Raw genomic sequence first — 243793 nt, forward strand, 5'->3', positions numbered from 1 at the left:
AGGTAAGGATGTACATTTACACTTTGAAAGTCTTCTATTTTACTAAATGAAATACAGTCTATAACTTTGCTTCTTTCCTTTGGGACGAACTTTAGCTATGACTTTGACAGTTCTGGAAACAACTTCCTTAGCCTCGAGTTAAGACAGTACTTTTTCTTGAATTCAAAAATAGAAGCGAAACGCCACACTTAGCTCAACAAATGTCCTCTGCCGCTTTTCTCAGCTGTCAGTTGACTCCGCTCCTCGTCGAGTAAACTGCTCACACTGTCGTCTTTAGTTCAGCTCTCGAAGAATTCTGGCTGGCTTGATTATCTAACTCTGATGAGCACTGAATTTAAATAAACACAAGCGCCTCCGCGCTCTGTTTATTCTCCGTAACTTCTCTGGTGACTGAAAATACACGCGCTGAAAATACACGCAGTGTATTCATCTAATTCTATAATTTGTATCACTATTTTAACCTTGAACAGGGTTTTACACTTTCTAAATTACACAGACCTAACGTATCCTCGACTGACTCGGCTAAACGAACTCGGTGAAGTGCGCAGTTGAAAGGGGGCACGCGCTTCACCTGAGCTCCGTTCAGCTGTGAGCCGGCAGACTAGAACGCCCACTTACACAGTGGCTTGGGGCGAACCAGCGGCCAACTTGCTTCTCCATAGGCCAACCCAGGCTGACCAGGTCTTGGTTCTGCTAACATCAGGAACGACTGGAGGTGGGGGGGTAACGCTACGGGTAGCTGATGTTAGGGTCCTGACAGTACCCCCCAACAAGGCAGATTCCTCCTCTCTGGGCTTGGTGGGAAATCTCTGGTGGAATGACTTAACTAATCTAGGAGCATGGACATCCTCGCTCAACTCCCAAGATCGTTCCTCTGGACCATAACCTTTCCAGTCTACCAGATAGTACAATTTATCTCTAGATCTCTTGGAATCCAAAATTTCTTTCACCTCAAACTCAGGCCCTGTCTTTAACTGGATTGGTTTTGGAGGTGCTTGAACTCTCAGTTCCGTAGAGGCCTTCTTTAATAAGGAGACATGGAAGATGGGATGAATCCGTAATTTAGTGGGTAACTTTAAACGATAGCTAACTGGGTTAATCTTTCCTTCCACTAAATATGGACCAATAAATCGAGGTTGGAATTTTCGGTTTCCTTTTAGCCTTAAATTTTTTGTACTTAACCAAACTCGATCTCCTATTGCTAAGGATGGCCCTTCTCTTCTTTTACGGTCTGCATAATTCTTGTATTTTTCTTTAGCTGTTTTAAGGTTATCACCTGCTCTTTGCTGTATTTGACGCAAATGTGAAACTACCTCCTTAACTGCCGGAACAGATATCTCAGTTTGTCGAATGGTTGCATTCGGATGCCTGCCATAGTTTAGATAGAAGGGAGAGTAACCTGTTGAACTACTTTTGGCATTATTGTGAGCGAATTCAGCAGACCACAAGTAATCTGACCAATCGCCCTCCTCTTTTAACAAAAGCAACCTTAAATATTGTTCTAACTCTTGGTTGACCCTCTCAGTTTGCCCATCTGTTTCTGGGTGATAACTAGTGGAATATCTAACCTCAGTACCTAACCCTTCCATAAAGGCCTTCCAAAAATGTGACACAAATTGTACCCCTCTGTCTGAGATTACAATCTTGGGTATTCCATGTATTTTAACAATCTGAGAACTGAAATGGGTGGCTAACTGTTTGGCTGTAGGTATCCCCTTTAATGCTGTAAAATGAGCCATTTTAGTAAAGGAATCTACAACTACTAGAACGGTATCAAATCCCTGACTGTTGGGTAGATCAGTGATGAGGTCAAGGGTCACGGTGTGCCATGGATAAGGAGGTGTAGGTAAGGGCTGTAATAGACCCTTTGGGGCCTGCCGTTCCGACTTTCCCTGAGCGCAAATCTCACAGGACTTGACATACTTCTCTATATCTGAGGACATTCCGGGCCACCAATAATGTCTCTTAATCAAATCTTCGGTCTTGGTTTCTCCTTTATGTCCGGCTAGTCTGTCATCATGACACTCACGTATTACTTGCAACTGCAACTCAGAAGTTGGAACATACAGGGCATCTCGGTAATAAGGTAGTTGTTCAATTATTCTCCGATCTGAATCCTCCTGTACCCAAGCTTGCATTTCGTCCAGACTCATAACTTCAGAGATGTCTTGTTCCAAACCTATGGAGGTCGTAGCCCCAATGATCCTAGCACTAGGAATAATTGATTGATTCTCCATGTGGGTTTTCTGAGCTTCTGTGCCAATTCGTGATAAAGCATCCGCCTTCCCAATTTGAGCTCCAGGACGATAAGTGATTACAAAATCATAGTCGGCAAAGTATAAGGACCATCTTAATTGTCTAGGAGTAAGCGTTCTAGCAGTCTTTAAAAACTTGAGGTTACGATGATCGGTGAACACTGTTACTTGATGCTGCGCTCCCATCAAATAGTGTCGCCATTCTTTAAAGGCATCCTTGATAGCCAGTAACTCCTTTTCTGTGATGGTGTAGTTGATTTCTGCCGGGGTCAGCTTCCTGGAACGATAAGCTACTGGGTGTAGTTGTCCTGTACTCTTGTGTCGCTGAGACAACACTCCTCCCACCGCTTGGTCTGAGGCATCCGTCTCAACATAAAAAGGTTCAGTAGGATCAGCGTGCAACAAGACAGGAGCTGTAGTGAAATCCTTCTTTAGGGACTGAAATGCTTCCTCAGACTCTTTTAACCACTCGAACTTGGTTCCTTTCTTTAATAATTTAGTGAGAGGTAGAATCTTTCTAGAGAACTCCTGGATAAACCTCCGATAAAAATTAGCAAATCCGATGAAACTCTGAACTTCCTTTACACTCTTTGGAGATTCCCAAGTCGTGACTGCTTCTACTTTTCGTTGGTCCATTAATATTCCCGTAGGTGAAATGACGAAACCCAAGAATTCTACCTGTGAAACATCGAAAGCGCATTTCTCCAGTTTTACAAATAGCTTATTTTCCTTTAGTTTCTTCAAGACTCCCTTAACTTGCTCGTGATGTTTTCGAGACATCTGATGAGTAGATTAAAATATCGTCAAGGTACACAATCGCGCACTGATCGATAAAATCTTTCAAGATGTCATTTATGAAGTGCTGAAAGGCAGCTGGTGCATTACACAGTCCGTAGGGCATCACCTGGTACTCGAAGAGGCCAAATCTAGTCCGAAAGGCAGTCTTCCACTCATCGCCTTCGCGCATTCGAACTAGATGATAGGCCCCCCTTAAATCCAATTTGGTATACACCTGGGCTCCTTTTACCTGATCTAGGAGCACCGAAATCAAGGGTAGGGGATACCGGTTTTTCTTGGTAATTTTGTTAATTGCTCTGTAGTCTATACATGTTTGCAAATCTCCTTCCTTCTTCGGTACGAAAAATAACGGAGACGAGACGGGAGACTGAGATGGTCGGATAAAGCCGTTAGCCAGATATTTATCCAAGTACTCCTTCAAGTGACTAGTCTCCTTTTCCGTCAATGCGTAGACTCGGCTACATGGTAGATTTGATCCTGGTTCTAATTCTATTTTACAATCGTAGGCTCGATGTGGGGGTAATTGTTCAGCTTCCACTTCATTAAACACCTCCTTGAACTCATGATATATTTCTGGTACTTCTTGGTTATCTATCACACACAAGGTATGCCCTGTAGCACACAGGGATAAAGCTGGATTACCCTCTAAATCTTCTTCTTTGGCTCCAAAACAATTTTCATGACAATAATTTGAGTTCATCACTATTGTTCTTGAACTCCAATCGATCGTTGGGTTATGTTCTGTAAGCCATGGCAAGCCAAGAATTAATTGAAACTGTGGAGCATCAATCAAATTGAACTGAATCTTCTCCTTATGACCGTCACTGGAGATCAGTTGGATTACCTCGGTATGGCTCACAATCGGTCCTGATGAGAGATTTGTTCCATCAACCGCACGAACGGATTCGCTCTTTATTTTCTTAATAGCTTGAATTCCAACTCTGGCCGCAAACCTTAAATCACAGAAGTTACCCGTGGCTCCAGAGTCAATCATGACCGAAACTTCCGTTAATGTCGTTTTTCTGAATCTCGCTTCCATGGACAAATTCAAATGCGGAGCAGCCGATTGTAATGTGTTCGCAATTTGGTGTTCTTTTGGAGTTTCTTCTATGATCACATCCATCTGTTCAACTCCTCCAACAGGTGGTGCTGCTAGTTTTCCTTCGGCTTAAAGGCGTTCTTCGGTTTCTTGGTACAGTTTCGAACAAAATGCCCACTTAATCCACAGTACAGACATAAATTACTGGCTCTTCTCTTGTCTTTTTCTTCCTTCGACAATGGCCCTCTTATAGTTCCAATTTGCATAGGTTCAATTCCGGATTGAGCATCTGAATTTCTTGTGCCCTCAAATCTTGCTCTATCATACCTAAGTGCTATTGTCCGATAATCTTTTTTCTTTTCTCCCCTTCTTTCTCCTTGACGAAAATCTATTTCCAAGACTAAATCTATCAGAGCCGAGATCTCCGTGGGACGATTTGGAATTTGAGCCAAGGTATCTTTTAATTCGTCTCTGAGACCACGGTAAAATACTGCTGCCCTTTTACTTTCTGGCCAGTCTGTTTCCACCACCAACTTATTAAATTGAGCTAGATAGCCAATTAAGTCTCGATTCCCTTGCCGTAGATCCAGCAACTCGTTATCGACCACTTGAGATATTCTGCGTCTGTCAAAAATCCGAAGAAATTCTTGTTTGAATCCCTCAAAATTTCTCAATATTGGATCGTTCCTGGTGACTAAGGGCATGGACCATGAAGCTGCATCACTGCTTAGATAAGAGAGTATGAATGCCACTTTAGACTGCACGTCAGGGAATATGGAAGGGCGGCACATGAAGTGTAGGGAGCATTGGGACAGAAATATCTGCGCCTTTTGTGGGTCTCCATTAAATCTTTCTGGGGCTGCTAATGGAATCACAGGAGATAAGGAATGTATCACTTGTGTGGTTGTTCTATTAGTGGTTTCTAGTGTTGGATTCATTGCCTCCCTTTCTAAGCTACTTGGTTGTCTTAGTCTCAGCGCTAACTCTGCAGTTTCTTTCCTAGCACAAATTACCTCTTGTCTAAGATTTTGATTTTCTTCCCTGACTGCTCCCAATTCCTTTTGTATGGCATCTAAGATTGTTCCTAATGATTGTACATCAATTCCTTCCGCCATCTCTGTTCAGGTGCAAATGCAACTTGGGCACTTCACAGAACCTGCAATTATTTATTTCTATAAATAGTCTTACCAGATCTTGCACGGGAACAGAGATGCTCGGAACCAAGATGCTAGTTCCCTAATCCCTCTTAGCAATGACCCAAGGTCCTTTTAAACAGAACCTCAGAACATTACCTCGGGGGACAGGGGATTTGGATAAAATAATAAACAAAGAAGAGACTGGTCCAGTTCTGGCTCCTTCTGTCTTCTTCTTCAACACGTTCTCTGTTCTTTTCACAGGAACCGGGAAATTAACATATTCATATAGCTAAAACATTTCTAAATCCTTCTTTTCTGCTTCTCTAATTTACTGGGAACTTGTATCTCACCCACCTAGGCTTAACTGGACTTGTGCCTCTCTTCTATATGGTAGTTTTAGATTCTTCTCTTCTGGCTAGTTGTAACTAATTTTTGAAAACAAACAACATTAGTTAATAACTAAACTATTCCCTAATTCTAAACTTGAATTTTGATTTTTAAGTAAGTGCACTTACTTCACTAACTGGAAGAGAGTTGCATTAAATGGATTCTGTAGATTACTTGGTATGTGCTTTTCTAGTTGATTGTCAATCTCCTTATTTATGCTTTTCTTCTATTTATTTTACAGGAGAACCTTCAGCTTCCCACAGGTCTACTTCAGGTAAGGATGTACATTTACACTTTGAAAGTCTTCTATTTTACTAAATGAAATACAGTCTATAACTTTGCTTCTTTCCTTTGGGACGAACTTTAGCTATGACTTTGACAGTTCTGGAAACAACTTCCTTAGCCTCGAGTTAAGACAGTACTTTTTCTTGAATTCAAAAATAGAAGCGAAACGCCACACTTAGCTCAACAAATGTCCTCTGCCGCTTTTCTCAGCTGTCAGTTGACTCCGCTCCTCGTCGAGTAAACTGCTCACACTGTCGTCTTTAGTTCAGCTCTCGAAGAATTCTGGCTGGCTTGATTATCTAACTCTGATGAGCACTGAATTTAAATAAACACAAGCGCCTCCGCGCTCTGTTTATTCTCCGTAACTTCTCTGGTGACTGAAAATACACGCGCTGAAAATACACGCTGTGTATTCATCTAATTCTATAATTTTTATCACTATTTTAACCTTGAACAGGGTTTTACACTTTCTAAATTACACAGACCTAACGTATCCTCGACTGACTCGGCTAAACGAACTCGGTGAAGTGCGCAGTTGAAAGGGGGCACGCGCTTCACCTGAGCTCCGTTCAGCTGTGAGCCGGCAGACTAGAACGCCCACTTACACAGTGGCTTGGGGCGAACCAGCGGCCAACTTGCTTCTCCATAGGCCAACCCAGGCGGACCAGGTCTTGGTTCTGCTAACATCAGGAACGACTGGAGGTGGGGGGGTAACGCTACAGGTAGCTGATGTTAGGGTCCTGACACCCAGGATATAAAAGTTACATCCAGCTGCAGCACCAGGGTCCGGACAGTGCAAGTCTTGAAAGGCAGGGTCATGATCACAGTACCGCTGCTTTACCGCTCAGCGACCAGGGGCCCCCAGCAGTATGCTTAGCCCTTTGGTTTCTTCCTTGGGGGCCCCCAGCCCAGGAAGACCCCAGTCTCAAGAAGTGAAAAGCCGCGGGGGAAGGAAGGCAGGGTGGCACTCAGATATCCCTCTAAGGTCACAGGACAAACTTCAGGTGGGGTTTGAGAGAGCCCAAAGCTTCCCAAATATAGACAGTGCCCTTCACGTGCTATCTTCAGTAGTCGGCTTGCAAAGAATTGCTGGGAGGGTGGAGTTACAGGGCGCCACTCGCTTCTTTGCAGGCAGAGAAGGGGATCAGGCATCCACCGGAAGTAAGTGTGGGCCCAATTGTAGCTGTGTGCTTCTCGGGAGAGCTCCCAGTAGGCTATGAGGTGAGTTGTATGTAGGGGGCAGGCCCCAAGTCAGTCTCGTCCCAGGGGGCCCCCTGCTGCTCTAGGCCTCAGGTGGCTGCCCATGTCTGTAGCCGGCCTCTATGGTGAGGGAGGGGTCGACACAGTATGATGTCCCTTATGAAGAGAGATTCAAATCTTGCAGGGCCCCAATATGGAAAAGGCTGTGCAGGAGAAGCAGGCTGTAGTGCCAAACAGTGGCGGGCACGTGTTTCACTCACCGCTAGGGACCCCAGGTCCAGGAGTCGCTCTGTGAATCTGGGGGTTGCTCCAGTAGGCTATGGGGTGGGCTGCAGATAGTGGGGAGGTCCTGACCCAGAAGGCCTCTCCTCACGATAGGCTTCAGGTGGCAGCCCCCGTTTATTGCTGGTCTCTGTGATGGAGGAGGGGTCGAGTCACTGGAGTCTCGATGTGCAGGCCCAGCCGGGAGTTCCAAGGTTTAAAGACAGCCCCCACTGGGGCACCAAAACCACTGCTGCTAAGGCAATGAGGAAGTGGCGGGCCGGAATGACGCGTGAGCTGAAAAAAGTGTACCTTTGCAGCTGTCTGCAGCACGTATGTAGGTCACTCACTGCCAGTGGCCCAGATCCTTGGTTCGAGCTTCCTCCCAGCTGCAGGCCACTGAAAGCCCAACCGCACCACTAAGTCTTTCCAGCGGTCAAATCCGCAAATCAGCCAGGTGTGTGTCCCCACAAAAGGCAGGACTCCCACAGGTCTCGGTGACGGCCCACGGACTGCACCTCTGATGTCCTCCGCAGCTCACCCATGGGGTGTGCAGCTGATTTCTTAGGGTCGTCGGAGGCCTGCTAATCGGGTCTTCACCTGGATGCGGGCCCCCAGAACGCCAGACTGTGCCACAAGACACCTCCAGCGGTCCGGGCCACGACCACTGGAGCCCATGTTTGTGTGCTGATGCAAGCCGCTGCTTAGTTCTCCTTCACTTGGGTGTCTTCGAGCCAGGCACAGCAGCTCCACCTCTTTGAGCATCGGGGAACGTAGCAATGTGCCCACACTGCAGGCTGAAGATTTCTAGGGGCTCACGGTCCCGCTGCGCTACTCCGAACAGGCTTGGACCAGCCCATGAGCAACCTCCACCTGCCCACGTCTGTCCGTGATCCCTCCCAGCAGCGACCCAGCCTTAAAAGGTGCTTTGAGTTGGGCTTGGATGGAGTGCCGATAAAGCATGTTGGCTCATTCCACCATCTTGGCCACGCCCCTCCCATAAACTGTTTCAGAATGGAGTGGGAATAGTAAATGTCACCCCTTTAGTGCCCAACACCGACCTCAAATTGGATTGGATTGGAGTGGGAATAGTAAATGTAACCCCTTTGGAGTCCAAACTTTTCTTCAAATTGGTTTAGATTGGAGTGGGAATAGTAAATGTCAACTATTTAATTTTATATGGCATTCCCAAATGTGTTAAGATTGGAGTTGGAGTTGGCTCCTGAGATCCTGTAGATTGGAACCATGTTCTTTCCGCTCCCCACTGGATGTGGCAGAAGATCTTGTGGCGCGAATATTTGGAGCCACTTATTGGTCCCTAAGGGTGGCTCTGTGAACACTGTATGCAGCCCCATGTGCATTGTGACTGCCCTCAGAATTGATAGCTGCGGTCCTCCTCAGAGGCGGCTTGTGGGTCTGAGCAACTGAACACGTTGGGGTGGTCCAGTGTGTGGGATGATGTAGTACTCTCCCGACCAGGTGACAAGAGGGGAACACCCGTTAGGGGAGGGGGGAGCTTGACTGCCAGCAGAAGTGGCCGGGTGAGCGCTCGGTGCAGCTTGTGGGTGGGAGGTCTCCGCCTGTGTCCTCACTTCATCAGGTGTCACAATACTGGACCCAGCTCATGCTCAGTGAGACCGTGCGGGAGTGGGGCTAGCACAACTTGGGCTTGGCTGCTATACCCGGGCAGGAGATCCCGTCGAGGAGTCTGTCTTGCGGTCACTTATCGATCTTGGTGCCTTATCAATTCTATGACGAGAGACAAGCAGTTGGGTCGCTCGGCTAAGCAGAGCACACTGGACCGCAACACTGGACCGTGGGCCTCAGCAACTGATCCAGGGGGTGCTCAAGGGGGTGTCCCGGATAACGCAGCTCTTATGGCGGCAATTAGGCAATTACACAGTCCAGAACCGTCCTTGAAACCAAGATTGGTGAGGTGGGCTCTGAGGTGCTATGTCTTCGGCAGGATCTGCGGAATGCAACTGAGCGAAAAACCACGGCAAAGACTAGGTTCTCGGGGGTGGAGGACTCCGTTACTACCTTGCAAAAAAAGGTGGTGACGCTAGAAACCATTACTAGAAGCCTGGCTTCAGGGTTGAAGATGCCGAAAGGAGGGCGAGAAGTAACCTGTGTTTTGTGGGGTTCCCGGAGGGTTGTGAAGGGGAGAACATGGAGCAATTCCTGTCCAAATGGCTTGTTAGTTGGCTCCCCCCAGAGTCGTAGTCCTACTGTTTTGTTATTGAACGGGCTCACAAGGCCCTCATGCAGAAGCCGCCCCCGGGAGACAGGCCGTGACCGGTCATTGCAAAGATCCTTAATTATCACGACAGAGACGTCATCCTGAAAAAGGCTTGACTCAAGGAACCCCTCCAATTTGAGAACATTTGCATTTTTATTTTTTCTGACTATACTAGACTGGTCCAGCAAAAGCGGCAGTCCTTTATGACGGCGAAGGTTCGCCTCAGAGAATTGAAGCTGCCATATGCTCTCATGTATCCGGCGAAACTACGAGTTGTATATCAATGCCATACTTTGTTCTTTGAGTCACCTTAAGAGGTGTTCAATTGGATGGATGAAACAGTGAGGGTGTGGCCGCACACACCTCCCAGGCGAGAGTCAGACTCTTCGATGAGTGATACGGTTCATAAACCACCTAAGCCTAAGATCAAGACGTCCAGGAGATCAAGATCCAAGCGCCGTTTGCAGTTTCATAGTGATGCCAGTAGATCTGGCTCGGTGCCTCGGCCAGGGATCTCGGCCTCGTAACCATCAAGGAACTCCTCTCTGCTGGGGTAACTTTTGAACTCATGCGCAATGGCTGACAAAACGAAAAATGGGGGATAGAGTTGTTGTTGTTCTGGGCTTCATAGATGGTAGGCCTCACAAATAGGGTACAGGCCTGTGCAGGAGATCTTTTTTGGGCTGGTCCGCTTTGTTTAAATTCAGCCGGTTTAGGCTCCCTGTCACCATTTTACTACGGTGACACAATAGCTATTTATTGTGGATTAAAAATGTGTTCCCGACCCTCTCTCCCTAATACTCAGTGGGGGGTTTTTCTGAGGTAAGCAGTGTTTTCAGGTACTTACCTAACTTATGTATAGTGAGGTTTAGTTTTGTAAGGCAAAGGCCTAGGTTTTTAAATTGTGATGTGCACTTGTCTTCAATAAAGTGGCCTTTTTCTCACATAAAGAGCGTGTTTGTGGTCCGTGCTGCGCCCTTTTGGCCCAAGCACCACAATTAAATGGTGTCACACTACAGTTCATGTGAGGTACAGCATTGAGTAACTGTGCTGTCTCTTTAAGCCCTAACCAGTTCTATGAGCCAGGACATAGAGTGAAAAGTTAGAAATGGGCTTCCAACCTACCATGTTCAGTCACACCCTTGAAGTCCGTGAATACTGTAAAAGGTAAAAGTAGAGGCAGTAACGTCCTCAAATGGATAAGATAGGAACTTTCATATATACTAATTTGAGACCATCCTCGTATCCTATCCTCATCACCGGTGTATAAATATCGGAGAGTAGTAAGAAGTCATAAAATATACAAATTCACCAATTATGCAACGTTTAAATTTGTATTGTGTGTTTGTATCACATCCATTTATTAATTGAACTTATTGTTGACAGGTATATTTCATTCTAATTTGAAAAATGTGTAGTCAAAAAAATATGATAGTAAACTCTGATGTGATGTTCCATGAAGTCTTAACAGTATAGAATCGTAGGTACATAAACGCCGAAGTTGCCAACACTTGTTCCACGGACAGTATGGAGTAGTTTCTGTCCTGTAACTCCAGTTCTGTAGTAGGGGTATCTCTGTTATAGACATAATCTAGTGAATAGTCCCGCCCATGTGCGTGGACCCCGGAGCAATCAAAAATAATCTCTTATAGTGTCAAAAAATGCAGAAAAGCATAGACACTTAAGAGAGAATTTAAAGACAGATAATGCAGCCTAAAAAGGCTACACTGTCCAGTACTTCAACTAGAAATTCCACCATAAAATCCACAAAACAGCAAAAGCCTGTACAGATTTCCCTTGCTTTACCAGCAAAATCCCTCAGGAATGATAGAGAGAAGAAGGAGTAGTTTCTGTCCTGTAACTCCAGTTCTGTAGTAGGGGTATCTCTGTTATGGAGTAGTTTATGTCCTGTAACTCCAGTTCTGTAGTAGGGGTATCTCTGTTATAGTCATAATCTAGTGAATAGTCCCGCCCATGTGCGTGGACCCCGGAGCAATCAAAAATAATTCCCGGGTCCACGCACATGGGCGGGACTATTCACTAGATTATGACTATAACAGAGATACCCCTACTACAGAACCTGGACAGACAAGCCCCATAGGCTGCCATTATGTGGCTCAAAACAGGATACTGTGCCTTTAAGAGAATCTTCCAGAACCTTCTCCCAGTATCCCAGAATGCATAGCAGGTCCAACTTAGTTTCAGTTCTTTTTGAAGGCGTAACACGCCAGACCAGTAGCATTCCATAAAGGAATATGTCTCTCTCCACCGGGGAGGAGGGAGGGCGCTTATGACTATAACAGAGATACCCCTACTACAGAAGAACAATAGTTACTTACCTGTAATCTGTGGTTCTCCAGTATTGGTGTCTTTCATAGATTCACATGCCTGAATCATTCCCCGTCGTCGGAGTGGGAGTCCCACGGTACATAAAAAAGCAATAATATGCCATAAATATGTAGTAATACCAATAGAAATTAACCAGGAAGTAAAGCAGCCAATGGTACAGTAGGCAAAAAACTTCCACATCTATGACTCTCATAGTCATTATGTATAGTCCAAACTACAGCCAATCAGGCGCCAGCACCCACCAGAATGTTCTCCCCAGAGGCTCAGGCTCTCAGATTTTCTCGCAAGGAGTGAAGGTAAACCATAATAGCCTAAAAAGCCTCTGAGGGGAGGTGGGCTGGTTGCATGTGAATCTATGAAAGACACCAATACTGGAGAACCACAGATTACAGGTAAGTAACTATTGTTCTTCTCCAGTATTAGGGGTGTCTTTCATAGATTCACATGCCTGAATCAGAGTAGCTAGCAGTACATATCTTTGCTGAACAGACGCTCATAACACCCAGCTTGTCAGTTAGAAATGCAAATAACAATGCAGATTGAAAATACATATATCGTATAAAGCATAATCTGATGCAATCATGGAAATATGTGAAAACATAACATAAGAAGCGTCTGACAGCAGAAAACAAGGAGGTGGGGAAACAGAGGCTCACCTTAATGAAACAGATTCCGTAGAACAGCTCGACCCACAGAAGTATCAGCCTCGCTGATTGACTCTAGACAGTAATGTCTGGTAAAGGTATGGCGACTCGCCCAAGTAGCCGCTTTGCAGATCTGCTGAAGAGGGACTCCAGCAAATAAGGCCGTAGATGAGGAGACTGCCCTTGTAGAGTGCGCTCTGGGCGCAGATGGTAAAGGTCTCCCAGCCTGTGTATGGCAAAAGGCAATGGCAGCAGATATCCATCTTGCAATAGTCTGTTTTGATACTGCCTGCCCCTTACGAATCGCACCGTAGGTAATGAACAACTGGTCAGAAGTGCGTACAGTAGACGTTCTTTGTAGATAGAATTTAAGACATCTTCTAATGTCAAGCGAGTGTAAAGCTCTTTCCGCAGGAGTTTGCGGGTCTGGAAAAAACGATTTAAGAACAACAGGTTCGTTCAGATGGAAATCCAAAGGTACTTTCGGAATGTATTTGGGATTTGTGCGAAGTATGACAGAATCGCTTGTGAATTGCAGAAAAGGATGATGTACAGTGAAAGCTTGGATATCACTAACCCTCTTGGCGGATGTTAAGGCTAAGAGCAGTGATACTTTCCACGAAAGATACTTCAAGTCAGCTTTATGGATGGGCTCGAATGGGTTACGCATGAGTTGACCTAGGACCACATTCAGATGCCACAAAGGAGGCGGACGGCGTACAGGAGGGAACATTCTAAAGAGGCCTTTAAAGAACTGTTGGATAATTCTTGCTGAGTACAGAGAATTGGACCCATCCTGTCGATATCTGGATATTGCAGCCAGAAACACCTTTAAAGTAGCATGGGACAGACCTGTTCGTGCCAACTGCAAGAAGAAAGGAAGAATTTCCTCAGGTTTTGCTAAAAAAGGGTGAACCCCTGCTGAACGGCACCAGATACAGAAGCATTTCCATTTCAGACTGTATGTCTTGATGGTAGCGGGCGCTCTAGCTTTGGCCAACACCTCTTTACAGTCTGCCGGGATGTTCAGGTGTGCAAACTCATGGTGTTCAGGAGCCAGGCCGCTAATCTCAGCGATGCTGGGTCCGGATGGAAGACTTGACCTTCCTGAATACTGAGCAAGTTCGGGATTGGATGTAACTGAATTGGCTTGCTCTCTGACAGTAGGAGGAGCTCTGTAAACCAATACTGGCGCGGCCATCTGGGCGCAATCAGGATCAGTCGGCAAGGTTCCTTCTTCATCTTCCGCAGAACCCTTGGGACTAGTGGAATCGGTGGGAAAGCGTATGCAAACGTCAGAGACCAATCGATGGAGAACGCATTCCCCAGAGAATTCTTGTGGGGGTGCCAGCTCGCGAAGCTCAGGCATTTGCTGTTGGTACTTGTCGCAAATAGATCCAGGTCTGGCCAACCCCACTGATGAAAGATGTGGTCCACTGTTTCCTGGTGAAGCTCCCATTCGTGGGTGGTGATCGTTGTCCTGCTGAGTGCGTCCGCAAGGACGTTTTCCGTTCCCGGAACATGCACTGCTTGCAACTGTACATTGTGGTGAAGAGCCCATGTCCATAATTCCTGCGCCTCTTGAGACAGGAGAAGAGATCGAGTTCCCCCCTGCTTGTTGACGTAGTGCATACTTGTTGTGTTGTCTGTTCTTATCAACACATTGGTGTCCTGAATGATGGCACAAAACGCCTTGAGTGCAAGAAAGATGGCTCTCAGTTCCAAACGATTGATGTGCCACAGTTTCTGTTGCGCAGTCCATTTGCCGCTGATCGTGAGGCCTTGTAGATGAGCCCCCCAGCCCTCGAGGGATGCATCTGTAGTGATGGTCAGACTTGGTGTTTCTTGAAGGAACGCATGACCCTGACTCAGATGACACCTCTGTGTCTACCAAAGAAGAGACTTCTTCATGAGTGGCGTGATTTGAATGAGGTCCTCGAAAGTGCCTGAAACCTGCTGCCACTGCAAGGTTAGTTCCTCCTGAAGCGGCCTCATTTGAAGTCGGCAATTTGGAAGTAATGGAATACAAGCCGATGCCATCCCTAGAAAGGATTTGTATAGTCGGACAGAAACTGACTTTCTTTGCATGAGATCTTGTGCTAGCCGACTTATTTTCAGTTGTCTCTCCTTGGAGACGAAAGCTTTGCATTTTTGAGTGTCCAAAATCGCTCCTAAGAATGCTATTCTTTGAGACGATTGCAGTTGGGATTTGCTGAAATTTATTGTCAGGCCTAGAGATTGAAACAGGTGCAGACACTGTTGAAGGTGACATTGAACGGGTCAGTGAGAATTGGCCTTTATAAGGCAGTCGTCCAGATATGGGAAAATTTGTATTCCCTCCAGCCGGAGGTGTGCAGCTACTGGAGCTAACACTTTTGTAAAAACTCTTGGAGCGGACCGTAGTCCGAAAGGAAGGACCTTGAACTGGTAGTCCCTGCCAGCCACCCTGAAGCGAAGGAATTTCCTGTGGTGAGGTAGGATGGGGATGTGGAAATATGCATCCTGGAGATCTAAGGTGACCATGCAATCTCCTGCTGCTAGAAGATGCAAAATTTCCTGAAGAGATAGCATCCGGAATGTCAATTTCCTTAGATATTTGTTTAAGGCGCGAAGATCGAGGATCGGGCGCCACTCCCCGTTCTTTTTCCTTATCAGGAAGAACCTGGAGTAAAATCCTATTCCTCTCATCCTCTGAGGAACGCTCTCGATCGCTCCTTTTTGTATCATCATTTTGATTTGGGTAAGCAGCTCCTTCAGGTGAGCTGGAGGCGGTCCTTTTGGCGGTACAGTTGGAGGGTTTTTTCGAATTCTAGGGCATGGCCCCTGGCCACAATATCTAGGACCCATTTGTCTGTTGTTATAGACTGCCAATTGGAGTAAAATTTGGATATTCTTCCGCCAAGTCTTTTGTGAGGGTGGAAAGATGGTGGTGGCAGGTGAAAAGTTTCATTGTCGCTTGTCCTTGCCGCGGTAGTTAGCCTTACCCCGGTTTGTGGTGTATTGAGATCTCTTCTGCCCATAAGACTGGTAGCGCTGTGTCTGGTAGCGCTGATTACCTTGTCGGTATGAGGATTGTTGTTGTTGTTGCTGGTATCCACCTCTATTGAAGGACGTTCCTCGTCCTCTCGCTCCTCGAAAGGGCGGCTTGTGGAATTGTAGAGTGCCTAAGGATCTGGCTGTTTCAGTATCCTTTTTTATAGTCTGTAAAGCCTCCTCTACCTTGGGGCCGAATAAATATTCGCCATCAAATGGCATGTCTAGAACTCGGTTTTGGACCTCTTGTCTGAAAGCAGTGGAACGTAACCATCCCTGTCTACGCAGAACAGCAGCTCCTGCCAATTGACGAAATCCTGTGGATGCAACATCAACAGCTGAATCGATCATCTCTTCAGAGGTCCTTTGACCTTCTTGAAGAATTCGGAGTGCTTCAGCCTTGGATGGCTCAGGGAGGAGATCTATAAATGGTGAGATGTCAGACCACATTTGGCGGTCGTACCGACCTAAGATGGCCAATGCATTGGCAGCACGGACTGTTGTTGCAGCCATGGTGGAAACTCGCTTTCCGATTGAGTCTAGGCGTCTGCCATCTCTATCCGGCGGCGCCGTAACTGCAGAGGACGGATTTCTGGCTCTTTTCTGAGCCGCCTGGACAATTACTGAGTCAAGTTTTGCCTGTCCAAGAAGACATGCAGGCGTTTTTTCGGGAGCTTTATATTTCTTATCAATTCGTGGCAAGACCGGAGGAATGGAAGCCGGCGTTGACATCACCTTAACACCTTCCTTCCAGATGAAATCCACGATGGGTATTGTTCTAATTTGTCGTCTGGGCTGATCCTTAAAATCGTAAAGGAAACATTCTTGTTGCGTATGCTCCATCTTCATATGAAAGCGTTCGGTCGCACGCTCCATCAACAAGTGAAAATTCGCTACATCCACCGGAGGGGAGGCCGACGCAGTCTGAGGAGATGTTGAAGGAGATTGTACCTGATAGTCATCCCACTCCGACAAATCATCCACTTCTCCTTCTTCCCGTTGGTCATCATCCGAAGATTGCGGGTCTTCCTCGTGAGCAGGTTGTGGATGTGAAGGCGGACACACCGTTGGGAGCACGGGTGGAGGCGTTTCCGAAGTTGGAGTTGCCGGTCCAGAACCTGCTGATTCAGATGGTGGGAACCTCCGATAGTAATCGTCCAGCATAAATTGTAAGTTGGATATTAAATCCAAAGGAACTTGAGCAACAGGGGTACTCACAGGCATCGACACATCAACAGGAGAGTGAGAATCATCATATTCTTCATCTTGAAGTTTAATATGTAACTCCGATGGACTAGTAGCTTGCCCAAAAGTATTCTGGACCATCTCATTCTCACTGTCAGAGTCCAGAAGTTGGTCTGGCACTTCAGAGGACACCTTTTGAGGTGAAATACAAAGGGGTGAAAGCCTCATTGCAGTGTTGCGCAGTTGCTCTGATGCTTGCCGTGGTGTTAAAAACACCGTCGACGGAGACCACACTTGTAGTGCTGTGCATGATGACAACTGCGGCGTCGTCGGAGGATTACCTCCCGATGGTTTTGTCGTCGACGGAACACCTCTCCTCGACGGGACACTTTTCGCCAACGGAACACTCGTCGTCGACGGAACACTCGTCGTCGACGGGACACCCTTCGTCGACGGCACACCCTTCGTCGACGGGACACTCTTCGTCGACGGGACACTCTTCGTCGACGGGACACTCTTCGTCGACGGGACACTCTTCGTCGACGAGACACTCTTCGTCGACGGAACACCCTTCGTCGACGGGACACTCTTCGTCGACGGGACAGTCTTCGTCGACGAGGCACTCTTCGTCGACGGTGTTATTTTCGTCGACGGCGTAGAGCCTGACGACGAGCTCGTCGACGGAGCCTTTTTCGTCGGCGGTAAAGCCTTTAGAGGTGTCGACGACGAGGCGTCGACGACGGACGTCGACGAAACAGGCCTCACAGATACAAATACCATAGTTGGAGACGCCGTAGACGATGACATAACCATACCAGGTTTAGGAGAGGAAAATGTTACCGTCGATGTCACTGAAGTCGTCGTTCTCGTCGACGAGGAAGCTGAAGAGGACATCGCAGGAGTTGGAGACGAAGTCTGTGGTAAAATCCTCTCAGAAGATAGGGGAAACTTGAGGTTTTTCCCCTTTTTGGAAGCAGAAGCTCCTTCCATGCCCTTGGTTGTGGGGACAGCCTGAGAAGTAGAAGGCTGATCCAGTCCCTTAGCAGGTGGTTGTTTTTTAGGCAGTTTAGCCTTGGGAGATGACATTCCCTCATGCGCAGGCCTCTTCATGGAGGCTGAAGTAGAACCAGAGGTGACGCTTCCTACCTCAGAAACAGGATTAGAAGAATCCTTTAGCCTTTTCAACCACAGAAGTAAACGACCCTCTCTATCCCTGAGAGTCTTTTGAGGCATGGTTCTGCAGATCTTACAGTCAGAGGCCTGGTGATCTGGGTAGAGACAATAGATACACTTTTTATGTGGATCTTTTTCAAAAAGCCGAAGCTTACCACAGCAGTCACAGGCTCTAAAGAGAGATTTCTTAGAAGACATCCTTAAAAGTAGAAACAAATGAAGTTAGAAGTAAGAAACTGAGCAGAGCTCAGGGAGACTCCCTTACACACGACGTGCGGTAGAAAATCTGAGAGCCTGAGCCTCTGGGGAGAACATTCTGGTGGGTGCTGGCGCCTGATTGGCTGTAGTTTGGACTATACATAATGACTATGAGAGTCATAGATGTGGAAGTTTTTTGCCTACTGTACCATTGGCTGCTTTACTTCCTGGTTCATTTCTATTGGTATTACTACATATTTATGGCATATTATTGCTTTTTTATGTACCGTGGGACTCCCACTCCGACGACGGGGAATGATTCAGGCATGTGAATCTATGAAAGACACCCCTAATACTGGAGAACTGGAGTTACAGGACAGAAACTACTCCTTCTGTAGTAGGGGATCTCTGTGTATAGTCATAATCTAGTGAATAGAATGGCAAGCCCATCCCCACACCAAAGCGGCGGTGGAGAAAAGAGAATTAACGCCACTACTGTGCGAACAGATTTCGCAGCGAAGCCTGCCCAACCTGAGCGTCTGCCCTGGCATCAGTGTCCAGGCAGTAATGCTTAGCACCGACTTCCAAGTGGCCGCCTTGCAGATTTCTGCAATCGGAACATTACGGAGCAATGCTGTCGTGGCAGCCTTGCCCCTGGTGGAATGAGCCTTAGGCTTACCTCCTAAGGTCTTATTAGCTTTTTGGTAACACAGCTGTATGCAGGACACAAGCCACCTAGAGATAGACTGCTTAGAGGTCGCAAGACCCGTCCTGACAGATCCATAATTGATGAACAATTGGTCTGACCTACGAATATCCCTGGTTTTATCCAGATAAAATTTCAGAACCCTCCTAACATCCAGGGAATGCAAAGACCTTTCCGCTGGAGACGAAGGATTCTGAAAGAACGTAGGTAAAGATATAGTCTGATTGATATGAAAATCAGAAACAACTTTGGGAAGAAACTTAGGGTGAGTACGCATAACAACCGTAGCAGCATGAAATACAGTATAAGGTTCTTGGCAACACAACGCCTGAATTTCACTCACCCTGCGGGCCGATGTAATGGCCACGAGGAACGCCGCCTTCCAGGACAGGTGCTGCAACGAAGCCTTATGAATAGGTTCAAAAGGCTCCTTCATCAATCTGGACAGAACCACATTCAAGTCCCAAGAAGGCGAAGGAAGCCTGACAGGAGGGAACACTTTCTTCAAGCCTTCCAAAAAATCTTTGATCACAGGGATCTGAAAGAAGGAAGTCTGTGAAGGGCATTTCCTGTAGGCAGTCAAAGCAGCCAGATGAACCTTAATGGAATGGACATTAAGGCCAGACTGCGCAAAATGTAGCAGATATGGAAGGATGACATCTTCCTTGCATGTCGTAGGGTCATAGTTCTTAGACTGGCACCAGATGCAAAACCTCTTCCACTTGTAAGCATAAGAAGTCTGAGTGAAAGGTCGCTTAGCCTCCTTCAGTATGTCCATACAATCCGCTGGGAGATTCAAATGGCCATATTGCACTATTTCAGGAGCCATGCCGCCAAACTCAAAGACGAGAGGTTGGGGTGCACCATCCGCCCCCCGAACTTCGTGAGAAGGTCCGGCCTGCACGGCAGCTTCATGTGAGGAAGGAGAGACCGGTGAAGCAGGTCCGTGAACCACCACTGTCTGGGCCATTCCGGGGCAATCAGAATCATCTTCGCCCTGTTCGACCAGTTGATCCATAACGCGTTCCCCAGCGTCCCCGGCTGGTAGTACCTGGAGGCGAAGTCTCGGCATTTGCTGTTTTCGGCGGTGGCGAACAGATCTACGTCTGGAGTGCCCCACCTTGCGAAGACTTCTCCTAGTACTTCGTCGTTTATGACCCATTCGTGGTTTTCCTGAATCAGTCTGCTCAGCTCGTCTGCCTGAACATTCTGCACACCTGGCAGATGAGTGGCCGTTATCGAGAGTCCTCGAGCCAGAAGCCAATGCCAGATCGCCTGCGCCTCCTGAGACAGAGTGCGCGATCTCGAGCCCCCCTGCTTGTTGAGGTAATACATCGTGGTCGTACAAGCAGAGAGTTGGTCCGGAAGGACGGTTGAAAGGCCTTCAGAGCCAAGTGAACAGCCCTGAGTTCCAGGAAATTGATGTGGTACGTGGACTCCGACGGGGACCAAGTCCCTTGAATCTGCAGATCTCCGGAGTGCGCTCCCCATCCCAGGAGAGAAGCATCCATCACAATAGTCTGAGTGGGAATATCCTTGTGGAAGGGAACCCCTCTGAGGAGATTCTCCGCTGAACACCACCACTTCAGAGACTGAAGAGCATGCAGAGACAGTCGTATCTTGTCGTCTCAAGAGCCTCTCCTCTGGTCCCACTGATCTTCCAAGCACTCCTGCAGCGGTCTCATATGCAGCCGTGCATGTGGCGTCAGGAAGATGCAAGAAGCCATCGATCCCAGCAGAGAAGACACCGTCCTCACTGTCGTGGATGGAGCGGACAGGAGAGCCTGAGCCTTCCGAAGGAGTGATAAACGTCGCTCTTCCGAAGGAGACACGCTTGCCGACAGCGTATCGATGGAGGCTCCCAAGTACTGGATGCACTGGACCGGAGTCGGGACAGACTTGGACATGTTGATGTGCAATCCCAGCTTGTTCAAGAGAACGCACGTCTTCTGGAAGTGTGCTTGAGCTTCCGAGAAGGAGGAGGCCTTGATCAACCAATCGTCCAGGTATGGGTAGACAAACACCTTGTTCTTCCGCAGGTGTGCCGCCACCACTGCCATGCACTTCGAGAACGTCCGGGGCGCAGACTTCAGCCCGAACGTAAGTACCGTGTACTGATAGTGATTGGTGCCGACTTGAAATCGCAGGAACATCCGGTGTTTGTGTGCAATGGGCACAAGGAAGTACGCATCCTGCAGGTCTATGGCGCAAAGCCAGTCTCCCCGTTGCAGCTGAGGATAAATCTGATGCAACGACAGCATGCGAAACTTTTCTCTGCGAATCCATCTGTTTGCCTGTCGCAAGTCCAGAATGGGCCTGAACTCGTTCTTGTCCTTTTTTCGGACCAGAAAGAACCGGGAGTACAGACCTCTTCCTCTTTGAGACAGAGGTACATCTTCTATCGCCCTTTTCCTTAGAAGGATGTCGGCCTCCGCTTGGAGCTCGCTCAGTTGATACTGCGAGCCGACCGGAGGAATCGATGGAGGAGGGCTGATGAACCGAAGACTGTATCCATTGCAAACAATATTCAGCACCCACTTGTCCTGAGTAATTTTTCTCCACTCTGCCAGAAAAAATTGAACGCTTCCCCCCACCGGAGCGGGTAACGGATGAAGGGGAAGTAACCGCTCAGGGGCGAGACCCAGCCGGGCCCTTGTTCGCGGTAGAGGACTGCTGTCCACCTCTACCCCTCTGAGGTTTCTGGAAGGGTCTTCTGTATTGCTGCTGTTGTTGCTGCTGCTGTTGTTGTTGCCCAGAAGACTGTCCCCTTCCTCTACCCTGCGACCCGAACCGCCGTTGGAACTGGCGGTAGGGTTTCTTTTCTTTGGGCTTCTCCAAGCCCACAGCCGTCAGGGTTTCAGCCTCGGCCTTCATCCTGGCCATTTCGTCATCTGCGTGTTTCCTGAAGAGGGTGTCGCCGGAAAACGGCAGATTTGCCACCCGTTGTTGCGCTTCAGGCTTGAGCGACGTCAGCCGGAGCCAAGCATGGCGTCTCTGATTGATACCGTGGCAGTATCCATGCGCGGCCAGCAGGGAGATATCCGCCGCGGCGCTGATGGCCTGGTTCGAGACCAGCATCCCTTCCTGGACGATCTCCATGAAGTCCTCTTTCCTGTTGCGCGGGACAAGGTCCGCAAACTGTTCCATGGAATCCCACAGTGCACGGTCGTATCTTCCCAACAACGCCGAGTCACTGGAGGCCTTCATCGTCGTGGAAGACGTCCCACACGCCTTCCGTCCAGCTGAGTCAATCCAGCGGCTCTCCTTATCCGGGGGCACAGTGGAGGACGGGGAGGTAGCATGTAGTTTCCGAGCCGCCGTCACAATCACCGAATCAGGCACTGGGTCTTTCCGCAAGAAGGCCGGGTCCGACTCTGGAGCCCTGTACTTCTTGACAAGCCTGGAGGGAGCAGCTTTCACCACCGCCGGCGTAAGGAAGAGCTGTTCAGCCGGCTCAACCAGTCCCGGCACCAAAGGCAGTAGGGGGCGAGACAGGTGCTTCGTGTGCAAAGTCTCGAAGATCACAGAAGTTGTGGGCGTAGGGGCCGTCACCTTGATCCCCAACTTCGCCGCCCCTCTCAGGAGAACCTCCTGGAACGTGCCAATGTCATCTATCGGAGACACCCTCGTCTCCGGTGAATCCGACAATGTAGGCGAATATGAACGGGTCCCAGAGGCCGAATGGGACCTGGACCGATGTCTCCTATGGCGATGTCTGGACCTCGAGGAGGATCCGTGTCCACTCCTAGATCTGTCCCTTCTCCCTGAGCGTGACCTCGATCTCCTGGGTCTGGGACGCTCCGCCGGCTTCCCCGGGTCGGACGTCTTGGGCTTAGGAGGAACCTTCGACTTAGGAGTCTTCTTCGGAGGTGTCGGAAGTCTGGGCATCGACACCGATCTCGGTGGAACCGGAGGAGGAGCACCCGGCACCGGGGCCTGCGGTCCTGACGGAAGAGCAGGTAGAGGAGGTAATGGAGGAGGCGTCGAAGCCCTCGGAGGAGGCCCTCTAGGCAAAGGAGGGGGAGGAGGCTGTATAACAGTCTTCTTTGGTGTATACACCTCTGAATACACCGTTCCCGGCGAGCCATCATCTTGTTCTGACTGAGGGGAGCCCCCCACAGTCCTCGGCCTGTCCTTACGACCCCCTGACGCGGAAGACCGGTGTTCAGACGTCGACCGTGGTTCCTTCGACGTCGAGCGGCCCTTCGGCGTCGACCGTTTCGCACTCCTCGGCGTCGACCGGCTTCTATGCCTCGACGTCGACCCAGACCAGATGGACGAACCTCTAAACCTCGACGACGGTCGCTGGTGCCTCGACGGCGACCTCGACCGCCTCGACGACGACCTCTTCGATCGCCTCGACGGCGACCTCTTCGAACGCCTCGACGTCGACCTCTTCGATCGCCTCGACGTCAACTTCTTCAGCGCCGGAGACCTCTTCTGCCTCGACGGCGGCCTCGACGACGAGGATCCCCTCGACGACGACGATGTCCTCGGCCTCGACGGCGAACGGTGGTGTCGCCTCGACGGCGAGCGCCGACACCGGGCCCTCCGATGCCGTCCGATCTACGCCGACGACGAGGAAATCGACACCGGGTTCGACGGCGGCCTGTGTAAGTCCCTCGACGTCGACGGGCGACGTTTTCTCAACCCAGAGCCCTGGGGAGACTGGGAACTGGCCGTGGACCGTCCTCTCGACGTCATGGTCATGGCAACCGACCCAGACGGAGACCTTGGACGTTTGCTGGACTTCCTGCCCCTGGGGAGCCCCCCAGAGGCCTCAGCATGGGCAGTAGAAGCCCCTCCAGACCCACCTTGAGCCTTCAGTCTTCTTTCTTCAAGTCCCTGAAGTCTGATCTTCCTCCTGTCCTTCAGGGTCCTGCCAGAGAAGCCTCTACAGATCACACACTCCTCTGGGATGTGGGAAGAGGGAAGGCAGAGGATACACACCTCATGGGGGTCTGACTTGGCCTTCTTCCTGGAGCACTCCGGGCATTTGTCAAATAATGCAGGCATTATGGACAACAAAAGAGAGCAGAAAACCAAGAAGAAAGTCACCAAAGTACTTTAAAAGTACACAAAATCGAATTTAGTGAAAAAACACCAACAAAACCCTTGAAAAGGGAGAGCTCAATGCTCCAGGGTCCTGCTTGCAGGAGCCGGAAAAAAGAACTGAAACTAAGTTGGACCTGCTATGCATTCTGGGATACTGGGAGAAGGTTCTGGAAGATTCTCTTAAAGGCACAGTATCCTGTTTTGAGCCACATAATGGCAGCCTATGGGGCTTGTCTGTCCAGGTTCTTCTCTCTATCATTCCTGAGGGATTTTGCTGGTAAAGCAAGGGAAATCTGTACAGGCTTTTGCTGTTTTGTGGATTTTATGGTGGAATTTCTAGTTGAAGTACTGGACAGTGTAGCCTTTTTAGGCTGCATTATCTGTCTTTAAATTCTCTCTTAAGTGTCTATGCTTTTCTGCATTTTTTGACACTATAAGAGATTATTTTTGATTGCTCCGGGGTCCACGTACATGGGCGGGACTATTCACTAGATTATGACTATACACAGAGATCCCCTACTACAGAACCGCTTCTTCAGAGGTGAAATATTTATAATGACATAACTTACTTGAAGTTGAACATACAAGAGTCATACTTGTGAACAAAATTAATACCAAATATTTTTTTATTTCTATGCACTAATCAAGCAAGGTGCATAGCCTGGGGGATGAAATGGTAGTTCGAGTATAGAGAACACAAAACTCTAATGATAGAAACAGCCTCAGTTTCACTCAGAATCAAGACTAATTGACGTTCACACTAATGATAGAACGAGAGATGTTGGTATATAGGTAAGAAAATAAAAACGGAGAATGGAAGAAAATAGAAATGTAAATAGAATGTGTATAAAATACATTCTCTGGGGTAACCAGTAGGATTAGTGTCCGAGGTAATCTCCAAGAATTAGACATTGTTAGGTGTACTTAATATACTAGTCCATATCCCAGTTTTTACATGTTCCTTCCATATAGGACTCACCAAAAAAAGTCTTTAAAAAGTCCCTGTTGCAAATGGTTTCATCAATAAGCTACATTTTTATACCATATCTAAATATACACAAACTTTGGTAAGATAAGCATGTGAAATGCCAGAAACAAATGTCACACTACGCAATAACATGAATATTTATCTCAGCTTGAACCTCTGTAATACTATGGCCCAGATGCATGAAAGGAAAATCTGGTCGCAAAGCCCCTTTGCGACCTGTATTTTTGCATTTGGGATGCATCATCCCAAATGCTTCCTAATTTCTTCCTAAGAGTTGAAGGTCCCACTGCTCTCATTGCTCCCAACTCTCTCCCTTTACCTCTCAGCTCCATCCAACTTTCCAAACTCCAAGGCAACTATCACTAAGGCAACTATTATCAAGGGACCTGCATACATATTTTTAAAAGATGTTTCAGGAAAGCCTGGCTCAATGTTACATTGAAAAAATCTCTGTTCAAAAATATAGCTTGTAAAATCGATTGACTAGCATGAAAAAAGGTAAGTACAGTACAACTATTTTTAACAAACTACTACTTTTTTTCATGATGCAGATAAGCTTTTATGAGTCTGAAAGCAAATTGAGACTATTTTGTAACTTTAAATTAATACCACTCGGCACGGTGCAGAAGAAAATCATGTTCAAAGGTTTCTTAAATCACAAATGTGAGAACCCCTTTCGGAGAACCATGGGGCACACAGGAGATACTAGGCCCAACCATGGTGATTGAGGCCTTTTACTCCTGATGTCCCGAACCCAACGTACTATGTAGCCTGAGTAACTGGGCCAAGTATCGCTCCTGTTCTTGACTCTCAGGATATGCGTGGTCCGAGCAGTCCAAAGCTCCTTCGGGAGGGAGGTGTGGATAGAGATCAGTGAACACAGACTCACAACACAAAATGCAGGCAGCAGCAGCAATAAATCATTGTCCAGCCAAATACTCATTTTTATGAAAAAGGAGAGTATTTTTTTATATTTCTTTTTATTGAACAAAAGAGAGTCGACAGCTGCAAAACACAAATAGCAGGGATAGTTGTAAATACCAATATACATACATGGAAAAGGTTGACCCATCGTATATACATTAGATAGTGATTTATCGACAATTATGGCGTCGCAGGCTCTTCAAGAGAGGGGGAAACATGGTGGGGTACAAATAGTGCCACAGTAGTCATTCCAATTGTTCCATATAGCAGACCATTTTTGGGGCTCCCCGTGCAAAGTATACAGTTTTTTCTCTGGCCATACACCAGTCCATATCGGCCTTCCAGGCCTCCGCCTTGGGCAATACCCCGGATCAATATTCCTTTTTGCCACCATCAAGCCCAGTGTTACCCATATTTTGCGTTTACTGCTAAGGTCGGTGGGTTCCCTGACTTTCAGGGGACATCTTTTGGCTTCAAGTCCAAGTCTTAACCTGAGGATCTCACCGATACAGTCATGGATTCCCTCCAGTAGCGATGGGTGTGCACACATTTCCACACAATATGCATGAATGTACCAGTGAATCCACATGTCTTCTATACATCCCCTCGTCTGCTTTACCCTCTTTTGACGAGCTGAGACCCCGGATATAGATTCTGTGGAGAATCTTGATCTGAACTAGACGCTGTCTGGAGGAGATTCCGACCTCCCGAGGAGAGGCCAGTTCCTCCTGCCAGTCCTCATCGTCAAGTTCCAGTCCATCCACCTCCCAACGTTCCCAGTGTTGTCTGAGGGGATCGGGGTTATTAATCAACTTTTTATGAGTTAGGGATATCGCTTTCGTTGGCATATATCCATCAAGCAATCTGCCCTCCAGCTGTGAGGATTCTGAGAGAGTGGTACCCATCAGCAGGTGTGATGTTAGTGCGTGCCTCACCTGCAGATATCAAAAGTGTTCAGTGGTGGCCAGCTCATATTCCTGTTGTGGAAATGGAAATGTGACCACCTTGCCCTTTCTCCACAGGTCTCCAATCTTTGTGATCCCGATCATATCCCACTTATCAAACCCCTTTGTGGTCCTCACGGTGCCTGTGAGAAGTTGGCCTGATGTGCAGTGCTCACTATTCTAGTGATCACTATATATCAGTCCAAACAACCCTTATTGATGATTGGTTGTAAGTCAACCTTATAGACCAGCTATCCTAGTAGCATGGATACGAGCAGTCTAAGGCTAAGACTCTAGAGGGCGTGTTAAGCCAGCTGTTTTACCATCACATTACCCCTTGAACACCCAGTGAAAGGACACCACACAAGTGTTATGAAAATAAACAATGTATTTATTAGAATCACAACAACCCTGTACTCTTTATGAGGACAGGGTGCTAAGCACACAACAAAACTCTTATGAAAATACTTAAGTTAGCACGTTATACACAAATGCCCGAGGGGCACGAAAAACCATATACTCTAAAAGTGGAATGCGAAATTACTAGCAGGTAAGTACAGTACTAATAGGCTTTGGAATCGCTAGGACTTGACTATAGAATCGTTAGATTACTTCTAGGAGGCCTAGGGGACTCGGGTGCAGAGTGTGCACTCTCACGCGGGATGCGGGACAAAGTCTATGGAAGCTAGTAACGCTAAAGTTAGTGTTCACGGGCGAACCCGACCTGGTAGGGAGAAAACGACAGTGGATCCTGACCCTTGGATAGTGAGGCTATGCTGGGGCACCGAAATGCCGAAGTTACCTAGCCCAGGGGCTGCAGCTGCATAGGTCTGAAAAGACGTCGGGAATCCTCGTGCCGGACCAGGAGCCTGGAAGAAGGAAGTTGCTGGCAGGCGACCAGTGAAGAAAAGTTCGATGGATCCAAGCCTGGATCAAGGAAGAAGAAAACCTGAAAGCAGAGGGGACCAAGTTCTTGAATCACTAGCCAGTGATTAAGTGGGCACCAGGATGGCACCGGGCGAAGTCACCGCAGTCAGGTGAGTGGGCGCTGCTGGGCTCTGCAGTCTCTCGGACCAGGAGGCGTTGTCGGCGACCAGGATGGAGGTGCGAGCTGTCCCACGAAGGTTCTTGCTGTCGACGTCGCTGGACCCAGGATTGGGCAACAAGTCTTGGCAAATGCAAGGCCCACGCGGTGGACCTAAAATGGCGTCTTAGCCAGACCAGGAGGGTCCAGGGTACTTCTCCGATGGAGGGAAGCAAGGGCCAGTCTGGAGCAACCAGACTAGCAGCAGTATTGTCGTCGGGCGTCGTTCGGAAGGCCACAAGCCAGCGGGCTAGTAGCCAAACAACGCGGTGAGCAGCAAAAAGCAGAAGGGCCCCACGCCGATCGTGGAGATGCTGGGGGGCTGCTCTTCGGTGCTGGAGCTGCTCAGGGTGGGGGCTTCTCGGACCCCAAAGCACTCACCAGGAAATTACTCGGTGGGCTTGCTGTGCAGAAGTCGTGCAGTCTTGGCGATGGCCGGTCCCTCGAGGTCTCGTCGCACCCACGGTTCTCAGCTGTGCAGTAGAGGTGGGTAGAGGTCAGAGGTGCCAGGGAAGCCGGGTCTCGTCGAGCTGGGCAGTCGGATTCCGGAGGAAGGACGTGCAGCAGACCGCAGTGTTCTTAGATGGTGCCTGCGGATGCAGGGTGACTATTCCTTAGCCACAAGGGAGAATCTTGAAGAAGAAATCGTGAAGTCCTTTCGTGGAAAGATGATCTGATTTGGAAGGGGGCCAGTCCCTACCTTTATCTGGGAAAAGGGGGCTGGCACGCGACTAAGTCCTGCCCTAGGGGTGGGACCAGGAGGGGGGTGGTTACACCCACTTCCTTGGCGGGCTTTTCCCCAGCACAGGGTCTGGAGTGTCCCTGGAACTGGTTCAAGCCAGCCTATGCACAGTGAGCACCGGGGTGCCACGTGCAGTCACCTTCCTCTGAAGCCCTGCCTACCTACAATACACAAAATCCTGTCTGGGATGGTGCTGGCACCGCCCCTGGCAGGAAACCCTTTGTCCTTATCTCCTGCTCTGGGAGGACTCCCAGCAGCAGGAGGGCAGACTTGTGTCTCGGTGGCAGCATCCATTTTGTGGATGCTAAGGCTCTGTCTGACTTTAACCGGGGTTAGGGGTTACATACATGTCGTGTCCCTCTAGAAGGGTGGAATGCTAACCCCGTCGCCAGAATTGGCGAGGGGTTAGTATTCCAATTCGTATGACACCTTACTCGACATGTTTTGATAAAGCGATACCAGAGTTGGCATATAACCGCGAGGATTATAATGCACTTAAGAGTATATGGTATGCGATATCATGGAAACGGCTAAGGGATGGATCCCGAAAGCCGCAGACAGGCTCAGCTCATGCCAGAGCACCATCTCACACGATTCCAAGCACTCTGCCTTCAGGATTGTTAAGGCCTGCCATAGGAGTGACTGACAGGAGATCTGTGTGTCCATTTTAGGGTTAGATATAGGTATACTATATCTAAAGCAAAGGGTGAGTACACCACCTTGCCCCAGCTGTCGTGCAGCCAGTTGTGTCAGTTTAGTTAGTCAGCCCAGGGGTGGCATAATACATGCTTCAGCCCCTGGGAGACTTCTGGGTACACCTCAGCCCTGGGTACAGGGACTTGGAGAGGGCCCAGTGCCAATTCAGTACCTGAGTACAATTTGGATAGAGAGAACAGCTAGGCTGTGGGTCTGATTAGCAGGCCCACAGCCAGGGAAAGTCGTAAACCAGTGCAGCAAAAAGCAAAAATCTGGGTGATCATAGGATTGCAGACCCTACTCTCCTACAGTGCCTAACTGTTCCAAGTCCCACAGTGGAGTAGCCAGCGTTACCTTCCGATCCCATCCCAAGCTTCGATAGGCAGCATGCCATACCTGTACCAAGTGTTTGGTCGGTCCTGTCAGGGGAAATCGCAGGGGCTTGGAGTATAATGCGGCATTATAGTTGCCGTTTGGCAGTAACCATTTGTCCATCCTGTAGCCTGGGTTGTGCCATCGGTGGTATGTGCAATGATTAATTGTGGTTAAAAGGGCCACCCCGTAGTATTTTTCAACATCCGGGAGCCTGATCCCCCTGTCGTACCAACTCAAAGCTAATTTCTGCAAAGCTATACGAGGTCAGACCTCCCAAAGCAAGTCTCCCGGAAGGCCTTCAATCTCCTTAAAATATCGCACCGGGACCGGTTCTGGGAAGTTTTAGAGCGCGTAGAGGAACTGCGGTAGCGACATCATGTTGAACAGCGCTGCCTTACCCAATAAGGATAGCGGGAGCGCCTTCCAGCTAGCTTTGTCTCGCTTTAGTCTCTGCAGGGGCGGGAGCAAGTTTTGTTCATAACGTATCCTGGAATCTGATGTGATATAAATTCCCAAATATTGGAAGCCATCCCTTGTCACCTGGATAGGACATCCCCTGGGCAGGGGAGGAGACTCTCCACTGAGGAGATAGAACAGAGACTTACTCCAGTTAATTGTGTACCCCGAGTATTTCCCGACATTTGTAAATATGTTAAGCACTCTGTGAATCGAAGCCTTAGGAGATGCGAGGTACAACAGGATATCATCTGCATAAAAGGAGACTATTTTATTTCTAATTTTATCCACACATCAATGGAAGAATACAATATTCATAAACAATTTACACAATCCTCCGCTGAGGTATGGTATCTAATGTCTCTCTGGCAATTCCCAGTCCCACTCATCATATTTGTAATCGTGATTATTCCTCATGAACTATTGCTGACTTCCAGGGTATGTCTCACTAGTAGTCAGAGTCTCAAGACTCCGCCAGGACTTAGTATGAATAGTGTTCCACTGCACATATTCTTGATTTAGCAGCAAGTTCCCCCAGGGCCCCCACGCATGAAACAAGCATTACCCACACCGGCAGGAGGGAAGTGTTTGAAGTACTGGAGTGCGCCAGTCTGCGGGCATCGGCAGCAGCTCCAACCCAAGGCAGGTGAGTTGGACACACTTTGACTCAGAGGCAGCACTCTGGGTGCAGGCTCTCTCTCTTGGGGTTGCACTACTGCAGCGATCAGTTGTTTCCTGCTGCTTCTCCTGCCGGGTATTTGCCCAATAGGGAGCGATGGCTATGATGAACCTGTTCCTGCTTAGACGATTGGGTGACGGTGCTCGCATGGCGTCCTCACCTCTTTAATGGGATTGAACAAGTTGCAGTCCTTGCCACTCCATGTGACCTCCTTTGACACACAGGGTCACCACTGCTCATTGTCCACAGGCTCCAGCCCAGTCAACAAGGAAAAGTTATCCATAGCAATCCCTCCTGCCATACGGGGGTGTCTGCACCACTACCAAACAAGGATTTGACCCTTACCACACAGCAGTATATTACAATGGCAGCCTCTCCTTGCATCTGTGGTTGTCACACTGCTACCAAACATGGATTGGCCCTTTCCGCGCAGCAGTCTTTTACAGGGCTATCTTCATGGTGGCCCTCTCCTGGCATACATATGGTTGCTGATTCAGTCCCTGCACACACAGTCAACAACCCAATAGATGTTGCAGCTGTTTCCCCACACTTTGCACAGGGAGTCCACTTGACAGTGCTCCCCGCTGGACCTTGCTCTCTCTTCCTTATAGGTAGGTCACACTGGTCTTGGCAAGCGCTGGTGGTTTTGGCAAGCGCTGGTGCTCTAGGCACCAGGGCAGCTTGGATTCACTGGGTGATGTTACCACACCCAGCAGGGAGACTAGCAGGCCATGGCTCCCCGTCCTGGTCACATGCAGAAGTCTGTGGCTGCTTGGCAGATAACCATGTTTGGGGTCCATTCTCCCCCTTTTTATAGTCCATTTCCAGACACTAAATGTGATTTTGGGTTGGATTATGTTACGTTTTGTGTTGGGGTTCTAGTTTTTTTAACTGCATACCCCTCTGCACCCTCTTCCTCTTGAAAAGCAGTCTCTCACAGTAAGGATGTCTCTACAGCTGATAGTCCCACAACACAGGCCATGGGAGTGACTAGATTTCACACCTGGATGTTGGTCATAGCAACACACGATGACTCAGAGGCTGCACTCTGGGTGCAGGCGCTCTCTTTCTTGGGGTTGCACTACTGCAGCAAGCAGAGGTTTCCTGCTGCTTCTCCTGCCGGGTATTTGCTCACTCCCGATTGGGGGGGCGGGGGGTTTGGCTATGATGAACCTGTTCTTGCTCAGACACTTGGGTGACGGTGCCCCCATGGCGTCCTCACTTCTTTAATGGGTTAGAACAAGCTGCAGTCCTTGCCGCTCCACGTGACCTCCTCGGACACACAGGATCACCACTGCTCATTGTCCACAGCCCACGGCCCAGCCAACAAGGCAGTTAACCATGGCAATCCCTCCTGCTACACAGGGTTGCTGCACCACTACCAAACAAGGATTTGACCTTTACCACACAGTAGTATATTACAATGGCAACCACTCCTTGCATCCGTGGTTGTCACACCGCTACCAAACATGGCTTTGCCCTTTCCGCGCAGCAGTCTTTTACAGGGCTATCTTCATGGTGGACCTCTCCTGGCATACATAAGGTTTCTGATACAGTCCCTGCACACGCAGTCAACAACCCGATAGGTGTTGCAGCTGTTTCCCCACACTTTGCACAGGGAGTCCACTTAACTGTGCTCCTCGCTGGACCTTGCTCTCTCCTCTTCCTTATAGTTAGGTCACACTGGTCTTTGCAAACTGGCAGGTGCCTGTGCTCTCGGCACCAGGGCAGGTGATCTTGGATTCCCTGGGTGATGTCCCCACACCCAGCAGCGAGACTAGCAGGCCATGGCTCCCCGTCCTGGTCACATGTAGAAGTCTGTGGCTACTTGGCAGATAAACATTCATGGGGTCTATTCTCCCCCTTTTTTTTAGACCATTTCCACACACCAAATGTGATTTTGGGTTGGATTATGTTACGTTTTATGTTGGGGTTCTAGTTCTTTTGCACTGCATACTCCTCTGCACCCTCTTCCTCTTAAAAAGCAGTCTCTCACAGCAAGAATGTCTCTTGAGCTGATAGTCCCACAACACAGGCCATGGGAGTGACTAGATTTCACACCTGGATGTTGGCCATAGTAACACATGTTGACTCAGAGGCTGCACTCTGGATGCAGGCTCTCTCTTGCAGTTGCAAGACTGCAGCAATCAGAGTTTTCCTGCTGCTTCTCTTGCGGGTATTTTCTCACTCCCAATGGTGTGGTGTGGGGGGGGGGGATGGTGAGGGGGTTGGCTTGGTTATGATGAACCTGTTCTTGCTCAGACACTTGGGTGACGGTGCCCCCATGGCGTCCTCACTTCTTTAATGGGTTAGAAGGAGTAGTTTCTGTCCTGTAACTCCAGTTCTGTAGTAGGGGTATCTCTGTTATAGTCATAATCTAGTGAATAGTCCCGCCCATGTGCGTGGACCCCGGAGCAATCAAAAATAATCTCTTACAGTGTCAAAAAATGCAGAAAATGCATAGACACTTAAGAGAGAATTTAAAGACAGATAATGCAGCCAAAAAGGCTACACTGTCCAGTACTTCAACTAGAAATTCCACCATAAAATCCACAAAACAGCAAAGCCTGTACAGATTTCCCTTGCTTAACAGCAAAATCCCTCAGGAATGATAGAGAGAAGAACCTGGACAGACAAGCCCCATAGGCTGCCATTATGTGGCTTAATTAGGATACTGTGCCTTTAAGGAACCTTCCAGAACCTTCTCTCAGTATCCCAGAATGCATAGCAGGTCCAACTTAGCCTCAGTTCTTTTCGAAGGCGTAGAAAACGCCAGACCTGTAGCATTATGATCATGAACAACACTCCACCGGGGAGGCGGGAGGGCGCTTATGACTATAACAGAGATACCCCTACTACAGAACTGGAGTTACAGGACAGAAACTACTCCTTCTGTAGTAGGGGATCTCTGTGTATAGTCATAATCTAGTGAATAGAATGGCAAGCCCATCCCCACACCAAGCGGCGGTGGAGAATAAAATAACGCCACTACTGTGCGAACAGATTCCGCAGCGAAGCCTGCCCAACCTGAGCGTCTGCCCTGGCATCAGTGTCCAGGCAGTAATGCTTAGCAAAGGTATGGACCGACTTCCAAGTGGCCGCCTTGCAGATCTCTGCAATGGGAACATTACGGAGCATAGCTGTCGTAGCAGCCTTGCCCCTGGTGGAATGAGCCTTAGGTTTGCCCCCTAAGGTCTTATTAGCTTTGCAGTAACACAACTGAATGCAGGACACAATCCACCTAGAGATGGACTGTTTAGAGGTAGCAAGACCCGTCCTGACTGAGCCATAATTGATGAACAATTGGTCTGACCTACGAATATCTTTAGTCTTATCAAGATAAAACTTCAGCACCCTCCGCACATCCAGGGAATGTAAAGACCTTTCCGCCGGAGATGAAGGATTCTGAAAGAACGTAGGCAAAGTGATAGTCTGATTGATATGAAAATCAGAAACAACCTTGGGAAGAAACTTAGGGTGAGTACGCATAACAACTTTAGCATTATGAAATACAGTATAAGGTTCTTGGCAACACAATGCCTGAATCTCACTCACCCTGCGGGCCGATGTAATGGCCACGAGGAACGCCGCCTTCCAGGACAGGTGCTGCAACGAAGCCTTATGAATGGGTTCAAAAGGCTCCTTCATCAATCTGGACAGCACCACATTCAAGTCCCATGAAGGCGAAGGAAGCCTGACAGGAGGGAACACTTTCTTGAAGCCTTCCAAAAAATCTTTGATCACAGGGATCTGGAAAAAGGAAGTCTGTGAAGGTCCTTTCCTGTAGGCAGTCAAAGCAGCCAGATGAACCTTAATGGAATGGACATTAAGGCCCGACTGCGCCAGATGAAGCAGATATGGAAGGATGACATCTTCCTTGCATGACGTAGGGTCATAGTTCTTAGACTTGCACCAGATGCAAAACCTCTTCCACTTGTAAGCATAGGAAGTCCTAGTGGAAGGTCGCTTAGCCTCCTTCAGTATGCCCATACAATCCTCTGGGAGATTCAGATGGCCATATTGCACTATTTCAGGAGCCATGCCGCCAAACTCAAAGACGAGAGGTTGGGGTGCACCATCCGCCCCCCGAACTTCGTGAGAAGGTCCGGCCTGCACGGCAGCTTCATGTGAGGAAGGAGAGATCGGTGAAGTAGGTCCGTGAACCACCACTGTCTGGGCCATTCCGGGGCAATCAGAATCATCCTCGCCCTGGATTGAGACAGCTTGATGAGAACCGCCGGAATCAGGGGAATTGGTGGAAAAGCGTACAGAAAGCTGTTCGACCAGTTGATCCATAACGCGTTCCCCAGCGTCCCTGGCTGGTAGTACCTGGAGGCGAAGCCTCGGCATTTGCTGTTTTCGGCGGTGGCAAACAGATCTACGTCTGGAGTTCCCCACCTTGCGAAGACTTCTCCTAGTACTTCGTCGTTTATGACCCATTCGTGGTTTTCCTGCACGATTCTGCTCAGTTCGTCTGCCTGAACATTCTGCACACCTGGCAGATGGGTGGCCGTTATCGACAGTCCTCGAGCCAGAAGCCAGTGCCAGATCGCCTGCGCCTCCTGCGACAGAGTGCGCGATCTCGAGCCCCCCTGCTTGTTGAGGTAATACATCGTTGTCGTGTTGTCCGTCTGAACAAGCAGAGAGTTGGTCTGAAAGGACGGATGAAAGGCCTTCAGTGCCAAGTGAACAGCTCTCAGTTCCAGGAAATTGATGTGGTACGTGGACTCCGTCGGGGACCACGTCCCTTGAATTTGCAGGTCTCCGGAATGCGCCCCCCAACCTTGGAGAGACGCATCCGTCACGATGGTCTGTGTGGGAATGTCCTTGTGGAAGGGAACGCCTCTGAGGAGATTCTCCTTCGAGCACCACCACTTCAGAGACTGAAGAGCATGTAGAGACAGTCGTATCCTGTCGTCCCAAGAACCTCTCCTCTGGTCCCACTGATCCTCCAAGCACTCCTGCAGAGGTCTCATCTGTAGCCGTGCGTGAGGAGTGAGAAAGATGCAAGAGGCCATCGATCCCAGTAGAGAAGACACCGTCCTCACAGTCGTAGACGGAGTTTTCATGAGAGCCTGAGCCTTCCGAACGAGTGATAAACGTCGCTCTTCCGAAGGAGACACGCTTGCTGACAGCGTATTGATGGAGGCCCCCAAGTACTGGATGCACTGTACCGGAATCGGGACCGACTTGGACATGTTGATGTGCAACCCCAGCTTGTTCAAGAGAACGCACGTCTTCTGGAAGTGTGCTTGAGCTTCCGAGAAGGAGGAGGCTTTGATCAACCAATCGTCCAGGTACGGGTAGACAAACACCTTGTTCTTCCTCAGGTGTGCCGCTACCACTGCCATACATTTTGAGAATGTCCTGGGTGCAGACTTCAGTCCGAAGGGTAGCACCGTGTATTGATAATGATTGGTGCCGACTTGAAAGCGCAGAAATTTCCTGTGTTTGCATGCAATGGGCACGTGGAAGTATGCGTCCTGTAGATCTATGGCACACATCCAGTCTCCTCGTTGCAGCTGAGGGTAGATCTGATGCAACGACAGCATGCGAAACTTTTCTCTGCGAATCCACTTGTTTGCCTGCCGCAAATCCAGAATGAGCCTGAACTCGTTTCTGTCCTTCTTGCGGACAAGAAAGAACCGAGAGTACAGACCTCTTCCTCTTTGAGACAGAGGTACGTCTTCGATCGCCCTTTTCCTTAGCAGAATGTCCGCCTCCGTCTGAAGCTCGCGCAGTTGATACTGCGAGCTGACGGGAGGAATCGATGGAGGAGGGCTGGTGAAACGTAGACTGTATCCATTGCAAACAATATTCAGCACCCACTTGTCCTGAGTAATTTTTCTCCACTCTGCCAGAAAAAATTGAACGCTTCCCCCCACCGGAGCGGGTAACGGACGAGGGGGAAGTAACAGCTCAGGGACGGGACCCGGCCGGGCCCTTGGTCGCGGTAGAGGACTGTTGACGACCTCTACCACCCTGTCGCTTCTGGAAGGGCCGCCTGTACTGCTGCTGCTGCTGCTGCTGTTGATGTTGTCCAGCAGACTGCCCCCTTCCACGACCCTGCGACCCAAACCGACGTTGGTACTGTCGGAAGGGTTTCTTTTCCTTGGGCTTCTCCAAGCCCACTGCCGTCAGGGTCTCCGCTTCGGCCTTCATCCTGGCCATCTCATCATCCGCGTGTTTCCCGAAGAGGGTATCTCCGGAAAACGGGAGATTCGCCACGCGTTGCTGTGCTTCCGGTTTCAATGACGTCAACCTGAGCCAAGCGTGGCGTCTCTGGTGAATCCCGTGGCAATATCCGTGCGCGGACAGCAATGATATGTCCGCTGCGGCGCCGATGGCCTGATTAGAGACCAGCATCCCCTCCTTGACGATCTCCACAAAGTCCTCCTTGCGGTCTCGAGGGACAAGGTCTGCGAACTGCTCCATCGAGTCCCACAGGGACCGGTCGTAACGTCCCAGCAAAGCCGAGTCACTGGCGGCCTTCATGGACGAGGCGGATGTCCCACACGCCTTGCGACCAGCAGAATCGATCCAACGGCTCTCCTTGTCCGGAGGCACCGTGGACGCAGGGGAGGTGGCATGAAGCTTCCGTGCAGCAGTCACGATGACCGAATCCGGTACCGGGTCCTTCCTCAAGAAGGCTGGGTCTGAGTCCGGAGCCCTGTACTTTTTTAGGATCCTGGAAGGTACAGACTTCACCGCTGCCGGCGTCAGGAATAGCTGTTCGGCGGGCTCAAGGAGCCCCGGCACCAGAGGTAACAGGGGGCGAGACAAGTGCCTTTTGTGTAATGTCTCAAATATCACCGAGGTAGAAGCCGTAGGTGCTTCAACCTCAATGCCCAACTTCGCCGCTCCACGCAGGAGAACCTCCTGAAATGTGCTTATATCGTCTATCGGAGACACCCTAGTCTCCGGCGAATCGGACAGCGTGGGCGAGTAGGAACGGGTCCCAGATGGAGAACGTGACCTGGACCGACGTCTCTTGTGATGACGCCTGGATCGTGAGGAAGATCCACGGCCACTCCTTGATCTGTCCCGTCTCCCCGAGCGAGACCTCGACCTCTTGGGCCTCGGACGCTCCTTCGGCCTCCCAGGGTCAGGAGTCCTAGGCTTCTTAGGAGTCTTCTTCGGAGGCGTCGGAAACTTAGGCATCGACACCGCCCTCGGTGGGACCGGGGGTGGAGGAGCAACCGGACGCGGGTTCTGTGGAGCCGGCTTCGGAGGTGGGGTAGGGGCCTTCGGAGGCGGACCCTTCGGCACAGCAGGCCGCGAAGGAGGTGTAGAAGGCTTCATCGGAGTATCCACCCCGGAATGCGCCGTTCCCGGCGAGCCACCATCTCTTCCGGAGCGTGGGGAGCCCCCCACAGTCCTGGGCCTGTCCTTAGGACCTCCAGACGTTGAAGACCGGTGTCCAGACGACGACCGATGTCCCCTCGACGTCGAACGGTCCTTCGGCGTCGACCGAATCACACTTCTCGACGTCGAACCGTGTCTCCGTCTCGACGTCGACCAGATCGACGAGCCACGAAACCTCGACGACGGGCGATGGTGCCTCGACGGCGACCTCGACCTCTTCGCCGGCCTCGACGTCGACTTCTCGGATCGCTTCGACGTCGACCCTTTGGACCTTCTCGACGTCGACCTCTCTGACCTTCTCGACGTCGATCTCCTTGACCGTCTCGACGTCGGTCTTTTGGAATGCTTCGACGTCGACCTCTTCGGCGCCGGAGACGCCTTCCGTCTCGACGGCGACCTCGACGACGAGGATCCCCTCGACGACGATGTCCTCGACGGCGAACGGCGGTGTCGCCTCGACGGCGAGCGCCGACGCTGGGCCCTCCGATGTCGACCACTCGACGCCGACAGCGACGACGAGGACATCGACACCGGCTTCGACGGCGGCCGGAACACGTTCCTCGACGTCGACGGGCGACGTTTTCTCGACCCAGAGCCCTGGGGAGACCTGGAACTGGCCGTTGACCGTCCCCTCGACGTCGTGGTCAGCGCAACTGACCCAGACGGAGACCTTGGGCGAGGGCTGGTCTTCCTGCCCCTGGGGAGCCCCCCAGAGGCCTCAGCATGGGTAGAAGGAGCCCCTCCTGACCCACCTCGTGCCTTCAACTTTCTCTCCTCAAGTCCCTGAAGCCTGATCTTCTTCCTCTCCTTCAGGGTCCTTCCAGAGAAGCTTCTGCAGATCACACACTCCTCAGGAATGTGGGAAGAGGGAAGGCAGAGAATACAGACCTCATGGGAGTCTGACCTGGCCTTCTTTCTTGAGCACTCAGGGCATTTGTCGAATAATGCAGGCATTATGGACAAAAAAGAGTGCAGAAACACAGAAAGAAAGTCACCAAAGTACTTTAAAAGTACCAAAAATCGAAATCAGTGTAAAACACTAACAAAAACCCTTGAAAAGGGAGAGCTCAATGCTCCAGGGTCCTGCTTGCAGGAGCCGGAAAAAAGAACTGAGGCTAAGTTGGACCTGCTATGCATTCTGGGATACTGAGAGAAGGTTCTGGAAGGTTCCTTAAAGGCACAGTATCCTAATTAAGCCACATAATGGCAGCCTATGGGGCTTGTCTGTCCAGGTTCTTCTCTCTATCATTCCTGAGGGATTTTGCTGTTAAGCAAGGGAAATCTGTACAGGCTTTGCTGTTTTGTGGATTTTATGGTGGAATTTCTAGTTGAAGTACTGGACAGTGTAGCCTTTTTGGCTGCATTATCTGTCTTTAAATTCTCTCTTAAGTGTCTATGCATTTTCTGCATTTTTTGACACTGTAAGAGATTATTTTTGATTGCTCCGGGGTCCACGCACATGGGCGGGACTATTCACTAGATTATGACTATACACAGAGATCCCCTACTACAGAACAAGATGCAGTCCTTGCCGCTCCACGTAACCTCCTGACACACAGGGTCACCACGGCTCACTGTCCACAGGCTCCGGCCCAATCAACAAGGCAAAGTTATCTATGGCAATCCCTCCTACCATACGGAGTTGCTGCACCACTACCAAACAAGGATTTGACCCTTACCACACAGCAGTATATTACAACAGCAGCCTCTCCTTGCATCTGTGGTTGCCACACCACTACCAAACATGGATTTGCCCTTTCCGCGCAGCAGTCTTTCACAGGGATATCTTCATGGTGGCCCTCTCCTGGCATACAGTGGGTTGCTGATTCAGTCCCTGCACACGCAGTCAACAACCCAATAGGTGTTGCAGCTGTTTCTCCACACTTCGGACAGGGAGTCCACTTAATAGTGCTCCCCATTGGACCTTACTCTCTCCTCTTCCTTATAGTCAGGTCTCACTGGTCTTGGCAGGTGCTGGTACTCTCGGCACCAGGGCAGGGGGTCTTTGATTCCCTGGGGGATGTCCCCACACCCAGCAGGGAGACTAGCAGGCCATGGCTCCCCGTCCTGGTCACATGCAGACGCCTGTGGCTGCTTGGCAGATAACAATTTTTGGGGTCCACTCCAGTTTTTTTACTATAAAAAAGGGTGGAGTGAACCCCAAAAATTTCCAGACACCAAATGTGATTTAGGGTCGGATTATGTTACATTTTGTGTTGGGGTTCTAGTTCTTTGGAACTGCATACTCCTCTGCATCCTCTTCCTCTTGAAAAGCAGTCTCTCACAGCAACGATGGGCCATGGGAGTGACTAGATTTCACACCTGGATATTGGCCATAGTAATACACATCAAAAGGTTAGTCCGAGGTTCCCAGCTCTACTCTTTATGAGACTCTCAGCCCCATATCCTTCCTGAGATGTGCCCAAGCCCCTTCTTTAGGATCTCTCACTGAATCAAAGAGCACTGTTTGACTAGGGGAGACCTAGTACTCCCCTCCCCAGTGTGTGGCCTCCCAGCCTACAGCAATTTACAAAACTGTTTAGAGCACAGGTACTCATAGTACGGTCCGCAGCAGGCCCGGCAAGCCTTCTTTGGCGGCCCGCGGACCTTGCATGATACATCCTACCTGTGTTTAAAAAAAAAAAAATGTAATAGTGTTAGCAAACACTGCGGGTTGCAGCAGCCCGTCTCTGAGAGAGATTGCTATGTGAAGGCCGGGGATTCCAGTGATATGTCAGCGTGGAGATGCAGGGGCGCTAAGAGGTGAAATTACAAGCAACAAAGCTTTAACATGTAAATGGTCTTTTAAAGACCTGTGCAGTACTGGGGTGTGGCTGTGTGCGCCGGGAAGCTGTCTCAGCGCGGGCTGACACAGACAGGGTGAGATGACAGGGAGGGAGAGGGTTGAAGACAAGAGGGTGACCGAGGGAGGGAGACAGAGCGAGAGGGAGGGAGACAGACAGGGAGGGAGACAGACAGGGAGGGAGACAGAGAGAGGGAAACAGAGACAGAGGGAGAGAGAGAGGGCGACAGAAAGAGACAGAGGGAGGAGGGAGACAGAGGGAGGAGGGTGACAGAAGAGGGAGTGAGACAGAGGGATGGAGACAGAGAGGGAGACTCTGACCCTGCCCCCACCGGGGCAGCCCTCAGCCACAAACCACTGTAAATTTGCCCCCCAAGAGAAAGTTTGTGAGTACCCATGGTTTAGAGGGATCTCGACCTCCACATCTCACCATGCAGGGCAGGGCGGGTCTTCAAAAATGGAAATCAGGGCCATCCATGTATTGTATCATCCACAGGCACACACACCCAGTGCATGCATACAGCATACACATTGGACAGTACTGTAACCCATGTACAATACCATTCAGAAGCACACATACATCCAGCACTCGCATTCAACATGTGCGCAATGCCAAGCACTATATCCTTTATGTGCTGTACCACTCGTAGGCACACATACATCCAGCCCTTCCGCTCTTCACGCACTGCACAATTCTTGTATTTTTCCACCCATGGGTACACATATACCAAGCACATACATTATTCCTGCATGCACTGTACAACGCCACATCCTTCAGGTACTGATCCACTCACAGAGTGAGGGAGGAAGAGAGGGAGGGAGACAGAGAGGGAGGGAGACCGAGAGGGAGGGAGCCAGAGAGAGGGAAACAGACAGAGGGAGAGAGGGCGACAGAAAGAGACAGCGGGAGGAAGGTGACAGAGGAGGGAGTGAGACAGAGGGATGCAGACAGAAAGGGAGACAGAGGGCGACTCTGACCCTGCCCCCACCGGTGCAGCCCTCGGCCACAAACCACTGTAAATTTGCCCCCCCCCCCAAGAGAAAGTTTTTGAGGACCCATGGTTTAGAGCAGGGGTACTCCTGGGGCCTGGCAAGCCTTATGTGGCGGCCCGTGGACCTTGCACACATCATAAGCAGCGCGACTGCGAGACTGCTGCTCTGTGGGGGCCGGCCGGGATTCCTGCCATAGTTGGAGTGGAGCTGCAGGGGTGAACAACACAGCCTCATTAACATGCTAATGGTCTTTTAAAGACCTGTTAATGTGCTCAGTGGCTATGTGTGCTCCGAAGCTGTCTCAGCCCGGGCTGACACAGAGGCAGGGTGAGATGACAGAAGGAGAGGGAAAGAAAAGGAGACTAAGTGAGGAAGGGAAAGGGAGAACGGGTGAGGGAATAAGAGAGGGAAGGAGGGAGGAAGCAGGGCTCAAGTCGAGGTACCACGCGGGTGGATTCCGTCCCCCCCACTTATTTTACCAGGAGCTCGATGGAGCAGCACATTCACTATTTGGCCTCTCTGGGGTGAGATTGGAGCTCATTCAGAACGCTGCTCACGCGCTGGCTTCTCTGATGCAATCGCATCTAAGGGGTGAGCGAGAGGAGGCAATAAATCTGATGGTGCAAGCCACCTTTCGTGACATCACTTCCTGTTGTGACGTCAGCGTCCCCCCACTTTTTTTTTTAGGACTTGTGCCTTGGGTGGAAGGGAAAGGGAGGGAAAGGGAGACAGAGTGAGGGAAGGAAAGGGAGTGACAGTGAGTGTGTGAAAGGGAGATCGGGTGCGGGAGTGAGAGAGGGAAAGGGTGGGAGGAAAAGGGAGGGAGGAAGGGAAAGGAGGAAGGGAAAGAGAGGGGGAGGGAGGGAAAGGGAGTGACAGTGAGGGAGTGAAAGGGAGACCGGGTGAGGGAGGGAAAAGGAGACAGAGTGAGGGAGGGAAAAGGAGACAGAGTGAGGGATGGAAAGGGAGTGACAGAGTGAGGGAGTAAGGGAGGGAAAGGGAGACCGAGGGAGGGAAAGGGAGACATAGCGATGGAGGGAAAGGGACAGTGAGGGAGGGAAAAGGAGTGACAGTGAGGGAGGGAAAGGGACACCGGGTGAGGGAGGGAAAGGGACACCGGGTGAGGGAGGGAAAGGGAGACAGAGTGAGGGAGGGAAAGGGAGCGACAGAGTGAGGGAGGGAAAGGGAGACGGAGCGAGGGAGGGAAAGGGAGACGGAGTGAGGGATGGAAAGGGAGACAGAGTGAGGGAGGGAAAGGGAGTGACCGAGTAAGGGAGTAAGGGAGACCGTGCGAGGGAAAGGGAGACATAGCGAGGGAGGGAAAGGGAGCGACAGAGTGAGGGAGGGAAAGGGAGACGGAGAGAGGAAGGGAGACGGAGAGAGGAAGGGAAACGGAGAGAGGAAGGGAAAGGGAAACAGAGTGAGGGAGGGAAAGGGAGCGACAGAGTGAGGGAGGGAAAGGGAGACGGAGCGAGGGAGGGAAAGGGAGACAGTGAGGGAGTGATGGAGGGAAAGGGAGACAGAGTGAGGGAGGGAAAGGGAGACAGAGGGAGAGAAAGGGAGAGAGTGAGGGTGAAATGGATGCAGGGGGAGGGAGGGTAAGGGATGGAGAGAAAGGGAGGGAGTGACAGAGTGAGGGAAAGGGAGACTGAGTGAGAGAGGGAAAGGGAGGGAGAGAAAGGAAGGGAGGGAAAGGGAGTGAGAGTGAGTGAGAGAGGGAAAGGGAGACAGAGGGAGGGAGAAAGAGGGAGGGGGACAGAGTAAGGGAGAGTGAGAGAGGGAGGGAGGGAGAGAGAGAAAAAGAGCGAAAGAGAGGTGTGTATGCCGGGTCTGGTGGCTCAGTGGATGAAGGTGTCCGCTGCAGGGACCAGTGATCAACCTCATGGTCATTTTTAGGGCTCGGACTCCTTCCCAGTGAAACTGGGAGGAGTTTGAGAACTAATGTTAAAGGAGAAAAAAAAGAAGTATCTCCTAGGGCCTTGGAGAGAGAAATTCCAGACATTCCTTAGCGTTTTCTGTCATCTGGTCAGTGATTCGTCTTCCTTGTGTTTTCGTTTTAATAGGCTTGAAGTGATAGGGTAAATGTAGTTTAGTTCCGCCATTTTGGGCATATTTCGTGCGTGCTCGCGCTAAGTACATAAATTATAATTAGGAGCTGTCAGGGTGCCTCCGTTAGTGAACGGGCGCGTTCACAATTCTGCAGCGCTCAGCGCGCAGCTTCCTTGTTGTATTAGCAGCTGCTTAATGTATGTCCGTTTTTCGAGATTATATTTTATCGGTTTTTTGAAGATTACATTTTATCATACTGTGTTGTTTTAAAATCTTGCAATTCAGCCACAGAAAGCAGAGAACCCCACGCGCCTTTAAACCTGTAAGCAGACACTCGTCCTCCGTCACTAACCCTCCCAGACCTGAACTCCGTGCTAGTCCCTCCTGCACGGCCCCACCGACGCACCCAGTGTGCCTGAGCCCAGCAGCAAGCAGCCCCCAGCCGTCTATGAGTGGCTCCTTCCAAGCCTAATTTGTCAGATCCCGTTCTGCACAGCTGGGTGGGCAGCCCTCCAACAAATGGCAGCTGATAGCGACAAGCAGCAGGGAGGAGACACAACCCCCTCGGCAAAGCTGCCAGAGGCAAGTAGGCGTGGTATTTAGATGCCCTCTGCCACCCGGCACGGGCACAAATGGAGCTTTTTAAACACTGCTGAAAAGGTGAACGGGGCAAGAAGCCGGACGAACTCCGGATCAAGAATTCCACTGTATCAGCTGCAGCAATTCTACCATACCAGTCACAGTAGTACAATTATATATTGCGCACACTGATTCCACCCAGCTTTGTTCTGCAGAGACCTTGCCCTGATGCCCCAGAAAAATTCTTTAAACAGATTGTTTTCAATTGCGTTTTCCTTTGATTTAATTTTCTGAGTGGTGTGTGAGTGTCGATTACAGACAATTTGCAGAGAAATATGTTTGCTTTAACGTAACATCCATAAAAAAAGGTTATTTTAGATCTAAAACAGGACCACATGTGAGAAATGGGGGGGGGTCACAGAGATTACTTACAGTGATATTATTTCAAGATAATAATTTATTCTGCGTGCGTTGTTCGGGTGCAGGGGGAGGCTCTACGGACAGGAAAACATATTTAGACACAACTAAACAAAATCATGTATTCAGCCACAGAAACCCAAGGGCCCCACACGCCTTCCAAATTGTGAGCAGACACTCGTCCTCCGTCAATAACCTTCCCAGACCTGAACTCTGTGCTAGTCCCTCCTGCACGGCCGCATCCCAGTCCTTTACTTTACTTCAATATTGTTGTTATCTCCTGTATTGGGTATTTACTGGGTATCAGTGCTTCAAATGGAAAAAAAAATGTTGGTGCTTCTCAGAGGTGTGTTTCTTATAATTTATTGCAAAAGCTTTAACAAATTACCTCTAGCCTGGTGTCTGGGTTACACAGTAGAGAACCCACTGGATGAAGTGAACCCTACCCTTCCTGCCTGAGCCTCCTAACACTTACTCCGTACCTGTGAAATACCTCAGCGCTTAAACAATAAATGTACGAGCATTCTGTGCATTTAATCCCACCTGTGCCTTTTTCCTTGGCATCTTAAACCCGTGTTGGCCCCATGTTCAGTTTCAATCCTGGGCTCTCCATTGACTCATTGTGTGATCGCTGTGAGGTTATGCTATCCTCCTCAAACTCTGTACCAGTTGGATTCAAGGTGAGGCGTCTGTAAAAAGTGGCCCCTGTACACTATACGTATGCCAGTGCCACAGAGCCTCTCCGAGGCCCCTTTTTGCCTCATAGGGATGCCATCCAAGGCGTTTGGGCACTTTTGTTGCTTTCCATTCCTTCTTTCCCTTTGTCGACAACCCATGTGTCCTCCGTACAAACCGGAATACAGACCACTCTATAAGCATTAGGTGCTGTTGAGTGCAGAGTGCTGTGTGCTGTTGAGTGAAGAGTGCTGTATGCTGTTGAGTGCAGAGTGCTGTGTGCTGTTGAGTGCAGAGTGCTGTGTGCTGTTGGGTGCAGAGTGCTGTGAGCTGTTCAGTGCAGAGTGCTGTTGAGGGCAGAGTGCTGTTGAGTGCAGAGTGCTGTTGAGTGCAGAGTGCTGTAGAGTACAGAGCGCTCTAGAGTGCAGAGTGCTGCTGAGGGCAGAGTGCTGTTGAGGGCAGAGTGCTGTTGAGGGAAGAGTGCTGTTGAGGGAAGAGTGCTGTTGAGGGAAGAGTGCTGTTGAGGGCAGAGTGCTGTGTGCTGTTGAGTGCAGAGTGCTTTTGAGTGATGTGTGCTGTTGAGTGCAGAGTGCTGTTGAGTGCTGTACAGTGCAGAGTGCTGTACAGTGCAGAGTGCTGTAGAGGGCAGAGTGCTGTAGAGGGCAGAGTGCTGTAGAGGGCAGAGTGCTGTAGAGGGCAGAGTGCTGTAGAGGGCAGAGTGCTGTAGAGGGCAGAGTGCTGTTGAGGGCAGAGTGCTGTTGAGGGCAGAGTGCTGTTGAGGGCAGAGTGCTGGTAAGTGCAGAGTGCTGTTGAGGGCAGAGTGCTGTAGAGTGCAGAGTGCTGTGTGCTGTTGAGTGCAGAGTGCTGTGTGCTGTTGAGTGCAGAGTGCTGTGTGCTGTTGAGTGCAGAGTGCTGTTGAGTGCTGTGTGCTGTTGAGTGCAGAGTGTTGAGTGCTGTTGAGTGCAGAGTGCTGTTGAGTGCAGAGTGCTGTTGAGTGCAGAGTGTTGAGTGCTGTTGAGTGCAGATTGTTGTGTGCTGTTGAGTACAGAGTGCTGTTGCGTGCAGAGTGCTGTTGAGGGCAGAGTGCTGTTGAGGGCAGAGTGCTGTTGAGGGCAGAGTGCTGTTGAGGGCAGAGTGCTGTTGAGGGCAGAGTGCTGTTGAGGGCAGAGTGCTGTGTGCTGTTGAGGGAAGAGTGCAGAGTGCTGTTGAGGGCAGAGTGCTGTGTGCTGTTGAGTGCAGAGTGCTGTGTGCTGTTGAGTGCAGTGAGCTGTGTGCTGTTGAGGCCAGAGTGCTGTGTGCTGTTGAGGCCAGAGTGCTGTGTGCTGTTGAGTGCAGAGTGTTGTTGAGTGCAGAGTGCTATTGAGTGCAGAGTACTGTTGAGTGCAGAGTGCTGTGTGCTGTTGAGTGCTGTGTGCTGTTGAGTGCAGAGTGCTGTGTGCTGTTGAGTGCAGAGTGCTGTTGAGTGCAGAGTGCTGTTGAGTGCAGAGTGCTGTTGAGGGCAGAGTGCAGAGTGCTGTTGAGGGCAGAGTGCAGAGTGCTGTTGAGGGCAGAGTGCAGAGTGCTGTTGAGGGCAGAGTGCCGAGTGCTGTTGAGGGCAGAGTGCCGTGTGCTGTTGAGTGCTGTGTGCTGTTGAGTGCAGAGTGATGTGTGCTGTTGAGGGCAGAGTGCTGTGTGCTGTTGAGTGCATGCTGTTGAGGGCAGAGTGCAGATGCTGTTGAGGGCAGTGCTGTGTGCTGTTGAGGCCAGAGTGCTGTGTGCTGTTGAGTGCAGAGTGCTGTGTGCTGTTGAGTGCAGAGTGCTGTGTGCTGTTGAGTGCAGAGTGCTGTGTGCTGTTGAGTGCAGAGTGCTGTGTGCTGTTGAGTGCAGAGTGCTGTGTGCTTTTGAGAGCAGAGTGCTGTTGAGGGCAGAGTGCTGTTGAGGGCAGAGTGTTGATGGCAGAGTGCAGAGTGACTGTTCCAGAGAGAGCAGGGTATGCTTGTGCGCTTACACGGTGCACTGACACACAGGAGCTAAAACAAAGAACAGCTGAACGCGTGTCTTGGGAGCTTCATTGAGGCAGCCTGCCCTCTGTGAGGGGAGCAGGAAGGAGGGGACGCCTCAACCAATCAAGCGCAACTACTCACAACCTATTGTGCGATTAAACACAGGCCAAAGGGCAGAGCTAGGTCTTTTCGCATTACGTACGGTGAGCAGTGTGTGAGTGTGTAGTGTGAGCAGTGTATGAGCGTGCAGGGTGAGTAGTGTGTGAGTATGCAGGGTTAACAGTGTGTGAGCGTGCAGGGTGAACATTGTGTGAGTGCAGAGTGCTGTTGAGGGCAGAGTGCTGTTGAGGGCAGAGTGCTGTTGAGGGCAGAGTGCTGTTGAGGGCAGAGTGCTGTTGAGGGCAGAGTGCTGCGTGCTGTTGAGTGCAGAGTGCTGTGTGCTGTTGAGGGCAGAGTGCTGTGTGCTGTTGAGTGCATGCTGTTGAGGGCAGAGTGCTGTTGAGGGCAGAGTGATGTGTGCTGTTGAGGGCAGAGTGCTGTGTTCTGTTGTGTGCAGAGTGCTGTGTGCTGTTGAGTGCAGAGTGCTGTGTGCTGTTGAGTGCAGAGTGCTGTGTGCTGTTGAGGGCAGAGTGCTGTGTGCTGTTGAGGGCAGAGTGCTGTGTGCTGTTGAGGGCAGAGTGCAGTTGAGGGCAGAGTGCTGTTGAGGGCAGAGTGTGTGTGAGTGTGTAGTGTGAGCAGTGTATGAGCGTGCAGGGTGAGCTGTGTGTGAGTATACAGGGTTAACAGTGTGTGAGCGTGCAGGGTGAACATTGTGTGAGCGTGCAGGGTGAACATTGTGTGAGCGTGCAGGGTGAGCAGTGTGTGAGCGTGTAGGGTGAGCAGTGTATGAGTGTGAGCAGTGTGTGAGTGTGTAGGGTGAGCAGTGTGTGAGTGTGAAGGGTGACAGTGTGTGAGTGTGCAGGGTGAGCAGTGTGAGAGTGTGTAGGGTGAGCAGTGTGTGTGTGTAGGATGAACAGTGTGTGTGTGCAGGGTGAACAGTGTGTGTTTGCAGGGTGAACAGTGTGTATTTGCAGGGTGAACAGTGTGTGTTTGCAGGGTGAACAGTGTGTGTGTGCAGGGTGAACAGTGTGTGAGTGTGCAGGGTGAACAGTGTGTGAGTGTGCAGGGTAAACAGTGTGTGAGTGTGTAGGGTGAACAATTCCAATCCAAACCACATAATTCCACTACACACCACATGCATACACTCCATAACACATGGCTAAAAGACATTGCCATTTACAATGCCATTAGCTCTAACTCAAATAAATCCGAGACCTATTGCATTTCCAATGCTTGTTTTTTGTTGCTCTAGCCCCCACCCCCCACTGACCCCGCCCCCACTGGTGCGGCCCTCGGACACAAACCAGTGTAAATTTGCCCCCCCCCCCCCTCCCCGAGAGAAAGTTTGTGAGTACCCATGGTTTAGAGGGATCTCTACCTCCACATCTCACCATGCAGGGCAGGGCGGGTCTTCAAAAATGGAAATCATGGCCATTCATGCATTGTATCATCCAAACATACACCCAGTGCGTGCATACACTTTGGACAGTACTGTAACCCATGTACAATACCATTCAGAAGCACACATACATCCAGCACTCGCATTCAACATGTGCGCACTGCCAAGCACTATATCCTTCATGTGCTATACCACTCACTGCCAAGCACTATATCCTTCATGTGCTGTACCACTCGTAGGCACACATACATCCAGCCCTTCCACTCTTCACGCACTGCACACTTGTATTTTTCCACCCATGGGTACACATATACCAAGCACATACATTATTCCTGCATGCATTGTACAACGCCACATCCTTCAGGTACTGACCCATTCACAGGCCTATACATCAATTGCAATGGCCACTGAGTTTCTTGATAGATGGATATGGTGACTACCAGTTTGTTCTGTGGAGGCTCTAAACCTACCCAATTTGGAAAGAGAAGTCCAAGTTGTATGCATTTGTAATATATTATTAATCAGGTTACAGCAGATGTCCCTGTTAAATAGGACCACAGTGAATAATTATCAATTCATATGGTGTAATTTGAGTCCTGCCAATGTGTTAGGCTGAGACTTGCTTTACAAGATGAACTGTGGAAGTTATTGTACACTGGGTGGTGTTGGCATTGTAACCCAAGATGGAAATTCTATAAATAACTAGAGTTCAGCTGTTCCCAGTTCTAACTGGGATTTGCCTCTGGATTTAAGACACTGCGAAATAAGAGGTATGCTGACAGAGATAAGCAATGAAGCCAGTTATTGGGAAAGTGACTGAACAGGGCATTGGGACTCCGTGTTGTGCAGTGTTATTGAATCCAACAGTAAGTTTGTTCCACCAGTAACTTATGCACAGTGCTCTTCTCCATTCTACTGCATAAAGACAGCCAGCATTTGTTTTACAATTCTAAAATAAAGTGTGTTTGGTGTAGATTCCCACCGGGTTATATCCTTTCATTTTTAGTTAGATCCTAAAGAACAATATCGAAAATGAGCATTATAATCCTGGTGCTGTATGTAGATAACTTATTAGTAACATCTTAGCTTTAAGTCAGTAAACTTGACACAATTGCACTATTCAATCACTTAGCTAACAATGGTCACAAGCTTAACTTGAATTGTGTCTTGTAAAAAGGAAGTGAGTTATCCTGGCTATCACATTGAAAAAGGAACGAAAAAAGTCACAAGAATGGGTTACTGTAATTCTGAAAAATGAATCCTCGATTTACCCAGAGGGGAGGATATTCCTGGGAATTGTTGGATGCTGCCATCAGTGAATCCCAAAGCCTTTAGTATGTCTGACTCACAACGATATCAAAGATCCAGTACCATTTGATGACAACTTTATTGCCACGGGATACAGTTGTTGCACTCTTTCTGTACTTAAGACAGAATTATGGATGAGCCAGGAGGCCAGTGGCCTATTTATCAGCTGTGTTGGATATAGTAGCTGTAAGTATCCCTGGTTTGAAATTGATTGCAAATGTTTGCATTGCAATTGAGCAAAGTGAAGCAATTGAGATAGGATATACATTAAACATGTTTGTTCCACGTCCTGTTGAAACTTTGCTGACATGTTCTCGGACTCTGCATGACAGTTGTGTCCACATACAAACAAGTCATACCACCACCACGGCTAGACTCTGGAACTACCAGACAATTATATTAAAAAAAGAAACTAACCTGCTTACAGGAGTGATGATAATGAACAAGACCACACTGCCAGTGTCACATTATTTACCCAAACCGAAAAATTCCCCATAAAATGGATTATCTGATTTTGTTTGTTAATCGTTCTATTTTTATTAACGGTATGGAGCACTTATAGGATTGGGGGGGGGGGGGGGGGGGGGGGTCATGGAGTTCCACTTCTGAAAATCTTGAAGCACGATATCCTCTGAATGTAACGCAAGTGGCAGTTAGTTTCAATGAGCATGTGGCTCGTTAGAAAATTTGAATGAGACTATCGACAGCCAATATAGTTCTGGAGTGGCCCATGACGATAGATGACTAGGGTCACAATGACATCTAGAGCTTTCATCAGCAATAGTTCCTACGTTCCCAAATTTATTGGAAGGGATACAACAGCCAAAAGAGATTGTGTAGTCGCGTGTGCTGCCCACGAGACTGGAAAAGATCAAGTCACACTATACAGATCAGGTGGCCTGATACTGCACACTTGGGAACGAAACTTTTTCCAAGGAGCAGAACACGTGACTCAATGAAAACGGTGTGGTAAATCCAGAAGTTGCTTCCAACCGAATCAAATTCAGATGCGTTTCAGTGAACTGAGAGACCTCCAAGAGGAAGCTGCGGTCCAGATATGAAAATTAGAAATGTTGGGTTACAGAAAAAATCTGGCCATTATCAATCCTGAATATAAATATTTACTGCCTGACACAAATTACATGGCTACGTATTCTCATAATCAGATGGATGTAGGGAAAAATGCTACACCGTAGTTTCACAAATATTTGTCCCTACACTAAAATCAGTTGTTACAGAATTTGTCACCGTTTTTTTTGGTTTGTTAGAGAAATAATCATGGCATTAATTCACACTATTGTCTGCTTGCTCTGTAAATTGATCAGAGTTTTATCCCACCCAGATGGGATATCTTGGCAGTTGCCAACCTATTAGGGGATTTGACAAGATTTGATCTGCCTACCTCTATTGAGACAGGGCTGGGCACTCATTCCCAAAACAAGATTTTGCAATGCATTAGGAGATAAATGCACTATTGGGTCAAGTCAAATAAAATAGATACTGAAATGTTAGTGGACCACTGCATAAGGCTAAGAGTTGGGTATACTCAACTCAATCAAACATTATGGGGCAAATGTAGTGTTGAAATAGGACACTCGGGTGCCCAAGAGCCCCTTCGGGGTCCATCATGCCTTCTCTACGGTTTACACCCGGTTTATCAGTTAATTACAAGCAGGGGTGACTCCTTATTATGCACCTTAGTCTTCGACACATCAGAGACATGTAGTGACCCATATAGTTATTACGGCTGACAGGCCAGCATCAACTTATGGTGATAAGTTTTTTCAAGTGTGCGTGACGTCTTTGAGGTGCTTAGGTCTACTCGCGTCATGGCTTCCCCCAGAACACATGGCTTCTTGAGTGGCAGGAAATCGATTATCCCCGAGAAATTGCGATATCTCAAATGAATATACTTCACTCTAGACTATGCTGGACTCACACTCCAACCTGCCCACGATGTGGAGGGAAGATTACCCTTGAATTATGATGCAAATTAGAAATCGCAATGGGATTTAAAATCAATAATGGTCCAAACATGAATTTACTTGCACATAATACAGGACACAGGCTATTCGCACATTCATTCGTCTAGGTATAGCACCAGCAATGAGATATATTGACGAACACTGCATAGCTGCCATGGTTTCAGATTGCTATGTGTGACATTTTCATAATTTTAGTGTAATTATGAGTGACATTTCAACGACTATGAGTGACACTTTCTCGCAAGCAAAAGCAAGTAATGAAGACCAGGGAAACATTTAATTATCAGAAATTACACCCATTTGAGCAACAGGAAACTCTTAAGAGGATTTAAAATTGCTGTATAGCACCAGAAATGAGTGGCCTTGTAACCTGATTAGACAGTAGTCACTGACAGTCCGCATGGGACAAGCATCAGGCGAGTGAGGCTGAAGCTCACATAGGTTACAACCAGCTAGAGCAAGACTAAACTATGTGCATGCACAAGGAAGAGTATACAAGACGGTTTTATTCGTCCAATTAGTAATCTACAGCCCTAAAATACCTAAAGCAATAGGTACTCGCAAAATGTAACTTGCACCTACCTCTGGAACGAAAGAAGAGCCCATGGGTGTGGACTGAGGGGCAGGGTTTTAAAACACAAACTTCACAATACCACATGAAGAAAAAAATATATAAACATACGTCAACTGTCATCGTAATTCCGGGTAAGACAGTTGAGTTCAAGTTGAAATGCACAGTAACATAGATACCATGTTGGAATAAAAAAGTTTTCAGTTTTGTTCTGTTAAAATGAACGTAAACCAAATGTTGGATGAAACACTTCCCATAATAGAATCAGCACTTAAATGATTTAAATGTTGCAGTTATTCTTGGAAGTAGTGTTCAGGGATGGCAAAGCATGAATGCACATACTTATAAAACTTTGGGTTCCTTTCTCACTTTATATAGTTTCTAATGCTACTGTTAAGGGGAACCAGAACCCCCCCCAAGAGTCTGACATCTCAAGCCGTGCTTTCAGGTGTGCATAATAATCTCCTTTGATTGGACTCTTTAGCAAAGCAATGCAGAGAACTGCACAAATATTTGTGCGTTGGTTCACACTAGTAATGCGTGAATTGTGTTTAATTTCATGTTAACAATTTACTGCTTCCTGGTCAAAATTACAAGTTAGTAAAAGTACCCTATAGTAACGTGTTTAGTTGGTGCTGTTGGCTGAAATTAAAACGTTGGCGGCAGACAGCAGCATGCAACCCAGGCATGTTGGGCAAGGCAGCCTCAGGCCCTGTGAGGCACTGGCAGCACACACTTGGTCGTGGCCTTCAGGCAGCCTCGAGCCTGCAGCCATGCCCAGGGCAGAACTTCAGCAACACTGCAGGCGGCTGATAACGCGCTGCCGCTTACACTAAAAACACATATTATAGGTAAGATCAGCTGCCGCTTACACAAAAAAAAAAAGCAGGTAGGTAACAGTGTTTATCTGATTTACTTCACTTTCCGAGTCCCGTCTGCATCCTCAGACTCCAGTCCTGGCCTGCAGTCATTCCCTCTCACTTCACGGGGGGAGTGGATGGTCATGATCAGGATTACGATGTTTAATTCACTGCAGCCAGGCGGCAGTTTGAGCAGCGCTGCCATGATTTTGCCACAACCAGGAGGGAACACCAGCTCCGGCAGCAGTACCAGAATGTGATGTCGCGGCGGGCTGGACATGATTAAAACATAGCTAAGCAGCAAAGCTGCACAACTGAGTGCTCATGGCTCCACAGTCTTCATGGTCTATGGTTCGGGATCGGGAGGATCACAGGTGGCAGGGCTCACATGTTTAAATAATCGCTGTAGTGCGAGCAGTTCTGATTGCCACCACAACTTTGAGGCTCAATGACCCCGATCGGCCCAGCGCCACGCACAAAAGTGTGTTATAATTTAAAGGCATATTCTTAATTTTATTAAAAACGAGCGCAGTGACAGATACCATTACCTCACTGAAGTTGGTATTGACATTTATCACTAAGAAAACAAACGGCAGACACGTGGTGCAGCACATCTCGCACTACTCACAAATGAAAGAGTAAATGCTAAACTTGTTTTTTTTATCACTCACGTTTCCTAAGGGAGGTTTCATCCCGGATGTCCACCGAGACCCGAGCGGGGCCGGCCCAGTCAGTGACAGACTGTCCTGGAGGCCGCTGCACCATCGTAGGTGACTCACTGTTAGTGGCAAACTAGGGCTCGAGGACGGGGAAAGTTAATGGATCGCTGGCTAGCCCTCTAGTCCCTGGTGTACGGAATGTGGGTGCCTGCAAAAGCATGGCAAGATATGAAGGGTTTGAATGAAACACAGGGACCTGGTTGCCGATTTTAGATACATTTTATAGAGCTTCATAGCAAGATTTAAAATATACATATTTTCAAACATCTCAGGCTTCCTTTGTCCACTTGTTTCAATCACTAAATCCCCCTTTTGTTGTGTGAAACTGCCATGGTTCTGGACCGCCACATCATTTGCTGCTGCTTAATGCTTCACTCACAATACTGTAGGACAAATTTACGTGTCACATCTGTGCTTCAAATATTTGTTAAACCCCTGCCAAAATCGTCCACTGTCGGCCTTAGTTTTAATTAATGTATGCTAAATGAGGCTTCACTGTCAAGAAATCTACAATCCTGTACTTTAATCCTAAAGATACTTTGGCGGTACTGGGATCTCAGCATGGATGTTGCTATATCTATGGTGAAGGCCAGTCACAATATTATCTACCTTCATTAAGTTAAAATTATCCAGACGACTACTGAGCCCCTGCTGGTTATTGGCAACGAGTCAGGGTTATTTTCTAGGGTTTTGTAACCAAGTGGTGATACTCAGCCCTGTCTCTTGCTTCCAGTGCCTGCTGAAAATTGTTACCTACCTGTTTCGAAACACTGGCATGTTTTCTGGGTGGCCTTTATAGACATGCTTTTCAAATGACTATTGCAGCGGATAGTTTCCTTCGTGGCAATTGAAGAGTTGCTTCTTTTTTGTTACATACAAGTATAGGTCGCCTAGTAGTAATGTATTGCAGTCCCAACCACTCCCTCTGAAAATACAAGGTTTCACAGTGATTCTGTTACTGAGGCGGACTCGCCTCCACCGAGAATCCCGTGCCTGCTTGCGCCAGATACCTCGAGAAAAAAGTCGTTCTTGGCCCAGGACTGTATTTGGTTGAGCAAGTTTCTAGTCAATCACCATGCCACTAGAAAACGTCTTCCATATTAAGGTTTTTACAGATGTGTACACGGTAGTAGCGCAGGCAGTTTTTTTTTTTTTTGCGATAAGGCAGGCTAATTGTGGGGCATGATGTACATGGCGACCACGAGAAAAACATTTAAACAGATATTTGCTGAAAACTTCAGAAATCCAGTGGGACTATCCCGCTTGCATACTTAACTCATTATCTCGATTAGGCCAGAAGGGTCATTATCCAGGGACGTATGGTAAAATTAGTCACTTTTTTTCTCAGCAATACCATTTTCACTATGCCAGTTCAGCGCATGTCCTAGCCCACTGTTAATCGTTGTAATAAAGTTAAGCAGTACCAACTCAAGTTTAGCTGTAGGATTAATGCGACGAGGAGGGAGGGGACAAAAAAGCAAACCAAAGCAGACATGTCCGAGTCAAACAGCATCCAAGTTTTATTAATTGATACGTTCTCAAACAGTCATGGCAATTGAGGCGAGACATGGGCTACATTACAACTCAGCACCCCACCATCTTTCCCCAGTGGACCTGCAAATTTACTATAAAACCAATAAAAATAAAATCTTTTTGAACAGGGAAAGATTAGAGTGAGGGTGGACACTTCACATTTATGTTGTTCTTAACAACAAATCACAAGCCTACCCTAAGGAACGTTTAAAACTGCAGAATTGAGCCAGAAGATAAAATTCATGTTGCCTCCAAGTTACAAACACGTTTGAGCCTTGATGCAGTCGTGCCCACTCTTGCCCAGAACCCGCAACTAATGCCTAGTAGACAATGTCACGTTTTTCTGAAATAGCTGCCCAAGTTATACAGGAGTAAGTCTACAGATAGACGGAGGGGAAAATTGCCAATGGGGTACTGCAGATTAGATCGAATATGGTACTGAACGCCACAAACGATTCACTTGTAGCACAATGTAAAAATGCTTTCTTGCACAATCCAAATATTTACTTTGGAGATCCACTTTTGCTCGTCCGGAAAAAAGGCCCTTTGAACTTCCAAGTTCTGTTTTAACAGTTAATGACAGAACATTTAGTCCCTCCCACAAACAAAGTTGTATGTGCTAACATAGCTTAAAAAAAAGTAAAACAAAATTCTGCATTTTATAAAACCTGATAAAAAATAGTATTTCAAACTGTACAGTCACCAGAAGTACACAATTATCAAAAAGTCACACATTTCACTTTGCATCTCCAGCTCCTTCAGCTTTCTGTGCCTGTAAGAAACAAAAACCACCCAATTACAATCTATGGTAATGCATTATTATGGTAGTAAAGTACATTATCCAACACCAATATGTCTTTCTCCACCTTAAAAATCGAATCACAGCTGTACAAACAAACTAAATGGTTAAAAAGTTGAAAGGTGATCTGGGAATTTCATTTAGAATAAGAAAATGGTAGTCATTCATGATCCAGTCCTTGGTTTTGCATATTGAGCAAGTTCTTCCTGTCCCACCACATGAAATTTAAAAAACGTGAGACCACATGGACTATATGGAAATCGGTATATTTTAAAGTTCTGAATTTCCTTGCGATGTGTTGTTCCTAGGTTTTGACATAGCATACTGTTCTAATTGTGCGATCAAATAAGATCTCCTAATAGAAATAAAATAATGGAAACCGTCATTTAAGTGATAACGCTGCACAAGGCAATTTTAACATGAACGTACACCCTCATCCGTAAAACTAAAGGTCAAGGCCCGTCATGATTAATCGCGTTGAGACCGTTCTATAAAACAAGGAAACGGCAGTAGTCACGGAGAAACGCGGAATCAGTAAAACAGATTAACTAACCTGATCAGATTTAGCATCGCCGTTTTCTGCTGGGTTGTTTGCTTCTTTGCTGTCCTTCCCCTTCTTGCCTTTAGGCTGTTTGTCGGTCTTCTGGAATAACAAAGCATTGTCAATTGTCTAGATGTAACGTAATGACCAAAAGCCACGTTATCTCGCTTTATTAGGCACCTCTCCATCGTCAAACTAAACGACACCAGATCCTACTAAACACAGGAGACCAGAACACATGCCGATCACACCGTAATTTCCCCGTTTAGTAGATAACTCCTCTATGTAGGTACACATCTTACCTTTGGGGCCGCTTTTTTAGGTTTGGGCTCGGCTTTTGGCGGGGCAGGTTTCTGAAAGGAAAACATTAAAATACAATTATACCCTGTATGATGGCAGGAAAAGAAGACGCGCCTCAAGATACTAAATAATAATTCAACTCACCGCTGACAACCGCGCCGATCTTCTCTGGGGCTAAAAAGACAACACAGCCCGATATTAGCGAATGGTCTCATTTAAAGACGAAATCACGAATACGCATAGAGTACCAATCGCCAAACCATAAAATAATTTAATGTGACCCCGCAAGTTATCACCAACCACTGACGTTGTACAAGCACGCGCGTTCCTGCTATGGAGAAAAAAACCTAAATAAACTCACCTCGTCTTTCACCTTGGACGCCTTAGCATCTCCGTCAGCCTGCAATACAAACTTAACGTTAGTCAAAACGCCTCAGCCTTCATTAATTCTTCAATACTTAAAGATGGCCGCCACAGTCCCAGCCGCCCGGCACCTCAAGCACAAAAGACGCGCGCATTCGCCATTAACTCCGCCCACCGCAACTCCCAATTGTTAGCCAGGCCCCTTTTGGCGGTAACCCCGCCCCTAATCTTCGCGCGTTTTAAATCTGAAACCTGGTTGTGTGCGCGCGTTCCCGCCCAGGCCTACAGGGGCTCGGGAGACCCCAACCGTAATGAACCCCTACGCGCGCCCTACTGTACTCAATGGAGCTCGAGGGCCGCTATCAAGTGAAAAGGAGACAGCTAAAGGGAAGACTGCATCTTCGCGCGACCTACTGAACTCAATGGAGCTCGAGGGCCGCTATCCAGTGAAAGGGAGACAGATAGTGAAAGGGAGACAGATAATAAAGGAGGACAGCCCCTTCGCGCGCCCTACTGTACTCAGTGGAGCTCGAGGGCCGCTATCGAGTGAAAGGAAGACAGATAAAATAAAGGGGAGATAAAGTACAAATATCGCTGGTCTGTAAGAGACACAAATCTCGTAAGACATTTTGTAACTCAATAGGCGCAGTTTAATTCAAAATCAACTAGTCATGCAGCCATCATGGCGCCTCGCAAGGCCCTGCAACACTTGTTCCCACAACACTGCAAGCCAGTATACATTTTTACCCCCTCCCCAAACAAAAAATCAGTTTGCATTAAACCCGCGCCTTTAATTTCGATTCCGTAGAATGAAAAAAAATAACTACCTCACTCTACCACCCTTTTCTTTACAAATGCTTGTTATGCCAAACAGCCTGCTGCAAATTTCCTTCCCATGTACCACACCAGTCAGTTTTTGACCTACCTTTCTCTTGGGCATGGTAGCGTATTACGAACGGGCAGCAGGTACAGAAGAGACTGGAGTTGTTGAGGATTGCTGAGAGGAATGGTTTGAATTCGGGTGGTGTATAACTTTTATAGAAATGAAAAGGCTCCAGGAACCGGTTAGAACCGGATCTAGCGTCAAGCCTCCAGTGCCGATTGGTAGTAGCAATGTCACGTGGGTGAGCGCGGGCTCTTGTGAAGCTTCTTGAGTCTACTGGGCGGGGTTTCCAGCACGGGTTTGTCTGCGCGCGCTTAACCGGGCGAAGAGGCGGGACCGAGCGCAATGACGTTGTGCGCAAGCGCGCGCCGCCCGTGTGGCTCTGCGTAGCTGCGCGTGTACGCTTTATTTGAATGTATACAGTGGCAGTTGCGCTTTGGGCTTTGTAGTGAAGCGCGGGAAGTAGATGCTACGCGCGCCCCCGGGGAGGTCGCTTTGTTTTGAGGGGCTCGGGGCCGCGCAATAGGTGTTAGTCTGCCTACGGCTTATAGAATTTTGTGATCAGATATATATTCGCTGTCCTTAATGCACTTTAATGATTCACGGGACAGTTCAGTTCTCATGCAACCTGGTATAACCTTTGAGATGGGAGTTTTTTTTTACCCCGGTGCATTAAAAGGGCCGTATTCGGGCTGCTCGTTCCTTATCGATAAAAACGGGACCACCCGTGTTCTATTGGTTCTGGTCCCATCATTCTATTTTAACTTAATTTATATAGTGCTTTATGCAATTGGATTTCTCTGATGGAAACTGATGATGCTACAATAGTAATTACTTGTAACCGGCGTAGATTTGGGGGCGGGGGGTCGCGAGCTTTTACCTACAAATTCGTAATTGCCGTACGTGCGAGATCTGCACACGAGAACCTCCATATACAGCTCAACGTAAACTGCAATCGACTGCCCACCCCACGTATGATACTCGTGATATTTACGGGATCCCTGTGCCGCACCCTTGCTCGCTTCGGTTCTCACGCGCACCCATTCTCTGGCACTTGCTTCTAAAAGCTGCCCGCCCCTGTATACATTCATTTCAAAGTTGCCAGGAGCATGCCTCATTCAGTGTCAACATCCCCGCCCGTACATTGGCTTTATGTTTGAAGAGCATGCCTTGCTGGCCATATAGTACTACGCATTTTTTTCACTACTCAAACAAGATTTCGCCTCCGTGGCTGCCCTCGACATCACCCTGCTGGAGTTCATGTTCTCCATTCTAGTGGGATAGAACTCAAGGGTATGAAGCACGTTCGCCCCTTCACGTGCTCCGATTTTTTTGTTTGTCCAGAATCCCTAAAAAAAAACACACACCCCCTAGAACCAAGGCACATTGTGTATGACTTCCAGAAACCCCGCCATCCTTGGAGCACTGCACTGATGTGAGGTCACAGATTCGTTTGTATCATCTGTATAACCTCGCCGTGTTTGCCGAATCACAAACATACATCCCAACATTTGAAAAACGGTTGGGGGGGGGGGGGGTAGAGAAAGCATCAAGTGACTTGAAATTCCTTCCTCGCCAATACAAATTAATACATTGGCGTATACAAAAGCAATCGTAAATATCCTGGATGACCACAATGGACATAAATCAGTTCCAAATGTAATGGTCTATTGAGTGGTGGTGTTATAAACAGTGCTCAAGCTGTATTGGCCTGCCATTACTGGCTAAGCAGCACTGTGAAAAGAAAGTAAATTGGTGTCTTGAATATTTGCAGTCCACAGCTTCTGTCAATTAAGTTAAGCCTCATATGGCTCTGTAAGGAGTATAAAGGGCGTAGGATGTTGTATGTCATACAGACATCTCCATCACTCGATTAGTGGTGGACATTGCGTCTTTGACATGCTAGGTATATGAGCTTGTAGTCCAAATTATTGCCATTCATGGCAGAATATCTAGTTTTGGAGTCTGACTGATGAATAACATTGTGTAGTACCAACCATCACTGGCGGTTTCGTAATGTTATCTTGCAATGCTTTTTGAAGCAACGTTCAGCTAGCCATGTTATAAGATACAACAATGACCATGCGGCATGGAGCCTTGCCTTTGTTCTCGCAGTGAGTCTCTGAATAGGACACCGGTAACATTTGAGTCTCTGTCCCCCCCCAAAAAATCTTTATCTTGGGGCACTGGAACTCGTAAAGTCATAAATCTTTGTCTCTTTTTTAGTTGTTATTCTATGTATGTAAAACACATATATCAATCATCCTTCATCACATAGGTCAAAAAGAATACACCCAGGTTTGTGCATGTAAATAAACATTTTCAATCCCATTTACACATGTGCAAATGATACAAGTATAATGGGCTTGTCAAAGATTGTTTTAGGGTCTGACGCATGTTTTGGGACACACAACTTGGATGTATACTTGTTTGACTACGTAATATTGTTTTGAGAGAGCTGAGAATAACAAAGTTGTGATCTACTTTTCAGCTGTTTGTGGTCACGCTAATTGATAAAGGGGTTATGAGGAAGGCATCCAAAGTGATACGAGAAGGTGCAATGAGGTTACTTGACAGAGTCTGCAGAGTTAGCTTTGAGCTGGTTTAACTACCTTTTGATTTGTGCTGTAGTATGGAAAGTTAATACAACCTCTCTCCTCCAGCAGTTGAAGCTTGACTGAACTACTGGGTATAGGATAGTGACACTTTTAGTCTGGCATGGGTATAAAATGAATTTTAAGAAATCTAAAATTGCATATCCTAATGTGATGCCTTTTATATGAACTATCCATGGAGGGTAAATAATTGGCACCTGACTTCCTACAGACCAGTGCTACCTCCAAACGCTTTTTTTTAAAAATGACACGCCCTAATGGGGTGTCTTAGCTTTGAAGAGTTTACTTGCTACATTATGCTGAGTAGGTTAAGCCCATGTACGAATTAACTACTCCCACATATTCTAAAAACGCACACTTCAGGCAGGCTTGTTAGAGCGTTTGGGGCCGATTACAATGTCGTTAGGAAGGGCTCCGGATGGGATTCAGTATTGCAGAATCCAATTCGGAACCCTTGTTTCCTACCGAATTATACAGTTTTCCCAACCACCGATTACGATGTCCGGAAACTGTACAAGTAGTCCGAATCGGTTCCGAAAGGCATTGGGTCAGACCGAGTCTTTTAGAGCTGAATCATTCAGCTCAATGGGCACTATTTCCAGACGAGCGATGATGATGACCGGTTTACCTGATACTAAACAGCTTTGTAAATCAGTCTTTGGGGGCCCATTGCAGGCCTTCACCCAGAGGTGACAGAATGTGGCCCCTGGGGTACCCAAGGGACTCCTCTTCCCAATCATGCACAATGTGGCTGTCCGCCACAGGGTGCAAGGTTTTCCCCAAACATCCCTTTTTCCAATAGTAGCCTGTGTTCTCGGGCACAACACAGGCTCCCATTGGAATCCATGCAAGTCTGACCGAACGTTGTTGGGAAGTATTGTAATCGGTTGTCCAGACTAGCATAACCCGATTCGGTAGGAAACAAGTCTGGAACCGATTCTTTCAGGACAGTTTCCTAACTGCATCGTAATCGGGCCCTAAGTATTTACAGACATGAAACAACAGGACAAACATAGTAATTAAGGTTGTTCCCAGCGCTTTAGATTACACATACATAGTTTACTAGGAGGAGCAAACAACCCCCATAGCATAGAGAGCACAATTTACATTACTGGGAAAATTCTCACTGCAGTACAGATAGCTGCATCGAAAAAACATTCTCTTGCATAGGGAAAACAGTTATAGATTCTCCCATACATACACTTAAAGCACCAACAAAATTAAGCTTATGTGTCTTATACAGTACACTCCATCATTAGCAAAGGTTTTTCCGTATCCCAAATGAACACCCCAGCAAAGCACAACAAAAAACTACTAATGTCTGAGCACGTAAAGCTGAGTGCCAGAGCATGGCCTGTGATTAAGCGCTACAGATATGTGCTGTCCCGTTCTGCTTCCCACGTAAGATTAAAGTCCCTAAGAAAAAGAATTGCCCGTTCTACAAAATTAAACTAGCTTGGTTTGTGTTGGGTGCATATAAAGTGGCGAACGTACATTGCCGTCCCATTATGCGGCCTTTGACCATGACATACCTCCCCTCCCTAGCTGTCTTACAACTCTCTGGTTCAAACCGTAAGGCGTGAAAAAATGAGTGACACCCTACTGTATTTAGTAGATGCTGAGGATTTCTTCATTACTGGATATTGTTTAGGTTTTAAGCAGTGTTCTGCAGAACACTTTAGGTGGATTTTCTGAAGAGCCACTACGTCATGCCTCTGGTCTGTGATGTTTTCCCACAAGCATTGCTGCTTTGTGGGGGAATTAAGTCCCCTTATGTTCCATGTTAGGGTTGTAATAACCATTACTTAATGTGTTCTGTGACCCTTCGCTGAAAGTGAGTACAATGTGAGTCTCCTATCCTGTCTGATTCCCCCGCCACATCCATCTCGTTCTCAAGTAGCTCCCTCTGTTTTGATGTTGAGATTGTCTAACTGCCAGAATCCCATAATGTACTACATGAGAAATCAAAAGGTAAACCCCTAACTAACTGAAAAGAAAAACCCATTTTACTCATCAACATTTTTAACATAGTCTCGATACTTGCCTAGAGGTGTTCTGGTCCTTACCCGTTGAGGCATTCCCTCATAAAACATCCCCTTATCTGGAAAGAAAAAAGGAGGAAGAAAGGGTGAGGGAAGATATATGAGGCAGGCAGAAGCCCCCACAGGCCCAGACTAGTAGGATCCAGAATTCCACCCCATGCCACAGTAAATTGAAAGTCTGGACTAGCAAAACTGTCCGTTCAGGCAAAGGGCTGTCCTTCCCCTCCATGGGGAGCTCCCGTCAGGTCTGCAGGCCAACAATATACTATCCATCTTCTTCAGCGGGTTTTGGGCAATTTCTGATGACATGGTGTCTGCCACTCGCTGACCTCCGGTGGCCTGACGAGGGCCTGTCACTCTGTCCTCCCTTTCTGCTTCATGCTGCCCCGACTGCAACGGCAGACCTAGGATTCGCCGCACTTCTTGAAGATTGGTGACGTCTTGACTTGTTCTGAAGCTCAGATGCCAAGCCAAAGGGATATGTCCATCTGTACCGGATATTTTCTTGTCTGAGCTAGTCAGTGATAGGCTTAAATTGAGTACGTCTCGCCAGTGCAATATCCTGAAAGAGGGCACATGATATCCCCTTGGAAGGACACCTCGTTGGCCTTTTGTGCCGCCTGGAGGAAGGATTTCTTCACTTTGTAGGAATGTAGTTTAATCAGCACATCTCTAGGGTGAATTTTCTCACCTTGTGTTGAGGGTCCTACCCTGTGCACTCTCTCGATTTTCACCTTCAGACTGGATTCCCCCAACAGTTCTGCAAACAGGCACTGGACAAAGGCCTCCAAATCCGGTCCCTCCACTCCCTCTTACAGGTTCCGGATGCGTACGCATTCTTTAAGCGATCTATTTTCAAGGTCCTCATTTTTTAAGACAGCTGATTTGAGTTGGTCATGTAGGAGTTCCACTGTATTCTCCAGCCGGTTCACTCTTCCCTCTAAGTTATTGACTTTAGTCTACAGGTCTACTGCTCTTGTTCCAACCGCGTCTACATCTTGCTAGAGAGAGTGCAGCCGGGTGTTGATGTCAGATCTTAAAACCTCCAACAAAGCAGCCAGGTCCGTCTTGAACTCCTCTCTTTTTATAAGTCCCATAATGAGGCCATGAAGTCATCCTTTGTGAGGGCCATGATCTCAGGCTCCGGTCCGCGAGTGGACGGCCCTCCAGAATCAGCTGTAGTGAAGTAGTTGGAGACCCTGCTGCTCTGGGCCTTCTTTGGCAGCATAAAGGCCAGGGCGGATCACCCCATGCTGACACCACTCAAGGTCCGGTCCTTGTTGGAGAGATTGCTGCACTAGAAGCTCACTGGCGTCTTCACACCCCCCCCCCCTCCCAAGTGCCTCCAGCCGGTACCGCTCTGTACTAGCAACACTCAGGGCAGATCGCTGTAGGGGAGACTTACTATCCTGACTCGACTCCAACTGTCCCAAAAGACCTCCAGGCCCAGCCCACCTCCCTCGGTTGCCACTGTATCATGCCCTGTTCAGAGTCTCTGCAAAAAGTTTGAGTATACTGGCCGTGCTTAGGGAGTGACATCATCCTGCACTCGGCAGTCCGGATTTAGCTTGTTTAGGAGGCCCTAGTTTTACCGCCATCCCTGACAGCTCCCATCTTGAGGTCAGGCAGTCGACGGTTGTCTGCAGCCCTCCCTTCCTCAGCTCTGGGTGGCCATCAAGACCCACCACCAGCCTGGCATTCACCAGCAGAGACTTCGTACAGCAGCAAGCCACAAAGGCCTTCTTCACTCCGGTTGCCACCCACTGACCGCTCCTGTGAGGGCTCTCCGCGGCCGGGACCTCACCAGCGGGTGTCCCCGGCGTGGTTCAACGGTAGGGACTGTACCTCACTCGGCCCTCTGAGGTGTCTGCCTACCTCTGCGCTTCTCGGCTTCCAGGTTGCTGCCATGTCTGCTCCTCCTCTCGGCGGTGTGCCGGAGAGGCCCTCAGAGTTTCTCCTCTACTCAATGCCAGCAGGGAGTCAGCCCCGTTCTATCCTACCCTCAAGACACCCTTCGGTAGCTCATTTCCAGCTTTGTTTCAAAGAATGCCATGGAGCCCTCGCGGATCATGTCCGCACAGCCACCTTGGTTGGCCACGCCCCCCCAACTTTTATATTTTTAAAACATATTGGCTTTCTTTGTGCTTTGGGTCTCCAAATATCAGGAGTGCCTGTTTTTAAGCACATATATCATTATTTTAACGTATACTTTTTAACAATTTCCTTTACATATGCTGTTGCATTTTTAGTAATGGCATTTTTTAGCCTCAGCTAACTTCTGTATTTATTTATAAAGTTTTATATAGGGCGAATATGACCCGTGAGGGTATCAGAGTGTTTTACGGGGGAGGAGTGAAAAACCAGTAAATCTACAGTAATAAAACACAGTTACGACATAAATACGATCATAGAAGAATAAGAAACTGAAAGACGGGACCTCCTTAGGAGGTCAGAAGGATAGTAGTCATGATCAACAAATGAGAATATACCAGGTAAGATCAATCAATACAGGGTATGAATTTGATTTTAGGCTAACCATTTGTTCATAAGAAATGTTTTCACTTCTATTTTGAAGGAAATCAGACGGATTTCCTTCGGTGTAGAATTATACGTTTACGGTGTGATACTCGAAAAGGTTCTGTTCCATGTTTTCTATTTGTGGAAAATCTGTGGTTTCAGTAGCAGGAAGCTGGTACTTCACGATGATTTACATCTGCCATATAATTCCAGCTTTTATACCAATTATTGGGGAGTACTGAAATGTAGGGCTTTTTCAGTAATGCAAGCGATTTTTAGTTGAGTTTGTGCTTCATAAGGTAGCCAGTTTAGGGATTTCAGATCAGGGCAGATGTGTTTGATTTCTTTTGTTCGGATGACGAGTCTGGCCGCAGTATTAAAGAGGCCCTTAAAGGAGCCAGCTTGTATCTGCACAGGCCACTGAACGTAGCACTTCTATAATCGAGCCTGGGGATGACAATGGCGGGGACCGCAAATTTAAGGTCATCTTGGGGGAGGAAGGGTTTTAATTTCCTCAGCATACTCATCTGGTAGTTCGCTCCTTTGGTGGTGTTACTGATGTGGCTCTACATATGCATATGTTTTGTCAAGTATAATTCCCAGAGATCTTGCGGAATCTATAAAGTGAGGTGTGCAATTTAGGGCAGTTAGATGCTTCTTCCAAAAGTTGATCTTTAGATTGTGTTTGGGTGGAGTAATGAGGAGGAATTCTGTTTTGATGATGTTACGTTTGAGATGGTTGAGAGCAAGCCAATCCTAAGTATTTTGAAGAATAGCGTTGAGGGTAGTGAAATCAACAGGGGAGGAGATTTTCAGATACAATTATGTGTTGTCTGCATACATGCAGACAACACATGCAGACAACACAATGAGCATCTCCTTCTTATTTCCTGCTTCTATTGCGCGAAAGAGCCTTCTTTATCGAATGCGACTCCCAGGTATTTATACTCACAAGCTGGGTCAATTTTTATGCCACCATGAAACCAGCTCTTCTGTTGTTTTTTGTTGGTGTTAATTGACATTGTGCGTGTCTTGCTGATATGTATATTTTTTTTATATTTCTTTTTATTAAAACTAGGCATCGAGAAGAAATACAAGAAATGGAGAAAGCATTCCCCTGCATAGCGCATCATCACAGAAGGGGGGGGGGATATGAGGGAACATGATACATAATTATAAAACAATCACGGAGAGGCGGGAATATCCATGGGAGAATCAAAAGGTGGTACACAAATGTCCCCTCTGTAACTATTCCACAGCCCCCACACAGGTGCCCACTTACGGGTCGGCCTCTAGCTGTATAAACAGTCTTTTCGCGGAACATACACCAATCCATGTTCACTTTCCATTCATCAATGGTCGCTAACCTCTCGGACCCCCACCGTTGTGCTATATTCCGCTTCGCTATCATATCACCTAGAGTCACCCATTTGGTCTGTGCTGTATTGAGATCAGAGGGTTCCCATATATCTCCTCGCCTCCGGTAACACAACTATTCCCAAAACCTCCTGCATGACAACATGGATCCCACTCCAATACTCAGCTACAAAGCGACACTCCCAAATGATATGAAAAAAGTTCCCCTCAGACCACATCCCCGTCTGCACAAATCTGTATCTGACAACCCATTCGGACCAGGCACGGTCCTGTGACATAAATTCTGTGCAGCACCTTCAACTGAACAAGCCTCAAACGCGCCGGGATCGCAACCACCTTCGGCGAAGATACAGCAGACTGCCAGTCCTCATCATCTAATTCAATACCATCATGCAACCATTTTTCCCTCAATTCGACAAGGAGATCAGCCCTATGGTTAATCAACTTTTTGTAAATCAGGGAAATAGTTTTTTCGGGCAGATGGCCATCTAAGATTCTGTCTTCAAGTGATGACGCCTCGGGCAAGTCCGCCACCGCCGGCAACGCTGCCATCAATGCATGTCTAATCTGCGCATATCGAAAAAAATCAGTCCTTCCCAGTGTGAATTCAGCTTGCAATTCTTCAAAAGTTTTAATCCTCCCTTTAACCCAGACGTCGCCAATAGTCGAAATCCCAATCAGGTCTCATTTGTCGAAACCTTTCGTATTCCAAAGCTTGCCCAACTTTCGGAATCAAATAGTGGGGTAGCCAGGGTCAGACGATCCCGCCACCCCAAAGAGCTAGTGGCATTATGCCAGATCCGCACCGCATGCCTCGTCGGCCCCGTCAAATTTTTCCTGGCCGACCTAGCATATAGTGCCCTATTGTAGTTGCCTCCAGGAAGAAGCCATCTGTCCATCACATAACCAGGGTCAGAGGGGGGCCCATAAGTACCGAGATTAATAGCAGCCAATTGAGAGGCCCAATAATATCGCCTGATATCGGGAAGTGCGATCCCGCCATCATACCATGGGAGCGTCAGTTTAGCCAGCGCAATCCGGGGTCTACCATCCCATAACAGACTAAGCTGTAACCCTTCAACCTGGTTGGTACGACATCTGATGTAACTGGCTGGTACGACATCTAATGTATTTTGGAGAGCATAAAGAACACGCGGTAAAGACATCACTGTGGTGACCACCTGAGACCCCGAACAGAGGGCTGCTATCAAATCCAGGCGGCCAACGGTTCCATAGCCAATGAAAATAAAAGGGGGGAAATGGGGCAATGCTGTCGGGTGCTCCGTCCGAGACAAAATGGCGACGAGACCCGGCCATTCACTACAACCTGGGCAAGGGGTTCAGTGTACAACAAGCGAACCCAACAGATAAAGTCTGGGCCAGAACCAAATTTAGCCAGGAAAGCCCACAAATAAGGCCATTCCACCGTATCAAAGGCCATCGTCGCATCGAGCGATGCTGACAGTGGGTTCAAGCAAGGTGTGGGCCCTAGCGATCACACCATGCAACCTACGCAAATTGAGGGCCGTATTCCTATGAGGGATATAACCGGATTGATCAGGGTGTATCAATCCGCTGATCACCCTAAGCAATCTAGTGGAAAGGATTTTAGCAAGGATCTTGGGTTAAGCGTTTAATAACGAGATAGGCCTATATGAGGCACAACTCGATTTGGGCTTGCCCTCCTTGTGAATAACCCCTATCGATGCTACTCTGTGGTCAAAGGGTAGTATCCCCTTCTCCAGGGCCTCAATAAAACATACGTCTCAGATAGGGAGCAATCTTATCCGGTCGGAGCTTGTACAACTCAATTAGGATCCCGGTAGGCCCCAACCCCTTACCCGAATTCAGTGAGCGTTCCGCTTGGGCTACCTCATCCACGGTGAGGGCACTATCCATAAACTCACGGTCCTCCCTGGTCAAACACGGGAGCTAAAAGTCTCGCAGCATCAACCGGGAGTCCTCCACCGGGAGGTCCGAGACCGAAGTATATACAGTGTGAAAGTAATCCGCAAAGCTATCTACAATAGTTTGGGGGTCCGTGAGGCGTAGTCCGCTCTCTGTCACAATCTCTGGGACAACCCGATCCGCCCTATCCTTCTTGTCCAACCAAGCGATGAGCTTTCCTGCTTTATCCCCAACGTCATACAGTCGACCCTGCTGCCCTCTACTCAAGGCTTTAGCACTATCTGTGACCAGCGATCTATACTCATGCTGTTTAAGACTAAGGATATGTAGCTTAGCTCGAGTTACCTCCCGCTCCAAATCCGCCTCCAGATCCCCTATCTCAGTTTCCACGTGAACAATTTCCTTATTTTGGTCTCTCTTAGCTCCTGCAATCAACGAGAGAGCCTGACCCCTAAAAACCGTCTTAAAGGCTTTCCAGAGTGTGATCGACGAGGGCACGACCCCTCATTTTCTGAGAAATAGTGATCTAGCACCTTAATCAGGTCCCCTCTAATTTTGGGATTACGCAGATGCCAGGGATTAATGGGGGCCACCCTACCCCCAGACCGCAAGGCAACACCAAAACGGATCCAGAGCGGCGAATGGTCAGAGATACCCCTAGCGAGATGTGTCACTCCACCACAGAAGACACGTGAGCTACAGGCACAAGACAGTAATCTAACCTAGACAGACTACAATGAGCCCCCGAATGAAAGGTATACTGTTTTTGGTCTGGATGGAGCAGTCTCCATCCATCGATCAGACCAATGGCGTCAAGGAAGTCAGGTAACCATCTTTGTACTCGTCCCATATCCCGTGGAGGGTGCCTATCCATAACCCCTGAGACCACCGCGTTAAAATCACCTCCCAAAATCAATAGGCCACGCGGGAGATCTAGCTGCGCTTTTCCCAGATCGGCAAAAGTGAGAGTTTGCATGCCCGGAGGCACGTAAACCGACAACAAGGAGAGAACATGTCCTCCCAGCGACCCGTCACTATGACATACCTGCCCCTGTCATCCTCGGAGACAGAGTCAACCACAAAAGGAAGCGCCTTGCGTGCAAGGATTCCCACTCCCCTGGATCCTGAAGTAAAGCCCGCATGCGCCACCAGTTTGTATCCCATTCTATGAATCGCCTTACACATATTCCCAACCAAATGAGTTTCCTGTAACAAAGCAACATCAGGAGCATACCGCCTAAGATACTGAAGTACCACACCACGTTTGATTTTGTCACCCAGACCATTGACATTCCAACTCAAGATCTTTAGTTCCCTACCCCCATCATCAAAAATGCAGAAGAAGTGGCTGCCCCCCAACCATGGGTCACTCTCCAGTTCGATGCCTTGACATACAAAAACAAACAATACAAAAAAACAACAAAATACACCACCCCCAATCAAACCCCACTCACCACCCCCCTCCCTGCACCCCTGCTCACGGTATTCATCCGCCCCCAACTCGCAGTGTGCCTGTCGCCCCATAATCTAACTACTAAACTATCGAAAAGTAACTCTGAGGAGTACGACCCCTGATTCCCCGCCTAACCCCAACATTACCATCAGGTCTATCTAAGCCATTTCCACAGCCGATTTGACTATGCACCCCCTTCAGCCAGATCCCACCCCCAACCCGGCCCAACCCCACCTGCATCAATGTTAGTTCTTATTCTAGCTCTTGCGCGCCTTCTTCTTCATCCCCGCTCCGTCGCCGCTCGTCCCGAGAGAAGATAGTCTTCAACCAGTCCGAGGCAATTTCGGGATTGTGAAAGAAGAACGCCTTACCCGCATGCTCGACTCGTAGCTTGGCAGGATACATCATGGCATACTTCAGTCCTTTGTCCCGAAGTTTCCTTTTGACACCTGAGATTTATTTTTAAGTTATTTTCCTTGGCGTATTTCTGCATTTCAGTAAGGAGTCATTGAAGGCCAATGTAAGTGTGACTGAGTAACACTACGTCGTCTGCATTCAAAAGGTTGCTCAAGCTTTTTCCTCCTATCCTTGGGGAATGAGAATTGCAGGCATCGAGCGCTTTCGAAAGGTCCGCCATAAAAAGATTGAACAAGGTTGGCGCAAACATGCACCCTTGTTTCAAGCCTTTAGTAGCTGGTACTTTTGAGGACAGGTGGGTGCCGCTTCCTAATTTCACCTGCACCCAGGTGTCTGTGTGGAGGAGCATCAGCATATTTAGGGTCGACTGTGGTAGGCCCCATTGCGCTAGTTTCCCCCAAAGTCTGCCTCTCTCGATGTTATCAAATGCAGCGCTAAAGTCGATATAGCACAGATGTAAGAGGATCTTAGATGATTTTGCTGCATCGATAATTAATGACATGGCGAGAATGTTTGTTGATGTTCCAGTTGTTTTTCTAAAGCCTGTCTGATTCAGCGGTATTATCAGATTTGACTCAGCCCAAAGTGTAAGCTTCTTTAATATAGTGCCGGCAAAATATTTCGCCTCATTATCAATAAGGGCTACTAAGCAATAGTTGTTTGGTTCAGCCTTGTCTCCCTTTTTGTGGATTGGGTCAATCGTCGAACCCTTCCAAGATTTAGGAATTCTGTTTAGTAATCGGATTTCCAAGAATAGAGGTTGCATCATTTCAGACCACTCTTTTTTCTTTGCTTTATAGAGGGCAGGTGGTATGCCATTTGGGCCTGTGGCGCCTTCTTTCCTGCCTTTAGCTATCTGTTTTTTAATTAAGTCTGACTGCTGGCGCCTCGATGTCTCTGAGCGGATGATGTTTATGCCTGAGAGGGCCTGACCCCGTGACTCTAGCGTACACGTTTTCCGATTTCTCTCTGGGATCGTACTAGTCCCCGTTTGGGCTCCTGGGTGCTCTGTGTCATTGTTGAAGTGGCTGGAAAGATATTTTATCCAGGTCTCTTCAGTGATGTAAGATCCTATTTCTTTGTGCTGCGGATGCATGAAGCCATTTACTGTTTCCCGAAACGGGCACTGTTGTTACTGTTGGTGTCGTATAGAAGTTTGGCCCATGCTCCGTTTTCGCCCTCTCTCTTGATGCTCCATTTTAGTTGTTTTAGCGCTGCTCTTTGATGTTTCAGCACTGCTCATAAGCTGATGTTTTAGGAGCTTTTCTCAATTTGCGTAGTCAAGTTTAATGATCTTTTGAGGTTCCTTATTTGTACTCTCTGTTCTTTATTTAGATTGTGTTTACTGCCCTCTAGGAATACATTGGGATGCCTTCTTACATTTAATAAGTGCTAAACCTTGGGAACAGAAATTTTTTTTAGGTTTGCCTTCCTCCTCTATTTTTTCTGATCTGTTGTTGGCTATTTTATGACTCTGGGCACTTTACCACTGCTGACCAGTGCTAAAGTGCATATGCTCTCCCTATTGTAAATTGATATATTAATCAGTGGTTCCATGTTTGGCGATTTGGTTTACTTGTCAGACCCTAGTCTAGTGCACGGAGTGTGCCCAGGGCGTGTAAATCCAAATGCTGCTGGTGGGCCTGCAGCACTGGTTGTGCCACCCACAGAAGCAGCCTTGTAAAACGTATCTAAGGTCTGCAATTGCAGAGCCTGTGAGCAGTCTGTTACTGTCATGCTGAGTGGGCAAGTGCACCCACTTGCCAGTTTCTAAACCTTCCCTTTTCTTCATATCAGTCATCCCTATGGTAGGCCCAAGGGCAGGGTGCATTGTAAGTATAAGGTAGGACAAGCCCCGATGTGTGTGACATGTCCTAATAGTGAATTACAGCTATTTTTATTTTTCACTATTGCAAGGCTACCTGTTCTCCATAGGCCAGACTTGGCTGTTAGAATTATTACATTTTATAATCCTAACTGACTCAGAGAACATGGTGGAAATTCGAGTTTAGTATGCCTGAACTCAGAATGATAAAATACATCTAACTAGCAGGGTGGTGGCAGCTCTCTGTCTGGTTTGTTTGTGCTAGCGCAGATTGCGAGGGGACCCTCCTCTGTATGCTACTGGCCATTGTGAAACGCTTGACTGCATTTGCTTTTTAAAATAACGTATCTAGCACCTATGCAATTGATTTACTAATTGTACATTTTAAAAACTACTCGTTTTATTCACCCTTTCTGCTGTACTATTCCCACCCGTAGCCCCGTTCCATCGCGGCTTTGTGCCGTTTGTGTGGAGGGCAGGGTCAGCTCCATTGCGCCTCAGCGCTGGCTCTCCAATCATAACGGAGCTAGTGTCTCAGCTGGGGGCGGGGCTCAGGATATAAGTCGAAGCAACATCGAGCCGCTCGACTAACTAGCAGGGTGGTGGCAGCTCTCCGTCTGGTTTGTTTGTGCTAGCGCAGATTGCGAGGGGACCCTCCTCTGTATGCTACTGGCCATTGTGAAACGCTTGACTGCATTTGCTTTTTAAAATAACGTATCTAGCACCTATGCAATTGATTTACTAATTGTACATTTTAAAAACTACTCGTTTTATTCACCCTTTCTGCTGTACTATTCCCACCCTTAGCCCCGTTCCATCGCGGCTTTGTGCCGTTTGTGTGGAGGGCAGGGTCAGCTCCATTGCGCCTCAGCGCTGGCTCTCCAATCATAACGGAGCTAGTGTCTCAGCTGGGGGCGGGGCTCAGGATATAAGTCGAAGTAACATCGAGCCGCTCGACTAACTAGCAGGGTGGTGGCAGCTCTCTGTCTGGTTTGTTTGTGCTAGCGCAGATTGCGAGGGGACCCTCCTCTGTATGCTACTGGCCATTGTGAAACGCTTGACTGCATTTGCTTTTTAAAATAACGTATCTAGCACCTATGCAATTGATTTACTAATTGTACATTTTAAAAACTACTCGTTTTATTCACCCTTTCTGCTGTACTATTCCCACCCGTAGCCCCGTTCCATCGCGGCTTTGTGCCGTTTGTGTGGAGGGCAGGGTCAGCTCCATTGCGCCTCAGCGCTGGCTCTCCAATCATAACGGAGCTAGTGTCTCAGCTGGGGGCGGGGCTCAGGATATAAGTCGAAGCAACATCGAGCCGCTCGACTAACTAGCAGGGTGGTGGCAGCTCTCCGTCTGGTTTGTTTGTGCTAGCGCAGATTGCGAGGGGACCCTCCTCTGTATGCTACTGGCCATTGTGAAACGCTTGACTGCATTTGCTTTTTAAAATAACGTATCTAGCACCTATGCAATTGATTTACTAATTGTACATTTTAAAAACTACTCGTTTTATTCACCCTTTCTGCTGTACTATTCCCACCCTTAGCCCCGTTCCATCGCGGCTTTGTGCCGTTTGTGTGGAGGGCAGGGTCAGCTCCATTGCGCCTCAGCGCTGGCTCTCCAATCATAACGGAGCTAGTGTCTCAGCTGGGGGCGGGGCTCAGGATATAAGTCGAAGTAACATCGAGCCGCTCGACTAACTAGCAGGGTGGTGGCAGCTCTCTGTCTGGTTTGTTTGTGCTAGCGCAGATTGCGAGGGGACCCTCCTCTGTATGCTACTGGCCATTGTGAAACGCTTGACTGCATTTGCTTTTTAAAATAACGTATCTAGCACCTATGCAATTGATTTACTAATTGTACATTTTAAAAACTACTCGTTTTATTCACCCTTTCTGCTGTACTATTCTCACCCTTAGCCCCGTTCCATCGCGGCTTTGTGCCGTTTGTGTGGAGGGCAGGGTCAGCTCCATTGCGCCTCAGCGCTGGCTCTCCAATCATAACGGAGCTAGTGTCTCAGCTGGGGGCGGGGCTCAGGATATAAAATGGTTACCCGGAAGCGCAGCGGTAGAGTGCAGCGGGAGCGCCGTCTCCGCGCCGAAGCCGCGCCAAAGGGGTGCCAGTCTGCGCCAGTCCGCGCTGGGACCGTGCTGCGTGCCAGTCCCTCTGCCCACCACTCTCCCCAACAAACATCAAAGGTAATCAACTACTCCAGGTCACAGCTCCTGAACATAGGAAATAGCATTCATGACAGGAAGTGCACCCATTTTGATTTTGGGTCATTGTATAATTTCTCACACAACGTCTGCTCCAACTGCGCTATTACAACCACATCACCCATCTCCCAGCACCCCTATGTCGCACTTCCAGGAGATGATAGTGCTAAATACATAAGCTGCATTTTGATAAACACACGTTCTCTCATAAAACACAGGAATGACGTCGCAGAATTAATAAACAGCCAAAATATTGACGTCATGTTTATTACCGAGACCTGGGCAGATCTCGCATCTTGCCCGGATTTCAACATCGCTACTCCAGTTGGCTATCAAGTTACAAGACTAGAAAGATCGTCAGGGAAAAGAGGGGGGGGCTAGCTATTATACATCGAGCTGAGCTAGCCACAAAAACCGAACCGCTTGATTACAACTGTGCGGAAGCCCTTGCCTTTACGATTTCTCTCTCTCCTATACAAACTTTTAAAGGAACCCTCCTCTATCGACCACCCACCTTACGTACGCTCTTCCTAAAATCACTTAATCCTTTATTAGAACCAGTAGCTGCCAATCAGGACTACACCATACTGGGAGATTTTAACTTCCATTTGGAGAAGGATAACGATAAGCACTCGCACACGCTGATCTCTGACTTTCTGGCCGCTGGCTTAGAACAGAAGGTCAATACAGCCACCCATCAAGCAGGGCACACTTTAGATGCCTTATTCACCAATAACGCCCACATTACTATTTCTACAGTGCTCCCTCTTACCTGGACAGATCACCTAGCTGTTAAATTTACAATCTCAGTCAAATATCATTAGAACCCCTCCACTAGCACTCGCCCCTCGATCCTATGTCGCGACTGGAAAAATATTGATGTCAGTGCCCTACACAACATCTTGGAATCTTCGACTCCCGAAGATAGACCCGATCCTCACGAAGCCTCCCAGAACTACCAACGCTGGTTACTAAATGCATTAGATCACTTAGCTCCCAAGAAAAAATTGCAGCCAAATCGCATCAAACCTTCTGCGGCTTGGTTCTCGGAGTCATTACGGCTCGAGAGACAACGCTGCAGAAATTTAGAGCGGCGCTGGCGCAGGAATTATGATAGTCTCGACAGAGAGACCTATAAGAACGCTCTGACTAGCTATAGAAAGCTGATCACTGCTGAAAAATGCGCCTTCTACAGCTCACAAATAGAATATGCTCTCAATTCAAACAAACAACTGTACCAGGTGGTAAAAGACCTAGCCAATCCTCCTGTCCCCCCTCCATCGAACCTTCCCAAAAATTCTGTAACAAGGTGGCGGACTTTTTTCAGGCCAAGGTCAGCGATATTTTTGATAAATTTACCTCAACATCGACCACAGATACAGTCTCCCCGGAGACTTTTCCTCGGTCACCAAAACCAATCTTTGAGGCTTTCATACCACCTTTATCCATGGTGGAGCTCATAAATACTGTTAAGTCAGGATCTTCACTGGACCCTTGCCCCCCACGTATCATCAAATCAGTATCCGATCTAATAGCCCCAGTACTTACCAGCATCTGTCATGCCATATTTCAGACAGGTGTGTTTCCCGCAATCTGGAAAAAGGCAACTGTAACACCTCTTCTGAAAAAACCCGCACTAAACCCCTCAGAGCCCAAAAACTACCGTCCAATTGCCTCTCTCCCCTATCCCTCAAAAATAATCGAAGAGGTAATGAACCAACAGCTGTCGACCTTTATTGACCAGAACGATCTGCTCGACAACACGCAGTTCGGGTTTAGGAAGGGCCATGGGACGGAGACCGCTCTGATAAAAGCGGCGGAGGAGGTCAGGATCATCATGGACAGGGGCGGCGCTGCTATCTTAATACTCCTGGATCTATCCGCGGCCTTCGACACGGTCGATCATTTCATTCTGATCGACCGTGTCGCCGCCCTCGGCATCCAGGGCAGGGCCAGAGCGACGCTAGCATCCTTTCTGGCCAATAGGATACAGTCCGTGAAGATGGGAAGTTTCAGCTCCCCTGACTTCTCTCTCCCTTGTGGTGTCCCCCAGGGCTCCTCGCTAAGTCCGACACTTTTCAACATCTACGTGTCGGACTTAGCGAGGGTAATCAAGTCATTCGGCATAGGGCTAACATCGTATGCCGATGACACACAACTGGTCCTGGAGATACACAAAAATGGAGAAGCTGTGGCAGCGAATTTTCAGGCAGGCATGAAGGCTATCAGTACATGGATGAACCGGAATTGCCTAAAGCTAAATTCCGACAAGACGGAGGTAATGGTCTTTGGTGAACTGACTCCGTCTTGGTCTCCGGTCTGGTGGCCTTCGGAACTAGGTACGCCTCCACTGCCAGTAGCCAAGGTGAAAAACTTGGGCGTGCTTTTCGATAGTAAGCTCACGTTCCTTAGTCACGCCAATGCCGTGGTTTCGGCTTCTTTTTTCACTTTGAGAATGGTGAAGAAATTGCTCCCTTTTCTTCCTCCTACTGCTGGTAAAATTTTAATGTCTTCCTTGGTACTATCCAAGGTGGACTATTGCAATGGCCTACTGCTCAATGCACAGGAACAAGTGGTGAGCAAGCTACAGCTTGTTCAAAATGCTGCTGCAAGGATCCTTATGGGGATACCGAAGTATGCCTCTATCTCTCCCACAATTTGCGAGCTACATTGGCTACCCATAAGAAGTAGGATAAAGTTCAAGGCCATGTGCATTACTCACAAGGCCTTGAACAATAATGGTCCCGACTTCTTCAAAAACGCTTTCAAAATGTATAAACCCAGTCGAACACTGCGGTCATCCACGGCCCTACAGCTCCAAATTCCTCCAACAAAAAAGGTAACATGGGGAGATAGACGTTTTGTAGTGGCTGCGTCAAAACTATGGAACCAGATTCCTTCCCAGATTAAGGAACACACTTCGCTGTTTTCCTTTCGAAAATATCTTAAGACATGGCTCTTTAAACAGTAACATCTCTTCGCAACCCTCGTAATCTGCATACACCAGCGCCGAGACACCGTAAGGTATTTGTGCGCTCTAGAAATTTTAAAAATAAAAATAAATAAATAAATCTTTTAGTGAAGTTGGTTTTAACATTCTGTGTTCGCAAATACCACTTTTACAAAGTAGGTATTTGGTTGTCTAACCTTTCAAGCCTGCCTCTGCTAGGTTGTGTATTCCTTGTCTGGAGTTTGGATGACAGGGCTGGGGGATTCCAGCAGACAGAATGAGTCAGCCCAGTGGTGAATAGAGAGATCTGCATCTAGATGGGAGGGAGGAGCTGCACCTGGGACCTGAATAGGACTGTGCCCACCCCCCACAGTGCTGGCTCCAACCACTATGGTGTGTCTGATGTCTCTGCCCTGCACACTGAAAGAAGAGAAGGAGTCCTGTCAACAAAGTGCTCCAGGACTGTACTTGCCTTCCACAATTCTGGCTCCACTTCCTGTGGGGCGTCTGATTTTTCTGCCCTGCACTGTGAAAAGAAAGGAGAAGTCTGGTAAACAGAGTGCTACAGAACTGGTTTGGACTGGGCAAAAGCCCCTCTCCCCTCAGAGAACAAAGGATTTTGGGGTATAAATATTGGGACCCTGATCCCATGAAATTAGATCACATTGGACTACAAGAAGAAACCTTTACTGAGGAGAGGAACCTGAAGAAACTGAGGAGAGACTATTCCCAAGCTGAAGTGCTGCTTGGGGGATTGGCCTGCAGTGGTTGCCTTACTGCCAAAGGAAGGAGAAAGGAACTTTGTATACTTTGCTTTCAACTTGTGAAGGATCTTCAAGGGCTTGGAAAAGAGCTTGCCTCCTGCTGAAGTCTCAGGGACAACAGACTTCACCCCCCAGCTCCCCAGAGTTCTTTTGGAAGTGCTTGCTGCTGTTTTGGGCCTTGTGAGGAACTGCGTGTTGCAAGGGGCTGGAAGCGTGACTCAATGAGAAGCGTGTCGCGGTCGCTGGACCTGCTGTCGCAACTCCAAAGGAGGGTGTCACCGCTGGAACTGTCGCACTGCACCGCATCAGAGAGAAGCGTGCCGCAACGAAGAGGAAGCGTGTCGCAACGAAGAGGAAGCGTGTCGCCGTCGCTGCTGCTGCCGTCGCAACTTTGAAGGAGGGTGTCCCCGCTGTAGTTGTCGCACTGCACCGCATCAGGAGAAGAATCTCGCAACGAGGTCGGAGCGAGTCGCCGTCGCTGTGCCAGCCGTCGCAACTCCGAAAGAGGGTGTCACCGCTGGAACTGTCGTATTGCACCGCATCGACCAAGAGCACCTCGCATCCCCGAGAAGCGCGCCGCCGTCGGAGCTACTGCCGTCGCATCTTGGATGTCACCGCTGTAGTTGTCGCATCGAGCGGAAGCTTCACGCATCGTGGGAGAAGAGCGTCGGAGCTACTGCCGTCGCATCTTGGATGTCGCCGCTGTAGTTGTCGCATCGAGCGGAAGCTTCACGCATCGTGGGAGAAGAGCGTCGCCACTGGAGCTGTTGCCGTCGCATCATAAGGGTGTCGCTGCTACAGTCCACGCATCGAACAGAGAACTTCTCGCATCCCAACGGGAAATGCGTGCCGCATCTGGAAGATCTTCACGTCTTTATTTCTTTGTATCTGAACTTTGGCGTATTTCCCATCGCTGCGACATTACTTGTCGTGGAAGCGCAACGCAACCTAAGGTACATTGATGCAGAGTGTCGCATCTAAGAACTGAACTGAACTAAGCTTAACTCTACCATCTTAAAGTAATCCTAGTGTGTATTTTTGTCGTTTATGGTCTTGTGGTAACTCTATATAAAGTCTACTTATTTTTTATATAAAACCTGTGTGGTGTCCATTTGTAGTGTTGTCACTGGGTTACTGTATGTGGTCACAACTGCTTAACTTACAACGCCTCTGAGATAAGGCCTTGCTGCTCGTGCCAAGCTACCAAGGGGGTGAGCAGGGGTTATTTTAGGAGTGTAATCCCCTTATCCGGACTAGAGGAGAGGGTCCCTATTTGTCACACGTACCTACCTGTGCCAACTAGAGACCCCCAAATCGAACAGCCACATTTAGAAAGTTAGCACTTTCTAGCCCCAACTATTTGGTGCCTGGATCACAGGACTGGGTGTAGTCTGCAGCTGTAATTTGTGTATTGCTCCCAAACAGCACACGTAACAGAGGGATTTGGCGTGCTGGGATGGGCCACCAATAGCAGGATAGGGGGAGTGGAACTGTCCAGAACCCCACTTTCAATTGAATAGGCTATGTTCTGCCTTCACACAGGGACTTTTCACCACTGCATTGTTCATGCAGGTAGCTTGGATCCAGGGCAGGAAATTACAAGCATGTCAAACGGAACTCCCTAGAAATTTCTAATTCAAATAAAGCACCAGATATAAGAATAGGACCCTCAAACCCACTCCCCAGTTCACCTTCTTGACTTGCAGAAAAGCTCTCAGACGACTGCCTGCTACTGTGGCCTGCTGTGTGCTTCAGAAGACTGATTTGCTGCACTTGGTAGGACTGATTTGCAGCCTGAAGCCTGCCTTGAACCCTCAGTGGCCTGCCCTACTGTTTGAGCCTTGTTACACTTCTTGAACCCAGGACTACCAGAGTGACTTCAAGGGCTAGTTGGCTGGCCTCCTGACCAGAGGCTCAGGGACAGAAAAGGCTCCAACTATCTAGAATCCACACCTGGACCCACCACCCGAGTGAGTCTTAACCCTGCCAAGTGGTGCACCTCCAGTGCTGGACTCTGGATGGTGTTGTTAAAGGTACCCAGATGGCCAAAATCCAAAACTTGTGACTTCGAAAACTTCTTGGCTATAAACTGTTCTGAGAACTTAGAGGAGACTGGGACTAGCCTGCTCATCTATCCACCCAAGGTGCATCGACGGTTGGCCTGACTTTGTGGCAGTTCCAGCAACATTCTTCTCCACATCAGCAAATCATGTCAACGGTCCTTCATCAAGGGGGTATCCAGCCTTGTGGAATCCTCGTTGGCTATAGCCTCTAACTCCCCCCCACAGGAGATTTTTAACTAAGTCCGAACGAAGCAATCTCCACCGCGACTTCGTCCATCGCCTCCTTGACAATTCCTCCTCCTCCTCAGACACTCCCTGCAGGCTTGCTCCACTAAACTTCTACCTTCCCAGAGACCTTTTTCTTCAAATTTTATCTAAGTCCAAGAGTAAATGCCAACTGGGTTCAATCCACTTTTTGTATCAGCCTTGTTCTCCATCATGGTTGTCCATATTTTTCAACTCTGACCAGGTCTCGCAAGACTAGATGTCTGCGGTTGGCGCTTTGATCTTTTACACGCTAGTTTTCACTTTTAAACTTAAAAATTCAATTCATAACTCCAGTTCTACTGATAGGATTTTTATTGTTTAGGTGTCAAATAATTTAATAAAATTACTCTTTTTCTAAATAAGTGTGGGATTTTTCTTGGGTTGTATCTCTACTTTATTACTGTTTGTGTGCTCCATATATACTTTACACATTGCCTCCAAGTTAAGCCAGACAGCTTTTGTGCCACGCTACCAGAGGGTTAAGCGTAGGTTACTTTAGTGACTTTTGTGGTTCACCCTGACAGGGATTGTGGCTGTTGCTTTAACAGGTTTAACACCCCACTCAAACATCAACCCAGTTTCTCAAAATATGGTATTGCAGGGCTCTAGGACTTTGGTCATAACGTTTTACCTCCAAAGGTTACTTGCAAGCATGTGCACCTGGAGGTTCACCTTAAAAAATGGGTGGCAGAAGACCTAATAACAATGACCTTACTGATACCAATAGGTGTTGACAAATTTCAGAACCCCTTTCAGAGGGCCATAAGCACGCAGGGGCTCCTGGGCCAAACCATGGAGGTTGAAGCCTTTTACTCCTGAAGTCCCAGGGCCCAATCTACTGTGGATCCTGAGCATCTGGGCCAAGTACCCCCTCTACACTGGACTCTCTGTAGTAAGGTGGTTGAGCAGACCAGGACTTAGGAGCGGGTGGTGTTTGGGTACAGAATAGTGAACATGGCCCCACAGCTCAAAATGCTCACAGCTGCACATTATTGTCGAGCCAAATACGCACTTATTAAAAAAGAGAGCAAATATATTTCTACTGATTACCAACAAAAAGGAAAAATATGAAATTCACAATCACACAATCCCCCCTGAGGTCAGGGCTCTGTTGTTTCCATAGCGATTTCCTGTTTCACTTCCACCTCGCTCTAGCGACAGTGGTTATTTCCCATTCACTATTGACATCCAAAGTATGCCCCACTAGAATCAAGAGTACCCTTTGAACCTAATATAAAGTAAACAGTGTTTCAGAACCTCAGCACTAACTTGCAGCAAGTCCCCCGGGGGCCGAGAGGCCCAAAATCAAGCTTACCAGTACAGGGAGGTGTGAACCGTCTGGAGTTCCTGACCGTGGGCACTTGGAGCAGCAGCAGCAAAGATCAGGTGTGCTTGCCACGTGTGGCCCCAGCAGGCTGCACTCAGTGGTTCCTCACATGGAGTCGCTCTCCAGAAGATGCCGGAGGTTCTTTGTGGTTCCTCCTGTGGGGTGAGTTTTCGATCCGTCTTGAAGTGATGGTTGTTGCGATAATCCTGACGCAAGTCTGTTGCCTGGGTGATGGTACACAGATGCTGTCACATCATCTTCACTTCTGCAGCAGATTAGGTCACAATTCTTGATGCTACCGGTAACCCTCTCTGGCATATGGGTCACCGTATCCTCACTCTACACAGGCTCCCACCTGATCGGCACAATGAAGTCCTTAGGGCACCCGCTCCTGACATAAGGGGTCATTACACACTTACATACAAAGCTACGGCCTTTATCACATGGCAGTTTTTCATGGCGGCCCATCCTGGCATATGGGGTTGCCGGCTCTGCACTATGCAAGGTTCAAGCCTGATCAGTGCAGCGCAACACAAGGATGAATCCACAGCAGCCATCCTCTGGCAAACAGGGGCCACTGGCTTTGTACTGCACATGGGCAACAACCCGATCATTGCAGCAACCCTCTCCTTCCACCTTGCACAGGGAATCCACTGGACAAGGCTCCCTACTGGACCTCGCTCCAACCAACGCAGTCCTCTTCATCACGGGACACACATCTTCTCAAGAAGGCAGGTGCTGATGCTCCAGAGCAGGTGATCTTGCTTTTCCTGGGTGATGTCCCCTCGCCCAGCAGGGAGACAAGGAGGCCTTGGCCCCCAGCCCTGGTCACAGGCAGAAATCTTGCAGAGCTTCTCGTCCTCATACAGCCAGTCTAGCTGTTTGACAGATGACAATTTGTGAGATGTGAAACTCCCATTGTTATAGTCCACTTTGATACCAAATGTGATTTATTGGTTCGAGTCTTTGAAGTTTTATGTTGGTGGTCTGCTTCTTTTCAAGTATCCACTCCTCTGTTCTCTCTTCCTCTGAAAAGTTTGTCACAGCAGGAGCTACTCCAAAGCCCCACAAGACAGGCCCTGGAAGTGACTAGAGTTTACACCCGGATGTCAGACACAATTATATCTGAATCAAAAGGTAAGCCAAGGGCCCCTATCGTACTCTGTATCATTCTTTTATGAGTCCCATATCCTTACTGAGATGTGCCCTCGCCCCTTCCTTGTGACCTCTCACTGAATCAAAGAGTACCTCTTGAAGTGTACAGGGGAAGTCTGGCTCTCCACTTTGTGTCCCACTCAGTTTACAGGAATGTAGCCATACACAACTATCTGAGGCGATTTTTCTACCTCTTCACCATGTTTCACCATGCAGGCCTGGGTCTGCCAAAATGGAACCCAGGTATCTCCATGTAGTGTACTATACACAGGCAAACATACATCCAGTGCCATGAATACAACCTACACACACACTGCACGGAACTGTATCCTTTATGTACGGTACCACTCATAAGGCACACAGCACATACATTTACTAGGCATGCACCACACAGCACTGCATCCTCCATATTCTAACACTAATGGGCACCCATACACCCAAGACAAGCAGTCACCATGCATGCTCTGCTCAGTACTACATTATCCCTGCACTGAACTCTTCCCAGGCACACATGCACCCAGCGCAGTTACACCTCTACTGCACTGTGCAGCACTTCACAGCAAACTGATGTAGGCCAAGGGTGAGTTAAGCACACAGCAGCAGAACTTTAAAAACGATTGAGCCTGTAGGTCTCACTCCAGTGACGCAGGTTAAAAATGTCCTGTTCACTCCTACTGATCCCTACACAGTATGCTGCCACCACCGCGCTTGAGCTGCTTTTCTCCTGGTGAAGCCAGTAGAGTTCCACCACTGTGAAGGTAGTGCTTTGGGCGTCCATCCTGGTCAAACAAGACCGCAGTCCACGAAATAGGCCTATGTCGTGGCATAGAAAAATCAGCATTAGGGATCCAGACATCAGTACAGATGGGCACTCAGGGCAGGGATGCACGTCAACTACAATGCCAAGGACTTTTCTGTCTCAACAGATGCTTCAATCCAGATCATAGTACCCCAAACCAACTCTTGGGAGAATTTGGGTGGGCAGATTGGTAAAACCTGCTCGAAAGTCCAGTAGCATTCCTGTGGCTCTATCCAGTTCTGTGCTCCACTACAAAGTCTAATCCTTGCAAAGACAAACCATGCCAACAACATGGGATTCTCTTCCTTTAAAGCTATCAATAATTTCAGGGGCTTATTAATGGTTTTCACCACAAACTCAGTGCCAAACAACTAAGGGCGGAGCTTACGCTAGGCCCACACTATGGCAAAGCACTCCTTCTCAACAGTTGCCCAGTTCTGTTCTCTTGGTAGTAATATCCTACTAATAAATGCTGCAAAACGCTTTATATGTTTATCATTCATTGGTGATAACACAGCTCCAACTCCAGTCATCTGTCTGTACAATGAAAGGCTGACTGCACAGAGAGCACCTGACTACATAGTGCAAATGAGTTTTGACACTCCTCAGTGATCGCACTTTCCTTGGCTGCTTCATGAAAGTCAAAGCAGTCAATGGGGCAACTATACTTCCATAGTTTGCCACAAAGTTCCTGTGATAACAGGGAGTCCAAAAAAAAAAAAAGACCCTCACCTCAGTCTTGGTAGTAGGCACTTCCCACTCTATCACAGGCTGCTTCTTGGCACTGAATGTTAAATCTTCCCATTTCTACCTCATTCCCAGGATAAACTACAGAGGACTGCTTCACCTGACACTTGGTTGCCTTGATGGTCAGTTTCACCTCCTGTATCCTAATCAATGCATGGCCAAGGTGTCCGAGGTGGTGCTGCCATGAATTGCTGAACACTGCGATATCATCCCGGTTAACTACACAGAGCTATTCCAGCCCTGTCGAAACATAGTTCACCAGGCACCGAAAAGTGGCAGGAGCATTCTTCAACCCTAAGGGTGTCACCTTAAGCTGATACAGCTTCTCAGATGTACACAATGCAGTCTTCTCCTAGGCATTTGATACCAAAGCAATCTGCCAATATCCACCGGTCAGATCAAATGTGCTCAAGTACCTTGCAGCAACCAACCGATCCCCAAGCTCAACCACTCTTGGAACTGGACGGGCATTGGTTTTGGTTATCTTATAGAGGGCTCGGTAGTCCACACAGAACCACAAATTAGTAGACCCTTACTTTGGTACTAGAACAACAGGACATGACTAAAGACTACGAGAGCCGTAAATGAATCCCAGGTTCAACATTTTGCCAACTTCCACCTTAATGCATCCCTAAGCCTGGCCAGACTTTCTGCACATTCTGCCTTTTACTGGCAGACTGACACCCACATCTATGACATGCACAAAGACAGGTGTCAACCCTAGTCAGGGAGAAGAGGTTGGCAAATCATCCCACCACCCCTCTACATTCTTTCAGTTGCTCAGGCGTTAATTCATAGTCTAACTCAGAGGTCTTCAAACTTTTGTAGGTTGAGCCCCCCCAGCTGAATTTTTTTAGATGTTGGGCCCCCCCACCACCTGACAGAAATTTCTGGACTCGACCGCCACTCGCACATTCCGGGCATATTCAGCTAATACCATTCAATACAATAAGAGTGTTTAGTAAACTGCAGGTTTGTGAGTGGGTGGGTGTGGTGAAATGACAGAGGCTTATTACACAGCTCAAAACACCACTTGTTTTCTAGGGCTGCCTGATTGATCAATGACTGATAATAAACCGTATATCATACCTGGCCACCGCACCAAGCAGCCTAGCAAGAGAACCAAAGAAATCCCTTGCAGCGTAAATCCATACGTTGCTGAGATTTACAGAAATTGATTTATTTTCTCAGCTTGTGTAACTGTGTAAAACATGACATCTATGCATGGTCAGCAAAAATACTATATATACCAAGGGGACAGGGACATTGAAACGTGTAGAATCGTGACCAAGGTGCCCCGAAACGCATAAATCACTCGCTTTTATCCTGTAATGATGATATGATCCTGAATTTAAGCACTTTGCAGTAGAAAACTTAAGGTGTGCGCCCCAAATCTTTCATAAAAGAAGTCATGTGTTTAATATTGAAAACAGCGTGGTTCCGCCGTAGGGAGAGGCACCCATGACGAGCGCTGCAACTCCCGGGAAGCCTGAACCGATGCGCTCGCAGCATATATATATATATACATATATATATATATATATATATAGTATGTGTGCAGGTACATTATTTATAATCGTTCATAGAACAGATGATACAAACTGCATTTTTTGGCACATAATAAGTATTTATCACTACCCATTAAAACCCATATTAACAATCTTACAATATCAAAATATTGAGTTTAAAAGTTAAGATTTCGCAGGCTACATGGAGTCCTTTAAAGAGTGAACATGACTGGGTCATTTTATTGAGAGTGTAAGCTTGCAGTTTACACAAGGACCTCTTAAAGAAAATCATTAGCCCACCAAACTACTTAACAAAACATTAAAATAAGTAGCTTAAACGTAGAGCTCTGCAAAAGGTACATTAACCCTCTGAGCTATTTTGTGATGATTTTGACATGTCAAACGGGTGCACTCTGATCTCTCCAGCAAATGCGTCATTTACCAGAGTTATCTCACCAGTATCACACCCTGAAACCTGCTGGATGCACACAGACCTACGCAGCAAGTGCCTTTACCTCCAAAGCAAGCTTAAAATGCAGTCGGTTTAATACAGAGTAAGGAAGTTAGAAAAGCTTGCCCATCGCATTTTTCCGTCGACACTTCTGTGCAGCATATGTAAAAATAAAAATAAAAATTTAAATGATAGGGTGTCTGTAATTCACTCCGCTTCTCGTCCTGCTGCTCTTCTGGACTCTTCCCCCCTCACTCCGCTCCCTTATGCCATCGTCCTCAAATTATGGGTTTCTGAGGTACATATATTTCTATTTTCAGCACTGAACAAAAACGCTTTTTCATGACATTTGTGAAATCTTCACAATTAAACCCTCCCTTAAGAGCGACATGAGCCACAGTGAACTGCCAGTCTCTTTTTAGGTCTGGTTGACACCACAGCTGTCTGCAAAATGCATTGTCAGCAATTCTTTAATATATACATAAAAAAGTATTCCTCGCCTTATCTGCAGTCTTGTGTAACTGTCTTCCTTCCATGAGAGGATGAGGCTTAACGGTTGGAGCGGCCGAATTTGAAGCTGGGGACCAAGGTTGAATCTGGTGGGAGGCTCAAACATCCTGTGATTCTGGGCAAATCAAGTATTCACCCCATGCCTAAAAATGAATGTGTCCATCTGTAATGAGGACATATTCATTTTCTTTGTTAGGCAAGGGGAGATTAAGTGATTTGCCCAGAATCACAGGATGTTCAGTTTCAATGCCGAGACTCTCTGGAAACTGTCTCTGTTCTGGGAAGAGCTAACTCTCCCAGGAGGGGGTTAATTCCAAGAGCTGAAATGCTTCAGCTGCAGTGGGAGGCGAGGGGTCTCCTCTGCTAAAACCGAAAGCGTGTCTGTTTGTTTTCGTTTTTAGCAGAGGAGACTCCTTGCCTCACACTTTAGCTGAAGCTAACAGCTCCGTGAATTAACCCCCTCCTGGGAGAGTTACCCAGACAAAAGGACGGGCACCTCCTGCCCCATCGATCTCCCCCCTCCCCCTTCCACATACCGGAGTCCTCTAAGATTTGCATGGAGGGAACAAAGGGTTTGCAGTGAAGGACGCGCCCCCCCCTGGGAAGGTGTCGCGCCCCCCAGGGGGGCGCGCCCCACAGATTGAAGAACACTGGTCTAACTGAACCCCATCCACAGTGCAATACTTCATGGCACTATGCAGCAAGTCAGGAAGAGGCTCAAAGTCTTCGATAACTTCCTCTACTATAGCCATGCCATTCACTGTGCAATCTCTCCGGAAGTAAGGCTTCGGACAGTTCACATGGATCACCCTCTAAGGTTTACTTATGGTATCTTTGTCCACCAATTAGTTTACTTCAAAAACCTTCTGAAACAACTTATATGGCCCGCACCATTTGTCCTTCAAAGCATTGGGACAAATAGGTGTTAGCACTAACACCTCCTAACCTTCCTGATACACTGATAAGTATATTTCTGGTCATACCAACCCTTCATGAAATCTTGGCTGGCCTGAGGTTTTCCTTTGCCTGACTCATGTATTATGCCATCAACCTCCTGACACCAATCACATAGTCCATCACATCCTTCTGTGGAGACTCTTACATTTCTTCGCATCTTTCTCTGACTAAGTCAAGTGGCCCCCTCACTGGTTGTCCACGTGGAAGCTCAAGGTGATTGAACCCTACCCCCTTCTGTGGGATCTCTTGCTAGGCAAACAAGAGACATGGCAGGAGATGATCCCACTTCCTCCCGAGGTCCTTAGCTAGAGTTCCCATCATGTTCTTTAGACACTTGTTATACCGCTCCACTAAACCATTGCTTTGTGGGTGGTATGCTGTGAAGTGGTATGCCACACCATCTTGCTCCCACATCTCTACTGTAAAAAGGGATGAAATTAGTTCCTTGGTCAGAAATTACCATCCTTGGAAATCTGACCCTTGAAAAGATCCCATAGGAGAACTCTTGCTACCACCCGCGTAGTAGTGCTCCTCAGAGGTACAGCTTCCGGATAACTGGTGACATGACCCTCCACAACCAAGATATACCTGCCGCCTGATTGGGAGGGGAGGGAAAACAATTGGTTGGACCAACTAGGTCTATTCCTATCTGCTGACATGGAACACCCACAACTGGTGGAGGTACAAACAGTGCCTTAGTCCTACCTCCTGTCATAACACTTATTTGACAAGTTGGACAGGTTCTACAGAACGTGTGTCTCTGCGCATCCCTGGAACGTTGAACAGGGTTCAACCATTCCAGAGTTTATTTAATTCACAAGTGTCCTGTTAAGGTCACTTCATGGGCCAGTGACAACAGGAATTTCCTGTGCACTAAAATAACCACTAGCTTCTTGCTAGTTCCTGGCTCAGGATTTACCGTCTCACTATGAAGTAGGACATCTTCCTAGCCAGCATAGAGTTAGGGTGCCACTTCTTTGCTCACCTGTTCGGGGCTTCCTTTCGAAGTCCCACAAGTGTAGGGCACTCCTGTGCATTGTAGAAATTTTCCTGGGTAAGACTTCCAACAGCTAGCAAACCCTGCAGCTCTGAGAATGACCCCCCCCGACCCCAGCACCTGGTCTGCTTCAGGAACCTTATCCTCCTCTCACTCTGGAGCAGAAGCAATGAGCTCCAAGGCCATTGCCTTTCGGGAGGCTATCCTTTACTGCAAACTTCCTTGTCCTGGTCACTTCATAATCAGGATTGATCACAGCCCCACTCAGACAGATGTGCAGCATGTGCTCTGTTCAACACAGCGGACGTTGTCAAAGCCATAATGGCTTCTGGTCCAGGAACCAAACCAGGGGCAATCAATTCATTGCCCATGAGACATTCAGCACCCAGTCACTCATGGCTACCTTGCTATTGAGCTCAATCTCAACCCTGGCAAGCAGGTACTCCACGTCCTCTTCACTAGCTGCCAAACGTGTAGCCCTGGTTCCAGAGAGTATTTCCTTAGGCTTCTTCTCAACTATAGTACGTAAGGCAACAGTATCCCTCAGGGCAAGCACTGTCCTCCCATTGATAATAACTTACTGCAGACCCCTCCACCCCCATTCTGTTAGGATGAATGTGCTTCAGAGCACATTGATCCCTCTCTCAAATGTTCCCAGTGTAGAATACTGGCTACCCTGGGTGTTGCTAGGTCTGGATCTTTCGCCTGGCAATTTCTCTTAAAGTGTCCCACTTGCTGGCACTTGAAGCAAGTCACCATCTTTGACTTAGAAGAACTTCCCTGTCCTTCTCGTGATGCTACCTCCTGGACAAACCATTACCATTCCCATGTTCCTGGCCCTCCTTGTGCCCAATGAGAATTACCATGGCAGTTACCCTCAGTTTTAGAACAAGTCTGCTGAAAGTTCTATTCTACCTCTGGCTTCGAATCATGCTGCTCTCGCTCAACCCTGTTAGCTAACCACTTGTCAGCCGACACTGCAAGTTTCTCTTCATACCGCTCGGTCAAATCAGAGAAGCATGGCCAAAGTGGGGTAGATCACTCCTCCTTGAGCGAGTCTGGCACCATAAACTGGCTATGGGACTGAAAGTCTTTGGCCTCCATTTTTCTTGCCCACTCAGTTCAATCATGCAATACACCATGCATCCAAGTTTCAAACAGAACACCACCCACTCTCTTGCAGCCCTCTGTCCCAACGATGACTATGGGCTTGTTAGAGAATACCTTCTGTACATGTGCAGCACCTTCCTTCCCACATTGAAGTACAGGCTCTCCTTCATACAGTTCCCTTGGACATCAGCAAGACTGTTATTTGTGACCTCAGATGAACTGCAGAGCAGAAGATACCACAACTCACTGAATGTCCGTTCCAAATATAAGACAGAACTCCTGGGGTCAGCTATTGATAACTGCATACAGCATGTGAGGCATCCCTTGAAGCCTGTTGTAAAGTTGGCTGCAGAGGAAGGCATACTGAATATTGAGAACAGGACCCTGTGCTTTACTTAAAGGTTCCTAGGGCTGGGCACAACTATCACTTAGAAACAAACTTCCTGAGCAACCTTATTTTTTTCCGACCAATCTTAAATCTCACATCCACACATCAATGTATGGCCCAATGGGTTAATTGTTATGTTAAATATATTCTCATTTTATTTTCATACACAATAAAACTTGTAGTTTAATCAATAAATTCTCAATATACATATCTTTTTTCATCATTGCAGACACATATCCTGAAAATCTTGAATACGGTCAATATGAGTGATGAGGATTTTCAACTTAAAAGAAAGTCATTCAAAACAGCACAAATACATACTACAAGCATACACATCCTAAAACGTTTTCTAATCCCTCCAACGCCATAGGTCTTAAATCATTACAAACATTTTAATCATAATTCAATCACTGCACAGTTTTTCTCTTTCTTGATCCGTTTGATCTGTACGATAAAAGTATGATGGCAAAACCTCAATTTTCACACACTATTGTGCATCTGCAATGTATTAGACCTCTGAAGAATGCCAGTAAGCTGAAACACAAGTTGCCAATCCACTGATTTGATAACGTAGCTACATTAGCGATGAGTTAAATGAGGATTGTCTAGAGGTCCAACATCTCATAGCGCCATGCTTTTATGTTCCACAGCAATCCGACTGATCAATATTTTGGTTTCTCCGTATGGTCTGGAGGGTGTTCGCTGCCCAAAAAAAGAAACCGTTGATAGTTATTTTCATCTGTATTTGAACGATTGTACAGATAGTGTGTTACCCATCGTCCCAATATACTCTCTGCTTTGTATTAAATCATGGGAAGGACCTCATTGACCGATTTGATATATTGTTTTAACAGCTTGGACCTTTGTGCCCCCGATCAAATTCAGAGGCGCTGGCTGAATTCTGTACTGAGTAGATTGGTCAGGGCATATCGCCCTTGGTGATGGTAGGCATTCAGAGTAGTTGCAGATACAATGGACAGGGGCTCACATTTCACTGGAAAGGATGAGTGCACTGGTTGCGAACACTGGTGGTTGTTTTGGGATAGAAGGTGGCTCTCTTTTTTCACGGTTGGTGACTGTTTACCATTGGGTGAAGGGAACTTGGTAGGTGGTGGTTCCTCATTATACCATATAGTTTAGTAAAAGTGTATATGTATATAGAGGAGCAGCTCAATAGGGATTATGTTGCTGCTTTACAGGTCATGGGAAGCAAAGTGGCATTCCTGAAGAAGGCGCTATACGCTGGATTGAATCTAAGCCACAATAGTGTGTGTAATTTTGAGTTTGGCCATCACACTTTTATCGTACAGGAGATCAAATGGATCAAGAAAGAAAAAAAACTGTACAATGTTTAAATTATAACGAAAATGTTTATGATTCAAGAACTATGGTGCTGTAGATATTAGAAAATGTTTTAGGATGTGTATGCATGTATGAACAATTGCTTGGATGTATGAAGTATGAACGTGTGGTGTTTTGAATGACTTGTTTTTAAGTTGAAAATTCTTGTCTGTCATATTGACCTGTATTCAGGTTTTTCAGGATATGTGTCTGCATTGATAAAAACAAGATATGTATATTGTGAAATTATTGATTAAAACTACAGAACTGTTATTGTATACAAAATGCGAAATATTAAACATTACCCGTTGGTCCATATATTGATGTGTGGATGTGAGATTAAAGAGTGGTCAGAAAAAAAAGCTTGCAGGGTAAATTTGTTTCAAAATGAGAGGAAGACAGTCTTCAGTATTCACTTTAATCAAAAAATGCTTAACTCGCCTCCTTACATTATCAGATGGGGAAGGAAAGAAAAAAAAGGGCAAGCTTCGGAAAAGCTATTTTGAAGTCCTACCTGTGTTGCAGGCAATTTCCACTGAAATGAGAAAGAGCGAAAGTGGACTATTGCAGTATATATCATATTACATATCCCCCAAAAATATGAAGAAAGTGCAAAACATTATCAAATTGCTGGAAATAGACTACTTATAGAAGTCATTAGACAACTTTAGAGACTTAATGATAATTAACAGATTTCACAGTTAAGATTGTATTCCCTATGCTCAAGCCCGGGGCCCTTCATGGGGAAAAGGGACCCCGCCCCGAGGACGGCCAGACAGGAGACCATCGACAGCTACGCTACGGCACGGTCGCAGCGGGAGATGGCCCCGGCACCGCCTGGCGCAAGCGCGGACACGACCATCATAATGGAGGCAATCCAGGCCTCAAGGGCAGATATCCAAAACTCTAGAATGGCGCTTGAGACAAAGATAGGCGTGGTGGGCTCAGAGGTCCTCTTGCTGCGCCAGGACTTCTGGAATCTGACGGAGAGAGTGACCGCCACTGAGACCAGAATCAGCGAGACGGAGGATTCCCTTACTGCACTAAAGAAAGATATGGCGGAGCTACAGGCGTCACACAAACAGCTGCTGTGGAGAGTGGACTATGCCGAAAACAGGGCAAGACGTAACAACCTCCGCTTCGTGGGTTTTAGAGAGGGTATTGAGAAGACCGACGTTGCAGCATTTCTCCGCGACTGGATAACATCGATGTTCCCACAGGCCAAATTTTCAAACTGCTTTATCATAGAAAGGGCACACAGGGCCCTGCTTATGAAACCGCCGGAGGGAGCGAGGCCACGGCCGATCATTGCCCGTTTCCTTAACTGCAGATAGGGACCTCATCCTGAGGGAAGCAAGGAAAAAAGGTGAAACTTCGACTGGAAAATGCAAATATCATGATATTCCCGGATTATAGCCAGGATGTGCAGAAACAGCGCCGTTCTTATGATTCAGTTAAGGCAAAACTACGGGAAATGAAATGAAATGAAATGAAATGAGACGTATTTGTAAAGCGCACTGATACTACTAAGTGTCCTGGCGCTGTACTCATACCGCTAGGGAACCCTTCCTGGCTTTTCCCCATGAAAATGTCCACTCCTGGGCATCCCCAGGGTGCAACCAGGCATCCCCAGCGCTGTAGGGGGCCGTTGTGGAGACTAAGCAAGCTATTGCCCAGAGTTGCAGCGTGGGACCCATGCTTAGAGTAGGCACCGAGGCGAGAAATCAGGTCCGGGGGAATTATGAGCCCAAGATCCGCCGAGACCAGCCGAGGCCAGCCGAGGCAGGAATTGAACCCTGGTCCCGGGCCAGACCTCTGCATCAGGGTCTGCCGCTCTAACCATTGAGCCACACTTCTCCATGAAATGCACATATCCTACATGTTGCTCTTTCCGGCAAAACTGAAGGTCATGTACAAGGGCAGATCACACTTCTTCAGTCGCCCGGAAGAGACATGGCAGTGGTTGGAGGAACGACCCCTGCTCCGTGGGGCAGAGGAGGAGGGACGTAGGGTTCGCCTCGAAATGGCGGCAGCCAACTTCCGGAGAAGCCCGCCTACGACGCAACTGTCCAACATTCCGAGGATGAAACGTCATACACTCTCCTCGCCGGATTCGGACCGCACTGCATCGACCAGAGGAGGACGGGACCGAAACACAACCATGGAGGAGAATCCGACGCCGTGTAACAGATTCAGCAGCCTGGATCATCGCACTGTCGAAGAGATGGAAGACATGGCAAATGCACGCTCATCAGACCTTGAGGAATCGACAGATAACTCACTGCACCCCTTGGTCGCGGCGATCCGAGAGATGGAACAGGGGGCTACCGGAGGTGTAGAGGATCGCGACCTGGACTCACAAGATTCCCACTCATGAGGAAGTATGGAACTGATATCCGGAACTGTAGTAATCCACTGCCGGAGACGCGCAAGTTACAATCACCACTTTTGAATATTGCTTGATACTATTGTTCTCAGTTTGACTAGGTGCCCCCGTTAGGGGCCCACAGGGCAGCAGAACTCGTCCTGTCACTGGCTGGACAATTAAGCTGGTGGTGGCCTAGACTGGAGCCCTAGTGTTCTTCTAATTGGGGTGGTTTGCGGGAGGGCGACAGGCCTTTACCGCCCAAAAGTCCTGTGCTTTCTTGGTTACAAGTATGGGATGGACGGGAGGGGAAGGTGGGGAGGGGGTGGGGGGTACCGGGGAAGTTCAGACAGTTTGCTGGGGGGGAAACAGTTGATTGTTCACAGTCACGTTTATTACTGCAACATACTCCGCTCATACACTAGGAAACACCCACGATATCCTGTTGACACATCAGAATGGCAAGTACACTAGATACACAACCGACTGACCTATCCACATTCAGCGCCCCGACCTGGAATGTGAATGGTCTCGGTAACAAGGTTAAGAGAGACTGGTAAACGCATACATAAAAAGAATAGGACCCGATGTCATTTTCCTACAGGAGACGCACCTCAAGGGATCCAATTGCTCCTTCATAGCCAGGGGACGATACAAGGTGTTGGCACACGCGGGCTACACTACTGATTCCAGGGGAGTGGCCATTATAGTGAAGACCACTTCTCCATTCTGCATCACACGCACATGGGTGGATCCGCAGGGAACATGCGTTGGAGTACAAGGGACATGGCGTAGACGTACATACACACTAGTATCGGTATATGCACCCCCAAAATTGCAGGCGAGTGCATTCAAGATGCTAGCAAACATACTTCTCGAATCTGCCGACACCATTCAATTAGTGGGCGGCGACTTCAACGATGTTCTGGATAGGGAGCTGGATCGCTCAGGGACGCCACCCGCTACGACTACCCAGACACCACTTGCCGGGATGATTTCCACAATTGGTTTTACTGATGTCTGGAGGTGGCTACACCCTGGACAACTCACATACTCCTTTTACTCAGCCTCCCCTAAGGTATTCTCGCGACTGGACTATATCTTTATGTCCAGACCAGACTTGACTACGGACTCGACTGCAGAATACAGGGCGAGAGGAATCTCAGACCACTCGCCTCTCCTAATCAAAGTAGGTCAAAGACGCAACACGACAGGGGCCACCTAGCGCTTAGACGCTTGGGAACTTAAAAACCCAGCGGTCCTGAAGGGGGTACGGGCAGATGCGCGAGTATACCTGGCTGAAAATGAGGGGACGGTTGACTCAGGAGTAATCCTCTGGGAAGCCTTGAAACCGGTCATGAGAGACCGGATACTGAGTAGAATTGGAGAGGAGAGGAAAAAACTGCAGGGAATGGTAGAAGGGGCTGAACGGGCCATACTAGACCTAGAGAGAGAGCACCTGATCACAAAATCCCCTATCGCACTAAGGAAACTAGCAGATGCACAACGCCACTACAGGGACCTAGTGACAGATGAGACTAAGACACAGAACCTGGCCACTCTCCATCGCCTGTATGACGTGGGGGACAAATCAGGCAGACTCCTAGCATGGCTTAGTAGGAAGGAGCGGGCATCGCGGTGGATAGAACACGTTAAGGGTGTAGACGGTGGACTTGCCTGCACAGACGTACAAATAGCTGAGACCTTCGCTGCTCACTATGGGAGTTTTTATACAGCTAGGAACGTGGGCTCATGCGATGATGCTCTTCGATATATTAGCCAGACTGAAGTTCCATCCCTGGACCCGGAATCCGTTAAGGCCCTTGAGGCCGACATCACGACCGATGATATTTCTTTGGCAATTACTAGACTGAGACCTGGGAAGGCCCCGGGACCCAATGGTTTTCCTGCAGAATTATTTAAATGCACGAAAGGCATCCTGGCTCCACACTTGAGAAACCTCTTCGTAGGTGCCTGCCAGGAAGGAAGGCTCCCCGATGACCTCTCCACGGCAATAATCGTCCCAATCTACAAAGAGGGTAAACCGCGAGAGGACTGCGCGTCCTACAGACCTATATTTATTTATTTATTTCCAAGGTTTTATATAGCGCTGCTGGACCCAAGAGTATCAGAGCGCTTTACATGGAGGTGAGAATCAACAAATGTTTGTGCGAGAAATAGAGAAACAAAAAGCAAAATATACGTAATGGAAGAAACAAAAAGCAAAATATACGTAATGGAAGCAATATACATAATATAGCAAATTACATAATTAAAGTGAAATCAGTAGAGCTTGCGTTATTTACCCCAGTATTTGTTGAGAAGAAGTACTTTGAGTTCTTTTTTGAAGAGTGAGTAAGAGGGGTTGCAGCGAAGATCTTTGGGGAGAGAGTTCCAAATTGTAGGAGCATTGCCAGAGAAAGCACGGGATTGGGTCTTTTGACATTTGAGTCTAGGAGGGATAAGGACAAGGGAGTTTGTGCTTCTCAGGGACCTGGAGCATCCTGCTTTGTGTAGTTTGTTTGAAAGGTAAGAAGGTGTGTTTTGGTGGAGAGCCTTGTGTGTGATGCAAGCGATCTTATAGGTGGATCTTCCTTCAATTGGGAGCCAATTGAGGATCTTGAGGGTAGGGGAGATGTGGTCAAATTTTTTACAGTCGGAGATGAGTCTTGCAGCTAGATTTAGGACAGATTTGATCGGCGCAAGATGGATTTTAGGTGTGCCGGCCAGAGTTGCGTTACCATAGTCGATCCTAGAAAGGACAAGCGATTGGACAACAAGTTTGAAGTCGGCTGCTGGTATAAATGGTTTAATTTTCTTGAGTTGTAGAAGGGTGAAAAGGGCACTTTTTGCTGCATTTTTAATGTGGGGTATGAGATTGAGTTTCTGGTCAATACTGATGCCTAGGGATTTGACGGAATTAGAAGTGGAGAGTGAACAGTTAAGAGCTTTGATGTCATTGATCCAGAGTTGGATGGGAAGGGAATTGTTTTTGGGGGAGAACAGTATGATTTCAGTTTTTTTCGGGTTAAGTTTGAGATGGTTTTGATGGAACCAGGTTTGAACTTTAGTCAAGGTGTCATTGAGGTGAAGTATGTCTTTGTGGGATTTGATCTTGTAGTATAGTTGGGTGTCATCGGCATAGAGGTGGTAACTGATATTGGCTTGTTTGAGGATGAGAGTGAGTGGTTCCATGAACAGATTGAATAGGGTTGGGGAGAGGATGGATCCTTGAGGGACGCCGAGTGAGACGGGTTGGGGTTTAGAGAGGAAGTGGTTGAGCTTGATTTGTTGTGATCTGTTATGAAGGAATGAGGAGAACCAATTTAAAACATTACCTGTAAGGCCAAATCGAGCTTTAAGAATGTTGAGAAGGGTGCGGTGGTGTACAGTATCAAAAGCAGAAGAGAGGTCAAGGAGGATTGGTATTGAGGATTCCCCACTATCTAGTGAGCGATGGATGTCGTCAGTAATGTTTAGCTTAGCAGTTTCGGTACTACATCCTTTTCTGAAGCCAGATTGGAAAACATCAAGTAGAATGTAGGTGATGATGTGTTTATCTAATTGTAGTAGGACACATTTCTCTAGGGCTTTAGAGAGGAATGGAAGGTTAGAGATAGGGCGAAGGTTGCTGAGGTCATTAGGATCGGTCGTGGGATTTTTTTAGAATAGGTGTGATTAGACCAAGTTGAAGAGAGGCGGGAACGCAGCCAGTGGAAAGAGAGGAGTTAATGATTTTGGTCCATATAGGTGCGATGATAGAATTAAGTTCTTGAACCAGGTGTGCGGGAAGAGGATCTTTGGAGTGGGAGGAAGGTTTGAGTTTGGTAATGATATTAGTGATCGTAGATTCAGATACTGGACTAAAGTCACTCCACAAAGCATTGTTTTTAGCTGGGGTGATGAGTTCCAGAACGGGGCCAGGTTGGGAGAGAGCCGGGAGGGCTTGAGAGGAGTTGATATAGAGAACAAAGGCGAGTTAGAGGATGGGGCGAGGGTGTGTTGGGTGGAGGGAGGTTGGAGTGAGAGCGGGAGGGAGGAGAAGGATAGTTCGATCAAGTTGATTTTGTCAGTAAAGAATCTAGCGATTTCTTCACATCTGTCGGTAGAGGCTAAAATTTTGGGAGGGCCAGTGGAAGTTTGTTTTTTTACAATGTTAAAGAGTTCTCTCGGGCGGTTTCTCGCCTGATCAAGCTGAGTCCGGAGAAAGGAGGCTTTTTCATTGAAGATATGTTTTTTGTATTGGGCTCTAGCGGCTCTGAGTAGAGCCAGATTTTCAACGGTCGGATGCTTCCTCCAGACCCTTTCAGAATGTCTAAGGGATCGTCTTTGATTATTTAGATCGGTATTGAACCAAGACTTAGGAGGGATTTTTTTTGTTGTTTGAATTTGATTGGAGCAATTTGGTCGAGGGCTTCACGAATAGAGTTATTATAGTGGTTAGTTAGATCGTTGGTGCTATCAGTGGAGGAAGAAGTAAGTGGTTCTTAATTGTCGATTTCAATTGTCCAGGGGGAATGAGGTGAAGGTTGCGTGTGGGTTTTTTAGGTAAAGTGATGGTGGGGGTGCTGCGAGAAACAGGTCTATTCATGGTAAAAAGGATTAGGTAGTGGTCAGACCAGTCAACCGGAAGTATGTTAGATAGGGAGGCCAGATCACTGCTGGTCATGATAGCATCAAGGGTGGCACCTTTGTTATGGGTAGGAGAATGGCAGATTTGGGTCAAATTGGTGACATCCAAGGTGTCATTGAATATGATGACCGCAGGGTCATCCTTTTTGTTCCAATGGATGTTGTAGTCACCGAGAAAGAGATTGTTAGAGTGTGAGAGTGACGCTTGGATAATAAGATCAGTCATCTCTTCCGTAAAGGGAATGTTATTACCCGGAGGGTGGTAGATCGAGTGCAGCCGGATGGTGGGGGAGTCAGGTATCGTGAGATCGGCGCAGAGGTATTCAAAGGATGAAGGATCTTGAAGGGGGACAAGTAAGATGTTAAGTTCAGTTTTGAAAATTAGGGCAAGTCCACCACCTGTTTGTTCAATTCTATCTTTCCTAATGATAGAATAGCCAGGGGGAATAAGTAAGTCAAGGATGGGGGTAGAGTGGGCGGTGAGCCAGGTATATCCCTCCTGAACACTGAGGTGAAACTCCTTGCGACTGTCCTGGCAACCCGACTGCGGTCAGTGATACCGGATCTGATACACCTAGACCAAACCGGCTTGCTGCCTGACAGAGCCACTAAATTCAATCTCAGACGCACGCACAACTGGCTTCAAGAGGTGCGGGACCGGGAGTAACCACACTGGTTCCTCTCCCTCGATGCAGAAAAAGCCTTTGATGTGGTTCACTGGCCGTTTCTGGCAGGGGTACTAGAGAAATTTGGCTTTGGCCCCAAATTCCAGGCCTGGGTTCGACTCCTCTACACTGCGCCACGAGCCAGAGTAAGAGTGAAGGGGAGTCTATCCCGAGAATTTCCGATCCAGAGAGGGACCCGACAGGGTTGCCCTCTATCGCCCCTTCTATTCACACTCACCATTGAAATCCTGGCGGCCAGGGTCCGACAGAACTCGTCAATTTGTGGATTTAGAATAACAAACACAGATGCTGCCCAGGAGAAGTTGTCCCTCTACGCGGACAATGTCCTCCTATACATCACTAATCCGGCGACGACCATCCCGGCGCTCTTCCGGGAGCTGGAAAATTATGGTGCCCATTCCGGTTATACAATTAACTGGCACAAATCAATCCTATACGACCCCGGGGGAGGTGACCGTTGGACGACGTTGCCCCAACAATTAATAACTACTACAGAGGGCTTTCAATACCTAGGGATTTACATCACCCTTGATAAGAAACTCTCGCTTCGGAGAAATATAGATAGGGTCTCACTGAACTCAACCGCGGACATGGAGAGATGGAGACGCCTGCCACTCACACTCTTGGGGCGAGCGGCTTTGTACAAAATGATCGTCCTTCCCAAATACTTGTACGCCCTACAAAACAAATATTATTCCCTCCCGGACACGCTATTACGCAGGATCCATTCGGATCTCCGGGCATTCCTTTGGCTAGGAAAACAACCTAGGATAGTGCTGACCACGCTCCAGAGGCACCAATATAGTGGCGGAATCTCACTCCCAAATTTGGAAGCCTACTATTGGGCGGAACACATGACCCCGATTAATGAATGGATACACTTGCCGGCAGAACATCCCACCTATGCACTGGAAAGACATACACTATCCACACACAACCTATTGCACTACTTGTATGGAGGGCCCGCGCAACACACACTGCTCCCGGCGACCCTTATAACACTACGAGCTTGGAATAAAGCCATGACACGCACGGGCTGGGGCAAGACCCCCACTCAACAGACACCACTTTGGCACTGCACGTGGCTACATGAGTTACACAAACTAAAAGGTTTCCAGCGATGGGATGATATTGGTATCTCCACCATCAGGGATGTTATAGCTAAGGGAGAATTGAAGTCCTTCCAGACTATGAGAGCCGACTTTTGACTGCAAAGCTCACAGTTTTTTAAGTATACCAGTTCCGCCACGCGTGGAAGGCACAGCGGATACACCTGTCAGGGATATCAGACTATGCGCCATTGGAGGGAAGGCTTCTGCAGGAACGGATTCAGGGGAAGGCGGTCTCACTTACATACAAAACACTAACCAACAATATGCTGGGAGACCTAGCGAAGCTCAGAGCTACATGGGAGAGTGAGATAGGGACACTGGAAGACCTAGATTGGGATATGGTGTTAATGCACCCCCGTGAGGTTGCGATTAAATCCAGGCTGCGCCTCATTCAATACAATGTGTTACATAGAACATACTATGACAGGGTACGACTCCATAAAATGGGGAAAATCAAGAACCACAGATGTCTCAGATGCCACGGGGCGGAAGGAGGTTTTTATCATACTCTGGTCCTGCACAGTGATCCAAATATACTGGTCCCGTATCTTCTCAGAACTGCAGGAGGTCCTGGGAGTTCCACTGGCACAAGAGCCAAAGCTGGCTCTATTGGGGATGTCCAATGATGTGGATTTGCCACATCCACTTATAACCTTCCTGGTCCTAGCCCTGGTGGTGGCCAAAAGAGACATTGCGAAACGATGGGGGTCCCCGACTCCTCCTGACCTGGAGGAATGGAGGCAAGGGCTAGACCTCTACATGGCGGCTGAGAGGGTGACCTATAAATCCAGGGGGTGCCCTAGGAAGTTTAAAAAAATTTGGTCTAAGTGGAGACACTATCATGGACTCGATGGAGGGTTGGGGGATGGTTGAGCTTACTGTTGCGTTGCTAGTTCACACGGGGGAGCGGGTGGGGATGGAGGGGGAAATGGTGAGATGACTCCTCGATGCGTAGTCCTTTTTTACAATTGTACGGTGTACCGCATATCAACAGTGTGCGATTTTGGGGTGGAGGGAATGGAATTAGGGGGAGAATTGTTGCTGCATACATGACTGTACTGTTAAGTTATATACAAAATGCAAATAAAAATGTTTATAAAAAAAAAGATTGTATTCCCTATTTTTGTATTTATTGTATACTATCTCATATTACTTCAATAAAATTTACTTTGACAAAAAAAAAAGACTTAATCATGTTAACATTTGAGTTTACTAGCAAGGCAATTATAACAGCTCCTTTTTTACGAACTCTTGGTGACGCCAAATACCGGTGTAAGCAATGGCAAAGGTAAGATACTTGTCATTCATCTGAAAATGTAATCAGTAGATGAGGATGGTCTGGATACATCTTCTGCCTGGCCCAGTTAGGTGTTATCAGGATCAAAGCCTCCTTTATGCATTTGAACTTCTGATTTCCTTTGGTAATTAGGGTAAATCATAAAATACACATAGAGAGATCTGTTGTACCAAACTATTGAAAGGTTGTTGACCCGAGGCCCCATGGTCCTAAAAATGTGCTTACCAGTTATGGGTGTTAAACCATGGGCAATCGGGAGGTTTACTAGCAACGGATGTAGTTTTTTTTCTTTTTTTTAGAAAAAAATGTATAGTTTTTTTATAGCGCAAACTCGACCCGAAGTTATCAAAGCGCTTTACATGAGCACAAATTCTGTTAGACACATTCATATTTTTTGTTTTTTAGGTACGGGGAGATTAAGTGATTTGCCTAGAATCACAGGATGTGGTAGGGTGAGGGCGTAATATCTCTTGAGATCTGTAGAGATACACCCCACCATCAGCCCCTTCCCGCTGCACAGCCAGACTACCCCTCTTTACACTCAATAGTATTGCATGAATGTAGGCTCAGCAGTTCTCACTACCTGGAAACTGCTCAAGACAGTAAGTGTAACAGTGGGTCTGTAAAAGTTCAGACATCTATTGAAACTTTGAGAAAGGTCTATGTTTCTTGCGCTCCTTCATCAGATTGGGTGCTGTAACCCAGCCTACCTTTACTAAAATCAAACAGATGAGTTAGGTACTCAGTCCAAAGGTCTATGCGCAGCCTGCAGGTCATGGGTGTACATACCAGCAGGGCGACTAAGGCTGAACCTTCCAACCGTCAGACGTCAACAGGCAGAGCACCACTGACTTCGGTATTACTTACATGCCCGGGTCTAGGATTTTTTCTTTCGGAGGGCAGTAAAGAAGCCTGGGTGGGCTTTGAAGATGAATGGGTACTGGCCCAAAAACACAACAAAGTATTCGATCGATCTAATATTTTAGGTCTTGACATCTGTTCGCTTTTGACATCTTTAGCACATTTATCAGTGTCCAAAGAGCTACGTACTCCGCTTTCTCGGATATGCTTCCAGCTTTGGGGAAAGGGAAAGGGCAACGGCTTGCCAGACCTTTAAGATGCAGAACTTTACGGCTGTAGCATGTTCCTGCTCATGTGCATCAGCAGAAATGTTTCTGCTGACTCTGCTGACAAAAATGATCACTTTACAGCTCTTCGAGTATTTAAAAAAACTTTTGTCGCATTTTACTTTGCAAAGCATTGAACTTTAAAAATACAATTCAATAAGTCCGGAATCATAATTCATTTTTTGGGGACATCGGTGCTTGTCATTTGTGAATCATGGCAGCTACTAGACTCAGCTTACTTCACATCTACCTGCAAGCCTGAAAGTAGCCTAACTTAACGAAGTTAATAATTAAAATAATCGAAAAGGGAGAGCCCATGGGTGCTACACGCCCCTGAGAAACATTACAGTGATAAAAAACATAATTTTTTTCAGTATTGAATGGCCTTGGGTGGGCCAAGGTATTCCTTTGGTGGGCCTGGCCCACCTTCTAGGACCGGGCCTGCATACTTGCATGCGGTTTTTAAGCTCCCAAAGACAATTCAGTTTGCGGAACATTGTTCATAAAAAATAAAAAAAATTCTTAGTACTGCGTGGTTAGTGGTTTTTACATGCAAGTACAGACGGAAAACATCCAATTACCTGGTCTGCACTTTTCAAACAAAAAAAATGCATACATCAGAATGGGTCTTTCCATGCTGTCAATCATAACTTCCAGGCCAACAACAGTACATATGAACAAGCAGAGGGAGTATAAAAACAAGATACAATTACATAGTGGCAAATTGTGCGATAGCCTCATAACAATGCTAATGTTTCAGAGGAGTCCAAGGATTTATTTTATAGCGTACAAAACCTATACAGACTTGAAAGTCTGAGTGTACATAATTTAGATAAATTAATGTTAAAGTTTCTAGTTGCAACTTAATTTTTTTCCACTGATCAAAAAATAAGTATGGATAAATGCCAATAAGATGAGCAAAAAGTAAATATGGAGAAATATAGACAAACATGATAAAGACCATAAAACCGTGGACTTTATAGTGAAGAGGTATCACTAACAATGCCTTTCCTGTAGCAAGTATTGAAAGAAAGAACAAAACACCTTGGAATAGACTGTAGCTAAAACCGTTGCTTTTTGAGGGTGAGGTAAAACACTCTAGTGTGAACTTGCCAAGCTGTATTTGTTACGGCAGAGTACCGGCTCTACATTGTCCAGGCAATGTAGAGTTTGGGAAAAACTATTATTACCTAAGAGATTGTGGTCATTTGATCAGCTCTGCATGGGTACATCACTGTCACCGATAATTCTCTTCAGCACTGCTCTGTAACCCACTGTCTCATCGAGTGCTCGTACTTCAAGGCCTTTTTAGAGCCTTTCATCCTTACTGGGCCCAGAACGTTGCTCTCATCTTTTAGATTTCTTTGAATGAGCCTGGGATGATTTCAATGATTTTTGTGCATCACAATCACACGGGTGCTAAAACCTGCTAGCGAGGTTGTTGTGAAATAATCAGGGGGAGGGGATATGTTCATATTCTTTTAGCCCAATAAGTGTTCACTCTTCGCAGGTAGCTCTGGTGTGAGGGCTTAATGCTGGGCAAACACTCAATTTGAGGTGGTATCAAGACCTGGACAGTTACCTGCCAACACAGGAATATTCTGGTGCCTTTGCCTTCAACTAAGACCAAGTAATCACTCCCTCGTCATAGAGCGTGTGCGGTGGGGAGAGATCTTTCCAGATGTACTGCCAGCTGTGCTCAAGTCAGTGTCGCCTTATGGAGACACCTGCACAGGCTTCACCGTGTGTTTAGAAAGCAGTGCATTTTGAATTCACCCAGGGCTTTAGGTGGGGGAAAAAACTGGGGGTGGGGCAAACCTCTTAAAGGGGTGTGGTCTATCCAAGTAGGGGCGTGGTCTAAATAAAGATATGTATGACTAACACCATACACCCTCCCCAGAGGTGCAAGTAGAGCCAAATTTCGACAGGGTCGGGGGGGCTAAGAAAACATGGGGGGGGAGGGTTAATTCGTCAAGCAATAGGCAGAGTGGAGCTGCAGGAGCGGGTTGCAGGATCGCAATCTTAAGCCGTACCAAAAATAAGGCGCTAAATCTATGAAATTACATGTTTTTTTATTATCCTTAGTTCTAGGTAAATTACCCAACAAACAAAGCTTTACTCAGAATGACTCGGAGATAGGGGTCTGAAAAGTCATTAATTAAAGAGAGGAATTTCTGTCCAAAACTGTGATACTTCCCCACAGTCCCGCATCATATGATAAAAAATCTGCATGAAAGGATCTGCAGCGTGCACAAAGGTCTGCGTTTTCCGGATCTAGCCTGGCAATTCCAGCTAGAGCAAAATAAGTTTGGTGCTAGAAAAAAAAAAAAAAGAAAAAAGAAAACATACTACCTCTACGAGGCCCGAAAATAGAGCCCGATAGATGCCCGTTTTGAGGCCCCCTGGAAATAATTGCCGGTGCTCAGACCCGGCCCACTTAAATCCCTGAATTCACCACAGGCTAGATTTAAGCGTGACCGGTTATTCACATTTGAAGGATGAAATGCAGTTATGTTATTTACTGTAAAAGGCAGAGGCGGGAAGACTGCCCCTTAGCCAACTAAAGGATTTTCTCTAAGTCCAGTAGAGCATGGGCAAGCTACCCAGCAAGGGACAGAGAAATAAGTAACGGAGCCTACCCCAGCCCCACCAAGCTTACAGAGGTGAGCTAGTCGTTACTCCAACCAGCCTACTAAACTCTAAGTGGTGTTCAGGTTAACCAGAGCCAAACTTTAAAAGAGTGGTGCACGAGGTGACAGGCCACCAGGGTGGAGGCAGGTGCCACGTAAGCACTGTGCTCAGAACACTGACCTAGCACCATTCTGTAGCAGGGGCACCACACAGCTAACTCACTGGCCTCTTGTGCACCTCTCATTCAGTTCACCCTTCCTAGTGATAGTTACCTCAAGGCAAAATGACATGTTCGAGTTCAAGGATAAATACGAGGCAATGGTAGGGAGGGATTGCTTTAATGAAGACAGTGTGTCCACAAACATTGCCAGCTGTACGACAGCAGGGCCTACACCAGGGGCTACGAAGGCCTGATTAGGTGTGTGCCCTTGGCCCTGTAAACCACGTTTACACAACAGTGAGGAGCACCGCCCTGACAACATGGGGAGGGGTATAGTCGCGTGCCCACACTGGGCGAGGAAAAAAAGAGTGGTGTTTGCTAACATAGGCAAAACTGTTGTTCCCTCTCTTTTCTATTCACAAAGGTAACAGGTTCCACCACTTGCCCTGCTTAGCATTTCTCAGAACAAGAAATATCTGGTGGGAACCGGACTGGTGCCCCTGGGCCCTGCATTGGGTGCAATCACTAGTGCGGGAGAAACATAATCCTAGGGCAACGATGTGCCATTGTACCACAGCCACGAAGACCTTCCACTTGTGTTCTATAGCTCAGAGTCTCGCGCCATCATAGTTAGGCTCCAGGTTTTATGGTATTTAATTTTTTTAAACATTTCCATCTGTATTTATCCATATTTCTTTTTTGGCCATCTTATTAGTATTTATTTATCCATACTTATTTTGTGTTTTAAGAATAAATGGAGCTGTAAAATGGTATATTTCCACATTCATTTAACTCTTAGACGTGCGCTCATGCGTAGATTCTGTCGCGTTTCAGAAAATTAAGCAGCCACATATAACAAAACACTACACTCACAGGAACATATTAGTTTTCTAATATAAATATATGATAGCTCGTTAACCTATGCCTGTATTTAAGGAAATCGCATCCTGTTTTTTAACTTCCCATCCTGTCTACTTGCTCAGTTGTCGCCTGGAATTGATGAAAGACAGAATTGAGTCTCACAAGAAGCACCATTCTCAGTATTTTTACACTTTTAAAAATAAATACAGACAGGAAACCTGGTTTTCGGTCTGTATTTATCAGCAAAACAAAATCAGTGAAAAAGGAAAACCGGGAGCATTAATCTTAGTACAGCTACAAGGGCCTTGCACTTCTATTGTACAGCACGGAGAGTTCAGATTCATCATACCACAGCTGGAAGAGCCTTTTCCGCAGCCCTGTGAGATCCGTACCTTCATACTAGAGCTACAAAAGTCCTGCACTTTTGTTCTACAGTCCACTGCGCGCAGAGCCATTATACTACAGCCAGGAGACAATCGACACTTCATTTACTCCACAGCTTGGTAGAGGAGGCAGAGCAAAGCAGACAGGCAATATGAATAGGTTTCTAGGCTCTCCTAAGAGCATGCCAAACCATTGACTTGCAGCCATGGGAGCTCACAGGGGTGCTACAGTCCAGGAGAACTCAGAACCAATGGACTACTGACAAAGAGACCATTGTTTATAATCGCACCACAGAGGAGCTCCGAGTTATCGTACTAGAGCCATGAGAGCCTAGAGCAGTGCATATCAAACATTTTAGAACTACGACCTGATTTTTAGAACAACAAACTTTCGCAACCCACCTATTTTAATGGACATGAGGCTGGAGTGATTTTTAATGTGATAACAGCAATTTTTTTATAAAAAATCTCAAAACCTAGACCAAGCCCTTGGGTGTAAGTCCTCATTCAGTTTTGTTTTAAAACGAGGTCCAGTTGTTCATTCTGGACTCAGCACATATTTTGTAGTTTTGTATAGCGCAAACACAGCTTAAGGACATTGGTGCACTCTCCATGAGAACTAGACTACATTACACATGGTCAGATTCATTTTATTATAAGCATGGAAGATTTAGTGATTTGCCCAGAATCAAAAAAAGTGGAGCCGAAACCAGGACTCAAATCTGATTTCCCAGATACAAAGTTCGGATCTATGAGTGAAAGTCAATACACAAGTGGTATGTTGTGTATGATCGTGTGCAAGGAGCTCATTTTTTGTTGAAATGGCTTTGTGAAGTAAAAAGACAGCAGCAACAAATACTGGAAGGCTCACCCGGAGTCTTGCTTGGAAATAGTTTCAAGAGTGTGTTGCAAAACTGGAATTAGGGACATTGTTCTCCACCTCTGCAATGTTGCACAACAGGGTTGATAATTTTACATATTACTTACTTATAGATAAAACTTTCACGACCCTCCAAAAATCAGCTTGTGACCCACCAGTGGGTCCCGACCCCCAGTTTGGGAAACGCCGGCCTAGATACATTCTACAGTTCCATTACTTGAGAGCCTGGTACAGGAGCCAGTGCAATATGGACAGTAGAACCTAGAGACCAGTTCATACTGCCTGGTAGAGTGCCAAACCATTGCATTGAAGGCAAGGGAGGCAAAAGTCTCAGAGAGCCCTCAGGCATTATACCACAGCACAAGAGAGCTTTGATGACTTATCACAGCCAAGTGAGTTCATATGTTTTATTTTACAAACTAAGAAACCTCCAAAGTCTTACTACAGTCAGGTAATTGCCTTTCGCGATTCACAATTCAAAAGAGTCCTGCACTACTAGCCCTCAAATCAAGGCAAGACCGGCAGCATCATACTACAGCCTGGGAGAGCCCAGGGCAACCAAACCTCAACATAGTAGAGCCACTAGCCATCACATTACACCTTAGGAGAGTCCCCCCAGCTATGATACTACAACTCAAGAGAGCCCTGAATCACTGTAAAACAGCCCACACAAACTAAGACATATCTTAGGCATATGTGCACGATATGGTGTCATGCTGTGTACACACTAGGAGAACCCAGAAGTAGCATACGACACCCTAGGAGAAATCAAGCAACCATACTACACCCAGAAGAACAATGTATAGCAGCTGCATCTACCTCCCAAGAGAAGCAATAGCTACCATACTACATGCCAGGAAGCGCAACACACATATTGCAGCCAAGGACAATCCTAAGGCATCATACCACCATCTAGGCAAATCCATCCTTCTGAACTGCAGACCAGGAAACCCAGGGCAAACCTACTAGAGTCTAAAGCCATCATACTATATTCCAGGGTTACCCTGGGCCATTCAATTACGGTCTAGAAGATCCCAGAGCCATCCAACATCAGGCCGAATGAGTTCCTTCACTCACTGCCACAGAGGCAAACAGCTCCCTCTACTCACTTAAAGGAGGAGGAAGAGGCGAGCTCAAAAGCAAATCAATGATGCCATCTTGTTTTCCTTAAAAAATAAAATACCCCCCAAAAAATGGATGCACTTCACATGAATATTCTCCGAAGTGATGGCACTGCCTGGGTGTAGGCATGATACCTTTTCATGGACTCGGAGGAGCCACTACTTCGGCTGAGGGTAGTGGTACGGTCCAACGCGGTTACAGCTCAATTGCCTGGCCTCCAGTGGCAGCAAGAGTGCACCATTATAAGAGGGAGTGCACAGACAGCTTCGTAGAACTCCTTCCCTGGATTCTGCCATAGCACGAGTGCTCCAGTTTCCCCAGTGGAGATGGTACAGTACATTAAACTCCTTTGGAGCGGCCAGTCAAACTACTGCAGGTTAGCTGTCCTCTCTGGCCGGAAGGCACAATGCCACCAATGTTGCTACGCTGGCACCATGCAGAGGCCACTGAAAAAGTCACATCTTTTTTCTTCCAGTGCCTGCAGAAAGTTCTGTATCCTCTCTTCTCGCTGCGTGGTGAGCTGCAGGAGCAACACTTGGCGGAGCTGAGGGTCTGCATGGGGCATCAACGTTGCAGCCTGCTGGAGCTTTTCTGCCGCCACAGCCTGGTCAGCGATCAACTGCTGCCGTGTAGTCTCCTCCGAGTGTAGGCCTCTGGCTTTCTGAAAAGAACACATTGATAGAGATCAGCTGCTTGTGCACCTAAATGCAAGAACAGGGACAGAGTAAAGGGCTAAGTACAAACACTTCATGTATCTCTGTATGGAGACATTAGCATGCGTTTTGGTGTTGTGCTGGTGTGACTGCCAATCAAGTACCTGCAGATGCCCAGAACGCTCGGGCTGCCTTTTAAGGCTGGCGAGTGATGCCCTCATAAGCCTGCTGCTCAGGTCCCAGAGGCTCTTCAAGACCTGACATGCAAGAGACAGCATGCGCCACATGTGCAGTGTGTGTGTGTGTTTACTGGGATTTGACATACCTGGCCTGTTTTCATTAGTGTGACATTTGCTTCTCCCAGGAGCACCTCTTACTGTGGAACAAAAGCATACATGAAGCCTAGTTTTCCCAGGCACTCTGGCATTTATTTTGACTCTGTACACATAAGAGTATAAGAAAGAAATTCTTATGCTCAGGGCATGATGGAAGGTTAGTGGCATGAAGCCATATCACCAAGATAGTTGTTCCTTCTGTTGACGTGCTAAAATGGCCCTCAAAGAGGGTTCCCAAAACGTCACTGGCTTCCACAGGAAGTCTACTTTGGCATTTTCTGGGTGTGAACTCTTAACCTTCTGTGCCATGGCCACTATCTCAAGGGTGGGTTTCAAGGCAAAATAAGTCACTAATTCACACTTTTTCGCCTATCTTCCTTTTCAAATGACATGTCTGAGTGTCCAGGGCAGCCAGAACCAGCACAATTTATTTTGCAAATGCAGTGAAGACCCTTGGTCCCCAATTTGCGTTTCGTAATTCTTACAAATGGAGTAGCACCTTTGCTTCCTCACTGCATAACAGATGTTCTTTTTTTGCCAACTGCTTTTATTTGTTATTTAAATTACAAACAATAACCAAATTGCAGGATGTATACATTCTCTTGTATCACACACTGGCTGGTGTAGATCATTTTTTTTTTTTAAACAAAGTTTTATTGATTTTTTACATCAACACACAACCAAATGACAGTGGTTTCTTTAGTCTCACGAAGCATATCAATAGTACAACACTGGCTGGTGTAGATCATAAGGACATACAATATTGTTTATCAGACAGTCATAAGGGCGTTTCCGTTGGAGGTCATACATCTGTCTACCCCTATATCAGACATCTATCCCCGGGGTCCAACCGTTCCACTGACTCCCGTAGTTCCCAGTCAAAACTTCATGGCCAAAGCTATTCAATGTCTGCATCTTGGTGCACAGCGTCTAGTGTAGTTACAGTGAATGATTTTAATTGTGCAACCAACCTTCTTGCGTCTGCCTAAAAACACTACAACTCGAATTAAAAGGAAATTTGACGACAAGGGGAGTGAGAAATAATGGAAACAGATTTTTTTTTTTAAATAAGTCAACATCAGATAAATTCAACCCATCCCCCCATAGTCACTGCAGACTGTTGCGGTTAGTGTCAATCAATCAATCAATCAATCAGGGGATTGGTAAAGCGCAACTACTCACCTGAAAGAGTCTCAAAGCGCTGGGGGAGGGGTGGGGCGTGGGGAATGGAGGGCGTGTGCAGCTCCTTGGAGTTCATTGTATTTCGAAGAGCCATGTCTTGGGGTCCTTCAAGAACTTCGGGTGTGTTGGTGTCTGTCATAGGAGGGAGTTCCATGCCTTGGCCGTGAGGTGGGAGGAGGAGCGTTTTCCTGTTCTGGTCTTCTTGATGCGGGGGACTGTTGCAAGGAAGAGCTGTGCTGAGCAGAGGGATCTTTGGGGTGCGTGGAACGAGAGGCGGTGGTTCATGTAGGCGGGTCCAGTGTTGTGGAGGGCTTTGTGGCTGAGAAGTTTGAAAGTGATTCTCTTCTCAATGGGGAACCAGTGTAGTGATCGTAGGTGTTGGCTGATGTGGCGCGGTAGGTTGAGGACTAGTCATGTTGGCATTCTACCAATCTGTCCTTCCTGAACAACTGAATCACAAACGTAAAGGGGACTTTCCTATAACTTGTCTTTTTGGATAGCACCAAACAAGTTCTCACGTAAAGGGTCCGACAGCTTCTTTGAGTAAGACCATGTTTCAAGGATATGAAAGGCCGATTTTGAAGGGCCTTCTGGAGGCTTGGAACTTCTATGGCTGAGTTTGTCCAGCTATAGTAATTCTGTTAGCAAGCCCATCTTGAATCCTCCTTGACTTTTATGCAATCAATGGAGCAATGAATCAGAGTACGAACAAGAAATGAACTCCAGCAGGAGTGCTCCAGAGCAAAAAAGACTCTGTGAGCAGGCCGTTGGGCGGAAGATATCAAGAAGCACACTAGTGCTGTGAAAATTATGTAGATGCTTTACCGTGCTTGGATCTAAAGTACCAGTAGCAGCACTATTCTTTATCTTATATAATAATTATCAGACCACTGGGATATTAGGATTTCACACAGTACTTCACAGCTCATTAGGGGAATCCTCCAGCATTATAGTTGCAAGCGCCATGAAACCGCATGGTGAACATGCGCTCTACAAATACTTTTAACATAACATACATCCAGAGATTTTTTTTCATACACAATCCGAGTTCTGACAGTCTGTTATTCCGCTCTAAAACTGAGGCAAAGTTACATTCCTGAAGCCAAGATGATACAATCCAAAGAATAACAAACTGAAGCCGGATAGGGTGACTTATTGTAAAAAAAAAAAGTATGTTCTGTTGCCTAATTACACTAATAACCTAGGGAGTGGAGTCAAGCCCATACTTAATTCTGAAGGGCATCTCTGGGAATTTTGCATCAGCTAGAATGATGTATGGAATTTGGTTTATTTCCTGTGGCCTAATTACACTCAATCACCCTTGTGTGTCAAGGAAGTATTTTATTCTAAAGGGCATCTCTGGGTTCATAACAAAACGTTGCCTGTATATATTTATGAGTATGAACCTCAGTTTATGCTAGATCATCAGATTTAGATTATTTGTCACTGTTTTAGGCATCTGAGCTTCCTGCTCACTGGGACATAGCTTCACAAACAGTCGAAGGTGACATGGATGGGTTTCCCTTTATTATCTCTCATGTCTTGCCTGCATTTTCCCATTAACTGTAGTGGATCCAAGAGAGAAATTCATACACAGTCACATCTTTCTAGCTCTGAAAAGACCTTTTCTTTAATGGTGGACCAGTGCTCACATAGCTGCTACATCTAATGGGCCTCTTCTGCCACATATTGTTGCTCCCTAGCTCTATTGTGCTTGAGTAGTCACGGACATCTGAAGTTCTTTGGATGGAAGAGGGGAGGGAGTGCTGGGGGGAAGGTTTCTGCATAAGCCGAGAGGTGATTAGGTAATGTGGCATCAACATCTTGAAATGGTATTTTGTCACCAATAGGACCCATACATATCTCGGGATGAGATAGCGGAAGGGCCATGGTTTCACAGTTCTAACACTTCAAGCAACCTCCTCCTCATATTCCTAGCTACAATATACCTTTGGTACTTGCATGGAATGAACACCCTTTGGTAGACTTTGAACCATGCTGTTTTCCCCTCTAACTTCCAAGCAGGTCTGAGGTGGCATGCTCCTTATTCCATAAGGGCAGGCAATCTGAATCAACTAAAAAAGCACAAATATGCAGTGTAAGCTGTCATTTACATTGCAGTGGCAGCTAGCCTAAAAAAACATAAAAATTAACAAAAAGTTAAAGCCCAGAGACAAAGTAGATATCCAACTGCTAAAGCAAAATTGTCAGGGTTGGGTTAAGGTGGAAGGGAAGAAGAGGAAGCACATTCAATGCCAGCATAAACAGACATTCATATTGTGGTTACCTCCAGCGCACTTTGATTCAGCTGGTACTGGAGCACAGCTTCACACAGATTCCAGAAGGAATATTCAGGCCACAGGACAGGCTGGAAAACTAGGCACGAGTGAGAGGTCTGTGGGTGAGAAGGCAAACGTATGAAAAAAGAAAATGACACATTGGCTCCTCCCAACAGCAAAAAACTGTCTTCGCTGATAATTACTCACTTTGGGGGAGAAAATGACCTATTGAATTTCTAATGCCACTTCAAGAATATGTCAGATGTCTGCCATTCCTTTCAACCCGTGTGTCCCCCACGATAAACCACAAGGCTCCTACTTTAACTTATTCCTATTTGAGAGACAGAGTTTAGAATACACACCTTAATCTCGTTTCCCACAAGACAACTCACCTGATCTCCCTGTGGAACTGTTACCACTACTGTGAATGCTTAATATCCTCTATGGGTGCCCTACTCTTGAGGACACCCCCAAAGAGGGCACTGTCCCATCATTAGTGTGTCTAAGATTCATTTTGGTCTCCCTCTTGATGTTCAAACATCAAAGAGCTCTCCCAATCTCCATGACCTCACCTACAGTTGTCCTATCCTGTATGTCTTCTATGGCACCCTTGTCTATATTACTCTTTTGGTGTTCAGTCTTTAATGGCATCTTTAGTGGATGCCTGTTTTGAAGTGCATCTTCAATAGGTGACCTCCATAGGGTTCCTAAATGAGGGTAAATTACATTCCCAGCATGTATCTCATTCAAAGACAACCTGTACATGGGTCAAGTCATGACTGGCATCCCTTAAGGATGGTAAAGTCCTGTTCAATACAGGCACTCCCGGGCGCCTCTCATTTTGATCAAGCTTTCTCCTGGTGCCTGGTCTTCAATTATACATAATCCCGACAGATGGCCTCTTTGAGCTTGGGGACATCCTCAACTCGCTGACTCCCTCACTAGCTGCCCCAGTTTTAACAAGAGAAAAAGATGAAGGGATTTGTTTTGCAGCTAACCAAGGATACATTGCATTTTCTTTTAATGCTTTGCAGTTACAAAAGAGAAGGAGTAGTTTCTGTCCTGTAACTCCAGTTCTGTAGTAGGGGTATCTCTGTTATAGTCATAATCTAGTGAATAGTCCCGCCCATGTGCGTGGACCCCGGAGCAATAAAAAATAATCTCTTAAGGTGTCGAAAAATGCAGAAATGCACAGACACTTAAGAGAGAATTAAAGACAGATAATGCAGCCTATATCCACAGGCTACACTGTCCAGTACTTCAACTAGAAATTCCACCAAAAATCCACAAACAGGAAAGCCTGTCCAGATTTCTCTTGCTTTAACAGCAAAAAAAACCTCTGGAATGATAGAGAGGAAGAAATGGACAGACAAGCCCCATAGGCTGCCATTATGTGGCTCAGAACAGGATACTGTGCCTTTAAGAGAACTTTCCAGAACTTCACAGTATCCCAGAATGCACTGCAGGTCCCTTTTACTTTCAGTTCTTTTTGAAGGTGTAACACGCCAGACCTGTAGCATTCCTTACATGAATATCTCTCTCCACCAGGGAGGAGGGTGGGCGCTTATGACTATAACAGAGATACCCCTACTACAGAACTGGAGTTACAGGACAGAAACTACTCCTTCTGTAGTAGGGGATCTCTGTGTATAGTCATAATCTAGTGAATAGAATGGCAAGCCCATCCCCACACCAAAGCGGCGGTGGAGAAAAGAGAAATAACACCACTACTGTGCGAACAGATTTCGCAGCGAAGCCTGCCCAACCTGAGCGTCTGCCCTGGCATCAGTGTCCAGGCAGTAATGTTTACCAAAGGTATGGACCGACTTCCAAGTGGCTGCCTTGCAGATTTCTGCAACTGGAACATTACGGAGCAAAGCAGTCGTGGCAGCTTTGCCCCTGGTGGAATGAGCCTTAGGTTAACCCCCTAAGGTCTTATTAGCCTTTTGGTAACACAATTGTATACAGGACACAATCCACCTCGAGATGGACTGTTTAGAGGTAGCAAGACCCGTCCTGACTGATCCATAATTGATAAACAATTGGTCTGATCTACGAATATCCTTGGTTTTATCCAGATAAAATTTCAACACCCTCCTGACATCCAGGGAATGCAGGGACCTTTCCGCTGGAGAGGAAGGATTCTGAAAAAACATAGGTAAAGTTATGGTCTGGTTAACATGAAAATCAGATATAACCTTTGGAAGAAATTTAGGGCGAGTACGCATAACAACCTTAGTAGCATGAAATGCAGTATAAGGTTCTTGACAACACAACGCCTGAATTTCACTCACCCTGCGGGCCGATGTAATGGCCACGAGGAACGCCGCCTTCCAGGACAGGTGCTGCAACGGAGCCTTATGAATAGGTTCAAAAGGTTCCTTCATCAATCTGGACAGCATCACATTCAATTCCCATGAAGGCGAAGGAAGCCGGACAGGAGGGAACACTTTCTTCAAGCCTTCCAAAAAATCTTTGATCACAGGGATCTGAAAGAAGGAAGTCTGTGAAGGGCATTTCCTGTAGGCAGTCAACGCAGCCAGATGTACCTTAATGGAATGTACATTAAGGCCAGACTGCGCCAGATGTAGAAGATACAGAAGGATGACATCTTCCTTACACGTCGTTGGGTCATAGTTCTTGGACTTGCACCAGATGCAAAACCTCTTCCACTTGTAAGCATAAGAAGTCCTAGTGGAAGGTCGCTTAGCCTCCTTCAGTATGTCCATGCAATCTTCTGGTAGATTCAGATAACCATATTGCACTATCTCAGGAGCCATGCCGCCAAACTCAAAGACGAGAGGTTGGGGTGCAACATCTGCCCCCCGAACTTCGTGAGAAGGTCCGGCCTGCCGTATGTGAGGAAGGAGAGACCGGTGAAGCAGGTCCGTGAACCACCACTGTCTGGGCCATTCCGGGGCAATTAGGATCATCCGCGCCCTGGACTGGGACAGCTTGATGAGCAGCGCCGGAATCAGGGGAATGGTTGGAAAAGCGTACAGAAAGCTGTTCGACTAGTTGATCCATAACGCATTCCCCAGCGTCCCTGGCTGGTAGTACCTGGAGGCGAAGTCTCGGCATTTGCTGTTTTCGGCGGTGGCGAACAGATCTACATCTGGAGTCCCCCACCTTGCGAAGACTTCTAGTACTTCGTCGTTTATGACCCATTCGTGGTTTTCCTGAATCAGTCTGCTCAGTGCGTCTGCCTGAACATTCTGCACACCTGGCAGATGAGTAGTCGTTATCGTCAGTCCTCTGGCCAGGTGCCAGTGCCAGATCGCCTGCGCCTCCTGCGACAGAGTGCACGATTTCGACTCCCCCTGCTTGTTGAGGTAATACATCGTGGTCGTATTGTCCGTCTGAACAAGCAGAGAGTTGGTCCGGAAGGACGGATGAAAGGCCTTCAGTGCCAAGTGAACAGTTCTGAGTTCCAGGAAATTGATGTAGTACGTAGACTCCGTCGGGGACCACGTCCCTTGAATCAGTAAGTCTCCGCAGTCCGCCCCTCAGCCAAGGAGCGACACATCCGTCACAATAGTCTGCATGGGAATGTCCTTGTGGAAGGGAACCCCTCTGAGGAGATTCTCCGCTGAACACCACCACTTCAGAGACTGAAGAGCATGCAGAGACAGTCGTATCTTGTCGTCCCAAGATCCTTTCCTCTGATCCCACTGATCCTCCAAGCACTCCCGCAATGGTCTCATGTGCAGCTGTGCGTGTGGCGTGAGGAAGATACAAGAGGCCATCGACCCCAGTAGAGAAGACACCGTCCTCACTGTTGTAGATGGAGCGGTCATAAGAGCCTGAGCCTTCCGAAGGAGTGATAATCGTCTCTCCTCCAAAGGAGACACCCTTGCCGACAGCGTATTGATGGAGGCTCCCAAGTACTGTATGCATTGGACCGGAGTCGGGACAGACTTGGACATGTTGATGTGCAACCTCAGCTTGTTCAAGAGAACGGCACGTCTTCGGAAGTGCGCTTGAGCTTCCGAGAAGGAGGAGGCCTTGATCAACCAATCGTCCAGGTACGAGTAGACAAACACCTTGTTCTTCCTTAGGTGTGCAGCTACCACTGCCATGCACTTCGAGAATGTTCTGGGCGCAGACTTTAGCCCGAATGGCAGTACTGTGTACTGATAATGATTGGCGTTGACTTGGAATCGCAAGAACTTCCTGTGTTTGTGTGCAATGGGCACATGGAAGTACGCATCCTGTAGGTCTATAGCATATAGCCAGTCTCCCTGTTGCAGCTGAGGATAAATCTGTTGCAACGACAGCATGCAAAACTTCTCTCTGCGAATCCACTGGTTTGCTTGTCGCAAATCCAGAATGGGCCTGAACTCGTTCTTGTCCTTCTTGCGAACCAGAAAGAACCGGGAGTACAGACCTCTTCCTCTTTGAGACAGAGGTACATCTTCTATCGCCCTTTTCCTTAACAGGATATCTGCCTCCGCCTGGAGGTTGCGCAGTTGAAACTGCGAGCTGAGCGGTGGAATCGATGGAGGCGGGCTGGTGAACCGAAGACTCTATCCATTGCAAACAATATTCAGCACCCACTTGTCCGGAGTAATTTTTCTCCACTCTGCCAGAAAAAATTGAACGCTTCCCCCCACCGGAGCGGGTAACGGATGTAGGGGAAGTAACCGCTCAGGGTCGAGACCCGGATGCGCCTTTGTTCGCTGTAGAGGACTGCTGGCCTCCTCTACCCTTCTGGCGCTTCTGGAAGGGCCTCCGGAACTGTTGCTGTTGTTGCTGCTGCTGTCCCGAAGCCTGCCCTCGCCCGCTGCCCTGTGCCCCGAACCGCCTCTGGAACGGGCAGTAGGCCTTCTTTTCTTTGGGCTTCTCCAACCCAACCGCCATCAGGGTATCGGCCTCTGCTTTCATGCGGGCCATCTCATCGTCCACATGCTTGCCGAACAGGGTTTCCCCCGAGAAGGGCAGATTGGCCACCCTCTGCTGAGACTCCGGCTTGAGTGATGTGAGCTATAGCCAAGCAAGGCGCCGTTGGTTGATCCCATGATAGTATCAATGGGCCGCCAAAAGAGATACATCAGCAGCCGCGCTGATGACCTGGTTAGATACCAGCATCCCCTCCTTCAGGATCTCCTGAAAATCCTCCTTCTTTTCTCGTGGAAGGAGTTCCGTGAACTGCTGGAGGGATTCCCACAGGGCACGATCATACCGCCCTAGCAGAGCCGCATCGCTAGACGCCTTCATGGCCGTAGATGCCGTCCCACAGGCCTTCCTGCCAGCGGAATCAATCCATCTGCTCTTCTTATCAGGAGGCACGGTAGAAGACGGGGAGGTAGAATGTTGTTTCCTGGCCCCCATCACTATAACAGAATCCGGAATCGGATCCATCCGCAGAAAATCCGGGTCAGAATCCGGGGCCGTGTATTTCTTAAGGAGCCGGGAGGGAGCGGCCTTCGTCGCTGCTGGTGTGAGGAACAGCTCCTCCGCAGGCTCCACCAATCCTGGTACCAGCGGTTGTAAAGGGCGAGACAAATGTTTCTTATGAAGCGTCTCAAAAATCACGGACGTCGTGGGTGTCGGAGCCGTCACCGTGATTCCCAATTTTGCTGCACCCCTCAGGAGAACATCCTAGAACGTGCTGATGTCGTCCACAGGAGACACTCTCGTCCCCGGGGATTCCGACAAAGTCGGTGAATAGGTCCTGGTCCTGGAAGAGTCCGTGCGGGACCGTGATCGTCGCCTCCCATGGCGCCGTCTGGACCTAGTGGAGGATCTGTGACAACTCCTCGATCTCCCCCTCCGTCCGGAGCGTGATCGCGACCTCCTTGGCTTCGGTCGATCCGCCGGTTCCACCGGGGCGGGCGACTTTGGCTTGGCTGGGGCCCTCGGCCGAGGGGTCCCCTTGGGAGGAGTCGGATGTCGGGGCAGTGAAACCGACCTCGGAGGAGGCTTGTCTGCCGGCAGCTGAGGTTGAGGTAGAGGTTGAGGATGCGGTGGAAGTGGCGTAGGCGGAGTGGGAGCTCACGGAGGAAGCCCCCTTGGCAAGGGAGGAGGAGGCGTAACCGACTTCTGCCTAGAAGGGGTATACACCACTGAGTACACCGAACCCGGTGATCCGCCTTCCTTTGTAGGCTGGGCCGTTGGTGAGTCTCCCTTAGGCACCTGGTGCCTGCTAGACTGACTCCTGGCGCCAGAACTCCTTCCGCGCCTTCTGGGCGTCGAAGAACGGCGACCGGACGGCGAGCGTCGGCCCCTCGACTGCGACCGTCTCTCCCTTGACGGCGAATGCCTTCGCCTCGACGGCGACCTCCTTCGCCTCGACGGCGACCTCCTTCGCCTCGACGGCGACCTCCTTCGCCTCGACGGCGATCGCCGACGCCGGGCCTCTCGACGTCGATTACTCGACGACGACTCCGACGACGACGACGACGAAATCGTCACCGGAGATCTCGACGGCGGTCTGTTCAGTTCCCTCGACGCCGAACGTTGACGCCGCTTCGACCCGGAGCTCTGGGGAACAGACTGCAGTCATCCCTCTAGACGCCGTTGTCAGTGCAATCGACACAGACGGAGAATGGGGACGCTTGCTGGTCTTCCTGCCCCTGGGGAGCCCCCCAGAGGCCTCAGCATGGGCAGAGGAAGCCCCTCCAGACCCACCTTGCGCCTTCAGCATTCTGTCCTCCAGGCCCTGAAGTCTGATCTTCATTCTATCCCTCAGGGCCCTGCCAGAAAAGCCCTGACAAATGTCACACTCCTCTGGGACATGAGAAGAGGGAAGACAGATGATACACACCTGGTGTGGGTCCGATTCGGCATTCTTCCTGGAGCACTCTGGACATTTGTCGAATAATGCAGGCATATTGACAATCAAAGAGTGCACCAAAAGACAAACAGGAAGAAAAGCCACCAAAGTACTTCAGAAAAGTACTCAAAGAACTTGAAAAAAGTGAAAAATCACCAATAAACCCTTGAAAAGGGAGAGCTCAATGCTCCAGGGTCCTGCTTGCAGGAGCCGGAAAAAAGAACTGAAAGTAAAAGGGACCTGCAGTGCATTCTGGGATACTGTGAAGTTCTGGAAAGTTCTCTTAAAGGCACAGTATCCTGTTCTGAGCCACATAATGGCAGCCTATGGGGCTTGTCTGTCCATTTCTTCCTCTCTATCATTCCAGATGGTTTTTTGCTGTGAAAGCAAGAGAAATCTTGACAGGCTGTGCTGTTTGTGGATTTTTCGTGGAATTTCTAGTTGAAGTATTGGACAGTGTAGGCTGTGAATATAGGCTGCATTATCTGTCTTTAATTCTCTCTTAAGTGTCTGTGCATTTCTGCATTTTTCGACACCGTAAGAGATTATTTTTGTTGCTCCGGGGTCCACGCACATGGGCGGAACTATTCACTAGATTATGACTATACACAGAGATCCCTTACTACAGAACTAACCATGTACAAATAATTTTAGGCCTAACAAAGGGACAGTTTACAACAAAAAGCTAGATACCCTTTAAATGGAAAGGCAAGCAACTGCAGATGAGATTTGCCCTTACTTGGCCTCAATGTGTGGCTAGAGTACCCACGGCACTGAATAGCACATGACCTATGTCTGAGCATACCCGTGTCATGGAGGACATTTTGCAGAGGGATAAAGTAATTATCAGTGGTTCAGATTAATTCAAGCATGGAGATCACACATCAGCCTGTTCAGCAGGCCTAGGCTCTTTGCCAGAATTCTTATCTGTGAGCTAGACAAGATAAAGGTAATCAATATCGTTGATTATGAGACAACCCCTCCCCATTGCAAAAGAAGTCACAGCATACCTGCCACAGAAGGAAGTCGCTAAGGCGAACCTCGCCCGAGGTACGGATCAAGAGGTCAGGATTTGGGGAGTTACTGGTGTAGAGACACTTATCCAGTAGAGATTCCGAAACATCACTAAAACAGAGGAGCAGAGTGCACATTTATCTTGTTAGTGCATGAAGAAAGCAAGAGAAACAAAAGGATAAATGCTCAGAGAGGGCCACCGATGATTCAAGAGATCAGATTTGTCAAAACAATGTTTTTTATCCTCCAAAGGTGAATTACTAATCGGGTATAGCCCCCAATGTGGTCTGTATCCAAATGGCGTATTTGCAGATTGCGGGTAGCATGTAACTACTAATGCACCTTAAGAAAATAAAAAAAACATTGTTTTGACAACATTAATTACAATTGGAAGGAGCCCTGAAGCAGTCCCAAGGGAAATAAAACACGTTTGCTATGGCTAATATCAAAACGAGAAGATGAATAATAAAATATTGAATACAAACTGCATTAAGGACTCTTTTGCTGTTTCACTGAAATCTGGACAATTGATCTACATTATTTGTGGAGTAATATTGCATTTGAGATTTGAGCTGGAGTGCTTAGTAATATTGCACCACATTTGGTAAAGATGCCTGGAAACGAACAATCACTGGAATCCCGGAATGGAAACCTATACATCCCAAGCCGATAATCAAAAGGCAATGTCCCATCAGCAAACAAATCCATGCACAACATTTCCTACATAGACTCAAACTCCTCTGACAATTTGAAAAATAACCAAATGCCAAAAGGTCACTTTGACTCTGGTCAGTATCACCCAGAAGATGAAAAACACTCATATTCTGAAAGTGCAGCAGGACAATACAAATGATGGTAAAGTGCTACACAAATACATACAACAAGAGATTATGCATCAGTTCCTTTGCGTTCGGCTTTGTGAACTTCCACACCATATTTGATGTGGAAGAACAAGAGGTGATATGGGGAAAGGTAAAGATGACTTACATGCCAGTGGGCTATTCTCAATCACCCAGAGCTTACAATGTAGTAATACTTTTCAAGTGGTGTGGGCTACCTTAAAAAAATAATCAAGTTCAGCAACAGCCTAAAATCGGAAAATGTTTTGGTACCAAGTTTATTTAACTATTCCTTGCTAATTTCCCAAATTTGCATAAGGTAGTTTTCCCACTACGTTGGCAACTGCCATATGCTAACATTACTTTACCAGCAGTGTGAAAAGTTCGTCTTCATGCTAAATTAATGCTTAATCAGATTACGGTGTATCAAACTAGTTAACTATAAACATGGAAAAGGATAATGTTACTTACCCAGTAAGCATCTGTTCTTGGCACGTAGAGCTGTAGATTCACATGCTGTGCATAGCTTGCTATCTAGTGTTGGGTCTGGATGTTTGCACTTTGTTTCTCTTCAAAGAAGTCTTTCCAGTCATGAGGTAGGCGACTACTCCTTTCAACGATAGTGCGCAAGGGCCTCTACTCCTTTGTTAGATTGTTTGCCGCAGAGGGCGAGATTGGAGTAGTAGTAAAGAATAGAGATGTCCATGCGTATGTAAGTAAACTAAAAAGGGAACTGCAGCAGCTACAGGTATCCGGGGAGGTGGGTGGGCGCATGTGAATCTACAGCTCTACATGCCAAGAACAGATGCTTACTGGGTAAGTAACATTATCCGTTCGAGGCATGTGAGCTGTAGATCACATGCTGTGCATAGATTACATAGCAGTATACTCCCAAAGCAGTGGCTAACCTGCAGCTGTTGGAGTGGTCTGAAATAGTGTCGTGGGTACTGCTTGACCCACATTGGCTTGTTGTCTTGCTGACCCATTACGCAATAATGTTTAGTGAATTTGAGCGGTGTAGAGCATTTTGCAGCTTTGCAAAGGTCAACAATAGGAATGTTTCCTAAAAAAGCCATAGTGGCCCCTAGCTTACGAGTGGAATGTGCCCTAGGGGGTAGAGTTAGAGTTCTCTTTGCTTTCGCATAGCAGATTTAAATGCGCTCAACAATCTATCAAGCAATACCTAATTTGGAGATAGGATTGCCCTTGTATGGTGGCGCAAAAGCAACAAAGTTTCGTTTTACGAAAAGATTTTGTCCTTTCAATGTAGTACAAGAGTGCTCTTCTAACATTTAAGGTGTGTAGAGCTCTTTCTGCAACTGAATTAGGTTGAGGAAAGAATACGGGAAATTCTACCAACTGATTTATGTGAAATGCAGAAACGACCTTAGGTAAAAATTTAGGATTAGGACGAAGAACCACTTTGTCTCAGAGTAGTTGGAAAAGGGTTTCTTGTATGGTTAATGCCTGTAGTTCACTCACTCTCCTTAATGATGTGATTGCAATGAGAAAAGCTGTTTTCCAAGAGAGGAACTGTACTTTGCATTTGTGCATGGGCTCAAAAGGTGGGCCCATCAACCTTGTGAGGACTATATTAAGATTCCACACTGGAGCTGATGGAAATTTTGGTGGTAGGACTCTTTTTAGTCCTTCCATGAAAGTTTTGATCACAGGTACTCTAAATAACAACAAATGCGGTCTATTTTGTAGATATGCAGCAAATGCCGCTAGGTGTAATCTGACAGAGGTATAAGCCAATGCTAACTGTTGCAAGTGTAACAGATAGCCTATGATGTTCTGTATGGAAGCATCAAGATGGTGGATATGATTGTTACCACAGTAAATTACAAATCACTTCCACATTGCTGCGTAGAAGGCCCTTGTAGTAGGTCTTCTTGCCTCCCTAATGATATTCATACATTCTGGTGGAAGGTTTAAGTAACCAAACTCTAAGTCTTCAGGAGCCAGACCACGAGGTTCAGTTGCTTGGGGTCTGGGTGTCTGATTGCTACATGGCTCTGCGTGAGGAGACTGGAGGTTAAATGTAGCTTTTGATGCGGGACTAGAGATAAATCCAACAAGGTTGTGAACCATGGTTGATGTGCCCATGAGGGTGCTACTAGGATTAGTGTGAGAGATGTTTGCCGGAGCTTCTGAACCACTAATGGAATGAGTGGGAGAGGCGGAAAAGCTTAGGCAAATATCTCAGACCAGTTCATCCATAGTGCACTGCCCTTGGATTGCGGGTGTGGGTACCTGGAGGAAAAGCTTTGGCATTTTGCGTTTTGGACTGTGGCGAACAGGTCTATGTGAGGGACTCCCAAATTTTGAAAGTATGGGAGAAGAACCTGAGGGTGGAGCTCCCGTTCGTTTATTTGTGGTCTGTCTGCTGAGGATATCTGCAATCTGGTTGTTCACTCCTGGGAGGTGTTCCCCTAGGAGATACAGTTTGTGATGAATGGCCCACCTCCAGATGTCTTGGGCTAAGTGTGACAGTTGGAGAGAGTATCCCTCCCCCTGTTTTTGTATGCAATACATAGCTGTCATGTTGTCTGTATGAACCAAAACAGCTTTGCCTTTCAGGTGAGTCTGAAACGCATTGAGAGCTAGAAAGATTGTGCAAGCATCTCTAGATGATTGATGTGAAGCAACTTCTGCTGTTGAATCCACAGGCCTTGCACTGTGTGTTGTTGTCGATTAGCTTCCTTGCCAGTGAGGGACGCGTCCGCTGTCAGTACGATCTGTGGAACCGGGTGTACGACAGGCAGTCCTTTTGACAAATTTTGTGTGTTCCACCACTGCAGAGAGCGATGAGTACTGCCGCTTACCAACACTTGATCGGTCAATAGACCCTGTGACTGGTTCAACTGACTGGCTAAGCATTCTTGAAGTGGACGCATGTGCAGTCTGGCATGGGAGATGATTATGATACAAGATGCCATCATTCCCAGCAATTGCATATAAACCTGAGCTGGAATCCAATGATTGGGTTGAAATCGAAGAACTAAAGCCTGAATATTTTGAATTCTAGCTGCGCTGGGAACCGCCAGGGCTTTTTAAGTATTTAACGTGGCTCCTAGGTAGTCTTGAGTATTGGCTGGTTGGGGATGTGATTTTGTCGCATTGATTGTGAACCCTAGTAGAAGTAGTGAAACAGGAGGGTCAGGTTTAGCACAATCCTAACATGTAAATATATAGAGGCAGATTAATGAATCTTCTGGTTGTTTCTCAATAAACAAAGAGTTTTCCAATGACATTGATGGTTGGACATCACAAATGAACAACGTAGTTCAGTTTCTCATATTCTTTATTCAAAATTCCATAGGAGTAAGCTTGACAAAAAGACAGCCGACACGTGTTTCGTCAGTACTAAGGGTAAGTACTAAAGACTTTTTCAAGGCTAGGCAGGATGAAGAATAACGTCATGTGTCTCATGAGGGCTTGTCCAAACGAGAAGATATAAAAATGGAACCATGTAACAAAGAGGAAAGTCCGAAAAGTCAGATAATGGTCCAAATGTTGACGAATATAAAATCAAAGCATCCTGGTCCAAGTGTCATAATAAAGCACCTGGGAAGTTATAAAAGCGCCTGCATATATCAAATGCAAGACTCCCCCATACGGATGTCGTGACCAGGTGTGTTCAAACAGACCGGAGGAGTAATCGTTGTGTTAGTCAAATTGTCCCGATGGTGGATGCTGAGATTGAAGAGGGTACCTATTCTCACCTATTCCGCTATTACACGGATTGGACTCTACATGCTTCCTGTTACAGTGGGGCTTGGCTGCTGTATATTGGAATACTCCTCTAGGGACGTCCAGTATATGAGCTCACACACTTACATGTGAGCACAGGACGGTACCCTCTTCAATCTCAGCATCCACCATCGGGACAATTTGACTAACACAACGATTACTCCTCCGGTCTGTTTGAACACACCTGGTCACGACATTCGTATGGGGGAGTCTTGCATTCGATATATGCAGGCGCTTTTATAACTTCCCAGGTGCTTTATTATGACACTTGGACCAGGATGCTTTGATTTTATATTCGTCAACATTTGGACCATTATCTGACTTTTCGGACTTTCCTCTTTGTTACATGGTTCCATTTTTATATCTTCTCGTTTGGACAAGCCCTCATGAGACACATGACGTTATTCTTCATCCTGACTAGCCTTGAAAAAGTCTTTAGTACTTACCCTTAGTACTGACGAAACACGTGTCGGCTGTCTTTTTGTCAAGCTTACTCCTATGTCATTTTGAATAAAGAATATGAGAAACTGAACTTCGTTGTTCATTTGTGATGTCCAACCATCAATGTCATTGGAAAACTCTTTGTTTATTGAGAAACAACCAGAAGATTCATTAATTTGCCTCTATATATTTACATGTTAGGATTGTGCTAAACCTGACCCTCCTGTTTCATATGTATCTGGTCAATCTTTGATTGTCATTAATATCTCTCTTGGTAGTGGGGGATAGTGGTCTGTACAGCACTCCGTCTTCACAATTGAAGTTTTGTTACATTTCCAGCACTCAGCATATATCTAATTGTTAATAGTGAATGTGCGGTCCTTTCCTTTAGGATACACCACTACCGTCTCTCCCTCTCTACCTAGTAGAAGTAGTATCTAGATTATTCTGAAAGTGTGCTTAAGGCATTGCTGGTACGTGCTAGCTTTGATGAGTCAGTTGTCTAAGTAAGGGAAGACATGGATGCTTGTCTTCTCAGGTGAGCAGCTACTACCGCCAGACACTTTGTGAAGACTCTGGGGGCAGTGGTGACTCCGAATGGGAGTACCTTGAACTGGAAATGTTGAACCGCCACCACGAACCTGAGGAATTTGCAATGAGAGGGTGGATTGGAATATGAAAATAGGCGTCTTTTAGATCTGAAGTAGGCAGAAAGTCGCCTTTTTGCAGCAGAGGTAATACTTGTTGCAGTGTCACCATGTGGAAATGATCTGACTGAATGTAAAGATTTAGTTCTCTGAGATCTAACATTGGCCAGAGAGAACCATCTTTTTGGGTGTTAGGAAGTAAAAAGTGTATACGCCCCAACCGTGATGTTGCGGTGGTACGGGTTCTATAATTTCTTTTAGAAGTAGAGACTGAACCTCTTGTTTGAGGAGGTGTAGGTGATCTGGTGAAGGTTTCTGTTATTTTGGTGGAATGTTTGGAGGCGTGTTGATGAACTCCAGGCAGTAACCAGAACGGATAATTTGAACTACCCAATTGGCTGTTCTTAGTAAGTAAGTAAGTAAGTAAAGAGACTTTATTCGGTTTTGATTCAAACCATAAAAGTACATGAGCAATATAGAAAATTTAAGACACTTTAAAACACACAATAGTTATAAAACATGAGCGATAAAATGCAAAAGTGCAGAGTACAGCAAATTCCATACATAGCAAATTCATTAGTAAAGATAATCAAGTCGACAAAGATACCATCATTGGTCCAAACAATTTCTCAGCTTAATAGACAATTTTAAAAAATCAGTAACTTGAAGAATACTGTCACTGTGCAAAAGTTGCAGATACAATAATGCTGGTCTGATCTGGTTAAAATTAAGTTTCTTTAAAAGATCTACCAGATAGCGTTTGCGAGGGTATTAATAGAATTTGCATAAAAATATAAAATGTAGCATATCCTGTGGAGACTTACCGTCGCAGCCACAGGGAGCGGTAGGTTTAATAAAATTATCATTTTTTGGTCTAAACAGCAGATGATGAAAGAGATTTAATCTGAACCTCGTTAGCATGAACTTCTCATGGGAAGTCAACGAGCCCATCAAATAGGGCTCCATCGTATCACCTGTTTTTAACATAGCAAATTTTCTTACACTGGGTTTCAGGAGCTCTTCTCCTTCTCTTTTGAGCTTTCTGTCCACAAGGAAGGCACGCTTAACTGCCTCCACATCACCCTTTACAATCCCGCTCGGGTGCTCAAACAAGTCCAAGCGGCCGAGCCTTGAGAAGTTTGTACAGGGTGTGCCCATTGCCTTATCCTGAGACAGGTAATCTTTCATAATCAGGTGGGTCAGTGGTATATCTTGATTCAACCACAGTTTTAGCCAGCAAGTCAACGGGCGTAAAGAAAAAATATCGCATAGATATTGCGACCCTAGCTCTTCATGTACTACAAAATTAGATGTGCCTGCTGGGACACACAAAAGACGTTTCATGAAAGAGTTTTCAGCAATCTGTAGTTGCTCACAGGCCACATAGCCCCATATTTCGCTGCCGTAAACAGCAGTTGCCACTGATTTTGCATTGTAGAGTTTCATCATGGCATTATTAGGTTTTTTCCCCAGTTTTGATGCAAAGTTAAAAATAGTAGCATTCACCTTTACTAAATCCCTTTTCTTTTTGTCAAGATGTGGACCCCAACTAAGTTTGGAATCAAAAAGGACCCCAAGATACGAGAATGACTTCGAGATGGGGATTGCTACATTATCTATTTTAAATAAGAAGTTCCTTCTTGGTTGTTGGCCAACTTGCATGATGAAGGATTTAGAGTTGTTGACCATGAGGTCTCTGTCCGTCATAAAATTCTTAAAAGCATTTAATAAATCTTGGAGACTTTTCTCTGTTCTAGAAATTAAAACTGCATCATCTGCATATAAAAGTACTGGAATACCTCGCCTGCCGACTCTGGGACAGTCAGCCTTTACATTCTGCAATACGCTATCTAGCTCGTTAATATAAAAGTTAAAAAGAAAGGGGGCGAGAATACATCCTTGACGCACACCCTTCCCAATATTAAAATTACCAGTTACACACAGCTCTTGAGAATACCTAGCACTAGTGTTACTATGTAGATCAACAAGGAAGTTGACAATCCCACTGTCAACACCCTTTTCCCTCATGGACTGCCACAGCTTTCCCCTATTAACACAGTCGAATGCTGAAGACAGATCCATGAAAGGCAAGGTGGACAGTACCCTTTGGGGCAACAGTGTACTTGCTTAAAATGAGAAAGAGGTTAAGGCACTGTGTGATAGTAGAGCGTCCACTGCAGAAGCCATACTGAGAAATGGACTCAATACTGTTTTCCAACGCCCAGTCAAAGAGCCTCTGCAGTAGGATTCTGCCCACTATTTTAACCATGGAATCGATTAGTGAAATAGGTCTATAACAAAGAGGGCTACCCTTGTCCCCCTTCTTAAAAACTGGGACAATCGTTGATACCCCCCATGACTGTGGGCAGCCAATTTTAGCAGCTGCGTTAAAGACCGATTCTAATATGGGTGCCCAAAAGCAATGAGCTAAAAAACGGTGTTGGATTTAGCCCTGATCTCTTGACTGGGTGAGAGTATTCTGCTTAATTCAGAGACTCTGTCCATCACCACCCCTTGTTGTAAATAATTTAGTCCACCCTAAGCGTGGAAGGGTATACTCAGATGTGAGTCCCTTGCTCATTGCACCATCAGGATTCAAGCAAGCCGGGCCGAAGACGGCGGAAATGCCAGAAACCGGTCCCCGGAAGCTTGTTTCCTTCCCAGTGTAAGAATTGGCTTTTGTAGTCTGGTCTGCCCTGTTCCCATGATGCACTGGGCCAGGGACAGACTAATTTGCATACAGCCAGGTTCTGAAACTGGGATGGTGCAATGAGCTAAAAAACGGTGTTGGATTTAGCCCTGATCTCTTGACTGGGTGAGAGTATTCTGCTTAATTCAGAGACTCTGTCCATCACCACCCCTTGTTGTAAATATTTTAGTCCACCCTAAGCGTGGAAGGGTATACTCAGATGTGAGTCCCTTGCTCATTGCACCATCAGGATTCAAGCAAGCCGGGCCGAAGACGGCTGAAATGCCAGAAACCGGTCCCCGGAAGCTTGTTTCCTTCCCAGTGTAAGAATTGGCTTTTGTAGTCTGGTCTGCCCTGTTCCCATGATGCACTGGGCCAGGGACAGACTAATTTGCATACAGCCAGGTTCTGAAACTGGGATGGTGCAATGAGCTAAAAAACGGTGTTGAATTTAGCCCTGATCTCTTGACTGGGTGAGAGTATTCTGCTTAATTCAGAGACTCTGTCCATCACCACCCCTTGTTGTAAATACAAAAGCTGGGCTCAGACTTGTATAAATCTGGCGGGATCCCATCAGGACCCGGAGCTTTCCCAGCTGTAAGCCCCATTATGCCCTCAATGACCTCACCTCTATCAAACCTAATAGGATCACCACTATTGCAAGGAGGAGAATTGAAGTTATCATTCATCGTACAACCATACAGTTGCGTGTAGTGTGCTTCCCATTCCTCCTTTGTTATGCAGCATTCCAGACCATCCCCATGGTCCTGGACCAAAAAAGGTCTTTTTACTACCGCCCAGAATCTAGAGCTACACTTCGAAATAGAGGGGTCGAGGATCTCACTCCATGCCTCGTCTCTTAAAAATTCCTTGCGTCTATTAATAACGGATTTGTATTCTTTCCTACACTGATGAATATTCTCCTTTATTCTGGGATTTGCTGCCAGGGCTATCCTTAAGTTACGTGACGCCCTAGAGCAGTCATGGTTAAACCATCTTGGTCCCCCGATCTCTGTACGCTTTGCTGGAGCTAACATCATCTGAGACACCTTGTCTGAAATATTTTGGAAAGCACTTAGAACCTGGCATGGTTCCGCCCCTTCTTGCGTACATTTTGCAATTTCCTCGGTACAATTATCCTTAATGTCTTTAGAAAACAGGTCAGGTGTGATCATAGACCATTTAAGGCGCCGTCTACCCTCAGTGGTGCTCAGCCTACCAGTGGTACAATTCCGTCCTTCCTTGCCCACCCAAGGGCCCTTCAAATGTACAGTCAGTGGATTATGATCACTAAATTCACTGTGTTCAATGATGGAGTCCGCAAAAGTTTGCATTGACACAGAAAGTAAAACAATCAATGAAGGTACCCTTCCCATGACCCTTAAAAGTTGGGATCTCAAAGCGCTTAAAGGGGTCCCTCAATGCCATTGTCAATGATAAATCCAGATTATTCAGTAAGTCATTAAAAAACTTCCCCCTCCGCTGTGTGTTCCAAATGCAAGCCCTCGAGGCGGTCACAGTACAAGTCTGAGAGGCTTTTGAACAGGGGGTCCCCGCATGGATGAACATTAAAGTCACCCATAATCATGAGATTATGGAGGCATACCTTCATTGAAGTACTAATAAATGCATTTAGTGCTAATATTGGGCTAACCGCTGAACAAAGGTTAACTGCATTATAAAAATTCACCAGACCAACCAAACAGTTATCTCCATTTAGTACTAAACCAATAATTCCAGTATTGTCTGTTAAAACTCTACGTATTTTACAGGAGAGTGCTACAGAAATAAACTTGACCAGGCCCCCCTCAGGTCTACCTCAGCTGGATGCTATGGCAGGAACATAGAAGGCCTTGTACCCTTCAAGAAAGAAGTCACAATCCACTAACCAAGTCTCCTGCAGACGAATGATCTGAAACTGCTTAATGTATCTAACCCAGTTACAATCTGCCATCTTTGTGCCCAGTCCCGCGACATTCCAAGAGATTACATTGTTTCCGGGAGATTTCACCTGTGTAGTCTCCATATGACCCACTTCACCAGAATTTGCATTTCCTTGGCCCATAGACTCCTCCCGTCTATCACAAGCCTCAAGGCCTGAGTGCGAATCAAATCTATTCTGTGTTTCCACCATAAACCCATTCCTATTTTGATTAACAACATTATACAGGTATGGTGCTATTGGAGCCGGAGCCTGAGATTGAAACAGTGGCTTATAATACCTACGTTTAGGTGGAATTTTAATCAAGTGGGTATAAAAATGTCCAAGGGGACGAACACATATACTGTTCGCATCCAACAATAGAGTTGATGCTCTTGGTAAAACTGTTGCCACATGTTGGGGATGTCTGAAGTTGACTACGATACAATCCCCACTATTTGACTTTCTAGATGGGCCAATCCAGTTTACCCTTCTGACAGAGTATTTGGTCAGAGTATGCAGTTGGGAATTCAGTTAGTGTTCAGCCAGGCTACTGTTTTATTTTTTAGTGAGTCATGGGATTCCCCATGTGACTGGACCGAATGGTCTGCTATAGTTGGAACATTAGTCAAGACGGCCACATAAGGTGCGCAGTCGATTGGGAGATTAATATAGCGACGACTTCTTATTTGTCTGAAGTCTGATCTACCATCCTGGTCTACTGATGTCGGTACAGTCAGGTCAGTTGTTGGTGGGGGTTCAGATAGAGCGTTATCTGTTGCAGCGACTTGCCGACAAGTCTGCTGTACCGACTCCCTCAAGGGTCCCTGCCCTATTTCCACAGCCTTAGGTCTAACAGGCGGGCCGATGACAGGTGTGCTGATAACAGTCCACCTAGTCTGTCTACCTCTAGTGCCAAGGTATCTAGCTTACTTGAGAGGGGTCTAATCAGCTCTTCCATTTTTGCCACCATTATTCCTTTCAAGGTGCTGATCAAGAGGGTGAATTGGTCAGTTTGTATTTTAATACCGCCCTCATTATGTCCCTCAGAAGGACAAGGACCTATGATGGGGCCATTATTGACTGGTGCAGCTATTTCGGCTCTTTTTTTATTATGCTTACCCCCCCCGTTTAGGCTGTGATTTTCTACAGTTTCTCACTGGTCTCGGTGCTGGCTGTACCTGTTCTATTTCCTCAATAGAGGTATCTAGCCGATCTTCATGTGTCTCTGCATGTACCTGCGCTACGTTCATTATAGCATCCCTAATACTGATATCAGGGGTGTTAGGGTTATCAGGCATAGGTGTATCCACTACTGCGAGAATCGCCTCATCCTGTACTAGTGGAGCACTTCCCCGTCCTAGAGAGGCCCTTCTATCATTGTTAATTTGATTAACTTTTTTGACTAGATAATTATCCATGGTGCCCAGCCCTGAAGTAGCTTTATCTGCTTTACCTCTAGACATCACGTCAGCTTATTGCAACTCTCAAAGTAGAGAATAGTGAAATGGAACAGTCTGCAATGATACAGAGCACTTTTACAGAAACACTCAGGTATTAAAATATAAAGTCTCACTTCAACAAATGATGTCCTAAACAACAGGACCAAGAACTGTGGCCCAGCCCAGTCTCCTCAGGCCTCTGAGGGCCACAGAGGGCCTGCCCTTTGCCCGGGCGCTCCCGCGCGCGACTCGCGGGGCGAGAGGCGTTCCTCTCCTTTCACGCGCCTCCGGGCGCTCTGGTGGCGTCACCCACGCGCCACGGCCGCCGGGGCACCTGGGAGTTGAAGTCCCTGCCCTTGCGGTGGCGATGGTGCTGGCGCTGGAGTGCAGGACCTCGTGCAACAGCGAGCCGTTCCCCTCACGGCGAGGGTGCTGGCGCTGGAGTGCGGGACCCGGTGCAACAAAGAGCCGTTCCCCTCACAGCAAAAGGTAGGACCACCTCCTCCTCCTCACCGCAAAGCAAGGCAAGGCTCCCAGTGAGCGCTCGGCGCTCCTCTCCTTTCACCATTGGCTGTTCTTATTGACTGCCAGATTGGTAGGAAATCTGTCAGTCTTCCCCAGACAGGTGTTAAGTGGTCGGGGGGAAGTGGAGGTAAGTCACTGATTTGTATTGGAGGAGGAGGTGCGTGTTTGAACCCCTGCCCCGGCCTTTGTTACCTCTGTAACCCCCTCTGAAGTAATCCCTAGATGGAGAGGGTTGGTTATTGCCCTTATAGGTGGAGGTGGTCTCCGAGGAGGTATTTTTAGAGCCTCTGCGGTAAAAGGAGCACCGAAAGGAACCACAGCTTTGGCTGACTGAAGGTTTATTTCGGTGCAGAATGGTGGGGGTCTGTGCCAGACTTGTGTTTCGATCCCGAAGGTCTCGGCTCTGAAATTGATTTGGAGGGAGTCTTTTTGGAAACGGAAGGCTTTTTGGTAGGCTTTGGTGCAGAGCCAGAAGGCAGGGCATCAGAAGCATGGCCTCGGTGCCGACCCGAGCCTTAGGGCGCGGGTTGGACCGGATCATTCTTCTTTTGTGGAGTTGGTTCTTGGAGCGAGGGGGGAGCTGTACTCATGGTACGATGTCTATGTGGGATGTCGTCCTCTTTGTCGGAGTCTAGCTCTGGGATGGCGATCGGCTCCTGCTCCTCCTCAGTTCCCATGGGCTTGCCAGCATCTTCGTCCGAATGGTGTCCGCAGATGTCCGGGATGGAGCTTGTGGGCTGGCTCTGCATATCGCAACGTCGAGCTCGACGGTGGCAAAGTGTCTTCTTGGAGCGGAAATCCTGGCACGCGTCGCAGTCCTGTTCTCTGTGCTCGGGGGACAAACACAGATTACACACTTCGTGTGAGTCAGTGCGTGGGTATTTCGCGTGACAGAGTGCAGAATTTGAAGGGAGTTCGTTCCATTGACTGCAGGTCGGCCCGAATGCCTTCCACAAGCTTTTCCGATCGAAAGTTTGGTTTGCAAGTAAATACAATACGCGATAAAAGGGAAAATGTGATTGAAAACAATACCGTTGAGAGTGAGTATCTTGTGCACCGAGGGAAACCAAAGGAACGGTGTTGAACCTGAGCGCAGCGATAGAAGTCTGAACCTGATGGCGGAAAAATACAATCGGACAATGGAGTAGATGCCCATGCGCACTATCATCGAAAGGAGGAGTCACCTACCTCATGACTGGAAACACTTCTTCGAAGAAAAACAAAGTGCAAACATCCAGACCCAACACTAGATAGCGAACTACGCACTGCATGTGATCTACAGCTCACATGCCTCAAACACTAAGGTTTTATTATTTATTTTGTAAGTGTTGGAGGGTCGCGGGCATCAAGTTAAAGGAGCCACTTGCTATGAATATATATGTGGCTAATTTATTCCACGGTTTAAACAGACTGTATGAGGGTTACCATCAAACCATTAGAAAAGCACTTAAAAGTAAGGTGATTTCATTAGCCTTATACAGAGTGAGATAGTTGGTCTAGCTCAAAAAGCTCTGTGTAACGTGATTGAGAGGAAGTGCCTGAATTTACACAAGGACTGCCATTGAGCTTTATGGTCCAGACAATTTGGTCACCTGTGAAATTTGCTGAATTCTGTCTTTTCAAGTGCTTCTCTAAACTAAACAATCTGACATTTTCAAACAGAGTTTGTGTTGATGGGATCTCTTAGGTGGACTCTTCAGAAACATACCCTGAATAACTTGTATTTTAACTTCAGGGATGTGCCTTTTTGATACTGGTTAGGTATCATGACCGAAAACCTTTTTGCATCCATTCACCTTTGAACTTACTTCTAAGGACATGGTATATTTATTGGGCAAATGATCACTAAAAAGGCTCTCAATCAAGTGGTTTTTACTGAAACCTGTAACTACTTGAGCGATCTCACTAATCCTAAATAGTGTAATAAGTTACTTAAGATTTGGGATTAGTATTAAACTTGCTGGAGAGAGAATAGTTAAGCAGTAAGAGAAAATAATAGCCATGTAGGTGGACTATCACACACAATTTTGAAAAACTGTCTTTGCAACCAAGCAGACATATATTTTTTTAATTCTGTCCTTTCTTCTTTCTAATGTATGCTTGAGACAGGTTCTTATTGTATTGCAAAAACTAGAAAACCGCGATTGCTACTTTCTTCGGTGACTATTTGCAATTCAGCCTATCCGACTACCTGACTCATGTATGTGAATACTGTGCGCTTTAATGAATACATTTACTGGAGGGACTGGGAGTGGACCAGGGCCTAGTAAACATCTTGAGATCCCTACATAGGAATACCCGTGCCCAGCTTAGGTACAACGAGGAGGGCAGTATGACAGATCAGTTACCCTGTACGAGGGGAGTTAGACAGGGTTGTATTTTGGCACCCTTCCTATTCACCCTCTATATCAACGGCCTAGAGAAAACACTGGCTGGGCTGGGAGTGGACTTGCCTAAGATAGGTGAAAGGGGGGGTTCAGGGTCTGCTTTACGCAGATGATGCGGTACTTTTGGCTCAAACCCCCGCCTGGCCTACAAATACTGTTAGACGGTTTTATCCACTTCATGGAGAGCCTGGATCTATCAGCAAACCTAGCCAAATCCTATATAATGGAGGTAGTGAAGGCGCCCCAAAGAAATAGAAATATACGAATGGGGCACATCATATAGAAAAAGTCCAGTCCTTCTCATACCTAGGGATATTGGTTGACTCCAGGCTCAAATTTAAACCATTGCTGGAGGATAAATGTCGTACCCTAACTAGAAGCATGGGGGCGATTATGAACCATGCACATAGACTGGGTCACTGGGCTCCTGACCAGATCCTGATTCTCTACAATGCAATATGTTCCGCCAAAGTCCTCTACGGCAGCGAGGTCTGGGGCTTTGTGGGCGCTAAGTTGCTCCACACTGAAGAGAATAAACTTTTAAGAAGATTACTGAAAGTGCCACAAAAAACCCGGGCTTCATCGTACATGAGGAGTTGGGTGCGGTTTACATCGAGGACAGGATAAAATTAAAACAGGTTAGTTGTTGGATTAAGATCTGGACAAACCCCGAGGCCACCCTGACAAGAGATATCATTCAGGACTGCCTGGCACGGGATAAGGGGATGAATATCCCATGGCTTAAATATGTTAGAGAATCTCTCGAAGCTACGGGTCGCCTAGAACGTTTTACTCACCCCACGAAAATATTGGCAAAGGATATGACCATTGTGAAGGGGGAGCTTTTGAATTTATTGGGCTCCAGTAGGGAAGATCAAGAGATAATAAAACCCACAGTGAGAAGGCACATTCTGACGAAATCTTGCCCGGGTTTTGAACCTTACCTATATCTCATTCATAGTGCTCAGGATAGGTTCCTCATGACGCGCTTCAGGTTGACTCCATACATCACAGCCTAGCGGTGCCTGCAGGTTTTACTAAAACGGTGGAGCAGAAGGGTCCCTGCAGCTGCGATCGTCGATCTCCCCAGGATACCCATCACTTTGTGCGGTTATGCCCATATTACATGCTCCCAAGGAAACATTTTTTAAAAAGAGTTTTAAAAAAAAGCTGGGTTTAGACAGGCCAAGGTAGCTCTACTGTATTTGAAACTCTCTGCGGATATGTTAACACTGCACTGCACCGTAAATTTTTTAAGAGTAGCAATGCGCCTCAGGAACACCAGAGGGGACATGTGAACTGTGTTCTAGAGTGCCATTTTTAAGCAGATCTTGTACTGTAAATTTCCTTGGAGGGCCATAGGGACTCAGGAACACTAGAGGGCATAGGTGACTTGTATATACAATTATTTTTTAAGTATATGTTTCACGACGCTGCTTTTTGCGATATAGGCCCTCATGCTGTTTACATATTGCATTTGCACTTTACAGACTACTACATTTTTAATTCGATGATATTTGAGCACTTTAATTACCTTTGGCTGTTTATATATTGCATATGCACTTTACTGAATTTGATTGACTGTCAACGTTAGGCCCCGCATTGCTTATTTATTGCACATGCACTTTCAGTAATTTATACAATTTTAGACTTGCGCTCAGACCCGCCAAGGAAGACTGGGGGGACAGTGGAGTTTTATATGCACTGTAAGGCTGTCTTAATTAGAATAACCAGCTGTTTTATACATTGTAATGATTGTCTTTTTTTTATTATCAAACGGCTTTTACTGCATTTTTATCTGTGTTTTTATGGCCGTTCAGGCCGAAATAAAGATTCTTGAAATTGAATTGAATACATTTACTGTTTTAAAGTCATGTTGTATTGTACTTTATAGACTTTGCATTAAAACTCATCTTTTCTCCTAAAAAACAGCAGTACCTTGTCCTAAGAGGTAATAATTATCACAGAAAATAGTTGCTCCCACGCTAACTCTCGCCACAAATTCCTGAGCAGCATTAGATACAACAGCTATACTTTGTTACCCTGCTGTGAAGAGCCACATAAATGGACCTAACCACCCAGTACTAACCTGTGATTTATTTCAGTTTGTTCAACTATGTGGAGAAGTGTGGCTCAGGGGTTAGAGGCAGCAGACCCGGAAGCTGAGATCGGTCCTGGACCAGGGTTCAATTCCCCGCCTCGGCGGGGTCTTGGGCTAAAAATTCCACGGACTCGATAATTCTCGCCCCGGTGCCTCCTCGACTCACGGGTTCACACTCTGCGACTCTGGGCAATAGCTTGCTTAATCTCCACAACGGCCCCTCGCGGCGGGATGCCTGACTTTCACCTTGTGGATACCCTGCTATCTCACAGGGGAATACCAGGAAGGGTTCCCTAAGCAAGCGCCAGGAAACCCACTGCGGGTAGCTGTGCGCTATATAAGCTCAACTACATTTACATTTACATTTACATGACACATTAGTGTCAGAAACTACACGGAGGACTGAGCTGTGGTAGCAGAAAGGTAATTAAGCTAGATCTGTACCTATAAGAAGAGATGGTTGTGTGCGCTTCATTTCTTTTGGCACTCTGCCATTCTGTGATGTACCCTTGGGGATTACAACATGGCACTAGCTTGTCCCAGCAAGATGGTACCCCCTCATGTTGAATTATGCCCACCTATGTGAAATGCAAAGCAAGCACATGATTGACAGTGCCACAAGGCAGAGTGAACTTGAGACCAGGAGTGCTGCCATAATAGTGGCCAAGCTTGCTACCACAAAAAAGCCAATAAGACATCCCAGCCGCCTCCTTCTGGTGAGCGATTGTGGCACGAATTTCAAAGTTTTGTAGCTGGTACATTACATCAGATTACACATGCATGTTTATTAGTATTTTGGGGTATTTTCAATTACCTACGTTCTGCACACAGCCATCTTAAGGTTACGGTATGGCTCTATATAAACAACACACCAACCAACCAGCTAAGAGCTTTACCGCAACAATACCTAGTTGGGGGGAGTCATATTTACCATGAAACAAACCGAAACCAATAACACAATTTAACCCTCACATAATCGCCCCCCCCCGAAGTATCCTTTCAATTTATAGCATCGCAATTTTAATGCACTTTGTATTTGCCATTGGAATTTGTATCACTTAGACCCCCTTGTCAAAAGCCTTGTTTCTCCAGGCACATGAGGGAATGGGTTGCATTACCTGGTGTGGTTGTGCAGCCTCACTTTAGCTCCAGTAGGTTTCGTCTATTAAACCCTCAGCTCAACCATGGGTAGCTGTGGCACAGAGCAGCAAGGCTTATACAGAGTAACTAATGTAAAGCATTTAAGCAGCACTAAAACAACTGAAGAAAAAAAAAAAACACTATATGACACTCAAGAAATCCAACACCAATTTATAAAAATAGACTGTATTTTTAAAAGAATTTTCACACTAGAACAAAAAAGATACACCAGCGGGTTCTGGAGCTATAGATTCTACAAACAAAAATCAAATCAAAGCAATTTCATTCATCCGCGAACAAGCCTTGGCAAAAATCAACACATTTGACACTCGGAAACTCTCAAAGAAAACTTAGAAGTGTCAATGCTGTCGACCAGCAAGGTCCGCAAGAACAGTTATATTCACAGAAGAAGCAGCAATTCCAGATACTTTATCCCCATTGAGATGGATTTCTATGGAGCGGTCCTGATGCAAGGGGTGAAGGTTGCTGAAGATGCTCTACAGATGCTGTGGATGTGATGCGGTCGACCGAGGGGGTGGGGATTCCTCGGTCCAAATTGATGGTGAGGGGGTCCTGCTGGTTGCAGGACCAATGTCCCACAAAGTCCTTTCCGTCCTGGCTGAAGTCCAGTTTCCACTGGACTATATGTTGCAGTCACAGACCAATCCTTCCTGGGTCGATAACTTGTCTTCTGAGGGTCCCAGCAACTCTCCTACAGCACTCCGTGGCTCAGCAGACTCAGGTGTAACTTGGTGCATCGGGTCTAGGTCCCCAGTGCTGGACGGCAGCGGTTGTAGCGGCTTGAAGACTTTGGGACGTAGGGTTCTTCAGCTGTTCTGTCCCTGTACTTCAAACAGGAGGCCGGTCAGTTGGCCCTTGGAGTCTCTGGGCTTGACTGGGCTCTGAAGACAGCTTCTCCTTGAACAGGACACTGCAGGCACAGTCGCTCTCTTTGCTAGTCGCAACTGCTTTCCTCGCTCTGCTCCAGTGCCAGTCTGTCTGCCTAAACAATGGGACAGCCCTCCTCCCTAGTGTGATACCTCTGCCCTTCCAAGGCAACTTACCCTTTGAAGCCTGCCTTTTGGGGCCAACACCTAAGTGGCTTCCTGCAGGAGGAAGATAACACCTGGCTAGCCTGCAATTGCTCTTTTTTTTTTATTTCCTAGGAGTTGTTGGCACGTCTCTCCAGGAGGGCAGAAAGCGGTCTTGTGGAATAGGCTTTCCACATATGCTCTGGAAAGCATAGGAGTTGTAAAGGCAGCAAAGTAACATCTTTGCAAAAGCAGCAACAAGTTACAATATTTTTGAAATGAGATACAAGTCAGATTTAATGTAACAAGTTGTTTGCTACCTTGGGGCGCCCACTTTGGTTATACTGTTCAAGAGTGAGCACCACTTTGGAAGCCAGCATGTAATTCTGTACTTGGCAATTGGGCGACCAAGTCTTTCTTTACACAGTAAAAACGGCGGTTTCACTTATTTAAAGTTAGAACATGTAAACTACATGTCCTGCCTGCGTTATATATTTCACCCTGCCTTAGGGCTCTGTAGGTCTGCCAGAGAGGCGACTGTAGGATGCAGGGTTTAATGTAGTGTACCAAAATGAGGCACACTATATAGAAAGTCCAGACGACCCTTATTGGCTTACAGGGCTTAAAGTAATAATCCCAAATGCTCTTTTGTAGTATTGTGAGTGAGCAGTTTAGGCTTATCAGAGGGTTGTGTCAAGCATTTTCTGAACACTAAATGAGAGACACTCTCAAAGAAGAAACTTGAGACCAATTTAGAAAAGTATCGGGTATTTTTATATTTTTTAACACCAAGAACTTTGTAATTGGGTAAGTACGTTGAGTTAGCAATTTTTACAGTTAAGTAAAAAAATGTCACACAAATGCATTTTAACATGGTAGTGCTTGCATATGGAGAAAGAAACATACTGCATTCAGGTAATTACAATCTTATTTCGAGGGGCCCCTTAAGGACTTAAGGTGCTAGAGGGTCAAGGTCACAAGATCCACCAGCAGTTATGGCTTACCTGCCATGGAGTGTCCAGGTGCAGAGGTGCCTGACACACTGGTAGCCTTGAGTGCTACACCATGGGCAAAGAAGAGGGGCCACCTCGAAACAGGCTGCTGAAGGGGACTTAGGGGACAAGTCCATGAGCTCCCAATTGGGGGGAGGGGGCTCACTTCGTGATGGCTCTGGGAGCAGGGGGGGCACAGCCGGTGTTGGTGGACACAGGATGCGGAAGTCTGGTGCAGAGGGTTTTTAGTCAGCCGGGACCGTGGGTCAAAGGCACTCAGTTCTTGGCCAGACCTGCAGAGGGGAACTAAACAGGACAGCTAGGCCACTCTTGGTGCTGGCCTCTGCGATGCTGATGTCCCTCGTCGGCTGGTCGATCTTTACGGAGTCTGGATTGGATTTTTTAAAAGTGTTGGTTGCTGCAAGGGGTCCAGTATGCCGGGTATTGGTGCAGAGCAGCCCTAGAGTTCCAGGCATCTCCAAACTTGGAGGGGAAGACGGATATGACATCTAGGACCCACTTGGTGGCTACTTTGTCAGTGGACACAGCAGCCAGCAGTTTGGTGAACCGGACGTTGCAGTTGGGGCCTGCAGATTGCAGGGAAATGGTTCCTCCACTTCAAGGGAGATGGTGACGGCTTCATGAAGTGCTGGTGGCCCTCCGAGGCTTTTGGAGGATGCACAGCTGCAGAACGAGTCAGGTTGTTGCGATTGTCGGGACAGGAGCAGGCAGGCAAGGTTGGTGCCTAAGTCCACCTGTAGTCCACAGGTCTCGCTTCGTCTTTTGTCAGGTGAATCAAAGTTCCTGGTGTCCAGAGGCCACTTAAATATAGTACTTAGGGGTGTTAAGGGGAGCAGCTAATGGGCTACTTACCCCTGGGGTCACTACACCCCCTATATGACCACTTCATGTTGGAAGTGGGCATACCCTGTCCCAGCGTTCAGAATTCCAACAAAATCAAGATGGTGGAATCCTTCCTTCATGGAGCACATCAGGCAGCCCACCTTAGGGGTGTGACTAGCCTGGTGGTGCAACACGCCTACTTGCACATCTATTTCCCACCTGTCCTGTGGTCAGATGGGACCGAGGGAATGGCATTTCCTGGGTGGCATCTTCCAGGTCTGGGGAAAGCCTGGGTCACATATCAAAAGGTGGCAGAGGTTTTGAAACCTCTGGCCTTGGTATCCAGAGTAACTAGCCATCTTGCTGGACAAGGTGTAAACACCTCCTGCCCGTGCAGGCATTGTTTCTGACCTCCGAGAGCATGGGCTCTCACCTCCAGGGGACCAGAAACTTGTCTAGGGTGGCAGGCTGGAAGATACCAGTCAGCCAGCACATGTAGAGGCTGGTAGGTTTTCAAGGGGAACCTCGGAGGTGCCCTCTGAGTGCATATAAATCCACTATTGGCACCAGTACAGATTTATTAAGACAAGGTGTTTGATACCAAACACCATATGTTTCAGTGAAGCCATCATGTAACTGGTGAACTCGTAATGACCAATGCACAGAACATATACTTAAGACGGCTTCCCTGTACACTTGGACTATCTAGAAATTGAACTAGACAGCACAGGGGCATACCTGTTAATGCAGATTTGCCCCCATTACCTTCTGGCATGCTGGAACCCTGTGTCAAATGACTACAATCTCATGGTTCCCATCTTTCCGGAAATAGCAGACAAACTGCAGTGATGGCTCAACCTTCCAGCCTGAATGCAGTCTTGTTCGCCTCTCTTCTTCAGTAGGAAGGTAGGATCCTTCTGCATGGTTACCCCCACTTTTTGCCTGGTGCTATGCTGTTTCCGACTAGTCTGACTGGGATCCTGCTAATCAGGACCCCAGTCTCTCTGCTTTCTCCCCATAACTGAAATGGTATGTACCCAAGTACATCCCAGATTGGATACTGGGGTACCCTTATCACTCCCTACTATATGGTACTAAGGTACCCAGAGCATAGGTACCCCAGAGGTCCCCCATAGGTTGAAGAATGTATTATGCCACCTATGGGACACCATTTAAACTACCTCTACAGGCCTGCCATTGCACCCTGTGTAAGCGGATGCTAGCACCACTTACGAAAGATATAGGTTTCCCTATATCGAAGGTCACTGCACTTAAAACCTTTAATTCACCCCTACAGCAGGCCTTTTCAATCCAAAGCCAGGGTGTTGGGTTCCAAGTGTGAGGGTGCCCCTGCATGAGCAGGACACCCCTACAGCCTTCGGAGTCCATTCTCGTGGATTGTGAGACAGCCATATAACATATAGAGGGGCACCGCATCAATACGCGATGACCATCTCAAAACTGGCTATAACAAACCCTGTCGTATTTTGAATCAAACATATTGGAGAATAAAGATGGCGGAGGCCACGCCGCACTGGTAGCTTTGAAAGCTATGGCGAGACAGAATGAGTCTCAGAACAGCATCGGAGGGCCCGACAGAGGCTTGAGAGCTCCCTGGATAAACCAAACCTGGGGTTGTAACAATCCCCAGGTCACAGAGGCGCAGAGATCCCACAACAATGTGGAGCAGTAAACAAAGGTAGGCCACACCAGCCACAAGCAGGAAGTGGGTAGACGCCCTGATGATACAGAGGAACGAGGTAGGGGATCAAAGACAGTTGGGAAATACCCGAATGACCAGAAAACAGCGCGTCTGGAACCACAATGCAACGGAGGGAACTGACAGAAGCCGTGCCCACATACAATACAGAGACCACAGAGCAGTATCAGGAGTCATCAAGGACCCCACAGGAGGCCAGAGACCTCAGTGACCACCCAAACCCAGGCACAGAGGGACACTAAGTCAAGAAGGAACTGAGAATCTGACACTGACTGGCGCTGAGTATTTTGGAGATCGCACATAGCCCGAGGTGAGGAGGATGATAATCAAGGCTCAGGGGAACTTGCCAAGTGCCCACTGCTGCAATACCCAACTGGTGGAAGACAACAACCCCGGCTCATTGACACTCCGGGCACACCAACCTTGTCGCTGTGAACGGAGAGATAAGTGGAGAGGAATGGGGATAAATGGACCTTACATATGTCTGAGCCCTCCTCTCACACCTGCCCTGGCCCCTGAAGGCCTTGCTGGGTGCACCCCAAATCATTCTCCTCCATCTTGTGAGTTGCAGCCCACATGTGCCCCAGATTGCTTTGAGCAGAGTCCAGGAAGTGGTGAGGAGACAGACTAGTGCTGTCTCTTCCCAAGACAAAAAGTTGTTTAAAAAACTATTTTCACTTTCTGTGTTTACTGTCTATGCCTGTGGTTGTTACAGTTAAAAATTGTAGTTTTATCCTGCCTGTAATTGCATATTTTATCACCTGTGTTGTGTTTTAAATGTGTGGTTTTCCATGCCCATGATTGCCTTCATTTAGTGTGTTGAATTGTGGGATTTGCAGTCCAACCTCTGTAGTTTGTCCCTCTAATTCCTTGGTGACAAATCTGTTTTCCCTCCAAATTTCTCCTTTGCTCTGTGCTTAGGCCTGTGTGCTCAAACAGTGCACCCCCGCCACCATTTTGTGTTCACAAGCCAGTGAGGCCAGCCTCCCTGCCCCCCCCCCCCAGCTACATGGATTTTCTACATCAGAGGGTGCTTCTGTGAGCTGTATTTACTGGGGCCTGTGCACTTCGTTTTTTGGCCAGCAGGGGGAGTAAAGCTTTATTCAAACAGTATTGTTAGATTTCGAGTTAGTGAAGCCTTTACCTGCTGAAGTCCAAAGTTGTGGATTGAGCCTGTCTGTCTCCTAGGAGATCCTGAACAGGAGCAAGCAGCTTCCAACTCCCTGGCCAGCAAACCTTGTCTGAGGTTGCTGGGACCTTATATGGTGTGCTGGTGGTTGGCACATGTGTACACTGATTGGTGGTTGTATCTGGTGCTTCAATTGGGTTAGGGTTAATGTCCTCATTGGTTGGGTATTTGAGCGTTCTGACTGGTTTCTCGGTCTGTGATTCAATCATTGCAGGTTTGGGACTAGGGCTAGGGTTCGGATTTCTATAGGAAGTAGGGACTAGGGCTTCCTATGTTATTGGTTGTTGGGAGTAGGGTGGGACTAGGGCTAGGGTTAGACCTTCAATTGGAAGTAGCTATTTAGTGCTTCTGGTGTGATTGGTTGTTGGACCAGGTGTGGGACTAAGAGTAGGGTTAGGCGTGCTATTGGAAGTAGGGACTAGGGCTACCTGTACCATTGGCTACTTGGATTGGGACTAGTGGTAGGGCTAGGGCCTTTACTGGACGTAGAGATCAGGGTTTTTGAACTGATTGGGTGCTTGGACTAGGGTTAAGATTGGCTGCAAGGTCCTGGTCTCCTATTGGTTCTAGAAGTTAGGGCTAATGTTGTGATTGGATAATGTTAGGGCTAGGGTTCCCATTGGCTGAAGGGGTCACCTGATTACTAGGGCTACAAAAAAGGCCAGGCTTAGGGCGTCTCTGCCCGGGCGTCGAGGCTAAGGGTGGAGAGGACAAGGGTAGTTGCCTGTTTGAGCCTGTTAAGGGTGGAGAGGACAAGGGTAGTTGCCTGTTTGGGCCTGTTAAGGGTGGAGAGGACAAGGGTAGTTGCCTGTTTGGGCCTGTTCGAGACTGATCGGGACTAGGGACAGAAATGCTGCCCTTTTTCTCATAAAAAAAAACCCTTCACTCTTTTATCCCTCCACTATCCTTTTTTTCTATAAAAATTAACAGACTAACATGTTCACTTCTCAAATTCCATGTTCCATATTCAACTATACTAATATACTGCCCAAATAACTGAATAACATATCTACTACTCAAATTACTTCATATTTATACTATACTAATTTTCAACACTAATCCTTTATGGGTTCCGGAGTGGCATCCATCAGGGGTAACAAGTGCTATATGAATGCTAATCTTTCTTTTCCTTTTATCCATCCGCTATCCTTCTCACTCCAAGTAACAGACTAATATACACCACTGAAATTACCTCATATTTCATCTATCCTTCTGCTATAATTCCAAATCCAAATAACTGACTAACCTATCCACCACTTAAAATGTACTTGCATGTTTCACTATACTAATTCAACACTAATCCTCTGTGGGTCCCGGAGTAGCGTGCTACCCGCCGAAAAAGCGCTTCGACGCCTCGTCAGGGGTAGTAAGCGCTATATAAATGCAATTACAATACAATACAATACAATACATACAACAGGAGCATTGGTAGGGCAGATAGAACGCTGCCAAAACCCAAACCTCACCATCTACCCCTGTTGGAACAGCTGGAGGAAGGTGAGACAGGCAGCAAGGGCAGACGAGGGGAGACTAGACACCCCTGAGACACCAACACATTAGACAACCTGGAAGACGAACCATAGTGCGCATATTGCTAAATGTCAGAGACACGGATGCCATTTTGTAAATGGCACGAACGGGCCATAGCAGATAAAGGGGGAGAACATCAACATCTACCCAGATTAAACCGCAACAGTGCAGCCACAAAGGGAGGCCTTAATAAGGTTCAAATAACACTTAAGAAACTGGAACTGAAATATGCCCTGCTCTTCCCCGAAAACTACGGATAATTGCCCAAGGGAAGTCTCATTTCTTCACAGTGGGGCAGGTCTGAGAATGGCTCGGGAGACAGGGATTTCCTCCCCCTGAAAATGGGAACAACACTTGCGAGTCCCGATGGTAAGAGAGGAAAAGACGTTGAAGATCAGAGGAGCCCAGCCACAGCCTCCCTCCAAGTACCAGGCCATAAATTGAATGAGTGAAAGTGGTGGCTAAGATTCAACGGGAACGCTCCCTAGAAACTACTAATTAATGGGTAGCACTGGATGGAGATATGGAGAAATACGGACCAGAAGGCTCAGAGAGGGAGAGACAATATGAGAAAACAAGCCTGTCCAAGGTAAACTCCATCACATCCGAAGAATAGGAGACAAGATGGGCAAAGGTACAAGCTTCAATTAGGGAGGAGGATGGGGTGGATAGGGATAGGAGGAGGTCGTGAGAGTAAAGAGATTTTATGGTCATAACCTCCCATAGGAATGCCAGAGATAGCAGGCTTGCGACGGATCGCAATGCCAGAGGCTCAACCACTAGTGCAAATAAAAGAGGGGATAGCGGGCATCCTTACCTAGTGCAGAGATAAATCGGGATAGGGGCAGTGAGTCGTCCGTTAAGGCAAATGCGTGCAGTAGGTTGCGTGTAAGAAGCAATTAGTCTGTATGTCATGATGGGGCCTATCCCCACTTTCCCAGAGAAAGCGCCAGTCTACCAGATCAAAGGCTTTCTCGGCGCCTAGAGACACCAAGCAAGCAAGTATGTTCCTTAATCGAGCTTTTTCAATAAGGTGAGCTATCCGACGAATGTTATCAGCCCCTTGGTGGTGATGAATGAATCCTACTTGATCTGGTTCTATAAGACCTGGGAGGTGAGGCTCTAGGATCTTGGTATAGATCTTCGCATCAGTATTTAAAAGGGCAATGGGACGATAGGAGGTAGGCAAAGAAGGGTCTTTTCCCAGCTTCAGAGCAAGCACTATTTCTGCTTCAGACAGTTGGAATAAGGCCCGTGATGTCTGTGAAGCTGTTAAAAAGCTGAAGCAGGTGGTCTCGAAGCGGAGGATAAAAAGCACGATAAGAGGCTACCGGAAGGCCGTCAGGACCAGGTGTCTTACCCATTGGGAGCTGCTTCAGGGATTTTGCTATTTCTTCGGGTAAGATGGGTTCTTCAATCAATTTCATATGATGGGGACTGATAGGTTCCCAAGGGCAGGAGTCGAGAAAGTCTATGATTGCCTCAGAGGAACATGGTGCATTTGCATATAGTTCACTATAAAAATTTGAGAGGGTTAAGGTCTTGTCAGGCATAGATATGGCCCATGTGCCATATGGGCATCTAAGTTTGGGGCAATGTGCACTTGTAGAAGGTTGCAAAGATATCGAGATATGGGCATGATCAGAGAGAGAAATGTCAGATATCTCAGCGACAAGTGAGTGCAATAGGGTAAGAGAAAGGAAGTAATAATCAATGCGTGAATATAAGCGAGGTGCATGCGAAAAGACTGAAAAGTCTTTAGAGTCAGGGTGCATGTATCTCCAGGCATCAACGAATCCCAAGTCAGTGATAACAATTTTAAGACCTGCGGACAGGGCGTCAGAGCTTGATGGGCCTGTGTAGTACAATCCCATTCCGGGTCCCCCACCAGATTTAAATCCCCCCAGAGGATAGTTGCCATTGTGGTCGGTTATAAGAGATCGCTTAAGTGTAAGCGTGGAAATGCATCTTGGTTTTGATTAGGAGCATAGATATTTACAAGAGTCAGGGGTTGGGTGTCCCAGTGTACTTTCAAAAACCTCCCATCCTTATCTTTCGTAGCCTATGGGGACATCCCTGTGCGACTGGCCTTAAGTAATATGGCCACCCCCCAAGTTTTAGTAGAGGAGCAGGCCCAGTATTGAATAGGATATCTAGGGTGGGACATAAGGCGAATGTCAAAGGATAGAAGGTGGGTGTTTTGAAGAAAGATGACATCAGGGTCTTGCTGGAGGAGGTATCTCCAGACTTGACGTCTATTGTTAGGAGAGTTGAGACCTTTGACATTGAGCGAAAGAAATGTAAAGGGGTTAGTCATACGGAGACCTCCGGGGTGGTTGTCCCGGTGAGCCCAGTAGAAAGAAAGAACTGCTGTGAAAACTAGTCCTCCCGCCCCAGCACATCACACCAGAGCACAGCAGCCAGAAGTCTATTCAAAACATTTGCACAAGCAGAATACCGCCCAACCATGGCCATAGTTTGGAGGCTACATCTAGTCATCCACAACCCCACCCATAGTAGCACATCCAGGAAACAGTGACATGGGGGTGGGAAAAGAGGGGAAATAGAACATCCAACAGGGGAAGGCCAACTGGGCCAGATAAGGTCAGTGTCTACCAGGAATCGCCCATCGTCCAAAGGACGGGCCATTCTGAAGAAGTCACTCTCCAAGGGCACCCTGCAAGTGGGAGGTAGAGGGGGGTGGCAACCGCAAGTAAGGTCATAGATCTCCGCCTGTGGTAGCAAATCATCTAAGAACCCACTGGGTTGCCTGCGGAAAAGCCAGAGCCAACAACAGACGATATCAGGGACCAAAGGTTCGTCCCCGTGGTGTCTGTCATCCCAGGGCTATTTATGGACTCTCACTGGGGATCATCCCCAAGAAAGAACAAGGACAATTGTAGATAGAAAGTTCACATCAATGTATCATAATGCCAAATCACTGGTTTAGATGGAAAGCATAAGGAGCTGGTTACGCCAAATTCAAGTCAGTCTGTATTATCCGGTGAGCTAGGTAGCGGGGGAGATTCATTTAAAGATCGGATTTGACTGATGATCTCCTGTTTGACCTGAAGGCGTCTCCTGTACTTAGGTGGCATGACCGTAGCCCAATCGGGACGCAAGGGTCCTTCGGGGTGCCCCCGCGGAGAGGGGGGGCAGTCGCCCTCAGGGTCTAGCGGGACCTGCAGGACCTGTTTAGCTATTCTCAATGAGCGAAGAACGTGTTACTTGCCTTCCCAGTCGAACATTAGAGCAAAAGGGTGGCTCCACTGATACTTAATGCGGAGGTCCCGAAGTTTGTCCGTAACTGGCTTGAAATCCTTTCTCCTTCGCAGCGTGGCAGGGGCTAGATCCTGAAAGATCTGTACCGAGAAATCATTGTTGGAGAGGGTTTTGACCCCTTGGATCTTTCTCAGAATGGCTTCTTTTTCGGCGAAGAAGTGGACTCGCATAAGTATGTCAGGAATGAAGTCAGGTCAATTTCTGGAACCAGGGACTCAATGGGCTCTGTCAAGTATAGGTGGAGATGCTTCATCATTCTCACGAATGGCCTGTAGGAGATCTGCAGTAACGGCCAGGATGTCTTTGCCCTCCGCTCCCCGAGGCACTCCCCTAATACATGGGTTGTTTCGCTCACTTCGATTTTCGAGATCCTCGTGTTTAAGTTGTAGGCTAATGTTTTGGTCCCCTAGTTCTGCCATCGTTCGCCACAGGCTCTCATGGTTGTCACTTTATTTCGTTTTAGAGGGTGGTGTTGATGCAACTGCTCTGGCTGTCTGGCACTGTAATCTGGAGAAATCGAGACAACAGCCTCATATTAATGGGATCTGAATGGAAGCACTGAGAGATACCTATAGACCTCAGATGCAACCCCTCCTTCTCCTGCTTCAAAAGGGACCTATAATTCCATCTCCTCAACAATTACTTTACCGTCCAAGCCAACTACCCTAGGCTTCAATAACCTAGTGGACTTCCTTTTCACTTGACCTTCAAGGATGGGTGGTTATCTGACTGTTCTAACCACGTGTGTTTTTCTCCCCTTTACTGTACTCATAAGTAGTATAGTTTTGCTTATATCTTTATGCTACCTCTTATCCTGCAATGCAATGCACATTTTTCTTTTCCTTTGTGTATGTAAAGTGCTCTGATACCCACAGGTCAAGCTAGCGCTATATAAAACTTTATAAATAAGTAAATAAAGATACAGGTACAAGAGCACCTGACTGGACAAACGTATCCAGTCACCAGTGCTGATAATGTGACCATGGTTCATTCCATGGCTCTGGTGTCTCGGAGTGGGGAGGGGTTACTGGCCAAAAGAAGGTGGTTTTGTTCCCTGCAATTCTTGTTGAATGTCTGCTACGGAATGATCTGAAGTCCTCAGCACGGGCTGAGATAGAGCGAAGATCCCATGCAACCATGCTGGGAATCCCTGAACGGGTCTGCGTAAAACCCGGAGCAAAGAGCAAACCCCAGGGTAAAATAGAAGAGTTGGAGTCTGCAGGTGTGTCCCAACCCTCCAAGAGAAAAAGAGAAAAAGTAGGAAGTCTGGGAAGCCAGCTTCTGAATAAGCCACAAACTCAGGTCCCCTCTCCTCAGGTAGGCTAGTCAGCTCCAGAGGGAACAGAGCCCCAGGAACTCGGGCCTTACACAGCAGAGCTCCTAGGCCCAGGGGGACCCTCTAGGGAACAGCTGTACAAAGGACAGAGGACCCTGTCCTACTCTTGAAAGCCTGAGGCAGCAAGTTGCTGCACAGGAAATGGGAGATGTCAATGGCTCCCACAGGACCTATTGGGAGGAGGGCCTCCTGTACACTGAGGCCAGAGACCCCAAACCTTGTGCCCCTCATTGGCCCACAACATCCCCCTAGCTGGGTATCTTGGCCAGAGTCATGCTTTGAGTAGGTTAGCCAACCACTTCTACTGGCCAAACATCTCCCAGAAGGTGAAGGCGTTTTGTAACTCCTGTGTTACCTACCAAGCCAGTGGCAAAGTAGGTACCACCCAAAGCTGCCTTAATTCCACTTCCAGTGGTTAGGGTTCCCTTTTAAAGGGCAGGGGTAAGCGTTGTTGGACCCATGGGCCCTCCAAAAGCATCAGTAAACAGATTCACACTAGTGGTAGTGGATCATGCCACCAGGTACACTGAAGGTATACTCCTTAGGACCGTCACTGCTCCTGCAGTTGTCAGCACTCTCATAAGTATCTTTACAAGAGTGGGCTCCCCTAAGGAGGTGGTGTCAGGCAGAGGTAGTAACTTCATGTCAAGCTACCTAAAGGCCAAGTGGAATGAATGTGGTGTTACCTACACATTCACTACCCCATATATTCACAAACCAAGGGTTTAGTTGGGAGATTCAACAAACCCATGAAAGGTATGACCAGTTCGGGCTGGACTGTTCCCATGAGGCACAGGGTCAGACTGATTTGCATATAGCCATGTCTGAACTGGGGTGGCCGAGTGAGCTAAAGAATGGTGATGGATTAAACCCAGATCAGTTGACTGGGGGTGAGTGTTTGATTTGCTCAAACGCTCCGTCCATCATCCCCTTTTGTATCGCTTTGTTCGCCCTAAGTGTGGCAGGGTATGCTCAGACGTGAGTCCCTTGCTCACTGGATTCAAGATAGCCTGGCTGATGAGGATTACGAATCCGAAACCGGTCCCAGGATGCTTGTTTCCGGTCCAGGGAAGACATGGCATGGCAGTTCGGGCTGGACTGTTCCCATGAGGCACAGGGTCAGACTGATTTGCATATAGCCATGTCTGAACTGGGGTGGCCGAGTGAGCTAAAGAATGGTGATGGATTAAACCCAGATCAGTTGACTGGGGTGAGTGTTTGATTTGCTCAAACGCTCAGTCCATCATCCCCTTTTGTATCGCTATGAACATGGGATTCCTTGAAAAACTCAGAAGGAGATGGTATGTCCTTTTGCCATGCCTGCTATTCGCTTACAGAGAAGTACCTCAGAATGAGTAGGGTTCAATCGCTTTGAACTTCTGTTTGGGCATCCTGTAATAGTACCACGGTTTCTAATTAAGGAAGGCTGGCAAAGACGACCTCTCAAAGAGCCTTAACAAGACACTGTTGACTATGTGCTTGGCCTATGTTCAAAGATGGGAGAGTACATGGGTAAAGCATCCAAAAACCTTGAGGCCAGTCAAGAGCTCATGGAGCTCATGAAACACCGGTATGACCAAACAGCTGCACTGGTGGAGTTCCAACCAGGCCAGATGGTAATGGTTTTAGAGCCTGTGGCACCTAGTGCCCTCCAAGACAAGTGGAGTGTTCCCTAACCTATCCTTTAAAGGAAAGGTGATGTCCCCCATTTGGTAGAACTAGGCACTAGCAGGAGCCCTCACAGCATCATCCTTGTCAACACCCAAAGCTTTTCTATGACAGGATTATGAGTCTATGCTCATGATCCCTGATGAGGATCAGAATCAGGAAGCAGAGTGAACTTTTCCCTGACCCCCTCTCCTACAGCCCAAAACATGGGTCAGTAGATGGAGTGGTCTGCTCAGACACCCTCTCTGCCCAACTGCAAGCTGACTGCAGGCAAGTCCTGGAGCAGTATGCTGAGCTCTTATCCCTAACCCCTGATCAGACTACTTGGTGTACCCATGATGTGGACACTGGAGACAATATACCTGTCAAAAACTAAATATATAGACAGTTTGACCAAGTTTAGGACAGCATTAGAGCTGAAATCAGCAAAATGCTGGAACTGGGAGTCATTAAACTATCTGAGAGTCCATTGGCCAGTCCAGTTTTGTTAGTCCAAAAACCTTATTCCAAGGGTGGAAGATCAGAGCTGAGGTTTTGTGTGGACTGTAGGGGCTTCAATGCAGTAACCAAGACATGCGTACCTAATTCCTAGAGCTGATGAGCTAATTGACCGGTTGGGGGCACCCACATTTCTTAGTACCCTTTATTTGACATCGGGGTACTAGCAAATTGGTCTGACCCCAGGAGCAAAAGAAAAGTCAGCATTTTCAACCCCAGATGGGCATTATTAGTTTACGGTTATGCCCTTTGGATTAAAGAATACCTGTGCCACCTTCCAGAGGTTGGTGAATAAAGTCATAGCTGATTTGGAAACATTTAGTGCAGCATATCTGGGTGATATTATGGACTATAGTTCCACTTGGCAGGGTCACCCGATTTCCCCTTGAAGGTCCTGAAGGCTCTGCAAGCCTCACTATCAAGGCAAGCAAGTGCCAGATAGGGCTGGGCACAGCTGCATACTTGGGCCACCTTGTAGGTGGGGGGCAAGTTTACCCTTTACAGTCCAAGATCCAGATGATTCTGGACTAGGAAACTCCAACAAACTTGCCCAAGTCAAGGCATTCCTTGGCTTGATTCTGGGTACTTCAGGTTTGTGAAGTAGTATGGCACCATTGTGGCACGGCTCACAGAACTTACCTCCAAGAAGATAAACTAGACAGTGAGCTGTCAAAAAGCCTTTGACACCCTGAAAGGAGCAATGTGCTCAGCATACATTCTCAAAGCACCAGATTATTCAAAGCAGTTCATAGTGCAGAATAATGCCTCTGTAAATGTGATTGTAGCGGTCCTTTACCAGACGAATCATGATGGCCATTACCAGCCTGTTGCTTTCATTAGCAGGAGGTTACTCCCCAGAGAGCAGTGTTGGAGTGCCATTGAGAAGGAAGCCTTTGCTGTGGTTTGGTCCCCGAAGAAGCGGAGACGATACCTGTTTGGTACTCACTTCATTGTCCAAACCAACCATAGGCCTCTCAGATGGCTGATGCAGATGAAAGGTGAAAACTGTTGAGGTAGTACATCTCCCTACAGGGTAGGGACTTTACAGTGGAACCCAGACCGAAGGATGACCATGCCATTGCAGATTGTCTTTCCAGGTTTCCCCCACTTAGATGATGAAGACTCTCTTGTGAACGGTTAGATTCATTCTCTTTCCTTTGGGGGGGGGGGGGGGGGGGGGGGGGGGGGAAGAGTTTTGTAAGAAAAGTGCGTCTTTTTGACATTGTCACCCCCACTTTTTTCCTGGTATCTGAAGCAATTTTGACAGGGATCCAGGTCCCTAGTGCCAGATCTCTTTCTCTACAACTGTACAATTGTTCCCCCAAGTACCCACAAGTCCCTAGTAAATGGTACCCCCTGTACCTAGGGCTCTGAGGCTAAAGAGGGTCCCTAATGGCTGTAGCATGCATTGTGCCACCTTAAGGAATCCCCTCAGCACCATCATGCAAACTGCCATTCCAGGCTGCGTGCCATGGGGCATAGAAAAGTGAAGACACAACATGGCACACCACCTGGGTGCCATACCTGCAGACACTACATGCAGTACAGGTAAGTCACCCCTACAGCAGGCCATACAGCCCTAAGGCAGGGTGCACTATACTACATGTGAGGACATATCTGCATGAGCAAATATGCCCCTGTGATGTCCAAGTCAATTCTTAGATATTATAAGTGAACAGGGAAGCCATTTTAAGAAGATGTGCTGGACACTGGTAATTACAAGCTTCCCAGCTACATGATGGCTTCACTGAAACTTGAGATTATTGGTATCAAACATCTTGTAATAAACCCACACTGATTCCAGTGATGGATTCATTTATACATGCACTCAGAGTGTACCTTAACCTAGCTCAATGAAAACCTATTGACTACTAGTGTACTGGCTGACTGGTGAAGACCAGCCTGAAACCACAGACAGATTTCTGACCCCTTTAAGGTGAGAGTCTGCGCTCTCGGAGGGCAGAAACAATGCCTGGTCCGGCCGGGGAGATAGCCATCGTGCTTGGAGGAGGTGACAAAGTGATTAGCATATCAAGGCAGGAGGGTTCGAAGGCCTCTGCTGCCTTTAATATGCGACCCAAGGTTTCCTCAGACAGGGAAAATGCCATTCTGTAGTAGGGGATCTCTGTGTATAGTCATAATCTAGTGAATAGTCCCGCCCATGTGCGTGGACCCCGGAGCAATCAAAAATAATCTCATACAGTGTCAAAAAATGCAGAAAAGCATAGACACTTAAGAGAGAATTTAAAGACAGATAATGCAGCCTAAAAGGCTACACTGTCCAGTACTTCAACTAGAAATTCCACCATAAAATCCACAAAACAGCAAAAGCCTGTACAGATTTCCCTTGCTTTACCAGCAAAATCCCTCATGAATGATAGAGAGAAGAACCTGGACAGACAAGCCCCATAGGCTGCCATTATGTGGCTCAAAACAGGATACTGTGCCTTTAAGAGAATCTTCCAGAACCTTCTCCCAGTATCCCAGAATGCATAGCAGGTCCAACTTAGTTTCAGTTCTTTTTTCCGGCTCCTGCAAGCAGGACCCTGGAGCATTGAGCTCTCCCTTTTCAAGGGTTTTGTTGGTGTTTTTCACTAATTTCGATTTTGTGTACTTTTAAAGTACTTTAGTGACTTTCTTCTTGGGTTTCTGCTCTCTTTGGCTGTTCATAATGCCTGCATTATTTGATAAATGCCCAGAGTGCTCCAGGAAGAAGGCCAAGTCAGACCCCCATGAGGTGTGTATCCTTTGCCTTCCCTCTTCCCACATCCCAGAGGAGTGTGTGATCTGTAGAGGCTTCTCTGGCAGGACCCTGAAGGACAGGAGAAAAATCAGACTTCAGGGACTTGAAGAAAGAAGACTGAAGGCTCAAGGTGGGTCTGGAGGGGCTTCTGCTGCCCATGCTGAGGCCTCTGGGGGGCTCCCCAGGGGCAGGAAGTCCAGCAAACGTCCAAGGTCTCCGTCTGGTTCAGTTGCTAGGACCACGACGTCGAGAGGAAGGTCCACGGCCAGTTCCCGGTCTCCCCAGGGCTCTGGGTCGAGAAAACGTCGCCCGTCGACGTCGAGGGACGTTTACAGGCCGCCGTCGAACCCGGTGTCTATCTCCTCGTCGTCGCCGTCGGCGTCGAGTGGACTACATCGGAGGGCCCGGCGTCGGCGCTCGCCGTCGAGGCGACACCGCCGTTTGCCGTCGAAAGCAAGGACATCGTCGTCGTCGAGGGGATCCTCGTCGTCGAGGTCGCCGTCGAGACGGAGGAGGTCTCCGGCGCCGAAGAAGTCGACGTCGAGACGTTCGAAGAGGTCGACATCGAGACGATCGAAGTCGAGGCATTCGAAGAGGTCGACGTCGAGGCGGTCGATGTCGCCGTCGAGGCGTCATCGCCCGTCGTCGAGATTTAGAGGTTCGTCCATCTGGTCGGGGTCGACGTCGAGGCGGAGAAGCCGGTCGACGCCGAGGAGTGTGAAACGGTCGACGCCGAAGGGCCGCTCGCCGTCAAAGGACCCACGATCGACGTCTGAGCACCGATCGTCGACGTCAGGAGGTCGTAAGGACAGGCCCAGGACTGTGAGGGACAGGTCGAGGAGTGGACGCGGATCCTCCTCGAGATCCAGGCATCGCCATAGGAGGCATAGGTCCCGGTCTCTTTCTGCCTCGGGGACCCGTTCCTACTCACCTACGTTGTCAGATTCACCGGAGACGAGGGTGTCACCGATTGATGACATTGGCACGTTCCAGGAGGTTCTCCTGCGCGGGGCGGCGAAGTTGGGGATCGAGGTTACGGCTCCTACGCCCTCAACTTCCGTGATCTTTGAGACATTGCATAAGAAACACTTGTCTCGCCCCCTACTGCCTCTGGTGCCAGGTCTACTTGAGCCGGCGGAACAACTCTTCCTTACGCCGGCGGTGGTGAAAGCTGCGCCTTCCAGGCTCTTGAAGAAATACAGGGCTCCTGAGTCGGACCCGGCTTTCTTGAGGAAGGACCCGACACCGGATTCGGTGATTGTGACGGCGGCTCGGAAGCTCCACGCCACCTCTCCTGCCTCCCGATAAGGAGAGCCGCTGGATTGACTCTGCTGGACGAAAAGCGCGTGGGACGTCCTCTGCAACAATGAAGGCCTCCAGTGATTCGGCGTTGTTAGGACGATACGACCGTGCGCTGTGGGACTCCATGGAGCGGTTTGCGGACCTCGTTCCGCGCGACCGGAGAGAGGATTTCATGGAGATCGTCCAGGAAGGGATGCTGGTTTCTAACCAGGCCATTAGCGCCGCGGCGGATATCTCCCTGCTGTCCGCGCATGGATACTGCCACGGTATCAATCAGAGGCGCCATGCTTGGCTTCGGTTGACGTCGCTTAAACCTGAGGCGCAACAACGTGTGGCTAATCTGCCGTTTTCCGGGGATACCCTTTTCGGGAAACACGCAGATGACGAGATGGCCAGGATGAAGGCCGAGGCGGAAACCCTGACGGCGGTGGGCTTGGAGAAGCCCAAGGATAAGAAACCCTTCCGCCAATTCCAACGGCGTTTTGGGTCGCAGGGTCGAGGAAGGGGACAGTCTTCTGGGCAACATCAGCAGCAGCAACAACAGCAGGCAGCAGTACAGAAGACCCTTCCAGAAACGTCAGAAGGGTAGAGGTGCACAGCAGTCCTCTACCGCGACCAAGGGCCCAGCTGGGTCTCGACCCTGAGCAGTTACTTCCCCTTCGTCCGTTACCCGCTCCGGTGGGGGGAAGCATTCAATTTTTTCTGGCAGAGTGGAGAAAAATTACTCAGGACAAGTGGGTGCTGAATATTGTTTGCAATGGATACAGTCTTCGTTTCACCAGCCCTCCTCCATCGATTCCTCCGATCAGCTCGCAGTATCAACTGCGCGAGCTTCAGGCGGAGGCCGACATCCTGTTGAGGAAAAGGGCGATAGAGGTTGTACCTCTGTCTCAAAGAGGAAGAGGTCTGTACTCTCGGTTCTTTCTGGTCCGCAAGAAGGCCAGAACGAGTTCAGGCCCATTCTGGACTTGCGACAGGCAAACAAATGGATTCGCAGAGAAAAGTTTTGCATGCTGTCGTTGCATCAGATTTATCCTCAGCTGCAACGGGGAGACTGGCTTTGTGCCATAGACCTACAGGATGCGTACTTCCATGTGCCCATTGCACACAAACACAGGAAGTTCCTGCGATTTCAAGTCGGCGCCAATCACTATCAGTACACGGTGCTTCCGTTCGGGCTGAAGTCTGCGCCCAGGACATTCTCAAAATGCATGGCAGTGGTAGCGGCACACCTGAGGAAGAACAAGGTGTTTGTCTACCCATATCTGGACGATTGGTTGATCAAGGCCTCCTCCTTCTCGGAAGCTCAAGCACACTTCCAGAAGACGTGCGTTCTCTTGAACAAGCTGGGGTTGCACATCAACATGTCCAAGTCTGTTCCAACTCCGGTCCAGTGCATCCAGTACTTGGGAGCCTCCATCAATACGCTGTCGGCAAGCGTGTCTCCTTCGGAAGAGCGACGTTTATCACTCCTTCGGAAGGCTCAGGCTCTCCTGTCCTCTCCATCCACGACAGTGAGGACGGTGTCTTCTCTGCTGGGATCGATGGCTTCTTGCATCTTCCTGACGCCACATGCGCGGCTGCACATGAGACCGCTGCAGGAGTGCTTGGAAGATCAGTGGGACCAGAGGAGAGGATCTTGGGACGACAGGATACGACTGTCTCTACATGCTCTTCAGTCTCTGAAGTGGTGGTGTTCGGCGGAGAATCTCCTCAGAGGGGTTCCCTTCCACAAGGACATTCCCACACAGACGATCGTGACGGATGCTTCTCTCCTGGGATGGGGAGCGCACTCCGGAGACCTGCAGATCCAAGGGACGTGGTCCCCTTCGGAGTCCACGTACCACATCAATTTCCTGGAACTCAGGGCTGTTCACTTGGCGCTGAAGGCGTTTCAACCGTCCTTCCGGACCGACTCTCTGCTTGTGCAAACGGACAATACGACCACGATGTATTACCTCAACAAGCAGGGGGGCTCGAGATCGCGCACTCTGTCTCAGGAGGCACAGGCGATCTGGCACTGGCTTCTGGCTCGAGGACTCTCGATAACGGCCACTCATCTGCCAGGTGTGCAGAATGTTCAGGCAGACGAGCTGAGCAGACTGATTCATGAAAACCACAAATGGGTCATAAACGACGAAGTACTAGGAGAAGTCTTCGCAAGGTGGGGAACTCCAGACGTAGATCTGTTCGGCACCGCCGAAAACAGCAAATGCCGAGACTTCGCCTCCAGATACTACCAGCCGGGGACGCTGGGGAACGCGTTATGGATCAACTGGTCGAACAGCTTTCTGTACGCTTTTCCACCCATTCCCCTGATTCCAACGGTTCTCATCAAGCTCTCCCAATCCAGGGCAAAGATGATTCTGATTGCCCCGGAATGGCCCAGACTGTGGTGGTTCACGGACCTGCTTCACCGGTCTCTCCTTCCTCACATGAAGCTGCCGTGCAGGCCGGACCTTCTCACGAAGTTCGGGGGGCGGATGGTGCACCCCAACCTCTCGTCTTTGAGTTTGGCGGCATGGCTCCTGAAATAGTGCAATATGGCCATTTGAATCTCCCAGAGGATTGTATGGACATACTGAAGGAGGCTAAGCGACCTTCCGCTAGGACTTCTTATGCTTACAAGTGGAAGAGGTTTTGCATCTGGTGCAAGTCTAAGAACTATGACCCTACGACATGCAAGGAAGATGTCATCCTTCCATATCTGCTACATCTGGCGCAGTCTGGCCTTAATGTCCATTCCATTAAGGTTCATCTGGCTGCTTTGACTGCCTACAGGAAATGCCCTTCACAGACTTCCTTCTTCCAGATCCCTGAGATCAAAGATTTTCTGGAAGGCTTGAAGAAAGTATTCCCTCCTGTCAGGCTTCCTTCGCCTTCATGGGACTTGAATGTGGTGCTGTCCAGGTTGATGAAGGAGCCTTTTGAACCTATTCATAAGGCTTCGTTGCAGCACCTGTCCTGGAAGGCGGCGTTCCTCGTGGCCATTACATCGGCCCGCAGGGTGAGTGAAATTCAGGCGTTGTGTTGCCAAGAACCTTATACTGTATTTCATGCTGCTAAGGTTGTTATGCGTACTCACCCTAAGTTTCTTCCCAAGGTTGTTTCTGATTTTCATATCAACCAGACTATCACTTTGCCTACGTTCTTTCAGAATCCTTCATCTCCAGCGGAAAGGTCTTTGCATTCCCTGGATGTTCGGAGGGTGCTGAAATTCTATCTGGATAAAACCAGAGACATTCGTAGGTCAGATCAATTGTTCATCAATTATGGATCAGTCAGGACGGGTCTTGCGACCTCTAAGCAGTCTATCTCTAGGTGGATTGTGTCCTGCATACAGCTGTGTTACCAAAAAGCTAATAAGACCTTAGGAGGTAAGCCTAAGGCTCATTCCACCAGGGGCAAGGCTGCCACGACAGCATTGCTCCGTAATGTTCCGATTGCAGAAATCTGCAAGGCCGCCACTTGGAAGTCGGTTCATACCTTTGCTAAGCATTACTGCCTGGACACTGATGCTAGGGCAGATGCTCAGGTTGGACAGGCTTCGCTGCGAAATCTGTTCGCACAATAGTGGTGTTGATTCTCTTTTCTCCACCGCCGCTTTGGTGTGGGGATGGGCTTGCCATTCTATTCACTAGATTATGACTATACACAGAGATCCCCTACTACAGAAGGAGTAGTTTCTGTCCTGTAACTCCAGTTCTGTAGTAGGGGTATCTCTGTTATAGTCATAAGCGCCCTCCCTCCTCCCCGGTGGAGAGAGACATATTCCTTTATGGAATGCTACAGGTCTGGCGTGTTACGCCTTCAAAAAGAACTGAAACTAAGTTGGACCTGCTATGCATTCTGGGATACTGGGAGAAGGTTCTGGAAGATTCTCTTAAAGGCACAGTATCCTGTTTTGAGCCACATAATGGCAGCCTATGGGGCTTGTCTGTCCAGGTTCTTCTCTCTATCATTCATGAGGGATTTTGCTGGTAAAGCAAGGGAAATCTGTACAGGCTTTTGCTGTTTTGTGAATTTTATGGTGGAATTTCTAGTTGAAGTACTGGACAGTGTAGCCTTTTAGGCTGCATTATCTGTCTTTAAATTCTCTCTTAAGTGTCTATGCTTTTCTGCATTTTTTGACACTGTAAGAGATTATTTTTGATTGCTCCGGGGTCCACGCACATGGGCGGGACTATTCACTAGATTATGACTATAACAGAGATACCCCTACTACAGAACTGGAGTTACAGGACAGAAACTACTCCTTCCTGCCCCAGGTCCCTATGGCACCAGGACAGGCAGGAAAATTAGCTAGTCAGGAGACGTGTTCTCCCATAGGTTTCACCCCTAAGGTGGGCTACCTGATGTGGGCATGGAACTTAGAATCCCACCATCTTGGTTTCGGCAGAATTAGGCTCACTGGGCTAGATTTATGCCCACTTCCCACAGGAAGTGGTCGTATAGAGGGTATAGACAACCTAAAGGGAAGTAGCTCATTGACTACTACCTGTCACTCCCCTTAACGTACCTAAATTGAGTATTTAGGTGGCACCTCCAATGCCAGGAATTCAGATTAGATTGACCCAGAAGTAGAGGACAAACAAGAGATGCGAGACAACTAGAACTAAAGACTGCTGTGGACTTTCGGTGTGAAACCCTACTTGCCTGCACAACATTTGATAATCGTAATCAAGTGACTCGTCCTGCAACCAAGCAACTACCAAGAACCCCGGTAGACTGCCAGCCTTTCACAAATTGCCAGCAATTTCCCTTGGAGTAGAGGAGCTACTCCTCTGCAGTCACCAAAGCAGCAGAGTCCGGGTCTGTATTGCCACTTCCCGACCAGCCCAATGCAGCAGCACCCCAGGTAAAGGTACTTGTGCTTCAGTAGGACAGCTCTGCCCCCCCCCCCCCAATGATTAAGAGGACACCAGAACCAACCGGAGCCACACAGGACGAATACACGGGGTACCAGGCCCCTTTCAACTGCAAAGGCCTGTGTAAGCCCCGTTTTGGGGGGTTTTAAATAGCGCAAACTCGACCCAAAGGTCTCCGGCATCAGAGCGCTTCACATGAGCACCAGTTGCTTACAGACAGACACATTCATTTTGTTTTTTGTTAGGCACAGGGAGATTTAGTGATTTGCCTAGAATCACAGGATGTAAAGCGTTGTTGTCAAAACTCGAACCTGGTTCTCCAGATTAGAGGTCAACCGCCCTAGCCGGTACGCCACATTTGAGACTAACACCACAGAGACTGAGCAGCTGCCAAGGGACGTCAGCACTGCAGGGATCCACTTCCAGAAGGCCCAGCAGTCCAGATTTTTACACCCTCAACCCATGAGACCCCCAAAGCCCTAGGACGCACAGAGCCCAGCAGACCTTTCCAATCTGCACCCAAGTGCCCCAGACCGCGTATCGATGAACCAGCTGTGTCCTCTTGTTCCCAGGACCCTTGCGACCCAAGCTCCCTGTTGGGAGTTCCCGAACTTGTCCCCAGCACCTCTGCACCCGGACGCCCAAAGGCAGGTAATGAGAAACGGCTTTTGGTACAGTGGACCTTGCCCCCCTAAAACTCTAAGACCTGAAGGAGAGCCCCACAAACCGACTGTAAATAACCATATGTAACCAATGCCTTTTCTTCCATAGTAAAGCATTACTGTGTACAGACGCATTTAAGTAAACTGTTTATGTACCTGATAAAGAAGTTCTTAGTATCAAAATGTATATAAAAATATGACTTATTCTTTTAAATTGGTCTTGGAGTCATTCTTGAGTGCGAGTCTCTTTTATTGCATCTGTAAGTACAACAAATGCTTACCACTATCCTCTGATAAGCCTAAACTGCTTACCCACACCACCACAAAAGACAGAACTTAGAGTTATCATTTTTGCCTCTGTAAACCAATAGGCGTTGCCTGGACTCTCTACACAGTGTACCTCATTTTAAAGAGCCAGCTTCCTATAAAGAGAAAATAATCAAGTGCACGATCCAGGAAAGCATAGGAAAGGATACCTGGGTTCCAACAACCCCTGCTCCACGCCCCAGGCCATCTCTCTCACTGCATTGGCCATCTCTTGGCGGGAAGTGTATGCAAAGCAGACATTCAAGAAGCACCTAGGGGGGAAAAGGACAACATTAAAGTAGGTAGGTAACAATGAGAGGGTGACAAGTTTAGTGGTGGTTCCGAGGCGAGCTGCTGGGAAGAAGTCAACAGGTAGACAGAGATTCAAAGCACTGCAGTGCTGTTAAAACTAATATTCAAAGAACACTCACATTTATTTTCTCAAGTTTTGAACTCTACAGGTTATATCAGGGGAAGTTAAGATGGTTCACTTTTTTCCAAATAGTACGCTTTGGATATACAAATCTCTCAAAAAAATGGATTCTACTTTTTCATATTTATAAATGTGGAAAGGTTTTAGAAACTTAAGATAGTTTTCCGGCTGGATAAATTGTTCCAAATTTATGGTGAGCTACTTTTACAGATAGGCACATTTTTATTCCAGATTTCCAGCAAGACTCTATAAGAGTTGCACAGGATGACTGAATTTTACTCCATTAAATATTCACGATAGTCTTATGATCATCCTCCACAAGTTTATCAAATCTCCATCTGTCCTCTTCATATGGCTCTTACATAATTACATACAGGGCGTTCAGGTCTCATCAATGTTGGCTAGTTTTTCCTAATTACTGCATGGGATGAGCCATGGCAGCAGGAAGGGGTAGTATCTGCACACTACCCTGTTAATAAAGAATATTAAATTCTTACTTGTTGTAGCTCCTAGTCCTCATTACAGCCTGTGCTATCAGTTTCTGGATATCCTGCGGCAGAAGCGACAGGTCCCCGAGCACACGGATCTGCACACCATGCTTCTCAAGGTTCTCCCTGTTAAAATCAAAATCAAACTTTTTGTCTCACTGTGCACGTTAATTACGGAAACAATTTGTGAAATGGCACATTGTGTTGTTTTACAGAACCCCAAGCATAAGAACTCACACACAACAATGCATGTCAAGCAGGACCACCAGCATATCAAGCTCTTTTACTCAGTGGCCCCAAATAACCAAATCTCGCTCAAATCCCAAACATGCATAGCCTTTGATTTGGCATTACTGTTCTTCCAGAAGCCTTGCAAACTTCTGCCGGGCGAGTTCCATCAATCCATCCACTTCTTCCTTCGAGCGCTTGAAGTTCTCAATACTGAAAGCGTAAACAGTCACTTCATGAATACCCAAATTCAGGCACCAGCGTAAAGTCTGTAAAAAAACAGAGGCAGAATTTAGTACACCCAGCCATGGGCTCCTCTGTTTTACAGGAACTTGGGACATTACCGCTCATGGTTGACATGAGCCACAACAGATCAGGTGATCAAACAAATTGAAAATACATCTATACTATAAAGTGCCGGCATTCGGTGAATCTCTTCCTGCGATCACAACTTACACCTTTCAACAGCAAAATCTCTGCCAGTAACAACAGCCACACAGGGTACTGGAAGCAAACTGATCCAACGTGACGGACACACATGAATGTGAAAATGTAATCCCAGCTAATCTGGAAAATCTGTAGATCTGCTGTAGTGTGGCTCCATGAATCACACAGCTGCAACTGAACGTTGGTGGGGAAAAGGTGAGAACACTAAAGTATATAGCCTCTTTAACATACCTAAGATGCATAACAGTTAAACCTGGTAGCACCATGATTTGTCAAATTGTCACTCCCGTGATGTGGCATGGCTACTATTCCAATATTTAATCCAAGACTGAAGATCATCCCACCTGTCCCCTGCGGTCCATGATCTCTAGGACAAGCTGCAGTCCCATGGTGGAAAGACAGTAAGACACCTTTCTTAATCAAGCAATCCAGTGAAAATTCATAAACTTAGAATAATTTCGGGAAGCCAAACACACTTTTTAAATGTTTTCACTTCTCAAATCCTTTTTTGAAAATGAACAGAAAAACAAAACAGTTACTGTACACTGGAAAAAAAGGCACATTTTTGCTTCTATGGACAGCAAAGAATATTTTGGATAAGGGTGCCGGTGCCAAAGGAACAATTTATCTCTCAGAGACAGATCATGCATGTAAGGAAATGGCCCTTTTTGTAGGGTCATCTCCAAGTTATTTGACTGATGCTTCTGGTTTTTCGACTCAGAGTGCAATGAGGCCTGCTAACTAGACCTCAGTGCCAGTGCGCCAACCCTAAATTGTATGCTGAATTGGCTATACCCAATTGGAAATGGCTAACTTACCTCTTGAGTCCCAAGTAGATGGTACCCTGTAACCCAGGGCAAGGAAGTTAGGAGGCTACCCCAGGGATAGCAGCACTGATTTTGCCACCCTGGAGGTCCCAAAAGAAAAACAAGCCCGCCACTGCAGACTGGTAAAGCAGTCGTGTACGGTTATCCCAACTGTGCTATTGAAAGCAATGAAAGTCAAAGCCACCACTTTACCTGGACATGAGTGTAAGTCCCCCCCTCTGGCAGGCCAATGGAGCCCTAAAAGGCAGGGTGCAACATATGACACAGCTGGGCATGTACTTTACATGTTTTCACAGTAAAGCATGCAAAACAGAAATGTTTACTGTAGAAAGGTTTGGTCACTCAACTGGCGAGTACGGGGTTACACGCTGCCCCCTCAGCTGTGCTAGCTCCTGAACAGCGAATAAAGTGGGCACTATAAGGTATCAAACAACTTCTTACATTAAACATGACTTGTATATCAAGTCAAAATTAATGTGACTCGTTGCAGTGCACACCTTTAACAAAGCTGCTAATTTGTTGCCTTTAAACTCCTGTGCCTTCCTGGGCACATATGGAGACTGATCCTTGAGACAGCTTTCTGCCATCCTGGAGACAGACGCAAACAACTCTAAGCAAGGAGTCAGGGTTTGCCAGGGAGCCATCACATCCCTCTTGCAAAAAGCCACTTGAGTGTTAGCCCCTAAAGGCAGGCTTCACAAGGTGAAGCCCCCATTGAAGGGCAGATGTGCAACACGAGGTAAGCTGCCCCATTGTTGAGGTAAACAGGCTGGCATGGAAAGCAGAGAGGGGAAACCAGTTGCCAAACCGGTTTCCTCAGGGGCCTGTAGTCCGAAGTTAGCCCCATCCTGGGGTGGACAAATGAGGTCTGAACACAGAGAGGGGTTTTGCCATCTTGGGAGTGGGCAGAATGGTGCTTCCATGGATAGCCAGATGACACACTCCACAGGAAGTGTTCACCAGGTAAGAGGGGACTTGTTAGCCTATTGGCTACTAACCCCATCCATCCCGGAGGGCACTTTTGGAGCATAAAGGGGGCAACCCTGGCAGCCAAACCTCAGATCTCGACTGACTTGGAAGGAGTAACGAATGAGGACTGCCCTGTTGCACCGAGGCATCAGCAAAGAGGCTGAACTGATGAAGACTGCCCCTGTAGGCTAGTGGAGAGGGAATGTGCCTGCCATATCCTGAATAAGGTGAAGCACTCTACAGAACCCAGTCAAGCCAAGGGAACTCCAAGGGCCATCGGACTAGCCTCCTGCTCTCGGTACAGGGACACAACAACTGAAGAAGCCAATACTGAACACTCAGGTTAGGAGCAGGAGGCCTAGGGCCGCCACGTGCAGAGTGGGAACTCTCACGCGCAAGGCGGGAAAAAGCCTATGGAAGCTAGTATTCACAAAGTTAGTGTTCTCGGGCGAACCCGACTAGGTAGGTCAAAAACGAAAGTGGATCTGGACCCTTGGATAGTGAGGCTATGCTGAGGCACCGAAATGCCGAAGTTACCTAGCCCAGGGGCTGCAGCTGCATAGGTCTGAAAAGACGTCGGGATTCTCCGTTGACGAACCAGGAGCCTGAAGGAAAGGAGTTGCTGGCAGGCGACCAGTGAAGATTGTTCGGGTGATCCAAGCCTGGATCGAAGATAGATGACACCTGAAAGCAGAGGGGACAAAGTTCGTGACTACTAGCCAGTAGTCAGGTGGCACCAGGAGGGCACCGGATGGTAGTCACCTCGACTAGGTGAGTGGGCGACGCTGGGCTCTGTAGTCTCACGGACCAGGAGGCGTTGTCGGCGACCAGGATGGAGGTACGAGCTGTCCCACGATGGATGATGCTCTCAACGTCGCTGGACCCAGGATTGGGGCAACAAGTCTTGGCAAATTCAAGCCCACGCGGTGGACCTAAAATGGCGTCTGGAGTGGACCAGGAGGGTCCGGGGTGCTCCTCTCTTGGAAGGGAGCAAGGGCCAGTCTGGAGCAACCAGACCAGCAACAGTGATGTCGTTGGGCGTCGTTAAGAAGGCCACAAGCCAGCGGGCTAGTAGCCAAACAACGCGGTGAGCAGCAAAAAGCAGAAGGGCCCCACGCAGATCGTGGAGATGCTGGGAGGCTGAACTTCGGTGCTAGGGCTGCTCAGGGTCGGGGCTTCTCGGACCCCGAAGCACTCACCAGAGGATCCCTCGGCGGTCGTGCTGGAAAGAAGTCGTGCAGTCTTGAAGATGGCCGGTCCCTCGAGGTCTCGTCGCACCCACGGTTCTCAGCTTAGCTGTAGAGGTGGGTAGAGGTCAGAGGTGCCAGGGAAGCCGGTTCTCGTCGAGCTTGGCAGTCAGATTCCGGAGGAAGGACTTGCAGCAGACCGCAGTGTTCTTAAGATGGTGCCTGCGGATGCAGGGTGACTACTCCTTAGTCACAAGGGAGAATCTTGAGGAAGAAATCTTGATGTCCTTTCGTAGAAAGTCGTGTCTTGATTCCAAAGATGATCTAATCTGGAAGGGGGCCTGCTCCTACCTTTATCTTGGAAAAGGGGGCTGGCACGCGACTAAGTCCTGCCCTATGGGTGGGACCAGGAGGGGGGTGGTTACACCCCTCTCCTTTGGTGGGCTTTCCCCAGCTCAGGGGCTGGTGTGCCCCTGGAACTGGTTCAAGCCGGCCTATGCACAGTGAGCACCGGGGTGCCACTTGCAGTCACCTTCCTCTGTAGCCCTGCCTACCTGGAATACACAAAACCCTGTCTGGGACGGTGCTGGCACCGCCCCTGGCAGGAAACCCTTTGTCCTTGCCTCCTGCTCTGGGAGGACTCCCAGCAGCAGGAGGGCAGACTTGTGTCTCGGTGGCAGCATCCATTTTGTGGATGCTAAGGCTCTGTCTGACTTTAACCGGGGTTATAGGTTACATACATGTCGTGTCCCTCTAGAAGGGTGGAATGCTAACCCCGTCGCCAGAATTGGCGAGGGGTTAGTATTCCAATTCGTATGACACCTTACTCGACATGTTTTGATAAAGCGATACCAGAGTTGGCATATAACCGCGAGGATTATAATGCACTTAAGAGTATATGGTATGCGATATCATGGAAACGGCTAAGGGATGGATCCCGAAAGCCGCAGACAGGCTCAGCTCATGCCAGAGCACTATCTCACACGATTCCAAGCACTCTGCCTTCAGGATTGTTAAGGCCTGCCATAGGAGTGACTGATAGGAGATCTGTGTGTCCATTTAGGTTTAGACATAGGAATACTATATCTAAAGCAAAGGGTGATTACACCACCTTGCCCCAGCTGTCGTGCAGCCAGTTGTGTCAGATTTAGTTAGTAAGGCCAGGGGTGGCATAATACATGCTGCAGCCCCTGGGAGATTTCTGGGTGCACCTCAGCCCTGGGTACAGGGACTTGAGAGGGCCCAGTGCCAATTCAGTACCTGGGTACAATTTGGATTAGAGAGAACAGCTAGGCTGTGGGTCTGATTAGCAGGCCCACAGCCAGGGAAAGTCGTAAACCAGTGAAGCAAAAAGCAAAAAAATCTGGGTGATCATAGGATTGCAGACCCTACTCTCCTACAGCCTAGCATAAAGGACACAGAGACAGGGTGAATGCATAATCGGCAAAAAACAACTAAAATAGTGTGGAATAGTCCTGGAATGTGACCAGGATCACCAAGATTTTACAGAGCGAGGCTGCACTTGCATTTCTGGAGGAAGCAGATACCATCTGTCTTTAAGGGACCTGCACTAATACCCACACTATAATATGTCGGTGATGGGTTTAGATTTATACACAGGAAGTGATGGCGCTCTGGCTTGTGCGTGTATGAGATGTACTTGTGATTGATGAGTGTATGGTGCAAACAGGTCAGGGGAGAACAAACCCAAGTGAATCAACCCCTGCACTTGTGTGGATGTGAGTTCACATGTACAATTGAACAAAAGTCCTGTGCACACGTTTCTATGTAATGGGTTTTGATTGATGTCAAAACCAATTTTCAACAAAAGAAATAGTACAAATAATGAAGGTTGAAAACTTGGAAGTTTCAGCAAATGGATTTATAAATCAATCCAGATCAGTACAAAATCTATTCTACCAGCCGACACGTGTTTCGTCACAACGTGTAACAATTGTGACTCTTCAGGGCTGTATGTAGTGATGGGCGAAGGTTTCGGTAGATAACTTATCAAGGCCTCAAGGTGGCAGTCTGAGTCTATATCGGGTGATGTATGGATAACCATCAAAAGCGTATCTTGGTAAATGGAAAATGAAGGACGGGTCCGTCCCTCATGGTGCTCGAGCTGTGCAGGTTGCAGCAAGTCTCGTTGCTCGTTCTGTTATATCCGGAACAGTGCTTATTGAAATTTCCCAGTTGGATCATTTCTGAATTCGTATTGGATGTGGATTAGTTTTTCTAGAGGGTCAATCAACTTTTCTAGTTTTCCCTGTGTGTTACTACCTTGGAAATTGAAATAGACGTTGACGATTAGCAGCGACTCTGTGCCTCTGTTGCCAGTGAGGCCCTTTAAAATTCCTGCTTGCAGCATTTTTAGGTTTATATTTATTTTCGAGATGGACAGATTAACTGAATGTTTAATATGAATTGATACACCCCCAGTGGGTCTCCCAAATAGGTTTGTCTTTTTTGTAGGGCTTTTGATATTCTGTGTACCCTGGTAACAGTGTGGGTATTAGTGCAGGTCCCTTGAAAGACAGATGGTATCTGCTTCCTCCAGCAATGCAAGTGCAGCCTTGCTCTGTAAAATCGTGGTGTTCATCACCGGCCACATGAGACAGTCACTGTCTAACTATCAACAAAAGAATTACCTTCAAACTCCTCATGCACACCTACAAAGCCCTCCACAATGCGAGACCTGCATACCTCAACTATCGCCTCTCCTTCTACACTCCCAGACATCTCCGCTCAAAAGGTCCTGGCCACCATCCCACGGAACCGCAAGAAAGATCCTTCTCATACCTTGCTGCGAAGACCTGGAACTTTGCACCTCAAGCAATCACCATCGCTGTTGCAATTCAGGAAGGACCTCAAGACCATGGCTGTTCGATTGAACCGAAGCACCCCACCCCATCTCAGCACCTTGAGACCCTCACGGGTGACTAGTGCGCTTTATAAGAACCCTGATTGATTGACTAACATCAGAAAGGACGGCGGCGGCTGTCTGGACCAAATGGCTTTCCTGGGTCACTGTTTAGAGAATATCCTCCATTTTAGGCTTCAGTTCTCGCCCCATTGTATGGTGAATGCAAACTAAACAAAGGTGTCTTGGACTTATGGTGGAGCTCCCTACTCCAACCGATTTTTTAAGATGGGAGAGAACACAGACCTCAGCACACTATAGGCTAATTGAACTGTTGGGAGGTGGCCAAAAGGGCAGGTTTCCGATTGGTTCAATTAAAACGGTTACATCGATCCTACTATGCACAGACTACATTGGTCAAGATGGGTAGCGCAAGGATGGAGAGTTGTCGGCAAGGTTGTGGACAAATAGGCCAGTTGTACTAGATTGTGTGGAAATGCCCTGCACTACAAAGCTTATTGGCAGCAGTGGTGGCATGTATGTAAGAAGTGACTGGGGGCATGATGACCGTCTCTGCGAAATTATGTCTCCTCAATGTTTGGAGTGCCACGGACCTGAATCGCATGAGCAGATATGGTGGACCTTGGGATTAATGATTGCTAAACATAGTATTGCAAGACTGTGGGAAGCGGAGCAACCGCCCCAGTTGGGGACTGGAAATGTGATATGGAACAGCGTATGCTGGCTGAGAGGGTAGTATATGAAGAACAGAGTTGGCGTCGAAAGTAGATGAAAATTTGGGGGACATGGACTGCTTAGAGGGGAAATATATGCAATTTGCTGGTGGGGCTCTGTCAGATCAATCTCGTTTCCTCACAAATGTCAACTGGGTTGGTGGGTGGTGGGGTTCTGTCGGGTATATAAAGTGTTGTGATTTTATTTAATCTTTCGAAATAGCAGTGCACTATTATGCTATGTATCTGTCTTTTACTGAACTGATGAATCTCTGCAGGAAGACACAGTTGCTTCCACAGCATCCTTAGAGCATCTTCAGTAGCCTTCATCCCTTGCTTAGGAATCCATTGCAACATGGATAAAGCTCCTGGAACTGCTTGAGGACTGCTTCTCCTGTGAAGGTACCTGTTCCTGAGGATCTTAATTGTCTTCCTCACTAGCTTCCTGCCAGAGTTGGCATCCCCAAGTACTTATAACAGACCACATCGACACTTACTCCAGTTTTCCTTAAAAATGCTTCCAAGTGTTCAATTTGTTGACTTTGCCAAGGCTTTGTTCATGGTTGAGTAAAACTGCTTTAATTTAATATTACTTGTAAAATCTATATCTCCAGAGCCCTCTGGCAGATCATCTTTCTAGTGCCTAAATTCTTTAAAAAATACAGTCTATTTTTATAAATTGGTGTCCGATTTCTTGGGTGTCATGTCGATTTCTTCTTCAATTATTTTGGTGCTGTTTAAAGGCTTTACACTTAATTCTCTGTGTAAGCCTTGCTCCTGGGTGCCACAGCTACCCATGGTTGAGCTGAGGGTTTAACGGATGAAATTTACTGGACTTAAAGGGTTGGTAAGTGTATTACGCAGTGAGGTCGCACAACCACTTTATTTTTGGGATTAACAACATTAAAAAGGGGGATGTGGAGGGGAAAGAGTACACATGAGCAAACATGACCACATGCTTTAGTTAACTGCGCCACTGGGTCATGGATAGATCAAGAACACTGACTGACAATAATGGGGGAACACGGATTACATCTACCATTCATCAAAACAGCCATCTCTGATATTCGTAATCATTTGCCGGTAGCGTCCAAGGGGTTGCAGTCATTCAAATGGGATGTGTTGCAGATGCCAGAGCGAAGAAGAGTCTGAGACAGTCATTGCGGCACCTCCCACCATGCAACGCCTTTTGATATAGGTCATTAACAGACGGCAAGTCTTATCCAACTTATGCCTTCTATCATTGATAATTGCTGATAGCATTTCCATGGCGTATATAGACCACACCTCCCCCCATTATAAATCAATTACTGGGGGGTTCTGTAACTTACACATTTGAGCTATGCATAGACGAACCACCAGTAATAGGTGGGTGATCAATTTCCCTAGTGGAATGGTCAGGGGATAAAAGGTCTTGATCACAGGAGTCTCCCAATAAGACCATTAATGGGTCCTGTGGGAGTGTGATATTCTTGATGGCGCGTACGAACAAGAGTATATTTTGCCAAAAAGCTTGGATGTAAGGGCATGACCACCAAGTGTGGAGTAGCAGGTCACATTCTCCACAGCCAGTCCAACATGTGTCTGGGCAGACAAACATTTTGTGTAATCTTGTGGGTGTGAGGTGCCATTGTGTGAGAAGTTTATAGCCATTCGGATTGTGATAAACAGATACGGAGAACCTTGCAGCCTTCTGCCATATCGACTTCCATGTTTCATCGGTTATTTCTGACTCTAGGTCCCTCTCCCATCTGGCGATTATAGGTCTGTTTTCTATAGGGATATAGGTCTAGGATGTATCTATAGAGCTAAGAAATTCCTTTACGACAAACATTGTTCACGAAAAGAGATTATAGGGGTGACCCTTCTCTGCTCAATTTGACACAAAGATGTCTCTCTCCTTCCCAGTGTAGAGCTTGCACTAATCTGAAGGCATCTCCTCTGCACAACTGGAATTGTTGAATTAAGTTGTCCCTGGTCCAGAGTTCACCATCAGTAAAGAGCTCCTTTAAACAAGGGGGATTTCCTGCATTCCAGGTACAGAAGCCTGAATCTGCGACTCTGGGGGCAGGTGGGGTGTGGAGGGGGGGATAGGGTAGAGTCCGGATGTTTGGTCAGGGGAGTTCGAGAAAAAGGGTATGAGGGGAAATACTTTTTTGCGAATCAGCAATCACCAGTGTTCAAGTAGGGTTCCGTTTGTGGGGAGAAGCTTGTCTGAAACAAGGCCAGTGGCCATAGCAGATCTTGGAGCGGGATGGAAGAGAAAGCCTGTTCAACCTGTTCTCATCAGGTCTGGTTCCAATCTAGAGTCAGAAGAAGCAGTGCCGACCAAGTGTCGGCAGTTACATCAGGGAATCCTAGTCCTCCTTCGGCCACAGGTCACAATAAGGTTGAAAGAGCTACTCTTGGGGATTTACCCTGCCATATGAAGTCCAGCATCTTTTCTTAATTTGTAGCAATTTTTATCCGGGTATTGTGAGAAGGATGTGTCTACAAAATGTACAGCAATTGAGGATTAACATTAATTTTCAGGCTATTCAGTCTACCAGGAAATCTCCAGTTTGCACCACCAATACAGGTCTTTAAAAAGAACAGTGAGTAAGGGAGGAATATTGCTATTATAGAGAGTTTTTGTGTGGGTCGGGAGGACTACCCCTAGGTATTTAATGGCTGTCCCATTTCATGAGAAACCACTTCACTGGAGGAGCCCTTGCATCCTTTCAAGTGGGTTCCAAGAGTATATCAACTGAGGGTACAAGATGACTGAAGGTACTAATGACTGGCAAATAACCCCAGGGTTCCGTACTTACGACAAAGCAATTTTGAAATACTCATGGAACTCACTTGACCCATTCCAAGAATGAAGAATATCTATGCATCTATTTATATAGCGATCAATTGGAACAAACTTGGGAGAGATTTATGATGAGGAAAATGAACATTCTGTAAAGAAGATATGCATGAGCCCCGATGAAGTTCAATTAGAAATTGTCCCCGATGAAGTTCAAATTGGATATTTTGAACAGAACGTGTTGGCTGGATGAATGATTTATGCATATACATGGATTTCTTATGAAGAATTATATAATAAGAAAGAAGAGAAAAAGAAATAACAAGGAATATTTATAAAGACTGTCTGAATGATTATTTGGAGAACACTTCACCAGCGCACCATTACATTCTGAATATTTTTTTCTGTTACTACAGTATTCTTCCCCACAGGCGAGTAAAGCAGCTTTCACTCAGTATTGAGATCCAAATGGCTGCACCTCGTGTGTGTGTCAAACATTTCTATGCAGCCTTTAACTGATCATGGTGCTGGGTTTTTTTCCCTAAAGAAGGTTAGTTTGAAAGAGTGGTTCCATCTTATTGAAACTACTGCTCAGTTGTAAATGCAAGCCTTGCTTTCAGAATGGGCGAACGTGATTGGGACAAAATACAATGTCTTCAATTTAGAGTTGCTCAAATGGAAATATGCCTTTCGGAAAAATAAAGTTCTTAAACAGTGGCTTGCAATGCTATGTTGAACTGTTTTTCTGCAACAGTATGGTCTTTGTTTCCACCTGGAGAAAGTTAATATTTTTCAATGCAGAATGCATTTTGCTTTTTACAAGTAGTTCTCCATCTTGTTAAAGGGCATGCACAATTGTATTCTCTTATGTTACTGGACTGGTTAGAAATTTCTTAAGTGCAAAAATCTTCTATATCAAAAGAGTTTAACCCTGCTACAAAGGACTTGGGGAAGGAGTACTGCATTGGTTACAGGACTGCTGTAGTGATCTGGCTTCTTCAGATCTTACTGGTAAGTAGTTTCCCAGTTATGTCGCTGGTTTCTCCTTCTCAACTTCAACTGCGTTGGGTGCAATCAACTGTATTTCATTATAGATGCAGCAGGTTTACAGATTGACCTCCTGTGAGGAAAGGACTCTTTTTGCATGATCACTCCCAAACATTTGGACTGATGCTTCTGGTTTTAGACTCTGAAAGTGCATCAGGTCCTGTTAACCCATAAAAGGCATAAGTTAACTTACTTATAAGATACAAGTCTGTGGCACTATGTGTACCTAAGGCCAGTAAGTTATATGTCACTTGGGGACTGAAGTACTAGTGCCACTACGAGAGTGACAGAGTAAAACATCACCCCCAAGCTACCACTGCAGACTGACAGAGGTGTTTAGAAAATAAGCAAAATACTTAGTTAAACAATTAGTAGAATGGTTGTCTGGCTTCATATATTGTGACAATTCTGTAGTCCTGCACATTATTCAAAAACAGAAGAAAGCATGGAAGCAACTATGAGCAAATATGCAGGACAGTTATCCGCAGGTGACCTTTACAGCGGACGCCAGTGAGGTTATCAGCGTGCATCCCACATCAATATACCTCGGGAGTCGAGCAGGCACGACGGCATGAGAAAACAGTAACTCTTAAGTAGATCAATAATCACATGCACATTGCTATGTCACAGATTGCGGCCACATGGACGGTATTTTCTATGCATATTCATTCAGTATTAGAATGTGAAAACAGAAACATCAATCTATAACATTGATATTATTATCAAAACCAGCTCAAATACTGAATTTAAAGGAGAAGAACAGAAAGGGAAGAAATGGAAAAGACAGTGCGCTTTCTAAATCTTCAAACCGATTTGGTGGACATCAGCCATCTCATGCTGCAATGGTATGCAAAGCCATCGCTTTCAACGTCATGTGCAGGGCCAACCATCCTCTGCAATCAATGGCATCCCCGATGAAAGTCCCCCACCCGTGGAGCACCCTCCAAATCAATCACCAAGGCCAACCAGGGCAAAGCTATTCAGATGCATCTTCTCCCTCCTTGACAGAGTTATTTGAAGAACTCAGGATAAAGAGACCCATAAGGCTAGGGAAGCCACCAGGGCCCAATCAAATCCTCCTTTGGCGTTTTTAAACTGCTAACTTGACTTTGCTATTCGAACCCAGGGTAAAGTTCAAATCTGCCCTTTTAATGTTTATAGGTCAACCCTAAAACAAACCCTAAGGTAAGCCTAAAGAGCCCTGAAGCTTGGGTGCACTATAATTAAACAAAGGGCATTAATTTTTATGTTTTATATGTCCTGGCAGTAAAACGCTCACATTGCATTTGGTCATTTTTACTGTGGCAATGCAAGTAGACTCAATGGCTACTAGGAAGTTACATACTGACAACACAGTAGCATACTTCGAGATATCAAAGGAATAGTCACATTAAACCCAACCGGTTTCCCAAGTCAGAATTAATGTAACTATTTCACAAAAGGCAACTTTAGAAAGTTGCCACTTCATTGCACAAGTTTTCCAGTAGCCATTTTCTGCAGCAAACAACCGCTGACCCAGAGACAGCCTGCTGTCCTCCTGGAGAGAAGAGTGAACAATTTTTAGTAAGAGGAATAATGGACCTGCCAAGGGAAGATGTGTAACCTCCTCCTGGCAGGAAAGTCACAGGGGGGTGCAAGTCTAGGTGGTGAGCTTCATAGGGTAACCACCTTTAAAGGGCAAATTAGAGCTACACCAGTGAAGGACTCACCCATTATTTAGGCACACAGGTTGGTGAATTACACCTGTTGTCAGCCTGGTTTTCTAAGAGGAGGGTAGCCACACCTATGGGATGTGCTAGGTAGCTCAACACACCAAAAGAAGGGTGTGGCCATCTTGGGAGTAGGCTGAACAGTGCACTCTGGAATAGCTAGAGGTCACACTTTCTAGGAAGTGGTCATCAAGGGGGTGGGATAGCTCATGGGAACTGGCAACCCATTGGCTCACCACCAAACCCCTTCCACAATCTTGTAACTGACATAAAAGTTGCACACCGGCACCCAGACCTCAGATTACAGCTAAAACCTAGAAAGACCAAAGAGGGACTGCACCGGATGAGTCCTTGGACTGCACACAGAGAGGCGGCACCAAGAGGAACTGCACCCTAGCACTGGCAATGAGGACAGGGAGAGATCCCAAAGGCTGAACAAACACCCACTTGCGAAGGACACAGTGTCTCCAAAGACTAGTTGGACTAGCCCTCTGTTAAACTACAGGATGCCAAAAGGCTAAAGAACACTGCTCGCCACCACAAGTTTGTATTGTTGACTCTGGCGCATCCTGGGAAATTGAATCCTAACCTCCGACTAGTAGTCAGAGTGAGCTCCTGCCTCCCGCACAACTGACGAAAGGAGAAGAATCCCCAAGGAACCGCTGTTTCTGTAAAGCCAGTTGACAAGGGCCAACTGGTCTTGTACTGGACTTTGCGGAAGCATCACGGAAAGCAAGTACTGAGGCCAGAGGCGACCACCATCATTTGTGGATCCAAGGATTGGCCCCCCCAAAGGACACTCGTCACTTTCCAGCTTGCTTCACAGCAACCATATACTCAGCCTCCTGTAACCCTTACACCAGGACCACTTTCATTGGCTTCTATGGTGGTCTGAAGGAAGAATATGGAAATGGACTAGAGACTGTTCAAAACGACAAGCAACTGTCCCTCTGATCATGTTGGATTGCCCTGACTTGGTCTGTTAAAGTGCCTCTTGTGAGTATTTCCAGCCCATATGTTTGTGACCACCCCAAACCACGATCACAGTAGATTACAATGATTTATTGCATTTTTGAAATACAGTGATTTATGTTTTCTTTGAAAAGTCATGTTTCTGGTTCTCCTTGGTAGATTTTTGTTGTTCTGGTGTCTACTTAAAGCTAAAAATACATTCTATTAAAACATTTTTTTATTGTGTTGCGTTGCTTTCCGATTAACTGTATTGTTACTTCTAAATGCTTTACGCTTGTTCCTTTGACTAAGCTAGACTGTTCTGTGCCACAACTACCCAGGTATGAGCCAAGGCTTTTCAAATGAACCAAACTGGATCTGATAAATATTGTGACATTATTACATGGTGAGGTCTCACACCTACCCCGCATATTGCACTTTCCTATACCTCTGAACGTTTACTAGGTGGAACTAGCTCATGAACGCAGACAAAAAGTAGAGTACTAGCCCCCCCTCTCCCCCCCTCCCTCCCCCCACTGTTGAAACGTTATTTTCAATTCTGCCTTTAAAGTTTTCTGTGTTATGGGCAGTTATCTCATTCTTTATGTTGCATTTAGGTAGAATCTTCCTGTATACCTTGAGGGTAGGGAGTTTGGAGCCAAGATGTCATTTTACATTGGAAAAACGGCTTACGTAATGAAGCCACATGTAAAGCTGCTGGTTTTTCTTCCCTCACCACCAAAGAAGACAAACCACCACTTACCTAGTCACCTTTTTTGTCCATTATCTGTGGTAGATGTATCTTCGAGTCTCAGACTCATCATTTATCGCATGGTCTCCCTTCTACACTACCTTTCCTTACATACACCATTGCCCTTAAGTATATTGGGCATAATTTAGTTTAACCTGTTTCCGATATACGTTTAGAATTCAGACTTTGTTTTTACATATGAATGGTTCATTTAATTTTAAACTATGATAACGTTTCTTTATGTTTGGATGTCGTGACTTATATTTTGAGTTTTTCCATTTATGTGCGCCATTTTCTTTATGTCTGAAGCGCTGCCCTTTCAGATCTATATGTGCCCTATATAATATGACCTGCATTATTGGCACGTCGTAATATTTAACATCTTTTCCCATTCCTTTTATTCTTACTTAGGGACTCTACATGTCTTGGACAGTGATATTGTTTAATGTGGGGTCTTGAAGTGTCTTGCGCCATTTATTTTACATTGTCTGTTTTTACTTTTGATTGTCTGTTTATGTGGTTTTTATGGTAATTGGTTTTCAGCCCTGATGAAGTTCCTGTTGTTTGTGGGAACATAACACGTTGGCTGGACAGTGCATGTAAATAAGGATACATGTAAAGGACAAATAGAGAAAATAGAGGTTTTTTGATACAACACTGGACTTCCTTGCCTGGTGCACCTCCACATGCTTTATTAACCAAGGATCTGGCACTGAGCAACAGCAGGTGCTGGAGGAATTGTTCACAGGACTTTCTAAATTCTATGAAAGTGTGTGGTGCATACTGGACGTACCGCTGTTGAGTTCTCTTTCATTTTCATATCTTTGGGTCTCAGACTTTAATCTTAAGAACTATTCAACAACAACATTTTTAGGTCTCACTTGAAACAGCGCATGCACGTTTTGTTAGGAGACAGTTTGTAAGCTGACACCAGGCTCAGAACCCACCCATTGCTTCCAACTGGTTGGATTCAATATCACTCATCTGCTTGCTCCCTATTCATCAGCTTCCGTGAGCTTTCATTCCTCTTCTTGAGTTTGTTCCTCCCTGGAGCATGGGTGCATTATCTGTGTTCTGTCACTGCTCACTTTTCAAGCTTTGTATTTTACTTTTTATTCAAACACTCTAACAAGGCCGAGTGTGTTTTCCCCAACTCTCTCGCTTGTGCACTTCTCTCCAACTGTATTCCTTTTACTTGCCCTTCCTCAGTTGATATTCTGGTTTCCTCCTGGCCCACCTTCACTTGCCTATATGCATCCCCAGCCACTCCTGCCCACCCTCTGTTGTCCATGTACATCCTCATCACTGTTCGCTCGAAGCTGCGCGGCTGTGCACGCGCGCACCTCAGTGCCCCCGAGCGCGCAGTGCTGTGTGTGTGGTGCGCGCACACATACCAAAAGCATTCACGCCACCACTGCAGCGCGGAAAAAAGGCATTTCGAACTTGCCTAGGAAGAGGCATTTAGCAAGTGCTCCCTCCCGAGGAGGGAGCACTTGCTAAATTTCTTTTGTTTTCTAGAGTGAGGCTCTGGGGCTCATTGTGTGCTTTTGTTTAAAGCATTCGTGTTAATTGCAGAGCGTGACGAGCTGCAATTAACAAGAATGCTTTAAAAAAAATAAAGCACACAATCTGCCCTGCAACCACACTGTAGAAAACACAAGAAATGCAGCACCAAACACAGCGTGTGCTTTTAGAATCACCTAAAAGCACATGCTGTGTATGTAGAACTGCTGCATTTCTTCTCTTAATAGTGCTGGGCTGCGGGGTGATGGTGTGCCTTTTTGTAAAGTTTTCATGTTAATTGCAGGTCATGAAGGGCGCTGCCATTAACATGGAAACATTAAGAAAGGCGCACAATCACCATGCAGCTGTGCTCTAGTAAGGGAAGAAATACAGCAAGCTTTAAAACGCGGTATTTGCCTCCAGGGACCAGGTGACAGATTTACGGACCAACGGCGCTGACAATGAACATATTAACAGAAATAAAGTGATTATTGTGAACGTGTTAGGGAGGAGGGTGACGTTGCAACTCATGTTTCCCAGACCACCTCTTTCGCCTCTTTAATGGACGTGTAACCAAGATCCACAATATTATTTTATTAGTATAGGGATGTTTGCGCTTTTGTCATTGAGAATGTTTTCAGCCTGTTCCTCTGTTTGAAAAAATTGACATAACCTTTAAAAAATAGTTTAGCTTGAATGAGGACGGAGGGCTTGGGATTTGGAAGGGAGGAAGCGCCACTCTTCGCAGCAAGAAAAGTTGAAAATGACAGAGGCTTTGGATATTGTTTGACTCCTGCCCAGCACTGTTTCTAAGGCATCAATACAGGGGTAGGTATTCACCCATGTAGACATTTATACTGAGGAAGAACTGTGCCCATCGGCAAGGAGCATAACGGGAGAGGAATGTGCACACCATAAAGAACTCAATTCAAGAGAAAATGTGCACCGCTGTAAAATGCTAACACTGGGAAGAAAGGCACACATCTAAATATTACATACTGAGATAGACAATTATGAATACGATAGCAATACTGCATGAAAAATGGGCAGCTCTCCAAGACTGTACCAATGGGGAGAAATGCATATATGTAGAACAGTAATAATGAGAGAAAATGTGCACCACTGTCAAATTAATGCTGAGAAACATAGCGACATCTGTAAAACTAGACATACAGGGAGAGAAAAGGGCTCACTGGAAAGACAGATACTGTAGGACATATGCAGATCTGTAAAACATTGGTATTATGGGCGGAATGTGCATAATGTGTAAAGCTAATGATTGCACACATTTGTGCACAACTATCGTACACAAACAAGTGAGTGAAGTGATATGCCCTGGATAGTTAAATCTTTGCTTTTACTTCCTCCCCTTATCTCCAAAGGCTCAGGATCCTGCAGTGTCAGAAGGGAAGTGAGGCACCCAGAGGGCAGAAGATATACATTCTCTACCCTTAACTTGCACTTCTGAGGGGTAGCCATCAGCGTGGACTCCGAAACTCCTGCAGCCCGACTGTTCCTCTGAGTGCCTACATAACAACACCCCTTCCCAACACACCACAGGAAGAGCACTTGACTGGAGTGGAGCTGCAACCTTGGGGCCTCTATGTGCGTGCAGGCTGAATACAGAGTACTGGGACTGTATGAATGCAGGGTGAGTGAAATGCCCGTGTGACTGCAAAGTAAGATATAAGACTGTACGAGTGCAGGGTGAGTGGTGTGCCTTTGTGCCTGCAGAGTGAATTATGCAAGTCCACTGTGTGAGCGCAATCCAAAGGCTGTGCCTGTGTGAGTGAGTGTGTGGAGGTTAATTAGTTTGCCTCCGTGAGGACTGGGGTGAGTGCTGGGGGTGCATGGTGAGTAATGTGTCTGTGTGAGCGTACAGTGAGTTGTGTGACTGAGTATACTGGATGAGGGGTGAATGCACTCAGTGAGTGGTGTGCACTAGTGAGGTGAAAGGTATGCTTATGTGAGTGTAGGCTGAGCAAAGCGGTGTGCATCTGTGAACACAGGATAAGAGAAGCAAGGTGTTTGCATGAGTATAGGGAGAGTGGTGAGTCTTTGTGAGGTCATTTGCATATTTTCAATAATTTGTTGCAAGGGTTCTTGAAATGTATGATGAAAATGCACCATTTTAACCCATTTTTTCTCCTCATCAGATAATAGACTCCTCTGGAATGACCAAGTTGTTCTCGGTCTTTCACTAAAATATAATACTAAAGGGTTATGATCAGATAATAATCTTGGGAGGATTTCCATTTTCACCTTATCAAAAAAGAATTGAGAAGCATGAAAATAGTCTAGACGGATATGCTTTCGATGCGGGGCAGAAGAAAACTATAACCAGGGTCTTTATTATACATAGAAAACCACACATCCATAAGACAATTGTCCGTCAGTAAATTCTTCAAGGCCCTGAAAGTTTGCGGTTTAGAGCCCATATATTTATCATGTCTAATATCAAAATTAGCTTCTAGATGAATGTTTAGATCACCACATAAGATAATGGGAAAAGTACAGACGGATAACTCCTGATTTAGAGAATTAAATAGCTCGGCGTCATCCAAGTTGGGGCCATAGATAGTGTATATCACAAACGTCTGTTGATATGACAGCAATTCTGCAGAGGCCCACCGTCCCCATTTGTCCGCAGTTGTTCTAATACAGGACCCTAGATTATGTCGCATAAAAATTGCAACACCGCGTTTAATTCCCGTCTGCTTAGAACAGACCAATAAATCTAGTCCCAGGTTATTAAGCAACCTCCTCTTATCCCATGCGACATGAGTCTCCTGTAGACAGAGAATGTCTATTCGAAGTAACTGTATCATTTTGGCTAGGGCCCCTCTTTTTTTATTATCATTCAAACCATTAATATTCAAAGAACATACTTTTATTTTCATCCCCATTCAAAAGAGTAGAAAAAAAAAATTCGGAAAAGGAGACATTAGTTCTGAACAGAATCTATTATTTTTCCCAAACTTCAGTATTGTACAACTTCTGTGTCTATTGCTGATTGTTGCTGAATATTTACCCCACCCCCACCCTACCCACACCCCCGCTGACCATCACCACCCATCCCCCCTCCCCCCCACCCAAACTCACCTTATGAGGCACAAGGACAACCAGTCCCTGGGAGCTCAGGATGCGACCCCCTCCCCTCCCTCTGAGTTCTGAAGGAGCAAGAAACAGCAAAAAAAAAAAAAAAAAAAAAGGACAACCTTAGATCAGGGCTGTTATCCAGAAAGAAAACATGAGCTGGCCCAGAAAAGAAACCCAAAAAAAAATATATATATATATATATATATTTTTTTTTTTTACAGTCTACATTTGTTTATAGTGATGCCAGAAAGTCCTTTGCGGCAATTTCAGAAAGAAAAAATGTTGTCTGGCCTTTTACAATAATCTTTAGTTTAGCAGGACTTTGCAGAAATACCGTAGCTCCCTTCTGTTGGAAGCCAGCTATCAATTGTCTGAGATGCCATTGCTTTGACACAGTCGCCTGACAATAATCGGGTCTGACAAAAAAACTAAAATCTTTACCTGAGCGTTTTTTATCTGGTCTTGCTAGATTAAATACCGCTTCCCTTGCCAGAAAACTACTAAATTTGACCAAAATAGCCCTAGGATGGGCATCATTTTTTTGCTTATTTCTGAGAACAAACGGGAAATGATGGGCTCGTTCGATCACCACTGACCAGTCCCACATTCCAAGTTCAGGGAACACCTCAGAGAAAAGCTCACAGATAAATTTTCGGACATCAGAACCACCTAAATTTTCAGGCACCCCTAGAACTCGTAGGTTATTTCGGCGAGCTTGGTTCTCCAACTCAGTTAACTTTGTACTGATGTCATCTCGTTGATCTTTAACCAAAGAAAGTTCCTTTTTTTGAGCCACCACCTCGTCTTCTAATATTGAGATCCTAGTCTCGGCTTCTGAGACTCTGGCAGCCATATCTGTGCAGATCTTCGTAATGCGTCGGGTGGCATTCTGTACCTTCCAGCAAGTAGCCTGAGTGCGCGCGATCTCGCCTTTCGTATCAGATCTGTGGGTTAACAATGTTTGATATATCATTGCTAGTGTGACTTCCCCATTAGGAGCTATTTCGGAGTCAGATACAATGGATTGTTCACCCAGCAGGTTGGGGTTCTCTGATTCAATGTTTGCGTCTCTTGTAGATTGCGTATTGCGAATAGACTTTTTCTTAACTGTGACATCAGAGAATGGTGATGTTGTCTCACCTTCACCTTCCTCCAGTTCTTCCTCTATACTAGTATCGTCCGCCGGATAATCAGCCCAATCTCTACCAGGCTTTCCTCCGAGGTTAGATCAGACATTGAATAAAATTGATCATTGGTATCTTGTATCATGTCCTGTATCATATCCTGTACTACTAGAAGTCTTGGATTTGCGTTATCTTCCAGAGCAGAGTTTTCACTGTTAATTTCTGCTTCAGGTTGGATTACTGCACTGGCTGGAACTGGGACTACATCTCCCATAATTCCATTTTCAGTGACCCCCATTTCAGATGAAAGATTAGAATTCTGAACTGAGTCTGATTCCGGATTAGTAATAATGAGCTCAGGCAACCCTGTTGCTAATTGTACATTAGTAGAAACAGTCTGTGCATCCGAATCTGCAATACGGTCTATAATACTGTCTTTTTCTCCCAACAAACTTTGAGTCTCTTTTTTGTAAATATATTTTTATTGCAGCAAGTTAGGTGGTACAAACAGAGCATTAGCTTAATCCCCTCGTTGCCCGGTATATCCATTAGTCTCCTGTACTTGTTCCACACAGCCGTTTAGCTCACACCCCGGAGGTCGAGCGGCGCAATCGTAAATGAAAACTCGTGTAAGGAGATACAGCATGACTCCGTAGCATCTGGGCGTCCGTGAAATGGCAATGCTACTTTCCAGTTCTCCTTGTCTCCCCCCCACGCGCAGTGTCTAGTAGGATCAGTAATTATTCTTCTGCTTTGCTGACCAACAATCTCCACCCGTTCAACCTGCTAAACCTCGTCTAACCCTCTCCCCCCCCGAAACTACCCCTCCCACCCTTAACTCTGCCCCCCACCCCCCCAGACGTGCCAGTGGAACACCAGTGCGCATCCACACCCATCCCGATCAATCCAGACCCGAAGCATACCATCAGGAGCAATCCACTAACATCATTCAGTCAGCACCTAGGAAGTAGGGGAATTAGGAAGGGGGACTAGGACCCCATCTCATCAGGCGGCCGGTTCGCCGGAGCAGGACTATGCTCTGGGGTGTCTGCCTCGTCCACGTCTAAAAGTGCGAACTCCAAGATCAGCCCCTCCCACGCCCTGGCCCCCTCCAGAGCCACATCATTGTCTGCCCTAAGTGCAGCTTGCATACGCAGCTCCCCCTCACACCGAGCCCACTTGAGAAGCTCGTTCTTCCACTTCTCCACCGCAGGGCCCTTATTCGCCTTCCATTGGGACGTTATGGTTCGCTTCGCTAGGAGTAGACCAAGGTCCAGGAACTTGCTAGTAATCTTGTTTTTCGATGTGTGTGGGAACCAGTGTAGGATGCAGTGTGCCATGGTGTATTGCAAATCTCTCTCCGTAGTCTCCCTCAGGCTGTCCACAACTTCCCGCCAAAAGGAACCCAGGGCTGGGCAGGACCAGAGCATGTGTCGGAAATCAGCCAAGTCCGCCGGACATCGCGGACAGGCCGCCGGGTGGGCCGGGAAATATGTATGTAGTTTGCCAGGGGTCAGGTAGGCCCTGTGTAGGACATAGAGGTGCACCAGCTGAAATCTAGCGTTGCGCGTCCCGTTGCGGACCCGGGCCACTATGCTGTTCCACGCCTCCTCAGGTATTTCCGTCGATAAGTCTGCCTCCCATTTCGCCTTCAGAGTCAGCAGTGGGGTGACCGTCTCCGAGATCATGCGCCTGTATAGGCACGTGACTGCCTTGATCGTCCCCGCCATCATCACCACGTATTTGCAGCCCAGGGACAGTGGCGGTTCCGTCATGCCCGACTTCCAGTGTCTGCGGATCGCGGTCGTTAGTGCCGCATGAAGGAGGAAGTCTCCCCCCGCCAGATCAAAGCGGTCTCTCAGAAGGTCAAAGGGCAGCAGGACGCCGTCCTCGTAGAGGTCCCCTATGGACGAGAGTCCGTGCAGCTCCCATCCACCCAGTCCGTGCCACGAGCCCCCATGCGGTAGCGCCCCGCACAACCTGAGCGGGATCTCAGGGGCGTAAGGGATCGTAATATGGCCTCTTCGGCGATATCTGTTCCAGCATTTCCGGGCCGTCGCAAATTCCTGAGTGAGGTGGAAATCTCCCATCGGGAGCCCCAGAACAATCCGGGAAAGCACCTGAACCGGGCCCGCCGGCTCCCCCACTCCATCCTCCCCTTGTCTGGCTCTCGCAACCCATTGCGTCAGCCATTGTATCTGGGCCGCAAGGTAGTATAGTTCGTAATCCGGCACCGCGAGCCCTCCTTCCTCTCGAGGGCGGAGGAGCGTACTGTGTGCCACTCTGCGTCTGCTCGCCCCCCACAGAAAACAGATTACCAACGACCGCAGCCGCCGGAAGTAACTCGCCGGGATCCAGATCGGGAGGGTCCTGAAGAAATAAAGCAGCCGCGGCAAGGTCACCATCTTAAGGAGTGCCACTCTTCCCATTAGCGACAGCGGGAGCGTGCTCCAAAAATCGAAGTTCTCCTTAGTATGCCTGATCGCCGACCCAATATTTCCCTCAAGTATGTCCTTCTTGTCATGGAAGATTGAGGTCCCTAGATATCGCAGGCTCTGTTCTTCCCATGTCACCCCCTCCGTGGCCTGTGGGCACATCCCCCGCGGGCGGGCCGGGAACAGGTAGGACTTCTCCCAGTTCACCCTGAGGCCCGACACCTTGCTCAACGATTGGAGGAGGGTTTTTGCTCCCCGCAGCGAGTCAGTGGAGTCCGCCAGGAACATCAGCAGGTCATCTGCATATAATGCGATGTGATGCACCTGCCCATAAACATCCAGCCCCGAATACGCCCGACCCAACCGGGCTCGCGCCGCGAGAGGTTCAACGGCCATGGCGAACAAGAGGGGGGAGAGAGGACACCCCTGGCGAGTGCCCCTGCCCACCGCACACAACTCAGAGATAACTCTCCCAGTTCTGACCCTCGCCGTTGTGTTCCGGTACAGCAGCTCCGTCCAATCCACAAAGCCCTCGCCCAGGTCCAGTGTACGCATGACATGGAAGAGGTAAGGCCACTCCAGGCTGTCAAAGGCCTTTTCTATGTCTACAGCAAACACCACCGCCTCATCTCCGTCATAGGTGTCAGCCTCTAAAACATGCAGGAGCCGCCGCACGTTAAGCGCCGTGTTGCGGGCCGGGATGAAGCCAGACTGGTCCGCATGGATTAGCCTGGACATATAGGGGAGCAATCGCGTCGCCAATATTTTACTCAGAATTTTATAGTCCAGGTTGAGCATGGACAGGGGGCGATACGCCGTCCGGTCCCACGGTTGCTTGCCTGGCTTTAAGAGGGGGACTATGAGCGCTTCGCTAGTGGACGTCGGCAGGCTGCCCAGTCGCTTCGCCTCATTGTAAAGGCCCGTCAACTTGGGTGCCAGAAGGTCAATATAGGCCAGGTAGAACTCCGTCGGGAGCCCATCGGAGCCCGGTGTCTTGTTCCTCGCCATATCCTTGATGGTGACTCACCTCCCTCTCCTCGATTTTGCTCCCGAGTCGCTTCGCGTCCTCCTCCCCTAGTTCCGGCAGGTCTAGTCCCTCCGTGAAGCTCTGGAAGTCTTCCACCGATGGTAGGACCCTGCTGCGGTACAGCTCCGTATAGTAGTCATAGAATATCTCATTTATCCCCCCTTGGTCAAACCGCGCCGCACCCGAGTGGTCCCTGATCTCTAGGATGACCGAGCTCCGTCGAGCCGGATTGGCCAGCCAGGCCAAGAGAGCACCCGACTTATCACGCTCCGAGTGTGCATGTGTGAGGTAGGCCTTGTAGTCAAAGCACCTGAGACGCTCTACCGTCGCCGCCACCACTTCCCGCGCCTCAAGTAGTGCCTCATGCATGTCCGGCCGCTCCGGCCTCGCTCTCTCCAGTCCCCTCAGCTTCTCTTCCCCCTTCGCGATGTCATCTAGCAAGGTCCTCCTAACTCCCGACACAATACATTGCCCCCGCACCACTGACTTGAATGCGTCCCATTCAATCGCAGCTGAGCTCGCGGAGCCCGCATTGAGCTGGAAGTACGCCTCGATGTTCGAGGCTATAGTGGTGTGAAAGAGTCGGTCGTCTAGTGCCTCCGGGCGCAGCTTCCAGGCTGGGACTCGCGGGCGGCACTGCGACCAGCGCAGCTGAACAAGTAGCGGGTTATGGTCAGAGATCGTGCGCGTGAGATATTCACTGTGGCACACCTCTGCATGCACATCCTGAGAGCACAGGAAGGCATCAATGCGAACGTGGAGCTCGTGGAGAGCGGAGAAAAACGAGTAGTCTCTGTCCGACGGATGGTTAGCCCTCCATGAGTCGACCAGACCCCATTGGCGTTGCCAAGCAGAGCGCGCAAGTGCTAGTTTTCCAGCTGGTGCGTTAGGTAAGGGGGGGTGCGATCTGTCCAGTGTAGTGTCAAGCACGCTGTTAAAGTCCCCGCCAAGGAGCAAAGGCTCCACCAAAAACGGGGCCAGCTTGTTGGACAGCAGGGAGAGGAAAGCCGGTTGGTCAGTGTTCGGGGCGTACAGGCAACCCAAGGAAAGGTCCCTCCCATCCAATTTGCCCCGCACCATGACATATCTCCCCTCTGGGTCGATTAGTTGCTGAGTGCACTGGAAAGGAACACCCGCCCGCACCCAAATGGCCACCCCCCTAGCATATGCAGAGTAGTCAGTGTGGTAGATCTGCCCCCTCCATCTCCGTTGTAGCGCCCTCCCTTCTTTAGCTAGTAGATGTGTTTCCTGGAGGAAGGCGAAATGAATGCCCCTTCTGATCAAATAGGAGTGGATTTTGTGGCGTCTGTGCATAGTATGCATTCCCCTAACATTCCATGTGAGACATTTATAGCCTAGGTCGGGTCCCATTGTATAGTCCGTTGCGCTCCAACTACACTGTCAGCGACCCCCCTGGCACGTCCGGGTCCCCCCCCCATTCCCCCCCAAACTTATCAAGTAAACATCCCCAACTCCCACACCCCAGGACAGACATCCAACTTGGAAACCCCATCCAAACTCTAGCAACGAAAGTGTATCTCAAGTGAAAAGGGCTAGGGTGGCCAGAGCGCCTACCCAAACAGGACCGAAGTCCCCCACTCCCGCCCCCCCCGGTACAGTCAGGAGGAATCCCCCTTGCTCCATCCCCCCTCACATTCCAGTGGTGAGCATCAGGAGTTCTCCGCATCTCACTGCATAGCGTCCAAAGGCAGCTCCCAACCACAACCCAGACCCAGTACCTTACAGATTCGTCCAACTGCTTGCCGTCTACATCAGCCAAAGATGCCGTCCGCTGTCTGGGGAGTCACCACCGGCAGGTCTGTCTCCGAGAGATCATGTCCACTACTGGAGCCAGGACTGGGAGCGCCGACCTTCGATTGCTCCGATGTGCCGCTGGCAGGGCTGACGTCTCCCTGGCTGATGGCCGCCACCGCCAGCACCGCCTTAGCCCTCTCCTGCTGCCATCTCGACGGGGAACCAGATCTCCGCGGTGACGTCGTCTCAGTTGAGTGCCTACCAGGTGAAGCCCCCGGAGGAGGGCCCGCGTCCGACCCCCCCATGTATCCAACCAGCTCCAAGCCTCCTGCGGTGTGTGGAAAAAGTGGGACCGTTCTCCAGCGACGACCCGCAGCCGGGCCGGGAACAGCACAGCGCAGGGTAGCTGCAGCGACCTCAGTTTCCGCTTGACCGCCAGAAAGGAGGCCCGTTGTTTCTGTACGTCTCTGGTGAAGTCCGGGAAGACCATGACCCTGCTATTATCTATTCTCAAGTCCGGCAGGTCCCTTACCCTCCGGAGGATGTGATCTCTATCTCGAAAGTGCAGGAGGCGCATCACGATTGGTCTCGGCGGTCTCCCCGGCTTGGGAGGGCGTGCTGGGACCCTGTGCGCTCGCTCCAGGGCGAAAAACTGGGAAAGTCCTTCCGGAGCCACCTCGGTCCGCAGCCATTCCTCCAGGTATGCTACCGCATCTTGGCCTTCCACCTTTTCCGGAACCCCCACGAGGCGGAGGTTGTTTCGTCTGGAGCGCCCTTCACTGTCTTCGGCCCTGAGTTCCAGCACTCAGACCTTCTGCGCCACCTCCGCCAACGACGCTCTCAAAGTGGCCACATCCTCAGGTAAGTCTTTCAGGGTTACCTCCGAGGCCGCCACTCTCTCCTTCAGCTTCCTGTGGTCGTCCTTCAATAGGGTCAGGTCTGAGCCGATGGAGTCCATGCGTTTTTCAAGAACTTCCCGTGATGCCACTATCGCCTGCATTATGTCACTCAAGGACGGATCTCGCTGGCCAGTCGAGCCGCCCGCTCCAGATGACGCGCTCCTTCCTCCTCTAGGTGGCCCGGGTCGTCCAGCTTCAGTGCTTCGAAGCCCTTCTTCTTGCCTCCTCGCGCCATTCTGCCGGGCGGAGAGGTCGGTGTATCACAACTGTGGCACGAGTGGATCAGGGGATTCCCGGGTCCCCCTCCGGTCTCGCCACAGTCGCTCGGTTCTGCACCTCTAAGCCCCTGCTAGACAGGGCTCCAGGCCGTGTATCAGCTCCAGCCGCTATGTTATGGGTGGTGGCTGCCCTTCTGAGTGTTCGAGGCCGGGTTCGCGTCTGCAAGCGGCAGGCCCAGGGCAGTGTGTGGCGTGCAGGCGCCCCCGGTCAGGGATCAAACCCCTACCGCCAGTAGTCCAGGCGTCCCCGAGGCGGGCACCAGCGAGGCAGGGCACCCCCCTCTTGTATCGCCTCAGTTGTTCGGCCCTTCCGTACTGCCCAACCCTTTCCAGGCGGGGCCCCAGGGCATATGCTCCTCGTTCCCTCCTAGGCACTGCAGCATCCCTAGCTCTCCGCCCTCAGGTCGTGTAGTCACAGGCCACAGCCGCCATTTTGTCCACACAGCACTCCGGCCGTCTCGCCTCGGGGCTTTTCGCCTCCGGCCCCCCAATGCCGCTTGTGTCAGTCTACCCAGGGCTTGGGGTCACAGGGGCTCCTCAGTAGTAGCAGGGCGGTACCTCTTCACAGCCCGGCTGCGCCGCCGCTAGTGCCCGGACCGGCTCCGGTACGCCGGGGCCGCCATCTTAAGGTCAGGCAGCTCGTCGCGCCGCCGGCCATCGACCTCCTCAAACGCCTTCTCGCTGGGCAAAGTCCCCACTCACCCACGGCACCGGAGGGCTCCCGCTGCAGCGCGGGTGGGCTGTTCTGGCCTCTGGTGTTCCCCGCCGCCTGCAGGGACTTGTCGTCAGGCGTAAGTAGCAGGGACCGCGTCCGCCATTTTGGGCGCCTGAGGCTCCGGGCGCTCCTGCGAGAGCAAAATCGCTCGTCCTGGACCGCCACGGGTACTTCAGTGTCGCCAAAGTCAGTCCCAGCGCTCACCAGACCCTCCCCTGTATGTCCGGGGGTCAGATGGTCGAGCTGGGGGCCAGGATATGTTGCGGAGTGAGGCGGGAGCGGAGGAGCTCCGCAGTCCCGCTACCAGTTACATCGGCGTCTTGGCCACGCCCCCCCACACTTTGAGTCTCTTGAGAGGAAATTGCAATTGCCCCCCCAAATTGTATACGAACATTTTTAGCAGACTGCTTCTGGAATAGTTCAGGCACTGTTTGTGCACCACGATCAGCCCCTTTCTTGACAGTCTGAGATCTTGGATTAGCAGCTGCTGACTCACCGGATTTAGCATTGCCAGGAGAGCCACTGGATACATCTTCATGCTCATTATCGCCCACAGTAGCTACTTTGTTTCTTGCACTCCGTGTTATGGGCTTCGGATTCTTAGGAGCCATAGTAATACTGCTCCCTCTGAATTCCCTGTTAAGCACTGAAAATATTCGGGAATATCCAAGCCGGAGCGGGATACGCCAGACCTGGAGGGAGCAATGCAGTACACGGGCGGTGAGCAGAGCAGCACTCACCATTGGAGGCGGAGCCGCAGGTCAGTTTCTCCGTCTCGGTTTCAATCCCACGAAGAGCACCGCCGCCCACAGCAATAGCGATATCCAAACCGCAAAAGCAGCCCTTGATCGAATCAGACCGGGTTCGCCGCCTCGATCCTCACTTTTGATGAAAAAATGCCAGTTTTTTCTTCCTCGGCGGCTTATCCCCCTCCTTCAGAACGGGAGCGGAGGAGACGGCAAGCTTACACCGCTAGAGTCGCGGACGCCATCTTGCCTCTATAATTATACAGGAGTTTTTTGATAATAATAATAGTGCACCTATCCCCGTGGTATGGGATGCCTTTAAATCAGTAGTAAGGGGTGAAACTTTAAAATACTCAAATTTCCAAAGCAAAAGTAGACGGGACAAATTTTTGAAAGATTGTTATATGGTTTCGCGGGCAGAAAGAAAACTAGCTGAAAGTATCAAATCTAATATTCATATTCAAGAATCCCAAACTGAGCTTTTCAGTAAGCGAAGCACGGTTTATTCCCATATCGTGGAGCGAGTGATATCGCAATACAGACAACATAGAACTGAAAGTTATGAATTAAGCGAACAAACAGGGAAAATTTTGGCTCAAAGACTGCGTCAAAAAATAACAGCTAATGAAATTCTCAAAATTCGAGATCTTAATGGGAATATAAAAGTATCTAAGAAGGATATATTGTTTGCTTTTAGTGAGTTTTATCAATCTTTATATTGTCAACCTAGGAATAAAGACGATGCAGAAGTGAGAATATCCAAATATTTGGAGGGTGCAGGAATGACTCGGCTAACGGAAGATCAGAGGGAATCTCTTAGTACTACAGTATCATGGGACGAAATCGAAGCAGCAATAATGGGACTGGCATTTGGTAAGGCAGCAGGGCCTGACAGCATACCATTGGAATTTTACCGAACATTTAAGGGAGTGTTAAAATTAGAACTCATAAAATTGTTTCAGTTGGCATTTTCTGGTACCCCTCCAGAGTCATGGTCGCTAGCAACCATAGTTATTTTTAAAAAGAAGGGGAAGCCCAGTGAAGAAATGGGGTCTTACAGGCCCATATCTCTATTATCTGTTGATAGCAAAATTTTCTCTAAAATGTTAGCTAATAGACTTAATAATCTGATGCCGCTTCTTGTATCTAGAAGGCAGCATGGTTTTGTAGCGAAACGAGACACTACGGATCATATTAAAAAGATAACCTTGTTAGACTGGGCACAAGCATCTGAATCTCCTGTAGCAGTGGCCCTGTTGGACGCTGAAAAAGCGTTTGACAGGGTCACTTGGAGGTTCTTATGGGCTGTCATGACTCGGATGGGACTACCTGAGGAAATTTTGAATGCTATTAAGGCTCTCTATCATCAACCAAAAGCTGCTATTAGGATTACTGATACAGCATCTGAACCTTTCGAGATAACAAGGGGGACTAGGCAGGGTTGTCCCTGCTCCCCCCTGTTTGCCATGTATCTTGAACCCTATCTTCGTAAATTGGCAACCGAGGAAGGAATCACTCCAGTAACGATTAGAGGAAACAATTTTAAAATATTCGCCTACGCGGACGATGTCGCCATCACTACACCAGATATTAAAAATGCCTTACCGAAGATAATATCTTTGGCAGAAGAGTTCGGTGAGCTATCAGGTTACAAGCTAAATATAGCAAAAACACTGATCATCCATTCCGAAAATGGCCGCCCCAAAGATATGGTATTTGCTTCGGAGACTCAATATTTAGGGATCACAATATCATCTAAAGTCGAGGATATTGTTCGTTTAAATATTGAACCTGTAATAAAATCTGCAAATACTACGTTGGAAAGGTTTAATAACCTACACTTTTCTCTTTATGGCCGGGCGAATATTTTGAAGATGTTAATTTTTCCAAAGTTTTTATATCTATTTCGAACAATCCCTTTATTGTTTTCGACATCTTATTTTTCTCAAATGGATAGAATGGCATCCAGATTCTTATGGAGCTATCACCGGACCAGACGTGCTATTAGTCGATGCTCTCTCCCAAGGATGAAAGGTGGTTGGGGGGTCCCGAATTTTCGATTGTATTATTGGCTTATTCTATTAAAATATATGGGTATATTAATTTTTCCAGGGATCACCATCGAACAAGCGATATACAAGTCAATCTATGAGATACTATTGGGAGAGGAAGTTCCTCAATCTTTGGTTAAAATCTTGGAAATTAGTTATTATAAAAAAACTAAATTTAAAATCATAGCAGCGGCTGCCTCAATTTGGCAGCAGTTCAAAAAGAAAATTACTAATCTTAAAGATATTAGGTACTATACTCCAATTTTGAAGAGTAGGGTACTGCCCGAGATATTTGATGACCCAATCACGAAAAGATGGTATGCTGCAGGTGTTCACATCTTGGGAGATCTCTATAACAATAATCAACTGTGTTTGTTTTCTGGTTTACAAGTCAAATATAATCTGCCAAGACACGATTTTTTTAAATATCTCCAACTCCGGAACTTCCTAGAAACAAAAGGTTTACTTACTTACTTACTCTGTATGAATAAAAACCATGTTTTGGAAGCATTAAGGAAAGGGGGGAGAATTGGCTTAATTTATCAGTTAGTGATAAATCAAATGGATGATGACCTTAAACTAATTGAAATTAAATGGCAAAGGAAACTCGGAATTGTTAAGGTTGACATAGCAAGATCGATCAAATTATCAACCAAAGTATTGTTTAATGGCTCATTGCAGAGTCAACATTTCACGGCCATTTATGATTTGTATTATTCACCTGCGAGGTTGGCTAAATGGAGAGGAAGCCATGGTGATAAATGTAACAGATGTAATGAAATAGCTGCCAACTCTAGTCACATGTTCTTCAAATGTCCTAAACTCTTTCAATTTATTACAGATATTGAATTCTTTATTAATAACAATCTGGGGGTTTCGGTTAAATTAAATACGGAAATGGTTATCCTAGGTTTATAAACTAATGAAATAGGAATTAGGACACTAGGGGAAGAAGTTTTCTTATTCATCTGTATGGCAGCTTTTCGTTTTTGTATTACTTCACATTGGCTTGATCCCGAGTCTCCTGTTTTTAGCCAATGGCAAGCCAAAATCTTATCTATATGTCAATTTCAAATCGCAATTTATAGAACAAAGAGTATTGTAAAGCAGAGGCTCGGGTCAAAAGTTTGGGCACCTATTCAGAAATGGATATAATTTAATGATTTACCAATCTTTATAAAATATAACGGCTAAATGAATTCATTTATTGTATTTGTACACGTTTCCACTCCTTTTTAAAAATTTTATTTTATTTATTGTAAGTCTAATTTGTACTTCGTGTCCGGTATAGGACAGTTTTGTCATATTTTCTGTATAATGTCTGATTGTTTGCTGAAATAAAATCAATAAAAATTTTTTTTTTTTTTTAAAACGTACCCATTTTTTCTCAATTTTTCTTGTGAAATAGTACCAAACTAATAATTAGTCTCATAGTAACCCAGTCTCCATGGTTGATTCAAGCTCAATCGATGCGCTCTCTCGTGCTTTCTCGAACTTTAAATTCAAATCAGTTTTCTGCCTCACCACTTTTTAAAAGCCCCAGCCGCCACTGCCTAAGCTTAAAAGTGGAAGCACAAATCATTTGTCTCCGAGCCATGGATTTTCTGTCATCAGCACTTGTCCTCCGTTTTTCAACAAGAGTAGTTCAAGCATGAATGACAAAATATCCTAGTTTGCAAATGTTTTCTATATAATTCTGGTTCTGCAATATTTACAGCATAATGCATCATCTGCTGCATAATTTGACAATTTTAACAGCTCAAACGGATCAAATGTTACTAAAAAATGTGACTAGTGTTTCTGCGAAGTCGACGGCCCTTTGCAAAGGTTGACTGATCACGTTGTCACTGCTGGATTAGTATGTCACCGGTGTAGCTACCACCCACCGGTGTCTCCAATTTTCGCAGCATGTGTGTGCTTCTGGTCACCAAAAGGGTGGTGTGTTAGTGGGAAAACAGCAGGCAAGACCCGCTCCATGGATCACCCACGTGATGGCTGGTACCTCCAGAGTTGACTCACAGGAAGGCTGATTTGTGCACAGCTAATTGATGTGTTAAATTCTGGCCTGCCTGCTCAGCGCTGTTCATGAATATTCTATCTCTGACGCATAGCGTTTTAAATTTGATGGCGCAATTGCATGCTCATATATGTTAGACAATTTTAGCGTGCTGGTGCTGCCTCATTGGCAATGTGCCTCAATTGCAGTATTGTCAGAGGGGGGCTAGAATACGTGACTAATGCATTTTAATGCTGTGATGCGGACACTAGCATTAAAATGCGTTAGTCGAAAGCCTGATGCGGCCTTACCCTAACCAAGCCCTGAAACTGCAAAAAGTAAAATTATAATAACAGCGTTATTATAACTTTATTTTTCCTGCTCAAAGAGAGCATTTGTTAAAGTTTTTGTTAATCGCAGCACCCATCATGAGCCGAAATGAACATGAAAACTTGAACAAATGCACACAATCACCCCGTGGCCCAGCCCTATTCAGAAAAGAAATGCAGCAACATAGCTGCCAAGGTTTCAAATTGATATACGGGATAGTTTCAAACCTGCCTTAACACCGTTCACGTGCATCTGTATGTGAGGAAATGCACTGTTGTTTTATTTTTGTAAGCAAAGGTTTGGAGTGATATTTGGCGCTGCACGCACACGCGCGTGTGGTTACTGGCGCACATAGCCTTGGTTGCAGTGCACATAAACCTTACACAGACGAAATAAATTAGAGGGAACATTGATCCTCATCTTCTCTCTCCTGCATAATAATCTCCATGGTGCTACCCCAACCTTTCCCACCAGTCTTCTGTTGACAGCTTGATGTCCCAAACTTTCCCAGCCTCATTAGTTAGCTTGCTGCCCCAACCCTTCCTGCCAGCCGTGGTCAGCTTGATGCTCCATTCCCTCCCACCCAGTTTCTGCTGTCAGCTTACTTCCCTAGTCCCTCCCACTCAAAGTCCATTATCTGTGTACTTATCCTGTCGTCTTTGAAGTCACAGTCACACACAGTCACACCCCGCCCCTCCTTTCCCGCCCTCTATTCCTCCGTGGTGCCTCGTCCCCAAACCCACTACCCTGAATGCTTCTTTTTTATTAACACGATTTATTAAAGTGCATTAGCGCTGGTCGCGTCATGTTGCCTTTTTAAAAATTATTTTTAAGCATACTGCACAGTAGCAATACTACTGTACAACATGGCTAAAATCAGAGCCAATAGCTCATTGTTATAAACATAAAGTCCTCGAGCCAGGTGTATAAACAGGATAGCTTTATTTAAGTTGAGTTCCAGATTAAGTTCTTAAGATGGTAATGTAAAACGCCACCAGGCGTGACCTCCCTGTCGCTCAGCCTGCCTGCCATCAAGTGTTAGTTCACACACAGGCCACGCATCCAACATTCCACGAAGTCACTAAACATTCCAGCAGTCACACCATGTGAGCCACAGGGAAATCCCATCCAGGGAAAAGAGACATAGATCAAATATAACACATCTCCCTTCTTTAGGGAAAGAACAAAACTGAAATTAGAGTAAGCAACATCAACATCAGTGTACACATCAACATCAATGTACACCATGCTTTCTGAAACTAAAGCATTTACATTGCAAAAGAAAGTATTGATAACATTACCTTCTCAGGTAATTAGTATTGACATTACATTCTCAGATAATTAGTCCCATCCCCCTCCCTTGGGAAACACAACACAACACAACCACCTTGTGGACTAATATTGGGACAAAGAATGCCCCACAACCTATATGTAACAGGGTACACACCACCCTGTGAACCATCGTCGCCAAAATGTTATAAGCATAAGGTCCTCGAGCCAGGTGTATAAACAGGATAGCTTAATTTAAGTTGAGTTCCAGATTAAGTTCTTAAGATGGTAATGTAAAACCCCACAAGGAGTGACCTCCCTGTCGCTCAGCCTGCCTGCCATCAACTGTCAGTTCACACACAGGCCACGCATCCAACATTCCACAATGTCCCCAAACATTCCAGCAGTCACACCACGTGAGCCACAGGGAAATCCCAGCCAGGTAAAAGAGACATAGATCAAATATAACACTCATATATGAAAGACTGATTGTCTTTGGCACTGCGTGTTCTTTCCCCAGGCAAATACATTACCATTCCCTTTTTACGGAGTATCCTGCGTAGATGTTCTATGAACTCAAACTTACTGTAGTGAATACACTCTACTTTATTCCATTATTTGAACCAATTTCCAAGAGTGCACGATAAACACAACTGTATGTCAATGAGATTTGCCAATGGAGCAGGACAAAATCCCTTTCTAATGGTTGTTCAACCCTTGCAGATATATGCAGAAAACCGAACACATTCCTGCTTTGAAAGTTTTTCCAAAGTTAGGGATGTCTAAGTATTGCACAGTTCATTAGATAAAGAGTTGCAGTTTAAAGAAATATTTTTACGCTCTCATACTCACTTTTTTTTTAAATTGTATTTATAAAAGCACTTACTACCCCTGATGAGGAGACCAAGCACTTTGCAGGAGTCGCACACTAATTCAAAATGCAAAGTTTGAGTTAAGTAGCTAGTAGATTAGTTAAAAAATGTTAAGACATTTTTTTTTCTTCTTTTCTTGGACACCTCCATACACAGGGTTGTCAGCTCACTAGCCACACTACATTGAATATAACTTGTGCCTTCGTCATGCACCGTCGATACCCTTCTATATTAGATTACTGATATAAATTGTTTTATTTGACATTCTAACAAGACTCATGGCAGTTCAAATGACATTTATGAGAACAGTGTGCATAGTAAAGGGCAGTTATAGTTAATATAGCATGGTTATCGAGTTGACAACACTGTGTATGGAGGTGGGGAGTTCTAGTACGTTTCGACTGAGGCAGAATTTATACCTGTAAGATAGAAGTATAACTTTATAATTTCTAAAGGTTTAGTTTAAAGTTGGTTTTGTATACAAAAAATATTTATATCCCCCCCCCAATTATAATTTGCCTGTAACCTTTGTTTTTTAATTGAATTTAAAATGTTTTTTTTATAACAACAAAAACGTGTTTCAAAATTGCTGAGTGGAAGAGAGTGCAATGGCAGAGTACAGTGGCATAGTGTGTAGGGGCTTAGAGTTGAGTAGTGTGTCTTCAAGTACAATGGTGTAAAGTGGTGTGAAGTAGTGTACATTGAGCTGTGTAGAGTGTTGCAGAGTTTTACAGAGTGGAGTACAGGGTCACAGATTGTAATAAAGTGTTGTAGAGTGGCATAGAGTGGAGGAGTGTGTCTTACAATGGCATAGAGTGTAGCAGAGTGCCGTAGTGTGGAGTGGCAGAGTGACGTGGAGTAGCGTCTCTTAGTGTGAAGTGGCAGAGTGGTGTAGAATAGCATGTTGTAGAGTGTAGTGGAGTGTTGTAGAGTGGTGTATTGTAGCATGTCGTAAAGTGGCGTGGCGTAGAGCAGAGTGGTGTGTTAAGAGTGTCGTACTTTGGAGTTGTGTGTCTTAGAGTGAATTGGTATGTCGTATAGTGGAGTTATGTGTCGTGCAGTGGCGTGGAGGGGAGTGCTGTATAGTGGAGTGTCGTGGAGTATCCCCAAGTGTCTTTTGTCAAAGTTGTTTTCCTAATCTCAATAGGTACTGCAGTACTTTTAGGAAGTTTCAAAAAGTACCACAGTACTCTGAAAAACATATACAACAATAAAACTACTTTTCCTTAACTATAAAGACTTTGGTAAAGTGCCTCATGCTTTCCTATCGCTTAAAAAATTGGAATAACCTATATCTCATGCAGAAAACAACCGAAGTGTGGTCTAAACAATATGGTTGCCTTTAAATGTTGGATAGACTGTCGCTATGTACTGAAGTACACCACGAGAGTGCAGCAGACCAATATATCACTACATTTGTCCTTTATTACTAAAAAAAATACTCAAACAATTTTTATCAAATAAAAAAGGGAAACTTTCCACACCAAAATCTATTCCAACCAAATTTTATAAAAATCTCTTCAGCCACTTTGCCTACGCCAGATATAGAAGTCTATGGAAACGCATTAGGGGAAAATGTGTTTTGGGACCTCCCTTTTTTCTTTATATCCCCTTAACTAATCACCATGAAACTTTGCATCTTCAGCCAATTAAAAAAAAAAGAATAGGTCTGCAAAATTTCATGGAAATTTATCAAACAAACAGTGAGTTATTAGAAAGGAACAATTTGAGGATGCCTATCTCTGGGAATCCTAACTATACAGAGCGGCTAAGCCACTCTGCTATATTTAGACATGTGGTTATCTCGACATTACAATATGTATACATGAATACACACATTACAATATATATTTTTATGTACAAGGCACAAATTCCACTATATAAACCCCAATAAGTATACACTTGTAGTAATATTTAAATGCTCAGACATTACAATGAGTTGCTTTTAATCTAAATAAATTGATACATGTACACAAGTCTTTATTATAATCATATTTACATCTGTGATTCATACTATCGCAGAAACCCCTCACCCCAGCCATATGCCCACAGTCATCTACGTTTAAACAGGTGTGAAAGTTTGTATTATATGTAAATCTATGTAGAAGCATGAAGGCAAGACTGGATTTTTGCTTTCAAAACTAAATGGACATGCAAAAAAACCTTTAAAAAGGTTTGGCTAAACTATTGAGCAACTATAAAATTGGATTTCTCGGAGGGATCATTTAGTAAAACCTGTCTGTGGCATGAGAATATTATAAAAACATAAAATACAAATACATGACAATTAGGTGCCCGATTCTTAAAGATTTGGGTACCTAATTCATTCATGCAGATACACAAGAGTTTACAGATGTAGGCCTGGAGAAGGTACTCCTCGAACTTTTGTAAATGCCAAATAAATACATCTCAGCTGCTTTTCCTGGTCAGGTCTCCGGAATAATTGCATATGTTTTGTTCAGACTTTGCTTCAAACAACCCAGTGTGATGCACACTTACATAGCAAGCCATCCCACTGTTGGATGTATACTCAGACTCAGTAGAGTGACACCCTGCTAATCAGTAAACCACCCACTGTAGCTGGTTGGCAGATAAGGTTAAAAATCAGGGGCCCCCAAACCACCTTATTCACTGACAGTTTTAATTTTGCTAATGCCACTCATTTTTCTTAGAAGCCCATATCAGATCATTCAGCAGGGTTCATGAAAATATTGTTTCAGGACTAAGGAGGAGAGATTCATGAAACAGTAAAGAAGACTGGGTACCATGCACCGCAGATCGCAAATTGCTCTCCGACAGATTGGCCTCCTGAAGATATGTCCTAAACTCCAAATAGCAGAACATAACTCCTTCCCATGTTCCTTAGTTATGGGGTTCTCGGTTTTCTAGCCGGTTCTTGGTTCTCTCCACTAGCACTTTGACAGCCTAGGGTATACTGCACTATATAAGTTTCAATAACATAACACTGAATCTCATTCCCACTAAAATAAGTACAGTGGTAGTGTATGGGCGTTAAGAATACTAAAAACTGTTGCTACATTATGCCAAACCTACCTAAAGTAAAGTAGTATATGATCTACGTATAAAAAGATTGCATGCTTAGCATCTTCCACCTGAATTCCACATTCTTCCAGCAAAATGTGCATTCTGACTACCGATTGCTAGCGAGACGAGCGGAGGCTAGAGTGGGCACCCCTGCCGGATTCCTCTCCTCACTTGAAACAATGCTTGTATGGATATCCCAGATTTAATCCTAGTTGTTGGTCTGGAATAAAGCATCTTGATCCATTGGATCATTTACCTCTCTAGCCTTGATTTTGCCAGTACTTTCAACATATGGCACTACTTAACTGTGTCAAACATTTTCCACTTACTAAAAAAGGTAGGCCACATGTGGCCAAAGACTGGGAGTCTTTTCTATAATACTATATAGGCTTCTAACATTAAGGAACGTGTTATGGCAAGTCAAAAATATATTTTGGCACTCCTCTATTAAAGTATGCTAAGATTTCACTGACAATCTTGTATCCGGGATTTAAAATTAGCAAAAGACGTTATGAAGCTAAATTAGGGGAGTCCTACCTGGTTTAGGGATCAATACTAGTATTGCTGTATTTGTTGTGCTAGGTAGATTCTCATAACCAGATGGGGTTTCAAATAATTTGACCAGTTTAGAAAACAAACGATCCGCATACAAAAGGTGACTATCACCCTATACACATCTGGATGGTTTGCACAGATTGCTGAATTATGTCATACACCTCTTGTGGTGGTTGGCATGCGGGCACAAGTCTGGGTGAATAGCCTTTTTTTACTGTGAAGAGCTTCAAGTTGTGTACCACTTTGAGTCTAGTTACATAGACTGGTGTCTTTGACACAGTCATGTGCCTTTTAGGTTTGCCTCAGAATTGAGTCTGGTATAATGAGGTTCTCTGTACAGCTCAACTGCATTAATACTCACCAGTGCTAGAAGGTGACCCCTGTTTGAGAGTATACTGATTAGCGAAGTGGTCTGATGGCTCATTCCAGTAAAAAATTGACAGCCTTTCACACATCTGGGATCTGCTTTCTTTAGGGCTATATAGCACAAACAGACACCTTGCTAACAATTTAAGCACTGAATTATGTCAAATTAAGCAGGATTCTTACTTAAAATGTATATAGCAAGTTAAACTAGCTTCTTTATGTTTAGTAAGACGATGATGTGGTAACGTTCATCTAATTTATGGCTCCTGGAAGGTTTGTGTGAGATCTTGGGGTATTAATAAGAGCCAGGAATATAAAAGATGGATTCCATGTGAGTGAAAGTCATTGCCTAGACCTCTATCTGCCCCGAAGTCTACTGAAGTTAGACTCCAGAAAGAACATGAGGTTGGTTATCAATCTAACTTTCTTATTTACTGCATTCTGCTAAACCATACTGCTTGCTGTGAACTGTACTGTCAATGTGGTTTTTAGGTCTCGCGACCTATCGATGCGCGCATGCGCATCGAGCGGAGCGAGAATTCAAGTAGCGAAAATCCTCGTGAAACCACCAGCTTTTTGCTGGCGGTTTTCATGAAGTTCACGTGAACCACGTGATCAAACATGAACGCGCATCAGCCTCCCTCCCTCCTAATTGCATTTGCCGCACAGCACATCAAAGGGCTTTGCCCAGCGTGCGCTCTGCGGCTTCTCGGCTTCTCCTCCCCTAATTATTCTTGGATGGCCGGCCGGCACACAGCCTTCCTTGCATTTCTCCTCCCCCTCCCCAGCCAGCTTCCCCCAGGCCGTGTTCCCTCCCCTCCTACCCCATCCTCACTCATCCCTCGCACCCCCTCCTCCTTCAGGCCCCCACCATTTGCTTCTGCTTGTTATTTTGGGCCATGACACGAGGTGTTTGTACTACACACCCCCCACCCTACCTTCAGCCACTTCTGGGCCATGAAACAAAGTGTTTGTCTTTGAGCGTGGAGGCTCTGAGGTGAGATCACTGTCTGATACTTGAATCAAGTGTGCAGACTCGTCGAACAAGAGCAGAGTTCGGATCCCAGTGTCTAAGCTACACCAAACCGTGCAATCTTGGACAAACTGCTTTCGTATCCTCTACTGCGTTTCCTTATCTGAAAACAGAGGTGAGCGACCAGCAGTGATTCTGCTCACGGCGTGCAGCATAAAAGACACTTTTGTCTAAGGCGGCAATCCATGCACCGCAAGCATCCTGGACACGGTGCTTCGGTGCCCATTCATTACTGTGCCTCTCTACTGTGATTGGTGCCGAGGAAGGGAGAGCAGAATGGGTGGTGGTAAACTACATCGCGTATAATCATAGGATAAGGCAGCGTGGCCGTGGACACAGCGCCGCATACGGAAATGCTTCTAGCCGGTGGTTTGTGCTTATTTTTGTGAGAGATCTGGACAAACCACCTCCTGTGGCGCCACTTTCATAGCTGCCAAAATGACAGTCAATCTTCATTTATTTTTTATTTAAATATTCAGTAGAAATGAAGAAAAGTAGAGCACAGAAATCAAGTTATTTCCGCCCTTCAAGCTTTTTTTTTTAGGGGGTGTTTGCACGAGTGTTTGGCATTGGGGGTACTACGCTCTAGCTAACACTGCAAACACCCGTGTGTGTGGGGGTGCTTAGACAGAAAAGAGGGCCACACAGTCCGACTGGGACCATTTCTAAAGCTAAATGCAGAGCTCAGCTACGAGACGGGGTGGGTCTCCCTTCTGATGGCCAATGGCCACATTCAACTGCAAAACAACACAAAGGGCGTGGCAACGAGGAGGGGCCTGGGACAACATTTCATAAGGTAAGGCTCATATGAGAGGTCGGGAGTTGGGGAGAGACAGTATGTATCTTGTACGAAGCACACATGCAGCGCCACATCTAAAGTTAGTAGGCGCTATATAACACGAATACAACTCTGCAAAGTGCATAAACGAGTTCGCGTGAGCCTGCACGCAGCACCATCCCCTGCTTCATTTGCTGGAGTCCTGTCACAGAATAAGAGCACAGCGAGATTCAAATGCCACACACTCACACACACTTCCTGTGCACAGCCCCATACACTAATGCACAGCCCGCAGAGTGCAGAACCAATAGGAGGGAGTGCGTGTTGCACCAAGGATATTGTGCTGCAAAACTAAATACTTATAAGGTCCCACAAGCGAGACCTATTGGCAATGCCAATGCTTGTTGGAATTGCAGTTTAGTTTGTGTTCATAAAGGGAAATGTAGATCGAGAAGAACAAGAAAAAAAAAAGCATACATGGTACCAAACCAAGGTAATTCCAGTCCTTCTCATTGGGAGCCTGATTAGATAGGTTTGAGCCTTACTACATTGTTATATAGTGGATGTGCTCCCTTACCATCTACTGGTGAGAAAGAGCTGCAACTTAAATGCTGCCTGCAGGAGTTTGATCCACAGGTGTAAATTCCAGAGGGTTCAATTAATATTTTTATTATTTTCTAGACATGGAAGTGAGTGTCAATGGGAGATTGTAAGGAAATTACTCTTTTTGGACTGGTGGTTTTTTGGCTCAGCGTGCACGGAGGACTGCTAACCAGACCTCAGTGCCAGTGCTTCGATCCTTAAAAAGAAGCATGCCCGACTGGCTCACCCACAATTGGCATAAGTTAACTTACTTGTAAGTCCCTAGTATAGGGTTCCAGTGGTGCCTATGGCCTGTAAGTTGAAGTGTTCTACATGGACTGCAGCACTTATTGGGTAACCACAAGTGTGGCAAGGCATGACTCGCAGCCTACCATTGCTGGCTGATAGAGAAATTCTAGAACTGTTAACTGGACTTTGCCATTTAAATTAAATACAAAGTCCAGACCTTCCTTTTTAATATAGAGGTCACCCATATAATAAAAAGTAGGACATGCATTTATGCACTTTATATGTAATAACTTTAAAAACCCAATATATATATATATATATATATATATATATATATATATATATATATATATATATATATATATATATATATATATATATATATATATATATATAACGTACTTCTTGAAAAGAAGAAAGAAGGCCAGCGGGGATTTGTGAAAGAACAGCTTGCTTTAATTCAGGATGGCGCCAGCAGCGACGAATGCATTTCGGTCTAACAGACCTTCCTCAGCGTCTAATGCTGTGTCCTTTTCAAATGCTGCTCACACTGCGCATTATACTCGAAAGCACTACTTGCTCCTCCCTCTGATGCTATAGGCACACCTGCGCAGCTCCCAGTTGGTTGAAGGAACTACGATTCCCAGCATGCATATATATATATATATATCAAAACCATCATAAGTTCCTGCTGTAAGAGACGCCACACCACAGGTTCGAATTGTGCCAAAGTGTGTTTATTCAAGAAGCCAGCGGCAGGTTACCATGGCTAGGTCCACACAATAATTGTCCAGCCCGACGCGTTTCATCTAAGGATTTCATCAGGGGCAGCAGGACTTCAAATGAGCAGCAAGTTGATTTACGGCAACTTAAAGTGATGACAGACCCCGCCTCCATGGGCGCGGCCCTCTCCCGAAGGCCTCTGGTATGTGAAGTGCCGATGTCTTACTTCAGTGAGTACATTGCTGCTCACTCGAAAATGTTTTTAAATAAAATCCCCGTGGATTGTGGCACACAGTCCATAGCATTTGCCACCTCACAGCTTTCATGGTAAACGGCCCCTGTGCCCGTTTCCCATCCGTTGTTCACAGAAGGCGGGGGTGCTGAGATCTTCAGAACACCGGAGTGTCTCTCGCGGCTCAGGACAGCCGCTCAATATCAAAACCATCAAAAGTTCCTGCTGTAAGAGACGCCACACCACAGGTTCGAATTGTGCCAAAGTGTGTTTATTCAAGAAGCCAGCAGCCAGGGATTTTATTTAAAAGCATTATGCCGCCCTAATAAATCTGCTGGTCAGAAGCAAGCCTGTCTGTGTGCCTGGTTCTTCCGTTCGAGGGGCCTTGGTTGTGAATATATATATATATATCACTAAAGTATGATGTGGTAGTGCATTATCATTTACAGACAGCACATTTCCCATTAAAAAGGCCAATTACATGCAGTTTTACTGATAAAACTATATAGCGCATAAACAATGTTTGGAATTTGTGTTCCAGCAAAAAGGTTATTATTTGCACATCACCAAGTAAAGTTTTCTGATTTGTTTTCATCCTATAAAAATCTCTTTTAAACACATAATTACAACAGTGTGCTTTGATAACTACAGAAATATGTTTTGGAATGTTTGTATTGTTGAACTATTAGCTATTTAAATGTTGTGTTAGAAAAAAGCCTTACATCCTTTCTTTTTACACGCTTTTCATAGCACGATTGTCAAACAATTCACTTGATAAAATCCTCTAATTTTGCAGTTAGAGAAAGAAAAGTAAATGTATGAAGACATACTGACTTTTGACCTTGGTCTCTGAATGCAGAGCAAATGTGACAAGATAAAAAACAAGATGTAAAAGGCATCTTTATTGCTCATTCACTTTGTGTTTGAACAGTACACATGGTATTGGTCAGCTCGCCAGAACGGACCACTAGGCCCAAAAAAATTGCTTGACCTGATGAAATCTGACTCGCCATAGGGAATGGGCTAGTAGATTTCTCGACGCCTGCTGCTGATCAATGGGCTAGCAAAGACAGGACTGCACCTGTGGTGCCCTGCTTGAGGAAAGTGGCCTGAACCTCAGACAGAAGGAATGAACTCCAAGAGTCAGTTGGCTGACTTCCTGTGCAGCTCCAGGACCACACAAGCTGAAGCAGCCTGCCTTGGTGAGTTGGTAGCCATAATCTCTTGAATGCCACTTATCACTGAAGTGCAGCCTGGGAGACTAAGTCTTGAATCTCAAAAGTTGCACCCAAGTCTGCTTGACTCGGAAGAGTCATTGGAGTGCAGTTTGGTTGTCCATGGAGAACACTAGCTCCAGTTAATAGGAACCATTGGGTTTGCTGTATCAGAGACAGGAGTTTGGCTAGACTTCAAAGGGCATCAGCTTCTGTGGACTAAGTCACCCCACCATGTTAGTTTACTAAGGGGTGGCCACAGGAGAACCCTCCCACATTGGCCGGATCAGCTTCCTTCAGTATACTGGATCCCTTGCTTCAGGACCACTCCATTGATGTCTATAGCGGTTCAACATCAGAGCCTGGAACTGGATTAGAGACTGCAAGGTAACTGTACTGTTGAATCTTACATGCCCCTGTGACTGCAACCTGCTAGAGTTGGTTGCCCAAATCGGGCCAGAGTAAACGAAGGCAACTTTATTAAAGTTTTCCAAAATTTCCAAAGTATCTGCAGTAGTTGCTAATGCTCGTTTGTATATTGAGGGAACAGCAGTGACTTATATTTGCTTAATAACTCATATCTTCGGAACCTGATTTTGTTCAATTTGGTGTCTAGACATGTATAAAAATAACATGGTCACCCCACACTTTTTGCCTGATTTCTGATGCAATTTTGACGGAGGTGTGCTCGGCTCCTGCTAATCAGGTCCCCAGTGTTGCTTCCATAAAACAAGGTAACAAATCAATTGCTCCCTAACTGGCAAGACCTTTATCACCTTTGTAAGTCCCTAGTAAACGATACCACAAGTCTCTAGGGCATGGGTACCAAAGAGAGTCCCTAAGGGCTGCAGCTTGTAATGCGACACCCTGACAGACCCACCGCCATACTCAGGCAGACTGCCACTGCAGTCTGTGTGAAGTGGTGCAAACAAATGTGAAAATACGACATGGCACACAACCTGTGTGCCATGCCCACAGACACTGCGGTGCACATAGGCCTTGTAGCCCTAAGGCAAGGTGCATTACATTGCATTTGAGGACATATCTGCATGAGCAGATATGCTCCTGTGCGGTCTAATTTGATTACTAGATAGTACAAGTGAACAGGGAAGCTCTCTTAAGTATATGTATTGGGCATTGGTCATTACTAGTTCCCAGGCTACATGATGGCTTTACTGAAACTGATGGTGTTTGGTATCAAACACCTGGTCTCAATAAATACATACTGATGCTAGTAGTGGATTTATTTAGATTATTCCCCCTAATGGCCTTTTAGAGGTGCCCCCTGAAAACCTACGCTGAAAACCTCTTCGTGTAATGGCTGACTGGTATCGTCTGCCTGTCACCACTGACAGTTTTCTGATCCCCTGAAGGGTAGAGCCCGTGCTCTCTCAGACCAGAAACAATGCCTGCTCAGGAGATAGGTGTTCACACCTCCTCAAGCAGGATGGCTAGTGAATCTTCATACCAAGGCCAGGGACTTTAAAAAGGACCTACCGCCTCAGATATGCCACCCCAGGCTTCCCGGGGTACCAGACCCCTTACAGCAACCAAAGCTTGTCCGAGTCCAATCTGGACTCCAAAGCTACAAAGACCGACCGGCTGATGAGGGGCGTCAGCATTGCAAAGGCCAGCACTGAGGGTGGCCAAGCTGTCCAGTTGTGTCCCCCTTTGCAGGTCTAACAAAGAACCGTGGATGCCTTTGAGGCACAGGCACCAGCTGAAACAAATCCTAAGCACCTGAGCTCTCAGGCCAGGGCCAACGATAACCAACTGTGCTCCCCTGCTCCCAGGTTCCCCACAAACCGAGTCCCCACCCCCATTTAGAGATCCCAGGCTTGTACCCAAGTCCCCCTGTGCAGCCTGTTTCTAGGTGCCACCCCTCTTTGCCTATGCTGTAGTGCGCAAGGCTACCAACCCGTCCAGCACCTCTGCACCCGGACACTCCAGGGCAAGTAAAACCAAACTGATGTTGGTATTTTGGACCTTGGCCCCCTAGCACCTTAAGACCTAAAGGAGACCCCCCGGAATACGACTGCAAGTACCTGAATGTAGTATATGTTTCTTTCTCCATAGGAAAGCATTACAGCGTAAATTGCATTTGTGTTACATTTTCGGTCACCAGTGAAAATAGATCTCTCGAAAAGTACTTACCCAATTACAAAGTTCTTGGTTTTAAAATATATATAAACTACCTGCTATTTTTGTACAATTGGCTTCAAGTTTCTAATTGAGTGTGTCTCATTTATTGACTGTCAGAAACAAATGCTTAACACTACCCTCTGATAAGCCTAAACTGTGTGTCCATTCTACCACATAAAAGAGCATTTGGAACTATTAATGTAAGCCCTGTAAACCAATAAGGGTTGTCAAGGCTTTCTTCAGGGTGGACCTCTTTAATACACTACATAAAAAACCAGCTTACACTACATAAAAAACCAGCTTGCTACAAATAAGCTCTATTTTTATAAATTGGTGCTAGATTTACTTTGTGTCCTGTTTATTTCCTGTATAGCTGTTATAGTACTTATAAATGCTTTACACTTGTTCTATTGACCAAGAACTGTTCGAAGACACAGCTACCCAGGGTTGAGCTAATGTCTTGCAAATTAACCTAGCTGGACCCAAGACGAGTTTGTGAATTTATTACTCTGTGATGTCGCACAACCACACCATATAATAAAGCACATTTCCTCACAGTGATAATAATTTCATACATATGCACATTCTAAGTAATTTGCTTTGGAGAAAAGTGCCATAAAATAGAGGACAACAATGGTTGCTGGTATTATATCCAGTAATGCTGTTCTTGAAATTTTTGTTACTGCAAATACAGTTCATGTATGGCTCCTCAGCAATACGAAAATGTTTGTGTTGCAGCCCACCCTATCCCAGCAATCATGTCACACATGTTTGACGTCTCTCCCCTATTCACCTCTTGCCTGCTATCATAGCTCTTCCCCAATATGGTAGCTTTCATCGTGCTATCACAACACCCACCCACAGTAATCACAGCGACCCGCCAAACATCAGTCTACACCTCCGCCAGTGCACACTTAGCAAATCAGCACCAGTTCTCCCAAATGCATCAAGGCATCAGAGTCATCTGTGAACTAATTTCTGTTATATTTGTCAACAAATTCAACTGCAGGTAGTTCTGGAGATCTCTTGACCAATACATTTTTTAGGCTTTTGGTACTTGCTAGAAGACAGCAGTCTTATGAATTTATGCGACTTGTTGCTGTCAATTTCCTATAATAACATACCGAACAAAGCTCAAGTACATGCCACTGTCTCAGATAACCTTCACCAGCCTTTTCCACTGGGATGATTTGAATGAAATTTATACGCAGGGATTGCTCGCTTGGCATGCTTACACCAGTAGTCACATATATATTATCACATATGTAGTTCAAAGTAAAGAGCTAGCTCAAATGTTTACAGTACTAACAAATTCAAGTGCAAATTGTGCTGCACATCTCTCAACATATGTATGCGTCCATCAGAAAAGAGGAATATAGAGGGGAATGCATGAGGGGTTGTCTTAGGATCCTATGGTCAAATACACAGCAAAGTGCCGGCGCTTTCCCAGTGTTACAACCAAACACCTATAGAATTTTGCTGGATTTAAAAACATTTGAATGCGCACACGTGCTAAATGCTCACAGAACTGTATTAATCACAAAAATATAAACTGAGATTTATCCAAAATATAGTGCCTGTATCACAGTACCCAACAGGTTTTAGTTTTATGGTACCAAAAAGTTTTATGCAAGATTGCCTCTGTGAACAATATGGGCTTTTTACATCAAGAATGATGGCGATCTAACAAGAAGAACTTGATACACTGCCATACACTGATGACATATTAGCTGCAGACGAGGACTTAAAAGAACACCTGGATATGGTGAACAGCATAGTGATTTGTAAATGTTTATTTTGTACTTGCTTCAAGCTAGCAATTCCAAAATTGCATATTTAAATAGGACATTCTTTGGATATGAATTAGTCATGGAGGGGAAAGCTTTAGCATTGGATGATCGAGAGAAGCGTATTACTTCATAACAGGCAAATATGTTGAGAAATGTACTCAATCTGATGGCGTTTTAAAGTTTGAATGAGTTGGAAGCTGAGCAAGTGAAGCCTTTAAAATGATTTAATGATGCCCACTAAAAAATAGTGGGTGACATCCATAAAGCTATTCTGCATTCTGTCCATCAATTGTTGTTTTTGCATTTGTCACCCCGAGTGGGATGGGTATGCTCAGACGTGAGTCCCATGCTCTCCACACCACTGGAGTCAAGCTATCCAGGCTGATGAAGGCTGATAGCCAGAAACCGGTCCTTGGATGCTTGATTCCGGCCCAGGAAAGACATGGCTTGGCAGTTCGGGCTGGACTGTTCCCATGAGGCACAGGGTCAAGGCTGATTTGCATATAGCCATGTCTGACCTGGGGTGGTGTGGAGTGCAAAAAAACGATGGAATTAGGCCCAGATCTCTGTACTGGGGTGAATGTATGACATTGTTCTGCATTCTGTCCATCAATTGTTGCTTTTGCATTTGTCACCCCGAGTGGGATGGGTATGCTCAGACGTGAGTCCCATGCTCCCCACACCACTGGAGTCAAGCTATCCAGGCTGATGAAAGCGGATAGCCAGAAACCGGTCCTTGGATGCTTGATTCCGGTCCAGGAAAGACATGGCTTGGCAGTTCGGGCTGGACTGTTCCCATGAGGCACAGGGTCAAGGCTGATTTGCATTTAGCCATGTCTGACCTGGGGTGGTGTGGAGTGCAAAAAAACAATGGAATTAGGCCCAAATCTCTGTACTGGGGTGAATGTATGACATTGTTCTGCATTCTGTCCATCAATTGTTATTTTGGCAATAAAAGCAATATCAAAAGGGGAAAAGCTTTGGAGGTTTTCACTTTCAAGTATACACATATCCTCCCCAAAGACAATGTTCCTATGGTGTTTATACCAGGGGCAGGGCATAAGCATATACTCAACAAAAGAGCTATATTAGATATAGTCAGAGCAGTGAATGACAGGTTAGCTTCTGCACAAGCTGGCATCAGAGATGTTGAATCAATATTACACCAAGGATACTGGTAGCCTATTTACGTACAAATGCAAAGAAATATGCGCAGTAATTAAACATGTCAATAATTCTGAGACCCGCAGGTTTTTGCAATCTAGGATGGCAATTAATTCTAATTTCTGGTCATGGACTGTGAGTTCTATGGTAATGCTATAAAATCTTTTCGAGTTTTCTGAATCTAGAGGGAATCCTTTGCCGGTGAAGGAATTACTATATGCCTGCAACAAAATTTCACCAGCATTTATCTCTCATTCTAAATTAATAACCGACGCATGCAGCCTCACCTGGCTGCCTACTTAGATGCCGATAAAAAACCCAAGAGGCAAAAAACAGTTCCTTTGGTGTCCAGCTCTTGGAGCTAAACTAGGCCACTCTGAGCTTAGAAACCAACATTTAATTAATAACCACCTTTATCTCTACTTGCAGCGGTTTTGGACCATTCCTATATTTAAAACATGCACCTTGGGAAAAGAAAATCGGTATTTCAGTTAAAAAGAAAACAAAAAAACCAATAAAAGTCTGTGTGTTCGTTAGGCCTGACCTGGCCGCCTGGAATCACACTAGGGTCACAAATCTGAAAAATATGCCCTCTCTGCAGAGCTAATGGTAAAAGTAAATAGATGTTTGTCTTCGACTGATGTGCATTTGATGAATAGGTTCCATGAGATGTTACGTTATAATCTCGTCTGGTGGACACACTATTAGTCTGAAAAGCCACCAGCCCCTATATAATAATGTCATAAGCTAAGGAGGTACCAGATGAATGAAGGTGATATGGGAGCACAGGGTGCACAGGTTCTACTGCATCTAAAAGACATGCTTACACTGTCAAAGTGGTACCAGGACACCCTTTTTGTGCCCTCCCTTTCATTTCACAAATCAGCGCTTTCTGGGAATTGTGGTATTTGTGCTGTTTAACTGATTCATCAGCACGAACATAGTTGAGAACAATACTTTTTTTTAAAGAAACCAAGAACTGGATAAGTTGTGTTCCAGTGACATGGAGTCATCGGATATTCCTAAATACTGAACTACTTTCTAATCAGTATCTTAAATTCTCTCATCATTTGCTATCTCTTTTTTAGGATTCTTTGACCGGAGCTGCAAATTTTTCACTCAACCACATTTGGGATGACAGTAAATAAACACTGGCAACTTCAATGCAAATCAAAATCGAATCATCCAACTAGTGAAGACGTAAAGCTTAAAAGTCCTCTCCTGAAAGATGGGGAGAAAAGCAGCTAAAGGAGAAGCATATACAAACAACTTCTATCATAAAAGAACGACAATGAAGAAGACTAAGTAGAAACAAAAAAACTGGAAAGCAACATGTTTGTCTAAAGAATCAAAAAGCATTCATCCTTTAGTTAAAGGGTTATGTTTAGCTGTGACAGAAACCCTATTGAGAAGTGCCAACATATTCATCATAGCATGTTAAAGGTGAACTCCCATTGGCAACCGTCTATTGTTAATTTTGATATATATATTTTAAAGTAGAACTTGGCATTAAGGTTTCTGAATCATTTGTTTCAGTCTCAACCTATACACTTCAATTACTGAATCACCCACAAAAATCACACATTATAAATGCCACTTTCCCAGGCCTTATCTCAAATGTAGACAGTATCTGTTTTCCACTAGGTGTAGATCATATACGGTCACACTATTTTGGGAGGCTCTTTCCTCTTTCCCTTGAAGAGGAAATAGGGAGAGACTGCACCTTGCAGCATGGAAAGATCTAATATCAATCTGTAATCACATTGCTTCCAGTGGTCTTAACACCCTAATTCCTAGGCACACAGACAATCCCACAGCAATCATTGTTGTTATCATCACACCCCACACGGCCATCACCAGCGCTGATAAAATACACAGGGAGGACAGCATACCTGTGCCAACTTTTCGAAGCCCTGGGAGTGGCCCTGCTGCCGCTCCACATGCTGCTTCTGGGCATAGCGCCGATTGCCATCCATGATGAAAGCCACATGTTTAGGCATTGGCCCAGCCTGCGAAGCAAAGAAAGAGAAGGCTTGGTTACGTCTATGCCCACCAGAAGGCTATACTCAGACCTCAAAAGCTTACTTGTCCTGAATTCTGTTCACAAATCCCACCGCACCCTAAGCTTGTCCCATCTACGTTGTTTTCCCATATCCAGCTGCATTTTTCAGTTCACATGCCTTCCATTATCCGCTTTATTCTCACAACCATAGTATCTACTCCCAGCTTCCAACCACAAGTTTGTGTACTTAGAGAACCATGTAGATTCATTTATCTCACACCTCCTGCTTTCCAACAAGTGAGCAACAATGGAATGCTGGCTCATATATTTTTGTGTCTCACCACTGGATTTTGTTCTGAGAAGAACCAACTCTTTCTGAGGTGGCACTAGCCCCACTTGCCCTTCCCAGGAAGTTGAATTTGTTCTTACCTTCAAAAGGCTAGCACAAATCCTTTCGAAGAAGTTGAGCTCACCCTCGCGGATCCATGACATTCTTAAGACGGAGAGGTGGTGGCGCTTCTTAGAAAATGCTGAACACCCAGTTGTTTAATACCTGCTTGGGAAAGAAGGTGCCCATGAGAATGCAAGTGACTTTTTAAAACCATTTTATACATTAATTTTATTCAAACGTGCCACTGCAAGCCAGGTAAATAAATAAAAGTTGAGAATGTAATGCAATAAAGCAGTGATTCTTAACCTGGGGGTCTGCCCCGTTTAGAATATTAAATATTAAAAATGTGAAATGCTCTGTATGACAGAATTTCAAATGGGAAGATAAAAATTAAGTTGAAATCCTTATCTTGATTTGTACAAGCAGCACAAGCACAGCAAAAATAATCTAGTACGAATAATTGATAACCCCAGTTGAAGCACTGGTAAGCCCCAATAAAAAGAAGGCATGCATTTGTATCCAAAAAGGTCAAGCATTGGCATAGCCAATAGGTCTCACCTTTGGGACTTTTATAAGTGTATAGCTAGAGCATGCGTTTCCCACGTAGAGTTGTCACTGTAGAAACACTGCAGCTCAAAATGCCTGGTCAAAAACAAACGTGCCTCAGAGAAGATATTTTGCTGCCTGTTTATGATGGGGGCAGCTACCATACTTAAAGTGAAAGTGTGCCGCAAGATCCTTAACAGGAAGCCTCATAGCAGCTGAACTCTTCAATAGAGAGTTTTCCCAGAACTGCTGTTGAGCAGCGTGTGCTTGCGTGTGGAGAGGTGTCTCTGTAGCTGGTCATCACAGGGTCATTTAGTGTAACATGAATAGTGTACTTTTTTATGGCTTCTTTGACCCGAAACTCTGGTTTCCAGGAAGTTCGTAGAAACAATCTCTTGCAGTGTAAGGGAGGAAGGCTGGAGGCACAGTAGGATGGAGAGAAGGAAGGATGGAGAAATGGGTGGCCGGAGAGAAGGATGAAGGGATAGATGGAGAAAAAGATGGTTGGGGAGAAGGATGGCTGATGACGAGGAGGGTGAATGGAGAGAAGGATACTATTGCAACAGCTCCTAGAAATAATTAGCTTGAAATCCGACTCTGTAAACTGCTTGCTATAAATATGAAAATAAAGTATCAACATTTAAGATATATACTACATGGAAATGTATTTTGCAAAGTCCCATGTGTAAATCAATCAATGCCCTCCAGGGTAAGCAATTACTTTGGAACATTTCTTTCAGTGTCCTCTGTCACCCTGAAGGCACACATCTCTACAGTCTTGTGTGAATGCCCTCAGAGAGTTTCTGGCACGAGGCTGTGTGAAATGGAACCAGTAAAGCAGGATTGTCACGGCAGCAAACTTGCACTAGGCCTATACTTTGCTATTGATAGGATAGGTACTTATTCAAGCTCACTGTAGATTGAACAAACTGTCAATCTGCCACTCAAAGGCTTGCTCTCACTTAATTCACACATCAGCTCGCTATTGCCGCACACCAAATAATGGAATGTGTTCCTGGGACACTCTGGGCATCTCAAGGGTGCCAGAAATAGACGTGCGTATACGCTGTAATAATTAAAAAAATAAAAAGTAGATTAAGAGATTGCTGACTTTCCGGTATTTACAAATTAAATGTGCTGAATTGGTTCAAAAAGGAAGGCTTATTGGCAGTAAAATAACTGCCGATTGAAAATGGGATTTGTGTATATGCAAGTGTCAGAAACAGCAACATGACGTAATTACATAACACCAACGTTCAAAAGTGATCTGTGTACCATCTGCTTATGAAAAAAAAATCTAAGACCGAAGGACTAACCTAGAACCGGAGGACTCCATGAGGTTAGCCAGCAGTAAGATGTACAGATTAAATATAGTAGGGTAGAGCACTGCAGAACCCCAGAGTTAAGGGATTTGACAGAACAGAGAATTAAGCAAGGGCGACCGCAAAAGTGAAAGCGACCATGCTAATTTGTAACATGATCCACAACAGATGGCACCCTGTGCGCCACAGCTCGCTCCCGAAAGCTGGATGCCGTGGGAGTAAACATTTACAGGAAAGGTGGGACATGCACCCGCCTTTGGCCAATTGCGTACTTTCATTTTTGAAAGCCACACGCAAAGGCCAAAAGAATGTGTGGAAAATAAAAAATCAAATGTACGAGTTTAGAGAAAGTCGGGAGTGATTCCAAGAGGCCTCTCCATAGAGCAGCGCATGCATACTGCGCTAGAATCGACATAATAAATTATATTCTGGAGTCGCGCATGTCACTTCGTCGTTTAGAAATAAAGGTAAATTGTGATATGCACCAACATTACAATTAAAATTGCGATTTTTGCATATGTTTTTGTGTGCCAATTAAATAAAATATTTCAGAATTTGTGTTCTTGATGAACAATTTTTCTGTATTGTATTGAGGTTCAAATCATAAGAATTTGATTAGGTTGAGTTCCCTGCCTTCTAGGAGTGATTTAGAGGAGGCTCATGGAAGTCAAAAGGTTAAGAACTGCAGCAGTAAAGCATAGAGAAAAGACATCTTGAAATTGGAGTCTTGTTGGAGCCACAACTGTTGCATTTGTAAATATTTAGTGCAAGGTGTAGCTTTCTTTAGAGAGCTTTTCCCACTAAAAAAGAGATACAAAAGCCCAGAGAGATGCTGGCTGCAAGCATGGCAACGTCATTGGGGTGCACGTGGCATATCATCGCCTCCACCTTAATATTTGAATTTTCAAGTTCATAATCAGATAAATTCAAATTTACAAAAGGTGATGGAAGGACTGATGCAATTGTCTAAACCTCTGGCAATCGCTCTGCCAATTCATCGTGCCACTCTAGTACTAACACTGCTCCTCATGGGAAAAGTCTATCCTGAATTGCCAGCACAGCAATACCAGACCGATTTTGGCCTTACCATGCCTCATCAATGAAGTGTAGTTTGGCTCATACAACACAGCAAACAGGGAACCCACATCTAGGTAAACTCTTGCCCACTTAGGGTGTTACATCAAATACACAAAATGTGACTGGAGGAATGTTTGCAAATAGTCTAAACCACTGGAATTGTCCTGGGCAGCACTGCAACTCACTGTGCCACTCTAGACAGAGGCCTGCTTTATGCAATTGAGTGCGGTCCCTGGTCCTCATTGTAACAGTACATCCCCTCCTGCCACAACTTCTTACTCTTTGCCCACCAACCCAAAAAGGGAAACTAGCAACCCCAGACTGGTTAGGCCTTTTTGGGAGGGGGGGGGGGGGGGTGAGGAGGGAATATATAGCAAAAACGATTCCTGAATGTATCAGAGCGCTTTAAATGCGTGCCAGTGTGTTACAGAAGACACATTCATTTTTTTTTTTAATTAGGCACAGGGAGATTAGGGGATTTGTCCAGAATCACAGGATGTTGAGCGTCCCTGCCGAGACTCATACCCTTTTCCCCAGGTTCGAGGTATACCGCCCTAGCAGTCAGGCCACATCCCCTCCTTGCCAGCGAGTTACAACTTGGGCTCCTATGGCACAAAGGGCAATCAAGTAGGACGACCACATGCCCCGTATTTCCAATGACAGTCCCAGTTTTCAGAGGTCCCTTTTAAATACATGTCTTGGTTTTGGGAAGAAGGACGAGTGAGCATGCATACCAGCATACAATTGCTGCACACACTCACACTTCTACAGGCATCGCTCTAGTCTGAATTTATTTAGGTAATTAATCTCTTTGAAAACATAGTAGATGCACTGCATCAGCCTCTTTCAAGCAGCGCAGCAAAAGGTCAGCTGCACCCTAGGTTCATGCCCCCATAGGAGGGGAGGAGAGTACTCAGGCAAGGGAGGCGGTCTTGCGAAACTTAAAAGCAAGAGCCACAGCATGCCAATATTCTGACCTCTGATATTTAGTAAATTAAGAATTCTTGTAAAAGATGAGTTCAAAAGACAAGGAAGTTAAATGTACAGAACAAGCCAGTGCTGGGCAGCGTTACATTGGATGCACCAGCTTTTCACTTTTCAAAGTAGGAAGCATGCTCTCTACATGAAAATAGCTAGGATATATTCTGGCACATCTGTACATTCAGCAGAGCTTTAATCTGCAAATGCAGATATTTTTTCAGTGTTTCAAAATCAGTGCCACATAATACGGATGTCGACATATATATTTATTCTCCGTGGTATCAACTAAACACATATAACTGAATGAAATCATTGCACACTTTTACCACTACTTCTATGCCGGTTTAGTCCCGATTATGCTTGGTGCATTCTGGTAGCCCTATCATTAGATCCAGACTTTGAATTGCATGTGGCAGTGCCTCTGCTCAAGGTTCATCACCTACAGGACATCGACGCCTGCATCCTTGAACCATCCAAGACGTATTCCTTTGGATCAACCCTTCCACTCCCTCACAAAATCCAAATGGACAATGTAACAAAGGCAGCACTTAAAAAGCACTGAGACCTGATGGTTCAATACTCAGCTGCAGCAGAGAAGCTTTCCACTTTTATAACAATGCTGCTTCCCTTTTATGTATTGAGAGAAGTCCTCAATTTTTTTTTTTTTTTATCTGCTACTTGGACGCGCACAGCCATACTATGTCAAAATTGTAATCATGTGATAATGCAGAATAGGAGGGAGAAAGCAGAGGAAATACCAATGATTCCACATTTGGTAGCTCTTTGTTTCTTGCAACCTGATTAATGTAAGTATAGAAGGGTAGGAAAAAAGTAGAAGTAGCTTTATTGGTTCGTTTTTATAGGTGGAAGCAAGTAATGTGCCAAGGTCCCTCATAAACGGGTTCATACTTCCAAGATACCTACATAGGACACAATGGTGTTTATATGTAACATATTTTCTTAAAATCTATTCTGTTGAATGAAGGAATGTGCCTTTCCTCTCTTGAGAATCAGTGAATATGGATAAAGAGGTAGCAGGTTTATAGCCCACTAACTCCTGTGGTCCTACCTTTCAATTGGAAAAATTGATTTTAAAATGACCATATTCAAATCTATTCATTTTGAAATTCCAATTTGTAGATTTCTAATACTTGTTTCGGCAAAAAGTCATATGATTTTGGGCAAACTGGGGAATCTGTAAATTCTAATTCCAAATGTTGATAATACAACAGTGAATACCAGGGTACGGTTTATTAAAGCTGCACCCCATAGCTCACCTGGAGCGCATTCTCAACCACCTCACTGGGATCAAACGGTTACGTGTGCTTAACTTTTTGATCTTTTGGAAACTTTTCCCACGGTCTTCTTATATAACACCCTCTCCACGGCTACCCCTCGACGCCTATGTGACACACTTTCCTTTTTAGTTTGACCGCAGATGAATAGCAAAAAATTTCAGATTGCTGCCTTATATTCTCACCCCTTTCAAATATAATTTCCAAAGATACTCTCCTTTTGTATTAGCTCCACCAGAAATGCTTCTTTAGAACAGATAATAGGTCATGCATGTGAACGCCGGCAATTTAATTATTGTTCCAATATTAATGGAATTGTATTTAATTTTATGCAATTAAAATTAACCTTGAATGTCAAACACCAATTTTATCATGTTTCCAGAATCCATTATCATTGTATGCCTAAGCAATTTGGGTAACATCACAAAAGCTAAAAGGTGGGCACAAAGATACCATAGTTTGGAAACACTAGAAGTGTTAGACTGCAATGGATGGAGGAGTAAAAAAACAACAACAACAAAAAAACACAGATCAGGGACCAGTTTTTCCCCAACCTTCAACTCTACAACTGGCCTTAATAGTTGCACAAGCTACTATTTGCAACAAGCGTGAAGTGTGCCACATGTATCGGTGCAATACGATTTACTGACACAGACTAACATGTCCACTGCTCAAATTAATTTCATATTTTCCAATACTAATGCCCCACTAATCCTGTTTGGGTTCCAGAGTAGTGTACTGCCCCCTGAAAGGCAATTCAACACCACATCAGGGGTAGCAAGTGCTAGATAAATGTAAACTGGTTACCTCTTCTATCAGTCCACTATCCTTTTTCAATCCACATACCAAACTCACATGTCCACCGCTCAAATTAATTTCATATCTCCCTATACTAATTCCCCACTAATCCTTTTTGGGTTCCAGAGTAGCGTACTACTCGCCGAAAAAAATGCTTCAACGCCTCATCAGGGTTAGTAAGCACTATATAAATGCAATTACAATTTGTAACACTACAGTCAATACTGGTTATTATGCCAACAGTACCGCAAGCTGGGATTTTGAGTCTATATTTTACATAATGTTTAACGGGAACCAGTGCTTTAAATGGGCCGGTACTCACCGGTACTTAGTACCGACACGTCTTAGATTTATCGCTCTGAGTACTGGCACTTCTTTACTGCCCTGGAGAATACCGGTACTCGTGAAAGATAGGCTCATTGGCAGTGCTGGTGAGCAGAAGTAGAACGTGTCTCTGGCAGCCAAAGCACCGCTTCTGCAGCACCGATCTGAGCCCCAGCTGAGCTATTCAGCAGGGCTCATTTGAATAATGTCCGGGTGCTCACCATCACGCTGTGCTTGACAGAGCAGGGTCCATTCAGGCCCTGTGTGGTCAATCACATTCACACTATCCAGTGCGTTTGTGCAAGCACAGGAATCATGTCATTCCCCTGGCAATGGCAATCAGGCTACCGCCAGTCCGGCCCTGGTGGCAATGAAAAAAGCCATGGTAGGTGAAGAGAAAAGATAGCTTTTATCATACACAAGTCTTTTGCGTGTCTGCTATGTTGGTGTGTATGCCTGTTTTTGTAAGAAAAAAGTGAAAGAAAGAGAATCAAGACACTCTCAGGAGGCATCTTATAGAAAATGTGTGGCACTTTGTTTGTACATGTCTGCTCTGCGTCAAAGATTCATATATAACATAAAGGGAGGGTTGGTTGATGAGTGGGTGAGTGAGTGGATGGATGAGTGAACAAGGGTGGATGTATAGATGGCTGGATGGATGAGTGAAAGCATGCATGGGTGAAAGAGGGTGGATGATTGGATAAAAGAGCGGATGATGGGTGGATAAGTGAAAGTTTGGATGGATGAATGAAAGGCAGGGAGGATGGATGAAAGGGTGGTTGAGTGAAAGGATGGCTAGAATAAAGTAGTGAAAGGGTTGATGTATGGATGAGCGAAAGGATTGATCGATGAGGGAAAGGGTGGATAAAGAGATGGATGAGTGAAATGATGAATGGATAGGTTTGGAGATGGATGAATGGGTTTGGATATGAAGGGTGGATAGACGGAATGGTGAAAAATTTAACGATTGATTAAACACTGAATAGACAATAGAACGTAAAGGTTAAATGGTGGACATCAGCAGGTAAAGGTTAGCATGGAAGAATGAATGGATGGATAGATTGATGGAAGAGACTTTGCTTGTACAGTCTGTTCATACTATTTTTGTTTGTTCTATTCCTGCAACAGTTCTCTCATGTAACGTAACTGGTTCTATTGTACAGTGCTCTGACACCTTCGGGTAAAGTCTGCGCTTTATAAAAATGCATTAAATAAATAAATAAAAATAAAAATATTGCAAGATGCGTGTTCCCCGTTATGACGAGCTCGAGGGTACAGTTCGTGCATGGCTTTGAGCTCGAGGGTAATCCGTGGGGTAGAATGTGCTTGCGTCGTGGGAGGAACGTTGGGGCGGAACTCCAGGGAAGGGCAGCTGTGGGGAGTCCGTCCTACGAGTTGCTCCCTATGTACGTTGCCGGTGTGAGGGGTTACGAGACCTGAATAAACCTTTGGAAACTGATCGGTGCTCGGTGGTGATTTTACACAAGATCACCCACAACCCATACATACCGCAACCGAGCTCCCCCCAGCAAAAAATCTCATCACTACAGACACTATGGAAGAGGTGTGGGCAGTTCCTGAACACAACCTTACCTCGCGATTCGGTTACTTAAAAATACAATCTCTGCTCTTCCGCTTTCTACACCGGCCAACTTCAATGTATGAAGGACTCACTTCCCGACATTGAGAAGCGCAGGCACGGGAACCAATCAGAAAGCCAGTTCCCAATGATTAGCAGGAAAAGGGGCGTTCCCGCGAAGTCTTATGCCTGTACAGTCTCTAAATTGTACGATTAGTAGGAATGACCCGCCCCGGAAAAGACAACTCGACTCACCAGAAGAAATCACCTCCGCTTATGACCCGGAACTAAACGTCCAGCTACTGTCGACCGCCACACCAGGCAACGTGCAGTTTTTGCAGACGTCGATCTCTGCCGCACCGGAAGTGACCGTTTCCGAGAGGAAATGAGTCAGAGAGTAAACCAAGAGATCGTGTGACCCCAGACTTGGGCGGGCTGAGGACAGGGTGTATTCAGTATAGTGAGGCGTTTCTTGTGGAAGAGAATCTACAAACTAGTTAATTAATCGCATAGTGCCTGCTGCCAAACGACTCTTTATCAATAAACATCCGCGAATCAGGCTTCTTTTATTTTACAAAGCAATGCATTGTTGGAGTTGTCGTTTTTACTCACTTTAATTGAAGCATTGGTGAAACCTTCTGATGCTAGCAATGATATGAATAAAGAAAACCCGGTGGTGGAAATAGTGTTCTAGGAACATGTAGCAATATCATTGTCCTGGCGACAGTGCCTGTTTAAGGCATCCTGTACTGCGTTGCACAACTTCTCATCAAAGGCTTGGAAAAGTTTGATTCCGTCCTCCCAACTCCAAAAGAGCTATACTGGCTCCCCTTTGCAACCCAGCATCATCCTGAATGACGTGCTTCATCGCCTCCAAGACCTTCAAAAACGTCATTTTCCAGCAGTGGTGGCCCTCTACAATTGAAACCGTTGCTGCACCGAGGCTGAGATTGCACAGCTCCCGATGCACGCGTGCATTCAAAACCTTTTTTAAAAAGTTGGCACCTGTGGACCTCTTAGAGCCTAGTTACTTTGGCTTTTGCTGCCACAGACAACAAAGACCTTCTAGTGCTTCTCACTATGTAAAATCAAAGACTCAAAACAAACAGCAGGTCTCTTAGAGATAGCACCAGGACTTTCAGGCTGCTAAGTGAATGTTACCAGAACTACCATTATGTACCTATTCTTTGAGAAAGCAAAGCTGCCTGAAGTTTGTGTGCCCTGTGATGGGATAGGGCAGCAGCACCAGCTTATCTTTAGTTGTATGGAGGAGGGAAGCTTGCACGGTTTATGTCCAAGATTTACCAGTTGTATGACAAAGGGGGATGCCTCTGCTATTGCCCTGTCTTATGAAAAAAGAATTGTCAAAGGCAATAGATCTTGGCTTCAAGACCTATTGGCTTTGTGAATATGTTTTGCCATGCTGTACAGTATCCTGAGCGCTGTGCAGCATGGCTAAATAAGAAAAATAACGCTGTTGGCCATGTCATTTTCCTTGCTTGCAAGACTGATGGCAACCTGGTTACACTACTTGTCTCTGGAGTGGAAAAGGATTTATGGAGAGACAGCTGATGGTACCATGTACCAGGAAAATGACGTACCACTGGCTGTCTCTGTAACCAGTCTGAGGCACATACAGCTGATGCAATAAGAAGCTGAACTGCATTTCTCAGTCAGGGCAAATTAGGAAGTGAAACGCGTTCACGTTAGTAGGATAACGTAGGTGCCTGTAGACTGATTCTTGGATATGCTTTGTCTCTATAAATGAGTTTGGGAGTAGTAATATGGGGAGTGGAGGGATGCGAGTCGGAAAAAAGCGCATAGGAGAAATCAGGAAAACACTAGCTATGATGGAGTCTTGGAACAAAAAGAAACAAGCATTGGCATAGCCAGAAGGTCTTGCCTTTGGGACCTTATAAATGTTTAGCCATGCAACAGTTGATGTTGTTGCACCAAGGATATTGTGCTGCATAACTAAATACTTAAAAGCGAGACCTATTGGCTATGCCAATGCTTGTTTTATTTTGCACCTGAATGTTTGTGCTATAATTACCAAGTTCTTGCCTAATAATTTCATCTTTTTTTCGAGACCACATAACAAGGACCCCCTCTTTGCATCATTGTAAGTATGCCTCCTTTTTCTCTCCTGTGAGTTGCGGTCAGCGAAAAATGCATTTTTAGTGTTTTCCAACTAAACACGACTCAGGAGAACTAATTGCTATAGAAAGTATGGCAAATATTTCACTTTGGTCTACAAGACAACGTCAAAACATGACTGGGTGGATTTCTTGCATAGCGTGGGCTCTGCACCTTCTCAAACGTACAAGTGATATATTATATATATTTAACACAAATGTATTTCAAACTGCCATTTTCCTAATGTTTTTCTTGTCACCCTGTCCCCTACGCCATATGTTATGATATCAAAGCTTGATTAGCGCCTACTGCTTTTTAAATGCAATAGCTGCCAAGTTTAAACGTTCACATGTCGCGAGCTCACATCTCTACATCAGGACTTTGTATCCCAAAATGCAACGTAAACCGTGGACTAAGAGGTTAGTTATGCACAGTTCTGAGAAAACTGTCTGGGCTGGTATGACACTGTAATGCTTTATGCCACTCATAAATCCACTCCTGACTCTTTAAAAGACTAGACCTTCCACTGTGGAACCAGTGTGATCCTACAAATTACACCATGCAATATGCTGTTGTTGGTCACAAAGGGCAACTGCTAAATGTAAAACATTTCAGTTCTGGACATTTGGCAACTACGTGGGGCTGTTGAGCAGACTCGGGTCTGTGTGGTAACTTTGAAGTAGGACGGATATTTCCGCAGCCAAAAGTGTGCAGCACACTGGAACCTGTCACCTTACACGTGTAACAGGGGTAAGTGGAACAGCACTACACGTCCACGCGTGCTTAGTGTCTTTGGGGTTGGTAACCGGCACAGGCTGAAGGTTCCCTCCATGACACAGCTCTTGTTGACGCCTGTAGATCAGTGGAATAACTGCATGTACCTCCTTTCCGCTTCGCTTAGCGGCGTCCTTGTGTGAGGTGCGTGCGTTGTACTTTACTTCAGAATACACGTCTCTCTGGCCAGGGGACCCTTTGGAAATATCTGCACGCCTGTTCATGGAAGTAACAGAAAGCAATTACGGCGTGAGAGCATCTGCACTGTTTGTCTGACCGTTATCAGTGAGTGTTTCCTTCCACGGAGGACCTGTTACTGGTGCTTTTCATAAAAAATAAATCTCGTCAAAGTTTGTCATCATAGCACCAGAATTGTGTGGATCAAATAGCTACAGTTTCAGACTTTGACTCTTTAAAGTGGAATTTGGTAAATTATGTGAGAAGTCTGACAATGACCCAATTTGCAAGCTCTGTGAGGCAACTGGGCACGCTTCCTACACGACCTAATACAAAACATTTCCAGTGCCTTGAATACCACCCGGCAAGAAAGTGAAAGCGACCGCAAGCAGGCAAATGTATACAAGCGCGCGTGGCCACACTAATTGGAAACAGATGGCCCTTGTGCGCCGCTGCTCGCTCCCGCAAGGTGGATGCCGCCACAAGCAAGAGTGTTTCAAAAGTGCAGACCGATTCCAAAAGGTCATCTCCTAGAGCAGCGCTTGCGCGTTGCACTAGGCTCAACCTAAAAAGTTGTACCCTAGTGTCAGCCATGGAAGGATACAAGCCAGCCAAACAAAAGGATGAACAAGCATTTACAATGCAATGGTCTCGGCAATATTATAGGTAGAGCTATTGGCATTGCTCATTTTTTTTTTTGTATCCCTAAATAAATGGCATTGTCATTTATATTGGCAATAGCTTAATTGCTTGCATATGCGAGACCTATTGCATTAGCAGAGAGAGAGTGAGGTAGTGAGATAGAGATAGAGTGAGGTAGTGAGAGACCGAGAGAGTGAGGTAGTGAAAGACTGAGGTAGTGAGGGAGAGGGATGTTCTGAGGTAGTGAGATAGAAACAGAGTGAGGTTGTGATGTAGTGAGAGAGAGTGAGGTAGTGAAAAATTAAAATTGAGTTAGTGAGATAGAAAGAGAGAGAGTGAGGTAGTGAGATAGAGCGAGAGTGAGGTAGTGAGTTAGAAAGAGAGAGTGAAGTTGTGAGGTAGTGAGATAGAGAGTGAGGTAGTGAGAGAGTTCCACTTTGTGGGGCTCATCAAATATCGGTCACATTTTAAGATTTGCATTACTGTTCCATCCTGGATGATCCGTACCTTATAGCGAGTATTTCAGGCTCAAGATCCAGAAAGCGCCCCCCTCAAATGTCCGCCCTAAGATTGATGACCCCCTCGCACAACCCTGGAGGCAGATGCGGCCGAGCAGGGTGGAACCAGGGGGAGCGGGCCTAGGAGCAGGTAGAATAAACAGGGGGAGGGAGGGCCGTGCACGGAGAAAGTAGAGCGCGTGGAGAGGGAGAGATACACGAGGGGGAAAAGAGTAGAGAAATGATGAGGGAAGTAAGGGCGAGGCGAAAGGCAGAAGAGAGGAGGGTGTGGCGTAGCGGCCAGAGCTCACGACTTTGGAGCTGGGGAACCAGCTCGGCGTGTGCACAACATATGTGATTCTGGACAAATCACTTAATCTCCAACTATCTACGGCGCTGAGAAGAGGCAGATGCGGCCGGGCAGGGTGGAACCAGGGGGAGCGGGCCTAGGAACAGGGAGAATAAACAGGGGGGGGCGAGCAACAGAGAAAGGAGAGCGCGTGGAGAGAAAGATACGAGGGGGAAAAGAGGAGAGAAATGATGAGGGAAGTAAGGGCATGTGCGAAAGGCAGAAGAGAGGAGGATGTGGCGCTTCCCAATCACGTTGTTTTGATTAAGTTTGCCGTAGTGGTGGTTTCTCCGGCCTCCCTGCCCTGCACCGGCAGCTGCTGCCTGCTGGGATAAGATACATCAATATTTCACTATGACGGTTGCTAATCGGGTACAAAATACATACTTTAGGATCCTGTTTTTATTTCAATAGGACAGCTGATAATCGTGCATAGAACGCTAATTATAGGATTCCATATCCTATTTCTATTTCATCATGGCAGTTGCCAATCGGGCATAGAACAACAACTATAGGATCCCACGTCCTATCTCTACTTCAATCGCCACTCTAGCGGACCAGAAACGCGTCATGTAGCTAAGACGCGAGGGACCTTTAATAAAAATGGGGATGTTTCTCCTGCCGTTTCGTGGATGCAATTTACAGGCCGGCTGTTTAGAATATGGCAAACTTGTGAATATAAAGGTTGGTGCAAAGAAATGGTTGTGCCATTTTACTTTATTTTACGGTCTGGGAGATGTATACCTAAACCATATGTCTGGTTAATGTACATTCCTTACATGTATATCTTAATTGGGGATAGCCGGGATGCACAGAAAACAGCAACACGAGTGGGGACGGAAGGAGGGCGCAAGGGGGGGACGGACACAAGGACAGAAGCACAACGAGGAACGGCTGTTTTGATTAAGTTTGCGGTAGTGGTAGTTTCTCCGGCCTCCCTGCCCTGCACTTTATGCCTTACCTCCGCCATAGTTGTCGTGCCGAGGGTCACATAGCGGCTCACCGGGATAGCCGGGATGCACAGAAAACAGCAACACGAGAGGGGACGGAAGGAGGGGGCAAGGCTCGGACTGCCTCGCCTTCTGCACGGGTCTTCCAGCGCCGCATCTCGTGCCGAGGGTCACATTGCGGGTCACCGGGAGAGCCGGGATGCACAGAAAACAGCAACACGAGAGGGGACGGAAGGAGGGGGCAAGGGGGGGATGGAAACAAGGACACAGGCACAACGAGGAACGTCTCACCTTCACTGCGGGTGAAGAAAAAATGGCGGCCGCAAGCTTCCGAATTTTTCGGAATCGGGGGCGTTGTTTTGTGGTTCTGAATGACAGACTAAGTCACTGTCTAAAGAACATCAAAACGTATGCCCCCGAATCCGAAAGAGACGGGGCTAAATTAGAGTGACGCATCTCTCCTCCAATGGCTGGCCTCCGTTTAGGAAACCAGCCAATGGAGGAGAGACGGGGCAGGGAGGCGGGTTAAACCGCACTACTAAGAAACATTAAATCTCCGACCCCAGACTGCGCAAGCGCAGCCTTTAGGTCCTCGACCTAACAACCCCACACTGCGCAAGCGCAGCCTTTAGGTCCTCTACCTAAAAAGAATGACATGAGTGTGAGGGCAGCATGCATTGGTAAACCTGGACAGGGGTTTGGAGGGTGAATCGGAGACTGATATTCCAGTAAAACAGTGTAGCGACGTGTAATTTCATTATACGGATGGCCCTCAGATCTCCAGTTAGTGCATTAGATTAAGTGTGAACACTAACACAGAAGCCCAACTGGCAGCACTGCCCTGTTGTCACCCTCTCGGGCAAGGGGGGACACTTTCTCATGTATCGTGGACGATTACTGAGATATTCTGGGACAATGCTGAAGAAAAAGCAGGGAGCGGACTCCATGTTCAATCAACAAATGGGGCAGGGATAGAGAAGCGGTCATAGCGATGCACATTAGATGGAGACGCTCAACACTTCATCTTGAGGCACTGAAAAGGAAGGTTGGGGGTCATTATTATGAAGGGACATTCTGAAAATCTTTTTTATGAGGGAATACTAGAGGCCTTGAATGAAGGCATGGCATTAGCAGTATGTTCTGTTGAGAAAAAGTCAACATGGTGGACAGCCAGGAAAAAAGTCAACATGGTGGACAACCAGGGTTGTCACTCAAATTATTTGGAGAGGCTTGTTGCATTTCAACCCAGCAGCATCATGCAATGCCAATAGCTGGTTATTTATCTTTGCTGCCTCCTGTCTTTTTATTTCTCGTTACTGTTAGATACCAAGTGAACTTTGGAGGTCTTGTGTGAAAAAGACTGAAGATTACAACTCTGGTTGTGTATGGGAAAGGAATCTGATGGCAGAGTCCCTTTTAATTATCACAATGCATGCCTTACTGAATAACATTGAACTAGAAACATGTCATGCTAGTAATGCAACTTACCCTTTGAGCTCTTCGTAAATAGGAAGAACAGCGGGGTGACAAACAAAAGAAAACGTCAAGATGGGGACAGCATAGACAGTCTGAAAAGAATTATGATACGTGAACATTAGAAAAGTCTGGAAAAAACTTTCTTACAGGCAGATGCTTTGTTTATAGGCCATTTGGAGGCTCACATGCAGTTAGTGGTAGCCCAGTTCAGCAAGTGTGGGACAGACTGAACATGCGTCAGTCAGGTCCTCAATCACACAAAGTGACAGGCTTGTTTAGTTTCTTTAAACAAAATTACAAATGTAGTTAGTTACCTGGGAATTCCACACAAAATATTTTGGCTTGCACATGTCATCACTCGTGAGATTATCAGCTATGTCATGAAGCGGAGCATATGTAGATGCCAAGACAGCCAAGGACTGATTTTCAGTTGTGTTCAGGTCATGGTCTTCTAGCGGGCAGGGAATCTGAAATTTCTTGTATATGACCTAGAAGAACACAAAAACAAATAAATATTCATGCTAACACTTACATTAGCAGCAAACTTTCAAAACTGTATTAAGGGGGGCTACTCAGAAGGAAGAACTATAGCTTTCATTGGCTGGAAGGGGGCATTTTACTTCTAACTGGCTTTTTTCACAGGTTTCTTTTTTTAAATAAACAATGCTAATGAATTGAGCTTGGTTTTGACTATACCTATGGCAAGTAAAACAATGGAGCTGTTTCATTAATTCTTTAGTCCTTTTAAAAGAAGCGAACTCAAAGCTTTGACTTCAATTTGTATTTCTCTGAATGAGAGTTTGAAACAAATGTATACATACCACAATGAGAAAGAAGACCATACACATCAGGGACAAACCACTGGTGTAACCCAAGTACACTGTAAAAGAGAAAAAGAGAAAACCAGTGTTACAGATGAAAATAATTCAGACAAACAAATCTAGAGTGTAGGAAGGTGGCTACCTGACTATGGTTACCCCAGCTTTTTTGCCTGTGTTTAGCTGGTTTTTTGACTTAGTTGACCTGGTTCCCTGCTAATCAGGGCCCCAGGCCATCTGCTCTCTCTGTAAAATGGATTCCATGTACCCTAGGTACATACCACAATTGGAAACGGACTCCTTGTCAGCCCCTGTATAATGCACTATAGGTGCCCAGGGCATAGGGGCCACCAAGGCCTACCAGGGGCTGCAGCATATCTTTTGCCACCCCTGGCTGGTTCTTAAATTGACACAACTGGCTGATCACTCAGCTGGGGTAAGGTGGTGTAATCACCCCTTACTTAGATATAGTATACCTATATCTAAACCTATATCTGCACACATATAAACCTGTGAGCCACTCCTATGGAAGGCCTCATCAATCCTGGAGGCAGAGTGCGTGGTTTAATGTGAGATGGAGCTCTAGCATGAGCTGAGCCTGTCTGCAGCTGTCGGGAACAACCCCCTAAGCCGTTTCAGGATAATGCCATACCATATACTCTTAAGTGCCTTATAATCCTCGCGGTTATATAGCAACTTTGGTTTGGCTTTATCAAAACATGTCGTGTAAGGTGTCATACGATTTGGAATACTATCCCCTCGCCAGTTCTGGCGACGGGGATAGCATTCCACCCCTCTAGAGGGGTAAGACATGTTACTTTGCTTAAATGCGGTTAATTTCTAAAAGGGCCTTAGATCCACAAAATGGATGCCTCTGCCACAGACAAGAGTCTGACCCCCTGAAGCTGACCGAAACTCAGCCAAATGGGGCCTGGACAAAGGGTTTCCTGTCGCAGGAGGGTGTCACCACCCTCCAGACAGGAGATAGTGGATTGTAGCAGGGAGGTCTGAAAGAAACCAGACACTGCCTGGGGCGCACAAGGCTGCCCCTTGCATAATCCGGCCAAACCGGTTCTGGGGCACTCCAGCCCTCGTGCCAGGGCGGCCTGGATCAAAGGAAAGGGGTGTATCCACCCCCTTCCTGGGTCCCACCCATAGGAGGGGACCTAGCAGGTAATCCAGCCCCCAAAATTAGTATAAGACTGGGAGCAGTGCCAATGCACTTCAGATTAGCCTGAAGAAACATAAGAAACGAAATTCTGGACCCTTCGACATCCTACTCAACGTAGAAGCCCGAAGAATCTCCCTTGTGGTCAAGGAGTGACCACCCTGTGCAAACAGGCACCATCCAGCTATCGACGTCTACTTTGTTGCAGTTCCCGCCGGAACTCGAGCGACAGAGATCGACGAGATCAAGCCTGCCTGCTTTCCAACAGCCCGATCCACAGTCCCTGCAGAGCTGAGACCCGTGGAGGCGACCGGAAGCGTGGGGCACGCCATCTTGAATTGACCACGAGACGCTGACTGTGCAGCCCACGAGTGACCCTCGAAGCTGCACACCGGGGTTTGAGAAGCCCCAACCCTGAGCCACTCTTGCACCGAAGCTCACCCCTCTACACTCATCGAGTGCTGCGTGGGGCCCTTCTGCTACTTTTGGCTCAACGCGTTGGCCCGGTCACTTGCCAGCCGGCTAGTGGCCCCTGTGCCGACGAAAACTTGAAGTCGACTTGTGAATCTGGTTGCTCCAGATTTGCACCAGCTCCCCTGAAAAGGAGCCCCCACTCTGACCCTCCTGGTTCGAGTGAGAAGCAATCTCCCGGTTCCGCGTGGATTGCTTTTGCCAAGTGTTGTTTGCTCCAATCTTGAAGCCGACAGCGCCGACGGCGAGAGCCTGCGTGGGACAGATCGTGACCTGCTCCTGGACGTCGTAGATGCCCCAGAGCCCACGTGACAGCGGAGAGAAGCACCTCGACAGCGACCTGATTGCGCCCGACATTGCCTGGTTCCGTCCTGGTTCCACCCTGGTCACTGCTGAGTGACCCAGACTCTGTCCCCTCTGCTTTCAGGTACTTTTCGACTCAAGTCCACCCTTGGACTCCACCGGACACTTCTCTTTCACCCCGCCTGCAGCCCTTTCAGCTCCAAGCACCAAGAGCCTGCGTGACGAAACCCGACTCAACTTCGACCCTGTGCACCCGCTTCCTGTGGGTGAGGTAACTTTGCTCCGCCGGTGTTCCCACACTGGTACACATCTCTAGGGTCTGTGTCTTAAGTTTTGTTCCTCTAGGTTCAGCGGAAGTGTCCTTAAACTTTAACTTTGCAACTTTTACGCACCATTGGTTAACATTGGTGCATGCGTGCGCTTTCCGCACTGCTCCCGAATCCCGTGGGCCTCTCCCGACTTCAGCACTGCTTGTCCTGACTGCTCCCAGCGATTCCCTAGGCCCTAGGCCTAACCACTGTTCGATTGGTATCTCTTATACCACTTGTTTAGTATATGGTTTGAGTGGCCACCCGCCCTCATCCATAATTGTGCAACTTGTATGTTTAAACTGTGCTTTTGATTTAACGCTTGTGCCCCTTTATTCATAAAGAATACTGGGGATTGTTTTTAGTAATAAACACATATATTTTTATAATATATACTTGTGTGGTGTCCTTTCATTTGATATTACAGGATTGTATGTGGTAAAACAGCTCGCTTAACACGACCTCTTAAGTTAAGCCTTTAGGCTGCTTAGTCCATGCTACCCCTAGGATAGCTTGTCTAACAAGGTTGACTTACAACCTGACACCATAAGGGATTGTTTGGTCTGATAATAGGTGGTTCCAGAATTGGAAACATCACCTATCAGGCCAACTTCTCACATTGGTGAGCAGCGGTGCGGATTTGAGCTTGCTGTTGTTTTACCATTGCAATCTTTTATCAAATTGAAAGATCACATCAAGTACCTCTAGGTACATATAAATCAAAAGCTTAGCATATTAAGTTCTACTGAACTTAGTAGTTGTAGATTAAAGGGATTAGCACACCCTGACTACAACTCACTAGCAAGGTACAGTAGGAAAACACTTAGTGTAGGTAAGTGCACCACTTACACCTCACTAGCAGTCATGTCTGACACAGGAAAAGCCTCAGGGTCTGCTCCTGTGACAGTTGACCTTACCAAGGCAACTTCCAGCTATGACAAACTAACCCGAAAGGACTTGATTGCCTTGTGCATATCAAGAGGGTTAAAAAGGGGCAGAAGTCCCACCTGTCCTATCCTGATAGCCATTCTAGAGCAGGATGACTTAGAGAAGGGAAATGAACCTCCCTTAGAATCAGGAGAAGGAGTGAACCCCCCTGTAACTGATACCACTCCAGAGGAGGAAGAAGAAGAGGAAGAAGAGGAGGAGGAGGAGGACTCAGATGTAGAGGACCCAGAGAATCAGGATCAGAGGGGTAGCCAGGTCCAAGTTGCCAGGCTTAGCCAGGCCAACTTAAACCTACTTGGGAATGGAGAGGGCCAGCACCTCCCCAGACCCTATAACATTCTCCCAGGCAACAGAAGGGTGAGATCTCCCTCAGGGGACTCTCATATTTCTAGTGCCTCAAGAGAATCTCAGAGAGGCATGACTGCTTCTCAAAAGCTAGAGCATAGGGCCAGAATGAGGGCTGTCAAACTCCAAATAGAGAGGGAGGAGGTAGCCTTGGCTCAAGCTAGACTTGCCTTGGCAAGAGAGCAAAAATTGTGTGGCTTAGATGCCACTGGTGGCAGCAATATTCCTAAAGAGGAACCCAGGTCCTATGATAGTAGAAACCTGACAAAGATTGTGCCCCCCTACAAGGAAGGGGATGACATCCATAAGTGGATAACTGCTCTTGAGAGAGCCTGCATGGTACAGCAGGTTCCTGAGGAACAGTGGGCAGCAATCTTATGGTACTCCTTTTCAGAGAAAGGGAGAGATAAGCTCCTCACTGTCAGACATGAGGATGCAAACAATTACAAAGTCCTGAAGAGTGTCCTAATAGATGGGTTTGGCTTAACCACTGAACAGTACAGGTTGAAGTTCAGAGACACCCAGAAGACACAGACACAGGACTGGACTGATTTTGTAGATTGTGCTACTAAGGCTCTGGAGGGTTGGCTACATGGCAGCAAAGTACATGACTTTACAGGATTGTATAATTTGATTATGAGGGAGCAGATCCTAAGTAATTGTCAGAACCAGCTCTTACACCAGCACCTGGTGGACTCTGATCTGACCTCTCCCCAAGAATTGGGAAAGAAGGCAGACAAGTGGGTCAGAACCAGGATTAGGCCTAAGAATCAGGACAGTAACCAGAAGAAGGAGTCTACCAAGCCTCAAGCTAAGGGTGGGGATACAAATAAAGAAAAGACTTCCCCAGGGCCCCAAAACTCCAAGAATGGGGGTGGGTCCCAAGACACTTCTTCAACTGAGAAAAAGCCTTATTGTTATGCCTGTAAACAGGTTGGGCATTACAAAACAGACAACTGTTGTCCCAAGAATAACAATAAAGAGAATATACCTCCAAAGCCAGCTCCAACACCTCCTGTTACTGTCAGCAGTAATACCCCAGGAAGTGGGAGCACACCCAGGAATCTGGGTGGGTTTACTTTTGGAGCCCAGGAGGACCCTGGCCTATCCAGGTCCCCCTCCCCAAATATTCTTGTTTATGAGACTGGCATGGGGTTTGCCAACTTCTCTGATTGCCCAAATACTTTGAGCAAATATAGACAAGAACCCATCATCAATGGTTTGAAAGTTGAAGCTTTTAGAGACACAGGGGCTAGCATCACCATGGTGGCTGATGGCATAGTCCCCTCTAAGCAACTTTTACCTGGTGCCACATACCAGGTTACAAACATTGATGGAATCCAAACAAATCATCCCATGGCAGTAGTAAGTCTCAGCTGGGGAGGTGTCATTGGCCCAAAGAGAGTGGCAGTGTCACCAAACTTGCCTGTAGACTGCCTACTTGGTAATGATTTGGAAATCTCAGCCTGGGCTGAGGTTGAACAGGAAATCCATTCTAGAATGATAAATTCCAATGGAAAGGTTAGTGGGGCTGTAATGGCTACAGCCCCAATCCAAGATGTCCTTCCTGAAAAGGTTGGTAGGGCTGAGAAACTCTCTGCCCTATCTTTAGCAAAAGCTCTTCCTGAACAGAATAGCAAAGCTGTTATGATAACAGCAGAAACCCAAACTGAGTCTCCTCCTGAAAAGGTGGGTGGGGCTGTGATGGCCACAGCCCAAACTCAAACTGATATGTGTGTTGTGAAGCCTGAAATGATGGATAACTCCACACAAACTGAGAGCATGGAGGAGGAAGAGAAATCTCCCCCTCACCAGACTTTAGGACAGGATCAGCCTCCTCAGGGAACTGATCTTACCCCTGATGAAGGAACTGCCCCAGAGGTTGTTAGGCCTGGCCTGACAGAGCCTCTGATGGCGGTGGACCCTTCTCAGGTGGGACCCAGTCTGGAGCAGGTAACCTGCCCCTCTCTCCCTTGCCTTAGCCAGCCCAGGGCTGCAGAGGACAAGAAGGACAGTGAGACCCAGAGGGCCCCCTGTCAAATAAAGCACCCCCATCAACAGATTAGGGGCACCAAAACTAGTAGCCCTAGTGAGGTGAAACCTTTAAAAACTCCTGAGGGAGCCCCCTTAAAAACAGTTAGGGACCTCCCACAGATGGATTCTGTTGGGCACAGCCAAACCTGGGACCCAAAAGGCCCAAACCTGAACTGTCCCTCCAGCAAGCCAGACAGAGGGACCCAGCCTCCAGCTTTAGGTAGCCAGAGGTTGACTCTGAGAGCACAGTGCAACTCAGTTAAAGAAAGAAAGGCACACATGGTGGAAGATAATTGGAGGAAGCCAAGCCCTAACTTAGTAGAGCCTCACTTCAATACTCCATATCCAAACCAGCCTTTAACTTTGCATTAACACACCCAAGGATGTGATTCCCTATGGTGGAGACCCTCTAATACCCAAAGGGTGAGGGACTGCTTAGTGGACCATGAGACAGGGGGTACCCATGCTAGTGCAGGTACTTCCTTATATGGCCACTCAGGCAATATAGGCTTACCTGGCCAAGGATAGCCTTATCTCCTTTCGTTTGGGGGGGGGGTTATGTAGGAAGGTGGCTACCTGACTATGGTTACCCCAGATTTTTTGCCTGTGTTTAGCTGGTTTTTTGACTTAGTTGACCTGGTTCCCTGCTAATCAGGGCCCCAGGCCATCTGCTCTCTCTGTAAAATGGATTCCATGTACCCTAGGTACATACCACAATTGGAAATGGACTCCTTGTCAGCCCCTGTATAATGCACTATAGGTGCCCAGGGCATAGGGGCCACCAAGGCCTACCAGGGGCTGCAGCATATCTTTTGCCACCCCTGGCTGGTTCTTAAATTGACACAACTGGCTGATCACTCAGCTGGGGTAAGGTGGTGTAATCACCCCTTACTTAGATATAGTATACCTATATCTAAACCTATATCTGGACACATATAAACCTGTGAGCCACTCCTATGGAAGGCCTCATCAATCCTGGAGGCAGAGTGCGTGGTTTAATGTGAGATGGAGCTCTAGCATGAGCTGAGCCTGTCTGCAGCTGTCGGGAACAACCCCCTAAGCCGTTTCAGGATAATGCCATACCATATACTCTTAAGTGCCTTATAATCCTCGCGGTTATATAGCAACTTTAGTTTGGCTTTATCAAAACATGTCGTGTAAGGTGTCATACGATTTGGAATACTATCCCCTCGCCAGTTCTGGCGACGGGGATAGCATTCCACCCCTCTTGAGGGGTAAGACATGTTACTTTGCTTAAATGCGGTTAATTTCTAAAAGGGCCTTAGATCCACAAAATGGATGCCTCTGCCACAGACAAGAGTCTGACCCCCTGAAGCTGACCGAAACTCAGCCAAATGGGGCCTGGACAAAGGGTTTCCTGTCGCAGGAGGGTGTCACCACCCTCCAGACAGGAGATAGTGGATTGTAGCAGGGAGGTCTGAAAGAAACCAGACACTGCCTGGGGCGCACAAGGCTGCCCCTTGCATAATCCGGCCAAACCGGTTCTGGGGCACTCCAGCCCTCGTGCCAGGGCGGCCTGGATCAAAGGAAAGGAGTGTATCCACCCCCTTCCTGGGTCCCACCCATAGGAGGGGACCTAGCAGGTAATCCAGCCCCCAAAATTAGTATAAGACTGGGAGCAGTGCCAATGCACTTCAGATTAGCCTGAAGAAACATAAGAAACGAAATTCTGGACCCTTCGACATCCTACTCAACGTAGAAGCCCGAAGAATCTCCCTTGTGGTCAAGGAGTGACCACCCTGTGCAAACAGGCACCATCCAGCTATCGACGTCTACTTTGTTGCAGTTCCCGCCGGAACTCGAGCGACAGAGATCGACGAGATCAAGCCTGCCTGCTTTCCAACAGCCCGATCCACAGTCCCTGCAGAGCTGAGACCCGTGGAGGCGACCAGAAGCGTGGGGCACGCCATCTTGAATTGACCACGAGACGCTGACTGTGCAGCCCACGAGTGACCCTTGAAGCTGTACACCGGGGTTTGAGAAGCCCCAACCCTGAGCCACTCTTGCACCGAAGCTCACCCCTCTACACTCATCGAGTGCTGCGTGGGGCCCTTCTGCTACTTTTGGCTCAACGCGTTGGCCCGGTCACTTGCCAGCCGGCTAGTGGCCCCTGTGCCGACGAAAACTTGAAATCGACTTGTGAATCTGGTTGCTCCAGATTTGCACCAGCTCCCCTGAAAAGGAGCCCCCACTCTGACCCTCCTGGTTCGAGTGAGAAGCAATCTCCCGGTTCCGCGTGGATTGCTTTTGCCAAGTGTTGTTTGCTCCAATCTTGAAGCCGACAGCGCCGACGGCGAGAGCCTGCGTGGGACAGATCGTGACCTGCTCCTGGACATCGTAGATGCCCCAGAGCCCACGTGACAGCGGAGAGAAGCACCTCGACAGCGACCTGATTGCGCCCGACATTGCCTGGTTCCGTCCTGGTTCCACCCTGGTCACTGCTGAGTGACCCAGACTCTGTCCCCTCTGCTTTCAGGTACTTTTCAACTCGAGTCCACCCTTGGACTCCACCGGACACTTCTCTTTCACCCCGCCTGCAGCCCTTTCAGCTCCAAGCACCAAGAGCCTGCGTGACGAAACCCGACTCAACTTCGACCCTGTGCACCCGCTTCCTGTGGGTGAGGTAACTTTGCTCCGCCGGTGTTCCCACACTGGTACACATCTCTAGGGTCTGTGTCTTAAGTTTTGTTCCTCTAGGTTCAGCGGAAGTGTCCTTAAACTTTAACTTTGCAACTTTTACGCACCATTGGTTAACATTGGTGCATGCGTGCGCTTTCCGCACTGCTCCCGAATCCCGTGGGCCTCTCCCGACTTCAGCACTGCTTGTCCTGACTGCTCCCAGCGATTCCCTAGGCCCTAGGCCTAACCACTGTTCGATTGGTATCTCTTATACCACTTGTTTAGTATATGGTTTGAGTGGCCACCCGCCCTCATCCATAATTGTGCAACTTGTATGTTTAAACTGTGCTTTTGATTTAACGCTTGTGCCCCTTTATTCATAAAGAATACTGGGGATTGTTTTTAGTAATAAACACATATATTTTTATAATATATACTTGTGTGGTGTCCTTTCATTTGATATTACAGGATTGTATGTGGTAAAACAGCTCGCTTAACACGACCTCTTAAGTTAAGCCTTTAGGCTGCTTAGTCCATGCTACCCCTAGGATAGCTTGTCTAACAAGGTTGACTTACAACCTGACACCATAAGGGATTGTTTGGTCTGATAATAGGTGGTTCCAGAATTGGAAACATCACCTATCAGGCCAACTTCTCACATAGAGGCAAAGGCTTTTGGTTCTGACTAACACGGCACAAGCAAACCACGAGCCACAATTTACTGGTGATCAAATTTGGCCTAGTTTATAAACCTGAAGTCCAGAAATCTTGCCCCGAAGTGTTGCTCTGCCTTCATACATACTAGTTTGCTGAGCACGTCCTTCAGTTACTGAAATTCCAACTAGATAAAGTAGTTTCTTTGCACAGAGCAATATGGTAGTAAAACACAGGGCATATCCTCTCCATTGCCACACCACATTAAACCACCATTACTATCAAGACATGGACAGAGGACAATTTACCAACAATTTACTGTGCAAAAACAATAAAAGTGTGGCACATACAAAATATATTTGAAAATTAGGAGTGCAATGTATCTTACCCAGGTTCTTCAACAGCGACAGGAGAAGGATAAGTAGTACAGACACCACCACGACGAGGATATCACCATTGAGATACCACTCCCTACAATGACATAAATATCATGTTTACTTGAGTCTTCACATTAATTATCAAAATAGTTTCAATGAAAACTATTGAATTTAAAAATACATTTAATGGGAGATGAAAGCCCAATTTTACTGTAGTAATGCAAGTATTTTACGGAAGGGGGGAACATGACTCGTTTTATACGCAGTGTGAATTCATTAATCACTAATCCTTTATGGGTTCCGGAGTGGCGTGCTACTCGCCAAAAAGCGCTTCAACACCCATCAGGGGTAACAAGTGCTATATGAATGCAAATCTTTCTTCTCCTTTTATCCATCCGCTATCCTGCTCACTCCAAGTAACAGACTAATATACACCACTGAAATTACCTCATATTTCATCTATCCTTCTGCTATAATTCCAAATCCAAATAACTGACTAACCTATCCACCACTTAAAATGTACTTGCATGTTTCACTATACTAATTCAACACTAATCCTCTGTGGGTCCCGGAGTAGCGTGCTTCCCGCAGAAAAAGCGCTTCAACGCCTCGTCAGGGGAGTAAGCGCTATATAAATGCAATTACAATACAATACAATACAATTAAGTCCATTTGCTTTCTCTTTCACCGTGGTATAACTCTCCCCCCATGCTTCTTCTGCTCCTACATACTATACACCGAGCCAGATACCTAAAGATTTGTCAGTACTAGTCTCTCACCATGCACAAACATCACCCATATCCAAGACAAACCACACATCCAACCATTTACTACACAAAAATACATGCTTCAATATAATCATGTCTTATAGCCATCAACCACCCACTGTCAACTTGTACTTTACTATGCAACAGCTTTTCAATTACACTTGAAATTCGTCTTTCACCAACTTAACAGTACATAGACCCACCATAGACCCTAAGTCGACAAAACGTCACCAAAAACATTTAGTTGGCAACAGACTGCCAACTGTTCACACACTGTACAAATATAACATACTTCTTGGAACCAATCAGAGAAAAAGACTGATTCGAACAGCCAACACTACATCATACTGGTGTGATGGAGAGGGATGTCTGAGGTAGTGATGCATGATTGCTGATGCATAATCCGGTAAAGGCTGTAAACTTTAAATTGACCTATCAAGTGTTTATTGTGCGCAGACCTTTTCCTCAAAATAATTTCAGTTGAGGTTTTCAAACTGTGCATAAAATGAGGGTGTGGGACTGGCTGAATTTACACGTTTCTTACTGGTGTAAGAAACTGGCCCATCTGTCTCTACCTGTCTGTCTGTCTGACTGTTGTTCTCCGAGTCTCTCTCGGTCTGTTATCTATGTGGATCACTGCATCCGTGTTTATCTCATATTCTGACTTTGTCTGTTCTTTTGTGTAGCTGATGTTGCTGCTTCTCCATCAATCTGTCCTCACTATTCCACCTAGCCTCACTCCATTGTATTCCCATCTATCTTTCTGCATCTCTGGTTCTGGCCATCAGCTTATTGATCTGTTTGTTCTATTTATTTTTCTATTTGACTCAGGATGCCTCTGTTCTGGACTCTGGATCTGTGTATTTTCAACGTATGTGTTCAGAAGAGGATCTGTTGGTGATTTTTCTCGTATTTTTCTGGACCACGTGCCAGCAGGGCTAACCCATTCCCTAGGCCAGTCTGTGTGATTGTTCATGCATATCTCCATTTTGCTGAGTAGGGGCCAGCATATAGTATTGTTCCTCTCCCAGGTCGCAGTCCCTTCACAGCACCTTCTAAGATTCCATCACTTTCAGCTGCACAGCGGCCCTCTTCATAATGTGTGCAAGAAACACCTTTTAACTGGATCCCTTTTATTGACCATTCCTCATATTAAAGCAGCATTTAAATGGGCCAATGCATTCTGTGACGAGGGCAGGCAGCAGGCAGAGTTTTGCTAGCCGTTGATACAATACATGTGAAACTGGAATGTCAAAACTTGGTAATCTTGAGGTATGGTGCAGCCTTTCAACCTTTCAGAGGTGACAAAAAAGACTATTAGGTTGAGTTATGTACCAAGAATGCGAGATATTTCCAGGACGATAACGTTGCCTGGAATTTCCAGCAATTTAAATGATAAATGAAGCAAAAATGACCATTCACATCCCACCTACCACCTCCCCTCGTCATCGAATAGATATTTTCTCACAGTTGGAGCTTGAGCTGTCTGAATACGCTTTTCCTTTTTTTATGGCTCTTGTGATAATATTTACCTAATCAAATAAAAATGTTACATAGGTATGGAAATTTGTTAATGCAAAGTTTAATTTTGATGTTTTATTCTCCCTTACTGCCTATCGCAGACAACCCTTTACTCCCTCACACAAAGGACAACGTTATAAAGAAACTTTTGCATACCTTTGGGTTGACAACGCTTGGTGAACTATTTGAAGGGGTTATTTGCTAACTTTACAGAGCTTCTATAATAGGGGTGGCAATATGCTGTCGGCAACCCTGAGCTATTACAGATTAAGATCAGTGGCCGAGTGCACTCCCCGGCCCCACACACCGCAGCCCCCACCTGAGCTCACCTTCCGCTGCTGCATCTCCCAGGTGGGGTCCAGCAGGAGGTCCCGGTCCCAGTCGTCCTCCGGGTGCATGTAAACAAAAACAAAAAATCCACACGCTGTCCAGAGCACACAACCAGCGAAAAGGAAGCGGCGATTGACTCATTCACTGCTGCTCTTGCCACACCGACCTGCGGGGGACGAGGAAGGGGCAGAAAAGGAAATACTTTCTCTGCATTAGCAGCGCTCTCCCCCGCAGCCAGCGTGGAAAACAGACCCACTCCTACCCGAGAGGCGCAATGATGAAAGGCGG

At 46.9% G+C, this 243793-nt stretch overlaps 2 protein-coding genes across 3 annotated transcripts; both read right to left on the reverse strand.

Annotated features, from left to right (window-relative positions):
- Positions 1-56131: 56131 nt before the first annotated feature.
- Positions 56132-60023, reverse strand: HMGN2 (high mobility group nucleosomal binding domain 2). The gene is made up of 6 exons (XM_078682643.1): positions 59097-60023; positions 58170-58208; positions 57953-57982; positions 57811-57861; positions 57521-57610; positions 56132-56940 (listed from the first exon to the last, which is right to left on the reverse strand). The coding sequence occupies exons 1-6, from the start codon at positions 59109-59111 to the stop codon at positions 56905-56907; spliced, it is 261 nt and encodes an 86-aa protein (XP_078538769.1). The 5' UTR covers positions 59112-60023; the 3' UTR covers positions 56132-56904.
- Positions 60024-108644: 48621 nt separating this feature from the next.
- On the reverse strand, positions 108645-223968 carry DHDDS (dehydrodolichyl diphosphate synthase subunit). Of its 2 annotated transcripts, none has more exons than XM_078682644.1 (9): positions 223835-223968; positions 215937-216060; positions 215398-215514; positions 165384-165526; positions 165039-165155; positions 164279-164380; positions 122247-122361; positions 114470-114577; positions 108645-110673 (listed from the first exon to the last, which is right to left on the reverse strand). In XM_078682644.1, exons 2-9 carry the CDS (start codon positions 215997-215999, stop codon positions 110434-110436), a joined length of 1005 nt encoding a protein of 334 aa, XP_078538770.1. In that variant the 5' UTR covers positions 216000-216060; positions 223835-223968; the 3' UTR covers positions 108645-110433. The 2 variants fall into 2 exon arrangements, with proteins under 2 accessions (XP_078538770.1, XP_078538771.1); XM_078682645.1 differs by having other exon boundaries at positions 215937-216063; positions 223835-223962.
- Between the last annotated feature and the right edge of the window lie 19825 nt (positions 223969-243793).

Source organism: Lissotriton helveticus, chromosome 3_1, assembly GCF_964261635.1.
Source record: "Lissotriton helveticus chromosome 3_1, aLisHel1.1, whole genome shotgun sequence".
NCBI lineage: Eukaryota > Metazoa > Chordata > Amphibia > Caudata > Salamandridae > Lissotriton > Lissotriton helveticus.

Coding starts and splice junctions, on each gene's coding strand:
- HMGN2 (XM_078682643.1), bottom strand. Junction 57,862..57,952: donor GATCGGCGCGGTTGTCAGCG/GTGAGTTGAATT, acceptor TTTTCCTTTCAG/AAACCTGCCCCGCCAAAAGC. Junction 57,611..57,810: donor CTAAAAAAGCGGCCCCAAAG/GTAAGATGTGTA, acceptor TTGTTATTCCAG/AAGACCGACAAACAGCCTAA.
- DHDDS (XM_078682644.1), bottom strand. CDS start 215,999: ATGTCATGGATCCGCGAGGGTGAGCTCAACTTCTTCGAAAGGATTTGT. Junction 164,381..165,038: donor AGGACTAGGAGCTACAACAA/GTAAGAATTTAA, acceptor TTTCCCCCCTAG/GTGCTTCTTGAATGTCTGCT. Junction 110,674..114,469: donor TGAATCAAAGTGCGCTGGAG/GTAACCACAATA, acceptor TGTTCTTTTCAG/AAAGCCAGAGGCCTACACTC.